Here is a 272,340-nt window from a genome sequence, read left to right as displayed (position 1 = left end):
ATACCCTAGATATTAAGGTCTCATTTGAATACTGATTTTCATATTAAAATATTGATGGCGTTTTAACTGGGGCCCACTTTCAATCCTCATTATAGATTAGTGTACACCAGGCCCTTCTGTACTGCAGCTTCATGAATGCAAATGATTGCTTATGAGTGTCTAATTAGTTAGTAGTTCAAAGCATATTTTGTTAGCTTTTTGTTATGGCCAAGAACTAATGGAAGGAATGTGAGTCATCGGAGTGTCCGGTGATTGGTCTGCTAATAGACAAGACAGCATTTGCTGTTTGAATTATAGTTGAAGTTTTTTTGTGCGTTTTACTCATCATGAAAATGTGCCCACAGTTTAATGAAGTCGTCAAGATTTAATATATTCTAATGAGTCATTTGATTAAAAATACATGATTTCAGCTGTTACAGATATAAAACTGAAATAAATGTTCAGAGATGAGTTTAAAGATATTTTTTAAGTGGGTGGTTTAGAAGCGGTTACTTTTATTAATTGTTAAAGGTCAGAACGTTTTTTAGCATTTAAAAGTGTTTTTGATTTATATTCATCCAAATATGTTTCCTTTTCTTCTTTTTTCCTTTTGTTTGCTTTTTGATATTTTTGATAGCATCAGAGTCATTACATACTGAAAATATATAAATGTACATATTTTTTATATAAATTAAAAGCGTGTCTGTGTGTAGCATATAAAATACTCATTTGATATTATATAAATATAATAGAATGTAATGGAACACACACTAAATTGTTACATTTTACTGTTTGTAGAGCATGTGTTTTTGAAATTGGTGCATTTTTATTATTTTTGAGGCACAAAATTTAATAAAATTTAAAAAAGCACAAATATGTTTTATGAAGACGCTGCATTATTTGCACATGCATGAGTTTCTATAGCTGCATCAGCACACGAAAACCCACGGCACGTCAGTCCACATGTATGTGTATGTGTATGTGTGCGTGTGCGTGACGACTTCTTAATGTATGTCCAGAACAAACAGATGCAAAAGTATGGATGTGTGTGTGCGTGAACGTGTGCCCAGTTGGAGTGCGATTCAGAAGGCTTGCTTCCATCTTGGCAGGGCTACTGTACCACAGGGACGGCAGCAGTGTGTGCAATGATAATTGTGTGAATTGAGCTGTAAGGGGGAGCTGCCCATTGACCAGCGCGCTGCGCCTGTTCTCTCTGGCAGGTGTGGGGTGGCTGAAAAAGGAGAAAGTGAGAGAGAGAGCGTGTCTCCAGCAGGCAGGCAGGACACAGCTGTTAGTACAGGGCCTCCATTATCCAAAGGCAGCCTATTGATTCACCCTGTGGGATGTTTCCTCTCTGTGCCTGTACTGGTGTTGTGCAGAGTGCATTTGCATGGCTGTGAGCTGCGATCGATAGCCAGAGGTGTTCCGGCCCTCTGATTTTAATGGCCCCTTCTTCGATCAGCAGGGACCGACTCCACCAGGGGCTGTGTTTCCTATAATTAGAGTGTATGTTAATGCGCAGGGACCCATAAAGCATATCTCAGCCTGCTAATATAATTACTTTGCCTGCTCCGTAAAAAGCAGAACGAATCGAATGGTGTCAGTGGGATTAAGGAAATGGGGGCGGATTGAATGCGATTTGACATTTATTTGAGCCTGTCAGGATATTACACAGAGTGCCGTAGAAAACGGGAGATGGATGCTGAGATCGTCAGAAGGGAGACGTGCACATTTTCCTACAATTTCCTGGCAAAATGAGTAATTGCTGAGTACAAGAACAGCAAAATCTGAAGTATTCATCAAGTAAGATTCAGATGGCATTTGTTCAGCATTTAGGAAGATTCTAATCAAAATAAGGCACAAAGGTATGGTGGGATCCATACAAGTCTGAGCAGTAAAAATGCTTATTTTTTTGCATTTTTTTTCTAATTTGATACATTTTTCATTATAAACTTATTTCTTTTGCTTTAGGGAAGGAAGAGTAATATATATATACATACATATATAATATTAATAATAATTATATATATATATATATATATATATATATATATATATATATATATATGTGTGTGTGTGTGTGTGTGTGTGTGTGTGTGTGTATATATACATTTCATTGTATTTTAACTTTTATAGCAACCACACCGTGTAGTTAGTTCATGTAGTTCATGTATTTTTTTTAAACAAACTTTTTAATAATGGTTTTTTAGTTATTTTAAATGTATTTTTAGTTTATATTATTATTATTTAATTTTTTTATTTGGTTTAAAGTAATATTTTAAATAATGCCATTTTTAGCATTTGCTACATTTAGTTTGTATTTAAAAGTTGTTTATAATTAATTTTATTTTAGTATTTTGTTTTAACTAAATGACATTTTATAGCATGTGCACCTTGTACTTAATATTTCAAAGTTATTTTATTTTATTTTATTAGTCCATGTTGTAAATATATCTATTTTATTTTTTGCAATAATTTTTAAATTATGTTTGCTCGTTTAAAAAATCCCAGGTATTAAATATGGACAATTTTTTTTCTTGCTGTATTTGTGCAGACTGTGCACATTTTTCTTTACAATGTGTTGATAAAAAAACAAAAAAACAAAAACAATGCATATGCAAATACGTTCCATGCATATTGAATTTATTGTTTTTTTTTCATATGCATCTGTATTGTTTATGCATGTGCATCTGTAGCTTTGCATTTGTCTTAACAACAAGGAGGCTGAAGTAGCCAGCTAAATAGACAGCGTCTATCTGGCCGCTTAGACTAAAAAAAGAAAAACATAAGTAAATAACATTCCATAAGCCCGGAGAGAAAACATCTTTTCATATGAAAATCTGCAGGTTTATCTCACGGGCTGTCCATTGTCAATCTGAAATGTAGGGGATTGGAGGAATCTTGCACGTATAAACCCATCTTAATCTGTCTACCCCAGCCTCTCTCATCCACATATGTGCATCTGTTCACAGCCTCATTCCTCCACCAAAACAGACTGTCTTCTGACAACACTGTAATTTGAATGGCACTCAGATTTTGCAATGATGGTGAAGTCAGTATGTCTGCTTTGCATGAATGTGTCTCGTTCGGAAATTATAGCGTCTGTAAGAAATGAGACCTCTGTCTGCGGGTGTGTTTTAGATGTCTCTTGTGTGAGGCAGAGAAGATGCTTTTGTGCTTGAATCAAAGTAGGAGAGACAAAAAGGGGTTAACGGTGGCTGTGGTGAGAGAAGCCTTCAGTTTGGCCCAGATGTGATAAGTGCAGAAGTGACTGCTCGTACTAAAAGCCTGGGAACAGGCGTGTGCTGTGGCTCCTGAAGCTCTCAGTCCTCTCTGACGCTGCTCTAAAACGGGACCGCACAGATGATGGCAAACAGATGTTGCTCGGATTACCAGTAACACTGAGTGACCTCTCCTCAACTGCCCTGGACCGAAAAAACCCCCCCAAAAAAACATTTGCTCCTTTATTCTTTATCTTTTTCTGAAATCCTGCACATTGGCCTCTTTTTGCTGGCACGGTTGGTGAGAATCAGTCATGTTAGTGTGTTTGTGTGTTCTTGGTGAAATCAATTCTGATGTCACATGGTGAAGGACACACTGGGCTGCGTCTGTGAGCAGAAATGGATGAGGGGCTGAAAGGAGTCCTGGTGGAATAAAAATATTCATGCTGGAACTGTGGTGTACTGGTTCACACATGAGCTCAACACACATTTGAAATAATACATCTAAATTATATGTTCCAATATTATGTTCAAATAAGAAAAGAAGTTTCCGCGTACGATATCTCAGATGCAGACACACTGAGCAGGAGATCAGTTTGAATCAGAATGTTTTTCAAGCGTAGTTTTGAAAAGGTGTTTGCATCACTTATTAATTAAATTAAATTAAAAGTTTAAATTATAAGTTTAAATATTAAATAAAATCTAATGCAATTTAATAGTTTTGTTATAGTTTGTTTTATTTTTTAATTAAATATTACATTTAAATATTAAGTCAAATTTTATATTTTAAAGTTTCATATTTTTATTTAGTTCATTTTATTAATTCAGTTAAATAGTAAAGTTAAGTAATGCATTTAAATTACACTTTTATATATTAAATAAAATTATTTTTTAAATATTTCTTTAAATATTACTATTTTTTTTTAATATAAATATTGAATTTAAATATTTAGTCAAATTAATAATATTTTAAAGCTTAAAATTATAGTATTAATTTCATCATATTTTCATTATATTCTGATGTCACATGGTGGATGACACTGTAATATGTTTAATATTTTTAACATTTTGTTGATATTTTTAATTTGATTGCATTTTATTACAGAATCAAAAGTAAATGTTAAGTTAAATTTATAATAAAGAAAAATATATAATTACATTTTTAATTATTATTTTATTAATATATTTATTATTATTTCATTTTATTTAACTTTTTATTATAATAAAAGTTTATTATATATTTTATTTTCAAATTAAAGTTGTTTAGCAAAAGACAACCAGCGACAAATGAAACAATGGTTCAATCACTAACCTTATAAAAATGCAAATACAAATGTTTAAATCTTTTTATTCATTAAACACTAACCCAGTGTGTGAACAGTGTAAATCATAGAATATATCTATTTATATATTCATAGAATAAATCATAGAATATATGTTTAAAATATGATCAAAACAATTGAAAAGACTCATTTTTATATTACTGCATTTATTTTTTCATTCTATTGTTAGACTAAACAATAACAGCTATTACTGCTTTGTGTCATTGTTTATATTCTTTGTGTTTTAAATCAATTAAAAAAAAAAAAAAAAATCTGGGAAAAAAGAAAAACAATAACAGCTATTACTGCTTTACAAAAGAAAACAAAGGTGACCAATCCTTATACCTGAAAAACAGACCAACTGACCTTTCCCCATCCACCATCCACTTTCCCCTGCTGTATTCTTTCATTTCTGCGCTGGGTGGAAAGGGAAATCAGTGATGATAAGGATGATCTCTGGGAGTAGAGAAGGCCCAGAGCCGGTTGAAAGCCAGCTGTCACCAGCTGGCTTCAGACAGGTCTGAGACAGACCCAGAGCCTGGTCAGAGATAGCAGCGGCAGGCGCCAACCAGACGGCCATCCGCAGACGACCACGACAGCAGAAGGAGCCTTATCAGCCACCAGCGCCGTGTCCTCGGATGCCTAATCTGGACGGCAGGAGCGAATGAGACTTCACTGAGTCCACACATGCCGTCAATCCACAACGTGCCAGCTCAGCTTATAGATTCAAACGAGAGAAATATATAGAGATAAAGCTGTACCTGTAAACCGACTATTCTTCTCCATTACGCCCGCTCTGAGGATTTCAGCTTTGGCTCATTTGAGGTGAATTATACCAATCTAAGCTCTTCATAGAAAGGCTGAGAATATATATCCTCCCATCCGCGGGGTTTCGGGTTTGGGCCGCGTCTTCATTTAAATGTGAATGATAATGGATTGTAAGTGCACATATGAGAGGATTAGCTAAATCCTGCTTGTGTAGAGCTGTATCTATAACCTCCATAAAGGTAAACATCGCCCCAGAGGAACTGCAGATTAGCACGGGGAGTTTATGTTCAACTTCCTTCATCAGAATTCACGACTCGCGCTGTCACATTGACCCTCACACAAACGCACATAATACGTGTTGAAATTGCTGGCGTATGATAACTCATTACAGCTGCAGACGTTTCTACTCTGCGGAGAACATGAGAACGGAGAAAGAAAATAACAGATCAAACTCATTCCTTCCCCATAGCTTCCAGATTCGGCTCTCATTACTATAAGCTCATTTGTTGTACTCAAACATCTAATGTGGTATCATCGATCTTCGGCGCGGAAAGGGGAGATTCTGGGAAGGATAGGGCTGAAAATCGCCTTCCGCAATGTTTTCGGGTTTTTTTCCTCCCAGGTTTTGCATCGCTAAGAGTTCATAAACAATGGATGACTGTGGGACACAAGGAGAACACCTGCCCAGTGATGATCAATGGTTTGAATTAGTCTGACAGCTTTCCTATAGCACTTGTTCCCTGGTTGGAGACTCAGTTTGTTTATATTTCATTAAATACTCGCAGACAGGACGAATGGTGTTTAGAGTGGAGTATATTGCCTCAAAAGCTGAAGGAGGACAGGATGAATAGTAATCTAATCAGCTAGAAAAAATGTAATGAGAAAAGTTAGATTTTTGCTTGGTTTTTAAACAGAACATGCTTTATTTTTAACACCAGTGCCGGTTGAATACAGCCTCATATTCAGAAATGTCACTTCATTCTTGTAGACCAGGGGTCTCCAACACCACGGACCAGTTACATTTTAAAAATATTCTTGCAAGCCGGTGGTTGGGGACTTCTGGAGACAATGGCTATAGCATAGTATTATGCCACTTTTATTATACATACACCTATTTTTTTAGTATATACTTTGCATACAGTGCACATTTTCTACATGTATAGAATATTCTAATTATCAACTATATTGTTATATCAAAATCGTGCAGTATACAGTCGAATGCTTAATGCAGTGTTCAACTTCACTTTCAATTTCCTGCAGACTTTTAAAACTATTTTTAAACTCGTTTATAAACATTTTAGGCAAAATAATATATATATATATATATATATATATATATATATATATATATATATATATATATATATATATATATTGTACAGTTATTTGAGGTGAAGGCTCCACCTTTAACAAATGACTCAAATGAGGGTGGCACTATCTCTTTACCTGACCAATAGCATTGAAAACAGTAATTTACACAGTTTTACATTTTATCCTGTGATTTAAAATAGGTGAAAAATCTATAAAGACCAAAAATGAAAAGATTTAGTAAGGAAGAAATGTAGTGTAGGAAAAAATAAAGTGTAAGTACTGTCCCTGCAATGAGCTAATGGAGCAAAGATGACCAAAGACTACTATTGATTTCAGTTGATGACCAGTTTAGTCTTACAGTCTGGTAGTTCACTGATCTCTCATTATTGCCATTCTCACAGGATTAGAGAGAATTAATTGATAATTGAAAGATAATTGAACATCATCCCATTACAAGTGTCATCCGAATATTGAATGATCACTGACATTGTTATTCAATCTTATTTCTTTGCTATTCATTAGTCTATACACATGCCGAGTACAATTCGGTGTGTGTATATCGAGACATCATCAAGACTGTGCGGTAATGTAAATGATCAAATCAGGGCAGAACCACAGACTAATTTCTCCACAAACACCGGTCGTGGTTGGGAGGTGCGGGGTCGTTATTCTGAACGCAGTCGTCATTAGTGCGGTGCGCTCACCCTCTCTCTCCTGTTTGTAAACAGCCCATTAGTTCAGAGCGTGTTTAGTGTGATCATGTTTACTGGCTGGTGCCGGGGCTGCCAGGGCTGCTACTCCTCCGGCGGCGAGGAGGCAGGGACGCAGTTGGATGAGCAGAGGGAAATTAATGTGCCATTCAGGATGACTGCTTTTGTCTCCCATTGACATGATCACACAAGCTGGAGGGGAAAGGCGATTTACACAGTCAAAGAGTCAAACGCTGGAGTAGGATACAAGAGGAGATGGAAGCAATGCGGATACTTATAGCTGCTTTTGTTGATTTATTTTCAAGCAGCCCAGTTGAATGTGACAGCAGTTTTTGAAAATGTAATTTATTGTAAAATAGATGATTCTTTGACTATGGGCACTTTTTACACACTCACTGGTTTAATTTGTCTAACATTGTCTAAAATAATATGTTTAATAAAAATGTGTTTAATAGTAATTCATTTTAATTTTAAAAGACAATTAAAAAAAAAGAAGAAACAATGGCATCCTTTCTGCATCTGGTGAAAAAATTTAATAAATCTAAAATTTGAGTACTACAGTAGGTTGGGATATTAACAATTAACATTACACCAGTAATGATTTTTTTGTTGTTGTTGTTTTTTGTTTTGTTTTGTCTTGTTTTTGTATTTGTTTTTTGTTGTTGTTTGTTTGGGGGTTTGTTTGTTTGTTTGTTTGTTTTTTGTCTTGTCTTGTTTTGTCTTGTCTTGTTTTTTGTTTTTGTATTTGTATTTGTTTTGTTTTACAGTAGATTTAAGTTCTGTCTGTAAAACCTGAAATGTTGCTACCATAATTTTTTATGGCAACCACATTTTTGAACTGTAAATTTCTTTTCTTTCTTATTAAATTTGAAATATTTCTGATAAAATGGATCATTTTTGGTCTAGCTAAGGCTAATTTCATAGCTAGTATTTTGCATATCGTAAATACACACAAATAACATTTTCAGGCTTTTTGTAATTTAAGTTATAGTTTAATTTGTAATGGCTATATATATAGAGAGAGAGAGAGAGCGAGAGACAGCTATACATACAGGTAATATTCACCTTGATATTCACCTTGATTCTTCTTTATATGTACATTTCTCATATTTCATCTCAAGCTATTTACTGGTAACCGTGTAACTTTTCCCTTGGTAACAAGTAACTTTTGTAAAACTGTTGTTGTGATGGAAACAACGCCACAACATAATTTTTGACATAAAAGTGTCAGAAGAAGCACCCAGCTTCTGTTTACCGATGAACCACAATATAAAAAGTGTTTTTAGATCCTCCCTAAATAAATAATCCTATTCTGTTTCTGTCTGTCCTCTCAGATACACACACTTGACCTCAAACACCCCACTATTGTGTGACTGAATGATCTTACTGTGTGAGCGTGAGATTCTTCACTAGGGGTGTGTCTGTGCACTTTTTCCTCATTATATAAGTCCTCTGAGACCACATTAACCCTCTAAACTGCAAACGTATGAGCAAAACAAAGGGTTAAAAAAAACTGTTTGTTATTTTCCAATCCTCCCTTACCTGCTCTGATCCTATCGTGTTTTACAGCCCAGCTTTGCCCTTCAAAAGGATGAAGAACAGCCGCTTTCAGCTGACGTGACAGCTGGGTATCACGTTTTACAAAAATGCTGTGATAGATATTAATAACTCTTTGTTTATGTTGCTGGTGAGCTCCACCTGAGCAGCAGGTGCAGGGCTCTGATAACATCATAACTGAGAACACACAGGTGTGAGCAAACAGGAAGGAACAAATACACCAGCGGGTTTTGGATGTCACTCTGGATAGCATTTCTCCTTGTGCATCTCACTGAGAGACACTGTCTGCTGAGGGTCATAAACCAAACGGGCAAAGTCATTGTGAGGAGGACCCAGTCAGTGTAATGAAGGGTAAAATAAGCCAGGAATGGAATACTTTCTTAAACTCTTCCGAATAGACTTATGTAATGTATGCACCATACAGTATGTAACAAGAACAGCTTGTAATGTTCTATTTAACCCCAAGCAGACTAGATATTTGAACACTCTCATCCCATTGTTTCTGATCCTATTAAATGGCAGCTCTGCTGCTCTGTTGATTTTTTTTTATTGTAGTTATTTTGCTGTGTTGAGTGGCAGAATGGCACACAGTCTGAGGTCACGACAGGTCACAGTTTTATCATAGAGGCCAATTCAGATGTTTCAGTTTTTCAAAATACTGGCTTATTGTGCGTGTTTGCACTTGATGCTTTGTTACTGTCCTTGAGTACAATACATAGGGGTAAACTCTGATTTTGCATAAGGCCTGTTATACTAGACAGGAAAGAGAAGACCAAAATGAAGCAGCCTGTCAGTGAAAATTAAAATTTGGGCAATCTAAAATGGAATAAACCATGGGATGCAAAATAAGTACGATTAAGAAGCCTAATATACTGTATTTAAAAAAAAACAAAAAAAAAACTGTTACATAAATACTTATATATAATACTATGTATATGATAAATAATAATATTGCTGTATTTAGTTATGAAATATAATGTATTTATAATTTTATGGATATATTATTACATAGATATTGTAAATTGTCAGTGTTTCTACATGAAATGAAAATAAGGTAGCACTGGCATTCTCTTAAAAACATAAAGCATAAATAATGGTCCAATAAATAAATCTCTATAAGCTTGTTGAACAAATTCACATCTGTTTGCATCAGATAGATTACACCGTTTGTAATCTAATTGCAAATAATTGTTCTGTGTTTAGATTTGAAAGCACACACAATGTTTATGCTCATGTTTGCTTTTCTCTTCCTCTTAAAGGACCTTCATGAATTTAGATTGAATGATAATTTTATGTTTGTATTTAATTTATTTATTTAAGCTTCCTGAACAATATGTGAATGGACAAACGTAACGCTGACTGTCGGAGTACATATTTTGAGGATTCAGAGATGAGATTCCATCATATATTGATCATCACATCTGCTGACAGAATCATGTGGAGGTAGACATGTGATGATGAACTTATTCTGACAGAATCATCTGCTGCACCATCAAGTGGAGAGAAAAAGTACCGCATTGACTTTGACACAGTTCTCCAGCACTTGATGCTTAGTGTGACTGCGTTAATGAGATATTGACCTGCAAGAGTCACAAAGCCCCTTTTGAAGTTGTCTTTCAAATAATGGCTTTGTAAACCAGTGAATAGATCCTGGGGACCCACAGAACTGCACATTTTGTGTGTCTCTCTTATCTGACACAGTTCAGTTGATGGGGCTCACTGCTAATGAGCTGATGATCTAAATCAGGTGTGTTAAATAATAAAGATGTAGAAAATGTGCAGAGCTGTGGCTCTCCGGGATCACAATTGAAAATAGATCATAGAAATAGATCATAGAAAATTGTATGTTGACTATAGAAATTTTTGGTCTGAATTTAGCTCAGGATATAACAAATAAAATGAAATACAAAATAAAAATACAACATTTTTTTTTTTCTACCTCAATTGGAATTTTTCTTGTTTTTAAGTTTAGATCTAACAGTATCAAGTAAGTTTAAAAAACATAATTCAAGATATATTTTCTAAAGCATAGAAGTCTTAATATCTTACACAAATTTGATTCTCTACTAAATATATGTTTGTTTATTATATCAATTGGACAACGTTTATATATTTTACTGAAAAACAAAGACAAAAATTTTTTTCCAGTTGTGTGATTAATTAGATATGAATGCAAATACTGCTAAGTCAATTAATCCTCTTTTATTTAGAAATTGTTTTTGATAATCGTCCAGTTTGTCTGCTTAATAAGTTTAGTTTATTTAGTATTATTTAGATAACTCTGTACCAATTTTGTTCACGTTTCCCTTGTTACATTCAGTTGAAAAGCAGTAGGAAGAGATTAAATTATTAAATATATTCATACATTGTGCTTCTCTTTGTACCATTTTTTTTTCTTTTCAACCGTTCCAATCCTCCCACAAAATGTAATGTTTGAAAAGCAAATGCACATTCTTTCTTTGTGGAGATGATACCAAGGTCACGGCTGGAATTTTAATGAAGTTATTTCTCCTTTTAAACTGGTAAAAGTCTTGCATGGCAACAGTACAGTTTCTATGGTGTGAAAATATACTCTGACATTAAAATACAACAACAACAAAAAAATATGACAGAAAAAGCCCTGGCTCGCCTCGCACAAATGTAATAAAAACATGCAGGCAGAATATTGTACAAGGCTTTGTTCAAGCAACCCATGAACCCTAGTACGAAGAATAATGCAAGGATATGCTTGGGATTGTGTGAAGAGGACTAAACAGATGTATGTTTGAGCATCTTATCAGCAGGGTCACTGACTGAAGCCTATGTGGGATATGAAAAGTGAGTATTTGGGTAAATGGCTTCCATGTAAATAAACAAAGGAGCAGCGATCTTACAGCATTCACAACATGGCCTGTTCCAGCCTTATCACTTCAGGACCCTTGCTCAGTTAAACCTACCTTGTATTGGGTTAAGAAAATACTGCCAAACAGCTGTTCTCTACTGGCTTATGCCTGAGTTAACTCAAGCAGAAAGGACATGGACATGGTTAGATGTGATTTCAGGTGTGCAGATCCTCTGGAATCCGTTGACATCTCTGTGACATCTTTATGAAGTCTGGCTGCGGCATGAGCAAAAGCCTGCTGCAATTTTGCCAAAACAATAACAGTCACGCTTGTTTTGTTTTACTTGCAAATCGTCTGTTTAGAAGGGAGTGTTGAGGTTTATGTTGACACGTTCCCACTTTTTTTGTTTTGTTTTGCTCTCCCAATTCTCACGTTATGAAGGTAAAGCGCGGCCCAGCAGCAATGAAGGTTGGAGGCCGTGTGTCTCCTGATATCACTTCCAGATGCCGGCTAGACTCGGTGGAGCCGGAGCCGTGGAGAAGGGCTTGGGTTTAGTTGTCTTTTCCTCCAGGTGTGATGCCTCATGCTGATTCCTCCACATGCTCTGCTGGCCTTATCCAAACATGGCAGGTCGGGGACAGCGCGGGGCCGCTCCTCTCCTCGCCCTCCTCTTCAGCCCACCCACGGTAGCGCTGCTTGTTCCTTCACACGGCGGTAGAAGCCAGGCCATTTGTCCCTGCCTGTCCCCTGCATCACCCTGCATCACCCTGCAGACTGGCAGTTCAACACATCCAGAGCAACTCAAAGCTGAGGAGAAAAGCACTTTATTATGTGTTGGGAAGTATTAGCAACTTTTTCAGTAGCGGTTACACTTTATATTAAGGTGTCCTTGTTACAGCGTAATTATACATTTAAGTACTGAGTAATATTACCTGTACTTACTATATGGTTAGATTAGGGTTACTTATGCATAATTTATTGTTATTGTAATAGTAAGTACATGTAACATGTAACAAGGATAAAGTGTTACCAAAAACGCTACAGTGCATTGATATTTACAGCTTTACAACTGAGAGAAAATGGGGTGATAATGAAACTCATTCACTTGCTCTCTTCCAGATGTTTTATTTGTCAATAATATTCTGTTTAGAAAAGAGTGTTGAGTGCATTGATTCATTCAGGTGATTCTTTCAATACAGATGTTTCACTGATTCATTTTTTGATCAGTTATATAATACAGCGGAAATAAATCAAAATAAAACACATTCACTTAAAATATTTTTTTTCTATCTCTTAAATAAGGAGTTACAATGCATAAAAAAAATAAAAAATCTAATTCATGATTTATCTTCATTTGGATGATTAATTTCAATCAAGCAGTTCAAAAATGATTCACTAGTTTATTTGACTCCTTTTACATCCTTTTTTGACATAACAAAAATATTTATTTATAGATTCATTTTTTGAAATGTAATATGAAATGTGTTCAAATTATGATGAATTATGTAGTTTCGGTATTTAAATTGATCAGATTAATTCATCACCCAAATTGTTGTTGTTGTGCTTGATATGAATACTGTGCTGTTTGAAATGTATAAATAAATAGAAAATTGCTTCAGTGAATTAGCTATATTTTCTGCTTTTTTTTTTTTTTTAATTCAGATGAAGCATTTCAAAGCTATATATGAGGCATGGGAAATAAAAGCCTGCTGCAATTTTGAGAAAACACTCAGAAATATTTTATTTGCCAATAATATTCTGTTTAGTGTTGAGTCAATTGGTTAATTTGAATAGTTTATTTAAATACAGATGTTTCAATGACTCGTTTGACTCATTTTAGCTTTTTACTCTACTAATTCTACTCTACTATCTACTTTTTACACAATAATGTAATATTTTAATAAATTAGGCTATTTTAATTTAGTAAAAACATGCTAAATATAAATTTGTTTTAGTGGTATTTCAATTGGTCAGATGAATTCTGTCACACAAACTGTTTTGTGCTTGATATAAATATCACACTCTTTGTAATGTTTTATATAAAGAAATAGAAATGTCTTTTGTCAAAAGACTAGCATGTAGTCAGTTACGAGTAACTTGTAACTTGACAGCTTCATTGTCGTTTCCTCAGCATTAGTGTTCATTCTTTCCCCCTTGTGGCCTCTCCTTAGACCACCACCTCCCTGTTTTCTTCTTATTTTCATCTGTAGTAGCAGTGTTTTGTTTGCTGTGCTTGCGGGTCGCTGGAGCTATAGGCCTGTCAAGAATATGATTACTCTTATAATGTGAGCCAGGTCAGCGCTGTTGTAGGCGCATCAAAGCTGTCACGTTTCCAACTTGGTGGGATTTTGAACAATGGGCATGTAGGTAATGTCTGAAGGATTAAGAGACGAAAAAGAGGACAACCAAATAAAAGCCAAACTTATTCTGCGTCTACTCCTGTGGCCTGCCAACGTGTGCTGTCACTGAAAGTGTGGTCACGCGTCTAGTTAATAAAGCAACTTGGCAGAAGCACACATTCTCACAATAATGCCGTAGTGTTTGTTCAGATGACCTGACAGAGATCTCTGTATGGCAGATCAAAGGTTAATAATGTGTTTTAACAAATCTGGAGAGCATTGGCTTTATATCGTATTTCAGAGACTAATGCTTTCCTAATTCATTTGTCCCACTGAGAATTTGATTTTGTAAGATATATGATTACCTAGCTGAGAGAATACTTAGCATTATGTACTGTATAGTGCACTAATATATATGCATATATATATATATATATATATATATATATATATATATATATATATATATATATATATATATATATATATATATATATACTGTATACTGTGTGTGTGTGTGTGTGTGTGTTAAAACCACTTAACTTTGTGGAACAATTGTTTAATGTAATTATGAATATTGATACATTTAATACAGTAACTATTCATTTAAACTTGCTGTCTTGTATCATATAGGTGTTGGTAATTTTTTACACTGTAAACACTTCTTACACTTGGTAAACTCATCGCAAATCACAATGTCATTGGTTTAAATAATAATAATAATAATAATGTTATTATTATTATTATTACTGAAATGAATCGTGCACATGATTAATGGCCTTGCCTATAATAATAATATTATTAATAATAACATTATTATTATTATTATCAATAACAATAATACTAATTATTATTATTATTATTAATGTTGTTGTTGTTTAGTTTTAGTTTTATTTTTTATATTTAAATTAATTGCGCACATGGTTAATGGCCTTGCCAATAATAATAATAATAGTTGTTGTTGTTGTTGTTGTTGTGGTTGTTATACAGTATACATTTAAGTAAAGCTAAATGAAAAAGAAAAATGAAGAAACAGACCATGAATAGTATACTTTCCCACAAAATTAAAGTTGAAAGTTAGTCAAAAATGTAAGACATTTTTTTCATGTGCCCTGACCTCAGTGACCTCATTGTTGACGTTACGTTAATCTTTTATTTCTTTAAGGACAAAAGGAAACATTCAAATCTTCATAGATAATTACATATTCATTATTATTTTAATAGTACTTTTGGATGAGTTTTATACACGTATCTCTGCAGACCACAGCAATTCCTGACTGCTAGAGAAACATCTTCCATTACAACAGCGTTCTCTTCCAACTCCCTGCATATGTTAATAATTCAATCTGAATGAAAAAAAAGGAGCCATGACTATTGGGAAAAGAGGCTAGAGATAATTATAGGTTGAATTAGATAGATCCCACTCTAAGTAAATGTTATTGTTCAGAGCCCTGTGCAAACAGGGGGGTAAGAGATTATGCTAAGAACTTTCAGATGGTGGCAGAGAGAAATCGGGCTTATTGCATCAGAGACACATACTGACGGCGCTCGCTCACACTCTGTGTACGGACAACGAAAACCCTTGAAATCATTTCCAGTCACTGGTACACGCTAACGTTAAGCGTCCAAAGGAATCTAGACCTTAAGAGGGCCCCCGTTGCTGGTATTAATTTCTGGTGCCTATTGGCTTGCATTCCCTGGCATTCTCTGACACGTTTTTGTGAAGCAGTGTTACTGGAAAGCTGGCAAGCACAATTTGGAGTTGATAATCATTTCAGTCCAGATCTGCCAGCATCTGTAGCAGACCCTACAGGAGATTTGGGCAGTTCTGAGTGGACCGAATGACAACAAACGTTTCTGAATTATTCATCGTCCTTTAGAAATCAGGGGAACCTAACAACAGTTTGGCTTTCCAATAGGACTGGAGCCTAAAATCATGATGGTTAACACCTTTAGAGAGTTAAAGCATGCCGTGTTTATTTAAAAATAGCTGCATACGATGGAAGGGTTTTTTGCTCCCTGCAAAACTTAGATCAAATTGGTTGGTCAGGTTTCCAGCTAGTTTCAAATTTGTCGCAAACTGGCTGTGATCTGGGGCTTTCTGGTACATACAACATGAAGGGTCCCAAGTTTCATGTGCGCTTGGCTTGATACAATATAAGAATATAGCCATTATGTGTTAAAGGGATAGTTATTTACTCAACCTTATGTTGTTCCAAACCCCTATGACTTACCAATATGTAAACCTATGTTTTTATTTATTGTATATTATATCTCACACTTTTCTGTCATCCTTTCTTATCAATTGTCAGTAGTTCCATATAAGTTTTGTTATTCATGTGTTTCTATTTAGGAAAAGGTAAATGAAGCCAAAATGACTTATGGTTATGCAAGCTACAGATTATAATAGTGTTCTTCCAAAAGCAATCACTGTAAAGACGGGTGGATTCAGAAACATGTCTGCTGCTACCTCTGGTACAAATAGCATGCAGTTTGGAAATTCCAGTGGTTTAGGAAGCCACAGCTTCTAGGATTGAGGAAATATTGCTTCTAAATCAATATGAGGAAATCTATTCCTTGTTTGTGATGGCAAGAGATTTCGAGCCCATCAATAGTGACTCTAGTCCTAAGACTCTGATGAGTGGGAAAGTTTGCATTTAGTCTTGGGAGAAAAGATAATTACTTGGAGGCTTCTTTTACGAATTTATGATTGTTCTGTTATTCATTTGTCTATTTTCAAAGCAGCTGAATGCATGTTTTATTTTCTATGTGCATTTAGAAACTGAAAGGGTATATATGTAGGAAAGGTATAGGTTATATATATATATATATATATATATATATATATATATATATATATATATATATATGAAGAGTTCAGGTGCAAAAGCCTCTAAATGCCATCTGAAATTTTCTTCTAAAATGAGCGTTTTCTCAAGCTCCTATATTTATGTTAAGTTATTTCATTTTAATTGCATAGAAAAGGACCTATGTATTGCCATTAGAGTAAAATAACTGAACCTAAACATAGCAGCCTGATAAAAATGTTCATTTTAGATGAAAAGTTTAGATGGCACTTAGAGGCTTTTGCATCTGAACTCTTCATATATATAATGACAAAATTGTAGTTAGTAACGTAATCCATTACATTACACATTTTAGGTAATCAGACTACTTTTTGATTAATTTTAGAGTACTTTTGACCTACCTTGTTTATCACATTGATTTAAATAGGATAATCTTGTACGATATTGATATAAAAATACAAAGAAAATATATTCCATTCATTGTAATTAACAACATGAAGTTCATTAAACATTACATTATGAATATTTTACAGTATATATGAATGCAGTTTATAATTATATTTATTTTCAGCAGCCATTGATATTACATATTTTTACTTATTTACTTTGATACATATTTTTTCAGAAATATTGGATGCACCGAAAGTTCAAAAGAACAGCATTTTCATAAAAATGTATGTCTTTATTGTAACTTTTAATCAATTGAATGCATCCTTGCTGAATAAAATAGCCCCCGCTATATATATATACAAGTTTAAAAAAAATAAAAATAAAAAACACACAGCTGCTTTTGAAACATGTTTTTGGCATATTGTTGTAGGAATAACTTCTGAAGCTAACAAGCCAAACCTTGACCCCCATGTGTGAAGGTGACCCAGAATTCCTTGGGACCCCCAGCCACCTGTTTCCAGTGGTGGTACATTAGCCCAGCTCAGCCTGTATGATTCCCCACTACACCGCAGCGCCACCTCTCATTTGTCACGGCACAAAGACAGACGGCCCTATCACATCGCCCGGGTGAAGGTTACCCACACTCCAACAACTGCTATCCATCTCTTTATAGTAATATAGCATCACTAAGAAAAATGCACTAAATGGGAAAGTACTGTAAATGGTGCAAGAATTCAAAGATGTACATCACAATAGTCCTGTAGAGCTTGGCTGGACACGACGCTAACATCACAAGAAATGTGATTCTTCACACATAGAAGGTGGAGGCAGATTTTCCAGACTGCCAACTGAAAACCACATACATTCTAATTGCTTTTGCCCTCAATTAGATAAGGGCCCTCAAAGGTTTCAATAAGGAGGTTTAAGGATATGATGTTAGTAGGATGGTATGAGTGTAAGGGAGGGAAGAGAGCGGTGCAGGTCAGTGACGCGGGAGCGGGATGCAGCGCCGGCACACATGGCTCAGGGACTGAGGGACTCCGACAGATGGAACCTGGTGGGTGACAAACAATTAACAAACCTACAAGAATAGCTAGTGTGACGCTGCTCACGTAGGCACCGGAGAAAGAGAGAACGCATCGAGACTGACACGACGAGAGCTGCTGTTATGCTTTACGAGAACACTTTTATCGTCACTTCACACGTTGGATGGGTTTTCAAAGTTCAAATTGTTGCCACTCACTGTGCATCCTCATCAACTAAGAATCATCATCGTCTTACGATACGTAATTGACTTGATCATAGTATCTCTCCAAACGATTATAAAAATGAATATGTAATTAGTAATCAACGTTTTTCTAATTTGCTTCCCTTTTCTTCAAGTGTCCCAGTAGTGTCGCAAGTGTTCCCCAGAACGCATTACAGAAGATAACATGTTTCACTGCTCAGCGCTCAACAGTTTTTTTTCTCCCCGTTTTCACACATATAAGGCACAGCATGTTCTTCAATCTGCCCAGCTGAAAACTGTCCTCATTAACGGAATATGTGGCACTTCTTTAGATGGATTTTACCTTGCCTGTGACCTAGTACACTGAACTGGGTATGGTGTGTGTGTGTGTGTGTGTGTGTGTGTGTGAGCACATCTGGAGTCTAGACTCAGTGGCTCTGTGGGCAGGGCCATATCTCTCGGCTGCATCAGGCCAAGAGCCCAGTGCTGTTTACATAGGTGGCACAAAACTATAATTTGTTTGAACGTTCAGATGTATTGCGCTCTTAGTCTGTCTCTTGCCTCAACTCCCTCTGCCCCCTCTGAGAGACCAAGCGGTCTGTGCCTGTAAAAGCTGCTCTGATCTGGAACCAGCTCAACCCTCATGTTTTGGTATGACTGACTGCACTTTCTTTATGTTTTGGGGTCCCAGAGACCTCAATAGGGTCTGTTTATTAAAAAAATAAATTAAAAAAAGGCTAAATTTATACCACAATATCTTATTCTTTATATGTAAAAAATGTATTATTTTATATTTACTGACAAATGCAATTGAAAACCTCTTGATTTTTAAAGTGAAAATAATATACTATTATATTATTAATAATAATATATAATAATTCTACTCTTCAGTGTAACATTGTCCTTCAGAAATCATTCAAATTTTCTGATTTGTTGCTCAAGAAACATTTCTTTCAGTTATCAATGTTGAAAACAATTGTGTTGCTTGTTTTTTGCTTATTTTTGTGGAAACCGTTTTATTTATTTTTTTTAGGATTCCTTGATATAATGTATGTATCAATATATGCATATAACATGGAATAAAATGATGCAAAAAAATTACGTAAGTGGTTGCAAACAATTTATTTTAGCTACATTTAAAAAAAAAAAAACTAAAATTTGTTTATTTAAATGTAGCTAAAATGAATTGATTGCAACCACTTGCATAAAAAACCTAAAAAAAAGTAACTTACATAAATTTTTATAAATATTACCAATATAATGTAATAAGTTTCTTATTATAAAGAGTAGCAGATTGTTTTTGATGCTCACACAATACTTGGCGGATATTAGAAAATTAGTTCAGTCCTTCATAAATGTAACTATTATCCAAAATGAACAATGTTACAAATGTATTTTGATGTATTAAAGGGCCTTGGGTTAATGATAAGAAAATAGTCTAGTTCTAGCACAGCATAAATCCAAACATGAGAAGGGGATTGTGGGAGGCCTTCTGTAGCCACTTAATCCCTGCCGCCCGCCCAAGAGAGCGCAATCATAACCAAGCACACTTCTACCATAAATTCTAAGTCTTTCATACATTTTTTTGTATTAATAGCCGTCTCAAGAGGTGGCAGTCATGCTGGTGCTGTTTGTTTTAATTAATATGTTTGTGTGTGTTCATGTGATATAAGGCTTGCAGGTTAGTTGGAGTGACAAATCCTAATGAATTTGCTTCAGTCGCTCAACCAGCCGGTCAGCTCCGGTGGGCCTGTATAAAGTATCTACTTCACTGGGAGTCTTCACTGGCTTTACTGGACTCTTTCAGTGGGCTGCCACTTCTGATTTACATCTGTATGCAGAGCAGACACAATGTACACACCGGGCAAAATTACAGCCCCACTATTTCTCAAGGAGTTAACATAATGGGCTGAATTATGAATAGAATAAAACAGATCTTGCCTTTGGATTAGGTGGAAAGAATGTTGCCTTTTAACTTCTAAGTCAATGAATTAAACATTTATAGTACTTCAGGATGAAATGTGCTGATAAAACGTAAAAATCCAAACACTTGTGGTCAGGGTTTTCCACTACCTGTCCAGCACCTGTTTGTTGTTGCATGAGCAGACAGTTGGAATTGCTCATGGACCCTTGCAAGCAGTCTATTGATCACATGCACACTTAAGAAGTGCCTAAATAACTTCAGTGTAATAATATCAATGACCTAATAAGGAGTAGCACAACTCTTTGCCTTTGGAAATGCTGCAGTCCTTCTTAAAACTCTGTCATACAAGCCCTTAATCCTGCAGCTATGTAAGCGATGGAGGTGGTCTACTGTACACCCTTAATATTCTTTAATGCTTAGGTCCGTGTTTTTAGAAGCTATGGGAGGTGTCTGACCTCTGTTCAGTCTTGAATTTGTTTATAAGGGGGTCTTGTCAAGTTTACTTCAAAGGGCATGTATTTCTTCCTATAAAGTCATATTCTTTATATTGGTCATTATACATTGAGGATGCACACCAATGACCTCCAAGAGATGGCTGTCCATGACGTTACTGATGCCCTGTTGTGTTTAACAGTTCCAAGAGGAAATTTTGTGTTATTTGGAGGTTTTGAAATATCCATTTTGTCTCAGAAGTTTCTCCTAGCACTTGATAGTGTGATTTTTATGAGCTGGCTTATACATATGTTTGTTTTTAAATTGATTTTAAAGATGTTTATATATATATATACACACACACACAAAGTATACCAGCTGACTGATGTTTGACCCAGCAATGCTACCATGCTTTTGTCTTTTTTTTTTTTTTTTTTTTTTTAAATCTATCATGTTGTTGTATATTAGGGCTGAAACAGGGCCCAATATTGATCCAGTGAGCTAATTGGATATGTGGGCCATCTGAGGGCATCTGCGTCTCAGAGACTGGAGCCTCTCTCTGTATGTTTACTCTCTCAGGGGTGTACAGCAGGGCACCACTCTCAGCCCACCAAAGATGAGGGTCATAAGAGCTCTCACAAAGATTCATGGTGATCCAAATCAAAGCAGAGCTCTTTTACTGTGAGAGGATTAAAGCTTGCAGAATTATTGCACGGAAAGTTCCATTAAGTAGAACCGTTAATCATTTCAACGAAAATTATGAGTGTAACCTCAGTTTTGTCTAACAGGTTTTACTTTACATTTTATTTTATTTATTAATTTTTTTATATATAAATTCCGCAGATTTTGGTGGATTTTTACATATTCTGTGAGTGATGCTGTCCTGTGAAAAAGTTACACACATACATTGCCGAAACATCTATTTTAGGTGCATGTTTTTTATCTGGAAGATGAGTGGTTGCTCGTCTGCAATACGTCTCTTAGATGTTTTATGTCAGATGTTAGAGAAACATTTAGCAAATAAATACACACATATACAGAATATATTTTGATAAATTGTAAAATGTATTTACATGTATGTATTTATATTCATATAATATATATAATAATTTATAATTTATAGCAGATCTATTCCACCAAGACCAAACACACATTGCCATGTAAATTACCATGATAACCTCTCAGTGAAAAGTATCTATAACTCTAACAGTGTAGAACTAGTTGCCATAAATAAGTTTAATGCTTAAAGGCATAGTTGGCCCAAAAATGAAAATTCTGTCATCATTTACTCACCCTCAAGTTGTTTCAAGCCTGTATGAGTTTCTTTCTTCTGCTGAACACAAAAGAATATATTTTAAAGAATGTTGGTAACCAAACAGTTGTCTCTAACCATTGTTTCCCATAGTATTTTTTTTCCAAACTATGGAAGTCAATGGCTAATTGTTTGGTTACCCACATTATTAAAAATATCATCTTTTTGTGTGTGTATTATCTGTTCCTTTAAGCTTAGAGGTTTGTTCAAATCACTAACCTTAATATGAGCATTAGCAATAACCTTCAGAGCCAGCGACAATAACTATCATGCTTCATTTGTCATTAATCATTTTTATTCTGACAAACTGCATCAGCTTGTTTATCATTCTTAAGTCACAGTTCCATTAAAGAGCTGATTAAACATGCTCTGTCTCTGTTCACCTGGGTCTGCTCTGTGTTTTGGACGGCCTTCCTATGTTACATTCACTCCTGGTATCCTCTGTGCTATTTAGCTAACAATAACAAGAGTCATTTAGCAGGCAGATTCACAGGGACGCCAGCCAAAACGTTCTCCACAGAGCATTCTCCTCTCACTCGTACTTAGGACCCCGCTCTCGAAGGTCTTGCCCCGACACGCGGTACAAAACCCCACTGTAGTACCCAGAGATAAGGACGCCCAGCATGGTCTGCAGTCTCTCCCCAGAGGCGCCAGACATATCTCCTCCATCTCCTCTCCACCACTACCAGCATTGACTGAAACACCATCTCTGAGAACATAAAGATCTATGTCATAGTAACTTAATATGCACACACACATATCTCCCCTTGCCTGCCCTGTCTCACCGTGGATTAGCGCTGGTTTGTCTTCTGTGAGTGAGAGGCTGTTTAAAGTGGAGACAGTGTTCTGTCTCGGCTGCTCTCTTCTCATGCGTGACCCTCCTGAGCTGTTTGAGGGTCAAATGGCAGCTGAGCTTGAAGCACAGTATCTGCTGGAGGAGGAAAGACGAATACTGATGGAAGTGAAAGCTGTAGGTCAGTTTCTTGGAGCAAGTATATGCAGGTACACTGCCCCGGAAATGTGTTTGGATATTTAAGTCATACTTAAAAAGTTATGAAGGTTTTGAATTAGGTAATAAATTATCACAGAGTGGCAAGTAATTTTCTGAGCAATTTTGTCTTATGGTTTTAACAATCTGGTGGTTTTTGGTGGTTGTATGATATCAGTGACCCTCAATGTCACACAACGGTGCAGTTCATCACATTAACTGTGTGATCCTCCAACTTTAGCAATCGGAAAACATTTACTGAAAGTTTAGAATAAATTAATATCATAAATTCATTTACAAATAATAATAATAACACAACAACAATAAACATCAGCATCATCATATTTGTATTAGTATTTTTTTTTTAACTATTTAAAAAGCAATTTAATGACGTCATGTGTAACCATCATTTAAAAATAATAACACATTCTTCTTTTTGAGGAGTTGCACCACATGACATTGCAACCTAAACTATTAACATTGTCAAAATTATCTGATATTTTGAACTTGACAAAGTCGTGATGATCTGCAGGGGTCCTCTTTTTTTTTTTTTTTAATTCTGCATTGTTGGTTGTACCATTTGACCAATTTTTTTTTTTTTTTTTTAATAATTACTGAAACAGTTTTGGTAAAATATTTATTTTATCTATGAAATAGTAATGATAAAAACATCCCAAAACTACTTAAAAAAGCTTATTTTTGAGAATTTCTTTCTTTTAATGAGCATTTACTGTAATATGATATCAGGGCAGTTACATGGCTTTCAAAATAAATTTTAATTCAGATACTAAAAACATGCTTAACACAGTAAAGATCTTTTGTGTGTTGAATTGCATTTTTTGATGTATTTTTAAATATATTATTAGATGCAAAGAAAATGTCATTGACCTTTACAGATCAAGCACATCATCCAAATGTATTCTACTGACCTGTAGCTATGCATGTTTCATAACACTTCATAACACATTTGCATGACACTGGCATGGATTTCAGTGTTTTCGTGACTTGTTTTCACACCTTTATATTTTAAATTTACGGTTATGCATGTTTTTTTTCTTTTGGATGTTTCTTGAAATATTTTTAATCCTTTGCCCTTCCTTCTTAAGAAACTAACAGCCTCTTGGCAGGTCGTCGGTGTGAAAACAAATTTGGATGGAAACACTATGTACTATATTCAATTTACATGCCCTCAGTTAATAGTTTATGCATTTGTAAATGTGTAGGAAGATGTGTTACTGACAATAGTTCTGGTATATTCATATGCAACCTGTGACACCTCGAAGCAGACTTCTGGAAGCTGGTAGTAAATCACACTTGCAATGGTATCATCAGGTCTTTGTGCAAAAGGCAGGAGGTTACAGTCGCTTTAAAATGAATGATGAAATTGCATATTTCCTATTTTACTTTTTCACTCAGCATGAAACCGGAGAGGAAGACTGCAAACCTGACTGAAGAAGTTGAGAGACACTCAGCACATGGCACACTTCAACTCAAGATGTTGGGAGCTGTCAAAGCACCACTATCTTTAGCATGACGGTCTCACCCTTCTGCACAGAGTCTGCACATGTGTGGATCTCTTGGAGGGCTCTGCACTCCTCTCTTCTCTGCTCTTTTCATCTTCTTTGCCTTCTTTCATTTTGAGCACACCTCATGTTGGGCTTTGTTTGCCAGCCAACACGGTGAGGTTCACACCCAGGGAGGTGGCAGAGGAAGGGGAACAGCAGGCAGGAGCCCTTTTTAAACATGGCACTTGCGGGTGTACAGCGGCCCACCTGTGTGGAAACATCGGGAGGCGTTGGCCCAGGTCAAAACTGAAAATGAAGATGAAAGCAGAGCATTGGGAAGCCTGTTCACTCTCTGCCCCATCAACCCCATGTTTGCACAAACACCATCTGACCACAGCACCTCAAGAAGACCGTCATGAATGTAAACAAAGGTTCTGTTAAGCTCTGCGTCTTGTTTTTTGTTTTTTTTAGATGATTCAGAATATTTTTATGAAGATACACAGGTGATTCTATCAAAATCTAAAGCATATCCTAGTCGTATCTCATCCCGAAATCAAATGTAGTAACTTTTTTTTTTTTTTTGTCAATTAGGCACAGTTTTCATTTAAATTGCCATTACGGCAATGCAAAAACAGCAATTATATTTGTTATTTAAATGGTAGTATTTGTTACTATCTTTATTTAATGCTGATTTAAATAAAGAATAACAAATGAATAAATAAATAAAAATTTGCACATTACGGTGATGAGATTTACATGTGCCTAATTGTCACTGAAAAATCTTATTGGAAAATGAAATGCAAAAACATATGAATGGTCCTATAAAAAAACAGGCCTGTTTTTTAATGCAAAAGATAATTTAAACTTGGACACGTTTTTGTGAGATTCCCACATAAATTATCAACAGGCCATCACAATAATTATTAAATGTTAGATTTTGTCTGGTGATTCTGACAAAATCTAGCACATGTCCTGCTCATAGTTCACCCCAAAATCAAATGAAATAATTAAATTCATTTAATTTCATTTAAATTCCCATGACAGTAATGCAATATTTGTTATTTAAATGCCTTTAATTCATATTAAATGAAATAAAAAATAAATAAATAAAATGTGGTAATTATTATAAAAAAATCTAATTGGAAAACAGATTGCAAAAAAAAAAAAAAAAGGCTTATTTTTAATGCTAAATATTATTTCTTATTTTGTCTTTTTTATTTCGGAGTGACCTGGACATGGTTTTTGTTTTGTGAAATTCACCCATTAATTATCCATAGCCAACAAGCCATCACAATATATATATATATATATATATGTGTGTGTGTGTGTGTGTGACCCTGGACGACAAAACCAGTCCTGTCATTTTTTCAAAATTGAGATTTATACATAATCTTAAAGATGAATAAATAAGCTTTCCGTTGACATATGGTTTGTTAGGATCGGACAATATTTGGCCGAGATACAACTATTTGAAAATCTGGAATCTGAAGGTGCAAAAAAATCTAAATATTGAGAAAATTGCCTTTAAAGTTGTCCAAATGAAGTTCTTAGCAATGCATATTACTAATCAAAAATGAAGTTTTGATACATTTACGGTAAGAAATTTACAAAATATCTTTATGGAACATGATCTTTATATCCTAATGATTTTTGGCATAAAAGAAAAATCAATCATTTTGACCCATATAATGTATTTTTGGCTATTGCTACAAATATACCCCAGCGACTTAAGACTGGTTTTGTGGTCCAGGGTCACACACACACACACACATATATATATATATATATATATATATATATATATATATACATTTTGACTGCAGAAATTTATTACATTTATTATTAACACTGCAGAAATAAGATCATTGATTGCCATATTACCTAAATGCCATGCAGATAGACTTTTTTTTATTTTTTTACTAAGACCCTCAAGGACTATGAAACGCTTAGTAAACGTCTGCCCTCAATTTGTATAATGGTTTCTAAACTTGACCCAATGTAAAGGCTGCATGATGAGAATGGGATTTAATTGTGTGTGTCAGTTCACCATGGGTTGCCAATTACGAGCACATTTGGAAGAAATGCTGTCAGGAACTCATGGAGACTGAGTGACATCAGAGACACGGGGCCGGAGCACCGGTGTCAGAGTAATTAGCATTCATTTAAAGTTGCTGAGCAAAGACAATTACACCAGAATGGAAGCAGGTACAATTGATGCTAGACTTGTTTTAATTGATTACTGATTACAGACCACCCACCCCCCAGCAAATACACACACACACACACACACACAAACAAAATAATTTTTGGTAAACAGTTATGTGATGCTTGTTCAAGGTTGTTATAATATGCATAGGCTATGTTAACTGCACATTTTATTTTAATGCACCATTTTGCTATATTTCTTAGCAACCATAAACAACCTACTGTTAGGCTAATGAACTATATTACTTTGTGGATAAAATGTGTGCCCACATTGCTTTTAAGAACACTCCTCGCCCATAAAAGCACTATAACACATGGCCTATCATGACTTATTCCATTCTAAAGCTTTTTCATAATGTAAATTTTCATTTAATATATATTTTCATAAATCTGATGTAGTCTTTAATAGCCAAAGGCACTAACTTTACAACAGCAAGATTACTGAACTGGATTGAATCAACCTTGAAGCTGCATAATGACACTATTGTCCGCTGTATAACTGTTTTTAGCTGAACAGAACTTGTTTCATAATTGCACAGAATTGCAGCTGAACTTTGCAACATTGGTACCTGAAAAAACACTGAATTAAACTGAGCTGAATATTGAGCTGCCAAAATGCTTAATAGAGGAATTTGTTTCAAAATTGATGAATTTTACAAACATTAACACTGTTAAGTTCCTGTAAAACAGTCTGTATTGTATAAAGCATTATATAAATAAATGTAACTTGACTTTAATATGATGGTAAGTGGCTGCAATTAATCCAAAATGTGCATTATATAAGGCATTACTTATTTTTTTCCTACAAGACATGAAGTTGCAAAGCACCTTGATATTTAGCTCTTAACATCCTCTTCAGTGTCAGCGGCTGACTGTTAAATGAAATTTTTTCTGATCCGCTGCCAACTTTCTCTACAAATCACCAAGGCAGAACACGATCGGGCAGCTCTTGATATTCGTCTCATAGCCGCTCGGCTCGGTTATACATATTTGATCAAACAGCTGATATGAAGCAATAACCTCTCATGATGATAGTATTTATTCATCCCTGTAATGATCAGCCCCTGTTTAAATTGTGCTGGAAGGCCGCGACGGTACGTGTTATCAGTTGCTGATGGGGACAAAGGCAACAGTGGGTGCAGATGTTGCCTCTGGAAGCCGGGGAGCATGGGCCGCCCCGGCCCTGTGGCTATGCGGAGCCCCAGCTGGGGGAGAGAGACGGAGCACATTCATCTATCCCTCTCCGGGGCCTCGCGCAGGTACCCTTCCATTGCCAGGCACGGGGGATGAAAGGCTGCAAAGGCTGTTCCACAGATGTCACCTGCTGGGGTTCAGTGGCCCTCGCCAGCAAATGTCATGTTTGGCAGCTGGTCCGCAGCTCTCTCCCCCACCAGTTGTTGGCAGAGAGGCTCCTAAAGGATGCGAAAGATGCTTGCACCGGGGGCGTCCTAACGGGACAACATTAAAGAGAGTTGTTGGCTCCTGTCTGTCATAGTACATTAACCTTGTCCTGTTTTCTGCTCTCTCTAGGGCTGGAGGGGCCATGGTCTTTTCTCCTTCTCTCTCGCTCCCCTTCCCGCTTCTAAAATGTTCCTCGCATTCCCTAGCAATCTGTCGTGCTGCATCTGTCCCGTATGGCAGAAAGGTCAGAAAAGTTTAGCCCATTTTACACTTAACAAAATTATTTTTGCTGCTTGCTCAGTTTACTTAATTAAAATGAGCCTATGGAACACAGTTCCTGAATATTCTGTCGCAACTTGAGCATTCTGTTTCATTGCATTCAATCCATTTAATAGTATAGTTCACCCCAAAATTTAAATTTTGTCATAATTTACTCACCCTCATGTTGTTCCAAACCTTTCTTTTGCGGAATGTAAAAGAAGATATTTTGAAGAAAGTTGGTAACCAGTTTTGGTTCCCATTGACAAAAATACAGTGCAAATCAATGGGAACTAAAACTGTTTGGTTAGCAGCGTTCTTCAAAATAGCTTCTTTTACATTCCACAAAAGAAAATCATAGAACAACATTTGGAATGACATTGAGGGTGAATAAATGAATTGTCTGAATTGTAATTTTTTGAGTGGACTATCCCTTTAAATATGTAAAATGATAGTTAACAGTCAATTTGTGCTGGGACAACATCAGTTAAAAAAAAAGGGAAAAAAGTGTTAATTAGGAGAGTAATTGTGGAAATTAATTGTTATTTTAGAAAATAGAGGATTTGTTAGTGTTTTAAGATTTTCATAATATGATCAAATAAATGACACAGAGACTTCTTTCAAAAACATATAAAATATTTTATTGACCACAAATTTGGATATATTGTATATAATTTGGAGCTTAAGGACAAAGACTTGAGATCATTTTTGGCAATGATCAGACAGAGTAATTAAGTGTTATGTGTTTTTGAAAATGATTAGTGTTCAGTGTTCTAGTATTTGTATAATTGTACATATTTAATTTTAGTGGGAGTTGCTTAGTTCACTTAGGTTTTTATTACACAAGGCATTTGAGTTGAGTCTACATGATCATTTTATGTTCAGAAAACATAACACACTGATTTTTTCCCAAACCAGTTAAGCACAAACTGCCCCACCACTGATTTCATTGGCCAACTCCATCACAGCCACCTGTCAAGAAGAAAATAATGGATTCGGTTCATAATAAATCCTAAAACTCATGAATGGAATCTGATCGGGACAAACAGTAATGCTATCAGGATGTTACCATTGCTATACAAAGTTTAAGGTTAGAGGTCAGTTTTTGCATCGTGTAGACAATCAGCACTGTGATTGAAAAGACCAATGAAGAAACAGCCTTGGGGCAGCATCTGCGCTTAACTGTCCACATTTGACTCAAGTTAAGCCAAACAATGATTTCTTAGAGAGGTTTTATGCCAGTTTTTATGCATTGTTGTATAACTGTCCAAACATTCTCGGAAGCCAATCTGATACATCTACAATATTAATGCATCTGAATTTCATTTCCAAAATGATTCACCATCCTTCCTTAATGAGGGCAAATTTTGTCGTCGTCAACACAAAACTCAGCTAATTATCTTGCACGCTGCTGTGAAGGCAGATGAAGACATCATTGATCGGAACAACAACCCACCGCACTGTCACTTTGTAGAATATGCCATGATGCTTTTTGCGTCTGTATCACTCACCTTTAGAGGCTCTGTGTGAGAAATGACAGATTTGATAGGGCTGTGCTTGTCTTTTTGTCATGCAGGGCGGACATGACTAATCTAAGCCTGCCATCTGGTTAAAGACATGGCCCCTGCTGTCGCCTGTATTTCCCATGACTCCTCACCGCTCCTCTCCCCGTGGAGACACGTCCGGAGAGGTCAAAGGTCAAAACTGTGACCTGCAGAGAGGCATTGCTCCTACTGCTCAGAGGTCACGTCCCCTCTGTATCCCACCATAGCCTGAAAGATGTCAAAACACACCTCTGGATGGGTTTTAATATCTTACAAGAAAAGGTGGAGTGCATGGTGTGTGTGCATATAATAGAAATATTAACATATATACACTACCTTTCAAAAGGGATCAGTACTTTTTTGGAAAGAAATTAATACTTTTACTCAGCAAGGACAGATTAATCAAAAGTGACAGTATAGACATTTATAATATTACTAAATTCTTCTTTTTAACTGTGTGTTCATCAAAGAATCTTGAACAAAATTATGATGGTTTCCACAAAAATATTAAGCAGCACAACTGTTTTCAACATTGATAATACTACAAAAAGTTTCTTGAGCACCAAATCATTATTCTGAAGGATCATGTGACACTAAAGACTGGAGTAATGAAGCTGACAATTCAGCTTTGCCATCACAAATAAATTACATTTTAAAATATTAAAATAAAAAAAGGTATTTTAAATTGTAATAATATTTCACAACATTGCTATTTTTACTCAGAATAATTTTTGATCAAATCACATAGAAACATATATATTTTTAAAACATTACAGACTCCAAATTTTGATACATATATATTTTGGGGGTTGAGGACAAAGATTTGGACACAGTCACTGGAACATGAGGTCATTTTTGGCAATAGCAAAAGTACAGAGAAAAGTATTTTACAATATTCATGCAACATAGCAGTGACATCATTACTTTTTGGCTGGTTTGCACATCATTGTTTTGCCTCTCACATTCACTATTTACAGTGAAACAGAACACAGTTCTGGAATGATGCATTTAAACATTCTTTCTTTAAACAAAGGATTTGTTTAACTGCTAGAGCTACAAATGCTCCACATGCCATTTCAATGTTTTACAGTGCAGTCTTGAAGGTCATGTTATTGATAAATAGAAGAGTATTCATTTCACTCCTGAACAGATTCCATTGGCATATGTCTTTTGTTCATATTCACCTCAGGTTCATAAGTAAGATTGTTTTGTGCATTCTGCAGAGACTTGAAGTTGGTACGGTAGCTTCAAAAGACTAAAACAATTCTTTTAGGATTCTATTGTACTTCCAATACAAGTCATTTAAATAATATTTGCATAATATAGCGAAGACTCAAGACTCAGTAATATTAATAATGAGCAGTAGTAGTTGTAGTATTAGCAGTGATAGTAGTATTTTTGTTATTATTAATATAATAAAATTAATTTATTGTAAAGAAAAATACAGAAAGCAAAAAGCTCTGCTACCAAAAATGTGCTTATTTTTTTATGGTGTGACTTGGCAGTGCCATTCTAAAATGAATAACTTATTTTTAGCGATTCAAAGAACGTCCCCTATATCTTTACCATGGGGTCACCGTGTGTCAGAGCACTTAAGTGTTAGTAAACCATTTGTTGAGTGATTTAGGCATGAGCCTGTTTGGGGAATATTCAGTGGATCATCTGTGCTCTCGTAAAGCACTTTAAAATGTAAATGACAATAGCGCTCTGATCCTGAAAGGTAACATTTGTACTATTCGAAGCTTTTAAACACATTATTGAACAAAAAGGAACTGTGAGAGGAATAGAACAATACCCTGGAGATTTTGTGTGCAATTATGATCATCAATGATAGAGCTCATTCTCTTTCAGTGTTTGCAATTAGGCTCCAGCTGCTGGGAGCTGCCCTGTCCCGGTATAGAAGCCTGCTATCACCTCCCCCTGGTGCAGTTACCCATTACAGCCACCCGTCACATGTGCGAGAGATTCACAAAATGCAAAGAGATGGTCTACTCTTAACATAACTACTTCAAGCATAAATTAGTTGTTCCTATTGTGAATTATGAAATGAATACAGCATACTCCCCTGGTATTACATGATTTAGCCAAGTAGGACATGTTCCTGGATCAACATCCATTGTTTTTTTTACTTCATTTCTGTTTAATAATCAAAGCCATAACACTATTCCAAACCCTAACAATAACTAGAACCTCAATGGAGTGCAACAGTAAAAAGTAAATCCATAGGGATTTTTTTGTTATAATTTATTTAAACCATTTACGGCAGACCTGTTGTGAGCTCCGATGTTGTAGCCATCCATTTACATTATTTCAGATTGTTTTTAAAGTAATTGTGTTTAACAGCTGAATTTGTGTTGAAAAACTACATTACCCATAATACTATAAAGAAAATTCACTAATCAGTGATTTGTGGCAAATAAATACTTGTATTTTGCAATAAACTTAAAATATATTGTTTCTAGATAATCAACAACTTTAAATGAATAGTTATTATATTAATATTTTGGCATGTTTAAATTTATCATGTCATTTGCAGTGCTTCATGGGATTGCAGTTCTTTCCCTCACTAAAGCCATTAAGTCCTTGCGAAATGATTGCCTTACAGTCTTGTACCTTTGTCTTTTTGATTTAAAATACTTTTTTAGCTCAAATAAAAGTTTATAATGTTGTGATTCACCTCGTAGCTTATTGGCTTGGTTCATGACATAAAAAAACAAAATTGGAACAAAAAAATTTGAAAAATATTTCCAAAACCAGTGCTGCTGAGAAAGTGGGCGGACACAATAGGTAAATTGCAGATTAAATCTGATTGGTTGATCCTCTTTCCAGCCATGATGGTATCAGTTAGCATTCCTATTTCATGTATTATAGTATACTGTAATGATATGTTAGCTATATATGCTTACATGTGACCCTGGACCACAAAACCAGTCATAAGGGTCAATTTTCCAAAATTGAGATTTATACATCATCTGAAAACTGAATAAATAAGCTTTCCATTGGTGTATGGTTTAAGATAGGACAATATTTGGCCCAGATACAACTATTTGAAAATCTGTAATCTGAAGGTGCAAAAAAAAATCTAAATATTGATAAAATCGCCTTTAAAGTTGTCCAAATGAAGTCCTTAGCAATGCATATTACTAATCAAAAATTGTATATATATATATATATATGGGATGATATTAGACTCAAAATGATTAATAGATGCACGCACAATTATCCATGTATTGCATATATTTTATGCATGTATCTTACTAACCACAAACAAATGCCTTTCAATTTGAGTCTGTGGAATTCAGGATTAAATGATTGTGCAGTGATTTGAACAAATACAGACATGTTTGCGTAAAAAAATGTTCTGATCTGCATTAGCATATCATAAATTGCTCATGCAAAAAGGAATCCGTGCATTTGTGGATCAGGTGCGTGCATTTATTGACATCTTGTTCGCATTAATCTTGTTCGGTTCATTTGGATTTTGAGACTTCATTTTCGCAGTTTGCAGCATTTCACGACGCCCACACACACAACTATAACTGACAACGTGCCGTTGAATTACAGAACCCCCCATGAAAGAAAAATCTGTAATTTTGACCCATACAATGTAGCTATTGAAGGCTATTGCAACAAATATACCCGTGCTACTTAAGAATAGTTTTGTGGTCCAGGGCCAATATATGTATTTCACAGCTTGTTTTGAATGGCTGCCAATGGATAAATATTACAGCCTCTACTAGAAGTGGCTAATTAGCATGCTAACATGCTAACCTTGACCCCTTGGTTTAATCACGTTATGTGAGTTGCACAATTTAGGAATTTCACACCATGGATGCTGGATTCCCTGGCTTCTCAGTGCAGTTTTGCCAGTTGTTTGTTATTTTTTAAAGATTAATGGAATGCATGTGAAAAAAAATATCTTTAATAAGTTTCATCTTATTAACATTTCAAAATACCTTCTGCTTTGACTTAACAGCCTTACCCTTTTTTACCCCTCACAAATAGGTCTGACAAGTCCTTGGTAATGTTGTTGATGTTCTGTATTTGCGGCCCAGGCAAAGAGCCTTCACATGTCTGAAATTCCCATCCGTGTGTTGCCAGGCTTCAGCTCCATATCGAGCGGCAGGGAGGTGTTCGCTATGGTGACAGGCTCCTCTCTCCTACAGAAACCTGCTCACCATGGTCGTCCATTAGTCATAATGGCGTGGAGGCACATCGCTCTCCTGCGCTATCTTGAAGCGAAATAAAGGAAGCAGGTGTGGGCAGGAAATTAATGTAAATCCATCAGTGTTCAATTAGGCCTGCACACAAAACAAGAAGGGGGGAAGAGCATCCTGCTCCAAACCAACGGCAGCCCTTTTCTTTGTGCGAACACAGGCCGCCTTTCACTTCATCCGTCTCTTTGTGCAGGAGACAAATGGAGCTAACTTTAATTATGAAAAAATAGTTGTATGAATTTTCCAGGTGCAGCTCTTTCGCGAGCAGCCGCGGTGGAGGTTTTCACCATTTGGCTGTCAGCGTGGTGTCATGTGTAATTCTGTATGTGTTTGTTTGTGTGTGTGTGTGTGTGTGTGTGAGCGTGAGTGTGCCTGGAGGGGCAGAGAGCATTGGCCCTCGGTGCACAGCCTGAAAACAGCACTCTAACCTAATTTGTTTCTAATTACAAAAATAGGAAGTGCACCTGCCATGTATCAGGCCTCACTGGCCCTGACTAATGCACAGAGTGCAATGGACTTTTGAATGGTTTGTTTTATACTTGTTATTAAAATGGGAGAATGAGTTTGAAGGAAATGTTTGAATGTGTAGCATTCTGATTTTTCACTAACCAAACATAGTAGATTGATTTATCAGCGGGAAAATAAGGACTTCGCTAAAGGCTGATGATGTTATAGACAGGCAGATGAATACAAATTAGCTCTGTTCCAAAAGTTAATGCTGCCTACCTAGACATCATTTTAGCTGTCATATATGGTCCTAACATGAAGACGGCTCCAAACAGTAGGTTGCAAAAGTATGCTTTTTTTGGCCCAGCATTACATGTATCCTTCATAGAAAAGGCAAATCAAGAATGCACTGTAAAATATAACAAAATAACAACAAGATTATTTTTTAAAGAAAATAATACTTTTATTAAGCAAAGAAAAAATGTATCAAAAGTGACAGTAAAGACTTTTTTTTGTTACATTGTTCTGATTTCTGAAGGATCATTGACACTTAAGAGTAATGTGGCTGCTGAAAATTCAGCTTTGCCATCACAAAGTATATGTTAAATATATTAAATAATTAAATATATGTATGCAAAATAGAAAGCTGTTTTAAATTGTAATAAAATAATTTATATATTTTATGGTATCATTTACCCAAAAAATTTAAATTATGTCATTATTCACTGTGTAATCTCGTGTACGCACATCAAAGACTGATATGGAAAAGAAGAAATTGTTGAATAAAATCTAATCCACTGTTGTCACATGGACTATTTTATCGATATCCTTATTATATTTCTTTTGTGTTGCTGTCTATGCAGGGTCAGAAAGCTCTCAGATTTCATCAAATCATCACTATCTTAATTTGTGTTTCGAAGATGAACAAAGGTCTTACAGGTTTGGAACGACATGAGGGTGAGTAATTAATGACAGAATTTTCATTTTTTGGTGAACTATCCATTTAATTGTATATCTTACTAATATGTCACACAATATAGCGTGGGTGATGTGTTGTTTATGGTTATTAAATAATTGCATTGTTAGCTTATTGACATGCTATGATACGACAGCAATGCTATTTATGTGGTAGATTTGATACCTATGTTCAGCATTCCAAATAGGTTGGTTACATAGTTTTATTTCCATCAGCATACCGTCTTATAAGGTAGTTAGCAATGTAGGCAGTAAGCAGTGAGGTTAAGTTTTGGAACAGAGACTATGAGGTCTATTATGCATAATGTAATTATCACCCACCACAAGAAAGTCCGCATTGTTGTTCTCATTCAGTCAAATAGCTCAAATGAAGCGTCACAGCTCATGTAGTCTCAGAGAACATTACAAATCTGATGTAGCTACACTTTGAAGAAGAGAATAGAAGTGACCTACATCTCACCTGACGACAGAAAGCTTTTTGCCAAGTCTGAGGCAAGAACACGTGAGCCAAACTCGCAGGGCTTTGTTTTGAGATGTTACACTGATTGCTAATTAGCACATGACTTCAGCGAAGACCAGAGAAACAGACAGTGCAAGTCGACGAACATGAGGATATCACGTTTCAATCAGCACATTACAATGATATCAATGAAAACAAACCCAGTTAGGGCTGGCGCGGTTGTACCGCTGAGGTCATTGTTTTTCATCAGCTTACATGGATCCGTGAATTGTAGCTACGGCTCAAGTATTTCTCTGGCATCACCGAATGGATGCTTACAACAGTCACAGGGACAGTGGATAGCAGTTATTCCTCACCCACACTATTGATGTTTTAGAAGATTATTAATTCACTCAGCATTTGAAGAACTCATCAGAGACATGCTGTTAATTCCCACTGTGAGGTAATAGAGTGGAATACAGTTTGTTTTCAGTGGGACCGGGTTGCGAGGATGTTGCCTGAAGGTTGTATCTGGCTTTAATTGCTTACCAAGGGCGTATCTGAGCACTGAGAGAGAGAGAGAGAGAGCGAGTCACCACTCACATCTATTATCAAAGGCCATGGGAAAAAGGTCGCCAAACAGTCGTGCCTGTCAGGCCTTATCAACAGACAAATCCCCACTGGTGTTAATGGCCAGGCTTTGTCTGCCTTTTATTACATTAACTAACAAGGCAGGAGCTTGTTCCTCTAATGTGTCACTTCCTGTTGCACTCTCCTCTCAGGGCAGGGGGTTAGATGGCCACAGCCGGAAAAATTCCACACTTCAATGGAAACATTAGCCTGACTCTCAGGACCGAAGGGCATGAGCCAGGGAAACCGGAATGCACTGTTCCTGAAAAGCCGAGGTTTTGGATACTGTTCCTGCACTAATCCTTAATTAGATTATCCAACGAATAAATTGGACATTATTTCTTCTTATTCACGCACAAGCACTTTTCTAATTCGGAAGGAGACTATTGCTAGCGCAACAGAACGGCGGTTTTCCCCACACGTTTGCTGCAACTTTCATCTTAGAGCATTAGCGCCAATACTGGCCTAATGCGATAGCAAATTTAACAGGAGCTTATGGAGGATTCTTGCATTACAAGCAAGAGGGCTATCTAAGCGGAGACAGAAGCCACGAGAGCTGGGGGCTGCGTCGGTGGTGGGTTGCAGGGGGGGAAAAGCCTATTTGGCAGTCTAGCTGCTCGTAGAAGGAGCAGGTCAAGTTCTTGGCGAAGAAAGTGCTGTGTTGCCATAGCAACGGGAGATTTTCTTTCCCAGTGTCCCGGGGTTAGGGCGCCATCAGCAGTGTGAATGTTGCTTAAAAAGCAGCGCAGTTCAGCCCCTAATCGCCCCCCATTTATTTCTGGGCTCTGCAAAGTCTGCCTCAGGCTGCACAACAAGAAATCAGGAAATACAGCTGTGAGGACCGCCGAAGACATGGCCAGAGTGCATAAATACGTTCCATTCAGCAGCTCCATTAATACTTTACAGGAACTGACAGGACAGAATCGGAGGGGATGTTTATCATTTTCGAATCATTAAAAAACCATCAACTAGTTTGTTGTTTATTGGTTCCAATTATATAATCATATTAGCGAGTGAAATAAATGTAATACGACAGGAATGTTGATGAAATTTGCCGATCATGAGGTTTCCTTGCAACCTTGATTAAATCTTTACTGTACCGAAGATAAACCTCAGTATTTCTTGTCGGACACATTGCGTGAAGGAGGAGGTGGACGGGGGGCTACAGTATGGAGAGGAAAAATCCTTGGCAAGCGCAATTAGTGCATGTGGATGTATGCTGCCAAAACGACTTTATTTATGTTTGAATGGCAGTGCTCAGTTCAGGTTGGCACAGATTGTCAGCCGCACTCGTTGGCTTCTTCCACCCGCCACCATGTCCCCGTGGTGCGCCCTCACCTCCTGCTCGGAGTCTGGAAAGCGACACAAGGCCTGTTAACCCTCGGTCCGTGCTTCAATAGCCAATCATGAACTAACATCTGAACTATGAAGCACGGATTCAACAAAGTCAGAGAAGGTATTTGGTCACGACGTCACAAGAAGGAAATGCGTGAGTCATCCGATAACTTCTCTGGCTCCGTTTTTTCCTCTTCTTTCTTGTGTCTGGTCTGCTTTCGCCTCCTCTGTGTAGCTTGTTCAGGCGCCTGCCAGGGCGATAAACGTAGTCATTCCTGTCATGCGGGAAGGGAAGGGTCAAGTAGACACATCTGTTATCGGTTGAAAATAAAGTGCATGAGAGCACGTTCCAGTGTTACCCATCCCAGATCATTCCAACTTGGCATTTGATATATATATGTATAATTTATACTGGCATGTTTTTATGCATTTGCAGCCTTTAAAGGAAGAAAGGGTTTTTTCTTTGGGCCTGTGGAGTGAAAGTCTGTAGAGGCTCAGCTGAAGATCATGACCGCCTGGGATCCTTCAGCGAGCTGCAGCTGGTGGAGGGGTGAAGGAGGAGAGAGCGGCCCAGCCCTGGCAGCCTTTGCAGGAACAGATAACAGCTGATACTGGGACTAATTTGGTAATGTGCTGTACCACTGGATGACGTGAGTTGCGGGCTGGTGGTGCCGCTGATAAAAAGCATGCCTGCAGAGATGAGTCCTCCTTGGGATGCTGGTCGTGTTTTTGTGAAGTGGATGCGTGTGTATGTCTGTCCACAGACAGGGCGGCCATTTATAAATCTCAGGATTGGTCATTGATGTCTCTCTAAACACTGACAAGACTCACCAGATGTTCAGACGTTTTAAGAGGAGAATTCAAAGGGGTCAAAACAGTGTTCTTGTGCCTACAATTTTTTTTTAAAAAAGGGCAAAAAAGTTGGCAATTTCTTTATCGATCCATTCATGTAGACTCCAGACATTTTTGTTTGATCGAGTATTTATCTGTTTTTTGTATTTACTATTTATATGCAATATACATTTTTATAGTAAAAAAAAAAAAGTAAAAATACAAAAAAAAAAAAATAATTGTTTATATCTTATAGATTTTGTAATATTTAATTATAACTAATATTAGAAATATATATTTCAATGTTTAATATTTAATTGTTAATTAATATTAATAGGTAATTTTAATGACAAGCATATATATATATATATATATATATATATATATACATACACACACACACACACACACACACACACAAATATATATATATATATATATCCACTGCCGCTCAAAAGTTTGGGATCAGTAAGATTTTTATGTTTTTTAAGGGAGTCTCTTCTGCTCATCAAGGCTGTATTTATTCAATCAAAAATACAGAAAAAAACTGCAATTAGATGCAATTTCTAATATTGGTTTCCTATTTTAATATACTTTAAAATATAATTAATTTCTGTGAAGCAGTGCTGAATTTTCAGCATCATTACTCCAGTCTTCAGTGTCACATGATCCTTCAGAAATCATTCTAATATGCTGATTTATTATGAGTGTTGAAACTGTTGTGCTGCTTCATATTGTTTTTTCGGAACATGTGATACTTTTTTCTTTGATTCTTTGATGAATACAAAGTTAAAAAGAGCAGCATTTGTTCAAAATAGAAATCTTTTCTAACAATATAAGTCTTTACTATGACTTTTTATTCATTTAACACATCCCTCCTGAATAAAAGTATTAATTTCTTAAAAAAAAAAAAAAAAAGAAGGAAAGAAACAATTTACTGACCCTAAACTTTTGAATAGCATTGTATATTGTAACACACTATTTCTTTTTTAAATAAATGCTGTTCTTTTTAACTTTTTATTAATCAGAGAATCCTAAAAAAATATATCAAAAAAAAAAAAGAAGCAGCACAACAGTTTCCAACATTGATTATAAATCAGCATATTAGAATGATTTCTGAAGGATCATGTGACACTGAAGACTGGAGTAATGATGCTGAAAATTAAGCACTGCGCCACAGAAATAAATTCTATTTTAAAGTATATTAAAATAGAAAAATGTTATTTTACATTGCAATAATATTTCACAAAATAACAGTTTTTTTGTGTGTATTTTTGATCAAATAGATACAGCCTTGATGAGCAGAAGAAACTTCTTTAACTTCAAACTTTTGAGTGGCAGTGTGTATATATATATATATATATATATATATATATTATGAAATAATAATGATAATAATTGCATTTTGAATCTTCTAAATAAATGCAAAAAATTATTCCAACAAGCCAGTTGTAGTAACATTTTCCCCCCCAAATTTTTTCTCAACTCTATAATTTAATCACTGTGAATGTGCTTACTTGCAGTGTGTTCATTTGCAGAGGCATCCGAATTTGTTACTGATAGGCACAGTCTTTGCATCCAGAGCCAGGAAAAGTATTATGTTAATAAATGATACCGCTGGAAGAGTGAGAGTTTGGAAATATACAGGGATAATAATAACGGCATCTGGACTCTGGACAGTGTTATTACCATTTAAATTAAGGCCCTTGAGCTGAGAGCCTCTCAAGTGAACAATCTTACAGTTAACTAAGCACACATGAAACCACGAGCCCTGTTTCTCCCTATAAATACTGTGTGTGTATATATATATATATATATATATATATATATATATATATATATATATATATATATATATATTACTTATTATTTCTTTGCATTGAGGTTCATTTTAGTTTTGCTCCCGACACAGTGCTGCAAATCATGATAATGATTTATATTTTGGATTATTGTGCCATATGTTCACATTGCCTATTTAACCCACAAAAGGAGAAGGCATTATGTAAATACCACGATTGTCAAGGGTGACAGATTGACATTACCCAACAACAATTCACAACCCCGCTCTTACGGCTGAAAGAGGCCGGCCTGTCTCGATGTAAATAAGCCTAAATAAAAACTGTTGGAAAAGTCACCCGACACAATGACTGGGAAATGTCTGCGTCACATGTGCTATCCAAAGCAGACAGATACACAGAGCAGCAGTCAGGCTGCAGGCTTGGCCGGCACACAACAGCAGACATTTCTTTCAGTCATTCCCTTCAGTCTGTTCGAGAATACATTGGAAATCAAAGCGCGAGTAAGTCTCGAGATCTTTTCATCAGCGCGAGCCGATCATGGGTATCCGCTATCTGGCAGATGAGACTTTAAATTAGCAATGCAGTGTAGTTTCATCAAAACACATCCCGATTATTCAGCCAAAATGATCAGGATGGCTGAAAAAGGGGTGAGAAAAGGTGCCTGTTGTAACATCCGCTTCAGATTTGCGCCTGAAAGGTTTGAAGTTTTAGAATTAGCCTGGTAAAGACATGTGGCGTGCATGGGCTAATCTACACACTGATCTCTGCTCGCTCTCCGCAAAGCCAACAGGCAGATCTGACAGCAGCTAACTAGCACCCCCTTTTGAAGTGATCGCATCTGGTCTTAGCTGCTGAGCGTCTGAGCGCGGGGAACGAGTCCAAACATGATGCTTTTCCTGTGATTGTGATCTTTGAAAATATCCATTTATAAAAAGCCAATATTTCTGTCGTTTAGCATAACAATCAACACTTTATTTGTTTAAAAAAATGAATTTCGCCTCTAAATAAAGCATAAAATGTCCTTTCTTTCCTTTGTGGAGGAAGTGAAACAGCTAATTTCATCAGCGCACACTTGCACCCCAGTCCAGCACATTGTGTGGTCAGATAGCGTCCCTATGGGCGTAACTCCTCGGCGGATGGCGTGAAATTAATCCCGCACAAACACTCATAACCCTTCTCTCCGAGGGTCTGGGATCAGGGTAGGAGCACGGCAGCTATCAGCCCGCTTGCTGGGATCCGCTTTAGAGAGCGGCCTGCTGGGATGCGGATGGAGCCGGGGCCCCTGAGCCACCGGAGAGCAGTATGGGAGCGTTCAGATAAACAGCTCAGACAGGATCATGGGTGAACCGTGGGGAAAGGACTCGATTCCGTTTCTCTTTCTATCCTCTCTCCACTTGCCTGAGCACCGGAGCTCCATACTTTAGGGCTCATCTGTCTCTGTGTGTGTGTGTGTGTGTGTGTGTGTGTTTTCACAGAGTTTGGAGCTGCTGTAGGTCAAAGAGGAGACTGGCGGGCCGGGGGTGCAGGCGGGCTGGGCGAGCGTTAAGCTGGTCAGGTGCAGCGCCACCAGTGATCATTAGGGTTACAGCTGCTAGGGCCAGATTGTCTGCTGCCTGTGCCGGGCGAGATGTCTCACCCTGGGAAAAAGAGTGAGCATCTGTCTGTCCTTCCCCGTAGACACGAACCTCCTACCAGCCTGTCCAACTCAGCCCGACTGGTAACAAGGTCACCTATCTTTTTTTTTTCTCTTTCTCTCACTCTCTATCTCACTTTTTCTCGCTGTGTAAATGTTGTTAACCGTTGCTGCACTGCCTAGTTATCAGGTCAGAGAGGCACAGGAGCTTTAAATCTATTACTGTGACAGAAATGGTTGCATTAGATTAAGGAACACAAAATGATCTACTGGAAACTTTTTTTTTAGACTGTCAAGCTATTAAAATGTATAATTGCAATTCATCTCATGATACTTTTCTAGTTAGATCACTGATGAGTTTAGCTCCAAGAAAACTTTTTAATATTTTTTTAAATGTAATTTATTCCTGTCATGGAAAGCTGAATTTTGATAATACATGACCGTACTAATCACACTCTTTCAGCAGTATTTATTGTTTGCACCACTTTCTGTATGTGTGGAATCCCCAGATAATGTACAGAAATGTGCACTACTATTGTATTCCACAATGCTTTATGCTCAACTTTTCACTTCAGTGAAAATTCATGGCATAGATTGTTGCCATGGTTTGCCCGTTATATACACAACTGTTCAAAAGTTTTGAGTCAGTAAGTTTTTGGAAGAAGGCTGCATTTACTGTATATGGTGAAAAATACAGTACAAACAGTAGTATGGTAAAATATTACTACAATTGAAAATAATTGTTTCCAATTTTAATATATTTTAAAAATATATATATTTTTAAATTCCTCTAAAGACAAAGCTGAATTTTCAGCAGCTTCAGTCACATGATCTTTCAGAAAGCATTATAATATGCAGATTTGCTGATCAAGAAATTATTATCAATGTTGAAAACAGTTGTGCTGCTTAATGTTTTTGTGGAAACAGATATGCTTTTTCAAGATTCGTTGATTTAATATTTTGAAAGTTTGAAAAGAACAGCAGTCATTTAAACCAAAAATATTTTGTAATATTATAACTGTCTGTCTTTACTGTCAGTTTTGTTCAATATAATGTCCTTGCTGCATAGTATTAAAAACAAAAAACTTACTGACCCCAAATTTTGAATGGTACTGTAAATGTCTATGAATTATGGTATTAAATTATTTCACTATTACACCACTGATTACACTACTAGTCACACTACACAATATTGACTATCCTTTTGTTAAATACTTTGTCTAGGTTTGATTTCTAAATAAATAACCTGTTAAGTTGGACTTTCTCCATCATTTACAATGATAAACAGGCGCAAGGGACTTAACAGTATAAAACTGTTCATTTGACAGTGATGTCAAATAATTAAAAATGTTTTAATTTTGATTAAAAATGCTTTAAAAATATTTAATTAATTGCATGCTTTAATTTGTTAACTTTGACAGACCTAAAACTTGATGACACTGACCTTTTCCAAAACAATTTTACATCAGAATTTCTCTATCAATGAGGCTTTTGAAAAGTTGATTGAAAACAGAGTTTGTAGTTTAAATAAATGTTTCGTGAGCACAGGCAAAGTTGTGACCCTGAAAGTGAACAAACACAACTGTCACTTGGCCAAAGTCCTGAGAGTCCTCAAAACAAGTGCAAGGATTTGCTCCCAATAATCCTCTCAGCATATGAACACATCTCCATTGTTGATTATTTTAAGATTAACTCTAGTCATAATCTCTTCTAAAGTGCATGCATTGATGGATTTTAATCAATGTGAGTGAGTTCTGCTATGTAAAGTGTCATAATGAAAATCACATCACAGCCTCAATAAGCCACAAATAGCATATGGACAGCTATTAATCTGTCAAATGCAAGATTCTGCAAACATACTGGGGAGCGATTAATCAACATCGTAAAAATATGGTTTTAAGTCAAATGGTGATTTTAACGGACAGCAGATTAAAGCAGAGGTCAATCCTGCTGGTCTGGTGGCAAGCAGTCAAACAGCGGCACTTGAACTAATGTGAACACAGAGTCTGAATTTATGAAGAAAATTGCTATTTAGCACCTAGATTTGAATGAGAGCTGTTTGGAGGAATATTTTGGAGAGTATAAGTTCTTTTATGAACCTATGACCACGGACACAAGGCATTGTAAGATATAGTGAACTATATGATGAGATGTTAATATATGTACACAGACCACATTATACAAGTAGACAGATTCTCTGCATTTCCTTGGAGTACAATAAATACCATGGTACATAAATTTTACCATTTGATACCACCATGGTACGACCACAGTGCTTTTTGTAAGCGATGGAAAGCGAGTGACACACAGAGAGAAAGAGAGTGAGAGGGAACACAAGACCAAACAGGTGTGACTCCAACTTTCTGCCTCACAGGAGAAAATGAAGCGCTGTCAAGGACACTGCACCTGTGCTATTGTCTGCAACAAATGGCTTTTAAGTGCAAATTTCTGCCAGGCTTAAAGGAGGGCTGTGGCCTTTGCACTTATATTCCCCATCTGAACTCATACAATCTGCATAATGGGGTGGGAATCAAAATGAGGCTCCACAATGATTCTTCACACACGACACATCATCCCATCCTCAAACACTCACTGCCATACATACTACATCTGTTTCCACACTCTTATTTCAACCATATATGCATTAGACAGTTAATGTTAAATGAATAGTTTGCCCAAAAATTTACATTTTGTTCTTGTACATTATTCAAAGCCAAATGACTGACTTTCTTTCATCTTACTTTGCAGAATATCAGAGCTGTTTTTCCATTCATTGATGTTGGATGGTGTTTTATACTGTGTCAGCATCTATTAAAAGGACAAGAAGCACCTTTAAAATACCATAAGAATTGGCATTTTGTGGAAAATTGATGTTTTGCATTGAACAGGTTAGTGAATAATTGAATTTTGCAACCTGGTCTCATGGCATAAACGTACCTGGAGGCACTTTTTAGCGAGACGCAAAATGCCTACCAATAAGTAGGCCTACATATCACTGCAGTTTCCAAAAGAAATGTCCACTGAGTGGCGCTAAAACACGGGTTCAATACATGAACCCTGGCACTTTTTTATTACGTTGATATAGGTATGTATTGCTGTGTTTTTTTATTAAGTTGCTTCAGGTACGTATTGCGACGTTCAGAATTCAAATATCCGGGGACTCCGTGAGCTACCGAATAAACCTACCTTGTGTGAAAACCCATAGATATGAAGCTGGATATGTGTGATGCTAACATTCAGAAGCATCAGTTTTCAAATCTACCAGCGTATTAATATTGTTTTGAAGTCATAGCATGATATTCTTCAAGTAATTGTGCGAAAATGTATTAATCGAAACTGTAAATTTGTGTGAAAAGGAATAAAAGGCTTCGGAGTTTTACTGCCTCTAGTGTTCATTTCTTTTGGAAACTGCAGTGATATGTACTTATTGGTGCGTATTTCGCGTCTCGCTAAATAGTGCGCCCAGGTAGGAATTTTTGGGTGAAAACAACTTAGATTACCATACTAATCACACTACTTCAGCAGTATGTATTTATGTTAGTTTCTGTAGATAACACACAAAAATGTGCACTACTGTATCGCACAATGCAACTCTTTCCCACAATGCACTTCAGTAAAAACTCATGGCATAGATTGCTGCCATGGTTTATGCATTACAATTGTTCAAAGGTTTGGGATCAGTAACATTTTTTAATATTTTTGAAGGGAGAATGCATTTATATGATCAAACATTTTATTAAATTTTAAAATAACTGTTTTCTGTTTTAATATATCAAAGCTGAATTTTCAGCAGTAATTACTCCAGTCTTCAGTGTCACATGATACTTCAGAAATCATTCTAATATGCAGATTTGCTGATCAAGAAACATTTATTCTTCTCAATGTTGAAAACAATTGTGCTGCTTAATATTTTTTTTGGAAACTGATACTTTTTTCAGGATTTGTGTAAAAAATTGTTTGAAAGTTCAAAAGAATGGCATTTGAAATAGAAATCTTTTGTAACATTATAAATGGCTGTCTTTCCTGTCACTTTTGATCAATTTAACGTATCATTTGTGCATGGTATTAATTTCTTTAAAAAATGTGTTGTGCTCGTCTTTTCACTTTGGTGTGATGAATAATAATGTGGTAAGATTAGTTCTTAAAACTGGATTAATACATAGTGCATGAGCTACTACATTTGACTTCAGTTCTGGCTTGAGTCATTTTCCAATCCAGCTGCAATGTTGTGTCATTTGTGAGGCTAAATGCATCAGCTGGCAGTTGACAACTACACTGTAAAAAAGTTGAGCCAACTTAAAATTTTAAGGCAACCAGCTTCAGCAGATTTTTGAGTTTTCTCAACTTGTCGTTTTAAGTTTATACAACAAAAAATTGAGAATCTCCCACAAAAATAAGTTGAGCAAACTCCAAAATCTGCTGAAGCTGGTTGCCTTAAAATTTTAAGTTGGCTCAACTTTTTTTTTACAGTGTACAAATGATGAACATATTACCCGAATAAACAAAGACTTCTATATAAATAAACTGCTGCTCACCAATGATATCAGTTTCAGTTCATAGATTAATAGTGTATGGAAGTGCTGATGCAAACTCTCTGGCGTAGCTTAGAAAGTTTCAAGGAGAAAGGCGGGGAACAAACGTAGCTATCTCTGAAATTTGAATGAACATGTGATGCCCCAGGATATTTGAAATAATAAGGTTACGTCTTTGAGGAGGGACATGAATGGAAGAGGTTCTACTAATGACGTGCGGTGTTCTCTCTTTAATGTGTGTTGCTAATGTGTTGCATCAGTTGTCACTGCGCAGGTTTGTTTGCAAAACTGTTTTTAAGCAGGATTTGTACCTTGTTGAAATTCTGCTGAATGAAATTATGCATGAGCTCATGTTGTTTGTTTAGTAGTTCAGACAAAAAGCAGATTCAGTCTCAAAAACATGTTACGGTAGTCCAGCCCTTTTATGAATTAGAAATAACTAGAATCGCTGTGTTGTTTTTGAGAGCTGAAGTAGCTGTGTACTTATTAAAGTGTTTTGTTTCCATGTGATCTGTATTATGCTACGTTCTTGTAATGCTGAAACTTTTGGGTGGGTGTGGAGAGCAAGAATTTTTGAGCTTCATCCAGTTGAATACTTATTTAATAATGGAAAAAGAAGCTATTCATAAGCAAATGAAAGGGCCAGAAGAGGTTTTCATCAACACAGACTCGACTTTATCTGCATCTTGTTGAATGCTGGCGTATCTAGAAGAGTCTGAGTCTGTCTTCACTGTATTGGTGACTCAGTCCTAGTATGATGCTAATGGTTTTCCTGCGGCGGTCGCATCAACACCTATGTGCTGCAACAATGACACGACGCAGAGAGCGTCACCTGAGCTCACTGTGAATTTTCTTCTTACATACCACCTATGAGTCATTTCTGCCGTTCCTGTGGCTCTCCATAGCAAGTGAAGCTTACATCGAGAACACCTCATAAATTCAGAGCTGGGGTATTCACTTTTTCTCATTGTGTTGAATCACTTGAGACGCCAGGTGGCTGCCAAAAATATCATACACGATATATAGTGTACAAGTACATCATTTTGTTATATAATGAATTTTTGTCCACAGTTCTCTTACATTTGAAGGAAATTATAGTTAAAAACTATATATCCAACTTTTTCCCCTCACCATTAGGATTATAGGTTAGAATTTATATAGGAGAAACCAGATTTTACTTCAGTGATTTTTGGTTGGAGTTTATTTTTGAAAGTCTGTAAGATACTGTAAGCTTTGTTTTAGTTTGGTTTAGTTTACATCTTCATTTTATCTTATTTTTATTTAGCATTTTAATTTAGATTTGAGTTAGAGTATTCTAATACATTAATAATAATGTATTAATTTAAATACTTTCATCCTGCATCCCACTTGGAAGTTTGCTGAGGCCCTCAAGTGGGCCACAGTCCCATGGTTTAGATGCTGGAATGGTATGTATGTGTGTGTGTGTGTGTGTGTGTATGTATGTATGTATGTATGTATGTATGTATGTATGTATGTATGTATGTATGTATGTATGTATGTATGTATGTATGTATTTATTTATTTATTTATTTATACCATTGTTACTGATATTTTAGCCCTTTGAAGTTCACTTAAATAGTCATGTGGTGATTTCTAAAGCTATAAATATTCTGCGTAGTCTTTTAATTAATATGGTGGCCATGGAAGCTTTAATGTATAATATGCACATCAAAATAAAATTATACTCCCCTATAAAATACACTGGGATAGATAGAACTACTACTAAATTTTGATTTAGACCTTTAACATATTCTTCACATGAAGAATAAAAGTTCATCACAAGTAGATTTTCCACAAGCTGAGGGAAATGCTAATATATAAAAGGTACAAATACAAATACAAAACACCATCATGGTAACACACAACACTAAAATAATGAAATAAACATAAACCCTAATGTATATAACTGATAAGAAAAAAAAACTAAGAAATATTTACTAACATCAAATTGTCAAAAAGTTTCATACAAGGAATAGGAATGTAAATTTTTCGTCAGTACTGTAAAATGTTACTGTAAAATTACATTGTGTCCTGATAGATCTATTACAGTTTTTAATGGAACATACTGTTGACCAATTAACAGGTTTTTACCATAACATTTTTTACAGTCTTTTACATTTATTTATTTATTTATTTATTTACAGTGGATGAACACCACAGGCCATTGCTGAACTGGCAGTCAATTATCAGCTACCATTTATACTGAGAATGAATACATAAAAACCTAGAAGATACTGTCTAAGCAGTAACTTCCCTGTAGCAACTGTCACACTGCCTAAGACTGCATTTCTATATCAATTCAGCGCTCGAGCATTAGTTAGGCTTATCTACTTGAACTTTCAAACACTATAAACATTTTCACACAAATACTTACACTGGCAAGACAAATAACTACGCAAACCCTGAAGTCTTGTTCTCAGCTAAGGTAGATTATGTGCGGCTGCTGTGTGGAGCGTCTCCTGGGATACTTTGGATGCAGAGTAATAAAACTCTTAGCGTGCCTGTGCCAAGTTGGGACATCTGCTCACCTTATCACAGATAAGTGGGGGTTTGTCCCAGCATCTGTTAGAATTAATCCATTTTGCAAACACAGTTATCCTAATCTCCTAAATATGCCCCTTTGCACATCAGCGATGCACAAGTATTGCTCTTTTTACGTAGTTTTGTTCTGTTTCATGTTAGCCTAAAAGGCTGAGCGTCACTGAAGAGCTGAAGAGACCGAAAAAGTAAGCCGGTGTCCAAAATGGCTCAAGCGCACAGAGGCCTCTCAGCGTACCTACAATCTCCAAATGCATATTCATGAGGCGCCCTCTTCCTTTTGTTGCCTGCCTAGTCAGCAGTCACAAAACACATGGTGAGGGTTGGCAGTGCCTTGCCTAGGTAGAGAGGGGCGGTGGACGGAGGCAATGGCAGGAACCGGGACCTGTGAGGGCTGACTGACGTTTCCATCTGTGGCGAAGGCTGGTAATTATCGGGAAGAGGAGCGCCCGCAGCAGCGCGCCATCTGCTAAGGGGGAAACGGCTCAATGAGGTATGATCAGGCTCCGCAGCGCCGCCGTGCCATTGCCTGATTCTGACATGAGGGCCTCGCATCTGCTGCAGACGGGCCGCGGCCATGCCACACACACACACACATCCACGGTCTGGGTGCGAGCATCTGACGGGAGGAGGAGAGCAGCCAAACGCCCTCTGTGACCCAAAACTCCATCTCCTTTGCACCTCTCGATGCCTACCCAGCCTGTGTGCGCCACACCACATAAACACAGGGAAGTTACCACACAGTTGTGAGATAGTATTGTTTGTTTGGCTAGTTGTTTGGTTAGCAAGTGCATTGGTAAAACTAGTTCAACCAAAAATCAAAACAGCTCTCTAATCTTGTTCACAATACACTTTCAGCTGTATGCATACAAAGTTTACTTTTATGCATTTGGAAAAAACTTTTATCCAAAACAACTCTTATTCCGTTCAAGGTATATGTTATGAATCAAATCCATGACATTGGGTTTACTAGTGTTACATGATACTGCTTGAGCTAAAGGAAATAAAGAGAATACAACAAGGTTAGTTAACAGAATAAAAGCCACATAATTTTTTGAGACCAAAAACTACTAAATGGCTTTAGACCCTGTATCAAAACACAGTGTCCACTGTGAAGTCTGCACCAATACAGGTGTAATGGAGGGCAGCTAAGAATTGCTAGCAACTGATACAAGGGGCTGCGGTCTTTAGTATCCTTAGCAAGTCGACATAGCATGCTCGTTGACACTGGTTCTAGTAGGACCAATCACACTGGTGCCGTGACCCAGATGGGAGTGAGGTTTTGGGGGATTAATGTAACGGAAGCCAGCTAGTAAGTGTTTTGCAGGTAAACCTCACAACACTGGCTTCACAGGGTGCTCTAGGCACTGAGGCTTGAGGTTATGGTCATTAGAGTCCTTGCTAGCATAATTAGCTTGGTTCAAATCCCACTCAGAGAGGTGCGAGTTGGACCAGTCACGGTGCCGTGACCCGGATGGGAGTAAGGTTTAGGGGTTAATGTAACAGAAGTCACCTAGTAAGTGTTTTACAGGTAAACCTCACTAACCTGGCCTTACGGGGGCACTAGCAACTGATGTTAGAGGTTGTGGTCATTAGCATCCTTGTTAGCACAATTAGCTGGTTTGAGTAGTGCGAGTAGGATCAGTTAGACAGGCTCAGCCAAAGGGCGCATAGTGGCTGCAACAAGGTCACATGTGAACATCCTAAAATGACAAATACGAAACCCTGTGGTCTTCTGGATTCCACAAACGCACATAAGCATAGGTCATGGGTCCACATGGAGCCATTTCTTCCTTAGAAGACCTGAAATACAGATCACAAGTTATATAGACCAGTGTTTCCCAACTCTGTTCCTGGAGGAACAGGCATTGTATGTTTTGGATGTCTTTGTTATCTGACCCATCCATTTCTGGTCTTGGAGTCTTTGCTAGTGTCAGCTGATGAGTTGAATCAGGTGTTTTTTGGAAAACTCTGGCATAGACTACTTTTATGGTAGTTTTTTGGCCTTTTTGGAGCTTGACACCTCAGTCACTATTCACTTTTATTTTACGGATAAAACAGTCTGGTTATTGTTTTGTGTTCAATAAAAGAATGTTTTAATCCACATGAGGGTGAGTACATGACGACAGAATTTAACTATCTCTTTATAGTCTGATACCTGCATGGAAATGGTTATGGATAAGCAGAATAGTAGAGATGAATTTGATGATGCATGTGTGTTCTCCAGTAATACAATGCAGATATGTAAGTCATCTAATTCATCTGTGAAGCACAGTATTGTGGGGCTCATGGATGCTGGTGATGGAGCTTCACAACACTTCTCCACCTGGCAGGTGCAAACTCCCCAGCCCCCCACCCTGTCCCACTCTGATCGCTCTCCCCACACTGCCTGCAGACACACTAACATCCCCATTAACAATGAGCATGCTGTACCGGCTTCCTCAGGGGGCCGCAAACCCATGATGAGGATCCATGATGTCCCAATGCTATTATCTATAAAGACAGCTGCATGTGTGCGTAAAAACCAGCATTTTGTATTATTTGTTGGAATTTGCATAACACAGTATTTAAAGGTTTTCGGTGTTAAAATCCAATTGATTGCAAAGAAATTGTAAGTTATTTGTATGTTAATTTCTATGTTTTGGTACCATCAAAATATTGCTCTGCTTGTTTGATCACCCAAATGCAGCATAATTGGCTCAACCAACGGCGTAAGTTTGGGGGCGGGGTTGTCTGTTTGAGGACCAATAATAGACAGTGGGATTGTTGGGGACACCTATTTCATAAAAATATGTTGACAATTGAATTTAATGACACTATAGTGACATAAATTACACATGTCTTCATAAAAAAATGCATTTTCTTGTTACTTTAACCATATTGTAAAACATTTCTACAGTATGTCTTTCCTGTAGGTTATGCATATCTTATATGTGCTTCAAGTCACATCATTTTCAAATAATTTTCCTAATCTGTATTTTTGTCTCAATTGTCAGTAAAAGTATTAATCATTTTAAATATATATATATATATATATATATATATATAAAATTACATTTATGTGTAAAAGCTAAAAAAAAAAAAATGCCAATGGGGTAAGAACAATAAACTTCCATCCAAATGTTTTATCTTATTTGATTCTTATTTTAAGAATGGTAAGACAAAAGCCCTGGAAGAAAATTATTTTTGCAGTCCAACTCAAACAAATCAGACATGTGAAAATACTTCAGCAAACATCAAAACACAACACTGCATATTTCTCTAAAGACATGGTTCATGTCAAATGCATGCCAGTTTTCAAAAGCACGTCTCTCTTTTTCAGAAATCTCTTTTATCGTGTCTTTTTAATATCTAACTTTTTTTAAAGTTACAGCATCTTTTTTTTTTCTGACTCTCTCTCAGGCTGCTACTTCCCTCCGAAATCTCTCAATATTGCAGGAGCTCTTTTCACCTTGGTGGGTCTGTGTTTTCACGCTGCACTTTAGTACTTCTGGTCCCATCTGTGGCTGAATAAAAGAGGAGGAAATAACTTAACTCTCTATCACAGGAATTTGTCAGACTGTTTGGACAGATTGGTAGAATACAAAATGCAGTGGGGAGCTCTGATGTGGCGATAAAGCGCTCCCCTTTGATCATACTTTGCCTCCCCCCGCCGCCACGCACATGTGCACGTCAAAGTCAGTTACATCATATACCGAGAGACAGGAAGCTAACCACCAAATTGACAGGATTTCTGTCCTGGTGTAGCTTTGAAATCGTTTCCCCTCGTTTTTGTCATTGTGAGAAAAGGCAAGTTTTGCTTCTGATCAATGCTGAGAGCTTTTTTGTATGTCAAAGTGGAGAGAGAAAGACACAAAACATGCAGTGTGGTGAGCAATAAAAAAAACTACCGTTGAAAAACTATTTCCACGTGTAACATTATTTCATAATTAACGTCTAAAACATTTGCTTACGAGAAAAAATTGGAAATGTGACTTTTCTCTTTTTGTTGGAGTGGCTTTTTAGATGTTGCCAGCACTTAGGAGAAATTCACGGCAGCATCAACAGCGGCCGTCTCCCCATTCAAAAGCATTAACTCTGTGCCATGTGTCTAACAAACAGAGGCCATTCTACAGCCCTTAATGACAAGGCAGGCGCTCCTCTTGCCTCCCTCTCCGCTGTTCAAATTGCTCTCCAAATGAAGTACAGCTGTGCCGACCAGGTGCTGCCATCCCTTTCAGAGAACAGGAAATTATCAAATCCCCAAATTCCTCAAACACAGCAAATGCCGGCTGCCTCTTCGTGTCTGTGGGCTCTTATTTGCGGCGGGTAGCGCGCCTCGTGTTGCTATGCATTCACTATGCATAGATTACTGCAGATCTTGTCGTGAGTGCTTTTGGTTAAGATTAGGAAATCTTCCCTTGGAAACCATAGAGCAACCTTTTTCGACATGCCATTGATTCATTTTTCTTGTTCATTGATCTTGTTCATTAATATTTAGTTCATTATTTGCACTTGCTATTTTTATGGCTTGTGGTGATAACTGTGAGTGCGTTTCTTCCCTATCATTGTAGTTTGCATATGAAAAGTTGAATATCTTGATTCGTTATTGCATGCATCATCTTTGTTTTAAAACACCGCTCATGGTAACATCTTCTTACTTATACAAATTATTATTTTGACAGCATAAAGTGCTTCCTGTACAGCTTATAACTATATCAAACTACATAACTATATAATAACTCATTGATTCATCTAGTATTAAACTTTGACGTTTAGTGCTTATGTGCATAAATTATTTTATTTATTTATTTTAAGTTTTACTCTCAGATATGCTTTCAAAAGTATTTTCTAGATAATAGTTTAATTTGCTTTTGTACACTGGTAATATAATTATTTAATTTTGGAAACATTTCTTTATTTGCTTATTATTTAAGCATATTTATTATATTACACTCAGTATTTTTCTCACATAGTATAAATGGGTTTACTTGGAAATATAATATAAAAATCATGAAAATATATAACTTCCACACATACGCTATCATCATTTAAGCTTCCTTGGCATTAAAACGTTTGAAAATCCCTGTTCTAGAACATAGTGTGCCAGATTGTACATTGATTGAATATGAAAATTAGGTAAAACAATATACTTTAGCTGTCAAATCTACACAATAGCCAATGTGGCATTGAGAAATTTTATACACCCTACAATAGATTATCTATTATAAAGTGTATTTTGATTACCTCACTCAAAAATACATCTGCATATATGGTACATTTCATATCCCATCATCTTATGCTTTACCAGTAGGACCAGCGTTTTCAGGTGTGCTCTGCACTTTTCACTACGCTTGTGCTTGAAATATCGAGAGCAAACTTCACTTCCCCCTTTTCATCCATCTGATGTGCATGCTCAGCTGTTCCAAAGGTAGAAAAGTTCATGGCCTTGTGCGCAGGAGAAGTACAGCTGTCAGTGTCTCCATTAAAGTCCTTATTCATAATACACAAAGCATTTCCAGAGCCCGGCTTCATATGTGCACCCCCAGCTGGTCTCCCACCCCAGGCAAATCCCATTCAGGCACTGCTCCAGCCAGATGTGCACCGCGCACCATGGCCTCTAGGTCAACACATGTTAAAGGTATACAGAGAGACCATCGTATGCAATAGAAAGATGAAAATCATCCATAACAATGAGGTTATTGAAGAAGCGAGTCAAGTGCAAGGATCATTCAAGCTTCTTTCAAGAAATCTTTAAGAAGCTGCACTGTGTAATACAGTCAATGACATTTTGAAAGAAAATATGTATAAATAATGCAATTCATACATACAGTGACGTAAATTATGAAAATAATTTTCATTTTTAAATTACAAGTGTCAGGGTGACACAACTATTCTGATATCATAGTGAAAAAAAAGACTTATTAAAAGAATGGAATAAATAATAATAATAAAATAAAATAATAAATCTTTAAATAATAATAATAATACAATGGTATTATTTCTTGGGGAAAACTATTTAATAAATTATATTATAATTTTAATACTGCTTGATAAGTAAACAAAATGTCTGGCAAGTCATTTAGTGTGATCAACATGCAAAAACAAGCTTAAACAACATATGAATAGTGCCGTTCCATACATATAATGATGCAAATACACCTTGTGTAAATTAAAAATGTCATACAGTATAACTGGTGGGTGATATAGCTGTCCTGACACTACAGTGAAGAAAAAATTTAAAAGATGGCATTCTTGACGAAAAATTAGCTTTAAATATTAAGTATTTTGTCATAATCCAATATTATTATTTATTAGGGAAAAATATAATATTTGAATTAGTGCTGTCAAACGATTAATCACAATTAATCGTATCCAAAATAAAAGTTGTTTACATAATATATGTGTGTGTACTGTGTATATGTATTGTGTATATATAAATACACACATATGCATATATATATTTAAGAAAAATAAGTTATGTTAATGTAATTTATAAATTATAAATATAAGTATATGAATATAAATATATACATGTAAATATTTTCAAAATATATACTGTATGTGTGTGTATGTATATATACATAATAAATATATGCAGCACACACACATATTATGCAAACAAAAACGTTTATGTTGGATATGATTAATCATGATTATTCGTTTGACAGCATATGAACAATTTTTATAATACTAAATTTAATAATTTTATTAATGCATATTAATATTTAAAAAATAAATGTCTGAAAAGTTATGTGAGTCAGCCAGTATGCTGAAACAAGCATAAAAATAGATCATGAGTGTGTCATGGGTCAAGGTAAACAAAATATGAGATCATTTTTATGACTTCAAGGTTGAAAAAATAAATAAATAAAATAAAATAAATAAATACTTATTACTTCGGAAAATACATTTCAAATGTTTAATGCTTTTAATAATTAATATGCATACATTAAAATATAACTATACAGGTTTTTCAAAACAATATGAAAAATATGTGAAAGATATATGAATATATATATATATATATATATATATATGTATATATTGGATACATTTTGTATATACTGTATATACAGGTGCATCTCAATAAATTAGAATGTCGTGGAAAAGTTCATTTATTTCAGTAATTCAACTCAAATTGTGAAACTCGTGTATTAAATAAATTCAATGCACACAGACTGAAATAGTTTAAGTCTTTGGTTCTTTTAATTGTAATGATTTTGGCTCACATTTAACAAAAACCCACCAATTCACCATCTCAACAAATTAGAATAGGTTTTGAGCAGCTTAGGTTTAGGTTTTGAGTTGTGATTTAAATACAGAGAGAGAGGTTATTGACCTTAGTGCCAGAGGTATAGAGTTCCATAGTTTAGGTGCAATGACGGAAAATGATCTGCCACCCATTGAGGATAGACGAAATCTAGGTACAGTAAGAAGTTCACATCCTAACGATCGAAGTGATCGAGGCGGAGCGTAAGGAGACAGTAGATCAGAGAGATAAGGGGGAGCAAGGCCATTGAGTGATTTAAAAGTAAGCAGAAGAATTTTGTAAGTAATGCGGCATGATACAGGTAGCCAGTGGAGTTTAAATAAGATAGGGGTAATATGAGCAGATCGCTTAGTATGGGTTAATATTCTTGCTGCAGAATTTTGAATATATTGTAAACGAGAGATAGAGTGCAATGATAGCCGGCAAAAAGAGCATTACAGTAGTCAAGGCGTGATGTAATAAAAGCATGCACTAATGATTCAGCATCTTTTGGAGAAACATATGATCAAAGTTGGGCTAAGCGACGAAGCTGGAAAAATGCAGCTCTGGATAGTTTACTAATGTAAGCATCCAGAGTCAGTGCAGGATCAAGAATAATGCCTAAATTTCTGACAGTAGCAGATGGAAAAACTGTTGTAGCGTCAAGGTTGAAACATTTACTTGAGCATTTACAATATTTTATATATATATATATATATATATATATATATAATATGAAGAGTTCAGATGCAAAAGCCTTTAAGTGTCGCCTGAAATTTGCTTCTAAAATGATAATTTTCTCAGGCTCCTATATTTATGTTCAGTTATTTCACATTGATGGTAATGAAAAATGTGCTTATTTTAGAAGAAAATTTGGAATGGCACTTAGAGGCTTTTGCATCTGAACTCTTCATATATATGTATATACAGTGAGGAAAATAAGTATTTGAACACCCTGCTATTTTGCAAGTTCTCCCACTTAGAAATCATGGAGGGTCTGAAATTGTCATCGTAGGTGCATGTCCACTGTGAGAGACATAATCTAAAAAAAATCCAGAAATCACAATGTATGATTTTTAACTATTTATTTGTATGATACAGCTGCAAATAAGTATTTGAACACCTGTCTATCAGCTAGAATTCTGACCCTCAAAGACCTGTTAGTCTGCCTTTAAAATGTCCACCTCCACTCCATTTATTATCCTAAATTAGATGCACCTTTTTGAGGTCGGTAGCTGCATAAAGACACCTGTCCACCCCATACAATCAGTAAGAATCCAACTACTAACATGGCCAAGACCAAAGAGCTGTCCAAAGACACTAGAGACAAAATTGTACACCTCCACAAGGCTGGAAAGGGCTACGGGAAATTGCCAAGCAGCTTGGTGAAAAAAGGTCCACTGTTGGAGCAATCATTAGAAAATGGAAGAAGCTAAACATGACTGTCAATCTCCCTCGGACTGGGGCTCCATGCAAGATCTCACCTCGTGGGGTCTCAATGATCCTAAGAAAGGTGAGAAATCAGCCCAGAACTACACGGGAGGAGCTGGTCAATGACCTGAAAAGAGCTGGGACCACCGTTTCCAAGGTTACTGTTGGTAATACACTAAGGCGTCATGGTTTGAAATCATGCATGGCACGGAAGGTTCCCCTGCTTAAACCAGCACATGTCCAGGCCCGACTTAAGTTTGCCAATGACCATTTGGATGATCCAGAGGAGTCATGGGAGAAAGTCATGTGGTCAGATGAGACCAAAATAGAACTTTTGGTCATAATTCCACTAAACGTGTTTGGAGGAAGAAGAATGATGAGTACCATCCAAGAACACCATCCCTACTGTGAAGCATGGGGTGGTAGCATCATGCTTTGGGGTGTTTTTCTGCACATGGGACAGGCGACTGCACTGTATTAAGGAGAGGATGACCGGGGCCATGTATTGCGAGATTTTGGGGAACAACCTCCTTCCCTCAGTTAGAGCATTGAAGATGGGTCGAGGCTGGGTCTTCCAACATGACAATGACCGAAGCACACAGCCAGGATAACCAAGGAGTGGCTCTGTAAGAAGCATATCAAGGTTCTGGCGTGGCCTAGCCAGTCTCAGACCTAAACCCAATAGAGAATCTTTGGAGGAGCTCAAACTCCGTGTTTCTCAGCGACAGGCCAGAAACCTGACTGATCTAGAGAAGATCTGTGTGGAGGTGGGCCAAAATCCCTCCTGCAGTGTGTGCAAACCTGGTGAAAAACTACAGGAAGCGTTTGACCTCTGTAATTGCAAACAAAGGCTACTGTACCAAATATTAACATTGATTTTCTCAGGTGTTCAAATACTTATTTGCAGCTGTATCATACAAATAAATAGTTAAAAATCATACATTGTGATTTCTGGATTTTTTTTTAGATTATGTCTCTCACAGTGGACATGCACCTCGATGACAATTTCAGACCCCTCCATGATTTCTAAGTGGGAGAACTTGCAAAATAGCAGGGTGTTCAAATACTTATTTTCCTCACTGTATATATATATATATATATATATATGTGTATATGTGTGTGTTTGTATGTATATGTATGTATACATGTGTGTGTGTGTGTGTGTGTGTGTGTGTATATATATATATATATATATATATATATATGTGTGTGTGTGTGTGTGTGTGTGTGTGTGTGTATCTATGTGTGTATATATATATATATATATATATATATATATATATATCCTCCACACTAAGCACTGAGCTCGAGCACATGTTTTCTCCTCATGTTTTCTTCTTTGGCATTTATATGCCTCTCTGGCACTCGTGCCAGGGTCAGGCAGTCCAGGTGGATGCCCGACTGATCAAGCCTTTTAACAGCCAGGCTTACTGGGATCACAAGATGCGCCCATGCTGGCTTTTATGTCCCCTTGTGCAGTTGAGGACGACCTGAATTGGAGATGAGCAAACCCCTGCTGAAACCAGATAACCTCAGATGGGCAGTCTCATTCGAAGACTTGGCCTGCGCTGTGCCTCTGAAAAAGAAGGCGAACTCTTTGAAATGCAGAGCTCCATAAAGAATTGAGAAGTAGGAGAAGAATCAAAGGATTGCGATTGGAAAGCAGAGAGTGAAAGTGATTCCTGAATTAAAGATGAGGAGGAAATGTGTCAGGTTCTAAATGCCAGATGAGAAAGAGGAAATCAATATGTTTTCACACAAACAGAGACCGTAATTCCTCTGGACGTAATATTACATTTATGAGCGACAGTGTATGATGCACGTAGAATCTGATATGGAGAATCTCGCATTCAAATGCATTCGGCTGGTACACAAGTAATCAAACTTTCAGAAACGCATCTTGCTTATCGGAAGTCTGTCTCTCTTCTCTTTCATCCCAGCCAGAAGAGGACAGACAATGGCAGCAGTCCTTGTGAGATAAATAAAGGGGGGGGAATATTGTAATGCGGTGCCGACAAAGCGTTCTGGTGATGGTGGCAGCTGATGGCTATTATGTCCAGGTGGCCAGGGTTGCGCCGGGGCTCACAGAAAGCCTCCCAGCTGCTGGGATTCTTCGCATGTCAATTAGGGAAAAAGGGAATGTGTGTTTGCAGGTTTCACAAGGACACACGGCACTCCATGTGTCACATTTGGCAAAAATGCACAAAATCGCCATTGTGATCCTCTAACTATGGAAGCAACATAGGTAACAATTTTTTTTTTATGAAATGGCACTCAGAAAGTATCACTATTTTCTGATGGATCGCTGAATTTGTGAATTAGCTGGCTGCAAAAATCCAATTCAGAGGCCAGATCTGGTGGAAGTTGCAGAATAGTTAACATCACTACAACACTTTTAAGTTCATCACATGTCAGTAAAATACCTGTACATTGCTGAGTTGGACAATTCAATCTCAGTTGACCCTTTGAAAGACCCGCCCCCTTCGTTACTGTTGCTCTCACACCACAAATCATGTTCTCACGCAGTGAAAAGTACATTGCGGAACAAAGAGAAAACTGATAACATGCCAAGAGACAAGACAGAGCATGTTACTTCTGGAATGAAACATGGTCTCAGCTTTCAAATTTTGTAATTTTTTAAGAAATTCAAACAATAAATACCATTTTGTGGCACAATTTGTCATGACAGATCACTGTTTTGCCTCAGATCAAGCGGCACATGAACAGATCGTCTTTTCATATTTACTAGTAAAAGCACAAAATAAACATGAATGAACATCAGAATGTATTTTATGTCAACCACGGAAAGATGTCAATACACAAAATTTTTCACGTTTAAGTTCACTGAAGTTAATCTATACTATTCTGTCTGAATTGTTTGTCGGTCAGATCGCCTGCCAATCAAGCACTAAGCTTAGTTACTGTTGCTGACTTTTACAGGATATCCTATAGAAATATATTTTTATAAATAGCGTTGTAAAAATTGGAGACTATTCTTATTGGGGCTTAATTATTAGCGTGTGCATTAATTATTATAATATTAATTGTGACATTTTTATACATGCTAATAGCGTAAAGGAGCTATTCCTGAAATTTACAACATCTGAATCATTACATAAATTAAAGATTTTTGCATAATTTCCATAAAATAAACTTAAAATACAAATCCTATACAGAATTCCATTAAAAAAGCAAAAAATAATTGAGATGAGAAAATGGTGATATGGCAACAGTTGTTAAAGTAGGATTCGTCCTGAGTGTTTAAGGCTGGGCTTAGCAAAGGCTCAGTTAGGTTACTGTTTTAATGATGATCAAACTTACTTTTGATGATAAAGAAAAGAGGTCAATTCAATGTGTCTTACAGAATTCTGTTCATACAGAAATGGAACAGTATTCATTTGACCAATTCAAATGAATCACTTGTGTCTTTGAGTGATTCACTTAATGATCTAAGATACAAGAAGATATAAGATACAAAATTGCAATATGAGATATAAAGTTGTGGTTATGAGAAAACACTAAAGCGTAACTTGTGAGAAACAAAGTCATAATTATGAGAAACAAAGTTGCATTTGACCTTTCGACAGATGACTGACAGCCCAAATAGCAAATCACATAACTGTGCTGAGAAGCCTTTCTGCTATCTGCCATTTTGTCAGTCAATCTTTAAACCTTACTGAACATCTGGGCACACAGAAACCTCCTTTCGTCACACAAATTCCTTTAACTATGTTAATAAAGGTGTTTGGCAAATGTAATTCAGAGTGGATAGCTAATGGAGTTCTGTTTGCTTCGTTCCAGAAATCAGACAGCAATCTCAAAAAATGCAGGCTTTGGATCCGACTTCTTGTTCTTTATGACACTGACCTTCATTTATTTTAAACTTCTGTGACAATTTCTTTATAAAAATAATACATTTTCCCACATATAGACGCTAACAGACCTGGCTGTACAAACTTAGGGAAACCAAGCCAAGAAATAAGTTTAATGCAAAAAGAATGTGAGTGTTTGTGAACCAATCTACACTGAAGATACAAGATTGCGTTTGTTACCTTATGTGGATAAAATTGAATTTCTTTCTTCATTGCACTTTAAATTCACACACAGGAAGTGGTGGGAAAATTGCACTGAATCCTGCTTACATTCTTACGGCATTAAACGCATTTTAGTGGCTACATTTCCAAAAGTCCATACAAGCCAAGTTCCTATTCACCCTTGGATATCTGGTAAAGGTCGAAGTGTGCATGGATGTTAGCCGTTACCCTGCTATGCCTGCCATTTTAATAGCATGCGCTAGGGTCAGAGGGCAGCGAGCGGGATTCAGTTTTCATACCCCGTATCGCACAGCCGGGTCTGTCCGTGTCTGTACGCGAGCTGCTCTTCGCATTCAGCCATGACAGGCCTGGTGTAATTGGCTCAGGGAGGTGAATCCATAATCGTGTGAGTGGCACGTTCCTCGCTACATTTTGACATCAAAGGTGAGGGAGAGGGTGCGTGTCACAAGTTGCCATAAGGAGTAACCTTGTTAGAGGCCACAGCCACACTGGCGAGGTGTTTCTATTTTTGCCTTCGAATTGCGTAGTACTATAAAACAAGAATATTTTGAGGACTTAAATTTCTGGCTGCATCTGTTAAATTTGTTGTATGAAAACACAAGCCGTTGACACAGGCATAGTTTCGCATATAGAAAAGCCCACACAGAGAGCGTATAGTTCCATATGGTGAAGCTGGACTTGTCTTTCTTCTGGCCGAGACATTTGAAAAGAAACGCGTCGTTCCTCGGAAATTCAGTCTCCACTGCAGCACACAGATGGTTATTATGGAGCTCCACATAAATTGATTATGTTGGAAATTAACTGTTGCTGTCAAAGGCAGCCGCCAAACCTGTCCCAGTGTGTCCCTCTGCCCGCTGATGCATAGGATCCAGCTGATGAACCAGATGTTGCATCGAGCTCTTCATTTTAAGGTCAACGCAGACGTGCTATGGCGGTCCTTACTCCTCATCTTGCTTTGTTTGGTAGGCTTGTTAGCCTCGCGTATTTGTCAGAGACGGGTAACGTTTCAATGCAAAAGAGTCGAGACTGAAGATCCATCTGATGTCTATTCTAGCAGATACGAAACTATAGTGCATATTAGAGTATGCAAACACATCAACCCATCACTGTCTGTCATTAATTGCTCTTGATCATAGAAACAGTTGTCATGCTTACACATTTGAAATGCATTTATACCATATGCAGTCCTGAGCTATTAGACAGAAGCTTTTTTTAAAGTGGTCATGAAATGCATTTTTAAAATGATTTTAGAATTTTAGAGGTGTGCTTATAATCTTGGTATGGTGTTGTCATCAAAAACAGTCATAATTTAGATAGAAATGGTCATTTTCTAATCTGAATTTAGTCCTTTGATTTGCTGTGAGACTTCAATGTAAACACCCATTACTATGATGGTTATCATCTTTTCATATGAAATGTTGAACTCTCTAGAAAAGCTTAACTGTATTTGTACTATAACAGCTGCCAAGAACTAATTTTTGTTGATTATATCATTATATTTAGAACTACTCCAGTTGCATCAAAGGTTTCAGCGCTACACTGCAGCCAAACATAATCATGTGTACTGAGCACACAATGTAACACAAAATCTCACAAATACTTTTTTATCATAACTAATCATGTCATGATTCTCCCGATTTCAAATCCAGGTGTTTTAGATGGGTAGAAAAGAATAACTCATATTTTTAAATTGGGGAGTTAGTTTTGAAAGTAGTAACCTCATTTATGTGTAAAAATCAGGAACTTTTTGATTCTTCATAACATAACCTTTTTTAGGTTATGTTAAATAACTTATTAATTAGATTTTGTTTTTCTTAGTTTCATGGACAGGAAATAGAGAGGAAGTGATGGAGAGAAGAAGAGGAAACAGGTCACCCATGTGAGTACAATGTCGTAGCATGTGTGCCAATTGATAATTTTGACTACAAATATTTTTGCAATAAGCAGTAACCAATGTTAATAGTGTCACAGTGTTTAACTTATCAATGGCTTTCTTACATTAAATCCCAAAATATACTTTGGCGTCCACATACTGTCCATTTGAAGTAATATTCATTATCAGGAGTGTCTGTGGACACGAGTCCATTAATTAGTACTGCATATGTGTCAAACTTGTCCTTTCGCTCTCATCCACGGTTGTGTATACATTAAAAGTTGTGCAGACATGATTGTGTGCGAGACAGAGCAGAACGCGGAAAAAGAAGCATACCATGGCCTTAAAGGGATAGTTCACCCAAAAATTAAAATTCTGTCATTAATACTCACCCTCATGTCGTTCCAAACCCGTAAGACCACCGTTCATCTTCGGAACACAAATGAAAGATATTTTTGATGAAATCCGAGAGTTTTCTGACACTGCATATATAGCAACGCAACTGACACTTTAAAGACCCAGAAAGGTAGCAAGGACATTGTTAAAATAGTTAATGTGATATCAGTGGTTCAACCGTTATGTTATGAAGCTATGAGAATACTTTTTGTGTGCAAAGAAAACAAAAAATAATTACTTTATTCAATAATTTCTTCTCTTCCATGTCAGTCTCCATCAGAACGCCGGCTCCTGCGTCAGCACGCATGCATCGGGGGACTCTCGTGAACATCTACAAAATGTAGATTCATAATATTACAGTTGAACCACTGATGTCACATGGACTGTTTTAGCTATGTCCTTACTATCTTTCTGGGCTGTGAAAGTGGTAGTTGCATTGCTGTCTATGCAGGGTCAGAAAGCTCTCGGATTTCATCAAAAATATCTTACTTTGTGTTCCGAAGATAACGAAGGTCTTATGGGCTTGGAAAGACATGAGGGTGAGAAATTAATAACATAATTTTCATTTTTGGGTGAAATGTGCCTTTAAGCTGAAACAGGAGAAAGCATTTTAAAAATCAAAAAACCATACAGAGCAGCTTTAAAAATGCAAGATCTTTGCAGCTCACCCATCTATTCATAACTCAGTGGAGGAAAATACCTTTAAAACACTGAGTCTGTCATGAAAAGAAAACCTTTCTTGTCAGTGTTTCTCCTCCTCACACCTAAAATATCACAGCAAAACAGCCATCTGCAGAACGCATTCCAGCCTTTTAGCGAGCATGCCTTTATCTCTGATTGGGGAGTGCAGACTACACTCGCCACGTCTGGCAAAAGATGGAGTCCAGGCGCATGAATATGGATGCTGTCAGGTGTAAAAGAGTGGGGCTCTGTGATGCAGTGCTGTCTGTGACACATCCTCTGCTCAGCTCCCTGCTCCAATCACACCCCAGATGTACCAGGACTGCTGCTGCTGTCACTCAATCTGCGGCCCATGGTGTTTGCCAGCAGCAGGAACCTCGGCCCATACCGCCCAACTCTGACAGAATAAGGCACAAAAGAGCCGTCCTCAGTTTGGGTTTCCAAGAGCTACAGGGGTCCCCTTTTAAATGAATTAGTGGGGATGTTGATCAAATTAAGCTTCAGTCATTATGAAAAAAAAGCATTCAGTGTTTGTGGATACAATATAAGTAACATGGAAGATCATATTGCTGTAGTTTGTGGATAGGATGTGAATTACCCCAATGTTAGCTTCATATGTATGAATGATGTACATATGAATAAAGTATAGAAGTATAGAAGCCTGTTTATGTCTCAGAGTAAAGAAAATGATAAGGTAGAACAATTGCAACTTTATAACTCCTAATTATGACCTAATATCTTTGCTTCCTTGTAACCATGACTTTATAGCTCATAATTGTGACTTTGTATAATCACATTTGCGATTTTATATCTCTCAAGGGTGATTTTATATCCCACAATGTGACATTGTTTCTTGTAATTATGACTTCATATCTCAAAATTGTGACTTGGTCACAATTGCAATTTTATGTCTCGCAATGTGACTTTATGTCTCACATTATTACATTATATCTTATATTTGTGACTAACAATGTTCTTGCAATTAAGTCGTAAATCTGAGATATTAAGCCATAATGTGATATATATAAAGTCACATTGGAAAAATATAAAGTTGCAAAATGTAAAATCCCAATTGTGACAAAGTTCTCAGAGATTTGTAGAAAAACAATTGCAATTTTATCTCTCAAAACTTTTTACTTAATTATAAATTTGTTTCTGATAAGTGTGAATCTCCCAGTGTGACTTTATTTCTCATTTTAAACTTTATTCCACAATAAATTAATTTATTTTCTCTGTGGTGGATATGGGCTTCAGTACTTCAATGTACACTTTTCTTAAACTGCCAACCCATTAATATCTAAACGACCCTGCTGTGACCCTTGCAACAAAAACTATTTGAACTTGTGAGGTTTTTTCACTTTTGAGTGCAGGGATCTCAAAAGATGGCCTTCTGCTTTGTGCACAAGTAATAACATTTTCACTCTACATGTGCAAAAGTCACTTTATCATGACCTTCATTTTTTAATCTTATGAAAACTTCTCTATTTGCAGTTTTTGTCTGCTGTGACTCTTTTTACCGAATCCAATTTATGAACTCAAGTTCTTTCACTTTTGCCCAGAGAGATCTCAAAAATTCCTTTCTTTTTGTGATCAATAATAATTTGACTCCACAGTAACCTTATCATGACCTTGATTATTTGTAGTCTTATGAAAGCAGCTTCTCTGCTTGAAGATGTTTTTTTCCCCTCCTAACATCCTTCACAACAATTCTGGAATAAGTTAAGCGTCTAATTTATGTCTCTCTCGAAAGTTCGAAAAGCCATTTTAACACAGTTTACAGAAGTTGATCTCACCCATAATCCCTTTGGGGGTTTTTTTCTACATTGCTTTGTGAATCACCGCCGAGGATACGGACGTCTATTTATTGTGTGTATAAAAAGATTAGAAAAGAAGCTTTCTTTTCTTTTTTTAATGCGATGTTAATGGGATGCGACACAAAATATGAAACATAAGTAGATGATGCTCTGCAAACCCAGATGGGGCCATTTAGCCTCTTTAAAATATATGAGAAATTAAACATGCTTGTAGGGGAAAGAAATGTGCTTATCTCATTTTACAAAGCACTCCTGTAGAATATCTCCTAGTATCCAGACGAATGGAAACAGAAGTGAAACAATGTCGAGATTTTGGAGCAATGTGCACTCATTGTTGCCTGAGTTAGATTAAAAATGAGAGGGGGATGAGAACCGACGGGGGGGAGGGGGGCGTGCTTATTTTTGCGTGATTCATACCCCGCTGTAAAAGGCAAAACTCTCAATTCCAGTATATCAGAACCAAACACCTTGGCTGATAGACGCTGTGAGGTGGAAAATAGTGAAATGAAATTTTCTGTGCTTAAACGGCGAGAAAGGAGGAAAAAATAGAAGAGGGGATATTCTCCAATCGCTGCGCTGCCATCCCTCTTTGTCCTGAGAGGCCTGTTTGCCATTCTGCACGATTAACAATATTATCTGTACCTGCCCGCGTCTGCCGGCAGGCTGCATGCCATTGTGTTCTCGTCAGGGGTGAGCGCCTCGGGCCTGGCGTGACACTGACGCTGGCCCATCAGGTGCCACAGGGTTGGCTTCTCCCAGGTGGGACCGCGCTGGCATTTTGACCGGCTCCTGGCAGGGAGGGGGTGTAGAGACCCCCGGCAGGAGAGAGTATGGGGGCTGCAACTCCTCCATCACCTGCCCAAAAAAGGTGTATGTGTATGTGTTTGGGCAGTAGTCCCAAAGGGTGTAGCATTTGTACAGTGTGTACAGAGCTCCATCTGGCTCTTCTGTCTGGAACAGAAAAGTGTGCAATGAGCCACTCCGGGTTTAATAAGCATCCGGATTACTTTATAGGTATTTCTGTTTTACAGATAGTCTCAACTTTGGATGCCTGGAAATCCTTTCACTGACGGTCAGGTTCGTGTCACACACAAACAATCCAGTCCGTGTGTTTTCTCTCAGTCAGGTTTATACGGCAGAAAAAATGCTGAGCTGATGTAATCGGTATTGATTGGAACTCTGGAAACACTGCTTTGCGATGCTTTGAAACCTTTTCGAATCATTTGTTTTGAACCATGATTCAGAGCACGTATCAAACGAAAGTCACATGATTTCAGTAAACAAGGCTTCATTATGCCAGAACTGTTTTGAAACGTTTCGAAATTTCAATAGGTTGCTGCTAGGTGATCATGCATCACTTTTATACATTTTTATTGACACACTTGTGTAATAAAAAAGGAAGAGTTGTAGTTAAAAAATCTCCTGTTTGGTCTGATTAACCAAGCTATCCATAAAATAAACAAAACAATCCATACAATTTAATGAAATAACACATATTATTCATGTTTGGGCTGATTTATTTGACTATTTTGACCAGCAGGCATCATCAGCTTGTATTTCAAGCCCTTCAAAACAATGTATCATTTTGCGAACCAACTGGTTCAACTGATTTAAAACCTCGCCCATCAGTAATTGCGCTTTTGATGAGGAACTTACATCTGGTTTCATATTTCAACATAAAATTTCTTAACCCCGAATCTATGAAAGAGTTTTGTTTAAAGTGTGTAGTAGCCAAGATATGGGACCTGTTTCATTATTTTGACCCAGAAACACAGTTTTTATGTTTTAAAGTTTAATGTAATGTCTTGGTTTTCTGAGATATCGTTATTATTGTTGCTGAGATATCACCACCAAGTTGACCATCATAAACTATTGTAACTATAAAGATTCTCAGATAATCCTTAGAAGTTATTTTAGAGAATTAGGAGCATGGCCGTTCTTAGCTGATGCAGGGCCCAGTGCAAGGTAGGGAGCAGGGCCCCCTTAGTCCGTTCGCCACGGGGCCCCCTCAAAGCGCGGGGCCCAGTGCACTGCCAAAGGATGTCCCTGATTAGGAGATATAAGATATCAGTACAGTACAATTAAAATACTAATGTTCAAAAGGGCGGTAAGATTATGTAATGATTTTAAATGAAGTCTCCATACTCGCCAAGGCTGCATTTTACTGATCAAAAATACAGTAAAAATAGTAGTATTGTTAGATATTATTACAATGTTATATATGTGGGGGGGAAATAAATAAAAGATTTTAATCAGTTTCCTCGGTTTAATCCGTACAACCATTGAAATTATTACTTTATTAATTCATCTTCATTATGATATTATTCATTTCAGATTTAATGGTGCATAAAAATACGGTGAACTTCGTTTTAGCTGTAGCTGTTCGTTTTACGTGTTAGTCAGATGGTCTCTTCCTGCCTAAGTATGCAGTTTTTAGCCGTTTAGTGGACTAGACCAGACTTTATGCCAATGTTTTACTTTCCATCCCTCCATGTAATCTAAACAAGGCTGATATCCTCCCTTCGTATGCAGGGATTCCTTTACAAGCCATGCTGCTGCTATTGTCATGTCAGATACAACACATGCAGTTTTACTTCTTTGTTTTGGGTTAATTTTTACTTCCTGCAGCTCCAATGCAACACTGCAAGATAAAATATGTTGTTAAAACAAATCTCAAGCTCTCTCTTTCAAAACCTGAGCTACACGGATCCCTCTAAAAGTACTTTGATCAATTTAAAAAACAATACTCATTCTCTATTTCTACCTTTCTTCTCTCTTTCTTTGCCCACTCTTCTATTCACATAGAATAATTGACTCAGCTGCAGTCTTTGTGATATAATAACCAGTTCACCTTACTGAATAACATTTCAGAAGCTCAGTCCCAGAATAAAGCTAATTGTTCCTGAAAGAGAAAGCTGTGTGTGTGTGTGTGTGTGTGTTCGTGTGTGTGTGTTCGTGTGTGTGTGTGTGTGTAAGCAGTGATAAGAGTAGACGCGACACACTCTCACTGCAGGCCTGTGTGTGTGCTGAAAATGACATTTATCTTCACAGTGAGGCCTGGCCCTCCCTGAATGCCCGTATAAAGGGAACCGGCTCTGAGCCACACTGCATTTTTTTCTTTTTATTATTACTTTTCAATAACTACAAGGTTTCTTTTTCGTTCCCCGCAGGCCCAGTCTGGGATCCTGCTGAGCTCAGATAGGCAGTGTAATATTCACAGAACTTCCATTTTCTTTCTTTCCCGTGAGCACTAGTATTATTTCACCAGACAACTTTTCATTGTCTTTCTGAACTATATTTAGTTTTTTCAAAGCACTTTTGATGGATATAAAGTTAAAGGCCTTGCTAGAACCTAAATGTTGTGGCTACACAGTCTTTTTAAAGTGTTTAAAGGGTCTTTAAAGAGCTGACTATAAATGAAATTGCAAATGCATGCAGTATGATAAAGCTTATTTATAACGTTTTGCAATCACCATATTTAGTACAATATTATATTTATATTTTTCAGTCAGAAAAAAACAAACATTTTATCCCCCTTTTTGTCAATAACTGACAAAGACAGGAAGTTTTGTGTGCTTTTTGACACTAATAAAGCAAATAAAGAGCAAATAATATACATTTAATCTGTAACTAATGCTATATATTTTTGTTTTGAACATTAGAGACTCTCTTTTGCAATTATTCATCAAAATACTGCCAAATTATACAAATTAAATATTATTTAAAATATTATTTGAAATATTATTATTACTTAAAACAAATATTATTTTAAAGCAATTTAAAATAGCTGTTTTTTTTAAATATAATTTTAAAAGTAATTTATTCCTGTGATGGCAAAGCTGAATTTTCATCATCATTACTCTAGTCTTCAGTGTCAGTTGGTCCTTCAGAAATCATTCTAATATGTTGCTTTGGTGCTCAGGAAACATGTCTTTTTATTATCAATGTTGGAAACACAACAAACATATTTTTGGGGAAAGCATGACTGCTTTGATGAATATAAAGTTTTAAAAGAGCAGCATTTATTTGAAATAGAACCTTTTTTTTGTAATAATATGAATGTTTCACTGTTTACTGTTTTTGATCAATTTAGTTTATTCTTGCTAAATAAAAGTATATATACTTAGATATAAAAATCTTACCAACACCGAACTTTTGAACGGTAGTGTAGGTATTTTTGACTGACTTCCATTCTCAGACAGTGGTGGGAAATATGGTTTTGGCGCACAAACCTGTAGCCTCATAAATCTGATAAATGAGAATAATTTTATGGCAAGTTTAATAGCATTTCTACATTAACAGTACTCAAAAATGAGTACAGACTAAACTGTATAGTTAACTTTCACAATTAAAACTTAATTATGGTCCATGCCAATTGGCTTCTGAAATGATTTTTAATTGGCATGCCCCCAACTCAAAGAAAATCTCGAATTTGATAATTATGACATTGTGATGGCGTTCTTGTTTGCTCATCTCGTAAATACGATCCTTCCATCATTATTGTGTCACAAGTTACATGAGTCCTTTATTGGGAATACATCCAAAAAAAATGAAATAACCCTCATAGCATTATCACAGAATAAGGTGCCTAAGAATATTAGAATATTGTCTTTTTTTAATCCGACACATAGGAAGGCCTTTCTGTTGTTGTTGTTTTGTCTTTTCCTTTACTTTTCTTTTCCCAATGTAATACCATCCACATGGGCATTCAAGTGTATAGAACAAATGGGTACTGTTGCAGTTTATTAATGTTGCCTGAATTAAAGTATTTGTTTGAGCATATTGGCTCATCCAGGTCTTCTTTTAAGTTAATGGGAAATATCTCTGGACCGCTTTGTCTCAGATATTGGAAGCTCTGTTCAAGTCTATAGGGATTTGGGAAGATGTCCCTGGAGGTGCCATGCTTCTGTTGATTTCCTGATTTTCTATAATTTTTTCCTTTTATTGCTTGTCTTCTGTATCACACAACAAAACATGTCCAGTTGGAAGGGGCCGTAAGTGTTTTTTTTAATTCGGCAGTAGGTCTCTTTTGGCTCAATTATATGCACTTCTTAATGTTCTTAGTTATTTGAGACAGATTCTTCGCTCCATTTCTTTTGCCCTCTTGTAAAAGTCAGTCTCTGTATCTCAGATCCGTTTCAGTCTATGGATCTGACCTTGTGGGATGTTCCCAGTTTCAGAATGGATGAAGACAATTCCCTTTGGGAAAGAGTTTTTAATTCTTATCCCACATTCTCAAGTTTTACATTTTATAGTTAGCTTTAAAGTAGGTCCTCGTTGCCTGAAGGAAGATCTGATCTTGAAGAGGAACGGTTTGTTCTTGAATGTCCATTCTGTCATTTACACAATGAACTCTGTAGGGGGCGCTATTTAAGGTCTCAAATCTAAAAGATCAGCAAACACATCCTTATTTTGTATGATAAATATTACTATTATTATTGTTAAGAGAGACTAATTGTGTACACTGATAAGAATGATTTTGTGGTGAAGTAAATACTACAGAAAAACAAATGTAATTTCTACATTAAATAATTTAGTTCAGGCAAGAATTTAAATAAAAGAGTAAATTCAATATTAGTACTCAATTTAAGCGTGTAGAATTTAAAGTTTGAACTTATAAGTATATTTTACTTGGAATTGTTTGTTATTTTTACAAATATTGTTTAAGTAAATATCAACGTCATGATCCCGTTGTTCCCATCATGCACTTGGGCATGAATAATTAATAAGGTAATTTTTTATTTGTTGTTTTCGAGATGTATTTACACTGTTTTGTGGTTGCTTTTGTTGTTAGGTTAAATAACTTGCTGTTTTGTGACATCTGGAGTTCATTTTTTACTCAAAATGACCCATTCACACTCAAACACTATTCACTGATTGTCACCGTCATTGTGTATCATGTGCCAAGTATTCAGGTCTCTGTGTTCATTCGGTTAATAACTATATTGAATCAACATATTATCTTAAAATGAATAACGAGCAGTCTACTTGCTTACATACGTGCTTATAAGTTCACCACATGCCTTATAGGCATTTTTTTTTTTTTTTTCAGTTCTATGTTGTTTGAGTCAAGTTTATAAACTGTGACTGAGTGAAATGTACTTGAGTATTGTAGGGTAAACTTAGACTTAGAATTAGACTAATCTAATATCAAATGCTTAGATTAAGTGTTTTAATTTAATTTTGTCTATGTTAAAATATTAGCTACACAAATAGGTGCAAAACTGCTTTCTTCATATGTGACTGAAATAGGATTTGAGGTTTTTTAACTATGATTGTTATCATCAATGTGCATTAATATTTCTAACATATTTGTATCTGAATGGGCTGAATTTTGTGGTGTAGAATAATTAAAGAAATGACATGGAATCAACGAAACACTTTCTGTCTATTACAATAATTTACAAAATTTAGAATAATGATAAAGAAATAATTTATGCATTTAGAGGATGCTTTTATCCAAGTGACATTTACTGTATAAATTTATGAATGTTTACTATTACTACATTTATTTGTTTACTGTATAAATACATTTTAGTCAGCGTCTTGATTTACTGTATGATATAGCAATAAATTAATGGTTTCAGATGTGTAGACTACATAAAGAATATGACATGTAGTAGCCCCCAACAAAATAGTGTAATATGAACTCTACTAATCCAAATATGTAATCATGATAACATTAAAGGAAAAATCCACAAATAGTTTTTTTTTTTTTCTCTAGGTCATAATAATGCAGCCTAGTCAGTAGGCCTGGTTTCTGCATATACTGTAAGTAACGAATCTGTTTTAAAAGGCCTGATACACCTCATGATGTTAACACATTTGCTATATTCCAGAATCATATTACCCCTATTATCTGCCCTATAGCTTCTTCACACATACATCTACATGAAAATATCATGTCACTTTGCAGTCTGTGCTGAGAATACAGGTTTAAAGCATTTGCAAGAATATCAATCTGTCTGTCATTGAATATTTGAGGTGTGAGTTGAGCACCTGTGTGTGTGTGTGTGTGTGTGTGTGCGTGTGTGTGCGTGCGTGTGTGTGCGTGTGTGTGTTCAGACAGCTGTGAGTGGGGGGAGGGGGTGCTGACACTCCTGAGCTAGCTCACAGCAGAGTGGGAGGTGTGAACAGGAAGTACCGCCCAACCTGCTCTCCGCCCAGCAGTCCCACCCCCTCACATCCCAAACTGGATACCATTGGGGAGAGACAGTTTCATCAGCAAGGTACCAGTGTTGTCTAAACTTCAGGTTCAAGTGAGGACTGCTTATAGAAGAAGCTTCAAAAGATAATATAATTTATTGCTGAGATCAAAAACGCTGGCGAAACCTCCCTTTCTGACATTTTTATTATCATTGGCAGAGATGGCGTTTGTTAGTCTTGGTATATCACCACTGTGATTTTATTTGAAGTAATTGTGACTTTATATTTAAAGCTGCATTCCATAACTTTTTTGTGTTCAAAATTTATAAAATTTTTAGAATAAACGAGTACACCATGAATATAGCAGACCATCTCTCAGTTTATCTCCGGCTCCGCAGCAGCCGGGCCAATCAACGAACAGAGGGCGGGCTGAGAGCCATGACGTAGACGCCAAGCGCCGAATTTAAGATTGTAGTTTAGGTGAGGGAAATCTAAAACGACAGCGGACATGGAGACACGGGATGCTATTCGCTCTGTTGTGGAGAATATTCCCAGCATTTCCCAACTGAAGCCCGAACAAGAAGAGTGTTTGGTTCACATTTTGAATGGAGGTGATGTTGTGGCCCTACTCCCGACAGGTTTTGGGAAAAGTTTAATTTACCCACTGTTACCGATCGTCATCGAGAAACTGGGGAGGCCAAAGTCCGGCAAGGCAATAATTTTGATTGTGTGTGTGTGATGTGATTACTTCACATAATCTGCAAAAGTCGTGCACAGCCATCTTCACTCCGGTATTTCGCTCAATGGTTTTGTTTTCGCCGCATACCTGTGTTTACAGCGGAAGTTCGAGGCGGCACGTAACATACGTCATAACCAACCGTTATGTGATTGGCTTACGGGTACACCAATGATTTTAAACTTCAGACAATCGCCCGCCCACGAGAAAGTAAACGCTTGTCAGTTATGCCCTTCCAGACTCTGTCTACGAAGCAAAGCGAAGTAGCAGAGTTTGGTATTACCAGGCTATCGAAGTACTGCGAGAGCGATAAGAGAGCAGACGGATCCTTATGCTTTCGAATCGCTCTCGCTGTACTTTGATGTCATACACTGACCATTCTCCGCAGCGCCGCTTCAAGTCGAACTCACCTATAAACAGAGAGAAGTAGCTCTGGCTACAGTGTTCTTCGGCAAGACGCACGCAGTTCTGTTTATTAACCACTAGAATGCCAAAAGTTACAGACTGCAGCTCTAACAATTACAACTTTATTGCTCACAATGTTACTAATAATTGTCACTGTATTTCTCATAATAGTGACTCTATATCTCACAATTGCAAATATTTCTCTGAACTGCAACTTTGTCTCACAATAATTGTGACTATTTCGCACAGTTGTGACTTTATATATAATAACTGCGACTATTTCTTAAAATTGCAACTTTTTCTTGAACTGTCTTACAAATGTGGCTTTATGTCTCATAATTGCGACTATATCTTACAATTATGACTTTACATCTGACTATCGTTACATTATTTCTTGTAACTGCAACTATAACAATTTCGCTATCGCTATATAATTTATTGTAACTTCAACTACTGCAAATTAAAATTTAATTGAATTATGCAATTATTTTACTTTGTTCCTCGCAATTATGACTTTGCATCTTACAATTAAGACAATTGTGACTATATTTAATAATTGAAACTTTTTCGCATAACTGCAACTTTATATCTAATTATTATTGTTTTGTTTTTGTTTTTGTCGGATGGGCCTAGTATGATTGCGAAGTGTAAAATATCATCACAGGTTTAACATAGCATTGTATTATCTAACTTTCACAAGCTGCTTTATGCGGTTTTTGGCCTTTACCGACGTGGCAGTTTCTAACCAGGGAGGTCTGGTGACGGTTCAGAGCAGCGATCTTCCCCTCTGTTTTTCTCTCTATTTTCTCCTTATCTTTCCACACGCCAGAGCTTTCAGGGGCTGCAGGAGTCTGCACGGCAGATGGGTGCCTTGCTTTTACATCTCACTTGAGGGATGGAAAAAACAGCGCAATCTGCGACCCACAATGCAGCATCAGCGGAGCCACGCAAACGAAACAGGGAATCGATGCAAGGGCACAGCCCAGATTCTTAACAATCCCTTTGAATCCCCACTTCCCCCTGCCCGGCCCTTCAAAGTATGCCCAATGTTTTATTTATCCGACGGAGGAAGGAAATAAAGAGCCCGGCACAACAGAGTACCCCTTCTGTTTCCTGAAAAAGTCGGCCGTTATCGAGAACGAGGGGAGGGACGGTGGGGATTCGCACATGTCTTTGAGAAAGAACTACAAATCCCAACAGGCTTGGTGGTGGAAACGGACCAGCTGTCCACGGTTTTGCAGATCAGATCCCGTTGTCTTGATTATGAAATCACAAAATAATGAGGAGTAAAGTGCAGGCATGAGTGTTTTCTCCTTTGTTCTTGCTTTTGACAGAAGTTATTTTTCTCCCGTTGCCTCCAAGCTGTGGTCTGTGGTTGCCAATGTTTGGTGCAGGACTGCATTTGTTCCCGCAGACAGAAGAGAAGACTCATGGCCTTGCCCTGTTTAAAGCTGTCATCCAACTCCCGCCTTGTGTTTTATTCAATTTTGACTGCGGCCCATACGCCTCCCATACCAACTGTCATCATCAAAATTGCAAAAGTCCAAAGCAATTAGACTTTTTGGAGACTCTCAGTTAACTTCTGTTGTGTTCTCGCATTATATTAGATGGATAGATGCACTACTTTATGAAAAAAAAAAAACAGAATCTTTTTGCAAAGGCAGTTTTTGAGTATTGTTCTTGCAAAGTTTCATAGATGACACAATCGCAATCTGTCTAGTCTGGATCTGGGCTACATTTGCCAAAAGCATTGTACGCCTAAGTAAATGGTAGAACCGTTGGCACCGATGGTCTCTCGAAAAAATGTAGGTTTATGATGCTTCTAGGAAACGCAGCCCGAACTGGTATGATTTCATTTGGACTAAACTAAAATAGCATAAATTATTGCTTCAGTCCGACTGAAGTCGAACTTTTAGAGTCAATTCAAATGCACTTACTGATGCACTCATCTATGGTTGAGCACAAGCATCAACCATGACTTCCTAAAAGCTTTCAGAGTTGACTTCCATAATGACTGGCTAATTTTCTAGTTTCTAGACAAATATGAACTTTTTACGACACAGCAAATGAGCAAATCACAGCAGGCACTGAAAGCAGGCAGCATTGTCAAAAAAGATTTAGATATGAACAAAAAAGCTGACAGTGTTAATATGGAACCAAAAAGAGGAGCGCAACCTGGCATTCACTCAAATTTTGCACCTGCACCTTAACAAATGGAGCTCTCCTGTGTGCCTCTCTGGCTTTCTCTGACTCCATCTCTCATTTCTATTCAGCAAAAACTCTCGTTCTGTCCTACACCCAGGCTCTGGGCGACATTTTTGGGGAGTTTCTTCTGCTCGGTGTACTGTGTGTGCGTTAATTTGGGCCCGTCCCTGAGGAAGCGCAACAATGAAATGGACCTGTTTGGGAACGCGGTGCCAAGATTGGGGGATGACACAGCGAGGAGTTAGAGACACCTGGTCCGCCTGAAGGGCAAGCGGAAAACTTCTTCCCCCTTTCCCTCGCTCTGAGAAAACAGCTGCTGATCAGCATCTCGCAGCCATCTTACCATACTGGCTCAACCCAGGCCATCAATCAGCCAACACCTCCTGGGTGAAAGAGAGAGAGAGTGAGCAATGAGCAATACCTCATTTGTTTTGGCATAGGTGCTCAGTATACTTTCACATGAGTCTCACGTCACTTTTGATTGGTTTCAGTTTATGACTGATATTGAAGACCCCTTGAAATCATTTGATGGACAGTTCTCTCGTGTTTGGTAGGACCAGACCAAAATAAAAATATGAATATATAATTCATTTATATATTATTTATTTATATATATATATATATATATATATATATATGTGTGTGTGTGTGTGTGTGTGTGTGTATATATATATATATATATGTGTGTATATATATCTTTACATCTCACAATGTGACTTTATTTAATCATTGTGACTATTTCACACAATGGTGACTTTTTCTTGGAGTTGAACTGTATCATATGGCTTTATATCTCATAAATGCACTTTATATTTCACAATTATGACTTTATGTCTTACAATTACGACTATATCTCACTATCGTAATATTATTTCTTATAACTGCAACTTTATAATTCAAGTAACTGCAACTTTGTACCTCATAAAATGTGCACACACACATAATTACCATTTTATTTTTATATTTTCAGTTTTGTTTTTATTTGTTATATTTTTTAGTTTTTTTTGTAATTTTGTTTCACTTTTATCATTTTTATTAGTTTTACTTTTATATTACTATTTAGGTTTAATTTTTGTTGTTGTTTTAGTTTTTATTTATTAAGATTTGGAAATAGTGCTTCAATATAAACTTGTTTCAGTTAGTTGCCAAGGCAACATTTCTACTTTTAGTTTGAATTTATTTTCATGTCATATTTATAATTTATTTTATTCCAGATTTTTCTCTTTCAATTAACAGTTTTAGTTTTAGTTTAGTAACTGGAAAACCGTCAATTGTTAATTATACTAAATTGTTTTTTTTTTAATCAATACTTTATCAAAACACTCAACATTAAAAAGTATATGAGATAGTGCATCTCAAATCATGGTGTGTCAAAAATAATGTCAAAAGGTCTCAGGATGGTGTTTTATTTCTATTGGAAGCAAGCATGCTAGTGGACTAGCTTCATGCTAAATGGGCTGATATAGCCCACAACCCCAAACACAAAGCCAAGAATTCAGCATGCAAAGACTAACATGTAAATACAAATAGTATGTCACACAAAAAAAAGTTCATACTTTGTTAGAGTGTAGAATTGGGATGCAGTCAGTCACCAACTCCTAGTCATGTTGTGCCATCTGCGTGTGCTTTAGAACTTTCTGTTCTCAGTGCAAGTGTGCTAAAAGAGGGAACCCTCTAAACGTCTGTCTGTCTTTCCTCTCCTCTGACGTGTTGAATAATGGAAAGTTGCAGGAGGAGCGCTCGCAGGCAGAGCCGGTGACATACGGACCCAGACACATACTCCGGCACACAACTTGGTCAGCACAGATGAGTTGTGGGAAAACAAGCAGCTGCGGGAGGAAGAATGGACCATAAGGCTCGACCGCTTGCCAAATTTCATCATCTATTATGGATTGCCTGAGAAGCGTACTCCACTGCGACCGGGGGCATGTCTGAATCACATGCAATCGCAAATCTGCACCAAGCACACAGATATTGGAGATGTGCTCTGAGCCTGCCTGGCTTTATGGAATTTAACATGTTACTACAGAATTAAAGGATTTAGATGGTTGAAATGTCTTGTATTGAAATACCCCTGCAATTTCAAATCAGATATAACACGGATTTACTGACTTACTGAGAGATTTATTGCCTGTTTGCTCAGAATGATAAGTAGAGGATAAATCTGATCAATTTATTAAACTATAAAGTATAATAAAAAGCATCAGAGCAAATCCAAATTGACAACAGGCCACACATTTGTGCTCTGAGCCCTTTGAAAAGATACAAAGCAGAATTTATATGATACGCAATGTAGCATTTTTCTTTTTCTCTTTTTCTTTTTTTTTTTATAATCCTGAAAGAAATACAGTATGCCTGTCCTTTGCACCCTTAGAAAAAAGCACTGGTAATGTCAGAAGGTACCAAGTAGTCATGGTACTTTTATATACATGACAGATATATGATCAATGACAAATATGAGCAAAAAAAAAAAAAAAAAGTTTAAAACATTTGCCACGTTCTTTGAAAGGTACTCAAAGGTGAATTCGAAAATATTACGCTTTTTAATGATATTTCATTTTTAAGAAATAATATTAAGTTAATAACTCTAAAAATGTCATGTAGAGTAACCATCAAGTAAAAAGTTTAATAACATTTTCCTCACACCTTGAACACACATTAAGAATAAAAATAAGAAAAAAAACTTTTCCAAGGTAAATAAGTTTTTGGGGAGTCACAACATATATTACATGCCTTCTCATATAAATAAATGTGTGTGTGTGTGTGTGTGTGTGTGTGTTTATCAGGCTCCTATGTTTCTGTTCAGTTATTTCACTTTAATATCAATGAAAAGAACCTATTCATTGCCATTAATGTGAAATTTCGGAAACTACACATAGGAGCCTGATAAAAATGCTCATTTTAGAAGAAAATTTCAAATGGCATTTAGATGCTTTTGCATCTGAACTCTTCATATGTACTTACTGATCTTGACCCGCCCACAGTCATGAGCGTCTGCAGGGCTCCTCACTATGATATCATTTCCTGTATTGTTTTGTTCTGCATGTTAGTTGCACCACATGGTTTTGATTTGGCAGATAACTTTATAAAAGAAATAATAAAACATTGTTCCAAACTATAGGTTTTATTTTTATGTAATAAGGTTTTAAGTTGAACTATACTATTTTTACTCCTCAAAAATATCAAAATGAGTTTTAATTCAGAAATTAAAAACATGCTCATTATGGAAGAGGTATTCAAGTCAATGTATGAATTTACAATATACCATGGTGCTAAATGAATACACTCGTATTTACAGTATGTGGAACCCCAAGATACTTCAAAAAATCAGTGCAACTAGCAGAATCAGTTCAACTATGATAAAACCAAAGTACATTTTCAGGAAAAAAAAACCATACCGCTTTTTTTTTTGTTAGTGCCAAGAATAATTGCATCATTACATGAAAAGTCTATATCTCTAAAGTAAGGCAGATATATCCCTCTCCAGCAAGGCAGATATATCCCTACAGTTCATTATCTATGCCGCTCAAGCTTTCTCGTAAGGAGCAGAACTGAAGCAGTGTCGAGAGTTTCTATATCTTTTCTGAGGGACCACTTTGGCAGGCACCATCTCCACACAGCAGTCAATTGCCTTGTAAATTACAGGGCCGGGGTAATAAAAACTGATTTGTATATCACCAGGAGTGGAGAGTGTGTCTGTCTTGTAAATTTAATTAAACAGCAGGTGCAAAATCAGGTCATATGGCTTTGATGTGCCCCATGTGAGAATGACAACCAGACAAAGATTCTAATATGGGCAGCATTTACATATTTTTGCATGGGCGCTTGTACATTGGAACAGCCATCACCTTGTAGTGCATCGAATCCCCCCACCCCAAAAATCAAACAGGATTCAAATGAACCGTCACCTCTAATTTTAATAGATCTGCACCAAAATAAACGTTTAAGCTCTTCACAACAGCTTTAATGTTGCATAAATGCTCCTATTATGGTCGGCTTACCCTGCTCAACGAATACATAAAACAAGGGAAAAAACTTGGTATCGAATGCCGATTCCTCTCAAGCATGCAAAGCAGTGAAGCTAGAAATCATCCTCTTATTGGACGATGTGACCTGTGACATCAGTCCTGCCTCTGTCCCCACAGGACCCTGCTGATTTGATTTGACTTGCAAGAGGTGTCAGAGTCTGACCTGATGGCAACACCCATCTTGTGTTTTTACTTTCTACTTTCTTGCCTTTTTTCTAGAGGAGGTGCTGGATAATTACCACCTAGGATGTTGCCATCTGTGCCGCCTTTTCACGGTCTGTTAACTTGCCTCTCAAAAACTTTTCTGGTGGCAGGGGCCACACATGTAAGAGAGTGCACATTCAAGCATCATTAAATCCTATGCTAAAGAGGATAGACTCTACTTATGGCTCAGAGCAGTATGTCACGCCGCCCCAAAATAGGCCGTTAGAAAATCAAGTCCCAAAAACATAATAAATTCAATGTGTTTTTGAACATCGAGGTCATGTTAGCGCGATCTGGTCCAGATCGCGCTGGCACGCGCTGTCTTTCCAAAGTCAGTCTGACCTTATCCACCTTATGTCCAGTTAGGCACAAATGTGTGGAATAAATGTTGATCTCTGAGAGCCGTTACTTTATTGCTCTGTCTCTTAGATTGAGTCTGACCCGAGCACCGACAACAGCAGCGTATTGTTGTGGTGGAAATCTGTTATTAACAAGCTGTCGGGTGTTTGTACTGACAGATTCTTTGTGAAAGCCTCACTTAGGAAACCACGGTGTCAAGCTGAGCAAGTTTTTAATGAGAAATGCCAAGCAAAACACGGCACGCTGCTGCAGGAGCGAGGAGGGGTACAGGTGCATGGCTGGAAGCGGTGGATGGCTCAATAGCCAAGAGAGAACATATCTGTGTTCAGGATCTCCTCTGATTATTGCCACACATCATCAGAGAAATGAAGCAACATCAACACAGGTGTGTGGCTGAGGGTTATGGGAGCCCGTTTGACACGTTTCGTGAAAACTCGTGCTGTTTTATTGCTCGGGATGCTCGCTGCGCCACGCAAAAATCCAGCAGCGGTACATTATTTGATATGAAGCAGTTCATCAAAGCTATGATACAAAAAGGCAAATATTACACCAGAGAAATGTTGATTGCTTTAAAGAGAAACAGCCTTTCTGCTTCGAACGAACCATTTAGATCAAGTGACGCTTTTAGTGGATGTAGTTGATAAAGCCAAACAGCGACAATTAACCCTTTGCTAAGCTCTGCCACCTCTGGTTACTGTTGTTAATGCAAACTAGCTTTACAGAACATCCCATAGGAATGGGAAGTAGAGGTTTTCATTAACAGCCGTGATGAAACATACTCATAAAGTGATTAAAATTAATTGAAAAATTAAAATTAATTATTATTCTTAGATGGGCTGGAGTCAGGGTTGCCAGGTCTGTGAAACAAAATCAGCTCAACTCAAAACTAGCCCAATCGTGAACAACATTGTGTTCCTGGGGGGATGGTGTTAACCCTCGGCAACAGCGTAAGAGAAGCCCAATTCCGTGGTAAAACCACAGACTTGGCAACGCTGACTTGATTGATTTGTGGTTTTGCAAAGCATTTATATCTGCTGCTTTTCTTTGAAGAAATTGTTGAAGTTGCAATAAAACAGAAGCATCGACAGATGTTACCTTCTGTATTGTGAATGATGTACATTCAAGATAAATGGATTTCGAAAAAAAAAAAAAAAAAGTAGGACTATGGTACTGCGAACACTTTAGTTACTATCACACTACGATGACCTGAATCATAATATAGAATTAAATAAGTAACATTAATTGACTTTGGAGCAAATCTATGAGATAATGTTTTACATGTTCATTTAGGAATGAAAGGCAACACATAATGTAGTTCACAACATGATCTTCTCATGACTTGTTTAAAAAGAAAAGGAAAAGAATACCACTTATATTTTCTCTAGGTAACCTTTTTTTTAAAAAACCTATCAACATGATGACATATTTTTGGATAATTCCAAAAAAACGTGTTCAAAACTATGAAAAAAGAGCAAATCCTCTATTAATAGAACCTGCATAAACCAGCTTCGACTGGTCTTAGCTGGTCTTTCAGCTTGGCTAAATCCCAAAACACACTGCACGATTTTAGCAATCAAGTTCACTGCATGTCACACTGTGCGACATGGATCTAATAAACTTGATCCATCTACGATAAAAGACTGTGCGATAATGACACCTTTGACTTGCACACTACGATGCACATTACTATAAAAGAATAAAACGTCATCAGCATGCGCTTGTGGTAAACAAAAAGAGCATGATAAATCACACTTTAGCAGTTGTATTTTTTATGTGAAGGGATAAGAGCGTAAGCAGTTTTAAGGTAAAAGTTAAGCAGTTTTATGTTACAGAGCCATGTTGCATTGATTTCATGTAGCATTTTTATTGGTCGGTCAGTAAACGTGGATTGTACCAGCAAACACACTGTGCGATGATCATGCTGTATCGTAGGCTATCTTTAGTCGCAAACCTGTGACAACGGCTGTCTTTGAACCTCTCTCACTGTGCAACAGAAGAGCACCGATTAGGAGCCACGATCACAGAAATCGCCACGATTGTTTCACAATGCCAATTTTTTTGTCTGGGACAGCCGAAAATCGTGCAGTGTGTTTAGGGCTTAAGTGAAAGAAAACCAATGAACAGACTAGCTAAGAGCTAGTTTTGATGTTTTAATAGCCCAGGGTGTGTCCATTGATTTATATGGATACGCCTGAAACATTTCTAACCTGAAACACCTACGAGTCCAATAGAAATGTCATGAGCGCAGCTGAGAAAGCTCATAAACTCAGGTGAAACACTCCAGGCATCAGCAGCGCATGAGCGGCGGGGTCCTGGAAGCGGACCTTTACTATTGACGGATGTGACAGTTCCTCTTCATAATGAATATAATCTAGCTGCAGCTGTTGTAGATAACATACAAGAGGGCTTGATGTGTTGGCAGCTTCGTACAAACAAGTGAGTGAAAGCTACATTTGGAACGCTCAGCTATAAGCAACATGAGCACAACAACTCAAACCTGGATTGTGGTTTAGTGCCACTGAATCGGGCCAACAGCATTAGTGCCGGCAGCACGTTTGCTTGTGTAAGCTGAAGGCTGACGGGGCAGGTCAGGGGAATGTGTTGTGTCATCTGTAGGCCTGAATGCATCTACATTGCACTATAGACCTCAATCCATCATCAATCTCATCATCTTCTCCTAATTAACCTTACTCCCCTGTGAAGACAACCCAGCTGCAACATGCCCTCATCCAATCAATCCAATCATAGACAAACCCACAGCGATCTATGCTTCTCACAGGTATGAATGAAGGTGTCAAAGGGACTGTTGAGGCCTTGATGGACATATTGGTCATGTTCAATGCATTTATAAAAGTGGTTCCGTGAGGCAGCCAAAGGTTTTGTTTGTACTACGGGGGAACGTGAATCTGCAAGGGTTCTTGTAACCTTCTTTTTGATCATTTTTCATCATTTGTTTTTTTTTTTACTTCATCAGAACAGTATGAAACATGGTAAAGGTTTTGGCACTTGCTATGTGAACACACACACACAACACTGAGTAACTAAAAGGTTAAACAGTCCTGGGAAAAAATTAAATAAATAAATAAATAAAATAAAAATAAAAAATGACCACATTGGAAACGAATGAGAAATGAATTTCGTCTAGTGGAAATGTTTGGTACTACGCCAAAACAAAATCTTACTGAAAGCTCACTTTTTGAAATATCAACCTCAAATTTGGAACACAACTTCTTTAATTCTATGGTTTTGATTTTGACAAGTAAATCATGTTTTGGATAATATGTAAAATTTGAAAATAGTATTTTTGTGAATTTTTCATAATAAAGTTAAACATCTATAACTGTTTTGAATTTCAAAACAAAATTCAAAATTCAATAAACTTTTTTCACTTCAGAAATTATCTGCCAAGTCTTCTTTAAAAAGAGACTTTTTAATTGCTTCACCACTATTTTGCTAAACAAAGAGAATGAATTTTCTCACAACAAAGGGCAACTGCAGAAAAGAACACAATCTACCAAATATATATATATATATTTTTTTTTTGGTATTTACTTTAAAAAAATAGTAAAGTTCTTATTTGAACTACAGTCACCCAGTTTTATACATCTAGTCATGATATATCAGTCATGATTTCACAAAATTATACATTAGATTAAAAATAATATTTGACAATATTATACAGTTAATTAAACAGATTAGGCTCTTATGACAAACTTTCAACACAGACATCATGGTAAATATTAGGCAAACAAGTTGAAATGAATTGTTTGTTCTAGCAGCCTGGCAGAAATGTAATGGTAATATTTATTATGACTTAAAATGTAATTTTATTTATAATGTCAAATATTAAGATTTAAAGTATAAAATCACTGCTATAAAACATTAATTTAAAAGAACTGAAATATAACAAGATTTTGTATTTCTCTTACAAATCATCAGACAGGGAAGAACAAAAACTTTCTTTGCTTGTTTTTTTTTTTTACACAGTATGATAGTCAAACACAAGGATGGAAAACTTGTTTCATATCAAGAGCTTAGTTCATCATTTTGTTGCCAAAACCCTTCTGAAACTGCTCGAGGTTCTCTGACATGTCAAGAACATCTATTTTCTCAGCAAGTGTATTAATTTGTGCAGTGTAGATCTGGATAATTTGGTATTATTTATTTGCTTAAAAGTTACATGTGTGTACCTGTATATTGTTATTGTTTTGAGAGGCTCTATCAGTATAAATATGCTAAGGAAATATCATGGTTACTGATACTTTAGTTCCCTCACTTGGTAGACTTGTGAAATACAAACATCCCATGAACAGGAAACATTACTTTGTGTCATATTTATGCTTTATATTTTCCAAAGCCATCTCAAATGAAGATAATTCCTTAAAAAAATAGTAAAATCAATATGAACCCTGTAACATAAGGCAGAATCCACATAAAAAATATGAGATTACCCAAACCAGTGTTTTATGCTGAGAAGTGTGTAATCTTGTAAAATGGAGGAAAACTGATGGCTAATTAATATTAAAGGTGATGATGAAGGGATTATTTTTCCAAGATGATAAGCAAATGGCAGCAGTGACAGAAATAACCCCTCATTAGCAGTTAATCATGTTAACCTGACTGAGTGTGCAGTGATGGGGAGCTAACTCGATTTTGCAACAAGAGATTGATTTCTTACAATTAAATGAACAGGTGCGACGCATGTAGAGTTTCAAAATTAGGAGTTCGGAACAATCTCTCAAGTTTATTTCAAACATACTTCACTAAATAGCTACGTTTTCATTCTTTTCACATTTTCTAAAAATAAAAATGTGAACAAATCGGACGTGAACATTTTCGGTGACTGTCTGACACTAATTAAATTACCGGTACATGAGAAATTAAAGTTTCACTTTTAGGTTTTCATCAGAGCTTAGCACAAAGCAGATACAAATATAATTAAGATAATTAAAGGTGAAAGGTTCTCATAAAACTCAAAGTTTGGGGTTTATTTCAAGATTTTGAAAAAAAAAAAAAGAAGAAAGTGTCCTCACCAAGACTGCATTTATTTGATGAAAAAATACAGTAAAAACAGTAATGCTTTGAACAATTACAATTTAAAGGAAATGTTTGCTATTTTAAATATATTTTAGGATGTAATTTATTTTTGTGATGAAAAGCTGAATTTTAGCATCATTACTCCAGTTTTCAGTGTCACATGATCCTTCAGAAATCATTCATTAACATTTCATATTATTAACGTTGAAAACAGTAGTGCTGCTTAATATTTGTGTGGAAACCAGGATACTTTTTTTTCACGATTCTTTGATGAATATAGAAACAGCTTTTATTAAAATAGAAATCTTTTGTAACAGTATAAATGCCACTTTTGATTAATTTAATGTATATTTGCTAAATAAAAATGTTATTTATTAAAAAAAATAAAATAAATGCCCCAAACTTTAAAACGGTGTAGTTAATATAATGATGCTGTTACTTATAATAACTTTTAAGTCAAAGTTCTCACATGGTTTCTTACCTGAACTTCTTCAACCACATAACATAATACCACTTCTAAAGATGATAGAAATGCAGACGTGAGAGTTCAGAGCCCTGCAATGGCATAGTAAATTTAGTCATTAGGCCAGATGAAAATATGAGATAATATGAGAGAACTCGCACCTAAAACCATTTAATCAATTAGCAGTCCTGTTCATTTCTTACAACTTCAGATTCCTAATGTACTACCCTAAAAAAGTCTGATGAAAATATACAATACCAATCAAAGTGTAGACACATTTGACCGAATTAATCTTTTTCATTATCTTAAAACCTTTAGATCCCGTTATACTTATACAAACAAAATTCTAGACTAAATGGGAAATTAAAATGATAAATTAAGATGCTTTCAAAAGTTCTTTAAAGAAAAAGCACACATATAAAGCATCTGGAAATATACAACACATCTGTATGGAAACAGGCAAGCTGAATGAATGGCTACACTTAAATCTTAGCGCTCTGAACAGTAGCTGAGTGATTGGATGTGCAGGGTCCAGGCTTCCTGCCATAAGTATTCTCACGTGAACACAAAACTGGCTGCTCTCAGGGTCCAGTGTCTCATTTAGTAAGACAAACCTGCACTAATACAATGTATGTGTGGACATTAAGACTCCTGAGTCCTGAGTTATTGCAAATGCACCAGCTGTATGTATCCATAAACATAATGCCCTACAAATGCTCAGCAAAAATAGATTGACCTGAGTTTATCAAATACATGTGCAATCTTGCAGCTGCTTGATGGTGGTACACTGTCGTCTAAGCAAAATGCTTGTTTAATAATGCTGAAGACCTGAATAAACAGTGTGTAACTTTACAAATGAGTTTTACTTTGAGCCTACAGACCAAACTGTGATATAACAGCGCCATCTTTCTATGGGAGACTGAATTACACATAGCGTGTAGAACGGCATTTCTTCTTCTTCTTCATTTTTTATTTTTTTGGATGTGATATTTGATGTGAAACCCTCATTTTCATAGGTGGAGGCTATCGCTACATTAAAAAAGCTGTTTCCACTTGTTGTTGTTGTTGTTGAAACATGCCACTTTGCTCTGCAGTGGAACATTAACCAGTGAATAAACCGGTATGATAGTAAATGACTAATGAAAACTAGTCGTTCTTGTGTAACATACATTTAACAACATTGTAAAACACACGTCAAGAAGAGGAAATATGAGTGTGATGTGGTTGTAACAATGTTATAGAAGAAATTATTATTAGGACTATGGGCCACAGATTTATCACCATTTTTTACTATTTAGAAAATATAATAACTCTGGATTTAAATAAAGATTTTTTTGTAACTGTGAGATCCCAGTAACAATAAACAAGTGTTTAGATGAAAACTATAGTTACCGTGGCAAACTGTTTTGAGCTTAGTAACCATAGACATATACAAAGTCTCTTTAAGATATTCTATAGTCTTTGACATATAAATCTATGTTAATAACTGCTTTATTTTAGTTGTGGCAATACCATAGTAACCATGGTGGGTAAAAAAGCTATAATTGGCATAACTGCACAAAAACAGATTTCCTCATATATTATTTAATATGAAGTTTGGGATCAGTCTCTTTTGGTAGGCTGCATTTATTAGATCAAAAATACGCTAAAAATACCAATATTGTGAGATATTATATTTTAAAAAAACTGTTATGTGTTTTAGAATTATATGGTTCCATCTGCATTCAGAGCTGTTTTGAGATATTGAGCTCCATTACATTACATTCGATTCCATTACATATCTAACATCTTACACAAATCAGGCAGCAAAAAATAAATAAATAATAATTAGAATACAAAAATACACGACAAATGCTTTGGGGGGAAAAAAGCTTGTTTTTATTAGTTCTGCATCCACAACAGAGGACTTTGATAAAGAGAAGTAAACTCTGATAAAGAAAAGTCTTTTCACCACGAACTATATTTCTTGAATGAGGCTGCAAACAGAAGGTCACTTAAAACAACCACACTGTTGAAATGGTATCTGCATTATTAATACTCCCCAAACTCTAGTGTTCGTGGAAGGCATTCCTCCCACAACTCATCTGATAAGCAAACGTCCACGAATGTACGTTCCACTTTCACTGCCTGCCAAAATTCACCCATAGTCTGCTTGGTATTATGGAAGCAGTGTTTTTCAGTCTGTGTGGTATGATAAACAATTGACTGTAACTCTCAAGTCTCCTGAACGATTATGGCAATGCTGGTATATTGTGTTTCTTTAAGCTAGTCATCAGTCTTGGCCTCCATTTCCTCTGCATCATCGTCTCCATCCACCTCTGCATTCTCTCTCTCCAGCCGCTCTAACTGTCGAGCCAGTTCTGTCTCATCTGTGTCCGTTACCACTTTTGGCTACAGGGATATCAAACAAGGTCAATGCTATTCAATACAACAAGATTTAAAGCAGCATACAGAACTAAAATTTCAGTTAGCAATGTCTCCATGCCAGAAAAATGGGAAATCATGATCATTTCTCACCTCCATCTGAATGTTGAAGACGCCTCTCTTCTCTTCGATCTTCTCTTTAATGACAGCCATGGCCTGATTGAGCACAGAAAGGCCCTCTGTGCGCTCTAGTGTGGTTGTGGTCATAACATAGCGTGGAGGGGCAATCAAGTTGATCTGCAACAAAAGCAATGAAGTAGTGAGCAAATCTGGATCACTAGAAGCACCTACTAGATGGTTTCATTTGTTTTAAGAAAACGTTTTCGGGAACCATTTTCACAAAACAACAAGTTTATATGTAATAATTCTAAACATATTGTGTGGTGTAACAAGTAAAAAGTACATTTTTCCTTACGTTTAAAAAAAAATGTAAGCATACACATCTTAATGTTTTTAAATATACTTTTAAGGTCCAGTTCTTAATCTTAAAAGGTTAATTTTTTTATTATATAAAAATAATATATATTGTAAAAATTGTAATAAAACAGATTCCCTAATTTAGTATTTAGTATGAATCTAAATGAACTATTTTAAAAGTTTAATTAAATTTCAGTCATTTTAATTACTTTTAATTACTTGACATTTTCAAATTAGTTTAAAAATTGTACAATTCATTTGTAAATATATCATTACATTTTTTGGGGAGATGCACAACATGACATTTTACAACTAACCTTGCATTTCAAAAATTGTCAAATTATTTGATTTTTTTTATTTAAATTTTTTAACCTTGACCACATGACTGACAACATTTTCAATTACTAACAATAAAAAAAATAACACTTCTTTAAAATAAATTTTATGCCACGCCACTTACATTTTTCTTTTCAAGAACTGAATTCTTTTAATGAGGCTTTTTAATTCATATAAAAAAACACGTTCATCATAAACTGTATTCAGGTTACCGTGTATATTAATTGCATTTTAAATGCATTTTTGAGTAAATTTATATAATCAGAAGAAAATAAATTGGGTTCTTACTTTGATTGGCATACACTCCGTTGAACACTTCAGTCCAGCCCTCAAAGCTTCTTTCACTGCATCGATGCCCTCATAGCCATAGCAGGCCACCTCAATGTCCGCTCTTATTTTAACCGCCTGCGGAGTGAGTCGTCTGTTGATGTTATCAATCAGAACGGCCCTTTCCTCCTCCGTCAAATCCAGAATATCTAAAATGGACGGGTCTCTGCCCAGAATGCAATTTACGCAATTGTGATATAAAAACATTTTAGTCATTTTATAGTCAATACTTGATTGATGAATGCATACTTACGACACAACCTGCTTAAAGATGTCATAGGCACCGTATCCAGGCCGCTTGTACTTCTCATCGAACACCCAGGCGGTTCGCTGGTACAGACTCTCTAGCTGCTCATCTTTGGTGTATTCTAGGACTTCAGCTACATGCCTCAAAATGCTGTAAACCTATAACAATATATACACACACAACATCTATGAGACCATGGCCATATACAGGGTTTTAGAAATAGCGAGGCTGAACTGAGCATGCTAAGTAAGCAACACTTTTAGGATAAAAATAGCTTTTAAACAATGCCAGACTTCATTTTCATCTCTGTCAGTGAAAAAAGGCAAAAACATAGTCATGAAAAATGGAATTTGGGTTTAGAATGACAAAAATTTAGTAACGCCTTTCAATAAGGTCCCGTTAGTTAACATTAGCAAATGCATAAACTGACAGTGAGCAATACATCTGTTACAGTATATATTAATCTTTCAAACCCTTCATTATTAGTTCTGTTCATATTAGCTCAGATCCATTAAATAATATTGACAGACACACGTTTTACCATGTTCTAGTGTAGGTCTGATGATAACTTAATTTACTGAAAGATTATCAGGAAGGTGTAACCAAGTTCATTAAATTCATTCACAATATGCGCATTCTTAAATTTATGCCTAATATGCTGAAAATGACATTACCGTCAGTCATTGAACATTTCTGTCGTAACACAGCTGTCAAATATTAAATGTTTAGCTACTTACATCATAATTTATGACAACTGAAGTCAAGCTGAAATGTATGGATTTTGTTATGTGATCAGCTTGTCAAACAGACAAGTCATACTCACCGTTTTAGATTTTGTGAACTTGTCTTCACATTTTACAGCTTCTTCAGGTGATACTCTTCTTTTGGATAAATCAATGTAGCCTGTGGAAATATCACAGGTTAAAAGGAGGAACGGATCGAGAAAAAAAACAAAAACAAGAAACGTAATTCTCAAACACAGTCCTGCCTTTTTCTTTATCCACACGAATCACCACCACACATTCGTTGCGCCCGATCCGGATGAGTTTGTTGATGGATCGGATTCGTCGCCTGGAGAGCTCGCTGAGGAGGATCATCCCCTCGATGTTGTTGTACTCCAGCAGACTCACATAGGCGCCCATCTCTGCTATCGATCTGACATTGACCATCACCACATCTTCCACCTCTGGAAACCTGTGCTGGTAGAATCTGCAGCTGAGTCCTGGCATCTTGATCCTGGCAGAGGGAAGCGGTCTAACGTGAGTCTAATGCTGTCTGTGTAGAAAGCGCACTAGGTTTTGCGACACAGCCAAATGATGTACAATGAGAAAAGCTTGTCAGGTAACGTTAAACTGTTATTTTTATAGAAAACTTCTGCAACCTGTTAAGAATGGAGACATAAAAACTGTCCATCAAACATACGGTAAACTATAAACTATAATTGATAAATAGAGTAAACGATACAAATGATACAAAACCACACCACTTTCTGCCACAACTATAAGTTACTCTCTTTCACTTAACTTACCGATATGTAAGAGAATTGTGTACTGGAGTTTACTTAATGTCCTTTATTTGATGGCGAGAATCCAAGCGTATACATACAAAATAAGAAGAAAAGAAAACTGAACCGTCCGCGGCTTCTCTGCTGTCTATTTCGTCAGCATGTTGAAAATCAGGCGGAAGAGGAAATCATTGTTTTGTTCGTGGCGTGTTACGATGCTTTGTTCCGCCATCTAGTGCTTCGGAGGCGCACTTGCGAAAATACGAGTTCGTGCATCTTTTTGCTCTTTAAAATTGACACAATAAATATTTACTTCACTTAAACGCCTAGGCTGCATTAAAAATAAATTATATATATATATATATATATATATATATATATATACATACATACATACATACATATATATATCTTACATCCCTAATATACATACATACATACATACATATATATGTACACACACACACACACACACATATACATATATATATATATATATATATATATATATATATATATATATATATATATACAGTGTTGGGAAGGTTACTTTGGAAATGTAATAGGTTACGATTACAAGTTACCCTACTTAAAATGTAATAAGTAGTGTAACTTTTCAGTTACTTTATTAAAGTAATGTAACTGATTACTTTTTGATTACTTGTCTAAATGTCTAATGTTTTCGACTGTTAATCATTTTCAAACATGTTAACTAGGCAGGGTTAACCTTACAGTAGTACTCAACACTGATTACTGTCAGACTTGAATTAAGATTATAATATTTTAATTTTAAAGGAGACATTGGATGAAAAATATCTTCATTTGCATATAAATGTGTCTTAGCAGTTTGTGGACACAACCACCCTACAATGATAGAAATTCACTCCTTTTTTTAATCCCCCAAAAACCTAAACAGTCTCAATTATCAAGCCATTTTGATTTTGGAGTAAATAACCAGCGCTCTCTTCCACCTTCAATACCATGACTGAAGTGAGACCCTTGAGCAAGGCACCAAACCCCCAACTGCTCCCCGGGCGCCGCAGCAATATGGCTGCCCACTGCTCCGGGTGTGTGTTCACTACTGTGTGTGTGCACTTGGATCGGTTAAATGCATAGCACAAATTCCGAGTATGGGTCACCATACTTGGTCATATGTCACTTCACTTTGACTAAATTCGTTTATGTCTGGCTGCGCAAATCATTTTACTCCAGACTGTTTTCTGAATGAGGGACAATTCAAGGCAGGTTTTGTTAAAAAGTTAAAACTCAAGGATGGATCACTTCCACAGAAGAGAGGGGCGGGGTGAGCAGAGCTCATTATCATGTAAAGAGATATGCACCAAAACGAGTCACTGTGAACAGAGCTGTTTTTGACAAGGTAAAAAGGGTGTTGTTTTACACGACCACTGAGACCATTTCAAGAAGACCCTAATGAATCATACCACCTTGTGGAAACTGGGCATCCGATGTCCCCTTTGAAGCACAGCCACCACAAAATCAGACTTACTTTAAAATCATAACAAGAAATAATTTAATAGCTATGATACGGTTTTTTAAATCAAATCTTTGCATGGCAGGAAACACTGGATCTAACAATGCCTTAGAAAAAAAGAGTTAATCTTAAAAAATATAAAGCATATACATAAACCCATATAGGAAATATAAGAGTTATCGGATAAGCATGTTATAAACTTCTGAAACATTGGTGTTTCATATTTTAGAGCAGTCACTGCAATTTATGAAAGAAGTCAATTAAATCTGTTTGTGGGAGTGTGTGTGAAAAAAATCTGATTTTTCAACCCCCTTTGTAATCCTTAACTTTTTCATAAGTAACTGTAATTTAATTACACATTTTTTTCTAAGTAACTGTAAATGATTACAATTACTTTTATTTCGTAATTAAATCATGTAATTCCGTTACATGTAACTAGTTACTCCCCAACACTGTATATATGTATATATATATATATTATATTTTTTCAGCAGCCTTTACGCCAGTCTTCAGTGTCAAATTATGCTTGCTGATTTGGTGCTAAATAAATATTTCTTATCATACATATTGAAAACAATTGTGCTGCTTAATTGTTTTGCTGAATAAAGTTCAAAAGAACCTCATTTGTTTGATTTTTTATAAAAATGTAAGTTTTTACTGCACTTTTGACAAATTTAATGCATCCTTGCTGAATAAATGTATTAATTTTAATTAAAAAAAAAAATCATATTTTTAGGATTGCCAAGATTTGTATTTTATTGTCATGTCAGTAATTAAGCACAATTTCCTGAGCAGCCTCATAACTGTAATGATTTCCTTTTGTTTGTAATTTTCATATTATATATGTATATAGAGGGTACAACGGGGCTAAAGGCACCTTTGATATTATTTTCATCTAAACCACTAAATGGCACAAAAACATGGTTTAGCACTTTCGCTTTTCAAGAGACAAAGGTCTTCTTTATGATTTTCAGTTTTGTTTAAGATAATTAAAGCAACAGTTTTTAAATAACGAAAGAATATGTAAAAGTATGGTATTTGGGGTCAAAAGCGCCTCTGCTGTTGGGGCTAAAGTAATTAACTTAATGATTAATAGATCGCTGACTTTTCCATTTGTTGACATGACATGGTTAGATTCAGATGGCAAATATCATAAATTATGTTGGGTATCCATATTAGAGATAATCACCATGTTTGTTGTACTTCAGTAAATATATATTCAATTATTATTGGATCTCCTTCAATACTTTCAGAATCTTTGCTTATTGAAATTTTGTTTCTGTATTTTAAAATATATTTTTTATATTAACATTTTATTGGCAGTATATTTACTGAACAAAAATTCAAAATAAGCAGAAAATAGTACAAACTTTGCTAAAGTGATTGTTTTGAACAAGTATTAACTTAGACATTATTTTAGCTAAGTATTTGTATCAATACCATGTGCATGTGGTAAAAGGCCCCCCTTGCCACCTCATACATTTATAAGATTTTTTAAACAAAATAAACAACTTGAATGATTTATTTTCACACAAAATCTGTTGCTCCATTAATGTTCAATACAACATATACATTTTAGGCGCAGTGAATAGCACTTTTTCTTAAGGTGGGCCTTTAGCCCCGTTTGTAACCTATATATATATATATATATATATATATATATCATCTATAAAGAAAAAGAGACAAAACACTATTAATCTGGGCTTTAATTCACTTGTATAATTCATACAAAAACAGTTGAGAAGGAAAGGTGATTCTTCTTTTACATTCATTAATTCTACTTCCAGTTGACTGGCATGTAACTAGATCACATGAGACTGAGGTGTTGCACAGCGGGTTACTGGCTCCGTCCACACTCACAACACAAACCAAAGTGTAGTGCACAAGAGTAAAAACCTCAACGGTGTGTTTCCTAGTGGCTGAGCTATTCTGTACATTAAAAAAATATTTAGGTTGTATTCTAAATACACATTGATTATCTTAAGGAAAAAAAAAAAACAGACAGTAAAAACAGTTCTGCAGAACAAATCACCGTAAAGCTGTTTCCAGTGTGTGCTTGAATCAGCTATGGAGATAATACTTGTCTGCAAAAACTGACAGTCCTTCTTTTAAAAGAGTTGTTACCAATCATGTGCGCACACACATATACACACACACACACACACACACACGCACACAGCTTTTCTGTCCATCAAGATCAAGTGTTCCTCACTTCCAGCATTTGCACTCATGGGCTAAACATTCCCCAAAAATCATGCGTTCATAAGCATACGCTCAGCACACACATCTCACCTCAACACGGAGCTGATGTTTCAAACCAATGGGAAGATCTCATGAAACATGTCCAGGTAAAACTACAGCCCAAAACCAAACAGAAAAACTTATATATATTTTGTACAAAGAAAATGAAGCCTGTGTTTGGACCACATTTTTCACAAAAATTAAGCATTTCTTCTTATCTTTTTATTGTATTTTTGTTTTTATTCTCAAAAGTGATTGAGATTAGATTCTAATGATTGAACAGCATTTTGACTTATTATAATACAACCTATACATTATATGATTTTGTAAGCGCACATTAAGGTAAAATCTTTTTCATATTGCATACTGTAATTTTAAGAACACAAAAAAAATAAAATAATTTTCTTTCTGATTTAGGGCGAAATAAGACCAGGACATGTTCTTGGCAGGTTTCATGAGATCCTAATAATGTAGAGCATTACCACTAGTTAAAACACAATCCCTTTCCTCATGTTGAAATGGGTAAAAACAACACAGAACCTTCAAATCCAATCAAAAACAAATCACAAATGAAACATTTTAAATTGTGCAGAAGCACTGACTAAGACTAGGCCGTGCTGACGCTCAGATGGTGAACCTCACTGTATTGCTGTCAAATACTGTTTACAATACTGGTCACACTTCTGAGAGCTGGAAGTGCATGTGAATACTGAGACAGAGAGCATAGACTTACATTTAGCCACTTCCATCTTGCAGCTGTGTTCAGATGTGGCCTTGCAAACTCTCAAAAAACCTGAAGTGTACTATTAACCTCTGTCATAATCACAGTGTTGCTTGCCATAGGAACACTGAGGCAGCGCCACAGGGATAGAAGGCATCAGTCGCTTTGACATTTATCCCTTTTAGTGTCTTGTAAGCTTGAAAGAGTTGTTCAGATGGGCACTGAACTCACTGCTTGATGTTCATGTAACATTGTACATCAGAGTTTCAGGGTGAAAGAGGAGAGAACAGAGTGTACGAATGTCTTTGTCCACTAATAATGTTAGGGAGCTCAAACTATTCTGGAGTCGGAATATCTCATTGGACTTTTAAAACAGTGACAGCTGCTTTCCCACAACGTAAACCCTCCACATTTGTCCAAAAACTTCTTTAAAAATACATATAGAATATTTACAATCATAAATAGTTATCAAAAGCAGTATAGAAGCCCTAATTCTACTGCTGCACCAAGTGCTGGTAACTCTCTCACTGGAATGTGGGTAACCGGACTCAAAAACACACCACGATCAAACAAATTCTGACATAAAAACTCTCATTCCCTCAGCCTGCTGACAGCGCAGTGCAGACAGACACTTCTGGCGAGGTCTGAGGGGGCGTAGTGTCCTTATCTAGTGTTGAATCCTGTAGTGTAAAAACGGTGGCTTTCAGTCAAATCTATGGAACCCGAGAGTATGAGATTCACAAACAGTCTGCTCTTCATTTATACCCGTCTGTGGAGGGGTCGTTGTGAGTGGGCTTCATCTCAGCGCAGCCAGGATGAGGGGACCCACTGAGGTTCAGTGTCTAATTTATTGATGAGACGCAGCAGCTCCTGGTAGGCCTTGTCCAGGTCGGTGTTCACGATGGCGGCGTCAAACAGGTGGCCGTAGTTCTGCTCCATCTCACGGGCCTTCTCGATGATGTCTCTCAGCTCCTCGGGCTGAAAAAACAGAAAAAAACCCAAAAGGGTGTGAAACCATGAGAACGGGAGTAGTAGTCCAAAGGGCCGGTTCACACAGAGATAGAAGGCAGGGGAATGGAAAAAAATGCTAGGGCTCGAGATGCGTTCTTTAACCCTCATGTTGTGTTTATTAAAATGCGGACTAAAACTCATTAATATGAGCATATGCATCTCAGTTTTTGAGTGAACATTACCTCCAATAATGTTTTTGTTACTCAAAAACTGAGGTGCATAAACTCAGATCAATGAGGCCTTCGACCACAACAGAAACAAAACAAGTTTACAAACAGATTGAATTTAAATTTTTTTTAAAAGGCTGGCCTGACTTTTTGACTGGAAACACAAATGTAACAGGTGTAAGATGTCTGTCTAGTGCATGTTTACTAGGGCTGGGAAAATAAATCAATGTGCATCGCAAATCAAGAAATGATTCAGCTTCGATTCTGAGATTTTCCGAATGCATCACATCGTGATTCTTTCTCGAGTCGATTCTGAGCTTAGTTTTGAACAGAAGATGCCTGGCACTGCATGCTTTAGAAACAGCCTTACTCTGCTTGTTACTAAATCCTTAAAGTGCACCTATTATGGATTTTTTTTAAATTACCTTTCATGCAGTGTGTAACACAGCTCTAAGTGAATGAAAACATCCTGCAAAGTTTTAAATCTGAAAGTGCACCGTGCATAAAGTTATTGTCTCTCAAAAGAAAGAGTCGACTCTGAATCACTGAAACGAGTCAATTTTAAAACGAATCCCAAGCTGTTTCATGTTGACATCAACATGAAACATTAGCATATTGCCTGCCCACTTGGTCTTTTCGTGTTGGTCTGAATGAAAATGCAAATTCATTCTTTGCCACTAGTTGCTGCTTTTGGAGTGGTAAAAATAGCGGTTTCCCTGGTAACGCTGTACTGTAAACAGCACTGGGCTCACAAACACTGCTTTATCAGGCATTACAGGCATGATGAAATGGAAATGAGACCAGTTGACCAATCACCACAAAGGAGGGGTTTGGAAAAATGAATCGTTGAGCGAATCGTTTGGAAGTCGTTGAGCAAGTAAGGTAAAAATAAATGCATATTATAAGACAATAAAAGTGTTTTTTGACCTTGCATGCATGTCAACCTGTTGTTGGGGACTCCCAAAACCAAAATATGAACCTTTCATTACCCATAATAGGGGCACTTTAAATGCACTTGAACCTAAAATAATTATTCATAAGATTCGAAAAGGTTGAAGCAAATTGTTCACAGTGGGCTGTTTACATTAATCTCGCGTCATAAAAGCATTCTGAGCCAAGGTGAAATTACATGACTCGGCCGAACGCACAAACGCTCTTCAGCACTCTTCTTCATGAGCGTTTGCATGTGCGGATAAAAACTAGATTAGAGTGCCATCTGCTGTTAAAATCTAAGCTCAGAATCGAAAGAATCACGATGCATTCAGAAGATCTCAGAATCGATCCACGATTTATCGTAGCAGCCCTTACGTTTACATAGAAAAACAATGGAAATCAGCACAGTGGAATGCGAAAACGTTCTTTGTGAATGGCTCCTGAGAGTTGATCTTTCAGGGCTGATGTTTACCTTTGGGTTTTTGTTGTCTTTAGCTAAGAGGGCTCTCAATCGCTCCTGGGATGGAGGAGCAATGAAGATAATGTAGGGCTTGAGGTCTGAGCTGCGCAATACCTTCAAAGACTAAAAAAGATAGAAGAAACAGTGAATAACAACAATCCAACAAGCATGTGGTACTTGATTTTCAAAATTAGTCGCTAAAATGCTAAGGCAGAGGTGTCCAATTCTGCTCCTGGAGGGCCACTTTCCAGCAGAGTTTAGCTCCAACCTAATTAAACACACCTGAACCAGATAATCAAGGTCTTAAAGATCACTAGAAGCTTCCAGGCAGGTGTGTTGAAGCTAACCTCTGCAGTAAAGTGGTCTATCTCACCTGAGTGTGTACACAGAGGAGGCAGATTTTGCCTGTGTTGATGACTTGTCGGACTGAGTCTGTGCTGGTGCCGTAGAGGTTCTTTTCAAACTCTCCAGACTCTATGAACTTCCCTGCCGCAGAGTCCAGCTCAAAGGCCTGACGGGACACGAAGTGATAATCGCGGCCATTCACCTCGATATCACGACGGCTTCGTGTAGTGTCTGTGGCAAAGAGAGTTTGTTGCTTAGGACATTACTCAGTAACAGGCTGATAAACAGTATGTTTTCTGATACTTACGAGGAACAGCGCCAGCAAACCTGTCCGGCTCACTGGAGAGGAGTCTTTGTCGGAGCTCATTTTGACCACAGTTTGGTGGGCCGATGAGAGCAATGGGCCGCTTGCGATTGGCTGGCTGGTGATATAGTGCCATTTCTTCATATGTGAGAATCTCCTCGTTATCAAAGTCTACAGAGAAGGAGGAAACACAGATAGTGGACGAGGATAAAACTTTCCAGGATACATATATCAAAGGCCTGTTCACACTATCAAATAACATAATTTGAAAGGCTATGTGCTATAGGTATAAGTACTTTAGGATTTAGGATCTACTTTGTAAAATATTGCCGTTACTCTTAAATTCTGTACATGAAGCTCATGATAAAAAGTTTCATCTGAGTCTTCACAGGTGTGTAGAGACCCCTCAGCATGTACATTTTCATTCCAGTGTTTATCTGAAGAAACTCACCATCATTTTTATTAGCATTGTATTGCATCTTCTTTCGCTTCTTCTTGTTCTTTTTAGCACACCAAAGTTTTCCTGTCAAAATAAGATGAGTGTTAATGAGAACTAAGAACTGCGCATGTAAGAGTGCGCACAAGTTCTGCCACCCTAACCTGATTTCTCAGGCTCTTTATCCTCCTCTATTGTTTGCTTCATTGCCTCTCTCTGCTGCTGGAAACTTTTGCCTGGACAATCAGTAAGAAAAAGACAGGCAAGTCAATGTAAAAAAAAAAAACTAGGCAGAAATATTTAAACACGAATCTGGATCCACAGAATAGCATGCGAGATTCAGTACCAGGGACCAGGCCAGCAAGTGGCTGGTTGTCTTCATCCCCATCTCTGTAGGCCTGCCACCAGTTAGGGTCATCTTGACTGATTATGTGGAGGATATCTCCCTTCTGAAAGCACAGGCCGAGCTCTCGACATGGAACGTAGGGGTCATCTGAGGGGTCGTAGTCAAAATGTGCCTTCACATGCATCTGGGTAAATACAAGGATATGGGTTTAATCATTGATTACTTTTATTTATGCATTGGTTTACTCAAGCAGTAATTAATTTAGTTCTGACTGAAGGCCTCACCACAGTCTCTTTAATAGGAGGTGGTTTGATCTGCGCGCTGGGAATGAGAACAAAAGTCAGTACGCCATGCATGTCTGCCTGTGAACATAAAAAAAAAACAACATTCAGTGTTCAGTGGCTTAAGAATGTTTTTGGATACTTCAGTACTTACAAAGTGTTTTATAATCAAAAACCTAACAGACTTTTTCCTCTCATCTTTCTTTAAAAATTAATTACCAGGATGTCGAAGACCTCGTTGACATCTTTGCCACGGATTTCCACACCGTTGATCTCCAGGATCTCATCTCCTTCATGCAGAAGGCCACTGTGTTCTGCTGCTCCTCCTTTCACAATGCGGCTGATGACCACGCTATCCATATCGTTTCTAACAGTCGCTCCCTGCATAAATACACATGTGCACATTAAGTTAAAATACAGGTCAAATGTTAAGAAGTGCATAATATTCTGGGGAAAAGCAATGAAAGAACGTCCTCACCAATGGGATGTCCTTTGCTTTCTCAATCCGCACGATTTTGACAGTCTCCCCGCCCCACTGGGTGAGAGTCTCACTTTGATTGACAGAAGGAACAAGAGGCTCCAGCTGCATCTCCTGTTCAGCCACACTGTCATGGGCCATCATAAGTGCCTGGAGGATATAGAGAGCCAGAGATGATGGGTTATATTCAGGATGAAAGCCACTGAGTTCTACAGAGTAGACATGAGTCTGACCTCAACGTCATGTTAGAGATAGGGATTGTGATTCACAGCTGTGAGCATCGGCAACATAGAGGAGACATGGGGGAATTGGGGGATGTGTGTGCATGTGATGTAAACAGACCTGCATGTGAGGAGTTTTGAGTATGGTGCTTAGCTCAAGTCCTTCCTTCTGTGAGCTGTTGTGCATCATGACCTCCACCTGTGAGGACGGATTCAACAACATCAAGTTATTATTGCAATACAACAACACTACTACATTTATCATGCTTTAAAGTATAGTAGTAGAAAGTGCTAGATTTGACTTGAATACCTTTGACATAGTTCATATTTGTGATTTCACAGATATATTAGGAAATTAAAACTGTTGGTGTTCATTTTCTTAATAAATGTCCCTGGTCTTATTATGCATGAATCATCAGGGCATAGTCTAAAGAAAAAAAATTAAAGATTTCACAGTGTCATCAAAAAGTAACAACTTTCTCTACCTCTGAAATGCCTTTTTTTCTGCTGACAAATGTGGAAAAATATTAACCAAAAATATCACAGCCTACTTTTAAGATCTAAAGAAATAAAGCCCAGTTTTACATTATTTCCGTATAAATATTCAGATTTAACTAGAAAGGGCTCATTACGGAAATTAAACTGTGCTAACCATGCATACAATCTTGGATGATAACGGTCATACAAAATCACATTGTGGCAAAGGAATGAGAAATGATCCATATGACGTCTGCACAACTCTAAGAGAGAAGGATGTTGTTTACTTTCAGATTGTACCACAGTGAAGTTACAACACAGTACCAGAAAGTAGGACTCCGGATTTCAGCAAAATCCTTTAGGTTTTTGTAAACACAAAGTACAGCTTTGTATCAATGGGTCAGAGCAATGGGGGACTTGGGAGAGGTTTTGGAAATGATCCTACAGTTACAAGTCATTGTATTCCACCATGTTCAAATCAGTTACAGATGGAGAACATTATTTAGATAGATTATTTAGATTTACATACAGTATAAAGGGACATTTTTGGAGAACTTTGGCAAATACACCATTTATGAGAAAATAAGGGGATAATACATAAGAGCTCTGGATGGGATGTGCCCACATTTGAAAAGACAGTCCACACTGGATCTGGTAACCTGTCCCATGACAGAGTGTATTACTGTGAGAGCACAGCACAGGTCAGTGGATCTGGGTCTTAATGAATGCGGAGGACAGAGCAACACTCTGTCTTGTATTGTCCTGCACTGAGTGAGAGAACTAAAAACAACAACCATGAGTTTATCAGGCTCTCATTAGCACTTCACACAACACTGACTCCAACTAAAGAGCCTTTTCAACAAATATCAGCATCATTTGTGCACATATTCATTCAGCCAATCACTTGGACAGCTATAAAATGTCAGATCTTCTGAACTTCCTTTACTCAGGATTATAAATGTGTGGTGCCATCAGCCAACCAGCAAAGTCAAGATGTCATTTTCCTGTGATTAGTCAAATGGCATTGACACAACTTGATTATATCTTAATAAACAGATTAAAACAAAAGTTGTTAATGCGCCTGTTCTTCATTTTTGTACTCTGACTATAGGTATGTTGGTAATATGGAACATCAGAAGTGATTTTTTTTCCCCATCCGATTTTTTTTAACTATAATTAATTAGGCCTACTTCAGTAATGTCAACTTCACCAACCACAACAGACAAGCACCTACATGCAGAAATGCAGTGCCAGCTTTAGATTGTCAAATGACTATGACTATAACATTGAACTGAATTTGACGGTGTTCTTGACAGAATTATTCAAAAGAAAATGAAGTATTATTCCTATGCAAACACTCTCTTCTAGTTTCAACAGTCCAATGCTATTAGTGCCATTAATAGCACAAACGCAGATGCTCCCCTATTAGCCAGTCTGCTAATTGGCCTTTTGTTGTTGTTAACCACTGAATACTCTGAATCCTCTTGTCCTTAATTGTTCTTTGATGCTGCTGATTTCCAGGCTATGTATTACCTGGGTTCACACATTCAAACTATGCAATAACAGTATCAACAAACGAATAGTCAATAAGACAAATATGGCAAAGTGTCACTTCACCTCTTCACAGTGCTTATAAAAAGAGTAACAAAGTGCAAGGCTGAGGTCTGAGGCTGTTGTGCTTCACAGCTACAGAGAGTTCCTGTCTCACAGCTCTTCAGGGGACTGTACCATGATGGTGGCTGAACAAACTCAGGGTTACAAGATTAGTTTCGAGTTGACAAAACCAAACCAGTCCAATCCGGCTTTGTTGGTACTATGAAGCTGATAATCAACTTTCTCTGTCAACTCAGGCTTTATCCTGAGTTAATGGAGCACGTGCACATGAAAGTGTGATATCAGTAATGAGCAGCCAATCACATGCCTTAAAACTATGATTCACTTCTTGTGAGAGAGTCAGTGGGAAGATTAAAAGATTGAACAATATGAAGAATTTAAACACATTTACACAGCACGATCATGAAACAATCTTTCCATGAAAGAGGAAAACTTAAAGAAAACATCTTACCATATAAGTACAAGTAAAATTCGTAAAGTTTATAGAGTTGATAATATTTATAGGTATAAACACACTTAAAAATCTAAGCTCATATGTAGTCATATTTTAAAGCTATTGATTCTAAAAATTAATAAATTTAAATAAAAGCTTAATAATTACTATTAAACTAAGCTGGCTTGTGTAACGGATTAGGGGTATAATAATTATATAAATAATATAAAATAATTATAAAAAATAATCACCTCTAAACATCAGACGATTTTATCTTTAAAAATGTTTTACTATGTAGCATCCTTTAATTTGGAGTAAGAGAAACTGGAGGAATGGCTTTATTGCGTCAGAGACGTGTCACTTTGCTTGAAGCTGATTGGTCATATTTCAGTTTGAGATCTCTAAACCAGAACATAACCTGCCCCGGAGCAGGTTAGCTGTGGAGCGTAAGTTACTATGGCGATGAACACTGCTAAAAGCCAAACCACTTTCATGGTAACTAAAACCCAGCGTGAACTAAACTGAAACTTACCTGGCTAGCCAGCTAAACTGGCTTCATGGTACAGGCCCCAGGTGTCCTTCAGATTGGGTTAAAATTATCTATTGCAATTTTCATGTTGCATATAGAATACACTTCGGTTAAATTTTTTATATTTTTTTAAGTTTCTTAGGTTCACCAAGACTCCAATTTGATCAAAACTACAGAATAAAAACAGTAATATATTAAAATATTATTATATTTTATCATATAATTTATTCCTGTGATGGCAAAGCTGAACTTATAAGCAGCCATTACTCCAGTGTTCAGAGTCACATGATCATTGGTGCTCCAGAGTAATTTCTTATTATCAACTTTGAAAGCTGTTGTACTGCTTGTGAAAACCACAATACATTTTTTTCAGGATTCTCTGATTAATATCAAGTTCAAAAGAACAGCATTTATTTAAAATAAAAAACTTTTGTAACATTCTAAATGTATTTATCATGTTTGATCAATTTAATGCATCCTTCCTGAATAAAAATACTTTCTTTTAAAAAAAATCTTGCTGAATGACAGTGCACCTCTTCATCTATCCTGTTCATCTCAGTCAACACATAAGACCTTCATTAAACATGGATTCATAATTAAAATTAAAGCAAAAGCATTAAGACGTCTCCAGATGACAGATAAAGTGGAGACAAATTAAAATGGTTTTGTGATGATGAATCAATTAATCCACAAACACACTTTTTCAAAAACTCCTTCACCAGGTGGAGGGTGCACAGTCATGTGACTCTCTGCACATATGCTGACATTATGCCCACAGACTGCTTAATTCAACCACGAGTAATTTGACGAAGCAGATGTGAGCCTTTTCTTTTAAAATTTTTTTTCAAGCACCTATCCCTCTTGGCCTTCAGAGGGGAAAAACCCTCCACTTTTCTATGTCTGGTTGCTTTTTACAATTAATAGGCCTATTTTGATACTGTATGTGTCAGAGCATTTCTTCTATATCCATACTTCCTGCTCATCTTTTACTCAATCCACATATGTAACAAGTGCCGCTCACCTCTTGTGCGAGGCTCTGTGCGTGGTCCGTCAGGGGTAGGGAGGGCTGGGCCGGTTCATATGGTGGGCCACAGCGTTGTGAATGCTGAAGGCTTTCTGGAAGTCAGGCTTCTGAACCAGCTGTAGAACCAGCTCTATGTCCTCTTGACTCTGAGAGTCATTCAAACTATGCTGCACCTGCTTGAGGGACATCAACAGGTCCTCCAGCTCTGAAAGCACAAACACAAACCATAAGTATGCTTGCAGATCACTCGTGTATCTCAAAAAAACCCTGCCTGTAAAAACAGAAGAAACAGTAACTTCACAGAGGAACAACAGTACATACCTCTAAATCATTCACCCGGAAAACTGATGACATGGCCTCTCACAAAGACTCCCCCACTGAGCACTTTTATTGTTCGTTATCCACATCGCACAACGTTTGCGTAAATCACAGATGTAATTTAGCTATTCTAGCGTTGTCCTTGACTAACCAAGTTTCAGCTATGTTGTAATTCTCTTTTATAGTGTCCAACTACACAACGAGAGAACAGCGAGACAACAATAGGAGTTAGACATGTGGGTGTGTTTTCCTTGTGTGGTGTGTAATGTCTAAGTGGGTGGCTAATAGAGGTATTAGTGGGCAAATCAAATATCTTAAGTGTTGCCTTTGCTTTGTTCTTGACTGGATATATTTTACGCACACTTTAGTGCTACAAAGAGTTTTAGACTGTCAAAAAACAGCATACGGAGAGCGTGACGAATAATGCAGAGATGAACTGGAGCACAAACAAATCCGAGGAAAACCGAGGAAAACACAGTACAGCAAGAGTGGTCTAGGTCAGAATGTTTCATAAAAGGCTTTTTAATTAACCTCCCCCTCAGAGGGTCCTCTTCTCCCTCCCTGAGGAATTCCACTCACACACATCCCTCAGCCATGACTTTCAGCAGCAACTCCAAGAGCCCCTCTCATTTGCACAGTAACTCAATTCGTTCATCCTTGCCATGCATTCTGGACTTCCCCTAATGGAGATCTATTCAAAACCAAGAATTCACTGGAGGAGCTGTGTGTGTCCTGTCCAATCTAATGGATTAAACTCTAGTGAAAGGCTTCCTGTTGAGAGTAACTAAAGAGAAAGAGTAAGAGGTTGTGGTGTGAGGAAAGCGAAGAAAAGTGAAAAACAGATTTTAAAAAAATCAGCTAAAAAGATATTAAAATAATGGGGCATATAAATGGACTTTTGTCCTCATTTAGTTTCAAGTCCAGTGGCTCTTTGGCTCTTGAACACTCTTAGTCATCAGTAACACAGCTCTTTGCCTCCTCTAAGAATGACTTCACTCATGCATGCTGATTTTAGCAGTCAAGTGCCCTTCAGTTCCTCTGAATCAGTTTCAAACATTTCCATAACTATTTGTGCCATTTTGTGTCATACAATTGTGGAAAGTAATGGTTAATTGTTTTTTTGGACACTATCTGGACATCTAATCTAATCATGCACTGTTATTTATATAAAAGTTTAGATTATAGATTTTTAAAATGAGCTTTTATTTTTATATTTTCATTTTAATGCAAGTTTTAGTCCTTTTGTTTTTTCTCATTTTTATTAGTTTTTCATGTTTCTACCTTTAACTCAGTTATTTCAATTTATACTTTTAGTACTTCAACTTAACTAAAAATTTCCCATTTTCATGTTATTTTTAAGATTTCTGTCAAACATATTTTATTTAAATGATTTTTAATAGTTTTAGTTAAAAACAACACTGATTGTATCTGATTTATCAGTCTACCACTATTGGATTGAGGACAGAAACAATGTGGAGAAGAAAGTGGGAACGAAAACAGAATATGTTGCAAGCCAGATTCAAACTCATACATGCCCTATGATCACTATGACTCAATATGTAGGCTTAACACACTAAACACCATTGCTTTGACACTCACAATACTGCTGCTAGCTCTGCACACGTCAGGGGCGGGTTTATTGAAGCACTCTTTGGAAACAATACCCATTAGCAGTTTATGACACCCACCTAGTAGAGTTGGTGGTGCAGTGAGAATTTGCAGACCACCTATGGAGCCTCCCGGACCTTCCATTTGCTCAAAGGTGGGGTTATCTATGCCCACTTTGGGATTCTGTGAGAGTTTCTTGAGGCGCATGGACGAGTTGAGGTCGAGTTCCTGACGGTTGCGGCCTTCTTCCTCCCGTCTCCTGCGGTCCTCCTGCTGCTGACGGATTCTTTCCAGCTGAGCGCTGCGTCTGACGGGCAGGGTGCGGGCACCCAGTTCACTGGGGCAGTCCACCGCCATCTCCCTGTGCCTCTGCACCACCTCCTCCAGAAAGTCAGTGCCTCCGACGCTTCCTCCCCCACCGTCCGACTCGGTCACATATCCGTTCATGTGGGAGGTGGTCATCATGGCTGCGCGTGTGTGTGGTGATGTGTGGTGTGAGTGTGTGTGAGGTATGAGGGTTAGGAGGGGTGCTTTCTGCATGGTGTGAGGGCTGAGGCCATGACAGCAGGGCTGAGGTCAGTAGCAGCTCCAGACAGAGCCACACCTGGAAAAGAGAGAGCAGCGGTTAGAGGAGTTTTCCCAGGAAAGTTTATAGGCTATATGTGACCCTGGACCACAAAACCAGTCTTAAGTCGCTGGGGTATATTTGTAGCAATAGCCAAAAATACATTGTATGGGTCAAAATAATCGATTTTTCTTTTATGCCTAAAATCATTAGGATATTAAGTAAAGATCATGGTTCCATGAAGATATTTTGTAAATTTCTTACCATAAATATATCATAACTTCATTTTTGATTAGTAATATGCAATGCACCCTCAAGGCCGTTTCACACTGGACGCGATGCGAAAAAGCGAGGGCGAATCGCCGACGAACGGTGCTTTCACACCGAGCGCGAAACGAATGTTCGCCTTCTGCTAATTCACGCCTGCAAGCTAGGTGGCGCCGACCAGCAATGCATTTTTCCTTAGATATGTATATCATATATGGATTTAACATCGTCTGCTGCTCAATATCATTAAATTAATATAGCTCAAAGTTTGGTTCTACACCAGAAACACAAACTATCGGTAATACTTCACAAGAAAACATCTTGAAATATAAATAGAATTAGCATCGAGCCACATTTGAAAATGTATGTGATTATTAATGTTTTTGCTTAAAACCCACCTTAAACCATCATCGAGTGCTTGTAATAACTTCTGATTGTGATCTATAGTTGATTTTGATTCTATAATAAGCAGACATGCACTCTTTGTATGTTTAATAATGCCACACAGCTTATAGTCATAAACATCTTTTATTGTTATAAAAATACCATGAGCTGCATACAAAACAAATACAGAAAATATAGCATCATAATCATGTCTATTTGCTTTCATATTTCATGTGTAGAAAAATGTTTCACTCGATTTTTTTAATACGGAAGATCTAACATTATAGAGAGCAAACGCACTCTGACTCAACATTTGCGCACGTGGGAGAAAACGGACACTCCAGATCACATAATTCAGTGGAGAAGTAATAGAAATTATATTAAGAACATGTGAGAATAAATAAGTTCTCAGAAACCAAAGATAACAAGAACTCGGCATCCACTCTCTTCTCTCTCAGAATACTCTTCTGTGTTTGTTTACACTGGTTTTCGAAACAACGCCACCACTCCTGCCAACAGCAGCTGCTCCAGGCACGTGATCTTAGCTCAAATCTGATTGGACGGCCCGTTTCTTTGCGGAGCACCGAAAAAAAAAAAAAAAAAAAAAAAAATCGACACAGGACGGAAAACAAAATCCTCGCTTTTTTGTGCCGCAAATGATCGCGCCCGGTGTGAATAGCTCCATAGGGATCTACTGTTTCGATTTAAGAGCGTCATCGCACCAAATTTTCGCGTTCAATGTGAAAAGCTCTTCAGATTCCAGATTTTCAAATATCTCGGCCAAATACGGTCCTATCCTAACAATGGATAAACTTATTTATTCAGCTTTCAGATTAGGGGTCGACCGATATGTGTTTTTCAGGGCCGATACCGATTATTACAGACCAAGTGGATCGATAACCGATATTTTTAACCGATATATTATGTCTAATGTAAAAATGAAAATTAATGTCAAAATTAAGAATAACAAGGGCTCTGACAAAAACTGCCTTCCCTGGTGTTGATTGCACTTCTTACTCTTGTCATCCTCCATGCAGCCATCTACAATAAGGGTAATATAAAGAGAGTTAAAAGTGGGGCCACTGCATGCTTCATGATAAAGCCTATGAATACTGTACTACAGCTAAACAGCTTGGGGGAATGTAAGTATTTGGCTTCAATAATTTACATGTTAGAAATGTATGTGGAATAGCATAACCTCTCATAATTATAATATAAAAGTGTAAATAATTTAATTGTCTTCATAGCTCCATTGTAGAAGTTGTGAAGAAGACTGCAACTATTTTAATTAAACTATAACACTAATAGCCTGTTAGGCACACTTGGTTCAATAGCCTATTGAAATGTCACAATTTATGTCGTCATAATCTTGGCCTGTGTGACAGTATCTTAATCTTGGCCTATGTGACAGCAATTTCGATTAGTTTTAATTTACAGTGCAGTGCAAATGAAGCCATAAAACATTAATTTCAGTTATCTTTTATTCAAATGAGAGTTAAACTAAATTTTTTGGCAAACAAATGGGTTTACCATTAAAATTAAAACATGGAATAAATAGCGTATTGTGTGATTATTCTTTTAAACAAAAGTTGTTGTTGTAGTATTAGTAGATAAACCGAACTTTTATTTTGACGGGTTGCCATGAGGACCTCTTAAGTTTCTGTATAGCCTATGTATGTGATATGACGATCGTTTTACTCAAATGAAACGGTCAAATGCTCATGAAGCAACTCTCAGAGCAGTTCTGGGGATGTTGGTCATGTATTTATGTCCTCATTTAGTGAGACGGCAGATGCTGAAAACACCCATGACGTCGCGCACTTCAGTGTGTGTGTGTGTGTCTGTGCCATTCACATATACAGAGACACGCAGAACATACAGAATTCATATTTAAATAAGTCTTTTTGCAGCTTAATATTTACAGATACTAGTCCATAGCGCGAGTCGATTTAAGTGTACTGACCTACTTTTGATTAATTCATCCAAAGTTTTGACGAACTCTGTGACTCCGCGTTATACAGTAAATTCCATTTATATGACTGGATTCCGCGATTCCGTCTGCGTTTTCCCCGTCGCGGAAACCATAAATAGATAATGTTGAGGTGTTTTGCAACTTCAGTGTAGTGGATTGTGATTCATTGCAACTTGAGCAACGTCTGCTGCTGCCTTTGAGAGACAACTGATGCGTGATGATCACTGAAACTCGAGGCCACAGAGTGGTGAGTTCTGACAGGCTGCATCAGAGCCAAATAGCGCATTTCAAAATTAAATAATTATATCGGCACATCGGTTTTGAAAATGACCGATACCGATAATCATAAAAATGCTTAATATCGGCGCCGATAATCGGCCAGGCCGATAATCGGTCGACCCCTATTTCAGATGATGTATAAATCTAAATTTCGAAAAATTGACACTTAAGACTGGTTTTGTGGTCCAGGGTCACATATTTAAAAAATACTTTCATTCATATGAAATTTATACACATTATATTTTATATAAAATCTCACCCATATAACATTTTTATGACCAGGCTTGATCTAATGATGTAACCCTAACCATAACTTCATTCATTTTTTAGCACTATTTGTGCTACAGACACGAATGACACCTCAAATCATGTGGCTTGAAGAGTTAGGTGCTATTACTAAGAGACCAGATTTATGATTTTCTTTTGGCATACATTGAAACAGGCAAAAATCCCATACACTTTGAGGAGAACAGAGAGATAGAGCTGAATGGTTAATTGAAATAAAACTGAAATTTGTCTTAATGCGATTATCACATTGCAAAAGCAATGTGTGATTCAATTAAATAAATGTGTAGCGAGTTTCATTTACATGCGGGCAGCTCATGATCTGGGGCTTCCAGTGTCTCACGACTCACGAGCAGTTCACAGTTAATGCTGCTTTACACAAACTATCTCTGCATCTGCTCTGGGTTTGAGTTGCTTATACGTGCATTTGGGAATGGAACATGCACAGCCCATTTCATCAGATTTGTAATGAGAAGCGTTTAAACCCTGTCACCAAAATAATACCTTATCAGAAAAATTAGAAAAACAACTTTTACAATTTTTTTTTGAAAAATCTGAAATATTTCCTCCTATCATGCAAACCTAGTTACACTCTTTAGACTTGGGCCAGTAACCATCCAAAATATACTTAAAAACCTCATAGCATCATGCTATAAAGCACTTAGAACACCTTAGAAACCACATAAGAATGCCCAGCTTATTACCCACAACACATTTGCATCTTAGCAACAAGTTTTTCCTAGGTAAGCACCATTTCTTTCAGAACATGTAAAAATAATAGTTTGCAGTCTAGTTCATTGGTGAAGCTGTCTATCTAGGCTATGCATCCATCCATCACATATCCAGTTGGTTTGACAAAGTTTTCTTTCTTATAGAGACAGAGCACATTTAGGCCACGCCCACACCAGGGGGGAAAACAATCCAACGCTCTCCCATTGACTTTGTATTGCGGGAAACGGCCTCCTTGTCATTTCTGACTTATAACAAAAAACAGAGCAATGCTTGAAAGCTGCTATGTGACAAGGTGTACAGTAAACATGCTAAAAAACCCAGAACTGCGTTTTTATAAGCTCCCCAAATAGTTGTAGATGTCGGGGTATTTCACGTTGGGCCATTCAGTTGGATCTTCATTTCTCCAACAAAAGGAAGGTAGGGAAAAGGGGCACTGACATAGACCAATAAAATTTAGTTTCTCAATATATCTCCTCCTCTTCTAGGTTCGCATAGGGTGGTGAAATAATCCTCTGACCGTTAAAAATATGGAATGGTTCCTGTCACCGATTACGTTTCCCTCTAGTGGGCGCAGTTCTCAGTAATATGACACGTTGTGCCCTACTTTTGTGTTCCTAAACGCGCGTTTTTTGGGGTCAACAGCTTATAAAAACACAGTTCTGGGATTTTTTAGCTTGTTTACTGTACACCTTGTCAAACTGCAGTTTTTAGGCATTGTTCTGTTTTTTGTTATAAGTCAGAAATGACAAGGAGGCAGCTTCCCGCTATACAAAGTCAATGGAGAGCGTTGGATTGTTTCCCCCCCCTGATGGTTTTCAGATTATGAAAACCTCTGTCGCTCTGTCTCTATAGGACAGTGAAGATTTGACCACTGAGGGAAAGACAAGGAGTAAAACACCTGTCGTTGTCATGATTATTGCAATACCTGACATTATCCATTAAAACACAATGTGTACTATAGGGTCACAACAGGAAGATGTCTTGTTTTACCACTTTACCCTCAGCCTGCTCTGCTGATTAATTACAGTGCTATGGCATTCATTCCTGCATGAGTGTACAGTTATTTAAAGAGCCGTGTCAAAAACTGCCCAATATGAAGATAAAACAAACAAGCCATCCTCACACCAAAGGCTCAGAGAGACAAACAAACAGCCACACAGTGCTCTTCTCCACTGCAGCAGCCTTGTGGCTGTGAGCGTGAGCTGTGTCAGCTGTCAGAGACAGGCCAGATCACTGTTATCTGCCCCTTTATCATCCCCATTTCTGACAGCTGACACTTTCAGAAAACCCAACTCGCTTTCTCACCCCCCAACAAGACCTTGCAGATGTGAGCAGCCCTGACCCTTGACCCCACAAGCCTTTCCTTAAATCTTCTCCGACAGTTTTCGGTAACAAACAGCCCTGAGTCACAGCTCGGTCACTCAGTGAGTCAGGTGATGAGGCGTGCATTTGAAGGAGACGCTGGAGGAAGCTCTTGTAATGAGAAAAAGGATTTAAGATTGAAGTGTTTGCTGTTGACTTGAGATGCCAACAGTCTACCACTGAATAATGCATTAGACAGTGATACCACGTCAAATGGGCGTCTCCTTCCAGGAAAACCCATCCCACAGGATAAAGAAAAGACATGTGACCACACAATGAGGATAATGGATAACCCTTGTCCCTCCATCTACCCCTCCTCCATTCCACTTTCCTCATTCTTCACTTCTCTAACTACTTCTACTGTGGGCACAAAATATGAGAACCTGCCCAAGCTGCGATCATAAATATAACAAAATGAATGTACAGGTCTATAGGGGTATGAAAATCTCAGAACTGAAGTAACTGAATAATGATTTTGACTAATGATATCCCATGATTTTTCCATTATGCAAGATGTGCATAAAATGATTTGCGTAAATCACATTTTTAATAAAAATATTTTGAAAAATAAATTACTGAATACATTTAAAAAAAAATGTTTTTAATAAAAATGAATAAAACTGCCTGTTCCTTACACAATGCCATCACATAGTTTCAGATTCTACTTTTTGAATTATTTTTAAAGTGCATTTTTGTTCTTTTTGGAGTGAAAATAAAATAAAATAAAATAAAATCCATATTTATCCTTGTCTACTCCCTAGACAAAATCATACAGTTTTGGATCAACATACATGTGAGTAAATGATGACAGAGCATTAATATTTTGTGTGAACTATCACTTAAAGGCCTCACATGAGCCTGACAAAAAAAAAGCCGTAAGCTAATTTTGGGAGTGTTAAAGGCAATTTAATAACCTTTCAAAGTCTAGCCTGCCCAAATGCATCATCTAAGCTCCCATATTGTTGGAGTCAGGAAGTAAAGCTGTGCTGATTACAGAAGTTGTTGCAGCACAAGAGATGGCTGAGATGAAAATCACCGTAGTTTCCTGGAAACTCTTGATTCGCTCTGCCTCTCCATCTGACCTCAGCGGAGCCTTCTGTCTGATACAGAACCTCTCTTATCTTTAACACTATCACTCATTTAGTCTAGCTTCACTCCTCACTTCTGCCATGCCCTCCATCAGTTTCCCCTCCTCCCTCAAGACTGCTCTGAGATTACTGTGCCGCACGACTGCCTAACGCGTTGCTGTGACAACAGCTTTGTCTGTGGGTGGGAGGTCCCAAGGCCTGAGAACCAAACGATGGGGAAAACACAAAAGACACACACACACACACACACACACGGAGACGCTATACGGGGGTCCTCACCCGAGTTTGCCAGTCAACCCAGGAAAAGTCCCAGACTGTAGAAGGATCTCCTCTCTCGTCAGTGCTGACCCGCCTGCCTCCTCTCTTCCCCTGAATGCTAAAAATCTCTCTCTCTTTACTCCTCCTGAGAGTAATAAACAGAGAGACATTGTGAGTGCAGGTGACAACATGACCTTATTTACACCTCATCAGATCACAAGCGGATGACACCAAGTGCAGGTGAACACACACACCGCATTTGTAGAGTAAACGCTAATCTGTCCTGATTTGTCCCGGACAAGGATAATATATGTAATTTATTTTTAGTATTAGCTTCTCTCTCTCTCTCTCTATTATATATATATATAATAGAGAGAGAGAGAAGCTAATAGTTTCGTCTCTGAGAACTATGACCTCAGAGACGTCATATATACATATATATATATATATATATATATATATATATATATATATATATCTATATCTATACGTCTCTGAGGTCATAGTTGTACAGTGACAGAGCATATTATTATGCAATCCCATAATGCATAAGGCAGGCATGCAAAATAACCAGACCAATATAAGGGCTCTATTGTGAGCGCCTACATGCGTACACTTTCTCGTGCAACCTCAATACCTGATTACTAGTGTAAACCAAAGTCAAGGTTACATTAAGACAAAAGAACAAGTGCTGAAAAAAAAAACCAGGCCTGCGGTAAACAGAGATTTATTTCATTAAGACCTCTAAGCCACTGCTGTTTCTTGGGATGCAGCTGTGCTGATATCGACAGGACAAAATCCAATTAATCTTTCCTATAAAAAGGTAAGAGGATTGTAGCCTTACACCTACACACAGATGTAGCTTGAGCGTAGGCAACATCCATGTGAGCTCCACACACTCCCTACATTATTCAGGTAGTCATGCTGATGTCATTATTAAGGTGGTTTCCACCCTGTTGGCCGCAGATAAGAACAATCTTATGGCCGCCCACTACAATACACCAGAGACAATATGCAATACTGAGCTAAATCAAACAATCCTCTGGCTAACAATGCCAAAAAGCCCCTTACATTTACATAACAGCCATCTATCTTTCATGAGAGCAGCTCAGATGGACGACTGAGGTATAGTGCTTTCCAGAGTCCAAAATTAACACTTAACAAGAGCCAATTTAAAGTTAAAATTGGCTTTGGCAAGAAAATGTATGAAGTTACTGGAAAGTTGCCCATAATTTTTGTTTAGAAAATACAACACGGTTCTAAACAGCAACATATATTCTGACCTTTGCTATTTAATCTGGCACCAGTGACGTGAGCAAATCAGGTCTGATCATATCAGAGATATAGATGTGCTACGTCTGTCGTTTGTCCCCCAACAAGTTTTACATCAGAAGAATTACCATTAGAATCTAGAAAGGAAGCCAAAAAAAGAAAAAGAAAATATTTTTAAAAGGGAAAAAGCCTACTTGGGATGTAATGGCTTTGCTATAGCAACACAAATTCTGCATGCTGCAGTTTATGGTGCTATTTGAATAAATTATTAATTGAATTTTATTTTCTGTATTTATTTAAAAAATGTTATTCCACATCCTACCCAATGCTCAGTTGTCCTCCAAAAATGTATAAATTGCAATATCTATGTAGGCTAGGCTGTTAAAAATATAAACATTACATTCTAAAACACAAAAATTGCTTTTTAATTTAGAACTAAAATCACTACATTAAAAATGAAAATAAAGGGGGAAAAAACAGGGACGAGGTCAGAGGAACACATTCACTCATCTAAACTGCGATTATATTACTATTAATCTACCCCATTATAATAGTTCCTTTACAATTACTGCTCTCATAAAAATACAATTATTTTTGCCATATGTACAAATTTCAAACAACATCAAACAACAAATATCACAAGCAGGTCAGCATCTGTCAACACACATATCTGTCAGAGAACCTGATAGGGCAAGCTGCCCTAATTTATGTTTACGAGCTAGTTTAAAGCATGTCTAATGTTTAGGACAATCTGGATCTTTTCCCCACAGCAGCTTACTATGTGCCTTCACTAATTTCCAGATGCGCCTGCAACAAACTATATATCAATATAATTGAACAGAATAAGACAATTGTCTTGTTCTATATCATTTTTGAATACATATCGTAACAGGTTCTTCATACTGTAAATGTGCACTGTCAGGAGAGGGGAGGCACTCATCCATCGCTGTCTCAGCCAAACCACACTTCTTACAAGCACATATTAATTTAATATTATTTTATTTGAAATATTTTTATTTAAAAGATGTTTAAAACACACCACAATAAACAAAGTTTGTTTATCTCTAAACCTGTTTAAACTATAACAGTCTCAGCAAATATCAGGATATGAAAATTAAATACTTTTCCCAGGCAATTACTGGTGAGCCAATAAGGTCATTCTGTACCCTGGTGCTGTGCAACGAGGCTTTATTTAATGTCATTTTACAGATCGTGCACACATATAAACACAAACATGTTCACACCAACATGGACCGTCTTCAGGATATTTCCCCTTCCCCCGTACTGGATGACACAACACGCAGTGGAGAGCCCCAAGACTGAAAAACATAAATAGAGCCTCGAACCATCTGCTGCTCAAGAGCTTAAGTAGCCTACTTCAAACCCTCCTGTTCCATTCAGCGGCGGGCTGGCCACAACTCAACTACAGCTCGGCCCAGCACACTAAGCCTCTGGCCTCTTACACAAGGAATAGGGACATCTGGGTGCTTACTAATAGAATCGTTCCCTTTACACTGGTGTAGGATCAGCTCTATCAACTCAAATCCAAATCTTAGCCTTTATTAGATAAATAATTAGGCTGATCTATAATAAATGCCAATGGGAAGGCTAATATTTCCCAGTGTGGAAGATCAGGCAGGGATGAGGCGAGGGTGATTAGGAATTGCACATTCATGGTACATGCAGGTGTTTCTAGCTAGAGCAGGTGCAGCACGGCTGGCCCAGAGGCTGTGGGTGTGTCCTCACTGTGCCAGCCAATAGGACGTGAGCAATAGTGGGCACTGTGTCAACAACCCTGTTGTTTTTCATTCCACCTGGGAAACGGTCCTCACAGATACTGCGGCTGTGAAGACACACTACGCAACACACACAGTGGACTCTCATGGGTCACATTCCTGGCAAGCTTTTGTAATAGAGTAGTTTCGCTAATGCAACCGAAATGAGAAAGTAAACAATGGTTGTCAAAGTGATCAAGTGTGAACATGATCAAGTCCAAACATATTCCACTTTACACATGAGCAGTTATTTTCACTAGTTCTGTTGGCTATAATTTAGGATTATCAGGCACGATTCATAAAAGATTGGCTCATTAACCGAAGTGCATTGCACTGTTTTTCTCGCAATGCAAAAAAAAAAAAAACACTAACAAAAATTACAGAATGTAGTTATAAAAATAAACATGTACATAAATCAGTCAACCAATAATTTCAATAATCTCAATCGACATTCATAACAATGTCACAGCTCTTATAGCCTGTTAACTTAAACAAACAACAAAGAACTCCACTTAACACACTGAATAACATGCATTATTCATAGGAAGGATGTTTTCTTCCTTGGCCTGGCAGCCTCAGCCCTGCACAGGATGAACCTGTTACGCTGACAGACATGAAACGGCTCGTCCTGAGGAGTGGCTAATATGGAAAACAGTACCTGAATGCTGTGACAGGGTGAGAATGAAGCTCTGTTCCCATCATCAGCCTTCAATAGGTTTTGTAACTATATGACAATATATCAAAGCTCTGCAGTCTACCACACCTTTACAGTGAAAAAGACACTATGCACTGACACCTCACAGATATGAATCTCTCTCATCAGAGAACTGGAAAATACACAAAAAGAAAAAGCAATGTGGAAAGACACCCAGAAGGATAGAGGGAAGCTGGACAGGCCGACACTTCCATGGCTGTCACTACAGAGGAGAAACAGACCAGGATCGTTATCTTCCCCAAAGCTCCAGCTCAACATTCCAACACCCAGTGTTTGCGTACCAAAAAAAATTCCAGACTCCAGGCTCCTAAGAATCGGGCACGTACCACTAAGTACCAGGAGGGAGAGCAATGCTGAAGAGAGAGTGGAAAAGAAAGGCAAAGAGACAAACAGAGGGAAAATATGTGGCAAGAGCATGGTATAGACAACACTAGCATGCAGAGATGAATCACTTTTGGCCTTTGCAGTGCAGAACAGAAAATAAAACCAACACATGACCTTCAAAGCTATTAATAAGTAATCAATTTTACTTGCTTTCCCTTGACTTACAACCTCCATAGAAGACATTCAGAAAGTCATATGCATGCAAATATATTTGGAAAATAAATGACCCAAGAGACCGCAGGTGTGAAAACAACACTGTGAGGCTCCACCTATCAAGCCTAAAGGTCGACTATATGCATTCGTAGACCACTTTTTCAAAAACAACCAACAGATTCCATTTATGAAAACTTTGCTATTCACTAGTGCTTAGTAAAATACTTACAAAATGTTTATAACAGCTATAGTTTTACTTAAAAGCAGTTACTCTGGGCATTTGAGCCAAAAGTGCCAACAACTGTTCTGTAGCACTTGTTTGTATCATTCTGAACAGATGAATTAACAGCTGTTCATTAAATTTAAATTTGAATGAAAATTGCACCAAAAATTAATCTTGGTGTGAACAGGTCTTACAGGGATAGTCCACCCAAAAAATGAAAGTTCTGTCATCATTTACTCACCACCATGTCATTAAAAACCTGCATGACTTAACTTTCTTCCGTGAAGCTCAATATTTTGAAGAATGCTGATAACCAAACAGTTTCATTTTCCACTGCCTTCCACTGTATTTTTGTCCATACAATGGAAGTCAAGGGGAACCAAAACAGTATCGTTACTAACTTTCTTAAAAAAATATCTTTTTTTTTTTGTTTTGTTCCACAGAAGAAAAAGTCATACAGGTTTGGAATGGCATGAGGGTAAGGAAATGAAGATTAATATGGAATTACAAGCATGGTTGTACAAAAAAAAGCATTAAAAAATATCTGCATGTTTTAAAGTGTGCTGATGTGTTGCAATTTATAGCACTGGAAGCCTATTAGACACAGTGCTGGTGATCTGTGGCTCATCCACTCTTGACTGGTTGCTGCACCTGGACCAGCCTGCAGTGACAGAGATTTGACAGACCCCAAATGGAATCAAGAGATTAATAAGGATTCCTCACAGCTAGTATTAGCCAAGTGAAAAACAGTGATAAGAAACATTTCACACAACTGATGAGAACATTTTTCAAGTCGGTGATTCAAGAGTCACATGCTATCCTTTCAGGAGTTCTTAGTTTGAACACTCAGGGGCCATGTTGTTATTGTGCTTCACGGTCCTCCTGAAAACTAGTGGGAAAATCCAGGTCTAGACAGAACAGTAGCCCCCTGGCATTTTGGATGGGCTCTCTAGGAGAGTTTGTGGCTTGTTAATTCCTAGCCGTGGCGGTCCATCAGGACAGCAGAGTCGGTCAGTGCATATTGAGAATTCCTCAGGGGACACAGATGGGTCACAGCAGTTCTGTACATTGCTGGCACTGGTCCCAGTCCCTTCCCACACCACCACCCATGTGATAAAAAAGTCCTGTCTACACCTTCATAACCCTCTTCCCACATCATTGCATCACACACATCTGAGACACTTCAGTCTATCAGCCTACTTGCTAGTGCCACACATAACTATAAAATACTTGCTGAAAGCATTTAATGCTGGTGTTTGTCACTATAGTGGATAGGAACTAGTGCTTGACAAATACAGGTAGGTATTTCAATAATTAATGCAAAGCAACAAAACAATATCTAGAGAAGGGGTGGCTAAATATACACAACCATTTATATTTGAATTCAGTAATTTTTTATACTTATTTAGCAAGGATGCATTAAATTGATCATCTTACAGTAAAATCATTTATAATATTGCAAAAGATTATTTCAAATAAATTGTTTTTTATAGAGAGAAAAAAAACGTACCATGTTTCCACAAAAATATTAAGCAGCACAACTGCTTTCAACATTTATAATTATAATGAATGTTTGGTAAGCACAAAATCAGCATATTAGAATTTTTTGCTACTAGATCTCTGAAAGATGATTTGACACTGAAGACAAAAATTCACCTCTGCCATTACATAATAAATTTAATTTTAAAATATATTCAAATAGAAAATCTTTTTTTAAACTCTAATAATATTTAAAAATATTACTGCATTACAGTATTTTTGATTACATAGCCTAACTGCTGCATAAAATAAACAAAAACACACAAAAAAAGTTATTTTGAACTCCTTTTGGTAGTGCATACAAGTAAAGTTCTTTTTACACATTTTTTACACTATCACTAAAATTACTATAAACAAAAAGTATAATTATTACATGAATATAAATATTAAGGTATAAATTATCATTATTTATATTTAAATCCACCAATGATGAAGGGAGTACCCCTGTATGCTATATCCTACAATATATCCATCAGGCCATCAGATTTCATCAGTTTGACATGCCAGACTCACTGAAGGAACGTAGCGGTGAGGTAATATGATTCGAGAACGTGCTGGCATTAACACCTCTCACTCTACTCTGAAAACAGATACAGTCTCCTTGAAAGAAAACCCATCTGATTCAGAGCCAAAAACTTCTATCATCTGTTATAGCATCATTTATTTGTGCAGTAACTCCACACCTGCAGCAAACAAACAAAATTGCCATAAATAACCCATTACCACCATCATAATCTTCATCAACAGCCCCGAATCATTTTATGGAACAAACGATCTTTGACTTCAACATAAGCATAAAGAGCAGGGAAGGTTATCTCTGTGACGGTGCTGATACAGGTTACCTTCAGCCACCGCCGAAGTTGAATTATATCACAGCATGCTGTGAAGACTTATCTTTAAACAACACAGAGCAGCCAGCTGACTAGCAGCTTGTGATCTGAGGAAATGATAAGATTGTCAATTGTGTTCCTAATAATGGAATGAAGACATGATTCACAGCCAGACCCTGCTGGGAACGGACTTCTTGGTGACTTGGTATAAAAAGAAACATCATAAGACAAACAAAAACAAAACAAAATTGTTGACAGTGAAGCACTTACAATTAAAGTCTATGGGTCAACTGTCACTCTCACAGATTTTCACAAAAGGTTTATCTGTCAACATTTTTATTTGTTTGCTTTTTAAATACTGTCGGGTTCCCACAAGATTTTCTAGGACTTCTCCAGTCGTTTATTATTGGCAGCATTATTATATGACTTTTTCTATGCATAGAAATACTTTCAATTGAGCATAACTTTAAAAAAAAAAAAAAAAAAACATTCTATTAAAATTTCACAGATTTTTACAGATTTTATTAATTCCTGTGGCTTTTGCAGGCATAGAAATCACACTTTTAAAATTCCATGACCATGATACCTCCAGGCTTTCAAGGATTGTGGGAACCCTGAAACTGAGTAAATATTATTTTTGTTGTCAAAATGATTTACTGTGGTAATTAACAGCATAATATTTCCCATAACTTAGTTTGTGTTTAATCAAGAATTTGCGTTTAAATAAAATTACTCCACAATTAATTAACGTCTAAAAGTTAGGTAACAATTTTGGAGACCACAAGTTACATGTACTACAGTCACTGAGCGTGAACTAGTAACGCAAGAATAGATCAAGCTTGAAAAACTTTATTTTCCTCTCCTTTACTAGCGCATCAAACTGTCAAGAGTCCTTTGAATACGCAAAAAGGAGGTTGATAAAATAAACCAGAACACTTAACACTCAACTTTATAAGCACATAAACACTTTTAACATGTCTAGTAAACACAGGCCAGTGTGTCTAGAGTCCAAGACCATTTTAATGAATGACACACGCGCTTCAATTTAATAATAATTCAAAAATGATCAACTTTTAAACGGCAGATATCTGACTGGTGAAATGCACTCCCCTCTATTTCCCCAAGGCATTTCAGCCATAAAATAAAAACGATAACGCCCTTTCCATGTCAGCTTTGACCCATAATATCCCAGTAATCACTCCAGAGAGAATATGAAGAGTCAGATATCAGATTTCTGAAAGATCCCGAAGGGAACAATGCGACATTTGTGTCCTAATGGCTGTAATGAAGGTAGATGAACAATGGCAGTCCGTTTATCGATCAAAGAAACTTCCACGCAGTTTCAACAGGTTATTTGAGGAGCTTTAGTTTGGCCATTTTCAGCCTGTATCTTCACATTCATAGTTAACTTAATCTAAAGCAGCAGGGTAACTGTCTCACGACCTAGTGAGCTGCCACTTTTTGAGCAATAAACGCGTCTATACCTAAAAATGATGCCTAGGTAGGCAGCTCATTGGGTTTTGAGAGACAGCCGTTGTTTGAGCTTGGTTGGTATGCCCTAAAAACTCCAAAAATAGTGAAACACAGAACGTATAAATCCTATAAACCGTCTCTTCAATGTTTATAGAGCTTTATTTCAGAAAAATGAGAGTTTACTTTAGTGTTTTGCTAAATATATTTGCATTGCTAACACTGCTAGCTGGCCACTTCCCGAAGTGCAGCGCTGCTTTCTTTCCCAGGCAACCTGTTGCAAACAACACTTACGCCGCGTTTAAACGGCCAAACAACTTTAAAGAGTCGCTTAGCTTACCTCTTCAGTTAGATATGCCGTCCCTTTAGTCCAGTTAGTGTATAAATACTCCCAAACAAGCGGTTTTGTTCACAGAATAGCGCATGAGATTGTTGTCATGTTGTGTGACGGGTCGCCGCGGCTCTAGAGTCTCGGGACTGACTGACGGAGAACGGCTCAACAGCGCCTCTGGCAACGCATGAGACGACGCTTCTGATTGGACAGATCCACCACGATTAAACTCCCTCGTCCAATTAGGTGTGGTTTTCCTTGAGAATGTCGAGCGGACGAGAAGCCAGTCAGTTTCGGCTTGTTCAGTTTTAAAATTTTAGCCACTTTCAGTATTGTAGAACGTTAATAAAAAAAAACTTTGAATAGTGTATGTTCAGACATTAAACTAATTTGACAAACTGCATGTTAAATTGTTCAGAAGATTGCAGAAATTTTTTATTTCATTTATTTTTTAAAGGATGTCCCATTAAATACAAGACAACACTTTAATTATGCTTAAAGGAAACAGCTTATATTTCGTGACAAAAAAAAAAAAAAAAAGTAAATAAATAAATAAATAAAAGGTGTGAATGTCCACAATACTCAAATTTCGATTCGGGTGCAGGACAAAAACGAAAGAAAGAAAGAAAGAAAGAAGGCAAGTGTGCTCTCTGAAATGACAGCTATAAAAATTTATTTTCCAAATATTATCAGGCATTGTGCCTGTTGGTTGAATCATTGTTTGGAAAATAATTTTTTTGGAGCTGTAAATTCAGTGTGCAGACATTTTTCTTATTTTTCTTTGTTTATTACTTACTATTTATTAAGTATTTTTTATATTTAATAAAAAAAAAGTGAATACTGTACATTGATGATATATGCATGAAAATAAATAGATATGGAGAACTCGAGTCAATCAGCTTTCAGAGTTTATTTAAAAAAATGAAACTGAACCACGTCTTTACATAATGATCAAGAATTTTAATTCTCGCATTAGATCAGTATTACAGAAAATGATATTATAGTACAGAGTTTTTCAATATCTTTTCAGTACCATAGTATATTCCTCAGGAGTGCTGGTCACTTGTCTGTACAATATCACTCTTGCATTTTTTTTGACTGTACATTTTATGTAATTCATTTAAAAAGGCTGTCAGCACTTAAATAAGCTGTGTCTTCATCTTCGAAGTTAAACAAAAGTTTCCAGGGAGCTCAGCCTCTAGGATTGGGCTGGGCGAGTTTAAATGTAAGGGTAGTGGGTAAAATAGAGAGTAATAAGGGCAGAGCTATGAGGGCCAGTTTACTATGAAGTATGTTCCAGACTGAGGTATAGCCTGTAGCACAGGACATGCCTCGGGGCGCGCTAAAGTAGCACAGAATTTACACAGACCCCCACTGGTCATCGTTTCCGCACAAAGTCTGTGCCACCCGGCGGCGCGTGCTGCTTTTTGGCGTCGCCACCACAAGACCTTCCCCCACAGCTCTGGCTTTTGGCACTGCGCACATAAACACGACTCACAAGATAAACGACAAGCAAAGCGGTTTTGTAAACCCTTTATGAAGCATAATGAAGTCTTTATGGAGCATATACTACTAAAGGGAAAGATAGCTGGGTCACCTTGGTGCACTTTGAGGAGAGATGAAAAGATCCAGCTCCTGTCATTTTGAAGAGCTTTTCATTCCTCAGTGACACATTTTCTACCGATGAGAAAATAAGCTTTCTGATGTATGTGTGACAGGCGCCAACAGCTGTCTATTAAAATGCTACGGCTATCTATAAGTTCTAGCATTGAACACACAAAGCAATTGCAATGAAAGAGAACAGAGTTGCTTAATATGATAATATTCATCATTATATTAATAATCATAATAATTATAACAATATATTACAGAATAAATCTCTTATATTTCATATATATATATTCTCACTTTAAAAGGTATAATATTTTCTGTCTTTGAAATACTATGATGTCTTCGAAGTCGTATTTTCAGAAATTTCACATATTCGTCTTTGTTCGAAATGTTGATTATACTGGATCAACTTCTCCCAAATCAATAAAAACTAGCTGTGCCGTTGCATATTACAGAATAGTAATGATATGTGGACATGCACCACTTTCTTGCTCTGTACTTGGTCTGTCCCCTTAAGATGACATCATAGCCGTCCTATGACCATGACATCCACGACTTCACCCTTGTGCAACTCCACGTATTGCTCTGTTTTCGGAGGCAACATCAGAAGGCCGTTGGCACTGCGCATGCTCATTAGCCGACTGCTCATTTGGTTTCCTGTGAAGCAGAGCAGGGTGTTTTGCATACAAATAAGTTAGTTATTTGTAAGCTATAGCTATATATATATATATATATATATATATATATATATATATATATATATATATATGCTGTATGCCGTATATATACATATACACATATACATAACTTAATTATGTATACCTGTGCTCTGTGCCCAGGGAAGTGGTTCCTGGTGGTGCCATGTCAGTATACAGCGATGATATTCTGGACGTGGATCCAACTTTACATCACAGGACAGCTGCCAAGAAAAGGACACATACTGATGACAACGCAGCAGAGACACAATGTAAGTCACAAGAAAGCAGTGGTGGATGAAGTACACAACTCAAGTACTGGAGTAAATGTACAGATGCCATAATAATACATTACTTCAGTAAAAGTATATTCCTTTTCAATTTTACTTAAAGGGTTACTCCACCCCAAAATGAACATTTTGTCATTAATCACTTACCCCCATGTCGTTCCAAACCCGTAAAAGCTTCGTTCGTCTTCGGAACACAATTTAAGATATTTTGGATGAAAACCGGGAGGCTTGTGACTGTCCCATTGACTGCCAAGTAAATTACACTGTCAAGGCACAGAAAAGTATAAAAAAAAACATCGCCAAAATAGCCCATCTGCCATCAGTGGTTCAACCGTAACGTTATGAAGCTACGAGAATACCTTTTGTACACAAAGAACACAGAGGAGATGAATTGTTGAATAAAGTCGTTTTTTTTCTTTGTGTACAAAAGGTATTCTCGTAGCTTCATAACGTTACGGTTGAACCACTGATGGCAGATGGACTATTTTGGCGATGTTTTTTTTTATACTTTTCTGTGCCTTGACAGTGTTAATTGTTTGGCAGTCAATGGGACAGTCACAAGCCTCCCGGTTTTCATCCAAAACATCTTAAATTGTGTTCCGAAGACGAACGAAGCTTTTACGGGTTAGGAACGACATGGGGGTAAGTGATTAATGACAAAATGTTCATTTTGGGGAGGAGTAACCTTGAAGTAAAAGAGCAAAAGAATTTGTTTTTTTAATGCACTTAAGTATTTAAAATCCACTCTATATGATGTATGCAGACTATTGATTTGTAAGTAAGAAAAGGTTCTTAAATTTCATTTACAAAACTTGTCATACAGCATCAAACATTAAATATATCAATACATCAATTTAAGATACCGAATTCAAATGTGCAGACAAGTGAAAATAAAATGCATACAGTGTTTAAAAAAATTTAATAAAAATGTGTGTTGACAAATAGCATAAACATTCAATGTAAAAACAGACATAAGGCAAAATTAGTTATTTTGAGAAGAATGCTTTGCAAACATACTAGTTTTATATCATTTGAAACTGCTACGGCAGCAGGGAAGATGCATGGGAATTATTTTGCGTTTAGTTTTTACCTAAAACCGACATGGTTCAGATGGTGATACATGACATATTCAAATTCAAGAATTTCATACATATACATACATATGACCAAAATATGATTTTATATGCGATCCTATTCAACAGGTTCATTGAAAAGAATCAGCTTGTTCACAAATCTGGCATCGCTATCACGTCTCAGAGCAGGTGATGATTTCTTCAGTTCAAATTAACAAAGAATGATAGGTTTTTATGAAATGTAATGCTTTGGAAAGGTTTCCACAATAAAATACTCAAAAAAAGATAAAGATACTTGAAAAAAAAAAGAGATAAAATACTCAGTTTCTATCCACCACTGCAAGAACATGAGCTTTATTGGCTATACTCACCCTGGCTTTGATGATGGTGGGCCGTGGGTCCAGGATCCCCTGCATCTTTCTTAATGCAGGGATAACAAAGAGGTTACAGGTTACAACAGCTGACACTGGGTTACCTGAGACAGAAAGAAGAGACGAGTGTTGAGGTGAAGACTATGGCTTACGGTTTGGGGTCGGGGTGGAGGTCTGGGGCAGAAACTCTCAGAACTGTGGATCATCTGTAGTAGATAGGAATTCAGTTTGTTTCCTGATGTCTTTAAAGCAACAGTTCACTTCCAAATGTGAATTCTGTAATTTGTTCACCCTCATGTTGTTCCAAAATTGTCCGATCTTGTGTTTCAGAGAACGCAAAAGAAGACATTTAGCAGAATGTTTACGCTGCTCTTTTATATACAGTTCAAGTACACAGTGATCAGTGGCTATCCGGCTACAAGAACAACAAAACGCCATAAAATTACCACGAAATTTTCCTGAAATCAAGCAATCGACAGCAATTTAAACTATAACTTACTGAAAATCTTCCACAGATCTTAAACCTCATTCTTGTGCGCTACCGTTCAAAAGTTTAGTCTCTGCAAATAAAATTTATGTTTTTTAAGCTCACTAAAGCTGCATTTATTTGATCAAAAACACAGTAAAAACAGTAATAGTGTGAAAAATTATTATAATTTAAAATAACTGCAGTCTTCAGTGTCACATGATCCTTCAGAAATCATTCTAATATGCCGATTTGTAGCATTCAAAGTAACATTTCTCATTATCAATGTTGAAAATAAATGTGCTGCATAATACTTTTTGTGGATTCTTTGATGAATAGAAAGTTCAAAAGAGACATTTATTTGAAATAGAAAGCTTTTGCAACATTATAAAATGTCTTTATGTGTGCTTGATGAATTAAGCTACTAATTACTTTCTTTCTGTATACCTTATTATCATTAAATTAAACGTAGCAGCATTAACATTTTGCTTGTGTTCTATGGAAAAAGGAAAGTCAAACAAGTTTTGTAGCAACACAAGGGTGATTAAATAGTGACAAAATTTTCATTTCTGGGTCAACTGCCCCTTTAAGGAGTCTTTTTGACATCAGAGTTCAGTTTGTCTGGTTGGCGTGAAAGTTGCATTCACATTGATGATGCAAATGTACATTTGTGTCCATGTACATTTCGAAGCCCAATAATACTAGGGATGGAATTGAACTCTGGTTCGTATCAAAGCAATCAAATAAAGTGTCAAAACAACCCATTACTCTCTGATAAGACAAATGTGTACCAACTACTGAAACCAGCTAAGAAAGAAGAGTGTATCAAATGCAGAGGTGCCCTCCACCACATCAACAGGAAGGGAAGAAGGGCATTGAAAGCAAAAGGAGGACAGCACTACATCAGACAAATAGCAGTTTCAAGACACTAAAGCCACATCACGGTACACAAAACAGAAGGGCTTCGGGAGGTTGCAACAGAACTAAAAGCTACAAGGAGCGCCACAGACGCAAAAAAAGCAAAAACACAAGGCTTCTCTCAGAAAACAGAACAGAAAGCGTCACATTGGAAAATCAGAACAAAAGTATTATTCCTATGTTTCATTTCATTGTGGTTGTTACTGTAGATTAGACAAGGCCTTTTCAAGTTTTCATCTTGTAATGTCTGTAATAATTATAACATACTGGTCCCAAATGAGCCCAAGTGCACTAAAAAGAGATTTTGTGTTACATGGTTTTCGAAAAGCAGTTAATTAGGGTTTGGTGTCAAAATTTCAAGTCCATTTCCGTTTTCTGAGCTCGGGCTGAAGACAGGGCTTATTTCCTGAATTAAGAGCACCTACTTCCTCGTGGGGGAGGAGGCACAGGCAGTCTGCTGGCCTCGCTGTCACTCAGGGGCACAGTCTCCAGAAGAGTCGCCCCTGTGTCTCTGTAGGTGAAATTACCTTTGAAGGGGAATATAGAAATCGCCACTGTCACCACTGCCTCGACCACCTGGTTTCTGAAGGCACAAGGTGGGAGTACAGTTGGCTCGGGGTGGGGGCAAGCCTGGGAAAGCTGATCGGACCGGTGGGCAAGCAGGGAGATGCAGGTTTGCAGAAAGGTACACAGGTGGGCAACCGTGGGCTGATTCAATTTTATGGAGAAGGGACCATTTAGTTTGGAGATCGTATTATATAGATATGTGAGTTTATGTAAATAGCTAGAATAAAAGAAGTTGTTGTACTTTAAGTAGTACAATACATACAGTATGTGGGAGAAAGAGGAAACTCAGTCACATGGGTTTGTGTATGTATGTGATTTCATTTGTGTAAATTCTAAACAGTTCCAACTCTGAGACACTCTTCCTGTCAAAACTTCTCCATTTGTTTACATACACACTAACTATGTCAAATACACAGCATATTGTACCTGGAAGGGCGAATATCAGCTTTCTGGTACCGTCAGTGTCTAAGGTGGCAAACGTAGTAGGCAAACTGAAATAGAAATAGAATAAAGCATCAATATTCTACATCTCATTTTTAAACAGATGTCCTAACCAGATTAATACTATATGTAAGTGATAATATAGTCAGCCAGTTGTTATCGCAAGGCTCTCTGAATACTTGATTCTGATTGGTCAATCACAGCATTAAGTAGTCAGATGTTTCCAAATTTCATGACTATTGTGTCACTGCAGACTCATGCTCTCTTGTTTTATACAAACATAACTGCCACCATCTTGAATCTCGATTAATAATTGTAGTAAAAATGATCTCGGAGGACTTCAGTTTTAATACTGTAATATTGTTGCAGGTGTATTACAAGATGAATAAAGTCATTGGCTGCTTGTATGAGTGGTCATTTATACAGAATTACCCAAATGAGTGGTGATTATTTAAAAATGACAGATCAATGCCACAAGCGACCAATCAGAATCGAGAATTCCAGAGAGTCATGTCAAAATATGTAGTAGTAGTATATTTTTATTTAATGCCACGTCAGCATCTTAGGCTATTTTCATGGCAAAAACCATAAAAAACAAAAAAATATATAAGTATAACAAATACAATAAAAACCAGCAAACAAACAAACACAAGTTATATATTACACAAGATATTTTACATTAAGATATGATAAAAATTCTAAAACGTTTTCTGGTAAAATTATACTAAATAACTGAGTGAGTGAGTTCCCATGTCAAAATAAAATCTACAACTAATGTAACACTGTATCTAATTTAAACCAGTGCTGTAATCGTTAACTAAAAAGTATTTTTTGTTGATTGAAATTAAGCTGGAATAAAATATAAATATTAGATGAAATGTTGTACAAAAAAAAAGCAAAAACTTAAATAAAATAAAGCTAAATGGAAATATAAAAAATAATAAAACTGAAAAAAAGCACATAACAAAATGACTAAAATGAATGGAAACAATATATTCATATTCATAAATACTTTAATAGTAAATAAATAATACTTAATTAGCCCTGAAACACAATAATATTTAGCTCCTATTCTGTCTACATTGCTTTGTCTTAGTTGAATTGGATGCCTATTTTCACAAACCATCTGATGCTTATTGCACACAAAAACGGCAAAAGCTGAAGAAAAATTATTCTTATCAATATATTGGCATTGCCAACATTTTTTAAGTCGTGGCATTAAATCCTTGAAAGAGATTTAAGGCAGTTTGTTCACAAGAAAACAAGATATCCTCAATCCAACAACCAAACACCTCCCCTCACGCCAGTGCATGACTAAGACTGCTTCTTTCACTCACCCCGGCTTCATAAACACTCGACCAAAGTGGATCTGGGCATGGAGGTCTATATCCAGCACTTGCTTCAGATAGTCCTGAAAAAACAAACAGACGTTAATGTGAATGTTTGCGTTTCTCCTCTCATGTAAGACAACAACATCTATCTGCGCCTGGTGAAGTGAAACATCATGTAATTAAAGAGCTTTAATTAATAGGGCGGAAAATCAAGAGCAAGAGGCGGTCAGTGCACTGCTGCCTGGGCAAAGACCCAAAATAAAAGGTCAGGATAACAAATGTTGCTTTGTGACAAGAAACAAGCAGAAACACTAGATGGCAGTAAAACATACGGTGACCTGCGGCATAAGCTCTTAAAAGAGTTTCGCTCTGAGTAAACCACTGGAATCCTCTTCTTGACATGAAGCAGACTGATCTGTGAGGCCACATTCCTGTATTGAGAAGCTCGGACATTTCAAGCATGTGACCTTTCATTAGACTACAGCACTTCCAGACAACTCCAATCAACTGACCTTCTCACCCATGGACACGCCCCCGGAGGTGATGATGACGTCAGCACGACTAATGCCTTCGTTCAGGGCGTTCAGCAGGTCGTCTGGGCTGCACGGGGTTAGAAAACATGATCATGCCAAAATGAATTGCATTTTTATTTATTTTTTGTTAAATCCATTACTCGCATATTGGTAAAGTAAAAAGCGTAAAATGTTTGCTTATACTCTTACTAGTGCAAATGTAATGTAAGGAATTACTGGAATTTAATATTTTTATTCATTAATGACACATTCAATTGATTAAATGTAAAGGCTCTTACATTTTTACAAAATATTTCTATTTCAAATAAATGCTGTTCTTTTAAACCTTCTATTTATTCTGAGGGGAAAAATAGGGTAATGCCTGCTGAAAATTCAGCTTTGCTATCACAGTAATAAATACATTTTAAAATATATTAAAAGAGAAAATGGTTGTGTTAACTTACAATAATATTTCACAATATTTCTGTTTTTATTGTATTTTTCATCAAATAAATGCAGCTTTGGTGAGCGCAAAAGACGTCGTTTTAAAAACGTTAATAAATTTTACCAACCTCAAACTTTTGAATGTGATATTATATTAGATTATATTATTATCATTAAATCATATAAATGATTATTTCAAAACACACAATATATTGTTATATTTTATATTTATGCTAAATGTTTTAAATACTTTTAAGTATACTATAAGTATAAGTAAATACTATTAAGTTCTTTCATATGAATGCAGAATTTGTTTTTAATTACTTACTGACTTATTATTGTTAACCTATTTGTATTTGCTTCTTATACATGTTTTATACATGCTCCTTATAAATATATACTGCAAAAAATGCTTTTCTTACTTAGATTTGTTGTCTTGTTTCCAGCCAAAATATCAAAAAATTCTTAAATCAAGAAGTTTTCTGTTTGAAATGAGATTATTTTGCTTACCCCCACTGGCAGATTATTTTGCTTGTTCTAAGCAAAAACTCACTTAATTTTGACTTGTTTTTTCTGAAAACAAGACAAGAATTTTTACTTGTCCTTCCTGATTTAAGAATTTTAAGCATTTTTTTGCAGTGTACATCTATACATCCCTACAGTATATGTATGCACAAACAAATAAAGGTGGAAAAATACTTCAGAGCTCTGCAGGAACTGCTGTCTTTCAGTAAATTCTGCTGAGACATTGTATGATCTTGTATCGATTCTAATATATGAGCTGGAGTTTCAGAGGAGTGCTGAGGTTGGAAAGATTTAGACATGTGCAGCGCTGACTCTGTGTGTGTGTGTGTGTGGGTGGTAAAGAAGGGATGCTGACTTGTCTCCGACGATGCCGAGGTTGATGGTGGGATAGCCGTGTTCCTGAATGGTGGCCAACAGTGTGGATCGGTTACTGTCCCTGATCTTGCCTGGGTGGAGGTCATCCTCAGGGTTTAACAACTGTATACATAAAAAAACATAAACAAGGTCAAACACGTTTGAAATTACCACGGGCAAAAGAAAGTAACAAAGCGACACACAAACAAGTCCTACCTCATTGCCAGTGGACATGACTGCTACAACTGGGAATTTCTGCACCTCCACCTCTGTGACTCCTACAGTGGCCAGGAGACCGATCTCAGATGGACCCATATGAGTGCCCTTAGCCAGCACGCACTCTCCACGCTTGATATCATGTCCTATAGGCCTGTGTATAATAATACCAGTTTTTATTACTCAAAGAGACTGATTAATTCCTCATGAAAAAAAGGTGAAATGTGGAATAATGCTTATTCACATCATCAAGTATCAAAACATGATACATGTAAATACACTTTTGTACACTGAATACTTTTATTTAGCAAGGATGCATTGAATTGAATACAAGTGACAGCACGAAACACTGAAATTCCACAAAAATATTAAGCAGCACAACTGTTTTCAAAATTGATAATAATAAGAAATATTTCTTGAGCATTAAATCAGCATATTAGAATGATTTCTGAAGGATCGTGTGACACTGAAGACTGAAGTAATGGCTGCTGAAAATTACTAAATTGTATTTTGGGGAAATGGACTTGTATGAATGGATATCGAAATGAAAAAACACAGTAATGATAAAAAGGAAATATTTGGTCAGTTATAAAAAGTCTCTGGCATTTTTTGAGGAAATAAATTCAGTCCCACTCACCTGATATCCTGTCCTGGACGAGCCTGAACCAAGATCCTCACCTCCAACTCCTCTGTACCCTGTAATTCATATCCAACCAGATTGAGACATGTACATGAACAACACTGAACTTTCATTTATATGAGAAGTTGCTAGACACTGTTTAGAAGTATGTTTGTGTGGTGTGTTTCTTGTTTTCTTCCATATTAAATTAAGATAATACAAAATACTATTGTAAAAAATACTGCTGTATAATTTATTGTAATTATGCATTCATAAAATCCTTGTGTTGTTCTCTAAATTTTAAATATATTTGGTTGTTTTTCTTTTTAATTGTCTTATACTTTGAACTATGCATGTTTCACTTTGGGGACAAAATACATGAAAAATGTCCCCAGAAAGCTAGCTAAAACTAACAAAATTGGGAGCATCCTCAAAGGTAGAAATTCTTTATAAAACATACTTTGTTCTTTTAGGGATGTGGTTGATTTCAAGTTAAAGTTATTTATTAGAAATCTAAGTTGTTGTTTTTTTACATACATTCATTTAAATAGTTTGCGGTTAAGACTTACGTCTTCAGACTCTCGTAGCAGTTCTGTGTCTTCTACTTGCACTACAGCGTCTGCACCACATGGGATAGGAGCGCCTGTCGTCACCCTCATCACTTGGCCTGGCATAACTGTGAGAGTGGGCTACAGAGAGAAAAAGATCTTTAACCACTGTATCAGAAATCTGTGGTGTGAAAGCAAAACTACACTAATGTTGCATCCTTCTGATACTGGGCTAAAGTGTTACTTTTCATACAAAATGTCATATACATACATAAACATTATTATTTGTACCAGAGTCATATGGCATTAGCTGAGAATGACCCATGACTCGAATGCAAACACACTCTCCAGACAGAGCACTGTATGGACGTCAGCCATGAGCACTGGAGTGCTGGCCAGCACTCTGCTGCACACAGCCCACGGGGATCTCCCCCTCTTACTCTCTCTCTCTCTGTGTGTGTGTGTAATGCACTCATTAAACACGCTCACTGAGTTTTCTTGCCATCTGAGCACACAAGCCTCCTGCAGACACAAGGTGCCAGTGCAAAAGCAGGCATTTCCTGTGTATGTGTGAGGGAGAGAGACTATGCTCATGTCAGGTTTTCAACAGTGTAAGAAGACTAGTTCCAGTTTTTGTTCGTTTAACTCACCTGCTCCCCAGCTTGAGACTCTCCAATGATGAAGCGATCACCAGGACCATCAGCAGCTGAAAAACAGTAAAAAGAGAAACTAATTTAGTCATTTTCAAAGGGTTTACAGTTTTGATGAATGTGATCATAGTAGTTATAGTTAAAAATAGGGTTGTTGTATCTTGTTAAGCTCAAAATGAGCAAGTATTTGTTGGGGCAGTGTAGCCTTAAGACTTGTAAACAAAAACCGTAATGTGCAAATGTATGTTTATGGGCAGGATATACTGTTATATAATCAGTTATGTGATTGCTCTGTTCTTAAATGCAGAAAAAAATTTCCAGGCCGAGCACAGTTTCAGCAAGAACATTTTTTTTTTCATTTTGGTGGAAAAAGTGGTAAACGAGACCACACGCAGGTTGAGTAATTTTGCAGTAATGGGTATTCACCTCGAACAGCGTAGCCATCTTTAACTGATGCAGGGAAAGGAGGCAGGTTGTCTTTGGCGTAGACGTCCTGAGCCAGAACTCGACCCATTCCATCTACAAACAGAAAAAGGACAGGAAAACACGTCAGATAAACACAATCGTCAATACAATAAAAAAGTAAACAAGTTAACTTCTGTGTAAAAGTCAAAATGGGCACATGTGCCTAAATCAGAGACCAACAAAAGCTATATGATAAAGCAAATGCACTCATGCAGCCATACAACATTAAAAGAGGAATGTAAGAACGAAAGAAGTGAGGGAGGAGTTGATGCAGATGAAGATATGCTATTATCTTAACTAACAAATATCACAAAGAACGTTAATCACATATATTATACAATCAAAAGCTATTTCACGTTTATGTTTGTAAGGTATCTTAGCATACCGCTAACTAACAAGCCTGCTAACCTTGCATTCGAGCTACTACACAGGAGCAATACACCATTATCTGCAGAAAAAGATATAACCCATAACAGTGAAATTCTGACACTCCTAAATAGTGAAATAACATCCCTATTCCTTAAAAAATGTGGAAACAAAGAAAAAAATACACTTTTTTTCTAAAGCTATTATAGTCTATCATTTAAAACAAGAATGACAGGTTTTTTTCGAAGCATATTTTCTCTTTCCTCTAATTGGGGAATTAGCCATCATATTAGTGAATTATATCACACTAACCAGCTCTTAGCATACAGCTATTCGCAGAAGCCATAGATATATACGTAGATGCCTCAGTAGCAGCTGTTTCCATAGGCCACTATAAGTAAGCTGTCCTCCATATTGGAATAGTCTGCAACCGTGGTTATATGCATGTACTGTAAGAATATCTATATCTGCAATAGACTTCAGCAGACGATTTTGCTAAACTAACGCAATACAACAACAAAAAGCATTAGCTAACACGACTTTTAAAAGTTACCATAGTTTAAAAACCTGTCATATTGAAACATAAAACAAAACATAAAAACACAAAACAACATTCTCTCTTTTCATCAAAGGTTATCCTATTTCTTTGGGAATTTAAATCTTTGCAGAAAACTAATTTTAAGCTCAAACTTTGCACACAGTAATCATTTAGCTGGCTAGCTTAGCATACTGCTAACTGACAAACCTGCTAACCTTGTATACATGCAAGTTACTACAAAATGATTTGCTTTGTGCTATGTAGATAGCACTGGTACGAAAAGACAACCCATAAAAAGATCTTATAATTCTGATCTAGAAGAATATCTATTATTAGTTTTGTTTATCAAACGTTATTTTCATTATCTAGAAGATCCAATCCGTTTTGAACAATGCAGTATGTCCAGGAATGTATTTATATTATTTATAAAGCGCATACGTCAGTTGTTGAATTTCAAACATTTCATACTTTCATATGAAAGCGTAGGAATTCGCACATAGTCTAAATAAAGGGGTAGGAAAGGTGGATAAGATTGTGCCCTGAAACACAGATGTGCCATTTCCTCTGAGCACCAACCACACAGTGTAACGTGAACACACACTTACACTCGCACACAAAGCCTGAGATCTCTTGGGGGAGCAACAAGCGCCCTCCCACACATGAAAAGAAGAAGAGAAAAGAGAGATGACAGACAGAGAGAGAGAAAGAGGGGAAGGAATAAAGAATCAGGGAGAGCCAGAAGGAAAGCGAGAGAGAGAGAGAATAAAGAGAGACAGAAAAAGAAAAGAACGAGAGAGTGCAAAGGCGCTCTTGTAGAGATAAAGCATGCGAATGAGAGAGAGAGAACGAGCTGATGCTAATGAGGCCTCTCCTCGGTTGGAGGCTGATTAGAAAAGACTTATTTCTCTAAAACAGCACATCTGACGAGGCTCTAAATATAGCGCGTGTCTGGATTGGGAGATCAAACAGATGGGTACGGTGTTATCTACACACAGAGATGAGTACACAAGCGCGCATCACAGAGCGCTGACAACCCAGTCACCGTGAAACTGCAACGATTCCCTGCAGCTACAATACAACAAGCCCAGATCTACTCAACACAGCCGAGCACAGGCCCGTAAAGAGACCACATGTAAGCCTGAAGTCCATATCAAATGCTGTCATCTGAAATTAACGCTAAAACAGGGCTCCTAAAACTAATTCTAAAGGTAATGTAATTTTTACGTTACCTAGCACTCGATTAATTTTAAACTTATAACAAGGAAAGGTTAAACAATTGTTTAAACAAATATTTTGGGGGAAAACTTGCTTGTTTCTAACGAGCTTAGTAATGACAGCAGTGCTGGGGACAGTGATTAGTTATAAAACAAATTGTACATATAAATACCACGTATCAGGGGTGTGGACTCGAGTCCCAAATTTGATGACTTGCGACTCGACTCGACATAATTAAAGAAGACTTGAGAAAAATAACATGATTCGTCTAGTAGCTATCTCCGCTCGTGAAAAGCGCTGCCCTGCCTGTTTGATCGCCACCCAGCAGACACACGGAGCGGGCATGAGAAACGAGAGGCGGTGCCGCGATCACTGGTGCTCACCTTACCATCACCGTGACCGCTGCTGTGAAATGCTAAACATATTCCTCACTTCTTTTGCTTGTCTGACACCGAGGTGCACCATCCCGCCATGATCCTCGCACTCTGTCAACTCGATGTACTTTAATTTTAATTTGTAAACACCTCTCCGAGACCTTTTTTTTTTTTTTGATCAGATCCCCACTTTTTGTTCTATCAGTTGCATATTTTAATTGCATGTACATTTTATTTTATTTAAACCTCCATTAAGTTTAAAGTTAATCCATAATCAAGATTTAAATCAGTTTAAAGTTATGGTACAACAGGATTAAAGTTAATCTTAAATATTACTTAAATCCAGGATCAAAATGATGGGTTAAAATGTAAACCTGCTTATTTTTAAAGGTTTAAAGTGCAAAATAATTATTAGATAAACCTTGATTTAAGCTAGATTTAAAATTAATCATTGTAAACAATTTAGCTATAATTTGAAAGAAAAAAAGCGGCACTTGGCCTAATGATCATTTAAAATATAATTTGAAGAAGTGTTTCTTTCACAAAATGATTTGTGAATTTTAGCCTATATATAACTATAAAATATACTCAATTTTTCTCCCTCTTCACCAGGCACTCATTTCATTTTTATTTCTTTCGGGATAAATAATTGAATTCACATGTTGTAAATCAGTCTGTATAGCGCACATAGACCCTACATTTAGCGATCAACTATGCATATTATAAACGTAACATTTAACGTACAACATTTTGGCTTTGTTACTATTAGTTATAAAGGATGGTTGCACATCATTTTTTGAATGACTGTCTTCATGAGTTTGTCTGCATCCATATTGCATGTTTCCTCTCACTTGTAAAGTATGGTAGCATTTTTACTTATAGTTCTTTCAAAACAGTTCTTTCTGCGTTTCTGCTCACATGCTTTTAAATCTGTTTCATTGAGGTTCCAAATAATGGCTCATTGGTTTAGATATAACACCTAGAAGCATATATTCTTCTTATGCACACATGCAAAGTATTGCAGCTGTTATGAAATTCTGTTGTCTTTGCTATTCTGTTACTAATAAAATTTTCTTTCACTCCTTGTCCCTTGTCCCTAAATTGAACTTGAGTAGTTTTACTAATCTCACATGAAATTAAACTATGTAAAAACATATTCTACCTGACTTCCTGATATAAATCACGATACATTTGATGTGGTAATTAATATTGAGACACTAATTTGGGCAAAGAGCACTAATGACTTGTTTAAGACTTGAAGCTAAAAGTTGAGGACTTGCAACTTGACTTGGACTTGCCTATTTTGACTCAGGACTTGACTTGGGACTTGTCTGTCTTGACTCGAGACTTGACTCGAGACTTGAATGCAAAGACTCGAGACTTACTTGTGACTTGCTAAACAATGACTTGGTCCCATCTCTGCCACGTATTATAAAAAGAACTAAAAAAAAAAAAAAATATGAATGTGAAAAAAATAACATGAGAATTGGATAAGTTCTTAAGGAAAATATGATTTTAACACTCTGGAACCAAAAAAAGTAAACTACAAAAAACTTATTTAAAAATGATTTACAATTTTTTAAATATTGTTTATAAATCTCTAAACATGTTAAAAAGACAACTGTAAAGATATTATAATATGTATTTTAAAATTAGAACAATTAATTGCTTTTTTAAGCCTCTACAAAAGGGAGAGAAATGTTTCTGTAACTGAAGAATAAGCCATCATATCTGCCAATTATACGCTACCTATTCATCAAAGAATCCTGAAAAAAATATATACCACAGTTTTTACAAAAATATTAAAGCAGCGCAAATGTTTTCATGTTGATATTAATAGGAAATGATTCTTGATCACTAAATCAGCATATTAGAATGATTACTGAAGGATCTGAGGACTGGAGTCATGGGAATGCTGGAAATTCATCTTACCATCGAAAGAATAAATCATTTTAAATTAGTTTACAATAGAAATTTTACATTGAAATCTGTAATACTGTAAAATATTATTACAATGTATTTTTGGGCAAATACATTCAGCCTCGATGAGCATAAGAGACTTCTATCAGAAACTTTTGAATGGTAATTAATTTAAACAGCAATATCCGCAAACCTACAGTATTGGTTATTGGTAATTTATATTGGTGCATCGGAAACTCTTACTTGTACATCAACATCCAGCAGAACAGACAGTTCCACCTCAGCATACTCTAAATGGCCAATCTTCTCCAAGGCTGAGACCATTTATACATTTTAAATTCATTTTATTAACCGAGGTGACAGAGAGAGGTTTTAAAACAGACAGCCGCTCATAACTTACACCCATCTTGTTGTATGAACAACGCATTTCAAAAATTTATGAGTGACATTACTTGGCTGGGTGAGGATATTTCCTCTATGTACGCTGATCTGGACCTGCCCTCCTTGTGCTCGCGCTGAGCTGAAAATCCATCATTTTTATCTGTCAGGAAACAGTGAAGCTCTACACATGGTTACTGATAGATTAAAGGCACAATGTTTGAGGTGCTGGTGGGTTTTGTGAAAACAGGTGATGACGGAAAAGCTTGCGTATTAAATGTTTGCTTTAAGTTGGGAGTTTTTGTTGGTTTTTGTACGCTAGCTCACTGACATCTCTAACCATTGCGTCGCACATCACGATTGAGGAGTTCACTGGCTTCCATAGCAGCAGTCGTGGGCAAATGATCTGGAACGCAAAATAACAACAAAGCTCTTCCAAACGGCCATTCTCCAAGGATAAACCAAATGGATACAGCCAAACATGGAACATGATTCTGTTCTTTGACTATTAATGACAACCATGACATGTTCAAATCAGTGGAACAAGCTCAAGGAAAACAAAAGATTCCAGTGAATCACTCGCCTCTTATAAGCTGAAACACAATTCGACATACTATCCGTAATAGTTTGTCGCGTAAAAAATATATATGTATATGTCAAAAGATACTCAAATGGTATACTATATCTAATTGGATGGATCATTGAATGCAATGCAAGTGCATTTGTTTGCGATAGTTCACTGATGCAATATCAAGATTCAATTTCGTCACAATTTTGTACCCGCCTACAATCGACGGCAATTTTTTTTTCAACTTTTCGCACTTGACTTTGCATACAAGTATGCAAACTGTGATTCAGCCATACTTATATCAGTCCTTAATATGAGATTATTTTTCCACCCTCTCGTCAACGGTTGCAAACAACTTTCAATCGCCCCCTGCTGGTCTGGAGGTGAAATGGCGCTGTGGCATGGATGACTATTCCACACATAACTGGGGCCAGATGAGCATCGGGCATGCTCGAAGATGTGCGCCGGACATGAAGGTGCTGGGTAATGGTGCACACTGACCTGTGTAGTGCTTTGGGGTGTGGGTGGCACTGGCCAGGGCTATCCTCTCTGCCTTTGCTTCGGCGCCAGTGCAGAGAGGAAGTTTCCGCCAACTTGAGCCACTCTGGCGCCAGACGCCTTTTCGTGCTGGAGGGGCCAAGTCACCTGCATTGGGCCCTGCCAGACGCATTGGGCACATTTAACTAGCACATGGGCAATCCCGCTATCCCCCAACACATGGACCGAAATTAACGCCTAGCTCACAGCCTGCATCTTGGTGGCACAATTCACATCCACATGCAAGGGTGGCTGCCCTGTGTTAGTGATGGCCATGAAAAACCAAAGAAGAGCCATCAAAAAGAATAGCATGGGCTGTGTCAGAGTGCCGACTATAAAGGAAATAAAAAACTATGGGATGTAATCTAGCCCGTGGAACTGGACCGCTCCTGATGTTCATGTGGATTGAGGAACTATGAGTAACTGAAAATCTTCCAGAGCTTTTCCCGAAATTCAGAAAGAAGGCCTTTAAGGTTGGATTCGCATGGAAACTGACCACAGGATCTGTCTTCGGATGATCACAATGGCATCAAAGCTTCAGAGATGTCAGCGAGTTAAAAAAACAACAGAAGACGGGCGGATGGAACGAGCAACAAGATAAAAGCTAGAAAGATGGAAAGACGATGGGGTGAAAGAAACAACGAACAGATGTGTGACAGATGAGGAGCTACAGGCATGGAAGATGAAAAAAGCAAAAGCTGAAAGCCTGCAAAGCAAAGAGCTTGGTGACTATATGCCTTCAGCATTTACTGGCCTATATATACCACAGTCCAACAGCCAATGAAAACTCATTTTGGTACCATCAGAAGGACAGTACTTCATGTTAAAAGGATAGTTCACAAAAAATCATCATTCACTCATCCTTGTGTCTTTCAAAACCCATAAGACGTTCCTTCCGTGTAGAACAAAAGGAGTTATTCATGATAACATGTGTCTTATATGTCCCTATATCAGTATATTCTTCACAAGAAGTCATTTGGAGTATTTTTATGGTATTTTATGGCTTTTCTTGTTCTTTCATTTTTGGCTCTTTACTTTTTTTTTTTTGGTATGGAAAGGAGTGGCGAGAAGGAAGAAAGAAAGTCATATGGATTTGTAACAACATAAGGGTGAATAAATGATGACAGTAATGCTGATTTTTGGGTGAATGAGTCTGCATTTTAATACTAAAAACATGCATGATTCAACTCTGTGAACTCCTCCATTCAGAGTATCAAATACCATATTGCGATATATTGTTTTGTTTTTCTTTTTTTTTAAATTCTTCTACTTATTCATTTTTACTGGATGCTGTACAAATTTTAAGGCAATCTGTCTTTTTTCAGAGAAAAACTTAAATAGTGTTCATAGCATGATTTTTAAATTGAATACATTAATACTGATTTTGTTCATGTTTGACTGTAGAGGACTCATTACAGCTACTAAAGTTATTCAGCCATGAACAGACTCTTGTTAATATTGTTGTTTGATTAATATTAATGACAGCTGCAGGTCTATTAGGCTGAATTTACATTACAAGTCCTAATGCACATATCCCATATTTTGGCATATCTTAATTTTGTTCCAGCTGTTCGCGTTCACCAATAACTTGCCAAGATCAAGCTTTTGAAAATATTTGATAAAAACTGCTTTGGTTACATTTAACATTTATCATTAAGTTCCTTTGACATCCCTAGTTTGTGAATATTTTTGTTCACATGGTTTACCTTGGTGCAAACAGGCCATTGGTCTAGTTTAAGTTGGCATGAGCAAACAAGGGTCTTACCTCTGTAGTTGATGATTTCGGTACCCAGGACAGGAGTCATCTCCAGCACAGTGATGAAGGCCTTGTCCATAGAAGTGAGGGGAAACGGGGACATGCGGTGTCTCCGAGCTACCTTGGTGATATCCACTGCACTGTGACCTGAGACAAAGAGTGACAATTTAAACACGCTCTTAAACACGCACACACACAATCATCATGATAATGCACAATCGGTCACCCACTTGCTCTCAGGATGTTCTCCTTGCTGCTGCATCGTGACTGCACCTACAGATATAGAGAGAGAGACAGAATGAGAGGGAATGAGGAAGAGAGAGAGAAAGGAATTGGGAAAAGAAAGACAGAAAGACATGAGTTAGAGCACAAAAGGAGCCCCATCCTCTGTCCAGGAGAGTTAGCATTCCACTGACAGGATTCATAAAGATCAGGATGATCATCTACACATTCAGACAAAACAACCAAAAGAAACTAGCTTGAAAACAAACAAACTGAAAACAACATTTTCAGTCCTACTGCCATTATTATCATTATCATCATGGACTTGACAAAATGCTGTAGCAATCTGGAAAGTGTTGTGTCATGGTAGCATTCTAGCATCCAAAACAACCCGATTCCAGATATAACAGACATTAAAGTCAACATGAAACATTGTAATGCTGTAATGTGATGTATCTCACAGTGAATATTCATTTAGAAAGAAAAATGCAGACGTTTCATATCAAAATAATTTTCCTCACAAAACGATATTGTTTAGCTTGTGAAAACATAAAATACCACTTTTATAGTGTTTTTTTTTTTTTTTTGCCATTTTACTGCTTAAATAATGTAAAAATGTAGTTTAAAACTTGCTTTTATCCATCATGAATTGACTGTATCATGAAAAGTGAGAATTACATACAAAAATGGGGTTTCTGTCTGCTTTTTGACTGAAACTTGGAGGTCAAAGGTCAAGTTCAGCCTCAAAAGCATCTTGACTTATCCCAATGATAATTCTTTTTCAAATTTATTGTTTTTCAAATTTATTTGATATTGTTGATGTAATCTTATTGAGGTTTCTTTATCTACAACAGTAGCCTAAAACAATGTCAAAATCAGGATAAATCAGTTCAGAGGAAATTTAATTTAAAAAAAAGTACACATTAATTATTAAAAAAAAATTGATGCCTATAAAAATTAGTGAATTTATTTATTTTTTGACAATTCTGATTTCATGTTGACTTTAACAGCTAGAAGCTCCATACGATGGAACACAATTCAAGCACTCCCTTCCATCCAGTTTCATTTGAACCCCTTTTAAGCTGAATTTCTTTCCAAATGAGCCATGAATGTTTTACGATAATAATAATAATAGCAAATTTGATTATACATTCAGCTGTAACTGTGGAATCTACCAATACAAAGTATCAAAGTATGGAGTTCCCTTAGGCCAAGAGTAATGGTATGAGAGGGCAATCAAATTCCATGCAAAAATACACATTGACTTGAGGCTATAGTGACACAAGTTTATAGATATTAAGTCTTTGATTTACTGCATGAAAGCGTTAAAAACAGCCCTTTATGTGTCCTTCGTGCTGAGACGCAATGCCCCTGGCCTATAGGGGGAGACACACAAGCAAGTCCCAAATCCTTTCTACTCACGATCCAGTTACAACAGACTAGCACCAACACGACAAATCAATGATCGACACAGAGCAAAGAAAGAGAGAGAGTTAGGAAAGGACAGGAAGAGGAAGAAAACGATGAGGCGCAGCTCACATACAGCAAACAGCAATAAAACACTGCATCTAAATGGAGATAAAACTTAAAAGGAACAGAAAAACAGGAGAAAAAAAGATCTAAGAAACAGAACTCAATGTCCACAAGAGACTCCAACACACCAAACGGCTAATAAAACAAAGAGAGCATTAGAAAGAGCGACGTCTACAGACAAGATAATGAGAGAGAAGGAAAGTAACAGAGACAAGGAGAGAGAAGAAGAGAGTAAAGCAAGGAGTTTGGACTCCTGACGCAAAGCAGAGTTTGCGGATGGAAGCAGCTCCTTTTTTTTGCGTGGGTTGGGAATAGTTACTCGCGAGTCGAAGGTCCTATGGTTCCTGCGATCATCTTTGAGCCCCTCCAGCCTAGAGTGGAGCTTTGGCAATGAACAGAAACAAAAGGGTTTACAACAGACAGAGCAAAGGAGAAGCTTTGGGAGACCAAAAAAAGAAAACCAAATGAGTTTTAAAGGCTTTCTGAGACAGCGCTCGCTCGGTTTACACACAACAAGCTGAGATGACAACGAATGAGCACTGAGAGGCGAAGAGAGATCTGACTAGGCGTCATTTGGTCCTGTTGCTAATGTTTGTGGGGGGCGTTATGCCGGTCAGCCGGGAAGGTAGCACAGGTTAGCGAGGAAGAGGGGTGCGGTGAGGCACAATGTCACTCGGCACAGTTAGCGAAATCGCACGACACATACTGCACTTCTGTTCCAGTGAGGTTTTAGAAGACACCGGAAAAAGACAGTGTTGGTGATACTGAGTGTCAGTGTGCTAATGGCCACCAGAGCAGGGAAGAGTTTGTGTGTTACATTATTGAATTTGAAGTCTGAGGGGACTGAATGAAGTGCACATGTGGAATGGACATATGGGTAAATGAATGAATGAATGAATGACAAAGAAAATATATGGACAGATACACATTCAAATATCTAGGTTACCATACTAATTATTATTAATTTAATACCATAGAAACACTATCTAATGGCATAATTTGAGTTTCAGTTAGTTGCACTTGCTTTCTTTCTTTAAACTGTTCTGAATACAGTACTGAATGCTCAAGCCCTGTATATATTTTATGTATAATAATGCATTATGATCATTTTTTTATTAGACTAAAAGTTATTATTTAAATCCATCCAGATCATTTAAACCATAGACCTATAGGTTCATCATAGTAAATGAATGAACAATGAAGAAAATAAAAAATTACTGCTAAAATGCATATTAAAATATCAGGCAATATGAATCATTGTACTTTAAAGCTGTTTCAGTTTTATTTGTTTCCATAAGAAAATCAATGAGTGCATTAAAACTGTAATGTACTATTTAAATAATAAATATAATAATAAAATTAAATGGAGGTGATCCAAAAATTTGAGGTTATTCATGTTAACTAAAATAAAATGCCATAAGATTAAATTTACTCTAAAAATAGTCCTGTTTATATATTTTGATTATAATAATGGTGATTCTAGAGAATCATAGATTTAGATTTACCACAGTAAATAAATAAATAATAATGAAAACATAAAAACTGCTTCTAAAAGGCATATTAAAATATCAGGCCATTGCCCATGTTTTAGATACTGTTTTAAAACGGTTTCACTCAGTTTAATTTGTTTTCTTTCCTTACGAAAAGTAACGAATGCAGTAAAACTGAACACACTTTATTAAAATAAAATAACCCTTGTTTTATCTTAAAAACCCAGTATTGCATGTAACCAAAACAAAAAAAACAGACCATTGTCATTAGATTTACCACAATAACACAGACACGCAGATCTAAGACTGGTAGTGTGCTGTTTTTTTTTTTTACCCAGTCCTGTGAGTACAGGCAAGGAAAATTGTACATCCTTGGCACTTTTTATTCTTCCCCTCCTCCTATTTGTACATCTAACCTCCTTTCATCAAACAACAGACAGAATGAGCTCAGAGTGGAGATGAGAGGTAACCAGTGATCACAGGAGGGGTTGAAGGAATGGACGGAGGCAATGAAAGGAATGCAGAGACGTCAGGTCTCTTTAAATCAGAGCCGGACCAAAGAACTCAGTGGACTGAAAACACACGCTCACAAACACACACGTCCTCACACACACAAGGGGTTGGGAACCATGTGTCAGCATACAGGCAGATGAGAGTTAATCCCTGACCACTGAAATGAAGATGGAGTAATTGGGGAACAGCAATGGGGAATGAATTATTAACAAGTGAGTGCCAGGCCCAATAAGAGGAACTCCGCTCTGTGATTAACCAATCAGAAATGATAGATAAGACAGTATGGGAACTAACAGCTGTAATGTTGGTGAGCCATTTTATTAGCTCAGAAAGAGGGATGAAGAGAGAAAGAGAGGCTCTTTTCCAAAACCCAGTGACCAAAATCAGGTCACTTTCAACACGAAAGCTGCTCCAAAAGCTATAGGCTGAATGATTATAAAGATAGAACTATCATATTAGTTGAGTAAAATAATTAACTGCAATAATAATATCAAACATTGAACTTGCTTAAATCTAAAATGTATTAAGTTAAAATGCATATTAAAATACCATGAGATGTTTTAAATATTAAGATTAATTAAATATTTATTTAACACTAGTAATTCACTAACCTAACTGTACAATGAACATTTTTCCCAAGGAAAGTAATGAATGCAGTAAAACTGAATGCATTAAAATAAAGTAAAGTAAGTAAAATAAACCTTGTTTTAATAATAATAATAATTTTAAAAAACAAACAAAGAAAAAACAGTATTTGTATCATGTTAAAATATATTACACTTATAAATTGTTTTGGATTCACTATTTTTTAAGGAAAGAAAACATGAAACTAAATTCAAATTTAAATATGTGACCCTGGACCACAAAACCAGTCTTAAGTCGCTGGGGTATATTTGCAGCAATAGCCAAAAATACATTGTATGGGTCAAAATTATCCATTTTTCTTTTATGCCAAAAATCATTAGGATATTAAGTAAAGATCATGTTCCATGAAGATTTTTTGTAAATTTCTTACCGTAAATGTATCAAAACTTAATTTTTGATTAGTAATATGCATTGCTAAGAACTTCATTTGGACAACTTTAAAAGGGCGATTTTCTCAATATTTAGATTTTTTTGCACCCTCAGATTCCAGATTTTCAAATAGTTATCTCAGCCAAATATTGTCCGATCCTAGCAATCCATACATCAATGGAAATCATATTTATTCAGCTTTCAGATGATGTATAAATCTCAATTAAAAAAATTGATACTTATATTTATATTATATTATATTATATAAGCTTTATGGGTTCACTGTTTTTAAGGAAAGAAAACACAAAACTGAATTAAACTTTACATATAAAATTAGCTAAAAGAGTAATTATGTTGCCTTCTAAAATAACTTAAGTTGGCTGAACTGTAAGAAGAGAGAACGCGGCAATCACAAAATGTACTGTGACAAATCCTTTGGGAAAAAATCCATTCAAGAAAAATTTTGATTCTAAATATATTTAATACCAAAAGGTATTGATACAAATTTGATCTAATCAAAAAATCAAAAAGCGCTAAGAAGTTAGTCACTCTGATGACTAGGTTTTGGAACAGAGCTAGAGGGAGAGACAAGAAGATAAAGCTATAACAAAACAAACTGCCCTGATGCTACATCAATAGGCTGTGGGCCACGACGTGCAACACTCTGAGGGAAGACTTTAGAGCGTGTTTGTATGTGTGATTGACTGAGTGTCGATTTATGTGAAGATTAGGGGAGAAAGGGATATCTGTTTACCTGGTCCAAGGTAGAGTACCTTGACTTGAGCGTGATGACCTCATCCAGGTGAGCCCTGAACTCTCTCCGTGAGGCCTGGAGGAAGCCACAGGACAGTAACTCACCTGATACAGCCTTCCCCGTCAACAAACACACACACTTCACAATATACACTGTCACAAACACACACTCTAAGGATCATCTAGCACTGATATGAAAATTATGAGGGGGAATCAAGCGAAGTCATAACAGCAAAATAATCCCACTACTACTACGCAACCAAAGAGGAGCAAAGCAGCTGCAGCGTGTCTCTGTGTGTTACGCTGATCTTTCACCTGGTTTCCAAGAACAAAGGAGGCTTCCGTGGATAATGAGCTCTTGGGATTGTATTAAAGCTCATTTCTATAACCCCTCCAACTTTATCAAACTGGAAGTGTTGCAAAAAAGTACCATTTTATGAGTAATAAATAAATGTCTTGAGGAACAAGAGTGTGTTAGGTGGTCATTAAAGCTGCTCTAAGCAATTTAACCATGATGCTAACTTCCGCCACCATCGTCCATCCCTTCAAACACTCGTTCCAAAAATCTGATCAAACCTTTCAAGAACAGGTCTTGATTTCACTCAACAATTAATCTTAAATTAAATTTTCATTATCCCAATGTAAAAAAAAAAAAAATCTAATTTTCGTTACTGCAATTTGAAAAATGATGATGTATCATTTAAATGGTATTATACTATTTATAAAAGTTGTAAAATTAACAGTATTTATGAATCATGATAGCATTTGCTAGCTATATGAAATAAAGACTATTACAATAATGAGAATCAACTTTTAGAATAATAATAATAACTTATTATAATATTAGAACTTTAATTCATTATAATTCATAATTATACAATACATTATTATTATTATTCACACTATTTCGATTTGATTTTGGGCTGATGCAGTATCTCAAAATATTGCTTACAGCAGCTTTAAATGTTTACATCAATTATGAAAAATACTGCACATATGATGTTATGAATTGATCAAATTAATGATTCTGTGTCACTTAATCCTTATTTAGGACAGAAAAGCTCAGAAACTAATGAATTAAAGGACACACACAAACACACTAAACAAACTACAAGGCTTTTTTGGGGTTAAATAAATGAACCGATGAGACAGACTTGCTTTACAGGGATGAGTTGTGCACATGTGAGGTGTGTGAGCAATGATTGGCCGAGTCTCTGAGAGGGGCGTGGTTAGTCGCAGGGTGATGGACGGCGCTGTGTAAAACATGCTGTACCTCTGTGACACTATAAGTGGATGAACAGGAGGTGAGCCGGGCCTGGTGCAGGGAGAGAGGGAACAGGGAAGAGGAGGGTTAACACTGCAGCCACAAGCAAGGGAAACACATACAAACAGCATTCCCATCATTACAGCGGATCATGGGCAAGTGTTGGCCAAAACAGGGAGAGAACGCATTCAGGACACCAGAACGCAGCAACCCCACTGCCAGTTTGACAGGACACAACTGTACAAGTTTGTCAAGGCCTCCAGAGAGAGAGTCTCTTCAAACATAAACATGCAACAAATTATTTACAATGATCGCTCACTCCACAAAAATCAAAATGCTGTCATTATTTACTCAACTGCATGTCATTCCAAACTTGTATGACTTCCTTTCTTCCGTGGAAGACAAAAGGAGAACTGTTGAAGAATGAGTTGGCTACTCTTTTCCATATTATGAAAGAGAATGAGCAGTTTGTGGAGCTACAAAACGACCTGAAAAAACATTACAATGGGGTCCGAGACATGACCAAAAATAAATAAATAAAAAAGAAAAGAGAAGAATTTGTTCCCACGACTAGACCACATTAATTCTCTGAAGGCCATGTGCAGTGTTTCGAACAAAAACAAAACAAAACAAAAAAAACTGGACATGTTTTCATTTGATAATGAAGGTGGAGTGTTTCCAATAAATAACAACACTTTCGGTCTAAACTATTGCATTGTTTTAGAAGATTTGGAACATGACACAAATCATACGGACCACTTAAATGATACTTTTACTGTGCTTTTGGTCATTTTACAGCTTGACAACCCAGATCCCAATTTACTTACTATCAATTTACCACATGAAAAATGGACAGTACATTCTGCAGCATTTCTCCTGTTGTGGCACATTGAAAGTAGAAAGTCATGTGGGTTTTAAACAATATGAGGGTGAATAAATGATGGTAAAATATTTTGGTGATTTTTTTTTTATATATGAACTATCCCTTTAACACTTACATTTCAACTTTGAAATAGGACACACAATGGGAAACAATGGAAATGCATTTTCCTTGTTTAATGACAGCTTCCTCCCTCCATTTAGAGCAACTAAACTGCTACAAAAAGGTCATTCAGAAATCACCATGGTTCTGACATCACAACCAAGAGCACATTAACATATGACTGCCAACATTTACATATCAACGCCTGTTCAGTATTCTGCAACTCAGCCCTCTCTGATGAACAACAGTGTGAATTAGGCTAGTATTTCTCACATACAGTTAGCTATTCATAAAACAAGTCAAATAATTCACTCTTTTAATATTTATTACAGTAACAAAAACAGCCTGTTTAATCGCAATTGTTTTTGATGTAAAAACATTGACTTGCACTATAAGTAAACTTTCAGTGTAAGATTGCATACAAAATTAGAATATGGTGGCTTTAATAGACTGCTAATGTAGTTGTATGTGACAGAACCTGTATACATGTGTAGAAACATAAATGTGGTTTATACTAACAGAACCTAAAGAATGACCATACAGGATAGACTGATGTGTGAATATGAAGATCTGAAACCATGTAAATGGAAACACACAACTGGACAAGCACACATTTTGAAATAAACAGAACTGGTCAAGACTATAATACACCACTAGGTATTTGTCCTTGATGTCTTGCACCAGCCTTTAACCTCACAGACACACACACACACACACACACACACATTAATGAAAAAATGTAATGCAGAGGCACTGCCAGAAACAATATGTATCTCTTCCACAACTGTCACACAGCTGTCAGATTCAATGACAGGGCTGTGTAGTAATTGCCACAGCAAGCGTAAGAGCCTGTTCTCCCCTTCACCTGATCTTCAATCTCCTCTCCATTCATCAATCGAACAGAAAGAGGAAGAGGGGGTGGAGTGGGCTCAGGGGCACAGGGTCATTGGACTGTCAATGTCCATTTATTGCACTTCCAGACAGAGTAAGCCCCTCAAACCAGCACATGCAATCTAAACATGTTTGCAGTATGTATACACCTTGAAGTGCTTGCTTTCGGTTACACCGGTATCCCAGTGGTAGCATATTAAAAAATTTCTGGGTGACACTTTTTCTTTCTGATTATTCATAAAGAAGGTCTGCCCTGTTTACACTTAGTATGACACAAGTAACATAAAAGCATATGAAATATATTTATATATGATATAAATTATATGAATATCAATATATACATGTTAATACATGTAAATATTTTCAAAATATATGCTGTATGTGTGTGTATTTATATATACATAATAAATATACACAATACACACATATATTATGTAAACAAAAACTTGTATTTTGGATGCGATTAATCGCGATCAACAAACCAACATAAAACTGTTAAAAGTAACAAACAATTTGATTGATATTATTTTTACCCTAAACATCCCAAATTGTTTAGCATCTGAACAGAGTAAAAAAGAAAAAGAAAAAAGGACCTGGCCCCCAAAAACCAAACAAACAAAAAACAATCACAGTACAATATTTCCTTCAAGTGAGTCTATTAATGAGTTAATAGAGAAGCAGTTTTATTTTAAGATCCTGTCGTGCATGTTTTTCTTGCCCTGTGTAGGTGAAAGATGTGACTGTAATTCAGTATAAACGCCGCTGTTTAATTGCAGTTTCTTTTTTCTTTGTTTGTCTCCTCCATATCTGTCCGTTGCTGAAAGCCCCTCCAGGCGGTATCCTTAGCCAACCCTACCCCGCAAGCACACACCAGTGAACACACCACACACTCGCCTCAGTGAACACGCAACACACACACACACTGTCCCTCCGAGCATCCACACAACTCCAGCCACTGAAGCACAGGATGAGCTTCAGTATGAATCTCTCTGTCTATATCGCATACTGCTGTTATCTCGTATTATACCTCACACACGGTGGGAATCACCAGTGATCAAGTGGAATAATCCTATCATGATACTAGTGCCACAAAGCACTATATACTGATGTTCTTATCATATGTCACACACTGTGGGTCACTCTACAATAAGTGTTGTAAACTACATCAAATGTAAACAATAGAATAGAATAGAATAGAGAACTGTAGAGAACAACCAAGTACTGTCATTTAATACAGCCACATTGTCTTTTTAGTTGAAATAGCCACAACCTGGAATAACCATATGGTTTCTCTAGCGATCATCCTTATTCAATCATTCTTATCAACATGTCAAATTAAATGAACTATTTCTCTAAGGCTGATATGTCTTTGCTACATTTTGAGGCTAAGTACTTGACATGCCACAAAAGACGTTGCTGGAAATATTGAAATCACTGTATTAATTATTGAAACATTCCATTCACAGCATCTGTTATAAATCTTAAAGCTTCCGTCCTGAATTCTGATTGGTCAATATATTCCAGCTGTGCTAAAATACATTATATAGTTACAGCACCTATAGATGACATCTATTAATATTTGTCTACATGTCAAAGACTAAATCTAGTCTAGCGGAGAGATGCCATGTTTTGACTATAAATAAAAGATCGTAATTTAGTGTATTTTATATTATACTATACTATACTATTATTATTATTATTATTATTATTGTATAACAATTTATTTTATTTTATATATTGCTGGGCAATGATTAATCGCGATTAATCGCATCCAAAATAAAAGTTTTTGTTTATATAATATATGTGTCCGTACTGTGTATATTTATAAAGAGACACACATACGGTATATATTTTGAAAATATTTACATGTACTTACATGTATATATTTATATTCATATAATTTATATTATACATAAATATATTTAATATATGAAGAGTTTGGTTCCAAAATGCGATAAACGCCATTTAAAAAAAAAAAAAAAAAAAGAGTTTCCGCCAAAATCAGTATCTGGTTGGTATTGAAAAGTCCATTTTTAATTTTACGCAAAATGCGATATCTGCCGTGTTATTTTGTCATGTTTTCTCCCTTTTTTTCCAAACCGCAAAAAAACGCAAGTCTCCCTTCTCTGCAGAACGTGATATATCCGCTCAACCAATCACAGCGCACCATTCCACGCACTGTAGACAGTAATGGCGGCGCTTTGAATACACCCGGCATCCCAGTTTTCCTCATCTACTTTGTGATCATCAACAAACAAACAAAAAATTAGGGTTGCACGATAAATCGCATTTTGGAATTTCTGTGGTCTAATATGATATTGTTGTTCATGATGAAATTTTCTTTTATTGTTGTAATTAATTTAAAGCATTAACCAGATAACCTGTTGAATTAATTTTGGGGGCAATGACTGATTGAATATAGGCTATTTTTAGTCCAGTGCCTGTATATAAGATTAGTGTTGACCAAGTTAAGAGGCTGTCTAACTATTTTTAACAGTTTCAATATGAAAAATAACTTTTTTTATTGATTCAATGGATTTATTGCATTTTGGGAAAATAATAATCAGTTTTTATAATAAATCTTTGAAAATCAAAACCTGGATTTGAATTTTTTATGTGATTATAACCTAAAGATGCTATGTGAAAGTTTGAAACAGAAAATAGTGGTTTTCATTTTGCCACTTTCTTGGTAAAGAAAACACATTTTTATCAAATTAATCAAAATGGATTTATAGCGTTTTGGAATCAAACTCTTCATATAAACATAACATTTTTTTAATATATATATATATATATATATATATATATATATATATATATATATATATATATATATATATACACACACGTGTGTGTATTTAAATATACATAATAAATACACACAGTACACACACATATATTATGTACACAAAAACGTTTATTTTGGATGCGATCAATCGCAATTAATCGTTGCCCAGCACAAATTATATTATATTATATTATATACTACTTATTTTATATATTACATTATTTAAAGCTATGAAACTATATTATCTAAATTATGAAATGTCTGTTGTAAACTCATAAGAACATTGTATCCCCACATCGAAACATTTAAAGTGTGTAAAATAATACAGATTCCCCCTCTAAACACAAACACACACTATGGAGAGGAGTGCACATGCACACAACACCACCACCACACAGACATGCACTTGCACAACATGCAACACGAAAAATAAGCTACAGAATGAGATAAACATGAATCCACAAGTCATAAACAAAACAACATGATTCTCCCTGTAAGCACCTGCACCTGGAGATATGGACTACATCAACCACATCTCCAAACACTGGCACCTAATGGAGCCTCCATTCAGAAAAGCCACAGTTTTACTACATCAGACCACTGCAGCTGTTATGAAACCAAGTGGCTGCTCTGTACGCCGTAGATCATGCACCCTGAAATCCTCCTGCCCCACCGATCCCCCCTGGAGTCTATGTGGAGCCCTACCGACCTACACCCCTCACACACACACACACACACACATCCAAAACAGACACGTGTAGAACAAAACAGTGACGCGTCAGAGCGGAGAAAGACTGTGCTTACCATGCTTTATCCCGACACACAGAAGAATGCCGCACGTCTCCCGTGCACACACTGACACGCACGCACACACACACACACGACACGCATGAAGCCAGAGAGAGTGTAGGAGGGGAGAAAGAGGTGGAGTGAGACAGCATGCAAAGCTGAGGATGAGTAAAAACCACTGGGATCTAAATTTGGAGGAAGTGCAACCACAGATTTGAGGGATAGACGGTGTAACAACGTTGACGGCTGTGTGTGCGGGTACAGAGTGTGTTTTCTGAAATCAGATCGGCTCAGGTGAAGCATCTGAGTGGGTTAAGAGAGGGAAAGAGAGAAAGTGTAAAAACTTATTATGCATTATTACCTCTGCGTTTAGCGTGCATGAAGAGCTCACAGCCAAACAGGGTCTTATGTAACAGCTGGACGTTGTGCTGAGGGAATGCAGTGAGCATATATATGTGTGTGTGTGTGTGTGTGTGTGTGTGTGTGTGTGTGTGTGTGTGTGTTGCCTTTGGTCGTCTTGGATGATGTATGCTACGGAAAGGTTTTTAATCACACGCTCTTTTCACACTGCACACAAATCCAATTTCGTTTCACATGCGATATTTGGGCCTGGTTGTTATTTTGATGAAATGTGATTCGTTTGTTCAGACGGTCAAGATTCAGCATTTAGCATCATTTTAGCGTCAGCAGGATTTTAAAAGTCTTTCTCATACAACAAGCTGTCGGCGTGGAAAGAGAAGACAGGAAAACTGGAATTTAGCCTCTGCTGTCTACCACGCCATTTTGCTGACCAGAACATAAGCGACAATTTACGCATTCATGCATATATTTGTCCAGGACTGCTGATTCGGTCACTAAATAGTGAATATCACACAGTTTATTATGTCAGGAAAGAGTCAACAAAAAAAAAAAGTATTCAGACACAGTTTCAGACAATATTGTGCACATTATGTATGACCAGTGTTGGGAAGGTTACTTTGAAAATGTAATAGGTTACAGATTACAAGTTACCCTACTTAAAATGTAATAAGTGGTGTAACTTTTCAATTACTTTATTAAAGTAATGTAACTGATTACATTTGATTACTTTTTGAAATTTCAATGTTTTCAACTGTTAATCATTTTGAAACACTACTGTCAGACTTTCAAAATCCTTCATCACTTTAATGACGATTGTAATATATTAATTTTAAAGGAGACATTGGATGCAAAATATCTTCATTTGCATATAAATGTCTTAGTAGTGCGTAGACACAACCACCCTACAAATCCTTTTTTTAATAATCCCCCAAAAACCTAAACAGTTATCAAGCCAATATGATGTCATATTGCTCAGGCCCCTCCCACAACCTCTGATGTACTGTCCCATATTAGCATATTTCCACCCTCAGCCAGTTGTACGAAGTCTGTCATTTTCTCCGCGCTTGAGCAGCTGTAGCGACAACAATGTCTTGTAAGCAATGCAGGTGTTTTGTTCTTAGATGTAGAAGTAATGTAAAATGTAAGAGTCCTAATTTTTTCCAGACATCAGAGCCACTGAGGACGCAGTGAATTCATTTTTGATTTTGATGGTAATGCACCAACGAATACTCCTAAATTCGTTTATGTCTGCGCAAATCATTTTCTCCTTTGCTTTCTGAATGAGGGACAATTCAAGGCAAGTTTTGTTAAAAAGTTAAAACTCAAGGATGGATCACAGTACCCATTGTTCATGATCCAGCTGCACCTCCAGAAGTAGTAAGTCTCACACTTTATATATTTTTTAATGATTATTTGCGAATCGCCTTTGCTCTTCCACAGAAGAGAGGGGCGGGGTGAGCAGAGCTCATTATCATGTAAAGAGCTATGCTCCGAAACGAATCGCTGTGAACAGAGCCGTTTTTGACAAGGTAAAAAGGGTGTTGTTTTACACGACCACTGGTAGCATCTCAAGAAGACCCTAAAGAATCATACCAACATGTGGAAAATGGGCATCCGATGTCCCCTTTGAAGCACAGCCACCACAAAATCAGACTTACTTTGAGATCATTCTGAGGTTAAATACATATTTAAAATCATAATAGTTTAATAGCTATGATACTGTTTTTGAAATCAAATCTTTGCATAGCTATGACAGGAAACTGGAGTCTAACAATGCCTTTAAAACAACAGTTAATCTTAAAAAATAAAGCATAAACCCATATAGGAAATAAAAGAGTTATCAAATAAGCATATTATTAACTCCTGAAACATTGGTGTTTCATATTTTAGAGCACTCACTGCAATTTATGAAAAAAATCAATTAAATCTGTATGTGGGAGTGTGTGTGAAAAAAAAATAAAAAAAATCAGATGTAACCCCCTTTGTAATCCTTAACATTTTCATAAGTAACTGTAATTTAATTACATATTTTTTCTCAGTAACTGTAACTGATTCCAGTTACTTTTATTTTGTAATTAAATTACGTAATTCCGTTACATGTAACTAGTTACTTCCCAACACTGTATATGACGTTACACGTATTAAAATTCAAAAAACAATTTGAGGTTGGAAAAATATTTAATGTCTCTTATTCTCACCAAGGCTGCAAGTATGTGATCAAACTACAGTAAAAACAGTAATATTGTGAAATATTATTACAACTTAAATGTTGTTCTGTTTTATTAGATTTTAAGATTTTATTTATTTATTTGTATTCATTTACTCCAGGCTTCAGTGTCACGTGACCCTTTAGAAATCATTCTAATATACTGATTTGAGGTTTTATGAGCACTTATTATTATTATCAATGTAGAAAACAGATGTACTGCTTAATATTTTTCTGGAAACAGTAATACATTTTTGAGGATTCTTTGACGAATACAAAGTTCAAAAGATATTTTTTTGTGGAAAACTTTTTTCTTTTCTTTTTTTTTTTAGGATTTGTTGATGAACATTGGAAAGCAATTATTTGAAATAGAGATCTTTTCTCACACGTTAATAAATGTATTAAAAAAAGGGGGGAAAATATATATATACATATGTGCATGAATGAATTGTTCACAATAAGACCAATTACATGCATTAAGAAAACGGGTTCTCATTATATTTCAACTTTAAAATTCAATTTTCAAGAACATATTTGGCTCTTTTTATGTGGGCCCCACCACAGCGTGTCTATCTCTCTCTCTCTCACACACACACACACACACACACATAATATTCCTACTGCATATAAATTCTCCACACATTTGTGAACATGCAATGACTATTTTATCAGGTCTGTGAATTCCCAGATGCTCAATGTGATAGGTGCACCGTTCAACAGTCCACACACACACACACACACACACACACACACACACACACACACACATACCTCAGCATGTTCTTCACTGTATGTAACCTCTAACTGTTAAGTGCCACCTGACACCCTTGTTTAGCAACTAAAGCCAAACTGCCAGACACTTGTCAAAAAAACAGCAGTCAGCAGAATAAAAACCCAGCCTGAGGTCAAAGCTGAAGCTTAAAGCACTTTGGAATTCTGCTTATCACAGGCATTTCACATACATCCTAAAAAAAGAAACATAAAAAGAGGTCTAAACATTTCCATTATACACTTCAAGTACTCTGTGGCATCAACTTTCCAAAGTCTGACACCGAGACACAAATACTCTGATCTGCTAAAAGAAAACACAGTTGTAATACACACTGTGTTCACTAGAGGGAGACAAAAAAGCACCATTAATCACTTATTCACAGCTTGTTGACAGATTTCACACACACATATGACCTTCTCATGAACTAAACAGACACTCGATTGGTCCAGACCCATATACGCACTTAATGCATTTTTTGATTATGTTCTTGCCTGTCAATGGTGTCCCCAAAACTGTAGGGTGTCATGTCTATCATTTTATGATTCAAACAGTACTATTAAACAGTATTCTGTCACCAAAGTGAATGCTATTTTTAACAGGGCCAGCATAATCAGGGACACAACACAAAACACACATTTATACCATGACACTTCCACTAAAAACGGAGGAAACAGTTCAGAAAGAGCTGAAACTGAAGTATCTTACTATCACACACTCCACAACAAAATGTAACTTTTTATAAACAGCACAAAAGAACGACTCCATTCAGAAAACGACTCGGTCGGCTACACCGATAGCACTTTTCAGTAAAAAATTGAGATGGAAGAGTATGTATGACAATGTATGACTAAATACTAAATGGCTGACACAATGTGAGTTAGAGAGACTTAACCGTTGCAAAAAGAACATCCAAAACGGCTCCTGAACTTCTTAAAGAAAATAGTTATGAATTAATAGACCTTCGTAGCGTTCGTCTAATCACACTGTTGGATCTAAAACAACAAACTGTTAACTGCTACAGGAGGAAAATCAAATTGGCCGAACTTTTCCCGCCTCTCCTCTCACACGTCCCAATGAGCAGAGTCACTGCTGTCTGGAATGCAAAGCAGTGTGTCAAGCAGCCAATGAGGTGGCAGCAGATGAGGATCCAGCTATGGAGGATACGGAGTGCATGACGGAAAAGAAAGCTGAGGGGAGAAGGAATGGTGTGAATAAAGGGAGAAGGGGCGGAGTCTTACTTTGGGGGTGGGGCAGGAGGCAGTGGAGAGGCGGGACTGCTGAGCACAAGGAGACTCCGAGGGCGTGGTGCTGAGAGAGGCGGTGTCCCGTGGCAAAACCTGCACGCCTCGTGAAATGATGGACTCTGGTATCTGTAAACAGAAGACAGGGACAATCAAATTCAGTTAAGGACTGGCAATAATCAGTATTTACACTTACAGTGCTGTGGAGTCAGTAAGAGTGTTTTTTTTTTTTTAAAAGAAATTAATACTTTTATTCAGCAAGAAAAATTTTACTTTTGAATTTTGAAAGTTCAAAAGTAAAAGTAAATAAATTTGTAATTTTACAAAAGATTTGTATTTCAAATAAATGCTGTTTTTTGTTTTACTTTGTATTCATCAAAGAATCCTCAAAAGTGTATCATGGTTTCCACAAAAAAATGTTAAGCAGCACAACTGTCAACACTGATAATAACAAATGTTTCTTGAGCACCAAATCAGTTTATTAGAATGATTTCTGAACGATCATGTGACACTGAAGACTGATGTAATGACTGCTCAAAATTCAATTTCTATTCTTTTCTATTTTACAATATTACTGGGTTTTTGTATTTTTATCAAATAAATGCACCCTAGGTGAGCATAAGAGACAGACACTGCTGTTCAAAAGTTTGTGGTCAGTAAGATTTTTTATGTTTTTTTCATTGGAGTCTCTTATGTTCATCAAGGCTGTATTTATTTGATCCAAAAAAACAACTGTAATATTGTGAAATATTATTGGTGAAATAATATTGGTTTCCTATTTTAATATACTTTCAAATATAATTTATTTCTGTGACGCAGCTCTGAATTTTCATCAGCCATTACTCCAGTCTTCAGTGTCACATAATCCTTAAGAAATCATTCTAATATGTTGATTTATTATCAGTGTTGAAACAGTTGTGCTGCTTAATATTTTTTGGAACCTGTGATACTTTTCTCTTTGATTCTTTGATGAATAAAAAGTTAAAAAGAACAGCAATAATTCAAAATAGAAATATTTTCCATCACTTTTTATCCATTTAACACATCCCTGCTGAATAAAAGTATTAATTTCTTTAAAAAAGGAAAAATTTACTGACCGCAAACTTTTGAATAGTAGTGTATATTGTGTATAACACAAAATTGCTATTTTAAATAAACACGGTTCTTTTTAACTGTTTATTTATCAAAGAATCCTGAAAAAAAGTATCACAGGTCCAAAAGAATATTAAGCAGCACAAATGTTTCCAACATTAATTATAAATCAGCATATTAGAATTATTTCTGAAGGATCATGTGACACTGAAGACTGGAGTAATGATGCTGAAAATCCAGCTTTGCTTCACAGGAATAAATTATATTTTAAAGTATATTAAAATGGAAAACGGTTATTCTAAATTGCAATAATATTTCACAAAATTACAGTTTTTTTCTGTATTTTTGATCAAATAAATGCAGTCTTGATGAGCACAAGAAACATCTTACTCTAATCTTCCCAAACTTTTGAACGGAACTGTACATTTCAGTAAACTGAAATTAAGTTAAATTACATAAAAAATGAATACAAATCATAAAAATCTAATCATAAATATAATTATTTAGAATTATTCTAGAATTCTAGAATAATAATTCTAAAATTATTATTTTAATATATAGTTATATAATATAAAATTTCATAATTTTCATAACGTTCAATCACACACACACACACACACACACACACACACACACACACACACACACACACATACATATATATATATATATATATATGTATATATCTGTAACTCCTGATATGTAAAATCTCTCATTATCATATGACTGCCATACAGGTATGTGTTGGATGGCACGTTGCAAAGCATTAGCCAATCATAACACATCATATTACATACAGAACTCTCAAAGGTACAAGAGCATCAGAGAGCAGTGTGGTAAATAATCATGTAACACTACATTAAACCTTGACTAACATGGACTTTTGACTACTACAGAAGCAATATAGCCCACACGATCTTCACAGAAAGTATTAATGAACCTTCACAGACAAATATTTGAAACGCCATTATCTAAACAGAGTGATATTTGTTACTGTATTCAGACTGAGACTCGCTGCCTTTGATCCAGCAGGCGAGTCTTCGTGCAGTAACAAACTGCAGCTATGCTGTCTGGGAGAACTGTGCTGGGATTAAGCGGGAGTCTGATGGGCAGAAAGGCGAAGAGCGCAGGGATCTTCCATAGGAACGCTGGGGCTTAACGGAGCACTAATTAACACTGGGGCTAAATCAAGGCCTCACAGGAAAGAGCAGCTCCACGAGCGCTTTAATTACCCAGCGCAGAAGCTAACCCTGTGCTAATAATAGCACTCGACTCAACCTCTGCCTTCCCACGAGACTCGAGCTACGAGCGCTCCCTGTGGAGAACACAGTAATGCCAACCTGCATGACCCCATTATAATTACTATATAAAGACAGCTAATACAGGATATATACTCAATCCTCTGTTATCAGAGAAAAGAGAGAGAGAAAAAAAAAACTTTACAAGACCCGGCAAGGCTGAACAACAAGACAAATATCGCTTGCTAGAGTATAAACTGATACAACGCACAAAGGAAAGCTAAAGAAAGAAAGTAAGTCATGCTTGTCCATGTTGTGGGTGGTTGCCAGGGTGTTATTTATTGGCAAAGTCACAAAAGCTAGGTCTGGAGGTGCCAAGTCTATCATATGTTTGTCACTAGATATGGCTTTAATGTATACTAATTTTGTGTAACATTCAAAATATAAAAAAAATCCAATTTTCTTTTTCTTTAAATGAAATAAATATGGAAAAAACATTTTATGGCATAACAAAATTATATCCTGTTAAATTATATGATTGTTACATTCTGGTTTGCTGAACATTAAATTATTATTAAATAATATAAGAGATGGTACAGCTTTATACACATGTTGATATTAAGGAATTAACACAAAAGTTAACAAATGTATAGTAGATTAATAGTATAAAGTCAAAAAGCTAGACATGGTGTCAATTTTATGTTACAGTATTTGGTCTCTAAAAATTAAATGTAAGTCTAAGGGGCTGTTCACACAGAATGCATTTTTTCATTCCAATGTGCAAATTTCCATTGTTTTTCTATGTAAACACACACTAGACACAGTTGTGCTCATGTCTTTTGCAGTGTTTCGCACATGAGCACCGAGTTTTTAAGACATTGTGTTAAGTTAAAAGAATGTCAACTTTTACACGTAGTGCCACTCATCAATGTCAGTTCCAGAACCGTGGACCAATCAGAAGACCCCGGAGGCAGGGCAAGCATTGCGAGCTTTAGCTTACAGTAGCAAATTAGCATGGCAACTGTTTTATTTGATGGTAACATGGTAGAGGAGGCTTTCCGCGCAGAGCTTGTTTTAAAACCTGTGCGATCCATCTTATGTTTTTAGACGCAACAACATGTCCTGTGTGAACGGTCCCTAAGGGATTTCTTTCCCTGTGTTATTGTTAAGCAATAGTAGTAGTGCAGCAAATAAAACAATAATAACTTCCAATGACATTTAATTTCTCTGACTGGTTGGTTTTGAAACTGGATGGATTGAAAAGGGCCAATGGAATAGCAGGAGAGGTGAATGTGGATGGAAAAGTGGGTGTGGCTTACCGTATTGCTGCAGGAGCAGGTGAAATGGGAGGGAATGGAGGTGGACGGGATGAAGCCACTCAAGGGCTGTCCACCTTTCGCCATGACAACAGCATGGCTGGGACGAGACTTCATGCTCTGATGATGAACATGAAATGCATAAACATGACAAGAGACTTGACACGAAAACACAAAAGATGATTTAATGGAACACCGAGAGCAAAAGACAATGGAAGAGAGCCTTAAAAGGGCAGAGTGTCATCTGTTCAATGTCAAAATACATTCTCCTATTTCAGTTTTGTTAGGGAAACATGAAATATCATGAAATGACATAATAACAATTATTATTATTATTAATAGTGACGCTCACCTTAGCAGCAATAGCAGCTGCTGTGATGTGAGAGGAGCCGCTGTCCTCTGTGGATGCCACACCACTGTCCTTCTTTTCCTCGTCCTCTTCCTCACACTGCACACCCTTGTCTTCTGTCTGCTTGTGTGGGCTGGTGGTGGGTGGAGGGGAGAGGGGTGGTGGAGGGACGGCAGGTCCTCTAGAGCGTCGTGTACCTCCTTCACCTTCACTATGGCGTCCCGCAGCAGGTCTATGGCGTGCGGCAGAGCAGGCAGGATGAACTGGAAGCACTCCTGAGAAAAGACAGAGATGCAGATGAAGCAAGTGAAAGAATGAAAAAGCAAAACGATCTCTTGGATAAGCTCAAACTCAATACTACAGAGACAAAATCATGACAAGCGCAGAGAAAATCATAATTTTATTTATATTTATTATGAATTTTACATTGTTAGCTTAGTAACATGCAGCCTTAAATGGTATTTACTACTAGGCAGTAGGAAGCTTTCTCATTTCTGGAAAAGAGCTGGTAACTCGAAACGACAAAACAAAAAACTAAACTAAACTAAACTAAACTAAACACCACACAACAAAATACAACAACAAAACAACACAACAAAATAAATCAAGACAGCAAAACACAACACAATACAAAAAAAGCAAATAAGCAAACAACATATAAATGATTTTCAAAAATATGTACACTTAGATAAATAAAATAGAATATCAAATTTATATGAATAAAATTAAGATTAAAAGGCTAATTTTAAATAAAATAAATTCTCATTCTGTTATTATATTTTGTGATGTAAAATCATTGTGTGTATCATTCAGTATAATGAACAAAATATAATTTTAACAATTACAAAAATAACACTTGCATGTTGCATGTATGGCATAATGAAATTACATACTGGTAAATTATATAAACGTTATAGTGAGGTTTGCTAAAAACTTTATTAAATATATTATTGTTTTTTAAAAAAAATCAACACACATTCTAACAAAATTCCTGACTCTAGTAGTATTTTTTCATTTATTTTCTACAACATTTGATTTGACACATTCTGGTGCTTAATGTCTAATCCGAGCTATTCCTTCAAGATTTGAACAGTAGAATTACAAAAAAAAAAAAAAACTAATTAATCTGTTGTACCTCCTTAGAGTTCAACTTTCTCTAGCTCCTCAAGCTTCGAGTGTACCGTTTAGCAGTAATGTGAGGTCTTTACAGCATAAATCCCTCTTGTTCTCCTCCAACGTAACAGGCCACTATCTATCCGAATCCCCTAATAGGATGACATACAGGCCAACCTATTGACACTAACTTAATGGAATTTCTAATACAGTTGGACATCCTCCATTTTGAGGGGCTGAAGTCCGATAAGGACACAGTGTATGAACTTAACACAGGTGGCCAAACTCAATTGCTCTTAAACTGCATTTCTTAAGTACTTCTGACAAGAGACATTAATAATAATGAAGGAAAGGATGGCAGCGGGGATGGAGGGTTGTCCAGGGAGGGCTGATGCAGTGGAGTGTTCCCCCCCCGCAGGTCTGATGTGGTTGCATCTCTCCGTTTTGGTGACTCAGAGCTAAAACGAAGATTAATGTGTGGAGACATCAGAAGTCCATAGGCTACTTCATGTCCTCTTGGTGCATGTAGGGATGGTCTATTTTTGTCTTCCTGGTGCAAGGTGAGGCACATGTGTGTGCGCTGACGCTTCAGATCAGAGCGCGCTGCTCTGTAGAAATAATGGCACCTGAGCTCAAAGAAAGAGTAATGGGCATCTCAGACATGCTGACCAGACAGGAACATGCCAATACTGGATGTGTGATGTGAACCCATATCACTGTAAAAGTAAATGGACATATTTCATGTCCAGTTTCCTCAAGAAAACAGTAGAATACAGTGTAGCCCTTTTTCAGAGATAAGGTATTAGAAATCACTTGGACAGCAACACTGTGTCCTAACTGTGCTTGACTTTACAAAACAAAGCAATATATATATATATATATATATATATATATATTTTTTTTTTTTTTCCAGTTTCTTGGGTTTCTATTTTGTTGTGTTCAGCAGATCAAAGTTCATTGCATCTAATGAATATAACTTAAGCGGTATCATTGATGTGTTTTCAAATCTAAAACACAGTTGTTTCTTCAACTTCAAACAACTTTTTGGCTTTTTGTCACATTAAAGCTGTTTTGGAAACGTCTTACATTTTTACAACAACAAAAAAAGGTCCTTAGTGACCTTAACTACTATGTACTTACATTTAAATTAATAATTTGGTACGAAGCACGTTATGTACAAAAGAAAGAAAGAAAGAATGAAAGAAAGAAAATCCATTATAAAAAAATACGAATGATTATAACTTTCTAAACACAAGAGTGAAAATAATCTTACACTTTTTTAAATCTAGCATGAAAATTATTTATATTGACTTTTTCAAAGATTGCTACTGTCCCACTTTTGAAGTAAAAAAATAAATAAAAATGAAGTAAAAAAAAAAGTATTTGAAAATCAGCCAAAATACAAGACCGTATACTTGACAGCTTTAAAGAGAAAAAGATCTAAAATCCCAAAAAGCATTGTGAATGACAATCGAATTACAGACATAAAAATAGAAATAATTATAATAATTATTTCAAAATATGAATACTGTATATAACGGAGCGCTGAGAGACTGACTATTACATCATTCACAGTGTTTCATGGAAGTGGGCGCAAAAGTGTTGTTTTGCTATGATTTTCTCACCACAATTCTTTTAAGCCGCGTGTCCACCAAAGCATTTTTTACCGAGGCTAGCATATTTTTTCGCTGGGCGCTGAGCATTTTCTTCCCACTGAGCACTGTGCATATTTTTTGTGGCATCAAGAGTTGAAGTTTGTTCAGTTTTGGGTACAGTGCAGCACTCATCATTGTCACTTTTTAGTCAGCCGTCCAATCACAGTGGAGGACGGGCGGGACAAATTCCACACCGACCAACAGCCACATCCTCCTTGTACAACAGCAAAAGACGACAACAAGAAGCACAACAACGGAACAAAAACATTTTTAAAAAAAGGGCCAGAGCAAGTACTTTATATTGTGTCAACATTTTTATATTCATAATAGTGCATGTCAAATGATTAATTGCGATTAATCGCATCCAAAATAAAAGGTTTTGTTTACATAATATATGTATGTGTATTGTGTATATTTATTATGTATATAAATACACACACACACAGTATATATTTTGACAATATTTACATGTATATACATTTATATATTTATATTATTATATTTTAAATTATATATAAATATATTTAATACATAAACAACATATTTTTCTTATATGCATGCTTGTGTTTGTATTTATATATACACATAATAAATACACACATATATTATTATGTAAACAAAACTTTTATTTTGGTCGCGATTAATCACGATTAATCGTTTGACAGCACTAATTCATAAATAAACTATCTGAGAAATCAGATCCAGAATCAGTTACACTTCCAGATATTCCGCATAATAACAGCCAAAGTGTCTCAACTGAAAAAAAAAGAATCACTTAGAATCACTCTCAAGCACTCACAGCTGGGTGTTTTCAGTAGAGCACCTGGCATTTTCAGCTGGCTAAAAATGCTTGGGTGGACACACAGTTTATTGGTGGAGATCTTTTTTTGTAATCATTGGTAATTTAGTTTTTCATCTGGAATTCTGCTGTTAAACACGATTATTTATAAAATAAGTTGAAACAATGTGAACTGATGGCTTTAACAAAAGCATATACAACTGGTTAACAACTAAGTTAGGACAGTAGGCATGTTTTTAAAGGTTTATAAGTTAAAACAATTTCTTTATAGAGAAAAGAAATAGGGGTTTTACTTCGAGACATTTGAGGCATATGATAAGTAAATATTATGTAATTTCTAACAAACCCATAAGTTTGTCAAATTAAAGTGGGAAAATGTGATTAATCACGTGTATTTAGAATACATAAAATAAAATGCTAGCTACATTAGCAAGACAAATGAATCGGACATTTTTTAATTTATTTATCTGTCACATAATTCTGCTAAACCCTGTGCATTATTGGCCCTGTCCCAAATCGCACCCTAAACCCTCGCGGTCATCTGGCATCTGTTTGAACTTGTTATCAGTATAAAAGACACCTGTCCACAACCTCAAACAGTCCAACTCCAAACTCCACCATGGCCAAGACCAAAGAGCTGTCAAAGGACACCAGAAACAAAATTGTAGACCTGCACCAGGCTGGGAAGACTGAATCTGCAATAGGTAAGCAGCTTGGTGTGAAGAAATCAACTGTGGGAGCAATTATTAGAAAATGGAAGACATACAAGACCACTGATAATCTCCCTCGATCTGGGGCTCCACGCAAGATCTCACCCCGTGGGGTCAAAATGATCACAAGAACTGTGAGCAAAAATCCCAGAACCACACGGGGGGGCCTAGTGAATGACCTGCAGAGAGCTGGGACCAAAGTAACAAAGGCTACCATCAGTTACACACTGCGCCGCCAGGGACTCAAATCCTGCAGTGCCAGACGTGTCCCCCTGCTTAAGCCAGTACATGTCCGGCCCGTCTGAAGTTTGCTAGAGAGCATTTGGATGATCCAGAAGAGGATTGGGAGAATGTCATATGGTCAGATGAAACCAAAATAGAACTTTTTGGTAAAAACTCAAAGAATGCTGAGTTGCATCCAAAGAACACCATACCTACTGTGAAGCATGGGGTGGAAACATCATGCTTTGGGGCTGTTTTTCTGCAAAGGGACCAGGACGACTGATCCGTGTAAACGAAAGAATGAATGGGGCCATGTATCGTAAGATTTTGAGTGAAAACCTTCTTCCATCAGCAAGGGCATTGAAGATGAAACGTGGCTGGGTCTTTCAGCATAACAATGATCCCAAACAAACCGCCCGGGCAACGAAGGAGTGGCTTCGTAAGAAGCATTTCAAGATCCTGGAGTGGCCTAGCCAGTCTCCAGATCTCAACCCCATCGAAAATCTTTGGAGGGAGTTGAAAGTCCGTGTTGCCCAGCGACAGCCCCAAAACATTACTGCTCTAGAGGAGATCTGCATGGAGGAATGGGCCAAAATACCAGCAACAGTGTGTGAAGACTTACAGAAAACATTTGACCTCTGTGATTGCCAACAAAGGGTATATAACAAAGTATTGAGTTGAAATTTTGTTATTGACCAAATACTTATTTTCCACCATAATTTGCAAATAAATTCTTTAAAAATCCTACAATGTGATTTTCTGGATTTTTTTTTTCTCATTTTGTCTCTCATAGTTGAGGTATACCTATGATGAAAATTACAGGCCTCTCTCATCTTTTTAAGTGGGAGAACTTGCACAATTGGTGGCTGACTAAATACTTTTTTGCCCCACTGTATATACATTTATATATTTATATTATTATATTTTAAATTATATATAAATATTTAATACATAAACAACATATTTAAATTATATATAAATATATTTAATACATAAACAACATATTTTTCTTATATGCATGCGTTTGTATTTATATATACACATAATAAATACACACATATATTATTATGTAAACAAAACTTTTATTTTGTTTACAACTGTGATGAGCACTTGTCAGGATCAACTAAACACTGAATTTTCAAAAGTATGTGAAAAATTTAAAGTTCGCAGCATAGAATCTTTAAAATATGTTATTTTAGTTTTACACACCGGTCTGTTATTGTGGCGACATTTCCATGCCCTAAACATGACGCGGCACAAAACGAAACATGATTGGTTTACCTGTCAGTCATATGGACTCTTGGGCAGGCCTTGGCCATTCAAAGCGGCCAAAGTTCCCAGACCTTCAGCCGTCAGTGAAGGGCACATAGCGGCCGCAAAGGGGGTGCTCGCTAAAATGACGATTGGGACACCCTACTGTCTCGTGAACTTAACGGACATGTGCACGCGGCGGCCACTGTAAGTCCATAAGACCGCAAGTGCACGTGAAGTGTTCCATTTGGGACAGGGCCATTGTAGATGTGGTGGAAACATTCAGGACTTTAGGAAAGTGCCCAAGCTTGAAGAAACACTCATTGTATTTATTTAACAATTTATGGCCCTATGAGGATTGTGTTTGTGTTTCCAGGTGACATTCTAGTGCAAACTGAAACAATGGGATCACACATCTGAGGTCCTGTATCTTACTCACTCAGTTTACTTAAATGTTAACAATTTGCCTGTATCAAAACGCTTGCTGCGATCTAAAGGTTTTGCAGAATCTCTCTACGAATCAGAGTCTTTCTAAACCTGTGGCGTTGTGGCCTGGGTCTGTCTCCTTTTTAAAAGCAAGAAGGGCAAACTGAGTCCAGAAGAGAGTCGCTGTCATAGAGGAGGAGCCGGGGCTGTGAGGAGGCTGCTTTTATAGGTCGTGGACGTGGGATGGAGGGATGCTTTTATTTAGGAAGTGAGAGGGGGAGTGCTGTAGCTGAGCTAGACCGAGCATAAAGGGGTTCTTCAAAGTTTAATCCCCTTATCGGCTCGGCTTCTGGACTTCAAAGAGGCAGTGACAGCGGAGTGCTCCGTGGATGGGGCTGATGGGTAATGGAGATTAATACCACGGCCCTATCAGCGGAACTTCATGGGAAGGAGCTGTAATAGGATTGGCCATAATGTTAACACGGTAAACGAGGGTAAACGTATATGTGAGAGGCAAAGGAAGCGGAGGGGCGTGTCCTCATTTTTAACTTTTTGTCATTGTTTATTCATCCTTATACATAAAATATGTGTTTTTCAGAACAGATTTATTTATTTTTTTCAATCAAAGCAATTCTGATGTATTTGTACTGTAATTTATATGAAATAAAAATACATTTTTCTGTATGTATTACATAGATAGATTGATTCTGTTGACTCTATAAATATGATATACTTTGTGGTACTTTCAGTATAATAATTGAAGACGAGGAAATGATCAGAATATATTTGCATCATTAGACAGCCACACACACAGAGAGACAAACAGCTTACCTGTGAGCCCTTCTTGCTCCCAGGTAAATTAATGATGAGGGTTTTGCCCCTGATTCCACATACGGGTCTACAGGAAGGAGATGATTAGTATTTAATCCAATTAGTATTCCAAACACATCTTTTACTCTTGCGTGTTTGAGAGGGACAGGCAGAGCAAAGGAGTGAGATGAGAGGACATGTCTGTGCATGTGCATTCACCTGGACAGCATGCCGAGTGGCGTGACATTTAGGGAGCCCATGAGCATTGCTAGAGCCATCCCTGGAGCTTCACGCTCGATCACCTCTCTGGTGGCCTGCAGACAAGAGAACACACATCTATAAGCAACAACAGGTGCATAAACCATCAATCTTATCTTTTAGGGATGTCAAAAGTTCCAGTACAAGTCGATAATAAGGGAGGGAAAGCAGTCTTTCTACAGTAGAGATTTAGTGCATGAGTGTTGTCTGACTTGCAGGATTCTGCTTCATTTATCTTTGTTTTTTCATATTTATTTATAGAGCTCTCGAGTCTCACATCTTCCTCCTGTTCATTATGTCATTAATATTAATCAAAGGATAACTGACTATAAAATTAGTATAATAACTAAATTTTAGTACTGACTTGATGTCACGATGTATATAAAACAGTTATTGGAGTAGGCTTTACTAGGAAATACTATTTCAGTCTTTATTAAAAACACTTTTTTTTTAATTACTTGCAATTTCTTTGTGATTCTTTGTGAAATTACTAGCAATTTCTGAATGAAAATTGTCACAAATTTAATCCTACACCAAATTCTTTCAGTGTGTATGTTCCTTAGGAGAAATAAAGTCATATAAACAGATTTGGAAAGACATGACAATTATCATTTCCAGGTAAAATGGAATATATATATAGCCTGTATAGCAGGGTTTTCTAATATTTGTTAGACAGTGAGTGGCCTTCCAGTTTTGTCTGGGTATGTGTTGCCAATTTTGTTCAGTATATGAAAAAAATGTAAAAGCCACAAAATATGAGGACCCTGCTTAACATCATTTTTTTATGATTTGCAGTCATGCATGCTAACAGGCTAAGCTAATTCATTGTTTAGAGTCAATTGTTCTTCACAGCAGTGGCATTAGCACAACACTCATGACAATCACAGCCCATCGCTGAGATTTTTCATTACAAACACATTTCCTGTGGGCCTTTGATGTCTCTACTCTTCCATCTGAAACCCCCGTTCACTGAACCCTTCCCAGCATCCCCTGGGACACACGTCCCTCCACCTCCGCCGTCCCATCCCGGTGGAACACACACACACCCGCACACAGTCATATTCAAACAAACACATTCAAGAACACACGCAAAGTCAGAAGAAAAGTGTGCAGCAGGGAGGGGAGGAGAAGAAAACGAAAGGGATCTCTGGCTAAAAGAAGGAGAGAATTTCTCTCCGATGTGACGCACTGTGCCCTTGAATTGAATGACACTTCAAACACTCACATTAGTAAAAAGGAGAAGGAGTGCAGGGTACATCAAAAAAAGCTACACAGCGTCGCTCCACCAGGCACAATCCCCACCAGACTCTCATATAGATACACTGTTTTTCACTCATCAATTACAGCACTTTTGTGTAGAGGTCTACAGGTACACACACAGACACACACACACACACACGAGTGGCGAGCGGTGATTTTTTTTAACCGGGTATGCTGAGTGCTAAGATTATGATTTAGATTATGATTATGGTTTATCCCATAGTTATTCGAATGCTAGAAAACATATAGCTAATTTTCCAAGTAAAAACTGCCAAATAATGTTTACACATAGTTACGTTATGATACGTAATATTCGAGGGTGGGGAGATGGGGGGATTCCCCCGGTCTATATGTCTCTGCATCGACTGAATGTTTTTTGTTTTTTTATTCCTAGTGAATAGGAGTTAAAACTCCTTCATTACTCCAATAAACAGACCATGCAAAAACCACAAACAATAATATCTTTTAAATAATGTAACGTTGCAAACAAGAATAAAATCAGAGAAGGAATTTAACTGTAAGCGACACAAGCATACTGAAAACAAAAGAAATCTTCAGAATGTTCAAAATGTTCTGATGATTTGTTTCCTTTTTCCTGATGCTTGTTACTATTTAAAATGTTATATACATATTTATATACTGTATATATTTTTTTATTATTATTTTTTTTTATTTACCACTTACCACTTTACCACATATCTTCAACTTTGTCTATGACCAAAAATGTAAGATATGTTTTCAGTGGACTTTCAAAATTTGCTTTGCTTGAGAAAGCACGAAAATATACAGTTACAGATTTTTTTGAGTTTTGCATCAAACGCAATGTAATTTTTGGCAATCAAGATCTGGCAGCAACAGCGCATTTTTCCACTTGGGCTGGACATGAGCTGGTCATTTTGTATATACAGGTAAAAAGTCTAAAAGTTTCTAAAAAGTCTGTGAAAAGCCTTTAAAGAGTCACATTTTCCAAGAACTGTTTGTTTCACAAGAAATCATCAACCAAACAGCATGCAAGTGAATGGAAAAATAAATTGCACACAAATATACAAACGAGACAATTTCTCTCTCTCTCTCACTCACAGTCAGACTCAGAAAAACAAGGACACATGGGGATGGGGGCAGAAACACACACTCACATGGACACAAACACAAACAGGTGGGCTCCCATGTACCTCAGGCGTGACATCACGGGGTGCAAAACCCGTTCCACCGGTGGTCAGGATCAAGTTGAGCTCCTTCTCGTCGCACCAGTCCACCAGCGTCTCCTTTAAATGCACATAAACACACTGAATATCAACACAAAATGTTCAGCAGTAATTTTGTACAGTGCACAAAGGTACATTTGCGTGTGTGCATTTGTGCACCGTATGAACAGTCGCCCTCAATTTAGTGGTGCAACATCACATCAGCTATTTCAGGCATATAGTCTGGCCTGATAAATTAAATATTACATTTTAAACTGCTGTTACCAGCAAAAAATATCATATACAGTGGCTCCAAAAAGTATTTGCACATGCAAGTCATTGCCTCATTGCAGCAACAGACTTTTAACCAACTAGCCGACGAGGTGATTTTTAGTGGATGTATAAAGTGGTGAAGTTCATCGCATTAACTATGAACATGATCCACAAATATTTGTTTTATCATTTTAAAACCTCACAGTATTCCTTTGGTTGAGATGAGATTGCATGTTTTGGTTAAAAAAGTGTGCTTGTGTTTTCTAGTGCAATGATGTTTTTATTTTTTTAAATGCAGCTCAAGTGTCCAAATCCTTTTTAGATACTTTCATTGCATTTTTCCATATGTGAGCTCAGATAAACTTCAAGAAGAGCATGTTATGACTATGAGTGCAGCACAATTACTGCCCTCTAGGGGGCAGCAGTGTGCAAAGGTGTGTATGGATGTGCCTCATGGCCTCACTGAAGGGGTGAGAGGAAGCGTTACCTTGATCTCGTCAATCTCATCAGGGACTATTTTGTATGCAGAGATTATGCCTCCGAGCCTGTGGGTGAAACACACAAACGACAACAACCGTTAGTGTATGTTCAGTCCCAACAGCAGGGGAGAAATGGGGAGCGAGAGAGGGGAAAAAAACACAATGTGACAGAGTGCAGGAAGGAGAAAGAGAAAGAGCAACACAATGCCAGAGGTACCAGAAAGCTGTCAAAATACATCCCCACACACTCCACCCACAACAGGAATGACAGTTAAAGAAGAATTTTCTCTTCTTTCACAGGGCTCCTGCTGTTTTATTCGCTTCTGCATTCACAGGGGTGATGGCTCACAGAGGATTCAACTTTGACAGCCCTGTTTTTAGGCCACAAAACAGGTGGATAAGCTCAACAGCTAGGTTTCAAGTGCCAGTTTCCTATATAAACGTATATTTGTACTTCTATATGGTGTAAATTCTCTGGAGAGAGAGGAAATTTGAAAAGACATGCACAAAACTTTTGAGCAAACCATATTTAAATTTTGAAGTGCAGCACACACTAGTGGCTGCTTATAGTACTGCAACTAGCAATAAATAGAGAGCAGCTCGGACAGAATGTGGGCACATTTCATTTTTGATTTTTGACAAATCAATGTTTTGTGCTCATTTAAGTCTAATTTGTTATTACGCGAGAAGACAGAGGTGATGCAAGATGCAAACTAGCACAGTAAAGTTGGAAATCAGTTGCCTGTTACAAAGAATGGGATCAGGATATGATGCAAGCCAGACTCGAACTTGTATCACCTGCGTGAGCATCATGTTTCGGCGTTTGTCCAGAGCGCATAGGCCAACCACAGCACTATGGGTTTAACTAAAGTGGATTTTTTTAACAAGGACAAGTGCATGTGTCAGGATCCCTTTTTTCGGTTTGGCTTTCTGGAGCTTATTTGTATATTCTGTGTTGATTACATTGATGTTTTGCATCTACTCATGAAGTACTGATCTATCTATATGATCTATCTTCTCTTGATGTATCTGTCCATCTAACTACAATGGTGTAATGCCCACAAAAGAGCAAGAAATCGAGAAACAGAAAGAAAGAGAGAGGGAGAGAGAGACACGAAGAGCGGAGACTAAAAGAAGAATATGCTGAACACAAAGATGCAGAGCTCTTTAATCCGGTTGCCAGGGAAACCGCTGGTGTGTGAAGATTGGGGGTTTGGGGAGAGGTGCTTTAAGACGGAGATGAGTTTGGGATTTCAACCTGGGTATTTTGTTTGTGTGAGTGAGTACACACGAACAAAGGAAAGTGAAGGAAGAATGCTGAATCTGACTGGAGAGTCTTCTGAATCTGTGATCGATTATGGCTTTATTAATGAGTGTGTATGTGGGTTGGGCTGCACAGCCTTTCTCAAACCCAAACAAGTATGTTAACGTGTCTGTGTTTACTGCTTTATTAAAGGTTTCAACCTGAAAAGAGGTTGAAAACTTCAAAACTCTGTGGTGCAGTGCATGGATGTAACTAATAGCCAACCATGCTCACCTAAGCGGACAATTTATTAACCATGTTAAACCAATTTTTTTTAGTATTTCAGTGCATAAAAACAGCATGTTGTTCATTTTCCACCTGCAATCAAGTTTAGCGAGGCACTAAATCCGCTAAAACAGTAGCTGGGTTTCCATCCAAAGTTGCACATTTAACTTGTGCGCAAAATTGGAATATCGCATAAAACATTTGCGAATAAGCACCGTTTCCATCCATTGAGTCAAAGAGAACAAAATCGTCACTTCCTGGTAAACTGGCAATATCACTAAGAAAAGTAGGAGAAGCCACTGAATATAATAATTTTTTTTAAATAATAAATTACTTGCGCCTTAGTGCGAGCAGACTAAACACAATAAATGCGGTCATTGCTTTCGGAGGTGGATGCCTGCTGTTTGGGAGGCAATTATACAGAAATACTTTGACGACAGACTTTGCTCAGGCATTTAAGAATGACCATAACAACATTTCAGATGTTGCGCAACAAGATCGGTCCAGTTAGTCAAGCTATGCCGTCCCATAGCGCAAAGCAACATGATTTTTTGATGCACGTAGAGGAATTTATTAGCAAAATGCGTTTCCATCTCCCATTATTCACATTAACCCGCAGTCAAAAACCACCTTAAGCGAGCGTAAATTTTTTATATATTTTTTTTGAAATGTGGTGTTTCTATCAGTCATTTCTGATGCGATACTTCAAAATGCGCATAAAAACAGGGTGATGGAATCATAGCTAGTGTTTCATAGTGAGTACTTCAAGCAATTGCCATTATTTAATGTATTAAATAATATTAAGTAATACTTTTAGTGTTAATAGAGCACTGCTTTCCTAGTGCAACTAGCAATGCGCAAATCACGCCTGCTGTAAACAGGAAGTTTAAAATAGTTTCAGTTAGAAGAGACTAAGTAAAGCATCCTCTACATTTGAGCACTAAGAATCATGCAAACTGCATTTAGCACAGATGTTCTGAACGTGTTTACGCAGTTATCTGATACAGCATGTCCTGTAGTGAATTAGGTGTCCAACTTGTACTCACTGTAAATACAGAAAAGGCAGCCAGTATTAAAGTCGGCATGAAACAGAAGTTGTGATAGACTTTTCTTGCCTATAGTGATGTATATCCAAGTGAAATGGCTTCTTTAACCAGAAAAAATATAGTGTGGGACTTGATTTTGTTCATCAAGAATTGATTGGATCGGTGTCGTTTGCTATTGTTGTGATCATATGAGTGACAGGTTGTCCTGCCCTGAAAACACCATCAGAAAAGAGATGACATTGCAAAAAGAAGGGGAATTACTTTGATTAAAGATTACAAGTGTGCATCAAATTTACAAAAATAATGATGTGCACAGACAAGACATTTAGAATAAATACAGTAATATTTGATTTTAAAAAAAAAAAAGAAGAAGAAGAATTGTCAATTTTGATTTAATGTTGACTTTAACCCTCTGGGGTCGACAAACGCGGATGCGTTTTGAGGCAGATTTTGATACGTTGAGCTGTGGCGCTTATGCAGGCAATGCAGGTTCAGTTATGATCCCATCCCAATCCAATCTCTCCCAATTTCCTGTCTCCTCTCTACTGTCACAAAGGGATAGTTGAACCAATGGTTAAACCTCTGATGTGACATGGACTATATTAATGATGTCCTTACTACCTTTCTGGGCCTTGAACGTGGTAGTTGTGTTGCTGTCTATGGAGGGTCATAAAGCTCTCAGATTTCATCAAAAATATCTTAATTTCTGTTCTGAAGATGAACGAAGGTCTTACAGGTTTGGAACGACATGAGGGTGAGTAATTAATGACAGAATTTTCATTTCTGGGTGAACTATCCCACTTTAGCGAGTTAATAAATAACTGTCTGCAGGCCCACAGCAAATAAAAGTCGCTCTCATAAGGAACTACGACCTTGGTGACACTTTTCTGCTCTGGGGTGAAGACACGTCCATCTCTGTTTCTCAGGTGAGTGCTCAGCTGTCCCTCTCTCAAACGTCTGCATGTTCACCTCTCTGTAGGTGAAGACGTCGGAATCATCTCTATCCAGAGGACGATGAGCCGTGTGTGTCCCCACTATGATTAATTCAGCTCTATTTTTACCACACCTCGTTAGTAAAACTGACAGCTCATCCAATGAATCAATTCACCTGAGCTGACAGAGCACTGGAGATGGAGCTCACCAGTCAACAGACAACACACACATACCTTATCCATCAATACTCTGAACTCTCTCTACCTTCTGGCTGCACCCCATGCTTCTCTTCCTCTCCGACATCTTTCAGAGACCTACATTCCTGCTGTCTCTGTCACTCCTCTGACCTTGGTCCAGGTACGTAGAATTGCTCTAGTATCAAAACCAAAGCTTTGTTCAAAGTAGAAACAGATGCAGTCTTGGAACAATTCCCCATCAATTCCTAATCCATCAATAGAGACTTACAGTATGACCCTACAGCTTTACCGATAATGCCACAACACCAAAAACCCCACATAATTCAATTATTAGGATGGAGCATTGCACCCTTGCTGAGTTTCAAGTACCAATAGCTCAGTAGGTAGTGTTTTCTGTATTAAGCTTTCCTTCCCAAGGAAATGGGTCTGGTGCATCTTTTTAGACAGGTTGTTAGTGAACATTTGATTTGGATGTACCTTGAGGCCTTCCAACCTTCAGATTACCTAGAGAAGCCAGCATTTATACAGAGAGGTGGAAGGACAATGAGCTCTCCTTCTTGCTGAAAGATTGTTAAAGGTTTCTCAAAGCACGAGAGGTCTCTGCTGAAGTATACGAGAAGTAGCTGCCATACGAGAGGCCTGCATTATATGAAGAGTCCTCGCTACGCCTATTTGCAAGAGTGCATGCTGACATACTCTGCACACAAGCACTCCTAAGTGCAGTCTCCAGCAGTTCAGTTCTGCATGTGGTCATTTTTTCATGACCTTTAATGAATGACAGAGGAAAGTAAATATGCTAGTTTAGCATCTCATATGCACCTAGTCAAAAGTAGATCCACCTTTTTTGTAATCGATACTTTCACTTAAACTCCTTACTATCTACACAAATTAAATTACATCAAAGGGGTTCCTTAATTGTTTATATATTGGCTGGTCTTATGGACTAAGATGTTTGACTACTGGCTTTTAGTCTGGTCAACTTTGAGGAACATTCCAGACAAAAACCACAATTTAGAGGCCGTTCAGAAAGAAAAAGTCCTTGCTAATTTGGAGACCCCTGCATTCGGTTTCTTTCAGAAAAGGGATCATCATCAGCCAAACACAGTTGCTTTTTTACTAACCATTAAGGGGTGTTTAAGAAACATGTTTACTTGCTAGTCTAAAATTCAACCATTAAATATCTTTCAAAGATCTGATGCCATAACCCTTGCAAACTTTGGTAAACCCAGCAACAAGATGTTACTCAGAAGCATTTATTATATCAACTTGATACCCTGTAAAGAACCTTGCTTACTTGGAAACTGACAAAAGCCTATGCACCTCAATTCTTGGAAATTGTATAGAAGCTTTGCTTCAAATTCTGTCGATTCACAGAATCAATAATGTTTGCAACAATGCATGAACGGTAATGCACACAGACCGAGTAAGAAATTGTAGCTGCTGTCCTCCTTTGTCAGGGATGGACTCTTGGGTCTTGTCACAAATGCCGACCTAAACGCTTGCAGTCCTCCACCAAGTCCACATATTAGTCTGGATCGTTGGGTAGTAGTTCACATCAGTGTGGGATCGGCTTAAGGCAGCATTCAGAGGCACATAGGGATGGTAAAGAGGGTTAAGCTATGGCAGGGATGTCCAATCCTGCTCTTGGAGAGCTCCAATCCTAATTGAACCAGCTTCAGGATTACTAGAAACTTCCAGGCAAGTTTGTTGAGGCAGGTTAAAGGACTCTGCAGGACACTGGCCCTCCAGGAGCAAGACTGAACACTGCTGCCATGTGTTTTTTTGTGTGTTTTTCATGTGTGTCTTGATCTGGGGACAGGGCCTTGAACTTCATGCCTTGATCTTCATGAAGGACAACCATTCATTCAGCACAGAAAGACTAGGAATGGGACACAATGACTGTCTGGCAATGTTTCTGTGTTTAACAGGACCTGATGCATAGGCACTGTAGTATTGTAAATAGCCAGTGTATTGTGTGTGAGTCACTTACAAGGACGGGTCATGGACAAGATCTTTGAGGTTGATTCCACTGCGGTCCTCAGCAAGGTTTCTGAAGCAGCTGTCACTCACTGCAGACGGAAGAGTGAGGAGGAGAAAGGACGTGAGACATGGAAAAGGGAAGAGAAAAGAGAAGAAAAAGGCACATCATTGCATGGAAATAACAGAATGCCCCTTTGCAAACCATACATGTCTGGTTCCTTAAACGTCATGTTAGTCCTGAGGTTTGAGAGAATATGAGTTATGTCAAAACACATTACTCAACAAAAGCACACAGCTACAAGCATGGAGAATCATACTCTAAGGCCCTCGTGTATACTATGTAACAGAGGCCACACTGTTACGCACCACAGAGCATTAACATTACTGTCCTCCTCTGCATTTTGTCAACTTCCTCTGGGATTTTACAATCTGTATGATGGTGAGCAGAATCAGCACCACTGATAACCATGCAGAAGTGATACCAGAAGTTACAAATACAACAAAGTTAAAGGGGATGCATCACTGAAAACAGGATTTCCCTTGCTCCATTCCTTGTTTTTTTTGTTGTTTTTTTAACACGCATTCAACATGAACCATCTACTGAAACTAAGCTGTAAAATCATTCAGAAATCATCATGGTATCAATGCCAAAACAGTAAGCTCATTAGCATATAACCGACCATGTTCACATATCAATAACTATTTAAAATTCACTAACATTACAAGCCTTGATGTATAACAGTGAGAGAAGTTAGTAAGAGATTAGCCAATTGACCTATCGGTAAGCCCCGCCCCCCTTAGTTACTGTTGCTCCCTTTGGACAAACAAACGGAGTTGCTCACTGTCTTTCAATGACAGCTGCAGTGTGAAAACCTTGTCCCACGATGCTTTTGCACAATTTTGGACACAGAAGGTCACCAAATGGGAATTAAATATTCCATGGAGGGATTTATAAAATATTTAAAAATAAATACGGTGGGTAACTCTAAGCGAGGGTTTATAGATCACAATGTAAGCGGGAGAAGTCTCATATACGGTCGGTCATCACGATCGTGGATGACAACATGCAGGATCAACACTGTTCATGTATCGCAGGGTACGATTAAATTAATGTACATTTAACCAGTTTAACATGGAGAGGCACTGAAATGTAGACCTTCGTTTATTTGTTTTTGACCTACACTGTACAAGACGCGAGAACAGTTCGCTATTTAAGTTTGTACGTTAGCATGGACTCACTAACTTTAACGTTAGCTAGTTTTAGCCAGAGATACCTTGCTAAAGCACAAGATAACATTAATGTCTCGCTTGAGCAGATGAAAACTCTAACTTAATGAGTGTATGACAACCAGAAAATGAACGTTTTTGTCTTCATTTGTATTGGGGTGAATACTTAGGGACATTTTGCTCTGTTTTGTTTGGATTCAGGAAATGTAGTAAAATAAATGATATTGCCCATCCTCTCAGGATACCTGGAATCAGTGTTACAAGTACCCCAAGCGCATCGTTTTTCCATTTTTGAAGCATAAACCCCATAAAACCGATGCGAGCTTCGGATCTTCCAATGTTTCTCTATGGTGCTGAAACCTAAAGATGTCCGAGTTCCGCTCCCCGTTTAGCTGATACTCGACTGCCATTGGCTAGTCTGCGTTCGAGGGGAGGGGCTTACCGATAGGTCAATTATAACAGAGGTCATTTGCATATAGAAATCCTAAAGAAATAGTTCAACCAAAAAATTTAAATTCAGTGATGTTAAAGACTTCACTGACTTGGACTGTACAGGCAAAAGAGTTTAAACATTCTTGAAAATGTCTTTTATTGTGTGTTCCACAGAAGAAAGGAAGTCATACCAGTTCAAAGCAAAATGAGGGTGAGTAAATGATGACAGAATTTTCTTTTTTTATTGGGTGAACTATTCCTCTAAAGGCACAGTACCAACAACAGTTTAACCTGAAGCACCAAAAGAGGTGGAAAATAGACATAAACTACATGATTGCCATTTGTGGTGCAAGAAAACTTGACTAAATGTATATGGTTGTACTTTGGGGAAGAAAATGAAAAAAGAATGGACTACATCAGTGTTGTAGTCGAAGCCAGCTCATATGAATATGAGTCCAGGCTGTAGGTTGAGTCCCAGTAAAGACTAAGACCAGAAGAGGGTCGAGTCAGAGTCTGAACGATTCAGTCGGTGTAAATATGCTTTCCATTGGGGTGAATGAAGCCTGGTTTTCAGTCAGTGTCACGTGAGCCTCCACAGTGTATAAATAGTGTGCTCTGGTCCAGCACAGTGTGATCATATGTGCGAGAAAAAGAAAATGTATCTGCAGTGTTGTAGTCCGAGTCAAGACTGAATGCTCCAAATGCTCCAGAGTCGAAGACAAGACCAAGTCCAGACTCGAGTATTACAACACTGGGCAATATCCCTCAAGTCAACATTGAAACCCCATTTAAACCTGGTCTTACTATACATGTATGCCTCTTTCTATGCCTCTGAAATGACTTTCTAAGGTCACCATGCCCTCTTATTTTTCAATCTCCAGCCATATATAGGCAACTGTTCATGATCAATTCCCGATGGTTAAATTAAGTCTTATCCTACATTTTTTTTCTCATAGAATATGCTTCACCTAGAAATATGCTGCATTACCGAATTAAAAAATGCTTGCAAATGCTTTTAATAGCAACATAAATAATACTCATTTCAACAGCGTTGTGATGTGGATATAAAAGGGTCTAGTGTAGCTCATAACAGGTCAAAGTCTGTGACGAGAGAAGAGAATGACCTGTGCTGTGTAAATAAATGATAAAGCGCTGCCGTTCACCATCACATTCCCCATCACGCACAAGGGCTCGGTGCAACACTTGCTTCATAATTGCAGCATTTTCTCACCCTTCTCTCATTTCTCCTCATCTCTTGCTCTCTCTGTTCTCTCTCTCCACCCTGCTAACCCTTGATCTATAAATAGACTGGTGTTCCCTGCAGGAGGCAGGAGAAGTGAGCTCTCCTCAGAGAGGCAGAAAAAACTTCTTGTCACAGGCACGCAAATGCAACGTCTGTGTGCGTATGAATGAGGGTGAAGGAGGAGGATTGTTCTGCCAATGCGTATTGTATATAAGTGACCGTGTGTGTGTGCGAAAGAGAGAGAGAAAGGGAGAGAGAGTGAAAGACTCAGCAGTTGGAACATTCATCAGAGACGTTAAGGCATCAGAATGTTAATGTCTCCACAGCTCTGCCCTGCATGAGAGGAGAGTTGTCTATTTTTCAGACCTGCTAAAGAGCTACACCTCTCAAGCAAAGTGTTGTTAAGCACATCAGCTCATTGTCAAAGCCATTGTCATTGTTCCTTTCAAACCTCACAACAACTACTGTGGTTGTACACTGATAGTAACCGACAGTAATACCATAGTTCTTTGATATCAAGGATGAGATTGATTCAACACCATGGTACTGTGATGGTATTCACCATGGTACAATGATAGTATCGGATGGTAATACGATAGTCCACAATGGTATTTATATGGTACTCCAAAGGTACTTAAAAGAATTATATAGTATTAACACAATAAGTACTATTTACATATCACAGTATTATAGTACTCTGAATGTACTTCAGAGAATACCATGGTATTCCCATGGTACAGTGATGTAATGAATGGTAATACCACAGTAATCTGTTGTATACCGTAGTACTCAGAGGAAAAAAACATGGTAATAGTATGATACATGTTCAAGAGCATGAAATTACCATGTTACATTATTAGTTGTTAAAAGGAACTAGTGTTATATTAAGTAACATTAGTGTAAAGGAATTATTAAACATCGCCAACTCTCAATCTTCAATTCTCAACTTAAAAAGAAACATCATCCTTCAAGCTCTGTAGAAAGATACGCACACACACACACAGACACACACACACTCTTTCTTTCTACCTCATGTCTGTGACTCACAGCTCTGCAGACGGAAAAGTCTGTCTGCATGGACACTTTGGTGAGGTGAGAGTTTCCCTCTCAGCGTGAGACTGTGTGAGTGTGTGTGCGCAAGTGTGTGTTGCCTGCGGCTGTGAGTAGGAGTTAGACTTGCATGAGCTGAGCTGGTGTAAAACCCTGTCTCGTTAACCCCTGCCTACATCCAGAGAAGACCTGTGGACCTCACTCTGTTCCTCAAACACCACAGGTCCAACACCTGGGAGCAGATAAGCCCAGCTTTGAGCCGCAAACCTCGGTGGAACAGCATTCCCTTTAAAAAAAAAAAAAAAACTCCTGCTATAAAAGACTGCATATAGAAACATTCGGTACTAAACCTCACGGAACAAGGACGAGTATGTCTCCGATTGGACGATCAGCTAATCCAGCTGGTTCAATTTACTTTCTGTCTTGTTTCATCCCCCTTCAGGTTTTTCAAGGTTTATTCTGACACTAAGTAGCAAATAAGGTTTTTTAAACTTCCATTTAAAAAGTCTTTAGCATCCTAACTTAAAATTAGATTTTCTGAGGCAAATGTGAGTATTTCAAAACTCCCCTCTAAGTTGCTGTCGGTAATAGGGCTGGGTAAAAAAAAGATCAATTTCTCGATTTAAATCAATTCTCATTCAAAACAATATCAATTCTTAGATTCCAAGAATTGATTAGTCTAGCCTGTTTTCAGCCAATATTGTAGCACGGCTCCCATCCAATAAATCGCAATAAGATTTGTGCTTTGTTACTTTTCATATGAAACAAAGTCTCAAATTTTAAATTCTGTCCATTTTATCACAGTATTCAAAGACTAAATGCCGTTTTTGTGCTGTTTAATGTGAAGTGACAGATCGTTGCAGCGCCTCAGTTCAAGAGAAGCAACAGCGGGATGCGAACTGATCATGTTCTCCGCTTTAAAGGGATAGTTCACCCAAAAATGAAAATTCTGTCATTAATTACTCACCCTCATGTCGTTCCAAACTCGTAAGACCTTCGTTCATCTTCGGAACACAAATTAAGACATTTTTCATTAAATCCGAGAGCTCTCAGGCCCTCTATAGACCGCAACACAACTGAAATGGTCCCAGGCCTAGAAACGTAGCAAGGACAATGGTAAAATTTTCCATGTGACATCAGGGGTTCAATCGTGCACATGTGGTAAACGATGCATGGTTTACATGAAGCAGAAGCAAGCGCATGAATCCTGATACTCTTTCCACATTGGCGGCGCACCTCTGCAGACGGGATGAGGAGGAGAAGAATTGTTGAATAAAGCTGTTATTTTTGTTTTTGTTTTCTTTGCACACAAAAAGTATTCTCGTAGCTTTGTAAAATTACGGTTGAAACCCTGCTGTTACATGGGCTATTTGTCTATGGAGGGTCTGAGAGCTCTCGGATTTAATCAAAAATATCTTAATTTGTGTTCCGAAGATGAACAAAGGTTTTACGGGTTTGGAACGACATGGTGAGTAATTAATGACAGAATTTTTGGGTGAACTATCCCTTTAATACCAGTTTCAGCAAAAAATAAACATGAATAAACATCTGAAGGCAAGTTAAAAGAAAGAGTACAACATACTGAAACCCATATCCTGTCTGGTGTAATCACTCAATCAGTGTTTCAACCGCACAAAGATGTCAATATAACAGCTTGTAAACAATTTACCTCAGAAACAAAGGAGCATTTTGCTAAATATTTGCACTATATAACATATTCATTGTAATTTTACTGTTCTTCAATGTTTAATTAGTTTGAATCAATCCATCAAGTTATGACAGTCACCATTTAAATGTTTATATTTAAAAAACAAATTGGAGTAGAAATATTATTATGTAATTGTAACTTTATTATTATAAAAACTTCATTGAGTGTAATTTAAGTGGTTGTACAACCTGTTGAAATGTTGGGACGTTTTTTAAATTTTAATAAAATGAAAACTAAAAGGCTTTCAAATCACAAGAAATTTTACACTTTTATCCACTAAATGAGCTCATTTCAAATTTGATGCCTGCTATAGGTCTCAAAAAAGTTGGCACGGGGGCAACAAAGGGCTGAAAAAGCAAGAAATTTTGAAAAGATTCAGCTGGGGGAACATCTAGCAACTAATTAAGTTAATTGACATCAGGTCTGTAACATGATTAGCTATAAAAGGGATGTCTTAGAGAGGCAGAGTCTCTCAGAAGTAAAGATGGGCAGAGGCTCTCCAATCTGCGTAAAAAGATTGTGGAATACTTTAAAAGCAACTTTCCTCAACGTCAAATTGCAAAGGCTTTGCAAATCTCATCATCTACAGTGCATAACATCATCAAAAGATTCAGAGAAACTGGAGAAATCTCTGTGCATAAGGGACAAGGCCAAAGACCTTTGTTGGATGTCCGTGGTCTTCAGGCCCTCAGACGACACTGCATCACTCATCGGCATGATTCTGTCATTGACATTACTAAATGGGCCCAGGAATACTTCTAGAAACCACTGTCGGTAAACACAATCCACCGTGCCATCTGCAGATGCCAACTAAAGCTCTATCATGCAAAAAGGAAGCCATATGTGAACATGGTCCAGAAGCGCCGTTGTGTCCTGTGGGCCAAGGCTCATTTAAAATGGACTGTTTCAAAGTGGAAAAGTGTTCTATGGTCAGACAAGTCCAAATTTGACATTCTTGTTGGAAATCACAAAGGCTGTGTCCTCCGGGCTAAAGAGGAGGGAGACCTTCCAGCGTGTTATCAGCGTTCAGTTCAAAAGCCAGCATCTCTGATGGTATGGGGGTGCATAAGTGCATACGGTATGGGCAGCTTGCATGTTTTGGAAGGCACTATGAATTCTAAAAAGTATATAAAGGTTTTAGAGCAACATATTCTCCCCTCCAGACAACGTCTATTTCAGGGAAGGCCTTGTGTATTTCAGCAGTACAATGCAAAACCACATACTGCAGCTATTACAACAGCATGGCTTCGTAGTAGAAGAGTCTGGGTGCTGAATTGGCCTGCCTGGGACCAAATTTCAACACCAAAACTCCAGAAACTCATAACCTCGATGCCCAAACATCTTCAAACTGTTTTGAAAAGAAGAGGAGATGCTACACCATGGTAAACATGCCCCCGTCCCAACTATTTTGAGACCTGTAGCAGGCATCAAAAATGAAATGAAAATTTCTCAGTTTAAACATTTATTATGTTATCTATGTTCTATTGTGAATAAAATATTGGCTCATGTGATTTGAAATTCTTTTAGATTTAATTTTATTCAAAGTCCCAACATTTCTGGAATTCGGGTTGTATACAAATCAGTTCATTTTAACGTTTGATACTTATAAATACTTAGTAAAGTATTACCACAACTAACTCTCATGTATATTTTTCAGCATTAGTTGAGAGATTTGTTTTGTTCCCTTGTGAAATTTGTGTCAAAACCCAGCCCTAAACAGTAGCTAAGTTCTTCTGGGTGCAAATGCCCATTAACACCAAGAACGATAAACATAATAATAATAATAATGGTAGCACTTTATTTTACAGTCCGGTTCCACATGTACATACTATGTACTTGTTATAGTGATTACAATAACTGGGTAATAGCTAGATACGAACCCTGAACCTATCCCTAAACCTAAACCATGTAGTTACCTTATATTATCCAGTATTTTCTTAGGTAAGTACAGTGCATATATACTGTAAAAAGTGCCATAATAATGAAAATAAACTAATAATAAACTATTGTCAACACCTAAAGATGACAATGTTCTGTTTATTGTAAGTGCATGCTGCAATTACATCATCTGTCACTTGAAATGTTCAAGTTCTTTAAAGTCGTGTGGATTGTAATTGGTTGTCAATGTTTTTATCGTTCATCAGCTGGAAGAAAATTGTTCTGAAACTATATTGTTGTTAATCTTACAGCTGTGGTGTAGAGACTTAAAATGACTACTAAAACTTTGTATCATTTGGAGCATTCTTTTCAATGTGAACGATCCCTTAAAGTCGCAATGAAATAGAAGTAGCGACATCTTTTCTTACATATTAGCTGGGGTTCCATCCAAAGCTGAGAATTTAACTTATGTGCAAATTGGAATATCACATACAATATTTGCGAATAAGCAGTTTCCATCCAATGATTCAAAGAGAACAAAATCGTTACTTCTTGATAAACTGGCAGTAATTATAACTAAGAAAAGTAGAAGAAGCCACTGAATGCAATAATTTCCATTTATAATAATTTACTTTCGCCTCAGAGTGAGCAGACTAAACACAATAAATGCAGTCATTGCTTTTGGAGATGGATACCAGCTGTTTTGGAACATAATCATGTAAACAGTCCAGTTAGGTAATTATAGAAAAATACTTTGATGACTTTGCTCGTGCATTTAAAAATGACCATAACATTTCAGATGCTGTGCAACAAGATCGGTCCACTGATTAGTCAGGTTATGTCGTCCCATCACACAAAGTCACATAACTTTTTGATGCAAACGGAGGAATTTATTAACTTTTTGATGCATATGGAGGAATTTATTCAGCAAATGCGTTTCCATCTCCCATTATTTGCATGAACAATTTTTTGCACAAATCAAAAACCACCTCAAGCGAGTGTTAAAAACTCTCTTGTGAATTAAAGAATTTTTTCCCCACAATTTGGCATTTCCATCACTTGTTTCTGATGCAATACTTCAAATTGTGCATAAAAACAGGGTGATGGAAGCATTCATTTTGTTGGCCTCCAGTTATATTCAACATACTGTGGCTTCTTTATTTCTTTATTCTTTACTTGCGACTACGCTAATTTGTGCTGTGCTTGGTAGCCTATATTGCGTTGGTCAATATGTAAATGAGATGTTGTATCTGTGTTCTTTAATTTGCACATTGTTAGTAAATCACCCGCAGAAATTTCCCCTCCCAACGGCGTTGTTTTGGAATTGCGCTCTCGCACTAATTTGCCCTGCAGGTGAAACTGGTCCATAATAACTGGAAAAGTCTGGTATACGTCACAAGAGAGAAGTCTTTTGATTAAACATTAAAAATGGAAAAATAAAGCATGCACATATAATTGTTCCCATGTATATTTAGGTATATAGAATATCAATAACATGCATTTAGGAAATAGTTTGGGTGACTTTTCATTTCATGTTGTTTAAAAAAAAAAAAAATGTCTCTATGATATTCTAGTTGCATTTCTGTAGCTGTGGTGCTAACAATGCCAAGGTCATGGGTTAATTTCCCAAGAAATACCTTGAATGTAAGTCGCTTTATGTCAAATTGTCTGCTTTCATCCAAAAGCGGACAAATCGTCCTTGGAGGCTCAACTCTCCAAACCAGGTGCACAATTTTAAATCATTCATGTTCTTAGCATAAATGGTGCAGGACAAGATATGAGCCAAAGTTCAATATAAAAGGTCAGAGTGTTTTTGTTTTTTTTTCTTTCAAATATAAGCAATAGTAGCCTTCTCAAGTACTACTATCAAAATGATTTAGAGGCCTTTGCTGTGTTCAGATGTGTGTCCAATCGGAGTCACGCATGCAAAACATCCTGCTGACCAATCAGAAAAGCCCCCTGGACCAACTCCCCAAGAGTAACCTTATTTATTACTCACTCCTTGCTCTAGATATAATCAATGAGCATCTCTACTGCCCCCTGCCTCCACCTTCATGACTATGCAAGACTGCTCTGGAAACATGAGAGATATGGAAAGAAAATGGAAAAAGAACTGAAAGGAAAATGTTTTTCAAGAAGAGAGGGAGCTGGTCTGTGTAAGTTTCAGGTGAACTCCATTAGATCAGTGACAGGAACACAATGATCCCCAGGCACGTAGTTCACAGTGCTGGACACATGCGTGTGTGCGCGTGTGTGAGGGGATGATGTTAAGGAGAGAAGAGAGAAAGTCACAATGGAACTTAAATCTGTGGGCTGCATTTCAAAGCACCCTTATACAAAATGTATCGTACTGTATAGAGTCTACAAAAGCTCAGTTTCTAGATAAGCGTTTCACAAAGGCAAAGGAGGGAATGGAGAAAAAGACAAATTATTTATTTAGGGGGGAGGGTGCCGAAGGGAATGTGAGAGAATAGTGGACTTGTTCTAGAGAGAAATTAGGGGCATCTAATTAAATCATCGAGAAAATACCAACATCATCTTTCCTATAAACACACACATTCACAGCCATACACATTTATATAGTGGTGACAGGAAGTACTGGGTAGCACTTCATTTAGTAGTCATGACTTCCAAACATTTCCTGCAGGCTACTCCATCACTCCAGCACATCAACTTGAAGGTATTTTGGCCCACTTCTCTGCACAGGACTGCTTCAAGTCACTGGTATTTTTGGTTGTTTTGAATGACCGCTGGCTCCAGGTCACTGCTGCAACATCTCGATTCAGTCAGGGCTGTGTTTTTTGCAAAACCTTTAGCCATTCAGACTTGCTATTCCACATATACGAGAATACAAATGATCCCCAATTGTGAACAGTGCTCATGAATATGAATTACGTGACTTAAAATTCCACAGACATTTGTAACCGATTTGTAACCGATAAACCACTCACCAATTGCATTTTTCGTTGCACCCAATTGGGTTTCTGCTGGGTTTTAAAGCTGTTGTTGTTTTATGTGGCCAGCTACATTTTTTACTTCATACTGTAATAAGAATATATATATATATATATATATATTAGGGTTGCGCGATAATGCCCATTGTCATATCGTCCTATCGTCAGCCTGTAAGATCGCCGATACACGATAGTATCGGGGGGAGGGGCAATTTTTTGCTTATTTATGTATTTGTTTGCTTATTTATAAGATCATTTATTTACTTATTAGTCTACATTTTTTATTATTTTATTTACACTTTTATTTAAATATTAACGTAATTATTAATTATCACGCGGAATGACACATGGGAAATGAGGACCGTCTATCATTCTGACAAGGAGGATGGAGTTGGTGGGAAAGAAAAATGCCACATCGCCTATTTGGCAATATTTCGGGTTTACACCAGATGAAAAAGGTGACCCCACTGATGTCACGCAGGCAGTTTGCAGACTTTGCTCGAAGGTTGAAATCACGTCTTACTTACAAGAGGAAGTAATTGATGGTGATGACAAGCCACTGGACTGGTGGAAAGAAAATAGATGCCGTTTTCCTTTAATGGCAAACCTGGCAAAAAAATACCTGTGTGTTACCGCGACTAGCACCCCTTCAGAGCGTGTGTTTAGCGCAGCCGGCAACATAATTACTCCTTCGCAGCCTACTCAAACCAGAAAAAGTTAACCAGCTTGTTTTTTTGGCAAAAAATCTGTAGACAGAAGCATTACTCTTGCATCGTAAACAGTCATATTGTTTTAAATCTGTAAGCAATGTAACTAAGATTGCATTGTTTTAGTTCTTGGTTATTTAATTTGTTTTTTTTTTTGCTTTTTGTTTATTGAAACGTGTTTGGCTATTAGCGACAAGATAAACACTCTTTTATGTTAAATATGTTAAACAAGTTGGAGTTTGAAATAAACCTGCTTTTCATTTTCATAGCCGACTGATTATTGTGCATTTATTCTGAATACGCATCATACATTTGCGGCTTGCAAGGAATGCTTATGACGATTTTTTAAAGGGAATCACTCCTTTTTGAAAACGTATTACAAGCGACTTTAAAACTAAATTTCCTTCATTCACAAATTATGTCAAGCCTGCTTGTTATAAAGAGACATCATTTTTGCACAGCTGTTATTTTAGCCATGTTTAAAAAAACGACAAAACCGCATGATTTTCGTTTTGTTTTAGTTGCATAAAGTGTAAACAACAACAAAAATAACATAACTACACAATAACAAAAATGTTATATTATTACATAATTTTGTATATTAACACTGATAAATTTATGTATGATTTTTTTTATATATTCCTCTGCACGTCGGTCTGGTGGGTGAAGGTTACGCGACGATGTCAGTGTGAAACTATGCAAGGGCCAATGAATTGTACTTTGATAATAATAATTGCCTAATAATAATAAAAAAAACAAGAACTAGAAAATAAGCCGTATTATCGTCATTTTTATTAGCTATCATCCATATGGCTGACTATCGTCGATAGACGATAGTATCGTCTATCGGCACAACCCTAATATATATATATATATATATATATATATATATATGATTATTACCCCCAAAAAATAATAACAAGAAAAATGAACTATAAGGTTTGAGAATACGGCTGTTGTCAGACAAAAAAAAAAAAAATACAATTATTTAGTAAAACACTTTTATTATTTGAGCTTATTTGAACTACAACTGTTTTAGTTAACTGAAACAAAAAAAATTAATAAAATCTTGTTAAATAAAAGTAAAATAAATAAAGTTAAAATAAAAACTTGAAAGACCGAACATTAGAAATGTTGTCATTGCAACTAATTGAAGTAAGAGGTTTAACAAAAAAAAAAAAAAGCTTAATATAAATATTTAAAAAGCTAACAAAAATGACAAAGCCACATAAAATTACTAAAACAAAGTCAAATGAAAATAAACTAAAACTACAAAAAATCGAATTCAAAATATTAATAAGTACTACAATAGTATAAAAATAATACGAAGATAACACTGGTGGTGAATTTGCACGTTAAATGTCGAATCTTTATACATTTTTATACTTTTTAAACTTATATTCAATCTTTAATGACATATAAAGCTAGTAACATTTGCTAAATATGCACAAAGCTTATGATAAATTACTGTGATTTAAAAGAAAGTAGTAAAACACTTTTGTATTGTAATATTTACTTCCTGAACACATGTGCTTCCACTGTAAGTGCATATTGCAACCATAGTTTAGTCTCACTACTAAAAAGACAACTTAAATAGCATAAGAATATATAGGTGCTTTAACAAAATAACAAGCCACACATTTCTGCTTTCCTCATAAAAAGTAAATTAATTTAAATCAGTAAAGCCTTTTTTGTAAAAAACAAATCCCAAAACTGTTGCGGAAACACTAGGCACTTCAAATTGAAGATCATCTGATCTCACTGGGCTTCTGCATCAACAGAATCCACTAAACATCCCATCATGATATTCTGTGAAGTCAATCTAAAGAACGCACCCTGATCTAAGTCTGAGTGAAAAATGACTTAAAAGCCATGAGTTGAAAGTTGCCCTCGTCTTCTCTCTCTTTTCAGAGCAGATTAATAAAACATCATACACAGCAGCTCCACTGCTAACTTACTTAGTCAGCAAAATGTAGCCCATCTCTCAATGCTGAACACACATACACATGCAAACAACGACAAGACCACACAATAACAAAGCAAGCGCACACACAAAGAAAAGAAACACTAAGATGCAAGTACTTTCAGTCTGTCTTTTGAAATTTTGAAAGTTCACACTGATGATCAATGTCAAACGTCAAACAAATATTCCCAGTATAGGAAAGACCACACTCCCATTTAATAAATGATGATATGAATTATGACATGGGTGATTCCACAAAACAGGGGCCATTATCCCTCATATATAAGTGTAAAATAACTTATAACAATAAATAGCTGATGCCAACTTCCATTAGTTTAAAAATATCAAAAAAAATTTCTTCATCATGAGAATGCTAATTAACACATTTTGAAAATACATACATAAAATACATAAAAATAAAATCATTTTGCATTAAATCTGTCTAGATAACACTAATGTGTTATTTAAAAAGTTACACCAGGTTATGCGGCAACTCTGCTATCATCATATTTTTTACTTTTACAAAGTAACAATTCCATAAATTAAAAAAAAAAAAAACTTGTCAAAAATGACATCAACATTTTAAAAAGTAAATAAACTTCTCTTTTTTCCTCGATTTATCTTACGATTGTCAGTAGGGGATGATGTGAATCCTGTTACCATGATTATCTATATTTGAAAAGTATATATAATATATAACGTAACGTACACTGTAAAAAGTGATAAGTTGACAACTTAAAATTGAGGAAACCCGTTGCCTTCAAATTTTTAAGTAAATGATAATTAAAAAAATAAGTTAAGTGAATTGTCAAGTTCACTTAACTTTTTTTTTTATTATCATTTACTTAATCATTTTAAGGCAACGGGTTTCCTCAAGTTTTTTAAGTTAAGTCAACTTATCACTTTTTACAGTGTATTCGTTAGAGAAATGTTATTTTTATTTTTCCAGACCTGGAAATCACAACTATACAATTACCTAAAAAAACGAGAGGAATAAGTCTCAACCGTGAGTTTTTCCATTTTAATTACGATGAAATAATTCCACATTTTTCCCTCAATGGTCTTTTTATTTTTTTTGTGAGATTTTCTGAAAGATTGGGTTGTCCGCCATTATTAATATTTCATTAGCACGCTGATAAATATTGAGAAGAGATTCGTTCAGGAAGCCGCTGCAGACACAACAGAGAGGAATCTCAGCACTCATCTCTTCGCATCCCTCCATCCCACCACTCCTGTCATCTTTCACTCTTTCACTCTTCTACATTTTTTACCACTTCTAAAAATCAAAAGACAGAGATAATTCAAATTATAGGCTACATAAAGAGAGAAAAAAACAGCAAAGAGACACAGAGAAAGACAGAATGACAAACAGAGATGGAGAAAGACAGATGGTCAGTCAAGAAGAACAATGAGGAATGATGAAGGGATCTGAAGACAGAAGAAGAGAGTGGGGGTGGTGTAGAAGAGCGAATGAGGATGAGCTGAACTGGGGAGGAAAGAAAAAGGAGGATGGAAAGAAGAGTAGATAGGCTAAATGATTAACAGGATGCAACATACATCCTGAAAGAAAAAGAATACACAGGAAGGAATAGGAGATTTAGATTTACAGAGGAATGACGCAAACCCTAACAGCCAACACACACACACACACACACACACAGAGAGAGAGAGAGAGCTATTCCCCTTGTGAACGCTGGTAATTATCTTAAAGCCCACTGCTGATGACCCCTGTGCTTTCATTAGCACTTTTGCCTCATTTCTGCACATACAAGCACACACATAGAAACTAACCTGTTTACTCTCCTGCAAGACATTCATTAAGAGCAGAGCTGTCACTGTAACATGTGCAAACAAGATTTTGGGATTCCTCTTAAAGGCATATTATGGGTTTATTATGAGTTAAGGAGCATTGCAAGCATCTGTTATCAATTTTGACCGAAAATCATAGAAAAAGTCTAAAACGCACTGAGAATTATGGACCTGCAATAGAAGTCTATGGGTCGATTACACTAACTGACCTACTGTATAAAACTCTATTGAAAAAGCATTTCTGTAATTTTTTTTTGAAATATTTCAGTTGACCAAAGTGACTGCGTTTTGCTCAAATACTACTGAAACTCACCTTCAAATACAAAGATTGATTAAAATTTTTTAATTTGACCCCACAAAAAAGTTTTAAAACTAACTGTACTCATAAAAGTAAAAAAAAAAATAATAACTTTCAGCAGATATGCACATTTGAAATGAACAGTTTTTCTCTTCTGGGACAAAATTGTTAAAGGGATATTTCACCCAAACATGAATATTCCATCGTCATACTCACCCTCACATCTGTTCAAACCTATATGTTTTCCTATCTTCTATGGGAAAGAAATGAAGATACTGTGAAGAAAAGCTGTCTTGGTGAACATAAAACCCCATTATATGGAGAAATCAAAAATCTTCTTTTTTGTGTGCATCACAGAAGAAAGTCAGTCATACAGGTTTGGAACAACATGAGGGTGACAGAATTTTCATTTTTGGGTGAACCATCGCTTGATGAATCCAAACCGGGGCATGCCAGTTTTTTTTTTTTTCCAGTCTCCTAGTCTCTAGAATGAAAACGTCCCTCCTCCTATCATCCGACTTTGACTAGCAATAGCAGGTAGCAAATCATGGTGTAAGACTGTGACAAACTAAAAGCTACTTTAATATCTCCCAACACATCTTCCTTTTTAAATAGGTAAACATAAGATAAAATAAAACTGGGCCTTTGCACAGAGAAAAGTGTTGGAGCCGTGGCCTAGCCAGACATGTTGATGTGCTAACTCGGGATATCGCATGACTTTCTATGCGCTCGTGACTACCTCTAAAAATAAAAGTGGCAAAAGCCCAAAAATATAAAGTCGCCAGCCTCGTGTTACCCTTAGAGTGGTGCAAAGCTTCTCATCAGTTCTGTTTAAAATGATACTACTCCCTATTAAGATGTTTTCTGGATTAAATGCATTGTTGACTAAAAAAGTCAACCTTTTAGTTGACTTTTGAAAACCTGTAAGACCACAAATTACTGCATTTTTGATGAAATCCAAGAGCTTTCTGACCCTCCATAAACAATGCAACTACCACCTTCAAGGCCCAAAAAGGCAGTAAGGACATCATTAAAATAGTCCATGTGACATGTTCAACTGAAATGTTACAAAGCTACAAGAATATTTTGTGTCCAAAAAAAAACAAAAAAAAAACAAAAAAAAAAACAGATAGAACGACTTTATTCAATAAATTATTTTCTTCCGTGTCAGTCTTCAATGCGTGTTCATGAGAGCCATGACACATGCAAAGCAGCATCACATAGCATCTCCCTTTAATTTGTTTTAAAGATGAATAAAAGACGAGTTTGAAATAATAAGGCTGAATAAATGACGATGATTTTTGAGTTAACTTTCCCTTAAAACATTCACAAACACAGCTCAGCCTCAAATGTGCTAATATGCATATAAAAACAAGAGCACTTCCTGAAGGCCTCAAGTTGCAGACCAATTTGTGAAAATGGTTTCTGGGGACTGTAACAGCAGCACTGTCCTTCACTAGACAGACATTGCGGATGAAGACTCAGTTGAGCTTCAATGTGTGAGAGCTGTAATCCCACAATCCAGCTCTGCATCCGAATCGGAAGCTTAATCTGCTGCGGAACGACTCCCTGGGTCTCACACCACGCTGATTTAAAGGTGCTCTGTTCAGTCCCTTTGTGCGTCTGTGTGTTCGGTGAATCACCGAAAGTGTGATTGCATCAGAAAATGAAGAGAGAGACAGAGATAGAGAATGAATTAAGAAGTTTGAGTTGACAGAAGCTGTGTTCTCCAGACAGATGTCTGCGGACTCACCTCCGCTCCTGCAGGAGTCCCTCATTTCTGTGAGTCACTCTCACCAAACACATCTGTATGGCCACAGCGCTCAGATCATATCACAGATCTCATTACGCCAACATCTTATATTACCCAGTTGTGGTGTTTCTCTTTCTTTCTTTTTTTTCAAAGTAGGTCCACTCCAGCCAACACAAACTGACACTTTAGACCAGTTAGAATTATTCCATTATTAGAAAAAGAATTAAATCAATACAATATAATATTACAATTATCTTACACTCATCTTTCAATTCGCAATTCAGAATCTCCACTCTGAAGCCAAGCATCAGTGCTTTAATTAGCATTTTAAAGGGTTATTGATAAATTAAAAACAAATAGCACTGCTTCGAAAATTTGTTACAATGAATTTTTTTCATCAAGACTGGAAGGGTTATTTGTGAGCGGCCAGAAGTTATTTTAATACGGTTGTGCAAACTCAGACGCGCTATTCTTCATATGGATTTATTTTGCCTTTAATAGAATTAAAGAGAAACAAAAGCCTGATATGAAATACGCAATTTGCAAGAGATAGTGTATGAAAGCCTTATTGCAGTTTAATAAGTCTTGATGTCCTAACACTTTTTGTGTTTCTGCATATAAAGAGAGCCGCAACTGTATTTCAATATGACCCAAGTAATATGAAGATTATGACGACATTGTGGGACCCCTGAATATTCACATCCCTGAAATTAATAATACAGGCTGGTGGTACAGGTTCAGTCCCAAGTAGGTGTGACCAAGACTTTATTCACACTCAATGGTTTTTGGATTGTTTTGGAAAGATTTAAAGTCTGTGTGAACTGGGAAGTTGTGACTGACATTATTTCAGTGCTGTGATGTATTTCTGAAAGAAACAGAATGTTAAATACAGGGTGGGGGTTTCATTTTAGCGCATCTCCTCAGCATTTTTAGTTTGCAGCAGACTGACGGTTAGAGGGGATGTTTAAGAATGTTCCAAGCCATCAAAGTAACATCAGAGAAGGAAGACAGAAATAAATGTATACATTTTCAAGATTGTAAAGACAATTTTTTAATGTGGATATATTACTGTGAAGTTACACTGATGATAATAATAACAACAATAAATTATTATTACTTTTATTACTATTACTGCTACTATTCTTTTATTATTACTTGCACACCAGGTCAGTAAGATTTTTTTTAATTTTTTTAAGAAATGTTATTTATACTGTTATTCAGCAAGGACTTTTATTCAAAAGTGACAGTAAAAACATTTATAATTTATTCAAAGAATCTTGAAAACAAAAATGTAATCAGTTTCCACATAAATAAATAAATAAGCAACTCAACTGTTTTCAACACTGATAATAATAAGAAATGTATCTTGAGCACCAAATCAGCAAATTAGAATGATTTCTGAAGGATCATGTGACACTGAAGACTGGAGTAATGAAGCTGAAAATGCAGCTTTGCGTCACATTACATTTTAAATATTTCGCAATATAAAACAGTTCTTTTAAATTGAAAAATTTCACAATATTACTGTTTTTACGGTGTTCTAATAAACTTTCAAGCTGCATGTGTAGATATAAAATATATGACACAATGGCTGTGTGACACAGCTATTATAGCCAACTGGAAATATTTGATGTTTAACATACTCTACATTAAACACAAACTTGGACCAATGAGATTTCATGGGGGCAGGCGTGCCAGTGCAAAAATAATAATGTCATCGACAAAACTCTCTTTTGTGGTTGCAGCTGCTTGGGACAAAAAAACTGAAAATTGCATGGAGAGAGCTGTTATTGCATCATACCTGGTTAGTTGTTTGTATAATAGCGTTGGTTAAATGACCTCTTAATAACTTCTTTTGTTTGGCACAGAAAAGCTTGCTTGCCAAAAACCTAGCCATGTCCTTGTCTTTTTTGCAAGTACAACCCTTCTTTCTTGGATCAAATGAATTTGCATGTCTATCTGATTGAGAGAGAAACTTACCACCCTCCTTTCTCAGGACGGGCACTACCCACCTCCAAATGTTGCACTCACAGAAACCTGAAATAACGCCAAGCACTGAAAACATCAACAAATCACATACGCTCTGAAACACACACTCCAACAGGTTACATAAACATAAAGAGCAGCATGTCCATTTGATTCCAGGGGGTTCCTTTAGCCATGGGTGAGGGGGGTCTGTGATTAATGTCTGTATTCTATTATCTGAGACGCTGCAGTCACACTGTGTCCAGATAAGGCTTGAGTTAAATTATTCATCCAGACACGGGCCAACAGAACACAGGCGCATTCAGATGGGAAGGCATGTTTAAGAGAAGAGATCATTACTGAGACACTTTGGCAGATTCTCTCTCTCACACAGTCTGTTTCCACCATATGGGCCTCTTGTACTGTTACTGATACAGTTTCTACCTCACTGTGAGAAGTGTTCCCGGAATATAACCGAGCTGTTCAGGCATCAACAATAAGGAATTTTTTTTTTTTTTTTGCCTGCCCAGTCAATTTGTCACTTACATTTATATATATATATTAAAAATAAATAAATAAATAAATGTAAATATATAAGCAAATAAATAAAAAAGTAAAGAAATAGAAAGGTAAAGATTAAAGTTCATATTTCAATAAAAAGTAAAAAAAAAAAAAAAGTAGTAGTAGTAGTAATAATAATAATAATAATACTAAATTGTGAATGCAGTTCATGTGTTTAATTCTAACTGTTGAGTACTGAAATCTCTGGCCAGTAATCTTAAAGAAACAGCCTGCTACAAAAATGAAAATTCTGTCAGTTTACAGTAGCCATTGACTTCAATTTGGATGGGGGCCACCGTCAACTTTTGGTTACCAACATTCTTCAAAATATTTGCTTTTGTCTTTTCAACAGAAGAAACAAACTCGCACAGGTTTGGAACAACATGAGGGTGAGGAAATGATGACAGAATTTTCATTTAGGGGTGAACTAGGCTATCCCTTTAAGAAAGGCTTATCCAGAAAGAGTATCTGTACTTCTTGACTCGTGATAAAGATGGACCAATTTCTTGTTTCCTGAGACCAACACTCAGCCCAGGTCCTTAAAAGGATAGTTCACCAAAAAATTAAAATTACCCCATGATTTACCCACCCTTAAGCCATTCTATGGTAGATATGATTTTCTTCTTTCAGACAGCGTTATATTAAAAAATGTTCTGGCTCTTTATAATGGCAGTGAATGGGGGTCGAGATTTTGAAGCAAAAGAAAGTGTGTCCATCCATCATAAAAAGTACTCCACTAGGGGTGTGCCATATACCGTCCACGATAATACCAGTATAAATTTTTACATGATAAAAAAAGTGTCATATTGTGAAAGGGGTGTGTCTAGAGGGGGGGCACAGGGTGGCACCGGCCCCCCCTTGTGCCCCCCCAACAGCGCAGACTGATCAGAGTATAACATCTATGGTGCGGAGCAGTTCGGGTGCATTTAAAATCTCACGCACTGCCGCTGATGTGGTACGGTCATACACTAATCGGCAGCGTAGTGCTGCTTGAAATAGAACACACCTACTCGCTGTCTGGTTCGCTGCCAATTATTTCCCGTATATGATGCCATTGGATTAGAGTGCTGTTAATTTCACAATGCTCAACACCATTGGATGCTGTCAATTGCACAGCTCAAACAGGAGAAGCGCGATTTCGCAGGCTGCAGACCACGTCTGTGTTCATTGTAAGTATTCAATTATAATTATAGGCCTATATAAGCTCCTTAGAGTTTGTACTTATTTGTGTTGCCGCATGCACCTGCACCACTTAAAATAGAAATCGGTATGTTACGTTTCTTCCTGCTGTATCAAAGATTAACGGCAAAATCACTTTCCCAAATAGTCTGCAGTAACGTGGTAAACGCTAAAATGTGGGGTTTTAATGATGTTAGCATTCTGACACTTGGAATTTTAAGATGTAGAATAGTAAACACCTGTTTGTATTGAATAAACAAATTTTTATTAAAGTTTTTTAAAATTTTTAGACAGAATTTTGTGTAAAAAATGAAAAGGGGACAACAGCAGCAATACATTCAAGGTGTCTTCAAGAAGAAACCATGTCAAAGACAGGTAGATACAGTGCAGTGCAGGTCAGAGCCAGCCAGAGAGGGCCAGTGAGGACTACATCTATCTGCAGCAACAGGTGAAAGTCAGAACATGACACAAGCACACACACACCGTCTGTTTGGACAATAAAAATTGAGAACAAGTATTGTCTGATCAGTGGTTTTTATTTTAAAAAAGAGCACTTCTGCAGTGCCATTTTTTACGATGACGTATTTACTAGGGATGCACATTCGGCTGAAAAACCCAAAAAGACCTAATAAATTATACCGAACAATGACTTGACGCGATCAAATAGAGGTAATGCAGCAAACATGACGGTAGTGTTGAAGCATTTAAAATGGTCAGAGAAAGACGCAAAAATCATTACAAGCACCGACACACCGTTTAGTACTGCATCGCATGTCTCCGATGAGAAGAGGAAGAGGTGGTTGTTGCTGGTTACTGTATGATGATTAAAATTGCGAAATGGCCTTAAACAATTAAATACACTGCAGAACGTTATGTTTTCTAATTCACGCATGAATTGCATGTGTTCAAATAGCGCTGCAGGAGCTCGCGACGCTGTCTCGTTTGCCAGGGTTCAAAGTCCAAACCGTGAGGGAAATCTGCGCTGAAACTGTATTACTCGTCAGTTGCTCACTAACACTTTTAAGAATTTTTACAAGGCATGTGACAATGTGATACGTGCATCTTCCCAAATTAGTAATGAGAATAATTTATAAATCTGCTGCTGTCCAACAAACAAAAAGAAGCACTGAGGACTTCCTGCGGGTTTCCGTCAAAATAAAAGCCCCATCAATATTCATAAATGTTAGTATTGTAATTTTACTGTTGTTCTGTTAAATAAAATTAAAAAGACAATAATAATGATAATAATTACAACAGCTCTATTAATACATTTATTATAACGTTCACACAGTGTTCAAACCTCCACTGAGAAGTGATGAACACGGAAACGCAGAGGAGAGAGCAAAACAAAACACCAGTCACGAATTAGAAGTAGGAGGATACAAATAATATACTATTGTAATCGTTTGTTTATTAGCTTCATGTTTAGTGTGTAGAGACGTTTCTGTGTTCCACTATTCGCTGCCCTGGAAGAGCCAGGATATTTTTTAATTTTTTAATAACTCCGATTGTATTCGTCTGAAAGGAGAAAGTCATATACACCTAGGATTGCATGAGGTTTAGTAAATCATGGGGTAATTTTAATTTTTTGGTGAACTATCTCTTTAACAAGCTGATAAACAGATAGCCAGTTTCAGTCTAACAAATAATATGGGCATGTATGACTGTGATATAAGATATGTAAATAGAAACGCATAATAAACAGCTTAGAGAGCTGGAGCTAAAAATTTTGATGTGCTTTTTTATGGCGATTAAACGGAAAACAATACAAGCTGTATCAGGCCTTGCTCTACAAGGCTGGTGCAGAGAGAATGCAGCCCTGAATCCAAACACATGTGACATGTACATGTTCACATCACCAGCAGTGACATCTCAACAATCATGGAAAAAAATAAGAAGAATAAAAATATATTACCCAGCATGAGGAATTACAAAAACTGTACAATAATACCACATTTGCTCACACAATCAAAATAACGTAACCATGTTTTTGAATCTATTCCAAGAACACACAGGCCTTCTCTTATGTATTCAGAGTTGCATGTGTCTAGCGTTGTACGGATGTGTGTTTTGAGTGCCGTTGACAGTGGAGGGGTGTAATGAGAGTAATGATTAAAGGCCGATTAAAACTGCATGAGGATTATCGTGCTCATTTTCAGCCTCTGCTCTGCTAACTATCAAACACTGCTGCATTTTAGCCACTGCGCTAGTGTATCTGTGTGTATGCATTCATTTAAACATTCTTATATGTAGCTTTTACATCACCGATTAAAATATTCTAAATTCAGCAACTGAACTGGAATTTTAAAAGCATTCTCAATTCAATTCTGAAGGATGCAAAACACTGCTGTGTGTGTGTAATTTGCATGCATCTCGTGATCTGGGCTGCTCTGTGAACTCTAATGGTTGAGCACGTGATAAATATACGACCAGCCATGAACCCCTTCAGAGGTCCATTTAATCAGCAGTCAGGAGACCAGCGTGAAAAATACACAATTTCAAGGCCAGCTCTCGGGGCATCATGGGACAGAGGAGGCCAAAGGTCATTTCTTGATCATTAAGAGCCAAAAAAGGCACGAGGTCTCTGAAATAAAAGTCATAATCGGAAGTGAATTATATCTTGTTAAGTTGATATGTTGCCATTCTGGAATGGATCTCAGGAGCATTTGAGCATATAAATTTCTTATGAATAAGCAAAATCTGTTTCTCATTAACATAGATGTTTATAGAAGACAATCTATTTTTAGCGCTCATATTGAAGCGACTAACAATAACTTACAAAAGCATTTTTTAAGGAGAAAGGGAGGAGGGGGTAATTGGACCACTTAAAATTTTACTAAAGTAAAAATAATAATAATAATAAATAAATAAAATTAATAATTGCATCATCAGGGCTGAGCAATATTAAAAACAGAACAAAAACGAATATCTCGTCTATAATATATTGGATATTGGCAAAAATCCAATATCACGCATCCCTAATATATATATATATAAATGTTTAATGCCTGGAGCAAAATACAGTACAAATCAAGATGTGTTTATATTTAATTAAACAGAATTATACACACAGATAGAAAAATGCCACACCAAAGCTTCATGCAACATGGACATAAATCAATATCTACAGCACTTCTGCTACTAATGTTTAAATCACAGTTGCAGGCCTAATGTCTATGTTTAGCATGTGTATCATTACCACATTGATTACTACAGACAATGACTCTGACTTGTCCCTCAGTGTCTTAACAAGATATGTGTTAACAGTAAATACACTCACAATTGAAGCCTAGAAGGCATGTAGGTTTCTATGCACACATTTAACTACTGCACTGTTTAAACAGTGTAACCGTAACGCAGTACACATGGTGACATGAGACTGGTGAAGTGGAATTGCTTACTAAGCCTGTCTGTGCAAAACACACCAGCTAAACAAGTAAACACGCTGACTTCCATTTGGATGGTGGATACCAAGAAGACACTTGGAAAAAATGTGACGTATCTGAAAAGCACTCCAAACACCATCCATGTCAGTAATGCATAGGTTTCTATGCCTAGAAAAGTAGGCAAACACTAAATGGACAACTTAAAAGTATTCAACAACATTTTCAGCTTAATATTTCTGCCTGCTAAGCTTTTATTATAGACTAAGAGTATTACACACTTTATTAAGTGTTTACACACTGAGGGACAGCCTTCCACAAATGACATTAGGTAAGGTTAGACGTTATGCTGAAAATAAATGTAAATAATAATTTAAGAATATGAATTAAAATCATGCAGGCATTAAAAACGCTATTTTACTTAAGGAATAGTTCACCCAAAAATGAAAATTGCTGAAAATGTAATCACCCTGAAGCATTACTAGAAATTTAGCATTACATCATTTGCATCCTTTGAAATGAATGGGTGCCGTCAGAATGAGAGTCTAAACAGCTGATAAAAACATCACAATAATCCACATGACTCCATCAATTAACATCTTGTGAAATGAAAAGCTGTGTGTTTATAAGAAACAAACTGCTTCTGGCCAAAATACGAGTCAATAATCAATAATAAAACTTCTCGTCTGAATTAGGAGAGAAATCTGCACTTCTGTTTACAAGAAAAAAAGTCCAAAACAGCTCTAAACAAATATGTTGGTGGATTTTGATATGAGAGGACAACAGGGAAAGACTTTTTCAATGCAGAAAGTGTTATTATGGATCATATTTTGGCCAGAAGTGAACTTTAAAGTTAAAATGCCTTAATGATGGATTTGTTTCTGCAAAAACAAGCAGCTTTTCACTTCTCATGACATTAACTGATGGACTGGATGTGGATTAGTTGGGGATTATTGTGATGTTTTTATCAGCTGTCAACCCTCTACGGACACCTTGGCAATTGAATCGCCATTGACTAGTACATTTTTTAGTTTACTCGCCAGACTGATATACTATATATGGATATGTATATTATATATATTTTATATTTTAATTTTACAAACATATAATGTTTGTAAAATGGAACAGCTTTTTAAATATGAAAGCACACTCTTAACATCAGTCAGTCAAGCATTATAATATGATATTATGATAATCAAGTATCATTTAATGATAGAACTTTAGTCATTTGAATTAAAACTTGGTAACCATATATTAGTAAGTTTAACTAAACTTAGGACTGGTGGTGATGCTTTTTTGGTCATTCTGTGTAAAAAAAAAAAAAAAAAATGGGAAAAAACTGCAATAAGTATTAACGAGCTGCTGGATTCATTAATATTAATCAGGTTGTGTGCATTCGCTCGAATTGATTTGCTGAAATCCAAACGCAGACGAGCGCAAGCCAATGAGATTGTCGTTTACGCATTAGCCCCACCTACTTCAGGAGAAACCGGCAGTTCTTAAAAGCTGAAGAAGTCCAAAGGAACTCCTTATTTTGACAAGAAAATACAACAAAGAATATCGTTTACATATAGTGCATCAATTCTGCATGGTATGCAAGACTCTCTCGCTCTCTCTCTTTGTGTGTGAGAAAAAAGCAAAGCAGCGGCGAGTCGTACACCTTCACACTAGAGTTTATGGGTGCGCTGACCATCCATTGAGATGAAATGAAAAATAGCACAGATCAACTGATGGAAAGAGAACTCTGAAAGAGAATATCTGTTCTAAACTTACACTTAGCCTCAAACTCAAACACTGGCGAGTAAAATCTGAGAATTTATTAGCCAGTGGCTAATATTAGACATCATTTAGTCGCCCAGAGTGAAGATTTAGGCACAAATGCGAGTGATTTACTCGCAATGTAGAGGGTTGGCTGATTGGACTCTAATTCTGACGGCACCCATTGGTCACCCACCGGTGAGCAAACACTTGGATGGCCTGAGCAAATTTTCATTTTGGGGAGAACTATTCCTTAAAAAACAAATAAAACTTGGGTGACTGTCTGGCTGTATGAAGGTCATACACACTGTTTGTGTAAAACACACAACACACCTACTGCAATGAGTTCACACACTCTGAGTGCAAGTGGGAAGTGAAGCATAGGCTAGACGGCATGGTATAAATGTCCTGCTGGATCATATTTCCCACTGCTCCAAATCCCCAGCAGGACACAGACACAGAGCCAACACGTTCATGAGCCATTACGCATTTATGAATGGAGCTTGTAGTGTGGTAATAGAGGCAGGCTTTGGAGCCAACCCTGCTGGAAAACTGCTAGAGGACAGGAGAACTGTCAGTCAGCAGGGCAACCAATAGCAGAGCGGGAGAGTGGGAGATCCAAGCCGGGTGACCTTCTTGAGAAAATAAACGTGTAATTAAACAATGATAAAACCATGATGGGAATTATACACTGTTAATTTTGCATATAATTATTTTTTAATGCCATGTCAGCAGCAAAGGTCTCTTGGCTATAACAAAAAGAATAACAGGAGTCATACAATTCACAAAAAAACTACATAAAACATTTAAGATTAATACAAGACAAAAATTTTAAAATAAATGTAGGTGACTTTTTTAAATGCATCAGTTAAACATATCTCTGAGTAGAAATGTTTTGTATTTACATTAAAAACTGTACTATCCAGTAAAATATGTTTAACAGTCATAGCAGATCAACAAAGAAGACATGACTCACTTTTCAATAAATAACCAAGTGTAAATTGTTAATGACCTTAATGGCACTTAATAAACAACTCAATCATGCCTAGATTTGAATCTTCTTCTTATGTTAGGATTTATTTCATATAGGCCTAATTTATTGCTGCAGCTTTCAATCCACTCCACTTCATATAAAATAATTAGATGTAAAGACAATTATAATTATTCTTTATTATGGCTCTTATATAACATAAAACAGACGTGAATATAAAAATTGTTTGTTTGCATAATTATGTAAAAAAAATTATAATCATTTATCAAACACACAATGTAAAAAATTTCGCAATCAGAATTTTTTTTATGTAAAACATTTTCAAAAAATAATGCATAACTAAGAATTTTGTAATATGTATGCAAGCATATATGTAAAATAATATCCAAAATAATTCTGCATGAAAGAATGTCTTTATGTAAATGTCTAATAGCTATAATAAAGAATAAGAATATTTTCTTAATACTCAGCTACCTAATGTTTAACTGTAAATCTCTGTGTAGCACTTGCGTACAGAAGCTTCCATTTCAATTCTGTCTGTTCTAGTTGGACTAAGTGGGCCCCTTAGGCGTTTCAAAGAATACATCATTGCCATGGGGTTACACTATAACCGAGACTTACATTAAGTATATCTCAGTACGAGCTATGGCTCTCTAAACGGCAGAGAGATGCTTCAAAGATAATCCGCTTCAAAAAGAAATTCTTGTGCCCATGCTGAGAGATCTGAGCTCTAAACATATGCAGATAACAACTGCAGTGGATTTATCATGAGCATGCAATTTCATCTCGCCCACATCTGGACAGAAATCCCTCGATGGAATAGATTAATAATCCGCTAAACTGAAGATACCTTCCGCATAATGCGTTTACCAGAATGAAAACGGCTTTCGATTGGTTTCTATGGTTGCTCCGTATGACGGCTACGCAACCGGATTGACATAAAACGTCATGCACGAGCATGATGCTTAGCGATTTTTACAGCAAAACAACTCAGGAATGATATAACATTAAGTGAATGTAGAAGCAAAATCTTTCGACATAGCCATTGACATTCAAAAATACACACAAATACACCCTTATGCTTCTGTGGTGAAAACTAAGGGACGACGAACCTTGGAATACCATAAATGTATATATACATCATGCTGAAGTCATTTGTCCTCTACATCCCCAAAGGGTAACTACAGTCACAGAACAAGGAGCATAAATCCACAAAAATGTCATCTGTGTCTACATGGAAAGGAGTATTCGCATAAACCACTACATAAAAGCTGCACATTTACCTTTTGCTTTGATTTGATGAGCCATTCTGAGAACACTGACCAGAATGCTCTGTTATCTGCGTTCTCCGGGGCTGATCTTGTCTGAATTTCCAACACCTGTGAAATTATGCCCCTGTAATTCAATACTGATGGCTTCGAAATGATACCTGGGGACTGACATCTGAACTATCTTTCATTAAGGCTTATTAATGGCAACTGTTGACGTTCAACTGAGATCAGATCTTGGCAGAGGCCCATGTCTTTCAAATACAAGGTCCTCTATTGCCTTTAAGTCTGGCACATGAGTTACCAATTGCTATTCAAGTGTCTGCTCCTTCACCACTGGAGGGTTTCAGGAGGTGTTAAAGGGACTTGAAGTGTCAACTTTTGGAGAGCTGTTTGAGTGTTAGCACAAAGACACCCTTCACAAGGGTGCTAACATGCTTTGACACCACAATGGCCATGAGGAACTACATCTGAAGGTGGATCTCAAGTGGGCAGAGCAGCTCACAGGTGACTAGGATGTAAAAATTCAATCAACCATAAGAAAATTGAATGGATTGCTATAATAGAGTGTTTGTTATAATAGATTGTTATGCAGGGATGATGTATTTTTGTAGGCCAACTTGGAAATTAGCATCACCTTGGTTCCTTCAAAAGCCAAAAGGATTTGTTCTATTGGAATTTGGACAACAGCAGAAAATAAGCTGTGCATCCACCAGAAGTTTATGAGATTTACACATTGTGGTCATCAAGATAATCTTCACAAATGAACACAACTTCTGAATTTTGAAGCCTAAATGCAACCAGAAGAAGTAGCTAAACGTTAAAATTAGGCTATTAAGAACTACACAATAGACACATGACTTAAACGTCACCACCACTAAGCTTCTGACAACTCTTTCAATCTTTATCTAAAATCTACAAGCAGGAAAGTCAGAGTTAGAATAGTTTGCAAGAGCGTAAGTATAAATACAAAGCAGCTTTTCAAAACATGTAAAAGCTCAAATAAATCATGTCCTTATTTCAGCCATTTAACCAAAAACTCATTAACTTTGGGATGATAGTACCAAAAGTTCAAAAACTCTAACATGATTTTGGGTTGTAGGACTAATTCCTGCCTCACTCCATCACTGTGTTCCAAATGGAAAACCTTGGAAAGGGTACTTCGGAGTGAAAACAATCATGGCCGGCTGCCATATTGAAGGGTCATTCCAAACCGAAGCGCTCAAAACTGACCACTTCAAAGCTTCCTTCAGAATAATGTCAAAGGGTTCAACTGATGGAGACTTTGCTCCCATGATTCTTTGCACAGGATTAATTGTGCAATGATGGCACCTCCTTAATTGGCTCGGGAAGATGACACAAATATTTTTGGTCCCCTACATACCTCATTTCTCAAAGGAATTAAGGCATAGGGATGAACCCTTCACAAAGGAATGCAGCATATTACACATCAATAAAACGACAAGGTGGCACTTTCTAAAATACATTTTAAAAAGCTTCAGGTTAGTGGTTAAATATCTGGCCAAGTAAACCAAAGTTATGTATCCCTGCACATGACATGAGGTGAAAAAATTGTGTTAATTTGTTCTTTCGTTTTGGGTAAATCATGGCCACATTGTTCATTTATTTCCTCATTTTAGTCAAATTGTGTAACAAATTCTTTATTCTTGGCCACATCTCATGTGTGCGTGTCACGTACGGGACTCCATAAAAGGAAGAATAAAAACCTTTTGGACAATATTAAAAATTCCAAAACTCAATCATTTCCTGTGTTAGAGGAAATAAAGCCCATCAGTGACGGGCATGTACCTGACTTTAGTTTATTCGTTGAAGCACGACAGCTGTTCAGAAGGAGGAGCCCTGCCCACACGGGAGGATCGCTCTGAACACCTCAGAGACAAGCCCTGACAGCATCCACAGCCATGAATGTAACTCTGATGCTGGCACCTTTGAATGGAAAGATGAGAGCTGGAGAGGAAACGATCTAAAAGCTTGCGCTTTTTCCTTTATGTGTCATTTCATGTATCAGATATCAAAGAGGAACCAATGACTTGGTGATAGATGTGTCTGACCCTCCATAGCATGCAACTACAGCTCAAGCAATCAGAATGAATAAATGATGGTTGAGCAAACCTGATGAATGCAGTAAATATATGGCATTTACAGCACAACAAATTCAGTCCAATATCACAATCCCCTTCAGGAGGTAGTTTGTAGGATATACAAATATTTTACTGTTCTATGAAAAACCAAAAGCAACACCCTTCCAAAAATTAAAGCCTCTAAGCTCTGCATTCAACCACAACCTTGAGACTCCAGAGATTTCTGTATTCATCCTCTATATTCATTCAATATTGCCCCCTAAAATGTTCCAGGCTATGAATGTTATATGTTAAACATTCGTAATACCACACAGCACTCGGAACAATGATAACATTTGCCTGGAAACCACTTGGAAATCTGCAGGGCATGCAGACTCGGTCTCGCCTGCTACCCTAAAAATACACACCAAAACAAATCAACTTTGAATAGCACAAAATCAATCCTTTATAATTTCAATTCTATTTGCATGCAATTTTAATGCATAGTCTAAACATTTTGGAGACCTATTTTTAGACTAATCCACATTTGGAAGCCCCTGCTATGTTTCTATTTCACCACTTTACAACATCTCAAACAAGAGGTCAAAAGGTTTTTGCTTGTCAATGCACAACTGTCTAGAAACGACGATGTGTCGCTTGCTCACTATTAAGTATGCACGTTCCGTAGTTCTATGTGCTTGGACCCATTTTTGTCTCACTCTAAGGCATTCATACTCGCTCTCACTCACTCCCTCCCTGCCTCCTTTACACACACACACACACACTTCCACACACACAGAGTTCCTCATCAATAAGCGTGCGCTTCCACGAAATGCCCCTACACAGTGCAGGCATGCTAACCAATCTCCTAGAAGGGCTAGGCGTGACTGCGACTAATGATGGACTAGATCAGCTGATGTTAGTATAAGAGAAAAGGAAAGGAGGGGTGCGTATAATGTCCTCGGGAAAATCCCTCTCACCTTCTCAAATATATTTCCGTTACGGCTCCACACAGCTAAGGAAAATGTTGCGACAAGCACAAATATTAGGCTGTTGGCGTTTCAGCACCAAAAACAGTGGACAGCACCCTCGGCCAGCGGTCATGCTTACACAGGGGTGTGTATGTGTGTGGTGGGGGGAGGGGGATTCCCACAATGTTTTATGCCATTCCCCCTCGCGACAAGCATCTCGGAGGCTCGTGCTTGCGGAATAGGCTCGCGGAAACACGCCGAGAGGAATGTCATGAATATGTGACACACTGCAAAGTCACTGACATTTGCATTCAGTCAGTGTGTGCATTTCATCACTTGTGATGGCAAGTCTGATTCATTTCTATCAACTGGTTCCTTTAAGCAAAGAACCGATTAAAAAAAACGATTCCGTGATTCTTTTTACATCAACACGTGATCTCTGACATCCGGTTGTGGTATATTACATGCTCTAAAACCCTTCCATTTGTAGGCACATAATGCTGTTTATGAAGCTTTTCGAAATAAATTTTGTTAATAAAGGTTATTATTGTAACTGCTTCAGTTTGTTGTAGTTATTATTCAGATCATAAATGATCGCTTAAGCACCGTTCACACCAAGAATGATAACTATAAAGATAACTATAAAGATAACGATGCTAGCGTCCACACCAGCGAACGATATCGTCTGTTTATTCTAAGCGCACACCCATCTGCCGCTTTAAATTCTCCAGCATGTTATAGCAGGATGGATTCTGATTGGGTGTCAATGTCTGTATTGTTCATCAGCTGGAAAAAATCGTTCTGAAAGTGATTCCAACGATATCGTTTCTCTGTGCCTTTATCGTTATAGTTGTGGTGTGGACTCTTCTTTAATATTGAGAACGATTTTTAGAACTATATCTTTATCGTTATCGTCCTAAGGGTGAACGGACCTTTACATTTACAAAACCAATGAAAAAGTTGTTACATGTTTTTATAAAGGCTGTTTTATTTCATTTTTTTTTATTTAATTGCCGAATTTTCCTGCGCAAAATTCAATAAATTGAGTAAATTCAGCGAAAGATTTCCCTACACTGATTTCGCAGCAGGTTCAAGTTTGTAAAACAACTTAGCAGTGATGACCAACACATTGCTAAATTATTGACAAATTACAAATTTTGCTGAAATGTTGCTAATGCGACTGAACATGTTGATACAACTGTCACATAATTAAGTTGTGAACCTATTTATGGAACTCTGCATATTATTTACCAGTAAGACAAGTTGAAAAAAACGATTCTCGAATCAATGAGTTAATGAGTCAGAATCACTCAGACTGACATTCGATCAATCCGACTCATAAACGAACAAGTTTCCTCCTCCAATCGTGAACGGGTTCGTTATAAAGATCTGACTCAAAAGAACGATTAGTTCACGAATCGGACATCGCTATTCATTACCCATTCCCCCTGCTCCCGAGGGGAAGCTACGGCAGCGATATTTAACAGGAAGGCGGCTGCTTCATTCCCGTTTTTAGCCAAAATTGGGGTGGCGATCAATGAAGACGATTCAAACGCATGCACGAGAATACCACTTAATCGCTGTGCATAGTGAAAGCATTATCGGTAACCCTGTAAGTCGTGTTTAATGTGCATTCCTGAGTGGATGTGTCTACTGCACGAGACGCTGTATTTATTAATATATCACCGTGCATGTGTAAAAATACAGCCTCAAAGCAAACCCGAAGCTGAGATGCTGCTGTGCAGAAATCCATGAGGAAAAAAAAAAAAAAAACACTGCGTGACCAACTCCAAATACCAACTCGTATCTACATAGCAGCACTATTCAACAACCACACATGATAATATGCCCATAAACAGACATATGCCAGCGACCACAGAGTTCATTCACAGATATAAGAGGGTTTTCCAACGATCTGCTGTATGTTATGTGGATGTCTTGCGTACAAGCTATGAATAATTCATCACACAAACTGTTGTCTTGACACTGAGCTGTGCTGCATGACAGACCAAAGGCAGATCTCTTAGAGCCGGATACATTATCGCATAGATGTATAAATGAATACCAGGACATATAGATAAATACACGCACAGCTTTTGCGAATGAGTCGAGGAACGCGAGCGATAGATGGGCAGAACTCGCTCAGATAGGAATCACCACCGGCACGACAAACAGCAGCGGGCTACAGCATGAACGCACAGACCAGCACGAGCGACGAGGCGTAAAAGCAGCTAGTGTCATTTCGTATTTACCTGTCAATATTCCAACTCGGATTTGGTGGTCGTGGTTGGTTAAAATCATCCCGTCCGACGCCATGTTTAGCAGCGCTCTCGCCCGCACTGACAAGCCTGAGCAGAGCCGAGAGACGAGCACATCGAACTCAGGGGAGGAGTCAGGCGAGAGCAGCCGAACTCTGACCACAACACCGGAGATTTGGCAAGCTTAATGATGTTGGTGGGCAATAATCGGTTTTGGGTAGTAACTAGTTATGTGTAAATAAATTACGAAATAAATTTAATTGTGATCAGTTACAGTTAAAATACAGTTATTTAAATAAATGTAACGATTACAAAAAACATCTGAAGATTCTCACACACACACACACACACACACACACAAACAAACAGATTTAATTGATTTATTTCATAAATTGCAGTGACACCAGTGTTTCAGGAGTTTAGGACACACATGTTTTATTTCCTACTTGGGTTTATGTATATGCTTTATTTTTTTAAGATTAACTCTTTTTTTTCCAAGGCGCAAGTTTTTCCTGTCAACTATGCATTTGATTTCAAAAACAGTATCATTAAACTATCTTATTCTGATTTAAAATATGTATTTACCTCAGAACGACCTCAAAGTAAAAAGAGGCGCTAAAGTCTGATTTTGTGGTGGCTATGCTTTTAAATTATATTATTATAATCTTAATTAAAGTGATGAAATTTGAAAGTCTGAGAGTAATCAGTGTTGAATGCTACTGTAAGGTCAACCCTGCTTGGTTTACATTAATTGAAAATGATTAACACTTGAAAACATTAGAAATTTAGAAAAGTAATCAAAAAGTAATCAAATGTATTCAGTTACATAACTTTAATAATAAAGTAATTGAAATAGTCACATGCACTCCTTATTACATTTTAAATAGGGTAACTTGTAATCTGTAACCTATTACGTTTCCAAAGTAACCTTCCCAACACTGGCAATAATATACCGTTTACTTGCAAATCTCTAAATGTACGAGAAATGCTTCTATAACATGTATTAATCTTAATGTTAATTTTTTACATTTATAGGGCTATATTTTTACAATTAAAAGTAGTAGGCTATCTGTTAACTTTAGTAAATGCAACATGAACAAACGATGAATAATTGTATTTTTTTATTATTATTATTATTAAATAATATTAACGGTTAATAAATGCTGTAAAATATATTGCTCAGAGTTAGTTCATATTAACTAATGCATTAACTAATGTTAACACATGAGATTTTATTATTAAGTGCTGCCAGATATTTTAATTCTAACATAGGGAATAAAATTATATCATATACTGTATATGGATGTGTCACATTTAACAAGAGAGGCATCTTATTCAGATTATATCAGTTATTACTTTCCACATTTATTTGTTTTTTTTTACTATTTCTTTATTTTTTAAAGTAGTTTGAATATATTTCAAACTACAGTTGTGGCCAAAATTATTAGAACCCTAGTATTTTCACCAACTAAAAAAATGGTTTCTTGAAGCATCTTGGAGACGTTGCCACAGTTCTTCTGGATTTAGTCTGTCTCAGTTTGTTCATGTGTTTCCAGAAAGACTGGATGATGATCAGATCAGATCTCTGGCTGTTGTCAGACTCCTTAAGCAAACAAAAATCTCACTGGATTATTACAATTAATGGAAAAATTAATGTTTGGAAATGTGAACTGATGTTTCCTACTAACACACTACAGCAAAAGATAGAAATAACTGACTAAAAACCATTTCTTAGCTGCTGAAAATACTAGTGTTCTAATCATTTTGGCCACCACTGTACTTTAGTTTAAACCTTGTTTGAATGTTTATTATTGTTGTTATTAACCTTTACTTATTTAACAATAATACTGTATTTGACAAAAAATGTAATAGCCTGAGATGTTTTAAACTTGTGTTTCATAGTATGTTTGGGGGGGAAATTATTTGTATAATGAGAATGGTTTATTAATGTGAATTCTTTGGGTGATTTTTATGGGCCCACAGTAAAACGTAGGAAAAGTACTATTACTTGTCTTCTAGTTTGTTTGAGCTTGAAGGGGCGGTATAAGGAGGACCCCAACAATATGCCCAGGTGCAAAGATTTACAACAAAAGAATCCATTTTTCTGTGGCCTTTGGCATTTAAAAGTTTCAGTAATAGCTCACATATTTCACCATGAGTCTCCCGTTTAGCCCGCCTATTAATTTAGGAATATGAATATTTCACAGACATATTCAGCATTACTGCAAATGGTCAAAGAAAAAGTCAAGGTAAAAGAGAGATTTTAGTTCAAGTAATAGATGTATTAACATTATATCACTTAATGAAACACATGATTATAAGTTGTGACCGTATTTTTAAAGTGAATTTCTTGCAACCAGCTGCCATTTTTATACTGTAAATTTAACACAATGGTTTTTTTTTATGATTTGTTTTTTCACACAAACTCCAAAAGAGACATAAAAGTCACTCACTTTTTACAACTCCAAATGAATGTAAAAAGTATGATATAAACATATTTACAGCTTAAATAATACAAACATTTTAGGAGAAGAATTCATGTAAATGCTTTTATTTAAGCTTCACATTTATGCATTTAAATCCAAAAACGTTCCCGATTAACTTCCATTGTAAGCGCAGAGAAAAAAAGAGACGAGTCAAAATGAATTTTTATGGTAACATCATTTCACAAATGCTGTCGATTGTGCTTAACTTGTACTGAGCCTGGAATATTCCTTTAAGGGTTGATGTTTAGTGATGATATTATTGGAGTGTCAGTGTGGGACGGATCCAGGGGAGTTGGTACCTGTATCAGAAATTAATTACACACTTTATTGCATCACACAGAATCACAAGCTTAGATCTGGCACTGAGGTGCACGGCCCCGGTTGAAGCACTTCAGCTTTATTAACAAGTGCACAAGAGCATTATGGAAATACCAGTGAATGCTGTGGGGAAGCTTGGGTCTTGTCCATTAATAGACATGAATGTTTGCTATGGTGTTATTAGAAGTAACCATTTTCTGCTGTTGCAAGGATCATCAAGAGATTTTCAGCCAAGCACAGCTAAATCTAGATCAGCGCTCACCATGTAAACTCATACAGGACATCAGACTTTACTGGAGTTGAGTGAAAAGTCAGCACGTCAGCACAGGCCTCCTAGGAGGACAACAGCTCTCTGCAGGTCATTATTTAAGCATTCTTAATTGGCAACAAGCTCAAGCCAACAAAATGAGCGGCTGTTTTCTGCTGGCAGAGCACAAAAATACCCAGCACAGAAATCACGATATCCTTACATCTCTAAAATATATAAATGAAATGCAAACACTATTGGCTATATAGAGGCTGGCACGCTCCCAAATGAATTGTGCTCAGTAGCATTCTGTGATGAAAATGACACTGATTGAAATGACATTTGAACATTTTTGGAATTAAAAATTTGTCTTTCTAGTTGCCAATTCACAACTAGCAGTTTTTTCATATGCTAAAAAATCACCCAAATACACTTTTTGCATAATTTGACAGTTACAACTTGACTGGAAATTACACTTACGAAAACAAATCTGTTTACAATTTTTCACCTCAAGCTCTTCAAAAGGAATTAATTGTGGTTATTACAAAAAAGATGGTTATTATAGTTAACTAGAACTAAAACTGAAACTTAAATTAAAGCCAAACAAATATAATAATAAACGTTAACTGAAATAAAACAAAACCTTTCTCATTTCAGCTAGTTGCCAAGGCAACATTTCTAATTTAATGTTGATGTACTAAAATAACTAAAACTGAAATAAAAATGAATAAAAACTATACAGACACACACAACTAAATTAATAAACCTTTAACTAAAATTTAAATGAAAACAGAAAATATAAAGATAAAAATGCATTCAAAATATGAATAAAAACTATAACAGTATTAAATGATACTAATACAACACTACTGTTGGAGAAATTCTGGTAGAAATAATTTTCACACATTAAATATTGGGATAGTTTTTGTTTATTTCACTCTTGTTTGACTATCATAATTTAAACTTGTAATAATTTTCTGTATAATTTCATTGTTAAAGATAGAAAGTATGGGACAAGTACAGTATAAAACAATAAATCTATAGATAAAAGGCATTTAAAAGTAGCAAAAGCAATTGATGAAGTTGGGGTAAAAAGTTTCCAGGAAAGTTTTAAAGTGACCTTCATTAAAAATAAATAAATAAATACCATTAAATTAAAATATTAAATCTCTTACTTTATAATAAAAGGGTGGAATAATTCTTCTTATTTCAAGAAGAAGCCAGAGAAGTGCAGAATAATTAGCATTGGACAGATTTTACTCCATAGCTATTACTCCATAACTCTTTGACAGTACCTGCTTTACTGAATGTGTGTGTATTGCAATAACACAGGAAGGCCTTTCACTAGAGCTGACATGAACATTTCCTGCTGTTGGCACTCTGTGAGGAAAGCCTTAGCACTATTAGATGAGACTGCTCTCCAATTCACACATACTGTATGCAGACAGAATTTTAACCAACCTGAATTCCAAGTAGGCACTAGCCTGTGAACCCTCTTCCTAAGACTGCTCCGCTCGTCCGTTCTCTCACCTCCCCCATCCTCTCAATCTCGCTGTCTTCCTCACCAATGTCTTTTCAGCATCCCCCTCTTTCTCTCTTGCATGAATTTCCATGCTGGTGCAGGCTGGTTAGTGCTGGTTTAGCTGGTGCAGCAGCATAGCCATACTGTTCAACAGCTAAACCTACAGATGGAGGACAAGCAATGACATTTGGCTGTTTACACTAATTAAGAACCCTGGTGGAGACATCAGCATCCAAAGCATAAAATATGCTTAGTCAGGCTAGTTGGGTGAGTCTCATGAACAAGTGTCCAGGTTACATTGTACCGTAAAAATCTGAGCAAAAAATAAAAAAATTAAAAAATCAAATTTTAATGAACTTATTTGCTATATTTTCGAATTACATGTTCTCATATAAATCTTATGTAAATTCTTTTTAAATTTGTTTTATTTATTTATTTGATTTAGTTTAGTTTTACAGCACACCTTAGTTCTCATTACTGTAAAGCAAAATTGTCTCATTCTCTTTACTGTAACATTATACAGTAATAAATCATTTATAATATATATATATATATATATATATATATATATATATATATATATATATATATATAAAACAATTAAATAAAAAAACAAGGCTGCATTTATTTGATAAAAACAAAAAAATGCAGTAAAAACATTATTACAATTTAAAAGCATTTTTATTTATTTTAATATATTTTAAAATGTAATTTATTCCAGTGATGGCAAAGCTGAATTTTCAGCAGCCATTACTCCAGTCCTCACAGACACATGATCCTTCACAAACTTTTGACCGGTACTGCATATAAATCTTATGTAATGTGATTTTCTGGATTTTTTTTTTCTCATTTTGTCTCTCATAGTTGAGGTATACCTATGATGAAAATTACAGGCCTCTCTCATCTTTTTAAGTGGGAGAACTTGCACAATTGGTGGCTGACTAAACACTTTTTTGCCCCACTGTATATAACATATATTATGTATATTATATGTAGAACATTTTATAGATTTAAATATTACATATTAAAAAATAATAATAAAAAATAAAAAATAAAATAAATAAATAAGTGCTGGGCCATGATTAATCACTATTATTCACAAACTTTTAAATAAAAGTTTTTGTTTATATAATATATGTGTGTGTACTGTGTATATTTATTATGTATATATAAATACACACACGTACAGTATATATTTTGAAAATATTTACATGTATTTACATGTCCATATTTATATTCATATAATTTATATTATATATAAATATATTCAATATATAAACATAACATATTTTTCTTAAATATATACATGTGTGTGTATTTATATATACATAATAAATATACACAGTACATACACATATATTATATAAACAAAAACATTTATTTTGGATGTGATTAATCGCGATTAATTGTTGCCCAGCACTAAAATAAATAAAAACTAAGGGTCATAATGGTAGATGAAATTATTTTATCTTTTGGTTTTGAGTTTTTAACCTGGACATTTCTTTAAGGTTTTCATTAAAAAAAATGCAGCAGTAATATCATCACTTTAATATACAGTCAAACTCAAACACGGTCTCCGCATAACCAGAGATGATGGACTGGATAGGGGATTGTGAAGGCTGGTTTAAGTGGGTTGTTGGAGAGCGCGTATATTACCCCGTTCCCAATTTCGAGCAGCACCACTCATATATTCCGGGAGGTAAATGAGCAAGGCTGTGTGGTTACAGAGATTGAAATACATTCATTAACTTTTCCCTTTTTGCTAATATAAGCCTTTTAACGCCACGCATCCCTGAAATTTACATTTAAATTAAATTGACTGGGGGCCAGATGAGGAGGCACCCCAGACACGGCCCCTGGGGTGACTGTTATTTACTGATCTCCTCTCCTCGTTGGTCAGTCTCCGCTGCATGTCCCCCTCCCCAACCCATCCCTCGCTTTTTTTCCCTCTCCCATCGCTCCATGATGGGAAGGACATTGACTTATGCCTTTAAGACAGGCTTTCAAAAATTCCTGTCAAGAACTTGAGAAGCCTGAAGCTGAGAGATGTGTTCGCTGACAGCTCGTGAAAGAAAACTACATGTCTGGAAATGGAGCGGATGACACTGTGACACAGGGGCGCACATGTAGAGGTGAGCGGCTCGTTGGAGGGTTGTCGGGGGTAGGAGGAATCAACCCGAAAGGTCACATCTTCATTACTGTCACTCGCTCACATGCGCACACCTACACAAGCTCTCCGGTCCTAATTCCACAGGACAGAACTGAAGGTTAACTTCAATGAGAATCGATAACCCATTTATGCTAATGTCAGCGTAATGTGCGTTTCCAGCGAGTATGACCTAACCGAGGTTGCACTCGAGTACTGGACGGCCTCGCCAAACAGCTCTAGCAAACCTAACGTTCTCCAGATTCATTTTTCATCTTGGAGTGTTACAGCTTAGCGTCTTTCCACTATGATTTCATTGTAATTGGATTTCAGACGAATTACAGCCAGCGAGACATACATCCATCGCTGTACATTGCTCTGACCGCAAAAAAGTGAGCTTAGGGTTAATCAGAATTCATTTCACCATTGATTTGTCTGAGCAGCGGAAGATAAAGGGGGGAAGGGCTTTAGATGGAGCCGGTGGCTGTCATCACACATCTTCACACTAACAATACACCATTTTCATACTGTACACGCTTTGACACAATGATAGTAATTTTAATCAAGCCACAAGGAAAATGCACAGCAACTACATAACCAGTGAAAATGCTCAGATGAATGCCTCGCCATGCAATCCACTGGCATTTAACTTAAAAATTCCTTTTGAGTTTTATATTTATGTTTCTTGAGAATTAAAGATTTGATATAAAAACCAGCACCCTAATCACACTGAGTGGAAAATAATTTACATTTACATTTACATTTAGTCATTTTGCAGACGCTTTTATCCAAAGCGACTTACAATTGGGGAATACATAAAGCGATTCATCTTGAAGAGGCAATCAGACAGACGAAGTGCTTGCAACACCAAGTCTCAGGCATTGTTCAAATAAATACAAGCTACCAAAGGAAGGAATAAGTAAAGAGAATTTTTATTTTTTTTAAGTTTAGGATGAAGTCAAGTGCCATCGAAAGAGATGAGTTTTCAGTTGTTGCTTGAAGATTGACAGGGATCCAGCAATCCGGATAGGGGTGGGAAGATCATTCCACCAGCCAGGAATGGTGAACGAGAATGTTCTGGAGAGTGATTTTGAGCCTCTCTGTGATGGTACCACGAGGCGTCGCTCACTAGCAGATCTCAGATTTCTGGAGGGGATGTAGTTTGTTAATAGAGAGTGCAAGTAAACGGGTGCTGAGCCAGTGGTTGTTCTATATGCAAGCATCAGTGACTTGAACTTGATGCGAGCTGCGACTGGTAGCCAGTGCAGGGAGATAAAGAGAGGTGTAACATGGGCTCTTTTGGGCTCGTTGAAGACCAGTCGTGCCGCTGCATTCTGAATCATTTGTAGAGGTTTGACTGTGTTTGACGGAAGTCCAACACAATTTAACTTTTTATTTCTTTTTCACTGTCAATGTGTGTTTTTGGTTTAGTTTTTTTTCTTATTTTTTACTCTATAATTGTTAGTCTTGGTTCAGTTTCTGCTTATTTAATTTGTAATTTAACATTTTAGGGCTGCCAAAGTTAACGTGTTAACTGGTATCATTAAAAATGTGTTCAATGGTCTTACAGTCTGTTGTTATTGTTGTTTATTTTGTGGAATTTTTATGTTTAATGCAGGCTGGTTGTAAAGTTTTATAATATGCCATGTTTAAAAAATTTTTTTTATTTCAATTCAGTTTTTTTTACAGGCGTGTTAGTGTTCATTTGTTGAATGAGGTTTCATCATACTCAGATACATGCCTTGCCATGCAGTTCACTAGCATTTAATTTCAAAATTCAAAATTTCATTTCATTTTAAAACTATTTTATATAGTACTTTAAAGCATCTGTTTTGCTTGAGATTTGATAGAAAACCAGGGCCATAACCACACTAAATGGGACATATCCTTTCAAATATTTAGATGAATGGTCAAACAATATGGCCTTCATTGGCTCTTCAGCATCATATAAACCTACAGTGTTTGTTTTTAATAATTTAGAATTTATTTATTTATTTTTATTTCTATTTTATTGTAAAACACAAAGTTGTCTAACACAAGAAGTGCTAGTAATGCAAAGTTTCAGACATGAATGAGAAAATAGTAGAACAGGGAGAGATTAAGGAAGTGTTTGCTAATTGTTTTGTTTTAGTTTATTTAATAATATATGGCTATTTTAATTGTATTTTATTTATTTTTATTTTACTGTATTTTATTTTTTAATTAACAGTACAGAACACAGATTTTTTTTTTTTTTTCAGATTTAAAAACAAAAATTTATTAACCATAATAACACTGATCCTCACAGAGATCCCCATTTCCAATTGACAAACTGATTCTGTGTCTGAGTGATCATATGGCTACATGGGCAGGCTGATCAATGAAGACATCCAGCTCATTAATATTCCACGTCTCCAAAGACCTGCTCACCTCTGACGCCTCCCAATCAGACAATACTGTGTGACCTGAGCGTCCTTTGAAACGATCAGCAGGGGACAGCTAAAAGGCTCCATAATCCAATAAATAGAATTAAGGCTCATTATTCAATTCTCAACAATTAAGTGTGTCTATTCTTTGTAATCAAGTGCTGAGTAAATGTTTCTCATATGAGGCCCACCTCTCACCTCCACCCAGAGCGCACTCATGCAAATGCACAATTAAAACAAGCCATTACCCTTCCAGAATGCAAAACTGTCATCCTATTATCATGACTAATTGAGGCTTTATAACATAGTGTTGAGGTCTGTTTAGACAGTGACTCTTGTCACAACAGAACAAAATAAAACTATTAGGCGTGCAACTGTGCAAAATGGCGACTGGTGTTATATAAGGAAGTGCTGATAGAAGATACATTTTGTTATTGGCATAAGAACAATATATGATCCATAGATAAAATGACTGTGAATACATTGCAAGATTATATTCATAGAATTACGGATGCTACTATGGTGAAGGCTTAACTGATAAAACTTTTTTTCTCTCTTTACAAGATTTGTTTACTGAAATACTGTTTACACAGAAGGTTCACACATCACTGAATTGTGCTGTGCTCACCATCACACTCCTTCAGGCTCATTTTTGCAGTCACACACTGATATGAACAATATAATTAGCCAGTAGATGGCAGCAGCGTGCTGATGAAAGGTGTTGGGCTGGAAGGTTATGACTCCAGAATACCTGTTCATGCCAGCCGGTTACATCTTCACTTATTTGTGCTGCTTTGGCCACCATTTTGGCATATAGCAGTGGAAACGGTGCCACAATCATAAAACAAAAACTGCATGACCTAATTTTTAAATAAGCTCTTGAAAATATATTTAAAAATGTCAGTCGTAAAGGCAAATGGGGCATAACTAGCATTATTTCACAGACTATAATGGTAAAACAATCAGTGCCAGATATAAGCGAGATGATTAACCATCCTTGAATGACTAAAGTACATTAAGATTAATTCAGATCTCTGGTAGTTTTATGTCAAATTAGTGGCATCCACATTTAAGTATATTATATATATATATATATATATATATCTCAACTATATAAATGTTGTTCCAAACCAGTATGAATTTCCTTCTTCTGTTGAAGATATTTTGAAGAATGTTGGTAATCAAACAGCTCTGACTTCAGTCTTCAGTTTAAAATACCAAATAATTTCAGGTCGCATTGACTTCCACAGAATTTTGTGTCCAAATTTTGGAAGTCAATGAGTGAAACTATTTGGCAACCCACATTTTTCAAAAACATTCTTTTCTTTTCCACAGAAGAAAGAAATGCATACAGGTTTGTAATGACATAAGGGTAAATAATTGATGACAGGGTTTTAATTTTAACGGTGGACTATATCTTTAAGAAACATCTAGTGCTTCATAACAGGGATCAGACACCCATCTAAACCTGTAGAGCTCAAGATGCGCTTATTCTGACATTTAAACATTTATTTTAGTATCATTGAGTATCATAATAATATTTTGTTTTCATTTTAATTTTATTTAAAAGTGTTAGTATTTTTTAAACATGTACTACACACACACACACACACACATATATATTTTTGTTTGCATAATATATGAGTGTGTACTGTGTACTGTTATTTATTATGTATATATAAATACAAACACATGCATGTATATATTTAAGAAAAATATGTTGTTTATATATTAAATATATTTATATAATATAAAATATAATAATATGAATATATATATGTATTAACATGTAAATATTTTCAAACTATATACTGTATGTGTGTGTATTTATATGTACATAATAAATAACAGTATCACTCATATATTATGTAAAGAAATACTTTTATTTTTGATCCGATTAATCGCGATTAATTGTTTGACAGCACTAATATATATATATATATATATATATATATATATATATATAACAATGTATGTGTATATATATATATATATATATATATATATATATATATATTAGGGCTGTTGATTAAAATTTTTAATCTAATTAATTACACAATGTGTCGATTAATTAATCTAATTAATCGCAAATTACATTTGGCTGTGAAAATACCCCAAAAAGGTTATTTAATGCTATTTTTGTGTTAAATGAGAAAGTATTAAGTAGACATCATAAATAGTAGCTTTCGAAAGAAATATTTTATTTGATTCAACATAAAATTTATTAAAATGTTCATTAAACAAAAACGTTTAGGCTAACATAAACTATGGAACATAAAAGAAGATAATTTGAGAAACATGTCAGTTTTTTTTTTTTAATGCAATGAAAGTCATTGGTAACCAAAACAGCTTTGTTACCAACAGTCTTCAAAATACCTTATTTTATGTTATTCAGGTTTGAGAGTAAATGATGACATAATTGACATTTTTTGGGTGAACTATTCCTTGAAAGTTTTATTTATGTTCCCTTTTTTTTTTTTTTAATGAAACTTAAAATGCCCGCAGGTGGCGGTAAATGTCTTTATGAGTCATTCGTACATTCGAACGGCTGATTCATTCAGGAATGAAGTAAACAGCTCTCTCTATTTATGAATGGGGCTTTGAATCATTGATTCACACAATTCGTTTAAAACGCAGATTCATTCAGAAACTAAACACCTCTTGCTCGGAGACGCTCAACCTTTCTGCTGTGCTGTGGTTTTAGGAAATATTTTTGTTGGCAAAACTGAGCAAAAACAGACAATATTGTGTTTAAAATATAACACAATATTAACTTCTTATTTACTGTACTGTTATATAAAATCACATTTGCACTCGGGACAAACAGCACTCCTGTGTTGCTCTTGCTGCTGGTGTGATATGGCTTATAGAGGCATGCGCAGAGGCGATCTGTCGCACTTATACGTCACTCATTGTTTAGATCCTTCAGCGCATGCGTCTACTATGCCAGAGCACATTGACACGTCGGATGTTGTCAACGCGCTCAGGACAGTTGGACATTGCGGTGGATCAGAGGTAAAAACTGATATAAATACTGTTCAGTTTCTTGCACAGACTGATTGTTTCATGTCTTAAGACCTCAATGTATCGTCACGAGCCGCAGGGTTTAATTTGGTTTTGTCTGTGTACACTGTTAGACATTTCAAAGGGTTTTTACAGTAACTTACTGGCAACAATGTTGCCAGTAAATTACTGTAATTAAGATTTACAGTAGCAAACTGTATTTGATTTATCGGTATACTACTGTAATTCATTCGTTTTAATATAGATTTCATTAGATTTGATCATTTTTATATAGAATTCATTTTATTTTTACTCTACATAGGTACTACTGGCATTCAATTAAAACAGACACAATAATTACAAAATATCAAATTCTTTATTTAAAACATTGCATGTATAACACTTAAAAATACAGTCTTCCAATGCTGGAACAGTGCATCTCCACCATTTTTTTTGCAGTGCATTATTTTATGTCCTCTGGATTCATCCTCACAAAGAATCTTTAGGCAACAGAAACATAATGGGGGAAAAAAGACAAGCAGCCAAAGAATACATAGCCATCTGCAAAACCCAGGTGCTTCTCCAAAACGTGGCCACCATTTTTGCTCACCATCCACTTTGACAGAAAAGTCTTCTCTGAAAAACAAGTAGAAGAAATAACACGCTTTTAAAAGGCAAACCTCATACAGAATACACAAATCTCTCAAAACCATAGCTGTTCTCTTACCATGAATTATCAGTCTCAGGGTGGCTGGCCTGCTCATGTCTTTCTTGATGCTTCATTGCAGTTGCCTTTAAAACACAAATACAAAAAAATGCAGTAAATCTTAAATTCCATTAAAAACTATAACAAACTAATTCTAAAAATAGAAAGGCAGCTAGCCATAAAACTAGTTTAAAGAGTAAATGTTACTAATGTTAGGTAAACTGGTGTGCAAAAATCTGACACAAACACACAGACAAATGTACATATATTTTTACCTTGATGCTGGTCTTATTCTCTTGTAAGGTGCATCGACACACAGCGTAGATGTTCTCCGGAGCTCTTCCACTCTCGCGGGTTCTTCGCTTTGCTTCGTATACAGAGTCTGGAAGGGCATAATTGACAAGCGTTTTTCTTGTGGGCAGGCGCTTGTCTGAAGTTTAAAATCATTGGTGTACCCGTAAGCCAATCACATAACGGTTGGTTATGACGTATGTTATTCGCCGGCTCAACCACCTCGAACTTCCGCTGTAAACACAGGTATGCGGCGATTTCCCTCACCTAAACTACAATCTTAAATTCGGCGCTTAGCGTCTACGTCGCGGCTCTCAGCCCGCCCTCTGTTCGCTGGTTGGCCCGGCTGCGGAGCCGGAGATCAGTGGCGTGCATAGACCTCCGGAGGGGCAGGGGCAAATTGGGGGGGAGGGGGGGTTGTATGGGTTTGGTTCCCCTCAGCTAGGGGTGGGCGATATGGCAAAAAATGTCACGATTTTTTTTTTTTGAAATATCACGATTCACAATATTATCACAATTCTTTGTCATGTTGGTTTTTCTATTTTGCTAGTTGTTTGAGCAGTACAGTCAAACTAATTTCCCTATTATAAAGACAAAGCCTTTCAAGGTAACAAAATATAAAAAAGTATGGCGGATATTTAGGCCAAAGTGGGTGAAGATAAAAATCGTTGTCATTATTTTATCTGTGTTATTAAAAAATGAGAGCAAAGATACACATTACAAATACACATAATATACAAATAAAATAAACAGTGTTTTATTTTCAGGTAGTCTACAATAGGTGTATTTAGCAGGAGCATTCAAGAAATTGAATGAACAAATATAAAAATAAAACACTATATAGATTGATTCCTATTAAAGCAACTGTATCAAAGTTTTTTAGTTAAGAGTAGTGAGTGATTTTTCTCTTTGTGTTTGGTGTTTTATTAACATTAAAGGAATAATTCACCCCAAAATTAAAATAGGCTAGTGTTTGATTTTTATATCTTCATTTACTCACTCAAAAGTTGTTTTAAACCTGAACGAGTTTCTTCTGCTGAAAATAAATGCTATTTTGAAGAATGTGGAAAACCAAACAGTTGCTGGTCAGTGACTTCCATAGTATTTTTTTTTTTTCCTACTGTTTAAGTCAATGTGGACCAGCAACTGTTTGGTTAGCCACATTCTTCAAAATATCTTCTTTTGTGTTCATGACAGAAATTAAATTTTAGGGTGCACTATCTCTTTAATTACAGTCGGCAGCATGTTTAGTACTGTCCCTTTAAAGGGGGGGGGGGGGGGGGGTTGCAAAAATTCAATAATTACACAACACTGCGTCGTTAGCGTTGGTATTGTATCAGACACTTGCACATAACATTACATGAAAATCAAGCTCAAATGGAGTTAACAATGTTTTGACCAGAGAATGACAGAGATGGAATGTTTTGTCTGTCATTAGAACGGCTGTAACTGTTATCTGAAGCAGCAAGTGCATTGCATTATATGCTTTCATCAACTTTTACAGGTTATATAACTTTGACTGTAGCTATATGGGCGCTAAGTTTTTCTTGTTGTTTAATACACTTGGCCAAAATCTCAAATTAAGCGCTTATGCACAGGATATTTAAAACGTAGCTACACAAGTATATAGACGGCAAATAACTAATTCTTCTCCACTCTTCAAACACACAAAAACATTATCCTTTACAGACATAGTGTTTGAGTAAATAAAACGCTGTACTATTCAAACATCAATTATTTATTTACCCTTGCATTACGAAAAAGCAGAGATCTGTCTCCTCCAGGCTGTGCGCCGTGCGTCAGTCTGAATGGAGGCGGGGTGAAGTTACGAGGTTTCGCTGAGAGTTTGATGATCCAATGGCGTTACGAAGTTTTACTGACAAGTTATTTTAGTGCTTATCATTGGTTTACTATTTATAAAACTCTCTGATTTAAAATAATAAAAACGAATTATAATCGACTCAAGTTTGGATGATTTTTCACAGCACCTGACTGGGCTAGGGTATGACAACTGCCATACTCTGCCATACGGAAACGCCGCCCCTGGACCTGCACGCATCTAATATACAGGCACGCATGCGTTTCTCTCAGCTGTTTACCTTCATTTTAGACATAACCAACTGAGTCTATACATAAACCTTGTGTGCTTTGACAGTATTAGCACAAAACATAACTTAGTTCAGTAATCAGGCACTGTTTGACGGGCTTTTTAGAAATCGCAGACTAGGGGCACCGGACCGCAAGGGCACTTTACCGTCAGACCTCAAAGGGGCAGGGTGATGCAAAGGGTATTACAGTTATTTACTGTAAACAGGCCCGGATTAACACAGTGTAGTGCCCTAGGGTGAGCACATTTGAAGTGCCCCCTCCCTCCCTCCTCAAAATTCAGGAGCACCTTCTGATCAATAACAAAATTAGCTTTCCCATTAGAAGGTGATATTTGACTCCTTAAAGTGATTTACAGGGGCATTTTCTGGTATTTTTTGCAATGCAATTTTTTTTTCTCTAATTTTATTAAAAGTTTGTCATTATGTCAAATTCAAAAGTCCATATTTATAAGCTTTTCCAAAATGTCTAATAAAAAAAATAGAATAAGAACAGGTAGAATAATAAGAATAAGTTACCAATCAAAATAAATCAATATTAACAAAATCAGTTTCCACTACAAAGGTGGCACAGAACACAAAAGTGGCATGAAGGTAAATTTACAGACATTTACAAAGGCTCAGAGGTGGGATGGATGTTTTAAATTCATAACAATGTTGTGAGATTAATGTTTTAAATATAAAATTTTGAATATAGAACTATTGTTTGATTGAAATGATTTAAGTAACTATGACACTTTAAAATAAAACTGCCAGCAGGTGGCAGCAAGTCACTGATTTTATCACTGAATCATTCATTTAACTGATTTGTTTGAACGGCTGATTCATTCAGAAACGAAGCAAGTGACTCCTGCGTCCCAATGTGCATACTATCCACCCTATCTGCCCTAAATAGTATTGAAAATGACTACTATCACATAGAATTTAGGATGGATAGTATGCACATTGGGACGCAGGCACTGTCTTTATGAATGGATAATTGAATCACTCACTCTAGATTCATTTAAAACGCAGGTTCATTCATAAACGAAACAACGCTGTATTTGAATGGAGATGCAGCGGCTCAGCTGTGACTGTTTGAAACTATTTTCCTTTACGAAATAGAGCAAAATCGGGAAATATTGTTAAATTCATACAATGTACATCACTTTATATAACTTATTGTTTGTTGAACTGTTGTATTAATTTGATATCACATTTGCAAACTCCCCTATAATCTTTAAAAGCTATCATAGTTCATCGCAATCTCACAAAGCTCCATAATAATCAATGAAGCGCTCTACACTGCACAACGAATCTCTTATTTACACCCTGTCTACACTTTGTTTGTTATAACGAGAGGATTTGTGAGCTTGCATAACTCAGCAATGAACAAAAGTATTTTGAGCAGTGAGTGGATTCTGATTAACATTGCATTCAAGAAATTAATGTCTGCGACACATTACTCACCGCTGCGCGAACACGCAAGTAGAAATCTTTGAAGCTCCCCTGAGCGCAAACACAAATGCTGATCGGGTATGTTTTGATAGTTGCACGCAGTACTTTTCAGTCGCATTGTAGAGCCCTGGCTATGTGCCCTGATATTTTCTCATTTTTTAATTTACATTTAGCCCAACTGCTACGCTGATGCTGCCTATCCATTATGAATTGAATATTATAAATTGGCGGGCTCGACTCTGACTGGGGGAGGGCGCAATTACACTGTGGCCTGACCCAATCGCAGTTCTATATGCATGCATATATTTTATATTCTCTCTGTATACATTGGATCATTAACTGTTTATTTTCTATGCATCTGCAACTCTTCCAGCAAAATAATATATACAAAACATTAAAAATATTTTAAAGGTCTAGTTATTTTCTTAATCACTTGGTGCCCCCTTATTGGCTGGTGCCCCAGGGCACTCGCCCAATCCCGTCTATGGATAACCCGGCCCTGACTGTAAAGGGAATTTGCAGTATTACACTGGGTGATATACAGTAAATAACTGTGGAAATTACAGAAATGTCTAACAGTGTATGTTTTCTTTGGTCTCTCAAAGCCGTGAGTCCCATTGACTGCCATTATATGACTGACAGACTGCAACGGTTTGAGTTAAAAATCTTCGTTTGTGTTCTGCTGAAGAAACAAAGTCACCAACTTCTTGGATGCCCTGGGGGTAAGCAGATAAACATCAAATTTTCATTTTTTGGGTGAACTATCCCTTTAACTGCGTTAAAATATTTGAATCGCATTATTTTTCATAACTTATTAAGTTAAGGAGTTAAACTGACAGCCCTAATATATATATTAGTTTTTTATTAATTTTTAATTTCAGTTTTAGTTATTTTAGTACATCAGGTTTAACTAAATGACTATTAGAATTGTTATCTTAACAACTTGCTAAAATAGTTTTTTGTTTTGTTGTATATATTATTTAAATATAGTTCAAGTAACATTTTATTTATTTATTTAATCTTTTTTTCATGGTTTTAGCTTTAGTTAACTATAACAACCCTGAACAGGAGGTTGAATTTTGAGAGAAAAAATGGGGGAGAAGAGGAGGAGGCTTAGCTGGTAACAATGCTTGTGAGGTACAGGAACTGCTTGAGGAGTGAGAAAACATAAGTGAACAGGGTGACAGATCAGAGTAAGACCCATGTTGTGATCTGTGAGCTGTGAAAAGCACCTAACCTCACTAGTCTGATTGCTTGCTCTTATGTCTAGATTTACAGCTGAGCCTCAATTTAAAGTGCAATATTCTTGTGTGGTCATGAGATATAGTTGGGTTACAAGTGCAGGTCTCATAACGCACATTGAGCCTCGGCCTGTGAAAAGACCCCTCTGATCTTTATTATTGTATTACTGAGAAAGTGTGAGAGCAACCTGCTGTACTGAGGTAAGCACTGTAATTATGAACACTGTATCTCTGTGTGACTCCAATTATCCCTCAACATGTAATCTCTCTCTCCTTCCCTCCCTCTCACTCACTCACACAAGTTATGAGAGTCTCAGACTTATGAGAAGGATGAGCAAAGGGAGTGGGTGAAAGACAAGTAGATGAAGAAAATGTGCTGCTTGCCATGTAATTCACCACATTGTGTTGCTAAAATGTTCATTTTGTTTTTAGCATGCAGATATGTTGTTTTTTTTGGGGGGGGGGGGGGGGGGGGTTGCCAGGGTGTTGCTAGGGCTTTTGTTGCTGTTGCTAAGGTTCTAAGTATGTGACCACAGGGCTCGCAAAATTAAAAAATCCCTGGTAGCCCTTCGGGCAGGTGCTCTTCAGATTTTGGTAGCCCAAAAATTAATTTAACTAGCCCAAATTAAAAAAATTACCTTTTTTTTTAAATTTAATTTTTTTTTTTTTATAAATATAGAAAATCAGATAGGAGTTTAAATGTCAATCAAAAATATTTTCAATACACAAATATCAACAAATATGAAGGAAGGAATTTTATTTCACTATATACAGGGTATCTACAGAATTTAAAAATATATATTTAAGGCAATTTATGACCCATTTTAAGAGCTGCACAAGTCATAAAATTACATGATTTACAGTTCAGATACAGGTTTTCACAAAAACCTTATACAACAGCGTTTCAAGCTATAGATCATTTTTATGAAAATGGATAAATCAAGCATATAAATTATTATGTTAATTTACGTATAAACGTATACATATTACTGTCTTAATTGTTTAGATTTTTAGAAGGCACATTAACTTCTTTCTCATTTACAACTCTATGTGTTTGCTGCATAAAAACATGAGTTGATATTTGCATTGATCTGACCATAAACAATAAGAAAGGCTATTTGGAAATGCAAATTCATTCTCTGCCATGAGGTGGTGCTTTAGCTGAAATACTGCGGTTTCCCCGGAAACGCTGTACACAAAGCAGCTCTGCGCTCATAAACGCTGCTTTATCAGGAATTATAGGTAAAATGAAATTAAAATGCCAACGACACGTTTCTGAGGACAGTCGATTCCCTTCAGATACATTAGGCTCTTTCGCACCGCAGGAACCTTTTCATAGTACCCGAACTAATTGTGGAACTACCCACTTTTTGGCGTGTTCGCACCACGGGAACTAGGAATTGTTTTAGTTCCTGGAACTCCGTTTGGAGGAACTAAATTAGCTCCTACTTCAGAGTAGGGTCTAAAACAGTTCCATAGGAACTATCGTGACGTAAGTGTACACTGATTGGCTAAACGCGTACGAAAACGCTCTCACCCGCCATGATTTAAAACGCCGTGTAAACACATACTGTGTAAACATCGCATCAACTTATATTTCGCAAGAATGGAGAACAGCGATAGATGGACGGACGCTGAAGTGCAGGCACTTTTGAACATTTTGAACTCCTTTCCGATCTTTAAATCGCTTGACATATAAGTTACATCAACATTCCATGTCCATTATTGTGAACCCCGCAAGAAACAACAACAACAACACAGCTCCGATCACAGCGTCCTCCATCCTCCTGTTGTTAACGTTGTTGAACGCCGCGCACAAATGACGTAGCTGTCGACTGGCTTACGTCACTTCTTAGTACCCACTGTCAGTGTGAATGCAACCCTTTAAATGGTACTGGGAAATAGTTTGCGCAAAATCGTCCCAGTACTTTAGTACTGTACTTTTAGTTCTGGAACTAAAGCAGTGCGAAAGGGGCTATTCACATAAAGACATCCGCGCCACGTTTTGGCTTGAAATGTGCTGCATATTTATTCAATGACATTGTTGCCTTTTGAAGTTTAATCCTGCCTTATCGCGACTCTTGTCTTTCCGTTCCCAACTGTAAGACCTCTTGAAATTATAATTAAGACATTTCTTATACCATTTAACGTATTTAAAACTTTTTATGGCCTTAAGTTTGATACAACTCACTTTAAGAGTTTTTAAGGACCCACGGGAGATCTGTATTTAAGGTAGCCCATCAGGTAGGCAGTGATACATTTTGGTAGCCCGACTGGAAAACACAATAGCCCCGGGACGTCGGGCTAGCGATTTTGCGAGCCCTTGACCACTAGGATGGTCTTTGTGGCTGCTGGGCATTGTTAAGGTGTTCTGAATGTTTTAGCATGTTGCTATGTTCTAGCTAGGGTGTTCTGGGTGGTTGCCAGGGTGTTGCTAAGGTGTCCACAGTGTTTTTCAGACATTGCTATGCAGTTGCTATGGTTTTGACGGTTGTTGCCAAGGCATTGCTACAGTGTTCTGAGTTTTATTGTACTGTATTGTTACATGGTTTCTATGGTGTTCTGGGTAGTTGCCAGGGCATTGCTAAGGTATTCTGAGTGTTCATTGCTATGCGGTTGCTAGGTGGTTTTGGTGGCTTCTGGGCATTGCTAAGCTGCTCTGAGTTTCCAGGGCTTTGCTACGATGTTCTGAATGTTTTGGCATTTTGCTATGTCATTTCTAGGGTTTTGTTTGATTGTTATCAGTGCATCTCTGTGGTATTCTGAGTTTTAGTGCATTTCCATGTGGTTTCTATGGTGTTTTGGGGGATTCCAGGGTGTTACTAAGATGTTTTGAATGGTTTAACATGTTGCTATGTTGTTGCTAGGATTTTGTCAATTGTTTACAGGGCATCTCTATGGTGTTCTGAGTTTTAGTGCATTGTAGAGATCGCAGATGAGCTCAAACGTCACCTGAATCCGCTGCTTCAAATAAATTATCCGCCTGCCACCCACCCGCACCTATATTTTTCTCTGATATAAATAACCGACCCGACCCGCACCCGATCGTCACATTACAATGATTCTAATTAGACTAATTCTTATTTTTGCACGATGATATGATGAATGAATGGTTCATTTTTAACAGCAGATTTAGTGATGTGAGAGCTGATCTGCGCACCACATCTGCCTTGCATTACGGCTCCAACGCGGCCACAGGAGCTGATCACGGTCGCTCTAGTCAAGTCAATGCTTGTGTTTATACCCATAGATATGTATATATATTATACCAGCCACGCCACGGCACATTTCAGAAGCATTCCAGAATCTCGTGGTCTCGCGAATCCAGTTGCTTTGCTCCTGGTGTGATTTGGCACCGCGTGGAGGACGGAACAAAACGTCGTCAGAGCCGTAAGGGGTAACGGTAACAGGCTAATACAATGATAATAGGCTGCTTTTAAATGAACATTTAATTAAAAAACAAAAGTTCTTCTTTTGCCAGATTATAGTCTACACTTTCTTAATAGCATAAACACACGCTTTACTCCATTCATACTTTATCTGGAAGGCCACTGTATCTGCAACTGCAACTCACTGCAACTTCCCGAACAGGTGAACACACACAGAAATGAAATCTGCGTGTCTGTCTGTCTGATGAAAAAATTAATTTAAAACACGTTCATATTTTACAGAATATTTGCATCACTAATGATTTATCTCATTCACCCGCAATTAATTTGAATGTATTTTTTATTACATGACCCACCTGACCCGTGGATTACCCGCGGGCCCCGCAGATACAACCGCCATCCGCGCATCACTAGTGCATTGCTATGCAGTTACCAAGGCATTGTTAAGGCGTTCTGAATGTTTGAGCAGGTTGCTGTATGGTTGACAGGGTTTTGCTAGGGAGGTTTCTCTGTGGTTGCAAGGGAGTTGCTATAGTGTATTTCAGACATTGCTATGCAATTGCTATGGTTTTGACAGTTGTTGCAAAGACATTGCTACAGTGTTCCGTGTTTTAGTGTATTGTTATGTGGTTTTTAGGGTGTTCTGAGTAGTTGTCAGGTCCTTGCTAAGGCATTCTAAGTGTTCTTAGTTTGAGTGAGTTGCTGTGCAGTTGCTAGGTGGTCTTGGCATTGCTAAGATTTACCGATATTTCTCGCGATAATTACGCATTTTACCATGGTCAGATATCGGTTTTGTAATATCGGATTCACCGATAAATGCCGCCGTCTTATGGGTGTTTTCAGAATTGCGCACAGGATCACCATTGCAGCGCGTCTGAGGGGAGACGAGACAACAACGGCATGCACAGGTACTACCATACTTGATTTGTTGTAGTTAGTAAACTTTATTTAACATAACAGCCATTAATGCACAAATTAGATGTATTGATGATATAATATGCAGTTTATGCAACTTGGCTCTAAGAAATAGAGATGAACTCACGGAGTCACGTAATATAATCCGTCAGTCTATCCCAAACACATAGCCTAACTTTGCCTGAATTAAATAATATGCAGCCATGAATGAGCGCATGTTGGAAATAAAAGTGCTGAATTTAATTCTCTCCTTGTCTATATGCTCATAATTAGTCTCGTGAAGTCGGAGTCACATAGGCTAAAATAATCCATCAAGTCCTCTCCCAATAAAGACGAAACTTTGCATGAATTAAATAATACAGCCATGAATGAGCGCAGGTTGGAAATGAAAGTGCTGAATTTAATTCTCTCTCTGTTGTATTAGTCTCGGTTGTGCTCAGGAAATGCTCCAGCAAGGCCACCGCATGTAACTTTTAATAAGATTCACTTGTTTAAAACACACTAAATTATATTAACATTTACTATATAACCATTATTTCGCTAATAAACATCTAAATAAATACATCTCTATAGAAATTAATTATTTGTTATCTCTGCGAGCGATAGCAGTTTGAGTAGGTTAGTTATGTGTAAATGCATATGTGACGAGATGGAAGGTTAGTTACAAAGGGTTAAAGAAATTACTAAACATTGAAACTATGCTGCTAAATCACACAATCATGACTACGCCACCCGGGAAGTTAACACCCAGGAAAACCCACAGGCTCGCCCCCTCTCAGAATGACCCAGAGACGTGAATACCTTGTATAAAAGTAACAAATCTTTATTAAACATATTCTCAATTAAAATGAATCTTATTCAATGAGGAAAAAGGGAAAACTATACACAGCAGATGCAACAAACTGCCATGAAAAAGCATACAAAACAACAAAAACCCAAAAGAGCAGGGGCTTCGCAATAGGGAGGCGGCTAGACACCGGGCTTCAATAGGGCCCGTACTACTGAAAACCCACACGTGCACAAGACCACACTTACACCCCAGGAAATTCACTGCAAATCCACACCACTTTGGTAAATATTTCTGCACGGGAACAGCTAGCCTGCCTTCTCCATTCAAACAAAACACATTAACAGATGCAGCCAATCAAATAAATTGACTGCAAATAAGACATAAATGCAAAACATATATTAAAGCAAAATAACTGATTGAATGCAAACCAAATAATTAACCAAAAAAAAAAACTTGCATGCAAAGCATACATTAAAGCAAAACAAATCAATAAAGGCCAAACATAATAATAATGCAATATTAAAGAAAAACAAATGGATTAACAGTTTGTAAAAGCACAACAGCAGCATTGAAGTTTCAAGCCATGCTGTAGTCCCTGCTATAGGCCATGCAGAGCCGGGAGCACAAAAGCAGGCACGCTCACAGGATGGTTTAAACACCTAGGACACAGAAAAAGTTATAATCCAAACTACCCCTTTATGCGGGCTGAAGAGTGAGTTGTACATACATACCGGATAATGGGAGCCACATCATCTATCCAGCAGCCCTTACTTCAATAGATCACATACAGGCAGCGGCAAATCACTGAAGCAGACGGCACCCGCAATTCTCAAATGCAGAGAAACGCAACAGCAGAGGACCGGCGATTTCCCAGATACGGGTGCAACATGCGCCCGAAACAAATGCCAGCTACGCAAGGATTACTATTACTAAGGATTATCATACAACAGTTAAAATCACTATTAAAGTCTACAACCTAGATGGAAAATGCCAATACATACCCCTCGTGCAACGCAATGAAACGCAACGCCGAAAGTACGATCATCTGAGTATGACGTAACACCCTTCTATTTTACCTCCCACCTTTATATACATTCCCATAACTAGGATGCAATAACAAGTAATTACCTAGGGAGTGTGATCAACCAGACAGCGGTAAACCCCCTGCACTAACTGCATTTCACCACACATAGATAAACCGCAGTCAGCAGGCATTTCATAATCTAGAACAGTGGTTCTCAACCACTTTTTTGGGCCAGCGCCCCCCTACCCATTATCCAGGTCCCTCACTGCCCCCCAGCAAATAAAACATAATCTAATTGTCTTCACTGAACATTACAGTTGATTGTTATTTTTAGTTTATAATGAAGACTCTCTAATGAAGAGAGGTCATTATGATTTTTAAGAAATTTAGTTAATTTAAGGATCCATTGAGTTGATCAAATAAGACAGTGAATTACTTTTTTACAGTGAAATATTTGAAAATAAGTGTAATAAGATTAATTTAAGCTTATTTTTTAAGCATGTTGGTGATTTTCATTACTACAGCTTCAATGATGTTGAGATCTGAAATACCTTGCCCCAAATTTAAAGAGACTTTAGGATAAAAATATCCTGTTTAGAATATATCCACAGGGGCATTTAAAAAAAAAAAAAAGATTTTAGTTTGTTTTTCTGTTCCAGGAACTCTTGAACACCCTTTTACTGCTGTCACATGTATGGATGTTTTCAATTAGCTTTCAGTGAAAAATAACAATATGTGACCCTGGACGACAAAACCAGTCTTAAGTGTCAATTTTTCGAAACTGAGATTTATACATCATCTGAAAGCTGAATAAATAAGCTTTCCATTAATGTAAGGTTTGTTATGTTCGGACAATATTTTTGAAAATCTGGAATCTGAGGGTGCAAAAAAATCTAAATATTCAGAAAATCGCCTTTAAAGTTGTCCAAATGAAGTTCTTAGCAATGCATATTACTAATCAAAAATTAAGTTTTGATACATTTATGGTAGGAAATTTGCAAAATATCTTCATGGAACATGATCTTTACTTAATATCCTAATGATTTTTGGCATAAAATAAAAATCGATAATTTTGACCCATACAATGTATTTTTGGCTATTACTACAAATATACCCCAGCGACTTAAGACTGGTTTTGTGGTCCAGGGTCAAATATTTATCCCTTAGTTTTTTTAGAATATATTGAATTTCCTTTTTTTCTGGCATAGTAGACATGGTAATTTTGGTGGGTAAACCACATTTACATTTGCAAATAGAAGAAATATAAACCCTCTTTTACTATATTTCATAAATTCTATGACAATATTTCAAAGTTTGCTTACAAATACGTCAAAGTACAACCCCAATTGCAGAAAAGTTGGGATGTTTTGTAAAATGCAATAAAATCAAGAACCTGTGATTTGTTAGTTCTCTTTAACTTTTATTTAACTGACAGAAGTACAAATAAAATATTTCCAATGTTTTTGCTGACCAACATAAATGCATTTTATAAATATAAACAAATTTTGATTTCGATGGCTGCAAAACACTCCAATTAAGTTGGGACAGAGGCAAAATAAAAATGAAAAGTCAATAGAATATCCAAATTAAACTATTTTGAAACAGTTCACAGTAAGCAGGTGAATTGTAATAGGCCAGGGTATCATGTTTGGGTATAAAAGGAACATCTCAGTCTCAGTCATGGCTCATCACTTTGTGCCAAACAAATAAAAAAATCACATTTCTCAATGCAAAATCGCAAATTACCATTGTGAAAAGATTCAGGGAATCCAGACGAATCTCAGTCCGTGTAGGGCAAAGCGGGAAACCTCAGGTGAATTTGCATGATCTTTGAGCCCTCAGATGGCATTGCATCCGTCATGCTGTGGTGTTAAATTGCCACATGGGCTCAGGAGTACTTCAGAAAACCACTCTCACTTAACACAGTCTGCTGCTGCACCAATAAATGCAACTTGAATTTCTGTTACTCTAGGAGAAAGCTATCAATTTTATGCAGTGATAACACCGGATTCTCAGGACCAGAGCCCATCTCAGATAGTCAAAAACACAGTGGAAATGTGTGCTGTGTTCAATTGAGTCCACATTTCAACGTGTTTCTTGGGAAAAATGGATTTCGAGTTCTCAGTCCCAAAGACCAAAGGGACCATGCAGATTTTCATCAGTGACAGATGCAAAAGCAGTCTGTCATGGTATGGGGTGCTGCAGAGCACGATAGGTGACTGGAATATGTGTGAAGGTACCATTGACATGGAGGCATATATTGGTATTGTACAGAGATATATAGTGCCATCAAGATGATGTCTTTCATGGGAAGTCCATGGTTATCAGATCAAGATACTGCCAGGTCTCATTCTGCATGTGCTACAACAACATGTTTTCATGTGCATGTGACTGATTGGCCAGCAGATCTGTTTCCTATTGAACATGTATGGCCCATCATGAAAAGGCGAATCAGACAACGATGACCACAGACTGATGGGTATCTGAAGTCTTGTATCTAGTGAGACTGGGCAAAATTTTGCTCACAAAACTTAAGAATTAGTATCCTCAATTACCAAACAATTAAACATTGTAATTGAAGGGAGAGTTGATGTGACACAGCCTCTGTCCCAATTATTTTGGAGTGTGTTGCAGCCATCAAAATCAAAATTAGTTTATATTTACAAAATAAAATTTGGCCAGTAAAAACATTGGATATTTTTCTGTGTACTTCAGTCAATTAAATATAGGTTAAAGAGAATGAGCACATAACATTTTCTTGATTGTATGATTTCACAAAACGTCCAAACTTTTGGGGTTGTAGAAAGACGGGAAACATATGCTTCTCATTTTCAAAATATTTATTATTTTAGTGCATTCCTGATTTATCTTTCTCATATCAATTAATTAATTACATTTGTATTTTTGTTATTATCAATTAAATTTCAAATCTAGCTTTTTTGTTGAATCTAGTTTTGTCAAATCTTTTTTTGGAGTAATAGAGCTTTAGCATGAGAGGAAAACACATTTTCAAATAGAAAGCAGTTCTTTCAAATTGTAGATTTACTGTTTTTACTGTATGTTCTATCAAATAAATGCAAACTTACTGCAGAAAGGATTTTTTTCAAAACCATTAAATCTTACTGACCTTTTTTTTGAATGGTGGTATAGGCTATATTTTATTTATAATATATATCTTAAAAGCATGTAACCCATATATAACATTAAATGGCAAATGACATTCATGACATATTTGATCTGACTGGACTTGAAATATTATCATAAGTTTCCCAAGGAGAAAAAAAGGCTTGTGAATATAAATTAGGCTATATTTATGTGCTTTGAATAAACTCTAAACTAGAGAATAAACTAGAAATTTGTCAATCATCAAACAAAAAGCATTTATTATTTTTTCAAAACAAGAAAAAGCATCTCATGCTTTATTGTGTCTAAATGCATATTGGTTTTCTAACGCAGTAAGTTTTCTAACGCACTAAACTCACTTGCGCTACAGACAAGTTGAGAAATAGATACAGAAAGTGCGCTTTGATGCATCCAGTGCAGAGACGGCGAGATGTGGCAGACCATTTTATTTTGCAAGTTTCAGCTCATACATCTTTGGTGTAAACTCACAGTAACCAAACGCCCCCAAGAACAGCTCAGCGCCCCCTTTTCAAAAAATATTGCTTCTGGCACCTTCTGATGCTCTCCGAATCCAGTCAATTATTCTTAGTCTATTAAACAGCTTATAAACCTACTAAAAGTTGATATGACTCCTGTCCTTTATTTATTTTCACAGTGTTATAAGTGATTGGCTGGGTGTTGCTTAGAGGTTTTGAGTACCTTTTGCACATTTATATGCAGTTGCTAGGGTGTTGTAAGCAGTTTCCAGGGCTTTGCTATGGTGCTCTGAATGTTTTAGCATGTTGCTATGCCATTGCTAGGGTTTTGTTTGAATGTTATCAGGGCATCTATGTGGTGTTCTAAGTTTCAGTGCATTGCCATGTGGTTTCTATGGTGTTTTGGGTAGTTTCCAGGGTGTTATTAAGGTGTTTTGCATGTTTGTAGCATGTTGTTACGTTGTTGCTAGGGTTTTGTCGATTGTTTCCGGGGCATCTCTGTGGTGTTCTGAGTTTCAGTGCATTGCCATGTGGTTTCTATGGTGTTTTGGGTAGTTTCCAGGGTGTTGCTAAGGTGTTCTAAATTTTAGTGCTATGTGGGTAACATAGTGTTGTTAAATGTGTTCTTAATGCTTTAGCATGTTGCTGTGTGGTTGTCAGGGTGTTGCTAAGGTGTTCACAGTGTTTTTCAGACATTGCTGTCCATTTGTTGTGATTTTGACAGTTGTTGCCAAGGCATTGCTACAAAGTTCTGAGTTTTAGGTCATTGCTATGCAGTTGCTAAGGTGTTATGGGTGGTTGCCATGGTGTTGCTAAGAGGTTTTGATCAAATATATGCAGTTGCATTTATATGCAAATTTATATGATGGGCATTGCTAGGGTGCTCTGAGTATTTTAGCAAGTTGTTATACACTTGCTACAATGTTAATAGGTGGTCAATAAGTGGTTGCTTACCAGCTCCAAAACACTGAGCCACAGCGGTCAAGCAGCTGCCAAGTATTTGAACTTAGTTTCCAGATTCTGTTCCAACATGTTCTTCAAATTATCTAGTGTCCCTATAAATAAACATTAACAAAAGCAATCGATTTAAAAAGATCCAATAGAGAATTTTCAATTAAGCAAGTGCTTATAATTGTTGTAAATGATTTAGCAAGTGTTCACATCTTATCCATTTATGATTTAGTAGTAAAGTTCTCTAATCTGTGGATTAGCACACATGCTCTGTGTTTTCATATTCCACAGATGGTGATATATTTCCATGCAGCACACACACACACACACACACACGCGCGCTCCATCTCCATGGGGAGGATGTCCATCACATCTTCTTTGATCTTCAGTCTTCTGCAGGCTTACAGAACAGCAAAGGGACCCTCAGTTGTTGCATCTGTAGCGAAGTGGCCAATTATGCTTCAAAGTAAAACCAGAGTTTTCCTCTTTTTTTTTTACACACCCCATAAGGCGTCCCCCTGGCTCTTTTCCCTCTGCTCCGTGTTTTATCACATTCCCGCTCTCTCATTCTCCTATTCAGGTACATGGAATGCAGACACACACCCGCTCGGCACATTTTGGTCTTTTGATACTATCAAACATTAACAAGAAAGCTTGACAGCCCAGGTGTTTAAGTATTCTAGACATGCCCAGTGAAACCTCTTTCCTACTTCCTTTCGGGTTAACATTTCCTTCCTCTGTGCTTTTAACCAACCCAGCTCTGACACTCTGTGGCCAAGTTACATGGAATTTTTCCATACAAGTCAATATGCAAACATGAGAAATCCAGGAAACATCCAAATGGAGACGGTACTCCAGAGGCCAAACCATATTTATCAGTTCATCAGAGGAGACAAATGAAAAAAGACAAGCTTTATTTTGCTCCCATTATTTGATACTCGCAAATGGAGCGCTTCCCTCCCATTCTGTGCCTGTCACGGCAAAACAAAAAAGCTTTTTAGTTGGGAGGAATTATTTGAGATAATGTGTGTTCTCCCAGTGAGACTCACAACTGATTTAACCTGGCTGCGAGTTGCCGTGGAGATGTGCGATGAGGGCGTGCGCGAGCGTGTGGCGTCGCTCTTGGTAGCTGATGGGAATAAACTGGAGAAATAAAGAACATTGAGTTTCTAATGAATCTGTGCTGCACCTCCTCACAGCATGTGCAAATGGAAATAATGTCTCCAAACAGCCAAGGTGAATTTTGTCCTTGTTTGACATTGTTGCAATCATATAACATTACTTTAAAATTGGGTGTATGTTTGTCGGGATGTGTAGGTTCATATTCTCAAACAAACCAAACTCAGACTGCTTAAACAGGAAAAAGTATCCAGGTAACTTTGCATTCACACTGTCTCTGGTCTCAAAAGTGGATTCTATTTTAGTATTTTGGTATATTTTAGTTGTGAAGGCCTCATTTTGGTTTGCTTTAAAGGGCTTTTTGAAGCCTATACAGTACACCGAAAACAAAAAATGAGCCTAGTGTGAAAGCAATTCAGGTATCACTTTCATTTCAGCATTTTTAGTTACCAGATCTAACCTCCACAGATTTCTATGGATTTCATAATTTGTTACTAACCAAGGGTTCTAGATTATTTCAGCCCTGTCACAATAGATTTGGAATTCATATACTTCGAATAGATAGGTATATGCATTTTTAATGTATGAATAATATTTGCATAGATAACATACAGTTTCAGTGTGCTTTATAATATGTAACATTTATGATCATTATAATTGCAAAAAAAGAAAGAGAAAAGCCATTTTGTTTCTCTTTCAAAAATGCCTTTCAAAACCTGCTACCTTCAAAATTCAGTAGCCTACATTAAAAAAGACAAAGATAATATATTTATAATAATACAAAAGTAATACAGGAACAATGGCCTAATGGTCTTTGCGTGGATTTATTACCACAACAGAAGGAATCTAATAAAGACTGTATGAGTGAAATACAAATAAAAACGTACCTTTGTCTGAACCATAAAAGGGGGAAATGTCAGCATAAATGTGTTATATATAAATATATATTAATTTCAACACAATTTCTGTAGAATTAAGGTTTTTTTGTCTATAAAACGTATTAAAATCTGTTGGTAATAAATGAGGACATGCAAATTGGCAAAATTTAAAGGCAAATACATTCAAATATGTTTTATTGTAAAGTTTTAAAGTAGAGACAAAGTTCTTTCTGCTAATTATATCAGCAGTATGTCATGAAGACACACATTGCAGACAAATGCCATTGTATCCTGAGAGTGACCCTACTGTTCTCAACTCTACTAATCACATTTACAAAAAAAGTCTATTATTATCCTACAATGTTAAGATATGGATTTTCTTTCTTTCTTTTTCCCTCATTCATCCATCCACCCATTCATTCAGCCGTTGAAATTCCCCAGGTTATTTTCCGCTGCATTGTTCCAGGTTTTCTCTCTTTTGGCGTCTATAGTTGTAATGAGACTGGATCTGATTTGTTTCTTTTAAGCAACAGTGTATCCACCTTTCCTCCCTAACCTATTATTCCCGTCTGCATTCTCATGTCCTACTTTTCTTTTATTCCCCACAAACAGTCCCACCCATGCACACATTTAAAGACCCTTTCTTATCCGTCTGTGGACTCCACCCCTGTTTTGTTACATTTGTCGCTCTCTGGTTTCTTTTTAACTTCTCTGCATCTCTATATTTCATCATCCATACACCTTCCTTCCTCCCTCCCTCGCCCTCGATTCTCCTGTCCCTGTCCTTGTCCTTTACTTTATCTTCTCTCTTATTTCATCCCTGCTCTCTGTTTCTCTCACTCTCGTCTCAAATCAATCCCTCTTCACTAATCACCGTTGATGTGGAGTTAAATGTGGAAATGAGGTACATGCAACAGGAGGGGAAACTTACTCCATTTAAAGCTCGCCCAGCCGTCCCATCCATCACTCTCTCCAGCACGGCCTCTCATCTCTGCCCCGTCTGATTAATCATCACGGTCACATTACAGAGGCAGCGTTATGTGAAATGGGCCTGAGGAATTTTTAAAAGATTCAATTTAGAGTATCACTCCTCATCCGTTCCCAATAAATGCCAACGTGAGCATCATTATGGTGGCCTTGTTAATCAAGATATAGAGAGACGAAGGATGAATCAGAGAGGAGCTGCCCAAATTAATAGTGAAGAGAATTTATGTCCAATCCTCCTGATAAGCTACCTGTACCCTGAAGGAGTGTGTTGGATCTTGGGTAAAATGCACATTTTAAAAAAAGCCACTGGGTCAAATAACTTTTTTTTTTTTTTTCGTTGACAAATTACAGAATTGCTTGATAAAGATTTAAAAACAAAGAAGTTCAGAAATTCAGAAGCTCGTCTGTTCATTTTTTAATTTTATTAACTCATCGGAATGGTACAAAACTTGACTTTTGTGGCACTCGATATTTGAACACACTATATATTTATATATATTTGTAGTCTCTTGCCAGGTAATTACACCATGCCGATATACAGCCATATTGCATGGCTATGAGTGTGATATTGCATTTATACAACAGTTCGATGGCATGAGTGTGTAAGAACATAAGAAACAACAAAGGAATGTCTTTATGAACCCTCTTTTGTGCAGAACTATTTCCATCCACCACGGATTCAAATCTCAGTTTGAAAGTTTAACAGCTGAGCCCAAGCCTCTGTTACTTATTAGAAAATGTCACTTTAGAACTAGTAACGAAGGAACATTGAGTTGCTTCATTGAAATCTTATTGTATTACTGTATTATTATGTGTAGTAGAATATTTTGAGAGAGCGACTGACTGAGCGAGTGTGATTACCTGCCTCTGATACAGCAATCATTCTTCAGCTCAATCTCATATTCACTATAAAACATTTTTCTGAATGTCCACTGAGGAAAGCAATATCTTTGTCGTACTATCATTTCATCTGTTAAGGGTGATTTCCGATGACTGTGTTGCTCAGTGCATTTGTTGGCTGCGTCTTACAAGGTGTTGTTGAAAGTAAAATATCTTCCTTGTTTACAACCCTGTTTCAGTCTCTTTCAATATAAAAGTCTTTACTGCTGACTCACAAAAATAGTCTGTTACAATGTAACTAAATTCACCAACACACAAACACTGTTTACCAATACAAAATAATATTATTAAATACTACTTTTATTTATATAAAACATTATTTATTGAATAATAATATTAAATAAACAACAACAACAGCCATAATAAAAGTTGCTATAGGCAATTCAGTCAGAAGTACAAAGGCAGCGCTCTGATAAGCGCCTACAGCAATAAAGTTACATAAAATATAAAGTGGTGAAATTTTGCCCTTAGCCAAAACTATATGCTCTGGAACAAATAATAGATTAAGACCAAAGACTGCCTGTTAGATTTACTCGAAAAACAAATTATATCTCATGTTTAACCACTACAGAGACATCAGAGTCAGTGGTAAATTCCAGAAGATCTGGCCGAGGTGAGGCGCTCTTGGTGAGTTCATGAGAGCTGAACTGCCACTAATGCCCTGGAGCTCACATCTCTAAGAACATTGTAGCAAATTTTCAAATAGACGTTATCTTTATAAACAAACCGCATATTTGAAGTTTAAACAAGTACATAAAAACTCATAAACTACATTCTGTGACACAAAAACTGTATTACTTAATATGACAGTGAATTTGGGCATCTGCCATAACACTCACTGTGAAAAATACTGCATGCAGAGTAACGCACTATATTATTCAAAATGTGCAGTATAAAACACTACACACTGTGCAAAGTACCATCCCCCATATTCACTCAATCTCACTCAAATGTCCATTTCCAGTATGACGAAAGATTCGAAAGCAATGCCAATGTTGATTTATAATATTTCCTTCTTGAGTCATGTATTTCATCAGACATATAACTCAAAACTGGATTAAAATGCATCAAAACCATATTTATTACATGGCTCTCTGGAATAGGCCTACTTCTGCTTCATGTCTGGGTCCTGAATACCCTTTCTGGATTTAGTTCAAAAGTTCACCTGATAATCCAGTCTAATTTTTGTAATTTTCATTTGAATCTGTCCTCTGGTCAATAGGGTGACTAATTCTTATCCTTTTCTTCTAAAACTGAAACCAGATTAAATTGTAATAACACCCTATATATAATAATATACTGCTTTATCATATAAAAAACACAATGTTCCATTTCTAGCACAGAAGGTGTTTTTTCAATTGGCAAGATGCTGTCAACGCACTGTATAAAATGGGGACAGGCCACCAAAAGCGGGACGTCTGGCGACACTAGTATTCCATTTGGAGATTTAGCTGGCTGAGACACTCCGTCTGTGCATGTGTTTGTGTGTGGTGTAATGGAGACAGAGGGAGAAAGACAGCTTCATCATCTCCTCACAGTGTCTCTCTGTCCATATGTTCAGCAGCACTACCTCAGTTCACTACATCGGGAATGAGATGCTTGGAACAGCTGCTGAAATTGAGTGTGTGTGTGTGTGTCCTCATACATATGTCAACTCAGAGGAATTATTCATCAAAGTGAGAGCTCCTGCACGCTGAGTGTCAGCATTGGTTTGGTGATTGGATTCCGTCTCAACTTGGCAAAGAAGTTCCCCCCATGGAGGCGAGAGAGACTTTGTTTGTCCTTTCTCTCTGTCGGTTGGGGATGTGATGGATCGTGGTGTTTGTGTCAGCTGAGTAAACAAGTCCATTTAAGCTGCTTCATCAACATTGGACAGACCACGTCCAGCCCAGGCAACAACACAGACCACAAAGACAAAGAGATACTGTAACAACACATTTTAAAAATCATGAAGCAAATGGTCATTTAATAGATAGGATGATTTTTGTCAGAAGCTATTAATATATTTAAAAATGCATATAAAATACATATATACATACAATTATATAGAATACACCTCTTCTAGGATGAACATGTTTTTGATTTGTGAATTAAAATTTATTTTGATATTTTTTGGAGAGCATAAAGTCAGAAATTGTCTGATTTAACTGTGCTGAGAATAATGATTAATTAATCACGATTAATCGCATCCAAAATAAAAAATGTGTTTATGTAATATGTTTGTGTACTGTGTATATTTATTATATATATATATATATATATAAATACACACACATACAGAATATTGTCAGTGTTTTGGACTTGTTTTTCCTTGTTTTACCCCTGTCTGAGTTCCTGGTTTTCCTTATATGTGACCCTGGACCACAAAACCAGTCTTAAGTCGCTGGGGTATATTTGTTGCAATAGCCAAAAATACATTTTATGGGTCAAAATTATCGATTTTTCTTTTATGACAAAAATCATTAGGATATTAAGTAAAGATCATGTTCCACGAAGATATTTTGTACATTTCTTACCGTAAATTTCTTACCATTTTTGATTAGTAACATGCATTGCCAATAACTTCATTTGGACAACTTTAAAGGTGATTTTCTCAATATTTTGATTTTTTTTTTGCACCCTCAGATTCCAGATTTTCAAATAGTTGTATCTCAGCCAAATATTGTCCGATCCTAACAAACCATACATCAATGCAAAGCTGATTTATTCAGCTTTCAGATTATGTATAAATCTCAATTGACACTTAAGACTGGTTTTGTTGTCCATGGTCACATATGGTCATTTTCCTGTTCTTGTTTAGTTTGATTGCTTTATCCTATGCACCTATGTTTAGTTAATTATCTCATTGGTCTCCGTTCATTTATACCCTGCGTTCTCCTCAAGTTCCTTTGTCCTGTATTATCTTTAGTTGATGTGTTTGTGGTTGTGAATTCTCCTGGTAATTTTCCTGCTTCCTGTGTTTAAATTGGAATTAAAGACTGTTTCTGTTGGATTTCTCCTGCGTCGTGCAAAAATACAAAGATGGACTCAAAGCAAATGGAGGCAGAGGAGCATCTCTTTTCCATTCGTCAGAACGGCCGGGCTCTGGAGAAATATGTTGAGGACTTTATTGAACATGTTCATTTTGTGCCCTGGAGCGATGGCACATTAAAGTCTCTTTTCTGGATTGGACTGGATGATTATCTTTTCTGTCAGGTACCTGCTGCTGCTACCACAGGTACTCTCATTCAATATATAGACCATGTGTTGTGGATGGGAGGTTCTCCCCTCACAGTTTGTGAGGTTCAGGAAAACACCAACTCCTCTCAACCACTGTCACCCCTGTGTCTGTCTGTCCACAAGTTTGTTCCAGAGTCCACCACAGCCCATGAATCCGCTCTAAGAAATTAAGCCTGAGTTCTCTGCTCCAATGTACTGCTCAGAGCTCCTTGATATGGTGCTTCCTCCAGAGTTCTCAGCTCCTATCCTCTCTCAAGAGTCCGCTCCAGGATGCTGTCAAGAGTCAGCCCCAGAGCTCGCTCCAGTGTCGGCTCCAGCCCCAGAGCTCGATCCAGCGTGCATTTCAGAGCTCCTGGATATGGCGCTACCCCTAGAGTTTTCTGCTCTTATCCTCACCCCAGAGTCCACTCCAGAAAGCCCTCCTTCATCTCCTTCATCTCCACTGGTCCCGTCCAGCCCTGCATCGTCTCCCAAGTCTCCTTCGTCTCCGCTAGTCCGTCCAGTCCTCCATCGTCTCCCGAGTCTCCTTCGTCTCCGTTGGTCCCAGCCAGCTCCGCTCCCCCAGATGAGGGACTTCTTCAACAATATAGTCAGAACCATTAAGCCAGAGAATTAAATTAATGGACTCGACCAAGGGACAAACTACGATCAGGAGACAGGAACTGAATGACTCCCTCATCCAGTCCCATCTGAAAACAAACACTGAGCACTCGATCACTCCAACTCACTAGATGGGAGAATTCCACATATTCCTCCACATACCGCTCCAGAGGACGACCATCTTGATGGATGGAGGAAAGATAGTCTTCAGCCCAGTTCATCTTTTGAAGGTCTTGTCTTCTGTCACGGGTTGCCGGGGGAAAAAGCTCGAAGGAGCACAAAGGAGGCAGATAGGCCGCATTTACACGGCATGGTTCAAGTGACCCAATTTCCGATTATTTATTGCTTTTTTTCCCCCTCCCATGTGGCACAGATCGGATATGGCCCACGACCGTGTAAACAGGAAAAAAATCACATGGATTCTGATATTCTCAGATCAGTTTCAGGCCTCATTCATATGTGAAAATCAATCAGATATGAATCGGATATGTGCATTTGCACTTGCACTTGCCGTGTAAGCAGTCAGATCGGATATTCCCCTGTAAATGCAACTTCTACGTCATTGAAAAGTGAGTTTTTAAAAACATTTCACAGTACAGACGTAACTGTAACAAATGAAACATCTCTAGTTATGTAGCAGAGTATTAATTTCTTTTGCTTGTGTTAAATAAAAGGCAATCTGATGCTGAAATGTTTTGCTTTTGAAATCACGCTTAGTGCTCGTTGCTGCTGTTGTCAGTGACGGCAGCTCATGCACAGATGAGCGCTTCAGTCCCGTTCGTTCCATTGAAACCACAAAATAAAATGCACACAAACATGTCCCTGCCTTTGATATACAATCACTGATGAATGCATTTGGTTTTAATTACTAAAAAAAAACAGAAGATGTGACATGCTTAACAATATCTACCACCTGAGTATTATTCCACTCGCAAGCTTTCAGCGGAGCTGCGTACATCACTGTCCTGAAGAATTTGTACTAGGATATTTAATTATTTTGATGTATAGATGTATTGCATTAAAAACGTTTCAATATGAATTCCATGTCAATAAATTAAACTCAATGTAGGCTACTATTCAAATTCATTTGTGATGTTATATATGCTATTTTTGGCTTGTTTCACCAAGTGCAGTGTAAAATGCACACATTGGATACGGGTCACTTTTAAAAGAAATGTAAGTATGTTGTACAAAAAAATCAGATATAGTCACAAAATCGGAATTGGTCATCAAGACCTACAGTGTAGATGCAGCCATAGTCAAAACAAACAGAGTCTTTAAAGAATCCACATGGGAGAACAGGAAAACACAACCTCTTAACACAACGTAGACAGGACAATGAAACTGAGGAAAGGCAGAGCTATAAGTACTAAACCAAACGAGGGACTAATGAGTAAATTAACACGACACAGGTGAACAAAATGACTAGGTAACAGGGGAACAGGCCAACAGAAAACACAATGAAAACTAGGACACAAACCAAACATAACCCTAACATACAGGTGCTGGTCATATAATTAGAATATCATCAAAAAGTTGATTTATGTCACTAATTCCATTCAAAAAGTGAAACTTGTATATTATATTCATTCATTACACACAGGCTGATATATTTCAAATGTTTATTTCTTTTAATTTTGATGATTATAACTGACAACTAAGGAAAAACCCAAATTCAGTATCTCAGAAAATTAGAATATTACTTAAGACCAATACAAAGAAAGGATTTTTAGAAATCTTGGCCAACTGAAAAGTATGAACATGAAAAGTATGAGCATGTACAGCACTCAATACTTAGTTGGGGCTCCTTTTGCCTGAATTACTGCAGCAATGCGGCGTGGCATGGAGTCGATCAGTCTGTGGCACTGCTCAGGTGTTATGAGAGCCCAGGTTGCTTATAGTGGCCTTCAGCTCTTCTGCATTGTTGGGTCTGGCATATCGCATCTTCCTCTTCACAATACCCCATAGATTGTTTATGGGGTTAAGGTCAGGCGAGTTTGCTGGCCAATTAAGAACAGGGATACCATGGTCCTTAAACCAGATACTGGTTGCTTTGGCACTGTGTGCAGGTGCCAAGTAGAGGTTTGCAAGCCCGTCGGGTCCCGACGCAGCCCGACACGCTGAGTCCATTCGGGCCGGGCTCGGGCCATTTTTTTTTTTTTACAGATCGGGCTCGGGCTCATTTAGCTTCTCTCCTTTTATTGTGCCCATATACGCGCAGAGCACACATGGCTACTGTATTAAATACTGATTATATTATAAATATTATACATTGCCTAAGCAATACGCAACGCATATACGCACACATTAGCATACAGGTGACCATGCAGAGCATCAGGGAGAAGTTGGAGCGTGGAGTTACAAAAAGTTCCCAATGCTTCGGGAAAAGCTGCATTTTTGATCAGCCATACATTTGATGATGATCCTGATTCGCCATCTCTTCACTGGATGCGCCTTTAGAGAGAAATGCATCTTTAGGGATTTTATAATGAAAGAGTTTTTGTTTTCGATTCGAATTATTTCGTTTTAAAGTAGTAATTCAAATCTTTCTATAGATACTATATTTATCAAGTCAGTGAGGCAAGTATATGCTGTGTTTCGGTTTTTCAGAAGCGCACCGCTTGCTCAAAAACGAAACTGCTTTTTTCTTCTTTTTAATAAAAGCACGTTTTGTTGATATTGTGAGTGCACACAAATAAAAGTAGACCCTTTACAGTTCCGAACAACGTAGACTTTTACTCTTACCTTTATGAGCAAAAATGACAGCGTATTTTGAAATGTTTCCAATGCAAGTGATCGTTCTGGCGCATCCTGTAAAGCGCGCTTCAGCTTCCATTCTCTGCACAAACTACTGGATATGCATCAGTGCACATTTATCTAGCTCAAGCGTTTAAACTAACATTGTGGAGCTGTTTTATAATTATAGATTTCATTTTAGAGAAGTCGTGATGATTTGAGAAAGCTAAATTTATCAAACATAGGCTATGATCAACTCGCTGTCTGCCGCTGGCCGCTTGGTCGTTACTTTAAAAAACAAAAACTTACATTTAACAAATAAAAGAAAAAAAAAATGTTCCAAACGTTTTTCTAAATTAACTTAATAAAATAACGAAACGAAATACAATCACTTTGCCATTTCATACAAAACTTAACTATTTTAATAGCTCAAACAGTAGTAGATAAGCTGTTTTGGGAGAAGGGGGAAAAAAGACGGGCTCGGGTCGGACTCGGGCCAAGAATTCTGATGAGCTGTCGGACACAGGCCGGGCTAGGGCCTGAGCGTCTCGGGCCAGGGCCGGGCTAGGGCCTAAATTTTAGGCCCGTGCAGGGCTCTAGTGCCAAGTCCTGTTGGAAAATGAAATCTGCATCTCCATAAAGTTGGTCAGCAACAGGAAGCATGAAGTGCTCTAAAACTTCCTGGTATACGGCTGCGTTGACCTTGGACCTCAAAAAACACAGTGGACCAACACCAGCAGATGACATGGCACCCCAAACCATCACTGACTGTGGAAACTTTACACTGTACCTCAAGCAACGTGGATTGTGTGCTTCTCCTCTCTTCCTCCAGACTCTGGGACCCTGATTTACAAAGGAAATGCAAAATTTACTTTCATCAGAGAACATAACTTTGGACCACTCAGCAGCAGTCCAGTCCTTATTGTCTTTAGCCCAGGCGAGACGCTCTGACGCTGTCTGTTGTTCAATAGTGGCTTGACACAAGGAATGCGACAGCTGAAACCCATGTCTTGCATACGTCTGTGCGTAGTGGTTCTTGAAGCACTGACTCCAGCTGCAGTCCACTCTTTGTGAATCTCCCCCACATTTTTGAATGGGTTTTGTTTCACAATCCTCTCCAGGGTGCGGTTATCCCTATTGCTTGTACACTTTTTTCTACCACATATTTTCCTTCCCTTCGCCTCTCTATTAATGTGCTTAGACACAGAGCTCTGTGAACAGCCAGCCTCTTTTGCAATGACCTTTTGTGTCTTGCCCTCCTTTTGCAACGTGTCAATGGTCGTCTTTAGGACAACTGTCAAGTCAGCAGTCTTCCCCATGATTGTGTAGCCTACAGAACTAGACTGAGAGACCATTTAAAGGCCTTTGCAGGTGTTTTGAGTTAATTAGCTGATTAGTGTGGCACCAGGTGTCTTCAATATTGAACCTTTTCACAATATTCTAATTTTCTGAGATACTGAATTTGGGATTTTCCTTAGTTGTCAGTTATAATCATCAAAATTAAAAGAAATAAACATTTGAAATATATCAGTCTGTGTGTAATGAATGAATATAATATACAAGTTTCACTTTTTGAATGGAATTAGTGAAATAAATCAACTTTTTGATGATATTCTAATTATATGACCAGCATCTGTATATATGTGTGTGTGTGTGTGTATATATATATATATATATATATATTAGTGGTGGGCCGTTATCGGCGTTAACGTGCTGCGTTAACGTGAGACTCTTAACGGGCGATAAAAAAAATATCGCCGTTAATCTATTCTCAAAGTTGGGTTGGGAGGTGGGTCTATACTACGCAAGCTATGAAGACTTTCACCTTGATATTTTAGCGCGGATATATACCTAGCCGAATTGCACTGTAGGGGGCTAGAACGAGTCTTCCAACCTGTGTGTATGCGTGCTAACATGGATGCATCTATGAAGCCGCCGGGTTTGCTTCAGGGAAAATTTAATTTTAAGAAGCTTCCCAATGGAAATCGGCAAGTCATTTCTGTCTCTACGTTACATGGTAGCGCTCTCTGTATCGCGCGCACAGCGGAGTTCCGCCCCGGTTCACACACACACACACAAACAAACGTAAGCGCACTCCCACTCCTATTTGTAAATATTAAGCCGCAAAACGTCTATTTAAATATGACTTCTGCGTGTGTCTGTGTTAATGTATGGCGCAGACGCGCGGGTTTGTTTACTCATACAGAAGACCGCATGACGCTTGCGGCGATATTAACGTCTGTCGTCTCACTAAATGAGGACATAAATACATGAACAACATCTCCAGAACTGCTCTGAGAGTCACTTCATGAGCATTCGAGCGTTTCATTTGAGAAAAACTATCCTCACGGCAACCCGTCAAAATAAAAGTTCGGTTTCACTTGAAGACATTGGGCAGAACGTAATAGACTACTACTACTAAAACTATTAAAACCTTATCTTTAAGGAATAATCATACAATGTCTTCAATGTTATTATCAATATTAAATTCTTGATGACTGCTAGTTGTTTACTACTAGTAGTGAACTTATTCTGATCTACTTGGCAGAATTCAAATGAGCCATTTTAATCTAGATTAATCTAGATTAATTCCAAGATTACAGTGAGATTAATCTAGATTAAAAAAATTAATCTATGCCCACCACTAATATATATATATATGTGTGTGTGTGTGTGTGTGTGTGTATAGGACATAGGACACAGTCCAATTTTTATTTGTCAACTACCCATATATATAGTAGGGCTGTCAAAGTTAAGGCATTAATGCAAATTCATTTTAGCGGCACTAATTTTATTAATGGGCGATCAACGCAGCGTGCATTTTCTGTTTGACCTGTGGCCTAGCCCGTAGTTGGAGAAATGGAGATGCAGTGTTGCCAATTTAGCGACTTTGCAGACCCCTTTTAGCGACTTTTTTTTTCCCTTCAAAAAAGCGCCCAAACCTTATTTAGTTTCTGAGACTCGGCGGTACTGGTGCGCGAGCGCGAAGTCTTGCCTTCCCAGTGCGCGCACACACCTCTCCTTCTCTCTCTCTCTCTGTGCGTCTGCTCTGTTCAGCGAGCGGTGGAGAGGAGCAGCACTTTCAGTTAAACACACATTATGTTGCTTCTCTAATTTTACATGCAAGTATAGCTGAAATCACAGCACAGGTACTGTCTTTATCTTATGTGTATTTGATTTCATCAGACGACGGCTCAATTATCAGGATTTTTGTGCAGATTAACATCTTGGAAGGGAGAGCTGGTTATGTAGTCTTAATGGGTCGCGTTTCAATCACAATTTCATATTCATTCCGTTGTCTGACAACAGAAACAGTAAAATATATAAATGAAAACAGTTTTATTGAGAATTTAGCTGCATCAAATCACAGTATGTGGGCACAGAGAGGCAAAGAAATATAATAATAAATAATAAATGTACATTTTGCATGTTCAGAAGAAGTGAGCTGCCCTGTCGTGCGAAAATGTAAACAAGTTTGTGTAAGTAAATTGCTCAGTGCAAAGAAAGAGAAGTAATGGGAACCTGGTATTTCGTTTTTCATGTGTCAAATAGACATTTTTCTTTGAAAAAATTTGAAACATGTCTAGTCTTCATGCTCTATGTTGACTATGGTTTCAATAATAATAAACATACATTTGCATAAAGCATCCATATTTGTCCATGTCCATGTTGATTAGAGTATTAAAAACTTGAAAAGTATTAATTTAAGGTATATTTAGAACAAATAAAAAAGTGCGATTAAGTTGCGATTAATCACAAATTAACTCATTACAATCATGTGATTAATCGTGATTAAATATTTTAATCGATTGACAGCCCTAATTTATATGCATATATATATATGTATATATACACTGCCTATCCAAAAAAAAAGTCACTCTAATATTTTGTTGGACCGCCTTTAGCTTTGATTACGGCACGCATTCGCTGTGGCATCATTTTGATAAGCTTCTTCAATGTCACAACATTTATTCCCGTCCAGAGTTGCATTAATTTTTCACCAATATCTTGTACTGATGATGGGAGAGTCAGACCACTGCGCAAAGTCTTCTCCAGCACATCCCAAAGATTCGCAATGGGGTTAAGGTCTGACTCTGGACTCTGTGGTGGCCAATCCATGTGTGAAAATGATGTCTCCTGCTCCCTGAACCACACTTTCACAATTTGAGCCCGATGAATCCTGGCATTGTCATCTTGGAATATGCCCGTGCCATCAGGGAAGAAAAAATTAATTGATGGAATAACCTGGTAATTCAGTATATTCAGGTAGTCAGCTGACCTCATTCTTTGGGCACATAACATAATTATCCATGCAGTAATTATCCAATGGGAGGATCTTACCTACTTGATTAGATAAATCCAGGAGGTGATTTTTTTTTTTTTTGGACGGGCAGTGTATATATATATATATATATATATACTGAAGAAACTGAAGAAATTACACTTTGTATGTAAAGTAGTGAGTGTACAGCTTGTACAACAGTGTAAATTTGCTGTCCCCTCAAAATAACTCAACACACAGCATTAATGTAATAAACCGCTGGCCACAAAAGTGAGCCGCTGGCCAAATTGGGCCCAATTAGCCATTTTCTCTGCCCGGTGTCATGTGACTCGTTAGTGTTACAAGGTCTCTGGTGTGAACGGGGAGCAGGTGTCTTAACATTCATTCACTCACTCACTCACTCACTCACTCACTCTTTTATTCGTTCATTCATTCAATAAAACAGGAAATAATGTCATAGAGAGGACCCTGAAACCCTCATGACTGTGTGCAATGGTCAATAAGTCATAAATATCAGATATGTCATGTGCTGTGACTCCCTAAAACTTAATATTTATAAATTAATAATTCATAATATTCGTAGAAATAAATTAATTCATTCATTAAATAAAAAAATAAAAATAAAATTCAAATGATTGACAATAATTAAAGCTAAAAGGAAAATACTTTTTTCTTAATAATAAAAAAATTTAATCATTAAATTCAACATTTATTTTAAAAGATTCATTGGCTTTATCATCTAAAGCCTTTTAGATGGCTCTTTTATCTAAAATGAGAAGCCAGCTGAATCGATCTGGAGTTATGAGCTGTGTCCATGAGCAAGGCACTTATCTCGCTCCTTGCAAATCTTGAACCAGCGACCTTCTGATTACCAGCCTTAAGCCGTAGCCACTGAGCCACATCACCAAAATAATAAATCATCTTAAGCAGAATATTCACTATCAGTCTGTCACCCTTAAGCCTGCAAACGATCATTCCAAACGGAACACTGAAACAGGCAAAGTTCCGCACTGCACATTATCTGAGGAACATTTCACAAAAGACATGCAAAAAGAGTCCTACAGAACTATCTGTGTATAAAAATGGGAAATCTGTGACCTTATTTGTGTTCTGTTGGAGCGGATGTACTCTACAAGATCCATGCTAATCAAATGAAAGCCTGTAATCTGGAAAAAGAGTGTATAGCTCCGTTAATTAGAGTTATAACCCCATTTTCTCTGTCCCTTTGCCCCAGCAGAAATGAACGGGCTCAAATCGAATGATTTTATCATGCGAAATGAAGCTTTTGTGCTTGTTGAACATCTTTGTCTAACATCACAGTTTAATTGGAAGGCACTGTGCCACATTACGCAGCACACAGTCTGCCACTGTGTACTGAGACTAGTTTAGAGTAGTTTAAAGGGGTCAAATTAGTTTTTTACAAATTATTTCATTTTTTTTCCCTTGATGTTATAACGTTAGCCAAGGTTATCTTCACCATAAAATTGTAATTTAGTTTTGACATGATTATTTTTTAGCCTCTCTCTAAGCCTTCAGACTCATCTGGGTGTTTTGCCGTTTTGCATAAACACCATTTTTGCATGTGCTTTGCATCATATGCCATTGCTTCCCAGCAAAAGTGTGTTTAAGATTGACGAGTCACATTTTAACTGTATCATTTTCAATTGTTCTTTTTGTAAAACAACAATAGTGAACAAAAAAGGTAACACTACAGTAATGTAGTAATGTAGGTAAAGTTAATGCATTTTTTAGTATTAACTAATAATGAGCAACACATTTGTGACAGCATTTATTAATCTTTGTTTAATGTTTATTAATAAAAATACAGCTAATTTTTAGTTCATGTTTTATCAGGTCCATTAAATAATATAAACAGATAAAACTTTTAATTTTAATATTGTATTAATAAATGCTTCAATTAACATTAAAGGGATTGTTCACCCAAAAATTACTCACCCTCATGTCATTCTAAACCTGCAAGACCTTCGTTCATCTTCCAAACACAAATTAAGATATTTCTGATGAAATCTGAAAGCTTTCTGACCCTACATACACAGCAACACAACTGACACGTCAAGGCCCAGTAAGGTAAGGACATTGTTTAAATACTATAGTCCATGTGATATCAGTGGTTCAACCTTAATTTTATGAAGCTACGAGAATACATTTTGTGCACAAAGAAAACAAAAATAACAACTTTATACATTCACGAGAGTACCACGACACATGCATATATTTTTTTTCATTGCTGGTTCATGTAAATCAATGCAGGTAACTAATATTAACAAAAAATTGTGAAGAAAACAGTAAAGCAAATTTAAAAATACTTTCTTTGCTGTGGGAAACAGTAAAAATCATGTACCATAAGTACTAAGCTGTTATTAAAATTTTATTTTTGGACTGGAGAGTTCTGTAACGTACACTATCTTTCCAAGTACAAACTCTTCAGTTTTAAAAGATCAATAAAACACACACAGAAACCACAGAGGGTCTGCAGAGTCTTCCGTCACGCTGTAACAGGGTCCCCCAGTGGATCCCGCGGGGTCTCTGCACTGCAGAGTCAGCATCTCATCATAGCCTTCACCACAAGGGCAGACCGCTTCTCCTTTATCACTATTTCAAAAACCCCATCACACAGGACCGCAGCCGCTGACAGCTCTGCAACAGCAGCTCTCCATCCTGTCAGTCAGGAGCTATTACGTCTCCATGTTCGGCCGGGAAAATCTGGGCACTGACCCAAAGAACATCTTTATGAGTTTAGCCCAAAGAGTGAGTTTCAGCGTCCACAGTGGGCCAGCATGCTGTCAGAACACAAGCCTCGTCAAATATTCATCAGAATGAGGCCCTCTTGTCTCTGATCAGCAGGAGAAGAAGGGAGAAGAACAAGAAGCCTGTCCTTCCACGCATGATAGCGATAGAAGAAATGAAACATGTCATCTCAAGCTCTTCAAGGGCATCTCCCATCATAAAAATACTCGAGAATGGCCTTGCTTAACAATCTGCAGGGGAGGAATGTTCTGGACATCTTCTGTCTGCACATCAATGTTCAAGAAGCGATTTTAAAATGGTGATTTGCTAGAAAGCTAATCATAATTTAAAGTTAGGTTTAACTACAGTCAAGATTTATACTGTATAACTACATATACTTACTATATGGTTAGGGTTTGGTTTAGGGTTACTTGCATGTAATTATGCATAATTTATTGTTATTATAATAGTAAGTACATGTAACATGTAACAAGGACACCTTAAAATAAAGTTACTGACTTTTTTATTTTTTATTAATAAATTATTACTTTTTATATTCAGCAAATTAAACTGATCAAAAGTTACGGTAAAGACATTTATAAAGTTACAAAAGATTTTATATTTCATATAAATACTGTTCTTTTGAATTTCTATACACCAAAGAATTCTGAAAAAAAAAAAAAGTCCACAAAAATACTAAGCAGCACAAATGTTTTTAATCACGTGACACTGAAGACTGGAGTAATGACGTTAAAAATTCTATTACATTTTAAAATATATTCAAATTGAGAACTTATTTTAAATTGTAATAATCCTTCACATTATTACCATTTTAGAAGGAAAATGGTTGTATAAATTAAACTAGCACATACACTGTAACACATTTTGCTAGACATGCACACATCTAATCAGCAACGGTCGCTATTGTTTCTGTCCCCTGACGTCACCAGCTTTCATTAAAAATGAATGACTTCAGGGTGTTTTTGTCACTGAAAAAGCTGCTTGTTAAAAAAGTAGCTCGTTATTGTAAAAGCGATAGTATTTTGAGCTGAACTACTGTCACACTACTGAGGAATGTTGTTAAGTTAGTAGTGTCTCTACTTTTAGTTAGTTACTCCTCAACACTGCTTCACACACAGGAAGCTTGCACAAATCCACATACACACTGAGCACCTCCTCAAAGCTCGTGTCAGTCTTCAGAACCTTTCGGAGCGAACCTCTCTGTTCCTCTAAATTATTCAGACTGAAAGACTCCTTCAGCTTATCTAAACTCTGCCTTGTGCCGAAAGAGTCTCCACACACACACACACACACACACACACACACACATACTGAACTTGTGCATGAACTCACAAGCATCATTATTGTCAGCACTGCCAATGACCTCTTTTACAGACACCGTCATCCTATATACAGCATCACTGTGAAACTCTAAGACCCACATGAATGTTTTATTACTTTCATAGCTCAGAAGACTTGACGGAGTGAAGTTTCAACTTTGTCTCAGATGTTTCACTTAAAGGAGAAAAAATAAGGCTATTAAAGAATTAAACTATAAATTGTGTTTATTTGTAGTGAACACATTCATTAATTACATTCCTTTTTAAGGAAATAAAACAAGTAATTATAATTTTTGGCAGGAATATCATAAATATCAAAATAACAGTTGCTTATATTTATATTGTATAAGTATAGCAGATAAAAATTTTGGGAAAAAAATGAAATGTATAAATTGTTGTTTAAAATAAATGTTTTTTTTTATTTGTTTTTTTTAATACCTACTTTTCATCAAATAATCCTGAGAATCCTTGAATCATGGTTACCCAGAAAAACACTTGATTTGCTGTTCAAATCATAGAAATCTTCATCAGGAGTCCATAGTGACAGCACTGAGATGACACCTGCTGTGGTCACCAGTGACTGAGTTCAATAGCTGTACTCACTTGAATGGCTCTTAAAGGCACAGCACACAGAATAGATACTCTCCAATACTACAGCCACTCGTCCCAATAGCTGTGTCAACACCTGTAGCTTGATGCCATCAAACACTTAACATATTTTTGGCTGTAATAACCCTCAGTGGTTTAGATTTAGATTGATCGTGCTGTGACTTTTGGATCAATATTTAATGAAGCAAAAACAACTTGAACGCAGTGTATTTCTCCTCCATTCTTTTTCAGGAGAGGACATAAAAGGAGGAATGGGATGTTCTCACAGGGGAGGAGAGTCAAAATGGTTTATATAATGCTGCGGAAGGATTCTTCAAAAGGAAATGGGAAATGAAATGATAATAAAACCCCCTCATTTAGCGCAGCTAACACCCAGCTGCCCACCGAGCCATTCACACACCTTCACACAGGATCTCTCGTTTTAACAGACTCATTATTCAGCTCTAACCAGGCGGCAGTTGCAGCAGCTGAACCAGAGAGGACTCTGGGAAATCAAGCTTTCAAGGGACTATTCCCTCTCCACTGCTCCATCATTCTCTGTCACATACAACTCATTCTCACTTTTCATCCAAGGACAAAGCTTTCACACAGGTCTCAGATGCTTATTACAGTACACACACACACACACACACACACACGTACACACAGGTGTGAATGGCTTCAGATGCGGCAGATAATTATTATACAAAATTAATATAACCTCAGGGAGAGGTAAAAAGGGAAAACCAACTGGACTAAAATTAGGCAAAGCTGACAATACAGAAAGTTTATTGAGTGGAGAGGTGACAATATAGTGAAGAAGAAAAAGAAGTGTCATGGTGCAACATGTCAGATCTCAGCCACAAACGGCATTCCCACAGTCTGTCCTCTGACCATCTCGTGCATATTTCACACAAGACGGGAAAGCTCTTACACAAGCCACATGCTCCAATCAGACTGAAAAACTGCTACACAACCTCCAAGAGTCAGGGTGCAAGTTTTTAATCAGTCTGCCAGGAAACAAATCTCTGGAGAACCTGGACATTGCCAGGTTTGTGCTATCAGAGCTTATAAAGATTTTAAGGCATATGTTCCGCTTTGTTTTCTGTCTAATGATCAGTAAACAATCAGTACTTATTATAATGGACATACAGACATTCTGATCATCACTGAAGTCCAGACACATTTCATTTTCCGCAGATTTTAATTTTAGTGCTATCTGTACAACCTATTACCTCATATGCCATTATATTTGTTTTTATTTATAAAATTAGCATTTTCATATATTTTCACATGTTTGTGTTATTTCATGTTAGATGTGGTGCTAATTTATCTAAAATGTCTAATAGTTCTCATTAAAAAAAAAAAAAAACATGGGGGTTTTGTGCTTCAAATGGAGTGCCAAGTGTCAATTTTGGTAACAGAGGGGGGAAATTTTTTAATATATATTATTTATACTTTTTATTTTTACTTATTTTTGCAGCCCTGTTATTGTCATCAAACAAATATTTCTAGCATTTCCACTGGAATTTTTTTTTTTTTTTTTTGCTGATATACATTTTTTTTATGAGGCTTGTTTTTTTTTGTTTTTTTTGCAACCCTGTTACCAAAAATGTCTTAATATACTTTAACAAATGTCACTTTACTTCACATATATTAAACACAAATTTCTATCATTTCTGAATTTTTATTTGAACTCTGATAACAGTCTGGTTAATGCAGGGCAAGAAGGTCAAAACCTCGACAGACCAAAAGAACACCTTTTATCGTGTTTAAAAATACCAGTTTTTATCTATCTATCCATCTATAGGTGCATCTCAATAAATTAGAATGTCGTGGAAAAGTTCATTTATTTCAGTAATTCAACTCAAATTGTGAAACTCATGTATTAAATGAATCCAATGCACACAGACTGAAGTAGTTTAAGTCTTTGGTTCTTTTAATTGTGATGATTTTGGCTCACATTTAACAAAAACCCACCAATTCACCATCTCAACAAATTAGAATATGATGACATGCCAATCAGCTAATCAACTGAAAACACATGCAAAGGTTTCCTGAGCCTTCAAAATGGTCTCTCACACAATCATGGGGAAGACTGCTGATCTGACAGTTGTCCAGAAGACAATCATTGACACCCTTCACAAGGAGGGTAAGCCACAAACATTCATTGCCAAAGAAGCTGGCTGTTCACAGAGTGCTGTATCCAAGCATGTTAACAGAAAGTTGAGTGGAAGGAAAAAGTGTGGAAGAAAAAGATGCACAACCAACCGAGAGAACCGCAGTCTTATGAGGATTGTCAAGCAAAATTGATTCAAGAATTTGGGTGAACTTCACAAGGAATGGACTGAGGCTGGGGTCAAGGCATCAAGAGCCACCACATACAGACGTGTCAAGGAATTTGGCTACAGTTGTCGTATTCCTCTTGCTAAGCCACTCCTGAACCACAGACAATGTCAGAGGCGTCTTACCTGGGCTAAGGAGAAGAAGAACTGGACTGTTGCCCAGTGGTCCAAAGTCCTCTTTTCAGATGAGAGCACATTTTGTATTTCATTTGGAAACCAAGGTCCTAGAGTCTGGAGGAAGGGTGGAGAAGCTCATAGCCCAAGTTGCTTGAAGTCCAGTGTTAAGTTTCCACAGTCTGTGATGATTTGGGGTGCAATGTCATCTGCTGGTGTTGGTCCATTGTGTTTTTTGAAAACCAAAGTCACTGCACCCGTTTACCAAGAAATTTTGGAGCACTTCATGCTTCCTTCTGCTGACCAGCTTTTTAAAGATGATGATTTCATTTTCCAGCAGGACTTGGCACCTGCCCACACTGCCAAAAGCACCAAAAGTTGGTTAAATGACCATGGTGTTGGTGTGCTTGACTGGCCAGCAAACTCACCAGACCTGAACTCCATAGAGAATCTATGGGGTATTGTCAAGAGGAAAATGAGAAACAAGAGACCAAAAAATGCAGACGAGCTGAAAGCCACTGTCAAAGAAACCTGGGCTTCCATACCACCTCAGCAGTGCCACAAACTGATCACCTTCATGCCACACTGAATTGAGGCAGTAATTAAAGCAAAAGGAGCCCCTACCAAGTATTGAGTACATATACAGTAAATGAACATACTTTCTATAAGGCCAACAATTCACTAAAATGTTTTTTTTATTGGTCTTATGAAGTATTCTAATTTGTTGAGATAGTGAATTGGTGGGTTTTTGTTAAATGTGAGCCAAAATCATCACAATTAAAAGAACCAAAGACTTAAACTACTTCAGTCTGTATGCATTGCATTTATTTAATACACGAGTTTCACAATTTGAGTTGAATTACTGAAATAAATGAACTTTTCCACAACATTCTAATTTATTGAGATGCACCTCTATCTATCTATCTATCTATAATGTAGCAGACACTTTTGTCTAACGCCACTAACAGTATATGTATTAGTGGGTCAGGTCAACTGAGGTTAAGTACTTTGCTCAAGGGCACAAGAGTGAAAGCTCAGAATAAACTCTTGCATGGATTTAACCTAGCTACACTCACTCAAAAGCCAGCCCAGATCATTAACCACTACAACACACCACCAGTCAAATCAGCCATTGTTTTTTGCTGTGCTAAGTGAGTTGACGTCCTATGTGCTCACCATTCTAAATTGACTTCAGCTAGTAAACATTGAGCATCACTGACAAAAAATAAACCAGCAGAAGACCTGAATGCCTGTTCCAGTAGCATTTATGTACTGAAGAGTGTGGAATAATCCCCCTCGGGATCCAATAAAGAACGTCTCACATCTCCTCCAGAGGTCTTTTCTTTCACCCATCATCCTTTCCAGCTTTGTTTACCTCTTTATCCAACTCATTCTTCTCCGCTGTCAAAAGTAGCACAGTTCCTCCATACACTTTTTCTTCCTCTGCTTTCACCACATATTTATTCAAGTGACAGAGAGTGACACCTTAATTACAGCAGATGACCTGCAGTCCCGGAGAGAGTAGCCACTCTTTCACACTCTCCTCTTCTCTCATTCACCAACTGCTGGACAAGGTCATGGCCAGTGCTCAGCCTTTTATAGTGTTTTTTTTTTTTTAACTAGTGGAGAATAGAGAGAATAATACAATTCTCTGGTTTTCACTAAAAGCTGAAACTGTGCCTCAAATATCTTTGACACATCATTTATTTTTATATAAAATTAAATTGCTTAATGTTAAAAATAAAATAAAATAAATAAATAAAAAACAATTTGAAATAAAACTATTAATCAAATAGTAAACAATTAATTTTGACGTAGTTTGTAATAAATCAATAATAATAAAATACTAATAAAGTAAAATGTTCACTTTATTTCCTTTACACTTTTTTTTTTCTGCGGACCCCCTATAGTGCCCACTTCACTTGAATTCCCCATGAATTAAAGTGTCTCAAGCTCAGAGGACTAAAGCAGCACTTCTAGGATGGTAAAAGAGATTATGAAGATGGAATATTGGTTGAACACTTGAATGAATGAAAAAAAAACATAGATCTATGTCTTGGCACATGCTGTCGCGCACACACGAGCGTACACAGTCCATTTAATGACAGCACAAATGACAGACAATTACTTCTTTTCAATGCAGAATTCTCCAAAAAGCTTTTAAAGTAACGGATTCCATCTGCTGTCTGATGTGGTTCAGTGATTTCTCATTTACGAAGCTGACGAAGTCATTTGTCATTTCAAAGCATCCATACGACTCGCCGCCAGTTGGCTGAGAGAAAGCGTGAGGGGAAGTTTCACCATTTAAAAGCTGCTGGGGTCACTGACATCATTTCCAGAAACGTCAGAGAATCTCTAAACTGCTTCATATGTATAATGAAGGTAAGTTTAGGACTGGTTTAGAAAGGGTTTGTGTCTGAAAAAAGCATGGAAACCTTTCATGTGTGGGCCTGTGAAACAAGTAGGCATTGCTATACTGTTTTGAAGACTGAATTGTAATTACACAATACATGGCAATTATCACAAATGTAGAGGTGCGTTTCTTCAACTTAGGGACTTTTATGTTCCAGGGGTCGATATTTATTAAAACTAACAGTTTTTTTTTGGTCTGTTTTATAAAGTTCAGATTAGGGATGCGTGATATTATCGGAACAATATCAGAATCGGCCGATAAAGGCTCAAAATGTAAACATCGGCATCTGCCCGATATGAAAAATTATGCCGATATGCCTTGCCGAGCAGTGTGCTCATTCTTGAAGCGAACTTTTGCCTAAATGATGATTAGATTCTCTATCTTGGATCGCCACATTTGAGAATGCAAAAACAGAAGGACGCGTCTAGTGTGAAATAATAAAAATTAAAGTAAAATACACAGATAACATTAACATTATTTATTAATAATCTTAATAAAACAGTAATTGATGTCATAAAATCACGAGTCTAATTTTATACAGTATATAAAGATTTATTCATTCTATTTTTTCAAACAGATTATGAAACTTATATATATTTTTATATAAAATATATTTATACAGCTTGTTTGCTTTAGATTTAGTTTGCTAGTGATTTTTCTATTGTTATTTTCAAAGTACTCTCATTATAAAAGGAACTTTGTTGTTTATATTGTTCTAACAAGTACGTTTTTGCACAAAACTAACCAAAATTAAAAAAGAATTTGTTTATAATCTCTGCACAGGAGAGACTTGGTGTTGTTTCCAAACAAAAGGAAATATGTCGGAATCGGCCAAAATTAATTGAAAAATATGGGCATTTTGGATATCGGCAAAAATCCAATATCATGCATTCCTACTTTAATTTACACATTGTGCCAGTCTCAGATTTTGAACTAATCAAACTAGCTTCACTATCTAACTATCTAAAAATAAAAATAACAAAAATAAAATAAATAAATGGTAACATCTAAATTGACTATTTTAATCAAGTAAAAATTGGTTGCCTGTAATTTTTACTTTTTTACTATACATATTTAATAAAATCCATCCTGAAAGCTTGAAACAATAACAGTCAACACAAAGAGTGCAATAAACACAAGCCATTTCAATATTTGTGTAAAATGATTTTAATAACGACCTTTTTTATTTTATGCCAAGATTATGTCATTTACAAATTTACGAATCTACCAAACCAAACCAAAGTTTTGTTTTGTTTTATGTAGTTGTTTAGCAAGGAGGCAACAGTCAGTAAAGAGCGACAAGTAAAAAGTAAATTGAAAAAATTTAATTGACGAATCAAAATTCATTTCTGTGGTAACTGACAGCATGTTACAGATGAGTATTTAAGCCCGGACGCTCCTTTAATCTGATTAGGTCAAGACCACACTACAAGACAGAAGGTCGTCACCCTACAAATGTTTAACACGTACGTTTCTTGTTTCTTGATTGTGGTTATGATCCTCAAATTCAGTTACCAGACATACTCACACATTTAGCTACATGTCAACAGACAATACGGATGAAGAGTTTGCTATTTATCAGCGTGAAATGAACTGAAAAATATATTTTTTAAAGTAAACGGCCCCGGTTTGACATTCCGACAGAAAATTTCTACATAAAAAACACTGACAAATTACTCAAGCCCACTTTTTGGTATTAGGCCTTCAGGCCTAGAAAGGCTTACCTTAAGCACACATTGACATTCAGTAACTGAGTCGTGATTGATTTAGGAAGAAATTATACTGTACCCTCTTCCCTTCAAATATCTATTCTATAGTCCTGCATCTAGAGCAGAAAAAGACAGATGGAGAGGGAGAGACGAGGAGTGGCTGTAAAAGTAAAGACGTTTAACGTGTGAAGAGATAAGAGCCGTGCTGCAATTTCTCGGCGTGTCGCGGCAGAGACGCAACCTCTTAATCACCCAAGCTATCAGATCAGCCCAGCTGCTAACAGCGCTAAAAGCCCAGACGTTAGAGGACCAGAACACGCTGTTGCAGCCAACATGCAAACTAATGCCAACGAGAGAGATAGAGGGTGACGTGGGGGTCTTTGGCAGTTAATTGAGGCTGCAGGCAGACAGGATGCTAATCATTCTAGAAAACCTATTCTAGAGGCAATTCTTCAATTCCTGCTTCTACAAATTGTTGCCCTTCATTGGAGCACTTCATCTCCTGCCTTCTTAAGAATTACAGCTGCTGTTTTGTAAATATCCAGTTCAGCTAAAGGGATAGTTTACGCAAAATTGAAACTTTGCCCACTTATTCACCGTTATGTCATTCCAAACCTGCTGTTCTTTCTTCTGTAACACACAAAAATACTTAATTGGCATAGTTTACTCTTATTGTTAGCATGTATTGATCTTACTGTGAACGATTCATCCATGCTCACTTTTCATTTTTAATCAAAATGTCATAATTGGATCTTTTGATTAAATGACTTCTCTTTGGCGATGTATAGGCCTACCAGATTTATCCAATCATTTCTTTTGCATAAACCAGTCCCTTTCCTCCATGCAAGCACACATTCAGATCTGCCTCAGAACCAAGTTACCGCCCTAAATATATATATATATATATATATATATATATATATATTTATGCCATGGTCTGTCTGAATACTCGATTCTGATTGGCTGGCAGGTGTTGATTAAATTTGTTTAACTGCACATACAGTTACAGTTGAATAGTAATACAGAGAAAATAACCGTCATTTTTAACGTCCCGGTCAAATATTGCAGCGCAAATATTATCAACATCTTTAATATGTGAATGCTGGCAAATGACCATGGCATACACGGGATAATCTACGGCTAGCTGTGCATTAAACGATTTGAATGCACTTCGCATATATTATTTATATAATAATCTGTTTCATGTAAGTTACAATATGGAAAAAGATCTGTTGCTATATACCACAACTATAATGCTAGAGAGGAATGATATCATTGGAATCACTTTCATTTTTTTCCAGGTGATGAATGACAAAAACATTGTTTGACAATCATAATCCATCCTGCTTTAAGAGCTTGAGCATTTAAAGCAGCAGATAACATAACAGCAGCTTGCACTTATGATAAACGGATGCTAATATAGTTATAGTTACCTTTATAATAATTGTTCTTGGTGTAAACGGGCCTTTATGGAATTCAATTTCTGTCTGTTCCTCACGCAAAATTATCACATGATTTCTATAATAATATGGGCCACTTTTATGAAACATTTAGGGATTTTTTGTACTTTTTGTTTGAGAGTCCCAATTCATTATATGGAAAAGAGCAGCATAAACATTTTGCTAAGTACCTTCTTTTGCTTCCACAGAAGAAAGACAGACATACATGTTTGGACTAACATAAGGACAGGAAAACGCTGACAGACTTGTAAATTATTCATGTCTAAGACATGTAATCTGCAAGACATGTTTACAGCAAGGCCCAATTTTATCTGTGCTGGAATCAGACCATAACACAGAGGAACCCAAGAGGCACCAGACAACAGATCCAGTCTTCTGATAGCAGTATTCATCTGAGAGCCTCCAAGAACAACATGACATCCTGCTGGGAGAGGGAGCTTATTTTCCTTTTTGTTATATTTTCGTAAGTGTATGCAGTTCATTGGTCAATTTAATAAATAATTGCAAATGGCAATTTCATTCAAATACCGTTCAGAGTGTGCTGTGGTTTAATTAATGAGAGCAGCGTGTGACCTGTGTTCAAGAACACCTCAGAGAAACGCACAGGCTGTTTAGGTCACCGCTGGGAACTCAGTTTCAGAGCTGTAATTTGGGCTACACTCACACACACGTACATCTGATTTGTAATTAATTGTTGACAGGACTGAAAATCTCATCCCTCCATGGTACTAAAATTGCACATGGTGGCACATGTAAACCCATGTTTGCTTTGTTAACAGGGTGGTGACTTTTGCTATATTTAGCCTATATGGTGCTAACATTATCTATACCTTAACCCTACACTGATATCATATTTGTGACCCTGGACTACAAAACCAGTCTTAAGTCGCTGGGGTATATTTGTAGCAATAGCCAACAATTGTATGGGTCCAAATTATCGATTTTTCTATTATGCCCAAAATCACTAGGATATTAAGTAAAGATCATGAAGATATTTTGTAAATTTCCTACCATCCGTAGATATATAAAAACTTAATGTTTGATTAGTAATATGCATGGCTAAGAATTTCATTTGGACAACTTTAAAGGCAACTTTCTCAATGATTTTTTTTTTTTTGCACCTCAGATTCCAGATTTTTAAATAGCCTAGTTGTATCTCTGACAAATATCGTCCTATCCTAACAAACCATACATCAATGGAAAGCTTAATTCAGCTTTCAGATGATGTATAAATCTTAATTTAAAAAAAAAAATGTACCCTTATGACTGGTTTTGCTGTCCAGGGTCACATTTTATCATATAACATATGCACTTCTAGGCCAGGGGTTTTCAAACAGTAAAAGTTCATTACCATTTTATTCTGCCTTCAAACATGAGTGGAAATTATTTTATTATACCGACAGATAAAATTAAGTAAAAAGAAACCGTGTTGGCTACTTAATAGAAATGGAATATTTCCATATTACACATATTAATAATATTACGTTTTTAACAGCATAAACGAGTGTGTTTTAGTAAAAAGCCGTCTTTAAAAGTGTGGCTGTGGAAACAAAAAGTTTTAACAGACCTGGCTGTTTTAGGTCTCTCAGACTGTCATGCTCATACAACAGCAGTTCTCGCCATATCACTTGACAGTGACCAGAGTAAATATCAAAAATGGCGACCACAGAAGGTTTGCTGTTATTTATTTATTACCTGAGTGTAGCGCGCAGCATTTGGCTCAGGCAAAGACTACAGGCCTGGCGAGTGGATCTCTTCTTAGCACAGCTAACACAGCGACGGGATCCAAAATAACCTGCTGGATGTCACGCAGATGTAGCCTCAAATGTCGCGCAACTTTGTGCCACGAAGAGCGACTCTCGCATTGCATTTCATGTAGACAACTATCGCTTAATATGGGTCCGTTCACACATCACAGATTTATCGACTGTGCGATTGTGAGTCCTGTCAGTTATAAAGTTGGTGCGATTATAAAATACGGATGCGACTCTCGTTTACAGTATGAACGGTGTGTAAACACAACAGAACTGAAAAAAATATTCTGCTACTGTGAATACAGTCGAAATATAAAAATGGACATTTTTTACACCTATAGCCTATCTTGAATTTTGTTAGCATTTTACTGAGGTGAAAGTGAGGGTC

At 36.8% G+C, this 272,340-nt stretch overlaps 3 protein-coding genes and 1 long non-coding RNA gene across 5 annotated transcripts; all 4 read right to left on the bottom strand.

The window, feature by feature from the left end:
* Positions 1 to 89,340: 89,340 nt before the first annotated feature.
* On the bottom strand, positions 89,341 to 92,922 carry eif2s1a (eukaryotic translation initiation factor 2, subunit 1 alpha a). Of its 2 annotated transcripts, none has more exons than XM_058749185.1 (7): positions 92,765 to 92,922; positions 92,225 to 92,472; positions 92,060 to 92,139; positions 91,243 to 91,394; positions 90,951 to 91,155; positions 90,003 to 90,146; positions 89,341 to 89,876 (listed from the first exon to the last, which is right to left on the bottom strand). In XM_058749185.1, the coding sequence occupies exons 2-7, from the start codon at positions 92,463 to 92,465 to the stop codon at positions 89,751 to 89,753; spliced, it is 948 nt and encodes a 315-aa protein (XP_058605168.1). In that variant the 5' UTR covers positions 92,466 to 92,472; positions 92,765 to 92,922; the 3' UTR covers positions 89,341 to 89,750. The 2 variants fall into 2 exon arrangements, with proteins under 2 accessions (XP_058605168.1, XP_058605169.1); XM_058749186.1 differs by having other exon boundaries at positions 92,225 to 92,511; positions 92,765 to 92,921.
* Positions 92,923 to 95,920: 2,998 nt separating this feature from the next.
* On the bottom strand, positions 95,921 to 124,257 carry pals1a (protein associated with LIN7 1, MAGUK p55 family member a). The gene is given in 15 exon segments (XM_058749414.1): positions 95,921 to 98,172; positions 99,778 to 99,888; positions 100,139 to 100,341; positions 100,418 to 100,585; positions 100,866 to 100,937; positions 101,015 to 101,086; positions 101,197 to 101,380; positions 101,481 to 101,558; positions 101,697 to 101,858; positions 101,956 to 102,105; positions 102,298 to 102,375; positions 106,251 to 106,288; positions 106,291 to 106,458; positions 108,260 to 108,783; positions 124,073 to 124,257. Coding segments are annotated over 14 exon segments (2,121 nt in total). The 5' UTR covers positions 108,720 to 108,783; positions 124,073 to 124,257; the 3' UTR covers positions 95,921 to 97,995.
* Positions 124,258 to 124,953: 696 nt separating this feature from the next.
* On the bottom strand, positions 124,954 to 214,328 carry gphna (gephyrin a). The gene is given in 26 exon segments (XM_058749338.1): positions 124,954 to 126,331; positions 126,497 to 126,593; positions 128,104 to 128,207; positions 130,481 to 130,545; positions 131,833 to 131,906; positions 132,339 to 132,426; positions 133,663 to 133,784; positions 133,878 to 134,031; positions 134,515 to 134,573; positions 135,066 to 135,185; positions 135,695 to 135,750; positions 136,121 to 136,213; positions 143,821 to 143,958; positions 144,042 to 144,084; positions 145,886 to 145,948; positions 149,338 to 149,412; positions 150,610 to 150,651; positions 160,627 to 160,758; positions 164,628 to 164,794; positions 164,797 to 164,899; positions 171,632 to 171,698; positions 171,830 to 171,924; positions 174,301 to 174,393; positions 175,073 to 175,130; positions 180,759 to 180,837; positions 214,180 to 214,328. Coding segments are annotated over 26 exon segments (2,385 nt in total). The 5' UTR covers positions 214,244 to 214,328; the 3' UTR covers positions 124,954 to 126,197.
* Positions 214,329 to 226,793: 12,465 nt separating this feature from the next.
* On the bottom strand, positions 226,794 to 227,408 carry LOC131522780 (uncharacterized). The gene is made up of 3 exons (XR_009266637.1): positions 227,294 to 227,408; positions 227,040 to 227,104; positions 226,794 to 226,948 (listed from the first exon to the last, which is right to left on the bottom strand). It is a non-coding gene; the product is annotated as an uncharacterized LOC131522780 (long non-coding RNA).
* Between the last annotated feature and the right edge of the window lie 44,932 nt (positions 227,409 to 272,340).

The sequence above is a fragment of the Onychostoma macrolepis genome, chromosome 17, assembly GCF_012432095.1.
Source record: "Onychostoma macrolepis isolate SWU-2019 chromosome 17, ASM1243209v1, whole genome shotgun sequence".
NCBI classification, from domain to species: domain Eukaryota; kingdom Metazoa; phylum Chordata; class Actinopteri; order Cypriniformes; family Cyprinidae; genus Onychostoma; species Onychostoma macrolepis.
The sequence above is the reverse complement of the archived record's forward strand: the minus strand, read 5'-3'. Positions and strand labels throughout refer to the sequence as shown.

Coding starts and splice junctions, on each gene's coding strand:
- eif2s1a (XM_058749185.1), bottom strand. CDS start 92,465: ATGCCAGGACTCAGCTGCAGATTCTACCAGCACAGGTTTCCAGAGGTG. Junction 92,140..92,224: donor TCGTGTGGATAAAGAAAAAG/GCAGGACTGTGT, acceptor ATATTTCCACAG/GCTACATTGATTTATCCAAA. Junction 91,395..92,059: donor AGTTCACAAAATCTAAAACG/GTGAGTATGACT, acceptor ATATTGTTATAG/GTTTACAGCATTTTGAGGCA.